The sequence below is a fragment of the Achroia grisella genome, unplaced genomic scaffold (assembly GCF_030625045.1).
Source record: "Achroia grisella isolate CSIRO2021 unplaced genomic scaffold, CSIRO_AGI_Agris_v1 utg821, whole genome shotgun sequence".
Lineage (NCBI taxonomy): Eukaryota > Metazoa > Arthropoda > Insecta > Lepidoptera > Pyralidae > Achroia > Achroia grisella.
The window spans coordinates 2,795,575-3,083,932 of NW_026713035.1; the positions used below are offsets into that span (position 1 = coordinate 2,795,575).

At 30.9% G+C, this 288,358-nt stretch overlaps 3 protein-coding genes across 3 annotated transcripts; 2 read left to right on the plus strand and 1 right to left on the minus strand.

Moving 5' to 3' along the window:
- Positions 1 to 77,551: 77,551 nt before the first annotated feature.
- Positions 77,552 to 204,484, plus strand: LOC131852023 (C3 and PZP-like alpha-2-macroglobulin domain-containing protein 8). The gene is made up of 25 exons (XM_059202593.1): positions 77,552 to 77,624; positions 97,056 to 97,234; positions 115,060 to 115,245; positions 121,131 to 121,256; positions 128,323 to 128,546; positions 133,687 to 133,842; positions 159,114 to 159,242; positions 160,130 to 160,284; positions 166,937 to 167,054; positions 171,305 to 171,444; positions 175,162 to 175,353; positions 184,003 to 184,231; positions 188,664 to 188,814; positions 194,878 to 195,036; positions 195,596 to 195,793; positions 196,242 to 196,467; positions 196,736 to 197,024; positions 197,275 to 197,673; positions 197,882 to 197,991; positions 198,222 to 198,367; positions 198,679 to 198,871; positions 199,583 to 199,739; positions 200,774 to 200,925; positions 201,173 to 201,332; positions 201,607 to 204,484. The coding sequence occupies exons 1-25, from the start codon at positions 77,560 to 77,562 to the stop codon at positions 203,110 to 203,112; spliced, it is 5,745 nt and encodes a 1,914-aa protein (XP_059058576.1). The 5' UTR covers positions 77,552 to 77,559; the 3' UTR covers positions 203,113 to 204,484.
- A 5,763-nt stretch (positions 204,485 to 210,247) lies between these two features.
- LOC131852042 (neuropeptide F-like) lies at positions 210,248 to 252,897 on the minus strand. The gene is made up of 5 exons (XM_059202622.1): positions 252,813 to 252,897; positions 236,798 to 236,957; positions 219,539 to 219,658; positions 214,940 to 214,988; positions 210,248 to 210,716 (listed from the first exon to the last, which is right to left on the minus strand). Exons 2-5 carry the CDS (start codon positions 236,947 to 236,949, stop codon positions 210,672 to 210,674), a joined length of 366 nt encoding a protein of 121 aa, XP_059058605.1. The 5' UTR covers positions 236,950 to 236,957; positions 252,813 to 252,897; the 3' UTR covers positions 210,248 to 210,671.
- Positions 252,898 to 262,332: 9,435 nt separating this feature from the next.
- Positions 262,333 to 272,536, plus strand: LOC131852039 (uncharacterized). The gene is made up of 14 exons (XM_059202617.1): positions 262,333 to 262,557; positions 262,889 to 262,949; positions 263,708 to 263,849; positions 264,362 to 264,602; positions 264,982 to 265,146; positions 266,615 to 266,760; positions 267,338 to 267,552; positions 268,114 to 268,193; positions 268,661 to 268,884; positions 269,386 to 269,605; positions 270,327 to 270,450; positions 270,885 to 271,029; positions 271,625 to 271,758; positions 272,367 to 272,536. Exons 1-14 carry the CDS (start codon positions 262,432 to 262,434, stop codon positions 272,477 to 272,479), a joined length of 2,136 nt encoding a protein of 711 aa, XP_059058600.1. The 5' UTR covers positions 262,333 to 262,431; the 3' UTR covers positions 272,480 to 272,536.
- Positions 272,537 to 288,358: the final 15,822 nt, after the last annotated feature.

Consider the following 288,358-nt stretch of genomic DNA (forward strand, 5'->3'; position numbering starts at 1 on the left):
CACAAACGTCTCATGTACCTATATTAAAAATAAGGACGAGACACCTGAACTATCTATGTATAAAAGTACATAGTAAAAATGTATCTATAAAAGTAAGGAAAACATTTCTGTTGATACAGCTTAATCTTTCTAGACTCGAGTGTAAGCAGGTAGATGCCTAAAATCTTTGGACCAGGCAACTTGAAATTTGGCGCAGACTTTTTCAAGTCACGTAGTTAGCATCTAAGGAAGGATTTATTGAAATTCCCATGGGAGGCGTACAAGGAACATTGTGGAATCTATGCAATTGTATACGCAAGTAGGTACATAGTAATGTGTCTTCACAATCACTTCGACCGCTTTTCTGTGAAATTTCTATTGATATTATTACGAAAGTGTGAATTTTATCTTTGTGTTTATGGGCGGTATTCTTCGGAAGCATTGATTCTATTTGAAAACTTGATGTAAAGTAGTGATATTCAAGGATAAGAGGCATGACATTCTAGTCCTTTGGAATGACAACGCATGAGTAATATCATGATGTCAACATGATGTCCGTAGTACTGTTCATTTAAATAGGCAACGGTTACCACTTACTGTCCAGGATGGCCATCAACTTATTTGTAATTCTAATTATTTAAAAGAATGCCACGACGAGACGCTAGTATATACAGCAGTATCTTACAATCCTCGTTTGTGAACATTTTATTTCACGACGATTTAATTTTCTATACCTCTATGTAGTCAGTCAGTCACAACTCTTGCATATTGTAACAGGCATGTGCCAGCTACATTGAGAACACGGGCGTGTTCCAGCGAAAATGATAGCAGGCAAAAAAGTTCCACGTCATCCAATCATAACAAAGTGACGCATGATACGTCACGTATATACGAAACGTGTATTTTCAATATTTTCCATGGGAATTTAGGTCGGCATTGTGCGATAAGCCCGGATGACGCCGTAAATAAAGTATTTTTTTTGCCAATCGCGAGAAAAAAAAAGTGAGCTTTTTATTTAGTTTCGTGATGTATTGAGGAGTGTTGCTTTTATTTATCCGTATCCGATTTTTTGGGAGCTTGACTTATAATACATTTATTTTTACTACACCTACTTTGAACGTGAGTTATTGCTCCTTCGATAACGGATCGCACAGGATCTCATTATTACCCTTAGAAGGAAAGAAAACAAGATAATTTATTTTTTCAAGTTTTATTTCTTGTATCTTTTTTGTTATTATATGTAAATATGTAAATATATATTAAATTCTTTAGTGTATTACTACAATAAAGTATTTAATATATATTTTTATGTTTTGTAGTGTTGTTATATTATATCTATAGGTAAGTGTATTACTCCAATACACGAAACTTATCTGGGGAAACAAAAGTCTCCAGAACTATAAACGAATTATAGCAAAGAATCGTAAGTTCAAATATAATAATTATAAATATAAAATGTAATGTAATACTAAGTAAATGAGTAAATTATAATAATAATAATATTTCATTTAAATTTATTTATTATAATTGATTCAGAAATTTCTTTGTATATAAATTAAAAAATAATAACGTCTACTTAACTTAACCTTAATATAAACAATTGAGATACTTCTCTTATTTAAGTAACTTGTTGAAAGTTCGACTACCTAATTTTGAGTTGGGTAACAATTTATTCTTCAGGGACAATGAAACATGGAAAGGAAGTTAAATCTATAATTCAATATAATTTTACAATAATGTCAACGAAATTGAACGGAGGTCCACAGGGAAACACATAGTACTGTAATATTTACTATTATTCGAATAAAATGTAGGTATCCGGTGACCCGACAAATTCAAAAGTAAAGGGTGTAGATTCTATAAATTGAATGTGGAGAAAATTTTCAATAGAGTATTTCATAATTTTAGTCTCTTGGACAATGTTAAACATGTTCCAATTTGAACATATACAGGAATCCACTTATTACTATCAATATGTTACGGAATTCAATTAAATTGATTTTACAAAAATGCCATGCCAAGTCTTCTATCTAAATATTTATATTATACAGAGTAAAAAATGATGAGTACATCTATGATTTTCTTATCAGTTATCTTGAGTTATATGGTGTTAAAACTATGTACTATCACTAAACCTTCTCATACATGTATGTACTATATGTTATGTTGTTTTTATTAAGAGTCTTAACGGTTTTCATCATAAATAATCCTTAGCTAGGAACTATGTACAAATGGAAATAGTATATTATAAGCATCAAGATAAATTAGACTGTATGCTTTGAAATTTAGAGTCTAAAGTAGACTCGCAAAAATATAAAATATTATGTGTTTAGTAATAAACATCAATACCCAAAATGAATAGATAAACAATTTGTTTTTTAGTAGTTAGAAAACACAAGAAGGAGGTATATAGGTAAAGTAACAACTAAAAGTAAACTACTGCATAACTGCAACAATAAATGCTTTTATGGATAACACAAATACGTTTTACCCTCCCATGATTACATCCTTGACATCCCTTAGAGCATTCCTGCCTGACATACATTCTAAATACTGCGGTCTTAGTTCCACATTTCCTCCTTGGTAATAAGGACCTTCTACTAAAGCTGCAATGTTCATTTTTCTGTACACGGATAAACGATAAAGTGGTTCAGTTTAAATCCGCTTTGCTGTTTGTATTCATTCACTGTCCCTTTCTTTTCTTTTAGGTCGACCTGAAAGAAAATTAATTAAGTGCCATTGTTCCTTTTGACTACCTTTTTGTACGCATCTGTAAAATGCTTTATCTTCTTTATAACATACTTAGTACGTTTATTCTTTTATACCTATTATACTTTTTTAATTTATGATATACTTATAATTTTTTATCGATGACAATAGAATAATTCACTTGTCTTCGCTAATAGGATACACTGGAAGGTCATCAATTGAAGATGTTCTGATAAATATGAGGCCAGAGTTGAAAGCACCAGGAAATAACTACGTTAGGTTCCAGAGCAGACTGCATAAAGGACGCTGTTTCATAGTAAATTGCTAGCAATAGGCTCACAATGCCGGTGACTAACTATTGTCTCCCTACCGATGTACTTACAGAAATAATTTAATATAACACTCAAAAGAACTAATATAAGTAATTATGATTTAATGTAAAAATGAATATCAATAATTCATTCAATATTAAAGAACAGTAGGTCGAATAATAAATAAATTAGTTTTAATTGGAAACTTTTATTGAATAATTCAAATGTGAAGACAATCAAGTATGAAGATTTTAAGCCTTGAGCTGTTCCGATCTGAGATCGATCATATTCCTCAATATTATTGAGGAATATGATCATGATTCGACGTAATGAATGCCCAGAATGCACTACAGTTGGTTGGTCGATCCGCAGTTGATAGATTCAGTAATTAATAAACTGTCGAACTGCCACAATCCTGAAGCTAAGTTTATTATGTTCTAGTTTATATTAGGTAATAACTATGGCATCGCAACATATCACTATTATAAAGCCTAATAGAGTTTATTAGCAGTACTATAAATGTTAACATGTTAGGAAATTATGAATCTCATATGATTGATTGCTTAAATGGATCTATTTAGCATCACAGTTTTGCTTCAAGACTTCTAATCACTAATATTTTAATAGTAGCAGTTGTGCAATAAAATTGAACATCATGATCATCATCATCGTCTACTTCCTAATTCCATTTATTTGGGGTAATATGTTTTTCACTTCTATTCATCCCCGTTGGCAGTCATCTCGTCATTTACTCCCTTTCTTACGATATCATCTTTCACACAGTTTGTCTATCCCTTTTTTGGCCTTCCTCTGCCCTTATAACCATTCATATGTATGTAATACATTATACATTGCTCATGAAATGGTATTTTATTTTTGTTCTAATAACACTTAGGTAATAATGGTAATCTTATATGACACACTTCCTTTTCTGCTACAACCGTACTCTTATTAACTGCAACTCTATGATCATTAGTAAAAATAAATAACATTAAGTTACAATTACACTTGCATTTTATTATACAGTCAGTAGTATTTAAGTATTAAGTAGTTTTTGGTGAGTAATTAGACTGTTTGTTACTTTATAACAAAAAAAAATTAAGTTACTATGTTAATTTTCACTAATAAAATTAAATCTTGTAAAAAAAATACTTTGAATTGTATACATTGATCTTTCAAAGTAAAAGGGACGAGGTCGCTTCTCCATCTTTATCTGCCGAGAAAACCTCATTCGTCTTGGTCTAAAAGAATCATTTTGTACATTTATAACTTGAGAGTAGTAGAGAGAGAGCGGTGTCCTTTTGTTTTCATTAATGTATCTTAGGACGAAGGTTGTATTATAAAACGTATGTATATGAAAATTCACATGGTTTAGTGGTTTAGCACACCGTCTTACTACCTACGCCCACGGGTTCGATTTCTCATACAATGCAAACGTATGTATTCATGAGTACGATTTTTGGTATTGATCTGGGTGTTTTTGCGTATTTTATGTTATTAAAAAATGTATTAAGTATTTAGTAAATGTAGTAAATATATCAGTTATGTCGTACCTGTAGTAAAAACTGTAACTGAATTGCTCTGGAATCTTACTATTGTATAATCAAATGATAACCAATTTTATCACTAGAATATACTAAGTGTTGTAGTGATATAATTGGTTGTCTATTAATATTTCTAAATAATTGTATGAAATAATAGATTTATACAATTTTCTATTTTGGATTCAGTAAATATATAAAGAAGAATGGATTATTACTTCACACAAATGAATGGAATATAAAAAGATAGACGTAGGCCCTAAATTATTTGAGACAAGGGACGAAATATGACTATAGTATTTATTATTGGCCATAATTAGTTGCAGTTTGACTATTATTGTTAATCGCCGATGCAAACTAATAATAAAACATATTGAGTACACTTAGAATTATTAGAATGTGATAATTTAATTTAAATATAATTTATAGACGAATATAATCTTACAATAAGAAAGTTACTAGTCCCAGTTAGTCTCCTCAGAACAGAATATTTCTGATATTAAATATAATATTAAAGTCTGAAAAACTCCCTCGGCTTTGAAATAACTTTCAGGAATCCATTTGAGTTAACTTTTTATATATCAAATAAAGTTTTCCGGTAGGTATTGAATTGGATTAAAAAGAAACGAAGTATTCAATAAAGTAATGCTTCTTTTCGAATAAAAATATTGAGTTAAATGTTTCGTTCGTAAATCGAGTACACAGTCTCGAATCAGTAGATTACACTAATCTGATATATTATGTAAATCAATGGCAATTATATAAAGTATAATAAGTACAACAATATAATTTGTATATTAGTTTGTGAAATATTTTATAGAATTCCTTTGTTTTTCCATTGTACCAATATATCAACCGGACCTAGCATACATTGTTCCTCATGAAATGCAGCTCTACTTACCGCTTACAATTACACTTTTAAACCATCTAGATACACATTAAAATATACAAAAAGAATCATCCAGTTAGGATGAATCAATCAGTACTGTCAGGATGATTTTTGTGGCAATTCACGTATATAATATATATTTGATATATACAATAGAATAAAGCAAAAAAGGTACAATTTTGGGTCTACTTATTTCATTTAAAGACAGAATTAAAATCAACCTTCTTACTGACCTTTACTAAAAAAAAATTTTTTTTCACTATCATTTGTTCAATATTAGGTACTTTCAGATTTAGAGATATGTATGGCCAATTTAAATCCTAACAATATTGTTAGTATACTAAACTTTTGCATTTTGACATGAATCTTCCCGCCTCGGGAGTACGTTTCCTGTTTTCAAAACATTTAAACTATTTGACATTTGACACGTTTGGAATTTTGATATATTATTGCATTGCTCTATTATTTATGAAAGAGAGACTTTTTAAATGGATTAGAATGTTGGCATATGGCAAAAGTTGAATCAGAGCAAATTGAAACGTGGTGAATTCCCCATCTTTAAAAGATGGTGAATGAACAATTTATCACTATGGTTTTTAAGAAGAAGTTCATCGATCTGATAGGACTCATTACTAATAATCCATTCTTATTAACAAGATATTATTTGAAACTCATATATTTAATTTAACCACTAGAATCAATCAAATTTGTATAATCGGGTAACTTACAGTGAATACATATATTTTTTTGGTAAATGTAAGTATACTGGTTATCCATCTCTTCATTAATATTCTGTCAATTTGTATATGTAACTGTAGGAAAGTAAAGTTGGTAATATATAACTTTATTATTTCAATAAACATAGACAATATACGACTTAAATGTTAAATTACTTAATATAAATGTAAAAATTTTTGCAAATTACAAAAAACATCGATTATGAAATTCTTCCTTGTTTAATCATTGAATACGTGACAGTATCTCAGATATACTAGAAATAAAATTGTGTCATTCTCGCTCCCTTAACTTTGAGCATTTGTAACAGCCACGAGCTAGAGATCTCGAACTTCAAAGATTGAGAAGTTTGGCTTGTTTTCTATTTGTAGAAACTATTCTAGAACACTTTACTACGGGTTGATGTTAACATTAGTTTACTAGAATGTTTTAGGTAATGCTACTACTATTTATTCCTTTTAATATTTCGTTTTATCTATCTTATCATCAATAAAATAATTCAAATCGTGAAAGAATTTAACAATATTTTGGTTTCGGAGATTACCTACAAACGTCTCGCAAAATTGGCACGCTCTCTTAAAAATATCAATAAAAATGGAGATTTGCACTGATATGTATAAACATTGTTTTTATATGTCTTCGGTATAAATTATGGTTGTTTTTATTTAGACGGTAAAATGTTCGCCTACAGGGTAAGGCGTCACCTTTACCTTACCAAACATCCATATCCCAAACCAATGTTTACCATCCCTTTTCAAAGGCGTTGAAGTTATCATACTGCAATCGTTATGGTATCCTGTCTCAACCAGCGGGTTACCGGTCTACCTCTTCATTCTACCATCATTTGTATTTTTTTTCATTAATCCTAGTATATACAATAACCTTGCTCCATGTCATTCTGGCACATTTAATATTTAAAATTCGAACTTACTCAAAGAGTAAGTTTGAGATTAGAGGTATTTTATTAAAATCCGATTTAACAACAAAGAGAGATCATAATTCAGACGTCCGTACAACTTAGATTGAATAAATTTGTAAGATAAACATAAGCATCGTAGAAGATCTAGAGGTGGCTTAGAACTGAGGATTAGCGTATTATTAATAGTATAATCGACAACTTTATTGTATTATATTGTAGTTTATATAATATAGCTATACCGTCCTCAGACATACACGACTTTGCTTTAAGATGTTTATATTAACTAATTATTGTTATGGCTTACCCAGACTTAAAGTCTAATCACTCCTCTCCATCCTAAAGTTTTCTGGAATAAATCGCTATTTAACGATAAGACCGTCCATTGCTACTATTGAATCATATTTTTTTATATTTGGTTTAAAATCATTAATACGTCAGTCATCAGAAATATTTGCAGCGGCGCGGATGTATTTTGGGCTTTAGGCTTTGAAGCCATAATACTAAAAAAAATGCATCACTAATGTGTAGAATTCGGGGGAGCACAAAACAGCCTCCTAAACATTATAGCAAATATGTCGGATTGTCCGCTTTAGAGACACTGGATATCATTGCACTGCTGCGGACCAAGTGCTTCTAGACGTAGCCAAAGATATATGTATTAAAATAAGATAGCATATTATAAGTTGTTTACTAATAATAAGAATGGATGTCTGTACTAGTAACCGCATATGCCTATTTACTGTGCAATACACAATTGCCGACACATGAAATTTCACCTCATTACATTTCTATTAGCAATAAAATAAGTTTTCGAGTAGTATTATTTAGCAAAAACCCCTCATCAATCAATATATCAACTAATATTATTATCACGTAACTGTGGGCTTAAATCCCCACAATGTCCGAAATAAATAAATATATATATTAGTTTATATAAAAAAAGTCATAAAATACCGAAATGTCAACTAATAAAAAAGTTGATATCTATTTAAACTAGAGCAACCGAACACTGGTGGTAATTACTGGTTTGATTTCAACATCTATACAGTTTAATATCATCCAGGACATTATTTTTTATGTAGCCATTAAATCCATTCATAAAAGATTTATTCCACTTCGTCCCATTCAACATTGGTACTACGTTATCACTCTTTTGAAGTGTTCGTTATCTAATGTCATCAGAAGTCCCTGAATCCTTCACAATGCCTGTTTCGTATACAATAGCAGTAGCCAACAAACAATTACTATGACCATAATCTCCGTTTTGTCTGATATTATTCTCATCTTGTACCCAATATAAACAAGCATAAACAATTGAATTTGGGTAGATCTGAGGTTTGTTCTCATCTTTTGTTATCTGTTTGTAAGAACAACTATTTGTTTGTTATTAGGGCTTATTTAGACTCGAGCTTCATATTCAAAACATTATTTTACCAGGGTAGATTTTGTACGTAGTTGCTTACTTCTGCTGCAAAAAGCAGCTTGCTTTATAAGCTGTGTTACAGTTTAAAAGTTTTAACGTAGCAGTAGAATTATGTACTGCTATGCTACTATGGTAATATGGAAATGGATGCAAATGAATGATAAGTATTAAAGCAAAGGACGGACACCATAAGAAGTCTGTGATATTCATGTGTGTACGTGAGGGACGACAATTTCCATCAATTGTGCCATTACCTTATTTCCCATTCAAATTCCAGGACTATTCTAACCTAGTAATTGATTAAAACATGATTTTAAAATTTAAAAATGGACATAATAAAGTTATGATTGTTATGTATTTTACACAATTTTTGCTGGTTTATTTTTTTTACTTATACGCACGGCACTATAATAATTCTATAGCTACAAAAACCCTATAGTATTTCACTTAAAAATACATACATTGGATTGAAGCTAAAATATCCTCCAGGCATTTTGTAGTTAATGTAGCAACAGTACTGCACTGACAGATCAATTTACACAACGGCAGTACCGAGTTAGCACAAATCTATCTAGATTACAGCATTAGCCATAGACTCACAACAATGACGGCACAGATTAAAAATAAAAAAAAGTATAATGCCCATTCAATTCTCATTGTCTCTTTGTTTTATTATTCCTTTTTCACGGTTTCCGTTTCAACAGTGAAATGGCTCGACGGGGAATCTTGATTAGCCACTGATTCCCTTTGTAGAATTTCTTTCTGATAACTTTTTAAGCGCATTCTTTATTTAAATTGCGTTTATTTTTTTATGAGTAATTGCCATTACACTACGACAGGATTTGTTCTGAAGATGTTTTACTCAGGGAATTCAAAATTTGTTAAATAAATATTTTTTTTGTTTAAGTTACAATGAATACTATAAAAGTATGGCCTTATTGCCATAGCAACTTGAGGGCTCACAAGTAACTAAAAAATTACATAAAAAAGGGGTATCAAAATAATATAAAAATAACGGTGGACAAGCTGCCAGCACCACTCAAAGCACATCCCTTGGTATGGCTGAGACACCTACGCAGACGATTTTTGACAGTCTACATCTCTTGGTTACTAACAGGTTTCCTGTAGCTAGCGGGATTTATCCTTGGTTATGTACTTTTTACAAATTAAAAAGTGCATAATATTTTTAACTTGCCATTCCACTGAAAGTAAAGAAAAGCAATTGGAAATTTATTTTTGGTGTACTGACGCTAATGCCAACACAAAACAAAATGAATGTAATATATTTTGATCGTTGATTCTGACAACTTTATGAATTGGCGTATGACAGTATTTAGCATTACAGCATCGAAATCTTGTTTGTACAACACCAAGCCTTTACAAACTTCCTTTGCACATGTTATACACGGCATGCGCACCCACCTGTCGCGTACTAATTGGATTCTTTACATGAAAATGTCCCTTTAGATCCCTCACTGAACCAATACAAAAGGACCTCCCCACCCTCCCTCGATTTCAACAAAGGCCGGTCATAAAAATGTAATTCAATGGTTTTCGAGTCTCAACTTATTCTGGACGTATTCACTAACTTGACCCTTCCGCTTACCTTGATTAACGTTTCCTAGCTTTTGTGAAACGGACCTTTTAATAAGAATTAACCCGATTTCGTGTACTGAACGTAATATTGTCATACGAGCGAGTGTAATGACATAATTTGTTGGGTGTGGTCCCAATTTATTCTGAATTATATAACATTTTGTTCTCCATTATGTAAATTCGTTTTAACATAATCCAAATTTAAGGCAGCACACTCTTTAGTTGAGTCAAATTTATTGTTGTCATTTGATTATTACCATAAATAGATGGTGTCATGGTGGGCGGCGGTTATTAGTAACGGGACCTCGAGATCCCATTGAAATGTACCATATCCTCCTTGTATTTGTATGTATTTTACCGCTGAGGGGAATACGATAAGGATATAGTATCATTATAGATAAATCCTAGAATTCGCTACGATGGCATAACCAAGAAAAAAATTATCTACTCGTACTATATATAGTCAGAGCTAGTAAACATAGTTAAGATTATTAGTTTTTGTATTTTATTACTCATCATAGTAATCATAGATTTACTTACATAAAAAGAATAGATATCTACAGAAGTCGATCGTAGGCACAAATGACTGGATTATAAATGTTCAGACCAATACTCTATTCCGGTTTGGTTTTTGCTATCATTAAGGATATTGTACAGTCGACAAAAAAATATTGATTAATAAAAAAAATATCATAAAATGATACATGTTAGATTCTAGACGTTCATTCGGATGTTACGAATTATACAAATATTAGTGAAAATTAGTATTGTATTATAAAAAAAAATTGTTTGCTTTTATTGGAATAAAATTATCTTATTACTTAAGAACAAAAGAATGAATGGAATACAATTTATTATACATTTTGCTAATAATGTCATTTTGCAACATAAAACAAAAAATGTATAATACAAAATTACGGCAGTGCAACTATTCTTGATTGAAACGTGCAGAGATGAGTACATGTTTGAACGCCTATTTAGAAAAAAGAGTAATCCTACATACAGGATAATTACGATAATTTAAAGTCTCATAATATTATTAATAAGAAAAAAAAAGTGAATTCATATCTAAAAATAAAAATATATACTGCTAAATATTTTTGCTGTCCGTACCTACAACATTTTCTTACTGGAGTGTGGTAAATAACCGGAGAATTGAGAACATTAACACAAAATTGGGCAAGATATAAACCTTCAATAGTACACTTTGACTTACGTACATTGTACGTAATACGAAACTTTAAATTAGTTTTAGAGAATATCAGAACTTCTATTTTATGATTCTGGCTGGTTTAAAATTCAATATACCTAGTTTGAATTTGGAATTCTAAATTCAAATCTATCAATGTATATTTTGTTTCTATGCTTACCGAATAGAAACAAAATATCGCTGTAGAATCTATTATTTATAATTAACTGTGTTCTATTTATAAAATAATTTAATTTGAAAAAGTGTTAGCTAGTACAACTTCAAATATATATTTTGTGTAATAGTAATACTTATAGTAAATTCACCAGGAATTAAAAATGATTTACTTCAGTAGAGACTTTGTGGAAGTAGTTTTATTTTACCAGCATATTATATTACCCGCATTTATATCACTAATCGCCATTAGTAACAAGCGCGTGAGGGTCATTTCATATATGCACTAAACATATACACTATGCTATATTTGTTGTTATATCAATATTTATCCAGATTTTTTTTATTATTAATAATAATATTGCACTTTGTCTTACCTTATCTGATGGTAAATGATGGCAAGACCTGGAATGTAGCGCGCTTACCCAGAAGAAATCTATTTACCAGAGACTTAAAGAATCAATCGGGAACACAAAAGCTGGAAGTGTGTTCCACTCTTTGGCAGTTCTCTCTCCAATGTATATTTTTTTTGTGCGAGAAATGGAAAACGTTGAATAATTAGGTATTTATAAAGTATATCTATATAAAAAGGCTTTTTACAAATTTCCACATGATAATGGGGTAACAGATGTTTGAATATAAACAGCATTCAAAGCATAATGTTTACTAAATTGATATGACTGCTAACATTGGACTAGGTCGTTTGAGATATTTTTATAGTCTTGAATTTAGTATTTACTTATATGAACACTACCACAAAAATCTTAGTATATTACGGATTTTCCTAGGATGCTACTAGATTATTTAAGTAATAAGTAAAAATATGATTGTTTTCTTGGTATTTAGTGTGTGTAAAACATTGTTTATATATATAATATGCAATCTTCCTAATTGAGCAGTGGGCACATTGAGAAACTGTAAAGCTCGCTTACTACGATGTAAATAAATAAATAAACAATTTCTAGTAATTTAATTCCATACTTATACGCAATGATTAATGGAAGAACACATTTTTTTTTAACGCTTTATTTCAGATATTTATTAAAAGTATTGTACAAAAATTGATTGGATTTAAAGCAAAAAGAGTCCAGAGTACAGCTTCTACATGTAAATACAAATGAGTTTGTCAGATCCTGTAAAACGATGACTTTATAGCAATCAGAGAATTGATTACGTGCAGTAATCCCTTTTAATCCTAACAGACATGAACTCTTAATGAACAATCCGGGGATATATTTTTTAATCGAAATTCTACTGCAATGGAAATATTGTAATAATAATATAAACATTGGTTTGGTATTGAATGAGTTTTACCACTTATTAAAAGGATTTAAAAAAAGTATTGTTATATAATAACAATAATAAAAATAAAAATCTCAGGAAAATTCTCACAGCCCATCTAGACCCAAGTTAAGCTAGCTAAAGCTTGTGTTATGGGTACTAGACAACTGATACAAACAATCATAGTCATGAATACAAATGTATGCACCGTGCGAGGTATCAAACCTGCATCCATCGAAAGGCAAGTGTTGCGTTAAACCGTTAGACCACATATTGTACAAAGTTAAACAAACAGATTTTCCGGCTAGTTATAATATTATTATATGTAATGTAAATATTATTTGTTAAGTAGATTTAATTGTGTGGTTGTTTTATTGTAGCATACTCGAATATGCCACTTGCATTTGTATTACGCGACATTACAAACAGTTCCGGAGCGATTTAAAATTATCAGGACTGAAATGGATTCTGTTTTTGAATGCTCGTAGCGCGACAAAGCGAATATAATTGCTTGAAACAGAGATTAACTTTTTGTTCAATTGAAAATGTTCAGCACGAATAGAAGTAATAAAACACGAAAGCTTAGATATTCAAATGGACTTACAGTCCAATTAATTAAACATTAACGGTTACGAATATCATTATAATATTATATCACTTTCTCATTCTATATAACTGTTCGTTTTTTTTAAAGTAATGCTTAGTAAGTTTTCATATCAGACGGTGAAAACAAAATATGATTTTAAGTGGAAAATAGAAGTCGTAACCATAGATGTGATGAATTCTTGTATATTAAATCCAATTTAGTAAAAAAATACAGCGAAATTCCTAAGTTACTTTAAGTACTTATTAAAAATTATATTTGAGTATACATATTAGACGGTGAATATCAAAATATTTTAAGTGCGAAAATAGAACTCGCAACCAGTAGTAGGAGAGGTGATGTATTGTTCTATATTGAATCGATTTTAATAAGAAAAACATAAAACGAATAGACATGTAACTTATTACATCAATTATCTTATCATCATAATACTTACGACATTATATCCAATATACATACATATGTTACACACGAAACTGATTTAAACCTTTGAAGCTATAAAAAATAACAAAATTCGTTAGCTAAATGTTCCTAATCTAGATTCTAGGTTTAAAAACCGCGATCTCACTAAAGTACCTAAAATAAAGTCAGTCATAAAACTTTGTCGTCAGAGAAATGTAATTCTTAATTTAGAAATCGTTTGAAAATGTTTAATTGTGAATCCGAAGGAGGAATCTGTTTGTTGTATAAATTCTATTGTCTTGTCTAGATTTTGAGGGATTTCAGTCGTTTAATTGTTTGAGTTCTCCGTTTTAGATAGACCGATACAAAATTCTGAAAGTTTTTACGGTATTATTTGAGAACATCATCTGGTCTAAAAATATATTTAATTTGACAAACGTTAGTATTTAACTAACTTATTTTGTGTAATTTAAATATTAAATTATATTGGAGTTGTAATTTTAATTGTGAATAATAACAGCTAAATAGAGTTTTTTGAGCATAAAATTTAAAATACTGATTAGTAATGAATACATTTAGTACTAACTAGTGTTGTTATTCACATTGATGCACGATTAATGCTATAATTAAGAATGTGTGAGTGTGTTTATGCGAAAACATTTTATTTTGCATTTTAGTACATTATTTACTGAAGGGTTGAAATTCGGTGTAAAAGTTTATATACCAAGTTCATTATTTTATAAGATAAAATCATACATATCCCATTTAATGTTCCGCTTTATATTTACCATAGCCCTGCAATTATGTTTCAACGACGATGAAAGTTGAATAAAATTTGTTTTAAAATTTCATTATTATTATCTATATATTTAGGAGTATGTATGTATATAGACATATAAATATTCATTAATAAAGAACAATACTCGATATTTTAATAAATAAATTTAATATATTAATGTACCTTCTATTAAATCTGTGAAAGGGTGTAACTAAAAAATGGGTGATAAGAGTGAAGTCTTTGAAATTCGCACACGCCAGTATGGGTGACGAAATGTGGGGTCGTTTGTCAGCGCTCTACGTATTCTCAGCTTACTTTGTATCCCGTCCTTTGTAAAGAGTCAATGGCGACCTCTATAAATCTTATATTCGATCCTGACCGAGGTCAGCAACGCCACAAATCTTGGGCACAAGTAACGACCGACAGCGAATCTTAAACTCTTGTAGGCGTGCAGATAGATGGCAAGTATATATTTAAGAAGCCACTCTCGCGCGGTTTTGGCGCGGGTGCAATTTTAGCTGCAATGTAAATTTTTTGTTTAAATTTTAATATAGCCAATGTTAATAAATGAAACGCTAATGATTTTCTATAGATGACGTAATTTTAAGCCCATTATTTAGTTTTAAAGTTTACATTTATTACGAACTCCTAGTCTCGAATTCTGTAACACTACAAAATATATTAAATACATTAATAATAACTTACCCTTGAACAATTCACACAGCGCCTCCGAATCACAATGGGTATTAGACAATTTGTAGAAATACTTAAATATATTTTTTTTTGTAATATAAATAATACACCCGTTTGTTTTATCTATCTACTTTAACGTTACTTTTTACGAGAGAAGACAGAGCAACTATGTAGCTAGGACTTTTCTTACATACTTAAATGTATTGTTTCTTCCACCATGTTATCTCGTTTCGTAAAAGCATGCCAGTGCAGTTGAATAAATGCCAAAGCCATAAAAATATGACAGTAATGCATTATTTATATTTTTTCTTTATCTGAAATTTATTTAAATATCAATCATACTTTATTAACAGTTCTTTTACTTCAATGAACATATTGGCAATTTGTGTCCATAGCATAATTTAACTCGATTCTAATTAAATCAATGGTAATTACCTACCTATATATTATAAAATACCCATTATTGTTACTATAACAAAATATTTTTTTTATACATAGATTATACTTATGTATATAATTTAATAAAATAATAGTAGGTATAATACTGTAAATGAAATAATAAATAATCCACCATCATTACAAATATAAATTGTTACGTTTCTCTAAGGATACACAAGCAAGAAACTTTAAACTGTGAAATCATAATTAACCATTCATTTACACACGACTTGCGAGTATAGAGAGAAGTTTTAAAAAGTTTCAACTAGTATAGGAGAGAAACAGGTCAAAGAAGCTACTCTATTGGTGGAGGTATACTCAACTAGGGAAACTTCTATGTAAGTTGACTCGTATTATGCAAGCCCCAGCTGTTTCTGCAGTCACATTTCTAGTTTTAAATATTTGTTTTAAGTTTTTGTACTTTAGCAGAAACAAAAGTTGTGGACTTGACTAGTAAGTACCTACTTTACGTGAGAGTAGCCATATTGAATTTCTTATGAGGACTTTCAAACTAAAGTGAACGACATTATTTCTTGAAGATATTCATTAGAGGTAGTATTAGCGCTATTGTACATACTTACTTAAGTTTATGAAGTGAAGTATTACAGTAATTAATTTGAAACGTAAAATACCAGTCAGGTATTTTTATTTACTTATAAGAATTAAAAACTAATTACTTGATATTTTTACTCTGTTATATACATTAGTTCTATTATAATATTTTTAAGCTATGATGAAAGGCTAGAAATGAAACCAGTTCGGTGTGTCTCGTCTGATCTTGATGGCTGATTCACAAGAAATTAATAACGATAGTTTTCAAAGAAGTTTGACTTAACTGGGTACATTGCTGGCAATGAAGCTGAGCTCAATTCTGTTCTCAATTAGTAACAATCTCTGTTTTTCCTCCTTAAAATATTACATAGAGTTCTCTAATAACGATTTACTTTTCTTTATACATCAAGGTCTCAAAAATACCTATTGATTTTTTATAAAAAATCGCTACATTAATATCCTTAGACGGTTCCCCAAAGTTTTGTATCGCCCTCTTAGTTATGCTAATGTAAATGACCGGGTTTCATCGAACTGAATTGATCGCGGCCTCGAAATGTCACCATGAATGTAAATAAAGAAAAAGGATATATTTCCGCCCTATCAGCACATATACATATGTATTATTAAACATAACGTTACGCAAAAAATATGTTATGGAATGTTCTGGAAAGATCTTGCTCAATATGAGAGTGATTGGTAATCTTTTATAAGGTTATTTATTTAGAGGACCATTTATAAAAGATTACTAAAATATTCTTGAATATGTAACCCAATCTTTATTTATATTTCGAAACATTGCCTGTTTTACTATTTGATATCTTTTCAGAACTAAATGGGTGTACGGTGTAATTAAATTTGTTATGAAAACAGATTGTATCAAGAGAATGGTTGTATCTATTGTATAAAAAGGAGACTTATTCGAAGGTAACTGGTACTTATAAATAAATATAGCTAATATTATTAACGTAATCTTTAAACATTCAACTTGATGCTACAGGATTCAAATTCGCTCTAACATAAAGAAAATCTATAAATACATTGTTACAGAACTCGCTAAGAATTTATAACAATTTAGGTATTTCTAGGAATCACTCTTCATAATTATACATGAATAGTTTAACGTAAGTTTTCAAAGTATTTGCCTAACTATTACTTCAACGATTTTCCTTAAGCCGTTTGGGTGCGAGCAGAGTTAAGGGTTGTCAAGTCAATGGGAGTTAAATTTCTACCGCAAACCACTAGTAAACAAGACTTTCGAGTATCAAACTCGAGTTTAGAATACCCTAGCCAAAGGTTGAGGTTCCAATTTCCGCATGATACAGATAAGTTTTATAGCATACTATTGAGGTATATTGTAACGTGGGTCTTAGAAGACACGCTGACTCACTAAAAGAGTGTAGTAGCATATTTGTATTTCCTTTATACAGTAATTACAATACAATAGTCACTTATTATGTTGACACAAAAAATAATTATGTATAAAGTATGTTATCACAGTAAGGTAAGATACGCCAACCCCAAATAAGTGGGATAAGGAAGAAGCAGATGAGAAGGTATATTGTGATGTTTAGCAAATATTACATGGATAAGTATTCTAAAGAAGAAGGGGATTGTTAGTAATGTGTACTAATAAACCCATTGCTAGCAATTGTACCATGTTATGTTGACGTCCACGCGGTTCCCCCTGGAAACCATCGTGATAAATCCTTAGTGAATTTATCGCGATGAGCTAACTGACCAGATCACATGCACATCTTATTATTCTCCACTGGTGTCCTACAGTGTAAACCGTTAGCGCAGCAGGTGCACCAATCCATTCACATTCATTAAAAAATCCACGGATGGGTTTATTTTAAATACAGAGGTATATTTTGTACAATATTATCTGCAATAGTTTTAGTAACATATGGTAGTAAAATTACAGGGTGTGAATTCATGAGATAGTACTCCAGAATTGGAGAAGCAAGGTCATAATGTCTTGTCCAAGGTGCTATTATATTGTATATTAGCAACAGGATCCATTTATGAGTACTAGAGCCATTATATTGTCTATTCTATTTCATTTACATGAAAAAAAAATAGCTCAAGACAAATCACACAGTGCCATCTAGTCTCGTCAGTAAGTCAGTAGTAAGTCAGTAATTCATTCTATGGTAATTGCGTAAGATTTTATAATAAACTGCCAGAATCTGCACTAAATCTGACAGAGAGGCAATTCAAATCTTATATTAAACAATTTTTATGTAAGAAAGCCTATTACAGGATAGACGAATTCATAGAAGACAACATATCAAGTAAATAATTAGTTTATTAGCATACAACGTTATAATTTGTTTATCTCATTGCTTTCTTGATTCAATTATTTTAGAAATATGAAAGCGTAGCGGGTTTTGTATTAATTGCCGCATGCATTCTTATGTGAAATGTGAATACTATAAACATCAGATGGCAATTGTGAGTAGCTATGACGTGGTCTGGTGTTTTGAGTAGTCATGCTCACTAAAATGTCCAGACTTGTGGCGGCGTGGTGGGCCGGGTCATTGGGCTCCCTAAAATATGGTCGAGCGCAGTGATGGCTGGCTCATCCGTCATACTCGTGAACGGGTGCTGCTTGTAGGGACTGGTCTGCTCTAATCACTATGACTGATTTCCTCTTATTAATTGTTTAACCAGTTGGTTATGTATTCAATATTTTTTTCTTTTTGAGTATTTAATTGAATTAGTGCTAATCGGTGGTTTGTATTCACACACTTAAACTTAAATTGTAAGTAAGAATAAATTATTTAAAAGAGCAACACACAAGTTTCTTGCTTGTTCTTCTTGTGATGAGACAGCATTCCGAATGAGCGGTAGATTAAAAAAAAAAAAAAAATGTTATGACTATTCAAAAGTGCTTCAATGTAAGTTTATTTGAATAAATGATTTTCTATTCTTCTATTCTATTCTATTCTCAAAGTAAGCAGAGCTTATACTATGTTTGTAAATGATGTAATGATTGAGGTATTATTCAGAACGAGGCTAAAGTTCTAATAAAAATCAATCAAGATAAAATAGTTATTCTAATCCCTAATAACAATCATGCTGATAACTTCTATTATCGGAATTATTCATAATTTTTATTAGAATTTGGTGAACAATATAGAGTGACAAGTTAGTTCCCTAAAGAGATGCTAGAAGTTGTTAAATATGAACAACTAATAAAAATCTATCAAGATAAAATAGTTATTGTAGACCTTAATAATAATCTGGAAGTTATAATAATTTTATTAGAATTTGATGAACATTATAGAGTGACAAGTCAGTCCCCCAAAGAGATATTAGAAGTTTTGTCACCTGCAAACTTACTGTACCTCAGAGACAAACTTTTAGTTTGAATTATCTTTGGCTTTCGTGAGAAATAGCTTGGTAAAGAGTTAAGTCGACACCTGGGCATGTCAACTTAACTCTAATCCAGGATGCGTCTGTTACGTAGTAAATCTACGTTAAGATTTTAGAACAAGATTAATAGAAATATAATGCTCAATATAGTAAAATATCAAGTAATAAATGATAATTGGCAGATCAAAAAAAATATTTTTACATTCTTACAATTAATTAAATGTTTATATTAATTTCCTAGACCATAAAAGATAGAACATAAAAGAGGTGAATGTATTACCAAACAGTGTTATCAATATCAATAAAAGGTTTTTTATTTTAAATATTAAAATATAAGTATAGAACTACACAACCGTACATTTTAATGTTATAAAAACCCGGATGTCTCGTTTTACTACTAGTCGTCGAATTGTTTTTATTTTACTAGAATTGAACAAACTGACGGCGTACGTGGTGAACGTCGCCTTTATATTATAGACTTGTATAGAATCCTGTGATTTCAGTGGCATACATCACCCATCAACCGAAAGTTTACAAAGCAAGCTGCATGTCAGACTTTTTTAAAAACACAGTTTACAAAGCAAGGTATTGTCGCGGTTGAAACAAGTAAAAATAGAGATTAAATGACCGTGTAGGCGTGCACGCTTACACAATTGAGTAGGGCGAAATAGGTCGCCCTAACAACGAGATGGGCCTGCCCTACACCATCTACAAGGCGGGCCAAGGCCACCAGAGTCGCGGTAGATAGTGATGCTGACGCAACCTAGTGATTCTCATAGAAACATTATGTGTTTTTTTAGTAGGTAAAAATCCCATACATCGCCTAGTAACCCTCCGGTGAGAAGACGGTTTTTTGAAGATTTTTCCACACGATATAAAGACTTAAAACGAAGATGACTCATGTAGACAACTTCGCATAAGGTCAATCTCAGAAAAAGTCGACCTCGATCTCCTAAATTATTGAATAATATCGATTAGACTATAATTATAGAGTTAATAGAAATTCCTAGTGAGATAATTAGATGCCTCTATAGTCCATACGTTATACGACCATGAACAAGTGTGCCGAATGCATAAAATTGACTCCCCTTACAAGTTGACCAGTATCATTACGAAGCCGGAAACTCTGGCTTCTTATGATGCACTTGCTAAAACAATCGTGATTAATTTAAAAAAGATAAATAACACATAAGACTATAAATGCGTAAATACATAAAATATAATATTTATATATAAAATAGCATATATATATATATATATGTATATATAAACATAAACTATTTATTATATAAATAATGTAAATATGTATGTGTGTCATCTATATAAATATATATGATAAACACCTAGTGAAACACAACTAGCCCTACGAAAACTTCTGCTGTATCAAATCGCAGCTGAAGTCAATACATGTTAATAAAAAAAAAAATAATAATAATGTCAGTGAAACAAATAAAATAAATAAAAAAAAAAAAAGTCCATACGTTATAGCACCGTGCAGCTGATAAGCATACAAATCACCTGATCATAGGTACTATATAAAATCTCATTGTCTACAAGCAAAGGAATCGATAAAGGAGAAATGTCAATTATATATATGAAATTATATTTAATATAAAACAAATGAGTTGAATGGGCCACCTTATAGTGAGTAATAACCGTCGCATATATATATATAAATAGTGACACTCGTTGGCGTTCCAGAGGACTAAGACGTTATTCCTCTATTTCGTGTATTTACACTGCAGTATCTCCATCCTTCAACAGCTCACAAAGCAATCTACTTGAAGGCTATACAGTAAATAGGAAAGGAACCCACGTAGATAACTTTTAACAGTCTTCCTAAGTACAAAATATTAATATTATCTAATATAGTAAAAGATAATTAATATGATACCCACGCCATGCATTTTAGAAACCATAATTTCTATGAGTATAAGCTTGGTGAATGATACTGAAACAAAAAGCGACAAGGGTCATTCATGTCCTTGGGGAAAACTAAAACTGTCTCATAAATCTTATTATGATACTCAATCCTGAAGTACATTATAAACCAGAGTATAAAGAACCTGAACCTGATATTATTAATCTTATTATTAATATTATAAACGCGAAAGTTTGTGAGTATGGATGGATGTTTGTTACTCTTTCACGCAGAAAGTACTGATCGGATTTTGTTGAAAATTTACAGTGATATAGCTTATACATCATATACCGAAATTTATGGCCTATGTGTTATCATAGGCCATAAATTTCGAATGAAACCACGGGCACAACTAGTATGAAATAAATTCCCAATTTGATATCTATAGAAAATGATGCACGCCAAATTAGAGTTTCAACATTTACAAGGTTATAATATTACCATTGTTATATTGCGAACCCTTCCTGACATATATTTATCTCTACATATAATAAAATCGTAAGATCATGGCGAGGTGAAAACTGACTGTTGTCTGTCTATCTGATTGTGTGTTAAAGTTTAACGTAGTAACGGCTAGAGGAATAATGATAAACTTTTAACAGAATATGTTATTAGTTATGGATCATCATATAGTCCAAAGAAAGGCGAAAAAATACAACCCAAAAGAAGGAACTAATTAATTCTGTGAAATTTTTCAATAATTCACCTACAATTTTATTAATTAACTAGCTGTCCCGGAAAACGTTGTTTTGCCTTAAAATAAAAAAAAAAATTTGATGTGGACTACCCCTAACATTTAGGGGGATGAAAAATAGATATGGGCATCGGCCAATATTTTCAGACCTACTCAATACGCTCACAAATTTCATGAGAATCGGTCAAGCCGTTTCGGAGGAGTATGGGAACGAAAACTGTGACACGAGAATTTTATATATAAGATTCATCAAATAATAGATGATGATTTATATATTTGAAACACGTAAGCCACGGGAACCACCTATATGCATATTACAATTTATTAAAATATAATAAAAATATTACAAATATTTTTTTATTATCAATTATTTTAATTTAAAAAGGCATATTATATACGATACTAGCTGATAAGCACAACTTCACCTGCGTCATTTTTTCCCCATTTTTCATTGCAGCTCGACTCCTATTGGCCGTAGCGCATAACGTTCCTAGATAAATGGGATATGTAATACTGAAAGAATTTTCAAAATCAGTTAAATGGATCCAGAGAGTATCCCCTAAGACCTCACAAACGTTACCTCTTTATAATATGTATAGATAATATAATACCAAAGTATACGTGATTTTACATATATGGTAACATGTTTCAATATTATTTATAACACATATGTTATATAAATACTTTAAACATATAATAGTTATATGTAACTCAATAAAATGTCTGAACAAAATATTTTTACTCTAAAAACCCATTTGCAGAAGATGTGAAACAAAATACACTACTCCATTGTAATAATGCTGAAAATTGCAAGATTATAAACAAGCATACATAATAGAAGCTTGAAACCCTCAGAAAATCTTGCCAAAAGTAATTTTATAAGGAATTCACGTAAAAATACGTTTGAGAGGGATCGGGGTAAACAAAGTACTAGAAATCAGGGTTGCCAAAATTAAAACACTTAGCTTCGTACGAAGAAATAAAGGGACCTTACAAAATCTTGCTTTTGGATCTCTAGCCGGGAAATCATAGTATTTTTATCACGTTACATAGTATAAAACAAAGTCGCCGCCTCTGTTTGTTCGTTTATATCTTTTAAATAACGCAACGGATTTATTGCAGTTTTCAGCAATAGTCTACCTATTGCTGAAAACTGTGTGAGTCAGAAGGTTTATATATATAATTCATGCATGTTATATTATATAACAAACTAAAAAATTCAAACAATTGTAATGCATTAAAAGCCGGGAAAGCGAAGCCGGGACGGGTCGCTAGTTAGTAATATACTTGTATTTATATGGATTATAACAAAAATGTATGATTGTCTGAATTACTGGCAGACAATGACGGAAATCGAAAAAACTGCCGGCATCTATCGATATCGATATTCGCTGTTACTCCAGTCAGCTTGTGACCATGGCAAGTGTAATCTAGTTGGAACTACTAGAGGTAAATACCTTTATTTACCATAAAGTCAAGTTTTAGTATAAACTTGTAATATGACCAAAATGTCCTAGTAAAAAATCGTATCGTATAAATATTTTTGTATGAGGTTCCATGTAGAGTGACATCCCTGCTAGAAATTCGTTTATACAATAAGAAAGCGGGATGAGCTTCTTTATTGAAAGTATTCGAAGGTTGATAGCTTCAGGCTAAAGAATATTAATATTATTACCTAATGTACCTACAGAATTGTCATCTTAAAGGATTTTTGTTTAGTGTTTCCGTTTATATATTTAGATGCTAGGTAGTGAATATGAAAACTTCTATAAGTAGAATGTCACCAGAGGGAATCTTTTCAGATTATATACCGACTTATTTCTATTTCAAAACAAATCAAATAATTTATTAATAGAATACAGTTATAGGTATACACATACAGTATTAAATATAATGTACAGTGTATTCAGCCTACATACAGGCGTGCGTTTAATATATTATTATGTTTATGTCATTCTAATTAGTCAATAATTAAATTAATATATTTCATAGCAATTACCGACACATATAATTATTATAGGTAATGCATTTAACTACTAAATTGAATAATTTCTATAACACTATAAAAACAATATGCCAATAGCCATTTCGTTAAATTTACTTTAAAAGCTCTCTCGTTCAACAATTTTATATCGTCAGGCAAATGATTATAAAGAGAGACAGACATGTTTAATACACATCTCCTGTAAATATTTTTATTGGAGTTTTTTATATGACAACTTGTTTGCACGTCAATTGTTTTCTAGTTATTTTATTAATAATAATTCTACGTCATTTTTATTTAGTAGGTAGTGGATAGATGGCAAATAAAATATTTTATGGGCAGACGTATTCATCTACTTTCACACGTTTTCGTTTGGTAGTACGTATGTCTACTATTTAAACTCGTTCGATACTCATCTCGTAAACTTTAGTCACATTATTTTTACGTACAGTTAATATACTTTCTGATCGCGTTTTTTGTTTTTTTTATTAATGATGATTTTGATGAAACAATGACCGCGGTAAAGTTAAAAAAAATGTCTAATTCATACTAATATGAAAATGTGCCATTTTGTCTGTGTATTTATTAATACAGTATGATCAAATGGCCGATTACATAAAGAAAAATTGTATTAAAAGGGCCCTCTTTTATCTCAACAGCAATCAGGGAGGGCGTAAAATAGGGGACAAAGGTTTGTGCAAACGAAGTCAAAGGGAAAAGCTAGTGTAAGATAGTTTTGAGATTATCTTACAGCTACTAGTAAGCTACTAGTAGGGTAGAAAATTTTGTTAAATAGAAAATTGTAAAATACCTTTTTTATGTAAACACATACATCATTCATATAGCTAACACCCAGATCATATACCCATGACTATAATAAAATGTATCGGGCGAGAATCAAACCCGTGACCGTAGGAAGAAAAGCGGGGCACTGTACTGCTATACCGCCGACATCGTGTTTCTGTTTTGTAAATCGTATACATACTCGTACACTTAACTAGATATATTAAAATGTCTTATTCTTCGTTCCCCGGTCGAGTTCACTAAGGACTCCTTTCCTAATACTGAATCGTCTCAAGATATTACATAGGTATATTGTCCATACACAATGTTTTATCCAGGACAAAACCATAGCGAAATTTTATATTTTTTAAACTTAATGTCTTGCTTTTTTTTAATTTTGCTGCATAATGTTAGGATTATTAGGATTCGTTTATTTACATACAAGTTCACACATTTATTTGTGTCAATTACAAAAATTTATATTGATATGAAAATATTGGAATGTGAATTTCAATAACAAAAAAAAAATGCTTTTGGGTATCTACCAGATAATACCTACCTATGTTTCTTTAAACAATAATTAACTTTAGTAAGGCGTCACATTTATACTTTAATTTGATTAGTATTTGTTCAGCTCGAAACAGAAGTGTGGATTACAAAATTCTAATTGTACAAGGAATTTTGATCGATAAAAATTTAAATATGTGGTTTAAAGAAAATGTCGTAGTCGTTAAATAATGATTATTTTTTATTTATTTGCTACTTAATTAAATTAATTAACTTTATTTACCTTATTCTTTTATATTAATTATTTACTAAAATGTAATTTGTATTAATAGGAGACCAGAAACTAAGTCGGATTTGTATCCTAATTGAAATATGTATAATATACATATACATAATGTTGATAATTGTATATAATATATAATTATCAACGTTAATTATTTTAATTTTCGTTTTTATTATTCACAAGAAATTTCGAAATTTGTCCATTAACATTTTATTATTTTTGAAACAGGACAAATCCGCGAAATACCAAACAAATAGTGACCCTACTCACAGAAGGCGCACAAGATTACCTGTCTGCTTATATTTTCTTTGTTTTTTTGCTCAGCTGCTCCTTCACATGGTTGGATATATTTTCAATAGTAGAAATGTTGGAAGAGAACGCAAACAAAATGTGAATGTCTCGTGTTAATTGGTTTTGTCATTAGTGTATCGTTATCCTTTAAGTCAGATTAATTTACTTTCTAACCCCGAAACAAAAATAGAGTCTTGTTAACTATGTGTCTGTTTGTGACATCGTAGCTCGTAAATCCAAGGACCGATTGTGATGCTTCTTTTTATTTGAAAGCTAACTTGATCGAGGTGATTATTAGTTACAATTTATAAGCTATTATACATTTTACCAGCGACGTCATTTGTCTATTTTGTTATCACTTACTTCATCTCCTTACAGATTACTTTTTGAAGATAAAAGATAGCTTATATTTATCTTCATGAGAGAATCTACATTAATAACAATTAATTAATTAATTTTCTTAAAGTATGCTTAGCCCTTTAGTTGTAAACTTATTATAAGATTGGTCATCCGCTTGTTTGCCAATCAAGTTACAAAAAAATAGGAAGGTTTAGTCACTATTACACTTAAAACATGTTTTACCAGATTTGTATGAAATTTCATCATCTCAGCCCGGAAGACGTCCACTGCTAGACAAAAGGCCTCCACCAAAGATCTCCACAACGATCAGTCCTGCGCTACTCACATCATCACCTTCCAGCTTGACCAGATCGTCGGTCCACCTTGCTTGAGGCCTTCCCACGCTGCGTGGTCCGTAGTCGCCATTCGAGGACTTTATTGCCCCAACGGCCATCTGCCCTACGAGCTATGTGGCCTGCCCATTGCCACTTCAGTTTCGCAATTCTTCGGGCTGTGTCGGTCACTCTGGTTCTTCTGCGGATCTCGTCATTTCTGATTCGATCACGCAGAGAAACTCCGAGCATAGCCCTTTCCATTGCCCTCTGAGTAACTCAGAGTTTGTTCATGAGGCCCTTACTTAGCGACATTAACATGACTGAAATTTAGTACACTTTAAGTGGTACCTATACATTTAGAAAACATATACGCACATACTAGGAGTAGATATAATCAAATTACACTGAAAATATTCACTTCTAAACCACCAAATTTGCAAATGCATTTGGCACAGAATATGTCTATATAATGTGAGCTTACAGCAAACGTTCCATCTGAAATATGTAGGTACTGTACATTAGCAAAATTGTATGGAACATTAAGTTGAGTGCACGAATACTGGGTAGCGACGGTTTCAAATTTGTTTTATTTTTGTAATAAAATATTTTTAATGCATTTTGAAGATTAGCTGCTATTATATATATAAAAACACTACATGAATTCATATTATACATCTACAATTAATAATTAAAAATTGTAATAATAAATATAATAAAATTAATATTCCTAATGTTCCTAATATGTAATATGATGTTTTGATGCAAATTTATAATTTAAAAATATACACGACAAAAATGATGATGCCTACAAAATTTTAATTAAAAGTTGACATTATTATTTTTGTAATATAATACCTTTATATTGTATTGAAAAGGACAAAAAAGTTACGTTTGATGTTAAATTATATTTTGTTTACAAGAAAAGTTGTAAGATTGTTAAAAGTTTCAAAGACAAAAGATGCCTATCTGAAACTTCAAACATGTACATTATTAATATAATTAGGTTAGTTTCCTAAAGATCTATGTCTACCGTCTGTTTAAAGTTACAATATGATTTATATTAGAAAACATATGTAATATCAAAACTCACATTGGATTATTTTTATTCCCTGCTGTTCAAAACGAAAATATAAAAGTAACATTTGATTACGTAAAAGCAATTAAATCATTCGAAATTTAAACTCACAAGTCATATTTTATTTCTTTTACTCACACGCATTAGTAATTAATAATAGAAAGTATTGCTTTTAATCACATGTATTTAGTATAGAATTTGCATGGTTATTCTATGGTATACTAAAAAATAAACTAGAGATAAAAATTACAAATTAAATATTAAATAAATAAATCTTTATTAATACGTTAAATAAAAAATATTTCATATTTTAGAATTATGTATAAAAACTATAACCGACAATATATGTTTTTTTCTCACAAGCAATCGTAAAGTGCTAAGGCGCATCATGTGAAGTAGAAAACTCTAAAGTAGGAGTATTATTAAATATATCCTATTATAATATATTTTTATTGACATCAACAAATTAGTAGATAGGTAAGGTACCAACTTTTTATAAGGGTATTTCAAACAAAACCCCACCTTGATATGGTTTTAAATTAGATGATTTGTATTCCGTTGGCGGACGCGAGCATTCCGCGAGGCGACTGTCAAGCCACTTTTATTATTTACTCGACAACGGTTTCATCTGAATTAATAATTTCCAACAAAATGACGGGTTGATTGACAATATTTTAGGTTATAACTAATGTAACTTTGTCACTTTATATCAGTATAGACATATGTTTATCGGTCTCAGACTTATTCATGAGTAATGAAATTTGACGTAAAGATATGTCATGGAAACAGAAAAGGCTTAGCTTTTATCTAAAATAGAACAGACGAAGTCACGGGTATAAATAACTAGCCGTGACCGCAGTTTAAATTTATAGCCCATATGTTATTCTGATGTGGAAGCTATATTACTGTGGATATTCATTAAAATCCGTTTAGTAGTTTTTGCGTGAAAGGGTAATATATATCCATCCATACTCACAAACTTTCGCGTTTGTAATATTAGTAAGATATATCGTAATGTCAATATATTCATGATGGACTACCTAGTTGGTCTAACTGTTTAACGCCTTACTGTCCAATGGTATTTAAAAAGTATATTGTTTACATGTATTTTAAGTTGGTAACAAATGGTATTATTCTTTCAGAAAATGTTCTAAATATAAATAAAATTGGGGTGTCTGTTTGTAATATTGAAATAACCGTATTTTACTACATGGATATGAATATAAATACAAATGTACCGTATTATCGGTGTATGTACATCGAAATAACATTTTTTAAAATTTTTGTCTGTCTGTCTGGATGTTTGTTGCTAATAGGCTGGCTGAAATGGCTAGACTGATTTTGACGGGACATTATTGGCATATAGCTGATGTAATAAGAAGTACCTTAGGCTACTTTTTTTTAGGAAATTAAAGTTAAATTCCGCGCGGACGAAGTCACGGGAACAGCTAGTTCATTTATATGAACGACAATTTAACGTCTACTTAAAGGTTATACAAAATCCCTATAAGCCGTGTATAAGGACTAAACTAATATTTGGTTAGTGCACGCGAAACCTAAATTAAACTTTCATAATTAACCTTCCGAACGTAGTAACAATGGCCAACTGAAAATAATAACGCATTCTAAACAACCCTATATAACGCTGAAGTTAGCTTGTTTAACAAATTTATAGGTCGTTGTGACCAAAATTTGGCTGCATCTGTGCCGCCTGGCTTTCTTCCCAAAACAGTGCCTACGTTAACTAGCACACTAGTTTGTGACTGTTTATTAGTTTCAGAATATTAATTATGTTTATTTAGTATTTAGTTAACAGATTTTGTATGTAACAAGGTATTGTAGATTTTGTAATAACACATTTTAAGATCAACAAGCAACTAAATAACTACCACAATAATAATAACGTAAAAACCGCTATTTATTTATTTATTTTATTTATACTCTTTATTACACTAGATATAGAAAATAATTAAAATAATAACTTTACATAAACTGATACAAAAGGCGGTCTTATCACTATGCAATCTCTTCCAGACTACCTTTGGATAGAGAAAGTAACATAAAGAAAAAGAGTAGGTGGTGCACGTAATAAACATATATATATATATATATATATATGTACATAATATACTTTAATAACTTTTTACTGGCCATGGTAGTTGTAGTGTTCACTTGTTTGTTATGTATGGTATTCTTATATCTCCTATTATATTAGTTATTATCGCCATAATATCGGCTCGTTAGCTACAGCTCCACGTTCTTACTACTATTATTTTCATTGTTCTCGTCTGTAGTAGCAGGAAGGGAAGGTAATGAAGCAAGGAAAGGAAATGAAGAGATCAGCCGTGGTTATTTACATATTTACTCATGGTAGATATGTACAAAAGAAGTATATTTACAAAAGCAATGAAGAATGGAAAATAAATTCGGTCTGCAACAGACTTGTAGATTTTTCAAGTCAGCATAGTGACCGTGAGTGTGAGTGTTGGCACACTAAATAACTAAATTCGCTACAAATTGATATTTTAGAATTATTGCCATTTTACTGATAAATGAAAATAAATGTATAATATAGCGCTATTTGGTAATAATTTAAGAATAGCTCATACGCACAATGTTTATTGAAAATAATTATAAATACGCTACTAAAAGAAGCAATTGAATATTTTATTTTGTAAATTACAAGTATTATATAATACCCATACAAAAGATACATGAAGCGAACATATTTAGGACTAGTTTGTACTGTGAGAGAATTGAAACTCAACGGATGGTGGTGTTAAGTCGCAACACCTCCAAAGTTGTCAAATCATAATTGGAAGTACAGTAATTATTTCCAATTATTGATAACTTTAAAGTTTGAGAAGTATTTATATTAAAAAAATATTACTGCATATTAAAATCCTACAACAAAGGCTACACACGTGTTTCAAAAAAGATAATATGTGATATCATATAACTCAGAAATTCCAATACGAGTGTATTGCGGACGTCGCGTCAACAACCTTATGAAATTACCCACTTAATACAAATAATAATTACAAGTGGATATTCGGATTGCGTATTGAACTGTTTATGCGATAATTTCACATTGAATTGTGGTACATTTGGAAATTTATTGGCAGACAGATAACCCTTATCCGGCGTTTGCGATATCGGGTTTCTGTAATGTTGCTATAAATACATGCCAAATGTTCATTGACAACTGAAGCGTAACTATAGGATCCCTCAGGATTGTATTATGTTACGCTCCATATACATAATTGTATTTGTATTGTGGTAACATGAAACAATGTGTCTAAGTAATACTTAATAGCAATGGGTTTATCAATATGGTATCTGATACCTATATATCTGGTATATAATAGAATTATACGAAAATAGAAGCATTTGTATTTATTATTCTTGATTAGTTTGAAGTAACTGCGCTCGAAATAGAACTTGTTTTCATGAACAACAACGCAGATTAAATTTAAACTGAAGATTTTTCTACAAGTAACATATAATCAAAAGGCAAGTCATCGACACAAGTCTATAAGTTGATTACTGATCAGAAACAATATTTTAATATATCATTATATAATTATAACAATTTGAACAGTCATCCAAAGTAAAATAAATCTTTTATTGATAATTTTAGGATCGGCACAATTAGAAGAAATGAAAAGATATTTGTCCCCCCTGTTAACGCTACATTTATCAAAGATCCTGCATAGATACTTCCGAACAATAATTTTATTGGCAATTGAGGCGTGGTAAGTAAATCTGTTGGAAGAAATCCCTTCGTAGGTAGACTGACCTAAATTTCCTATAGGTACCAAAAATATGTGAATTTGGTACAAGAAAATCGATTAAGCAAGTACTGATCATTTATATAAGTGTGTAATATTATATTATTTGTGATATAAATATCATAAATAAACAAACTATGTATGTACATTAAATATCTTTATCTTAATTCTATTTCTATTTTAAACTTTTTTTACAGTTATATACACAATATATAATGGGATTATTTACCATGATATCAGGAGCTTTTTAGTAATATTAAAATGGTAAATATCTGTTAACATATTAGTTATGTAGATTTATATATAAATGTTATGTATATTTATTTATATTATATATAAATCTGGTAACAATGTAAAAATTATTAAATAGTGTATGGAATTTTTGCCTGAAAGTAAATTTAAGAGTGGTTTGATCATGAAATAGAATTTGTTTGTGTGTAGAATCCTTACTAATATTATAAATGTAAAAGTAGAGACACACTGTTACACTTTCACGCAAAAACTACTGAACCGATGAAATTTTATACACATGTTCTTGGAGGTATTAGAATGAACATAGGATACTTTTTATTAAAAAAAAATGCGAGCGAAGCCGCGGGTAAAAGTTAGTAATAAATAAAAGTAAGTTGCTTATATCTATACTCATTCGTTCTCATTCGTTCCTCATTCGTTGCGTTTAGTTTTAATCAATCTATTAAAGAAACACACATAACTGACCGACTTGAAGTTTTCAGTACAATACAATAATGAACTGATCTCATGATGAAGCCAGAGTTTCCTTTTCGATTTTATATTAAAATAATACAACCTCACGGACTTTCAATTAGTTAAACATGTCTTCATTAAAAATCCAATTATTAGTATGTTGCCAGATGATAATATTGGCCTGATGATGATGTTCCATGGTCTTCATAATGCTTCCAACACTCGTTAATCTTTATTTTTAAAGTGTTTAATTATAAAACAATTCCAATTTCCTTTAGTCATACCATAACTTGAGAATAAATTAATTTTATATTTTCCTTTTATTTTTAGAAGGTTATTATAAAATGTAATTTACTACAACAAAAAAACTATACTCAGTTTTGAAGGAAATATATTTAGGTATATTCAGAATAAAGGACGTCATTAAAATTTAATTTTAACTTTTTTCCCCTACTTTCTTATGCATTTGTTTGTTCAGTTTTGCTAATTACCACCTATTACTTATTGTAATACCTGAAAATATACAGTGTATGTTAGTACTTACTAGTTACTCCTGTCAATGCTATTGGTAAATATTTTTATTTACCATATATCTTCTTTCTTACGTTCAATCTTCAAATACATGAACAAATAAATTAATGGAAGTTTCGTTTCAAGGCAATTTCAAGCTTAACCCTTTACATTAAGGATAGTAAATGCAAAAGGATTGGATCGTAACTATTATGTTTGTTAACATAAGAGCCACCGATATAAAAGATTTACTGGGGTCGATTCTAGACCCTTTTAACAAGATCTCATGAAATACATCCAACAACTATCGTTGCAATAAAAATCTATTTGTTATTATCTATTTTATTGTTGTTGTTTACAAAAACCTTCAACACATGCCTAGTAAGGCAGTAATATTTTGAAAATATTATATATTAATTAAAGTACACATATAAATTCAAAATCTTATTTTGAAAGTTTCAAATATTACTATGGGGAACTTTTGGCTTGATCATAAAGTAAAAATTTGAAGTATATTTTTCATATCTTTAGTATTAAACATTAGTGCATATAATTAGGTTATTATGAGACAATATGAACGCATTTTAAATATTGTTTTAGCATAATTTACATCAGCCTTGTCCTACAGTACACTCTTAACTCTATGGCTAAAGGCTAAAATATAAAGATATTTTAATATTGACGACAATCTCCCCTATTCTGAATTATGGATAAGAATATACGAATAGCGACTTAGAACCTCGCTCAGTTTCATTGTCGGCAGTCAAACCTTTATGAGCCTTTCGGAAATGAATTTCTTTCCTGAAGATTAATTTGATATTATTATTTCGTATAACAAGCCAATCTTTGAGAGTCTACGATATTCTTTTCCTTTTGTGGATGATTTTTAAAGCTGCTTTATTGTCTTTATTTTTGTATTCAATACTAAGACGATGAATGGCTTCAGGCTTTAGAGCCTCATTATTTTTGGTGTTTACCTTATTCTTGTAGTAAACTGCGTGATTAATAACTTCATTTTAATTGTTTAAAAATGGAGAGAATTATTATAAACTATATAAAACTTATCACAATCAATTATAGGCAATGTGGTAAACATTGCCTATAATTTCACGTCAAATCTTTTTTTTTTTCTGAGTAATCTAATTATATCATATAAGTAGACAGTGTTGAAACATGTAAAATATACTTAGGCTCCATTAAGATAACTAATCTCCAAAATGCCTGTTCCATCTGGGATTAAAGAAGATCATACAGTTATTTGAAGTATACAATTTTCCTGTCGCTATATATAGTTAATAATAGAAATGTCAGTAACATCGATATTTACGCTACGTTAAATAATATATAAGAAGGACAGACAAGACAATTGACATGAATAACAAACAAAACTAATGGAAATAAATTGTATTGAAAGAAAGTGACATGACCTGTTATTGTCATTCAGTAGTCTTTTATTAAGCAAGATTTAGAAATATGGGTAGATAGTCCTTAATTTTAATTACTATTAAAAAAGAAAGAAAGACTAGACATAAACTATTTATAAATCTAAATACATCTAAGTGTATTTGGATTTATAAACACTTTCTTCCCTTCCAAAGTCTTGCTGAAATCAATAAACAATACGATCTTCTCCAAATCTTAAAGACATAGAAATTGCACATATAAGTTTTGTTATATTTGTACACGCTAGGTGGTAAATATTTTATTTCCTCCTCAAGACCTGTTGAAATCAATATACAGATTTAAAAAATGAATTACTCCAATTGTTTAACTTAAAAGTTTGAGAAAACTGAAACTAGATAAAAAGTCATATCATATCAAAATACACACTAGATAGCTTGTATTTAGTTTTATGAATTCTTGTCGATAAAACGATTAATTTCTAATAATTTTAATTTCCCTTAATATAAGTTTATGTAGATAATAATTAAATAAAATTATTTACAAATCTAACTATGCATTTACGTTCTAGTGTAATCAATAACAAGACTATTTGAATAAGTTTACTTCCAAGTGTAACAAAAATTTTAGGAGAAGGAAACTGAACTAAATCTGTTTACGAGTACGCCAACCTAATCTAAACTGCTACTGAAATCAATAAAAAGACTATCAAAAAAGGAATATCTCACATGCCATCTATTTAAAACAAGTCCCGACAAAATATTCTAGTCACGTGTACAACAAAGCGTCAACTTCAGAAGCGTCCCCTCAATTCGAACTGCTAATGAAGTTACGGCTATAGTGTTCACTTATTTGTTATTTATGTCTTCTTGTATGTAAGTTGTTATCGACGTAATATCGGCTCGTTAGCCATAGCTCCACGTCTTTACTCCGCGGCGCTTGCGCAGGGAATCCCTTCCCTCTTGCGCACGGCGGTCCGTGTACGCTCGGCTCGAGACGATAGATAATAAACTGCTAGTGTTTCCACATACACTACATCTCTCTCCTTTTTAAGTTTATTTTCTTTTCAAGCATGAATCAATCCACTCTATTAGGTATTTGTTCCTTGGAGGCATGTGTGCTACGCTACAACGATGGTGGACTCATTTTGACACTATACTGCCACACATAAGCCGAATGCCTCTAGTGCGATTGGCCTTTCCAGTGTAACCAGCACCGTGATTTTCCTCCTCTTTTGAATATAAATTACATTTATATATTAACTCCAATTTACTCTGTGTTTCACATACTTCACCTTTCTTCTTTTATATTTGTTTTCATATAATCGTTATTCCACTTTGTTATTGTGTAATATTATGTAAGATTAGTATAAAGCACTTCTGAAAAAATGTTGTATATTTATGACCAGAATATCTCTATCATAGTAGTCACTACTTTATATTTTGTAGGTTTAAGGTAAATACTTATATTTTTTTCCATTCTATCTGTCTCATGCAACGTGTTATTTACATGTAGTATTTTTCTTTATCATGTACATTTGAAAACTGATTATCTAAAACACAATCTGGAATTTCTTCAAAACTCCCCACTATTTATTATTATCATTCCATAAAATATTGATGGGTCCTGTGGTGGTATATCAGAATATTATTATTACATCAAGAGTTGCATCAACAATTGCAAACGACTTTCCACTATATTCTGTCTACACATCTGATATCAGTCCATGTAGTATTAATTGGGTACGATTGATATTCCATAAAGGGTTTTTCACAATATAATCATATAAAAAATAACTATAACCATTCTTCATCGTACCAAAATTATCTCTCTTATCACCTGCTTTAATTTAGTGCTAAAATATTAGGAAAGGTTATCAGACCAGTCTTTGATCGACATATACCACATATATCACCACAGCGACTCTACGTACTCCAGCAATCGTCAATTATATTAGTTATAGAAATTATATTTTCGACCAAAATTAATTTGTGTCCTATGACTTTTGATTTATTATATTTTACTGAATCCGCTTCATTTCACTCCGATAATTAATATGCATTAAAACTGGCAATTTTTTATTACTTATATTCAACCGCAATTTAATGCAACATTCTATCAATTTACCTTTAATGAATAGGACACCATTCATCAATACACAATACAATGCTTGATGACCCCGCCAAAGACAATTTAACACAAACTGGACGTTAATACGCAATTTAATGCTTAACGACCCAGCCAACGTAATTTAATGCAACCTGTCCGCCAATACGCAATTTAATGCTTGACGGCCCAGTCCAACGCAATTTAATGCAATCTGTCCATCAGTTCGCAATTTAATGCCTGATGGCCCAGCCAACGCAATTTAATGCAATCTGTCCATCAGTTCGCAATTTAATGCCTGATGGACCCAAAACGCAATTTATGCAACCTGTCCGTCAATACGCAATTTAATGCTTGACGGCCCAGTCTACCTTACCTCTTAGCTCCTAAATTTTTTAGAATATCAATGCCATTGTCACCGTCATTATAACTCCATTGAACTTCTATAATTCATCCTCTTTAAGTATTGGTTATTAGTATTATGCTCATTGTTTTTCTTCCTTTGCTAATTTCTTTAAGGTCATCTGAGCCAATAGTCACTTTATAAGCAAATCATGTACTCCTGCAAAACACCAAATTTTATAATTATAGCACAATTAAACGCCACTCTTATCCATTTAATTTTCACAATATATACATTTATGACTACTAATATTAAACATATTTCAGATTTATTTACTCCACAAGAATGTCCAGTAAATAATTCTAATCTAAAGTATAGGAATACTAATAGTATCCTCAGAACTATTTTATTTTTCCAATAATGTATCGTTAGTAATTGTTACTATCATGCATCATGGTTTACATTATTATCTAGTAATAATAATAATAATTGTGCAGCCATAATATAACGCACCTCATTCACAATAATATACCTCGTATATAACGACTTCCTTGATTTAACTAATTCTTTGTAATCCCTTGGATTTTCCATAAGAATCGATGTAAAATATACCTTTACATTGCGCCATTATTATTATTTTTTTTTAATTTGGAAAAACACCTCATTCTAAGGAATTTTCTTAACCCAAAACCTTTATATAATGTTCCCACCAATGGTATGACTCTAACTCTACTTATCTCTTATCTCATAAAATGTGATTCATGTCAGGACATGTTTCGACGTACTTTTGTTCGTAGAACAATAATTGTTGTTCGATGGAAAGTAATGTAAAGTTTTGTAAACACTGCTGCTCGTCACTATTGTTAAAGATTCAAGTTGAAATGGCTTAGACAGGTTTTTTTTTTTTGTTTTTCTTTTGTTTCGATTTGTTTTATCGAGGTTACACTGTAGTACGTATGTAAAAGTTAAAACACGCTAATTTGTCTTTGGCTACCCTGCAATGCGGCCAAAGTATTTAGAGAGCGACCAACACCAGTACTATTACGATAAACAAATACATGTATATATTTTACAAATACTACAATGAAGCAGGTATCATTTCCTATTAGCTATCTCAAAACTCAAAACCACATTAATACACTTATTTCGCGTATATACAACTAACTGGATTAACTGTCAATTAAAAATGACTCCTCATCGCTCCAACATCCCCGTCACATTCATATAAAACAGCTGTCAGCGCTGTCTGCATGTGATCACAAAACAAATTCTAACTCCATTCCACAGCTACTAAATGCGGTACATTAATGCAATTATGGCTATTATTCCTATTATTTATTCAAGCTTCTTTAAATAAAGAATATTCATATTCTATTCCATGTTCCCGAAACTTCAAAGAATATAAAAACATTTTTTTTTTTTACACACTAATAACCCCGTCACGCATCCCCATAATGCATTAGGCGAGTAGGTACAATAATTCAGAACTTAATAGTAGTTCTTTTCATGTAACCATTATTGTGCAATTTCTAATTTACTGGTATTTTTAAATTAGAGAGAATCTTAAATATGATTCCATAAAGACATACTCACCACCACTGTACTATACTATAGCTTATTATTAAAAGTTAATCACTGTCATTGATGTAAAAATAATAGAATAATTCTATATACATAATTTATGAACAATAATTTTCTCGTTCTAGTGTTACTGACTATAGAAACCACACACCGCATACAGAAACAGCACCCCTGTACCTTACATCCGGCCATAACTAGCGACACACTTCCTCGCAATATAATAGTCGGCATCTCAACCTCTTGACTACGTTGTTTTTTGGTTTTCTTCAACAAATTCATTAGACACTAAATTCACCAAACCAAAAGATTGCCTTCTAGGTCGCAAGTGTAGATGCGCGCTTCATTTTAACACAAAGCACAAATTGTTAAATATATGCCAGACAAGTAGATAGGCACCTTGCACTACACAACATGTATAGCCTTCCTATGCAGAACAATTGCAATTCCCACCGGCATCCATTGGAATGCTCACTAATAATTATTATTTATAAATTATATAATCCAAAAGCCAAATCCAATCCAAATAAAAACATTTTAACCACACTACTTCGCGGCTCTGCTCGAATACCAGAATAACATAGTCTGCAGGTATTCCGAACAACTCATCCGCATCGAAATGTATGGGACACTGTTACCCAGATACTTCAACACTTGCAATCAATTAAGGCAAATATAAATATTGTCCACCAAGCACTGCTCAAACCGTGTGTGTCACCCCACCTACATTTTACTATTGTTGTTTTGTATATAATACCCAATATCAGTATTATAATGCAGGTACAATTGTCAGCTCCCCATCATTTGTAATAATATCATATCACTCGACAACATCGTAATATTATTGTACAAAATGTAATATTAGGTTATCATGTTCTAGAAATAGGAACTTTTAGACCACTTCCATTTGCAGCAATACCCTAAAAGAGAATAGTGACATTTGAACACTAGTCACCACATCTGTATAAATACAATAAGGCGATCCCTATTGCCAAAAGTAATTAAAGTGCATCGACACCTAGAAAAGATAAAGCAAAACAAACGTGTCGTCCGCACAGTGCTCTATTTTACTTCATACCCACAGGTCTATTGCATCACATAATATGATGTCCCACTAAACATCTCACCGTCACCGTCCCCTCATGAAACGAACATGCAGCGCAACTACAATCATTACCGATTTTTTATTTCAACACGGAAATACGGAAGGGGAAATGGGATTGTTAAAATAATCCCACTACTAACAATGTATCACGCCAGAGGGACCTCCACGCGGCTACCCCAGAAACAATCGCGACAAATTAACACGAACCCACCACGACGGGCCAACCGATCCTATCCCCCCCGCTCATTCAACCATACTCCATCAGTGCCACGTCAGCGCAGGCAGTACAACATTATGAAATGAAATTCTTGTCTCGAATAGAAATATAGATATTTTCCATTCAACGCTGGTCCAGTTCCGGAGACAATTAAATTTCCACCGTAAAAGACAAATTATATTTAACATTGTACCAATTTTCTTTTCTTTAATATAAATAAAATCCTGTTAAAAATAGAGATAATTCATTGCATTACGTAGTTATATATCATTTTCTATTTAGTTTATCTTTTTTTTATTATATAACCTTATCTAGCTGTCTAGCGTATATTGAATGCGTCTATATAATTTAGGTCTTAGGCATACATAGTGTTGGATTACAATCCAGTTCTGTACCGAACTACACGCTCCTAATTATATTATTATATTGACTGTAATCTGTTTTGTATGCTAATAAATAAATAAATTATCACACATTAAAAATAATAAATCACGGATATGTAAACATATTACTACAATGATTATTAATACGACTATTCCTACCAGCTAGAGACACTATAGGTATAGCAAGTACAATTTATAATTAGGTACCTACTTACTTGGCGCAAATCGATCGTAAACCGATGTTACCCAGCTATTGTTTTTTCTGTATAGGTCTACATAATTCGCTCCCCGTGCGGCCCCACCATAATCCTTCTAAATTTGTAATTACTCCGTACCCGTAGGTATTTGTATATCTTATTAATTGATTTTGTACTTATCTTTATTTATATCCATTTTGCCTCGTCGCCACATATAGTGTTCACTTATTTGTTATTTATGTCTTCTTGTATGTAAGTTGTTATCGACGTAATATCGGCTCGTTAGCCATAGCTCCACGTCTTTACTCCGCGGCGCTTGCGCAGGGAATCCCTTCCCTCTTGCGCACGGCGGTCCGTGTACGCTCGGCTCGAGACGATAGATAATAAACTGCTAGTGTTTCCACATAACTACAACGGCCACTGTTGAAACGCACGCGTTCAAAATAATAAGCCAAAATTGCAAGGATTTCAAGATTACTTTATTTAAAAATAGTACATTCAGTGACAACAAATATATGTATGAGAGTGTCATGGCCTAGAGATTATAAGACCTAGACCTAAAAGTCCTGAGTTCGAATACAAAATATTGTATATCAATTATATTTCTGAATGACTGGTGGTAGACACACCATTAACGAATCAAACTAATTCAAAAACCGGCGGTGAACTTGCCTGTGATTTTAGATTTAAATATAACGAAATGTGGGTATATTCTGTGTTGTATTCACCACGTCGTAGTTGACAATGTCTCTCACAGGGATAACAACCATGAAGGTATTCTATTTATTTACATGTCGAAGTAGTTTAGTAGTGACATATTAGTGTTAGTGAAAAAAATTACATATTTATTTTATATGTAACTGCTGCTGGAAACACGTTCTTTCAGTTTCTGTACTTGATTAACTTCAATTATTTTAAACAAAAATAAGGGATTGTTATTATGAAATAACTTTTGTAAAAATTTTGTATCCTCTTCAATGATGAAAAGTTGTTTACGTAAGAATTTATTTCGTTTGGACTATAATAGTGCTTTGTAACTGATTGCAATAGTCAATCATCATTCACTGTCATTAATCACCACATTGATTCAGAAACGCTCTTAAATTTATAAATAGTGTCATGCTGTACGAAAAATATTTTTTCCTTTGCCGCCATTGCTCACAAAGTAATCTGGTATTTTTCTTTTTCCCCTTAATGAAATCCTTGGATTCAGGAATTTTTAGACGAATTCTTTTGGTCCCTTGGCACTGTTTTTAATTAAAGAATTAACAATTGCATCATTTGTAAAAGTATCTAAATTGTTTTCAAGTTTTAATGAAATATCTAAAAATGTTATTACTCTCGGTGTGATCTAACGAAACTTTGCACATTTTGTGTAGGTTTTAGTAGCGGTTTTACATTATAAAGTTGTTGTTGTATAAAGTGTAGAGAACATGTATGTCGTGTTATGAAATAAGGAAGCTAACATTCTTGTACTTTTTAGCTCAGTTTTAACATCTAACTTTGGCTATAAACTTTTTTACGGGAGCAAACCGTATTTTCTCCTTTGAAACATTTTTATCGTACTTCTCTTGTTGAACGAGAATCGTAAACTAGAAATGGGTTTTAAGACCAACACCTTTCTTTGGCTAAAATAGATGGCACTTTGAAATGACTAGGTATAGCTGCTTCAATAAAGAAAATGGCTTTTAGGGTACCGTAACGAGTAAAAAATAAATCGAATGTTTACAGTGATCATAAATTGATAAATTTGTTGTGACAAAACATTCTTGTCCTTAAGTCGAAATATTAGACACTTATAAAAATATAACTGTGATGAATATTCAGTTATATAATGTGTACAGTAGTAAACAATCGTTAAAAATATTAAAAAAAAATAGGTACATTATTAAATTAATATGCTACATTAGACAACTCAATAGAAAAAGAACAGTATAATCTTCCATGTTCTTCTTCTCAAATTCTGTTTTAAATTGTAGATAGATTAGGTAAACAATTACAATTATTTTTATCACAAATAAACATAATAACAATAAATAAGTAATATAAAATAACGTTCTGACTTACAATCACGTTAAATTAAATTAAATTAAATATAGCTTAAAATAAAGTGTAAAAATATATTTCCAAGAGCCATACACTTCATTACAAGGACGTTGGCAGGTCAAATTGAAACCTTTCATAGCGTACTTTACCCACTCCTGGACTAAACGATCGTGGAAATTGTTAGAAAAATTTATCTATCACAATGGAGTCTATTTTCAGACATAGAAATAAAACCGATTCGAAGCTTAATCTTGTCGATACGGATTTGTTCATTGACTGAAAAATTTAAATTCAGCGTTATATTGCTTCGGCTTCGAGAGAATCAAAAAAGAATATCCGCATTTCATTGTGCTATCGGGCAAAGTTAATTCTTACCTTTCGAAATATGTATTTTCTCGAATCTCAACCTTAATCATCAGATATAAAGCTTTCAGTATATAATAATGTACGAAAATAGGTGTTAGATGTATCTAAATTTATCATAAGACCTCAAGGACTGTATTGTGTAAGAAAATTTGTGGGACTTATGATTTCGCTTGTTTCACTAAGCTTCGAAGCTTTACTTATAAATAGGTAGCTATTTAATAGGTACACAGCTGGTATATACAACTTATAATAATCTACTTTCACGACTGTTATCTCAATTGTAGTCAGGCATAGTCGTTGATGTAACACTTACTCGTAATGTAACACTTGATATCCCATATTACGCCCTATATGCAAATAAAACAGTGTTTAATAGCATAAGATGATCATGAGTATACCATACAAACCTTGGAATCATAATATAAAATATTGGATTTTTTTTATTATGTGAATAACGTTTACCTCTATCTATGAGGTAGATCGTATAGAAAAATATGCAATATTGGATGGTATTCAAGTATCCATCCACATTATATATTGTAGCGTCATTATATATATGTAAACAGGAACACAACTTATGTGGTAGAAAATAAAACCCATGTAATAAAAATATAACTTACCAGGTGATCGTACATAGATATAATTGAGTAAAACTATTATTGAGGGATTTTATCAACGTATTAGAAATAAATACAACGATTTCTAGAATTTCCGTCTATTTGTCCGATTAACTGTGCGTTTGTTCGCAATATCAGTAATGGCTCAATAAATTTGTGTACGATTTCTACTAATGTATTGTATAATATATATATATCCATTGGTTAGTAAACAAAATTATAAACTATTACGAATACCACATGTAACAAACACACACGAATGTATAGCTAATAATTTGAATGCAACTAAAGAAAAATATATTTTTTGTCATGTAAAATAAAGGTTTGCGCATATTACGATGACGTGATAACCCTCGGCGTATTATACACTACGTATTATAGAATCTTAATGGCATATACGTTATGTATCTATCCACGTAGATACCTGATTGATATGTAGTGTAAAAAGTCTCTCAGCTATCCGAGTATTCAGAGATGAATCTAAAAAATACAAATATCTCAAAAAATCTCTCCGTCCTTAAAACAGAAGTATCTTTTAATTTCAGCCGTAATTAGTAAACGTGTTTTAATTATACAAAATTGTAATTTAGTACTCAATTTTTACCGCTGTTTAATTAGCACCTAATTACGCCAATTTTATTATCTTCCTTTAAAATTTTCCAATAAATTTTAACATTAATAGGTGAGGGGCGTATAATAAAAGCTGGGGGGAGGTCGGCGGTGGCGCCTTTAATCAGACTGCTCCCCCCGGGGAGAATACGGATGCATAATTCATAATACACAGTTAGAATCACCAATCACCATTCACTTACGCTCGTGATAATGTCGTGGATGGTATGAATAAAATGATTTTCCTGAATATAACGCGATTGTTTTTCCGCTTCGGTCGGGTTGGAATGGAATTTCTCTCTCCAATATGTTGTACTTATAGGCGTAGCGATCGAAGTCACCTGAATTCGAAAGAAAACTACCGGTATACATAAATGTAAACTAATAGATTTATTTAACTATTGCTAAACATAAAATAGGTAAGTTCCAATAAACAAAATGGAAAGTAGAGAAATAAATGAACAAATAAATAACTCTAGACTATTAATACAGCGCCATCTAGTCCTACGTTAAGCAGAGCTTGTATTATGCGACATACTGACAGAAGTATTTAGATTTTTTATAAATACGTAAATAAATATGTATATCTATATACATAGAAAACACTGAGATCCACACAAATAATCATATAAAATCTTGCACCGTGCGAGGAATTGAATTCGCTACCATCGGAAGAAAATGTGCTAAACCGCTAGACTCCGAGGCCATCAAAGATCAACGATAACGGCGACATTACGCTTGCATTAGAGATAACGGATGCATTGAAATCTTTACAAAAACATGGCTGTGATGGTATACGACTGTATTTTGTTACAGCAGATAATAATAATATTTAAAAAAGTATTTTAAGTAAAATAGACGTTATGTAGCAAACTCCTCAAAATATTTCTATAATATTTTAAAATTTTATCATTATGATTTATTGAGACATTCCGTTTTATTGCATTATATACTACACCACTGTCGTATTAGTCTTATTTTTAATTGTGCGAGGTTAAAAAAATATTAAGTGAGTGAGTTTTAAAATATAGATTTTCCACGTAAAACCGCTCACTCATCAGTCATCACCATCAGTCTTATTATATAGCTTCGCTACACCTTCAATATTTGAAATAATAAATAAGGTGCTGGAAAAAAATATATTTTACTGATAATAACATTTTTACCAGTACCTTCTTAATGGATCATAATAGAAAACCTATATTGTACACATTTCATATTGATGAGAATGTACAGAGTAAGGAAACCTGAAACCGATAAGCCACTTTATGATTCATAAGATCCCTATGCATGAGTGAGGTAACATGAATTTCGTAGCAATGAAATTGAAGTATAAATAGATAAGGATGATTCTGTAGACTTACTTGCGTGTATCTATAAATCAAAGGTAAAAGCGGAAGATTGTGCTGATGATCTATATGTTTCAACTCTAAATAATGTTTAATCAAATAAACTTATAGTCCAGTACAATCTATCTACCACTTTCTGTCTTCTTTCCTCTACCCAAAGGTTGTCTGGAAGAGATTACTTAAGCGATAAGACCGCCTTTTGTACCTTATTACTTACTATTTGTTTATTCTTTGTTTAATTGTTTGTCTTTCTGGTGCAATAAAGTGTTAATAAATAATAAATACAATTTTAAATTAAACCATGCTGTGACCAGTTTTGGCGTACTATGTAAAAATAACTCCGCAAATACGTGAATTATATTCAGAAAGAAACTTTGATTTAAGTTGACGGGAAAGGGATGAAATAAACGGCTTTTTTCAAAATAACTCGATAACGGAAAGAAATATAAGAAAATGTTTAAATAAAAGTTGTAGAGAAAAAAATTCTGCACAATTCAGGTCTTCTGCTGTTATTTGTTACACATTCACGCAGAAAACTACTGAACGAATATTGATGAAACACATAGTATTTTCCTTTATAAAATCCTCAATACCTCGCCCTCAACAGGTACGTCAGATACCGGAGGCAAATACAATTGACATACATTCAGCAATTTAGTCGTAAAATAAGATGGTCGGTCAGTCCATTCTGATCCAATAATAATTTTACGACTAAATTGCTGAATGTATGTTAATGAAATTTGACATGCAGGTTGTATCATGAAGACGAACATAAGCTATGTTTAACATCAAAAAATGTTATGAAATAGATGAAATAGGAGACGTATGTTAGTTCAGGCGAATTTGTTAATAACAATTAATATATAGTTGTTACCGGCAATTACGTTTGCTTTGTTTTGAGATGAGTTAGATACGTCTTCGCGATACGATCTATCTTCACGCTAAACATTAAGATCCGTTCCGCCGTTGAGCAGTGAAAATATAACAGACAGATCGATATTTGTTAAATAATAATATACTTAAGTAATAGTAATTTTTATATTTACGTTATCTGGCAATTAAATCTGACATTGTTGTTTTTGATTGAAGCTATAGTCTCTGGTTTAAAATGTACATAATATAGGACTGGTAAAAATCAACACCAAATCAAATAGTTTATTGTAAACTATTTGATAAATAGCATAAATATTATAAATTTATTTCAGTACGCAATATTATGTATGTATTATAATTACTGATACAAATAATGTATAGTTTAATTTGTATGCAGATACTTGCATTTTAATGATAGCGCCGGTGGGTAATATTTAGTAATTGTATACATAAATGTTGTTAAACGTAGTCCGTAACAAATTTGCTGATGTAAAGCTGGGTTTAATGTTATCTGCGGCTTTCACAGCAATTACATGTACGTTACGGCATGTGAGTTTCAAATAAGTAGGTACATGTTAATTTCAACCGTATACATTTAGTTTAAGGTTTATTATACGTTTTTATTTAAAGTGTACTTATAATATTTGAAATAGTAATACATTTTAAATATTGAACAATGTCGTTATTTTAATAGATCGTTAATTAAATATATCAAAGAATAAACTGTAGTGTTATTTTTCAAAATTTAACATAACTTACAACAATATTCTTTTTACCTTTTTGAAAGGTCATAACATAAACAAAATCTACTAAAAGATTTAATCTAAAGTCAATATTGACTTCGTTCCAATCCATTTTTGTGTTGTTCTTTTGAAATGTAATCAAACCTAAATAAATTAAATCCAATACAATTGTTTAGTTCTTTCATTGACCCCGAAATATGGAATTATTATTTTGAGATAATTAAAGAGAATCTAATATTAATGGACCAGAATTTGTTTCCAGAGTAAACCCGCAGGTCCGGTATTTAATGTCAGTTTACTTTATAAAAATTAACTAGTGTTGTATTCTTGTTTCAGGTAAACAATCCACTTCCAGAAGAACTTTATTATTGATAGTAAGTACAGTTTCAGCTTAACATGTCCGTGTCACAAGGATACTATATCGTCAAATCTAATTATAATATATTGTTTATTTATGAAAACAGTAGACAGACATACCTCTTCATTTATATTATGACTATGAATATAATAATGATGTGTACATGTACGATTATTCATAAGATTGAATAGTTAATTATATATATACATTCATATATATACAGCTATACATTCATATTCTTTTGAAAACTAAAAATGCGATTTTTCTCCTCATGAACAGATCTTTGCGACAAAAACTATTCTATATATTACTCTAACTTATTCAGACGCGAAATTGGTGTAGATAGTGTATCTAGTATGAATACAATATCGAATATTCGAGAATATTCGAGATCAGTGAATTTCAATGACCTTTTGATAATAGTAAGAACTTCGGAAAATTACACAGTTATTAGAAATGCTTCGGATTAAATTTTTATTGCAATTGCTAAAACTAAATATATTTGGTATATATTTTTTTACATACAGTTATAATGGCATTTCTCTAATGACTTTCATGATTGAGACGTCAGTGTGAACGAATTGTCAGACGGAAGTATAAAATTTCATATACATATATGATAGTATAAGTAAATACTTATTAGAATTTTACTTTAAATTAAAATACCTGCCTATCACATTTACTTTAGTTCACTTGAATGAATGATCTTCTATACGATGGAAATTTGATTTTCTCCTACACCGAACATCTAAAACAATCCCTAAATGGAAGTTTCTAGAAAAGCATTTAATTCAATGAAAAATATATCTAAAAAATATACGGTCGTGTTAGACTTAGACGTTAAAAGGGAACCTCCTAAGAAAATAATATGGAATATAAATTCTTAAAAGCGTACGGCGTTTGGCAATTTTCTTAAGCGCTTTATCACGTTCAGATAACAAATCCGAGGTGGCACGGTTTGCATCGCGTTTTACATTTTAAATAAAGTACCTATCGGCTGATCACACCTCTGAGAATGGTTCGCAAGATACTATTTGTATAGCAATTGAAATATTTCCCCCGGAAGCGTTTTATTGGTCTGTCTATTATTGTATTTTAAAACGTTTTAAACTGTCATCGACTAAGTTCTTTATCTGTTATTTTGTGAATAAATTGTTATATTTTATTCAGAAACGATGAAGATTGAGATAAGTATCTTCAAGTGAATTTATTTTTACTTCATTCTCATTATATTTTAAAACCTGATCTAATCTTAATTATATCTTTATTAATTGTCTTTCCGATGGTCGCGCGATCGATTCCTCGCACGATTCAAACATTTGTATTCATGAGTATGATTGATTGTATCGGTTTGGGTGTCTTATATATATGTTATGCATTTGATATATGACCTACAAGCCTACTTAGTTTGGTACTTTATCTTAAGATATTAAGATTCAGATTCAATTTTTCAATTTTTATACTGTCTTTTTTGTCATGTCCCACATGATTTGTTACTTCGAAGCATTTAAAATTTCATTCGTCTATATCCTGTTATATCACTGCCATATCTCACCCTGTTATCTAAACGCAGCTTACAAAACCAGCTGCTTAGGGTTTAAAATGGGTGACAGAGATTCCCACGCAGATCACTTTACACAAAGTCTAAATATATTAAATTTCAATGTATATTACAAACGCATGTAGCTTATGTTACGTCAAATATTATAATAAATTCCCATTTTTTATTTTAATTGGGAAACGGAAGAGGGATCTGTTGGGTTCAAAGTATATTGTTTCATTAAAAGCCTCGTCGACCCTCGTAAAATGTTTCTTTAATAGTCCGTTAGGTGGTTCGATTTCCTTTATGGAAGTATTTGGTGCATGAATTGTACGACTTCTTTGATTTGTATTCTTATATACCTTTTGGGGCGCTACGATATTTTACATTACCGGTACGTTGACGTGATTATTATGCCTCCATATGTCAATATATGATAATTAAATAAATAATTATTTATATGTTTATGATACGTTAATATTTCCGTGTGGCTTAAGTACCAAACTTATATAGATATGAGCGCCCAAGCAAAGGTAGGGCGAATCACTAGTTGTAATAATAGTGCTCTGTGTACAGAAAATATTTTCTACTACTCTTTTCATTCCCAAGCATTCTATTAACAAAAGAAGAAATCCTATGGAACAAGTACAGTAATTAAAAAAAGTAGATCTGTCATAAATAATTGCACTCATGCCAATGTAAGCCCAGCTATCACTAATCGTCAGGTGGGCCGACAACTTGTGTCGAATTTTCTATGTATTTTATTATATATACATAAAAAGACCATAGACATTGCATTTATAATTTAAAATAATATATAAATATTAGATTAATGTGAGAAAGGGCGTGTTTATTTTTGAAAAGGCCACTCTTCAGCTAGCTTAAAGCTATGACTTAGTTTAGCGGGCATATAAAGACATATATCTAAGTATTCATAATAGTTGTCTAGTACCCGTAAGTCAATATCTGATTAGCTCAGGACTAGATGGCGCTCTATTTGTTCAGTGTTATTTTTATTATCATTATTTGAATTAAAAAAATACGGAAACGTTCATTTTATATTCGTGGATCATGTTATATTATGCTGTATAGTACGATGACATGTATCCGAAATAAAAGCAGCCGGAAGCCAAACCTTTTAAGGACAAACCACTGTATCCATTTCCAATATTTTACGAACACAGTGGTTGGGTATTGTTTTAGAATTTCGTATAATACGAGAAACTAGTGACATCTCGCAAGGGACGCCGATAAATATGTATGGATTGGGACGAAACGCCACCTGGGACGACGTAATTGCTTCCCAATCCCGAATTATACACATTTATGTTTTTCCTCCTTATTCGTTGTTGTCTAAAATATATTTACATACCTATTTAGTTATTGAATGTTTGAAGTATTACAGTATGGCGTACCGTGAATGTGTTTTGATGTTTTTAATGGATAATAATGATATGGGGCCTCCGCCTTTGCTGATAGATAGCTGGACACCAGTGGAGAATGATAGAATGACGATGATATCAAGTTAGCCCATCGTGGCGAATTCACAGGGAATTAACCTCGTTTGGGTACAATAAAGCATCTATACGACGTCATCTATTACTTGATTAATAAATTAATTATTGAAATTACAAGTGGATAATTGAATGAATTTCATTACAATACCTCTAGCATTTTTTTAATGAAATATTAACGTGTTTTCACTAATTTATTTTAAAGTAAAGATAACAAATAATTACAGCCTAGTCCATAAGTACCAATAACCAAAGAATTCTTGAGGCTTAAACTCAAAAAACAATTGTTCCAAATTTCAAATTCAAAATTATTATGTGAAGTGAGAATAATTCAACTTCAACCGGAGTACCACAGGTTTACGATCAAATCTCACTCAGCATTTCCGAACGAGCCGGCGAAGGGCCAATAAATATGACAGCGCGGGAAATTGGACCGAATTTCTGCTTATTCGACATCCGCGTGCCGTCCGAAAGCTTATGGAGCGTTGTTATTACCGACCTAACGTAATAATATAGTGAGAAATATTCCATGTCGGTTTATTAAAATGCTTTGTTGTTTCATTGCATATCACAAATTCACAATATATTGGACATTGTCATAAATAGAACCAAGCATTAAATATAATTAGTGAACATTTATATATATATTATACCTATATGTATATATCGTTTTGTTTCTTTATGAGCAATGCAACTATTTCTTAATAAAAAAAACCCCATACTTTGGGTTTTTCAAGAACCCTTCTTATATTAAGGTTATTAAGAAATCCATATTTCTGGCGTCTATAGGCTATAGTAGCCTTTTATCATCAAATGAGCCGTATGCTTGATTGCCGTTATCGTAATATAGAAAAAAAAATACAACATTGCATATATACACATAAAATATAAAGCGAATATAACAATTCTTAGTTCACTTCTACATGATTTTTTAGGCATGTTTGCATTACGAAAATTAAGATTAAGAAGAATATAGGCTACTTTCATCCAGCTCAATATTGGAAGCTATAAATAACTAATCAAATCCAAATATGACGTTCAATAAATGCCAGTACCGTTTTCGATATATAGCAATCGCGAAATAAACCACAATATGGTTATCGAATAAAAAAGTATTAACTTCAATTTCCTTCCTTGTCACATTTATTGCCTCTTCCATGAGAACCGGAAACGCCAAATAAATTCTGATCGTAAATTGGTTTACTAATAAAACTCGCTATGAAAATATACATATGCTTTTATCTAAGTATTGTCTATAAAAATATAACTGATCGCTATATGTACATGTATTATAAACTATTATTGGGGGATCTTATCTAAAGGGGAAAGTAATGGAACCAAAAATGTTGATCGTTAGAATTCTTGTATGATTGTCTGTACGCTAATCTCAAAAATGAATTCACAGAATTAGATTATTTATATATAGTAGTACATTTATTATTTATTTGTTATTTTTTTTTATTGTGTAATTAAGGTAGAATACGAGAGAATGTCACTGACTGAAAAAATGCATTTAGATAAGACGAGATCTTAAAAATAGCTTTGCGAAGATAGCGCCCGGTTGAAGCAAGCTTTTGTGGATCGGGCAAGCAATTTAAAGAGGGCTTTAATTCAGCAGCTGATAACACAAAAAAGGAAAACAACTTTCGTTTAAAAAATGGACTATATATGGTAAAGTTCTGCTGTTCTGTTAACGGTAAATTGTAGAAGTAAATAGAGAATAATATTCCATTTTTATATATCTAATTTAGAAACTTTAATTTAGTTTTAATATAAAACTAATGGGGTCAAAAGCTCCCTCGTGGTAGTTCCTTATTATTATTAAACGCTAATATTTTAATATCTACCACATAAAAGTATTATATTATTCCATTATAATAAGACAAACTATCACTAGTATAATATGAAATAAATTGAATTATTTTTAGAAAAACATGAAGTTGCGATTTATACTTGAATACCTTGTGTAGTTTTTAACATTTTTTATTATATAATAATAAGTTTTAATGGAAATTAATAATCTCGTTTCCGCTGTCGTCAATAATTTGTGCTGCTCTGCATTGCAAAGGAGAACATTTAGCCTGCAGCTATTGGCAATTATAGCAGCCTATCATACTTCAAAGAGATGAGAAAATGTCGTCATAGCTCTCTTTTCACAGGTAAGCCTCAGATTACTTGTAGACGAAGCTGTTGTAGCTCTAAACATTGTAAGATTGTGGGGTTTATAGGATCATATTTTAGGATATCTATCATATATAGATCTATTATCTCAATAGTTTGATAATAAAATCTTCATTGTATTCAATTCAACGATTTTAATAATAATCTTCACAATTCACACAGCGCTATCTAGACGCAAGTTAAAGAAGCTAAAGTTTGGGTTATGGGTTCTAGATAACAGATACAAACACATAGATATATTTTTTCATACTCGTGAATATAAATGTCTGTGCCGTACGGGGAATCGAACCCGCGACCATCGGAAGAATGGCGGTGTGCTAAACCTCTAGACCACCGAGGCCGTCATAAAATTAGGAAAAGTATTTGGAATTTAATAAACTAAATTAGTACTTAAATGATTTTTAAAATCCTGTTACCTTTAGAGACATGAGCTGGTATATAAGTTCATCTCTACATTTTATTTTACATCTTAATATTTTAAAATGTTAGTAATAATATTAAAAATAATTATTTCTATTTGTATATTTAATATCTTCAATTTATACTATTCTACTGTAGTCCGTATTCACACGAAAATATAAATATTCATGTGTTATATATTTATATTTAAAAGTGCAACAGCCAAGATTCTTGGCCGAGTTAACATGAAATAAAAAAATACTATTTAACAGGGCTTAAATTGAAGTATAAAAATCTCATGTGTGTGTATTTTTATCGAACTCCTTCAAAACGGTTTGACCACTTATAATAAAGAGAATAAGGTCGTAGACTTTTTTATTACCCTATGTAATAAGGGTGACTCTATCCAATTTCCGTATAACACATTATTCTTGAATACGTTACTTATTATATAATATTTATTAGACAAAGTATAATCAGTTTAATATAAAGGTTGCTTGATTATCTGTCAATCATAAACAAAACAGAAGTAAACTCCAAAACTACATTATAACGAAAGTGCTCGTAAATTATTAGTAAAATAAATCACGAGATTAAATTTGCGAGTGTTCGGGTGAGTATAGAGTAATATATAGATGTACCCTGTTTGTATAGGATAATAAGATTTATCCAAAAGGCGTTGTGTATAAATATACACAACGCCTTTTGGATAAATCTTATAAATAGTGCGCCTAAGTCAAATATAGGTCGCAGACGGGCACCTCTACGGTTTGAATAGATATGTACTCTAATCTAAATAACCGATAAAACAATATCAAATAATCTGGAGAAATAGCAATCTAGATAAAAAGATACAATTACACAACTCGAAGAAAACGCGACTCATCTGATGGTAAGTAATGCAACGTTATATTGATGGGTTCTCTACCTATTTGGCGATAAATAAAGAATATTTTTAATAATTTATGTAAGAAATGTTATGGCTTCTATATCCCATTGATTCAGTCGAATAATACTTTCCTAGTATCTGTGATAAGCAGAAACAGTTGCGAACTCAACAATAAATCAGCCAGTATTGAGGGAATCGGACCTCTACTTATAGCAACTGTTACGAATACTTTTTAATATTTATGCGAGAAAAAATATTATCTTGGATAACTACAAAATTAATGAAGTAAACGATATAGAGATAAAAAGTATTTTTTTTATAATGAAATATTCTACATAAAACTACATTAAAAAAAAAAAATTTTACGGAATTATTATAACATTTCCGTAAAATTCCTCAGAAAAAAATACATGTAACTTCGATATAATAACAAGGAAAATATGCTCCAGTAATCATTAAAAAGTTTTAAATCATGAAAAATTTAACGTTATTTTGCCATAATAATATGAAGAAACATGTTTTAATGGCCAATTAAGAGATATTATTCCATTTCTTATCAACTTATTTGTATAAAACGCTGATATAATGAATGTTTTTGTTTTTAATGTTTCGTGTCGACAAAGAACAATTCAATCTAAAGAATTAATTAATTACATTAAAATGAATTTCCAACCTCGACAGGATTCGAATCCGCGTTTCTTAACTATTTTATCTGAATTAGATATAACTAGTATATATTTAATTATTACTAAAAGAAATAAGATTAGTTCTTATGCTTTTTTCTCTATTTTGAAGTTTTTTACTTTGTTCCTTTTCGTCTATATTTAACGTGGCTTTTGCAGTATCCTGGAGTTGAAAAACAGCAGTGACGCATTATTTTTTTTGCATTAATTATTAGATAAACTAATTTAGTTACAAATTTGTATGTATTGTTGGCGTATAATTATAGCAACTCGTAGTCATCAATATATACTCGTCTAACCTACAAGTTGATTAGATGATTGATTCCAACTCTACAAAACTTCCTGAGATGCTTACGTTGGCCTTCGTATCTAGTGGAATGTTTGCGTTACTCCCAAGCGTATCGGCCATCACTGGCACAACAAACAAACAATCGACCCTAACGAACCCCAATTAGCGTTCGATCCCTGTGGTTTTGGGAGAAAACGAAGCTGAAATCGGCTCAAAATCTTACGAGTATTTTAATTAGAGACACAATTCATAACTCCAATATTTCTAACAGATTATTATTATTGCAGGAAAAATTGTTGCAGACTATTCGTAAGTAGATAACCACACATATTATGATTTCTAAATACTGTTTATTTTATGAACTTTATATATATAACTCTGATATAAGGATAAAAGAATTTGGGAACTACAAATTATTTTTCTCAAATAGTAATCTGTGTGGATACCTCAGACCCATTTCAGTTGCGAAACAGTTAGTTTTAAAAATGTTTCGGTTAAAGAGAGGCAGTAAAATGACAATGAATGACGTACAAACATTTGTATTTATGAGTATGATTGTTTGTATTGGTCTGGGTTTTTCCCATGTGCAGTATGTATTTACAAATATATGTATTCATATTAGTAGTACGTAGTACCCATAACACAAACCGCTTATCGTGGAAATAGATGGCGGGAATAATATTTATTATTAATAATAAAGGAGAAACAAAAGTAATATTTTCATTAAATGTCTAACATAACCAACTTTACACATATGTATCTACCATTAACTAAACTCCCTATCAAACTAAAATTATATCAAAACAATTTGTCACTAAAACAGGGTCTAATGGAGGATGTTGTAGGGATATCCTGTTTGTAATATGTTTGGAAATGGTAATTAGTGAATTAATATCGGAAGACGTGATCCTAATAGGTGGTAGGTATTTAGCATAAATCGACACAAATATTGTAAATTATCTTTGCACATACAAATTCTACACAATTTCTTTCATAATCATTCAGTCTAATTTTTTAATATGCCCTGTATCATTTTCATCATAAAATTTAATAGGATCAATATATCGTAAATATTTGATTCTTCAGAAAGTTGAGCTTAATGATGTTGATCATATAGTTACCTGTACATTATAGTCTGAGTTTCTCTTTTTGTGTATATATTTGTAAGTATATGTTTTTCTAATCGCCTTTTACCACATCAATCTATATTAATATTATAAAGAGAAAAGATTTTTACATTTATAATGGAGAAACTAACAAAACTCTTGACTTCTTTATAACTCCTTTCACTGATCAATAGCTACATTACTGGCCAGTAAACATAGTCTATACCACTTGGTATACTGCAAATAAATTTATAACAATTATTATTGTACTTATAGGTAACAATATGTAAATTAATTATATAAAAATTATACAATTTGTATATACTTGAATCGCTTCAAATCAAAATATACTTTAATGATGCCTTCTTGTATTAATTAAATTTTCTTTATTAGTATTGTAAGGAGCATTCTCGTAATAGTATTTATTTCAAATTAATAATAAAGCTAGTAATAAAAATGATCAAACATACAATTAATTTTGATGCTTCGAAATAGATGATCATATCGTCCATATAATATTATCATGTAGGTTGAAATTTCATGACATTATCGCCTTAATTTGTTATTCAGATTTAATAGACACAATATCTTATATTCACAACAACATACACATAAATTTTACAACCATATTATCCTTGGAATTTGTCGAAAGGCGGCTTGTACCCAAAACAAACCTATCGATATATTATCCGTTTGACATTCAACAGAGATAGGCTAAATTTATGAGATGATAAGAGAAGCTATTTCACTAATGGATTGCCGGCATTTAGAGTCCTCACGCCATTGGGGGAAGTTAATATAATTTTCTTTTTAAAGGAAAACACGTTTATTTTTCCAGTGCACGGGTCCGGCGAAAGTAATGACTTGTAGCTAGCTAATGGTGTAATTTGAAATTCTTTTAAATTTAAAAATAAATTCCATAAAAAAACTAACGAAAATGTGTCTGTCTATACTTCCCTATCACGACGACGGATCATATAAATTTACTTGGGAGCGAGTATATATACTTTATTTATTTATTTAATACTTTATTACTTAAATCGTAATATTTAAAACTTTATTGCACAATTATAGGTGCATATGGCGCACTTAATACCTCGAGGCATTTTCTCTCAGGCTCTCTATAAATTGAGTATGGAATGGAGAGGCATCTTTTGTCTCCTAAAATAATCTAGAGAATATGAAATAGAGAATGAAAGATTGTGTATAATAACATAAAAAATAGACAGATTTATTTAATTATATTTGATGTGTAGATATCTGATAGAATTAAATTAAATTTATTAATATTCTGTAACGATACCAATAAGTGTGTCATAAAAATAATACACGACATGACAGCGCATCTGTAGAAACATAGCAATAAATTTAAATGTCACAGTATCTAAAGCTCATTTGAAACAAATGTCGAATTAAAAGAAACAAGGGATTTCCATTTTACATTTCAGCTTAAAATATTTTATATATTACTTTCTGTGCCAAGGAAAAAACACGTAATATTAACGCTTCAAAAAGCAAAATGTTTTCTAAAAACTGCTACGCAGTGCGGGGTTAATCAACAGTGCATAATTCGAATAAAATCGTTGGATGCGGCATCTGTGCACAGCCGCGTAGGTACAGAGCTAATCATGTTAGAGACGCACTCGCTTCGAAACACGCCTATTTCGTAGGGTTGTACGGTAATATAAAACTAAATATCGATATTCAGCTTTTAACATGTTTCTAGATTCAAAAATAATGTACGCTATGTGATTTTCAAGTTCATAGCGTTGCCTTGTTTATTAGCTATATTATTTAATAACTTATGTTATATTGGTGTTATATGGCCTGCCCGAGCTCAGCATAGAGGGTTTGGAAGCTTGGTCAGCAGAGGAAGACAAATTGGGCTATAAAAATATAATGCATACTGTCATTGGATTTTGTCATTTTTTTATTAAACATTAAAATATTAATACTAAAGATAGGTAAATTGCCATGAAACGCATAACAAGTAGGTTTTATGTTTTATTTTAATGGCGATATGTCAACTTAATACGTGATTATGAACGGTAACTAATCATTTAATAAAATAAATGTTAGTACAATAACCTGGACGTGTCAACATTTTGTTAACGTAATCGTAATTGTATACCTATGTACAATACACACAAAATCATGACTAATATATGTATCAGTTTCTGTTCTCCAACCTGTAGTAATATAAACCTTTTTTATTAAAGGAAAAATATCGATAAAAAGTCAAACAACTATTAATAAAAACGAACATCTCTATGTTACAGGTGAGAGGTCGTAAACATGCTCTGATAAGTAATATTAGCTTCCTCCCCATCGTTTTCAATAACATAGGAAAGTCAAGTGCGGTGAATATATAGGTTATTCGTTTATATTATGAATTTAATTTTAAGTTTAGTTTTTTAAGTCGTCGTAAACGTCATGGCCTGGTGAAGTCATAGCCTACTCTGAACCACAGCCAAGAGGTAGTGAGTTCAAATCTATGGACATTAAAAACATTTATGATTGCTTGTGTCAATTTATATTTCTCTCTAACAGATATCGATATCAAACCAAAATATATTCCATAAGTATCTGGCGAAATGTGGACATATCAAATGTTGTGATCACAACAACATAGACATTTTATAATACCTCTGACCACCTCGTCCGATATAATGGTCGTGATGAGATTATAAGTGAACGAACTGTAATAATAAACCTAAATATAAAATAAAGTTGAATAAGTATTTTATTTCAAATATCTGGCCTACGGCTATAAACTAATGAACTTGTAAAATACATTATTTCTTATAAATTCGTATTCGTTTATAGTTTTTAAAAAAATATATAAAAATCCAGACCATTCCGGCATCGCATGAGTATTTCAATTAATTAACACAAAACCTCAAACAAATTAAACCTTGATCAAATCTCTTTGTTTATGTATGTAAATCAGCGGCAGAGGACTTTTCACTATAATTTATATTGATAGTATTCATTTTTTTAAATGCATTATATTGAAATGAAGCTAGATCGTAGATTATCTGAATTACGAATATCATTAAAAATCTTACTCGTTTTTATTCTGAATACTTTTAGTTTTTAGCGGCCTAGATTTTAAGTCAGGCTGTCGAGGGTGGGTGGGTGAGTAGCTGTTACTGTGGTAACAAGCTGCCAAGTACCTGACAAGTGTTAGAGCTAGTATTTGTCTTAAAAATATGACCTTAATGATATCTTTGGATGTATAAAATAAGAATTTTATACATATTTTCATATAATATAATATTTATATTAAAATATGTATGTTTTTGTTTTGTATAAAGAATTTTATTTTATAACACATTTTTGATAAAATTGGATACAAAAATAGTCTATGTGTAATTTTGGTGAAAATATTCCAAAGATGATGATATAGACAGTAACTTTTTTTATTTATTATACTATGATGGTAGAAAAAAGCATACGGCCCATCTGATGGTAAATGGTTACCGTAGCCTATGGACGCCAGACACACAGGGGTGTCAAGTGCGCGTTGTCGACCCTTAAGAAACACTGCAAATATTATGATATAATCGATTGATAGGAATCAAATTAGAAAATAATTAACTATATTAATATTATAAAATGAATAATATTGACCTTACTTAATCATACTAATATTATTAATAACTATTAAAATATAGTATTAATATTACATACAAATCCTACCAAATACAAACTGATTTCGGTCGAGACGAACGTATTGATTTAAATTACATCTCAATCATTTCTATATTAATAAAATATGTATGACGAACACTACCCTCAGTTTCTGTATATTGCAGGCCTCGATTCTCGCTAGCCTTTATAGCACTCCGGATTACGTCCGCCTACTGCCTAGACCGATACACCAGCGCAGCTCTCTCCACTGTTTATTAATTCATATATAAATGCATCATGAAATATTAATATGATTTAAATATTTTTCGATAAAAGTACTTGAACATTGATAAGAGCGAAATTGTTGCCAGGAATAAATTTAATTGAACGACAATTCTTAACACAAGTGATGAAATTACAATTAAAGTGGTATTGAAAATGATGGTGGTTTGAAAATATTACTTTTCTGTATACCGTCACGTTTAGTTTGCTTTGTATAGGTTATCAATAAACTCTTTATTTCACCATCGTCCATATTTCATTACATTACATAATAATTGTATTTACCTGAACCCCTCGAGAAAGCTTAAGCTTCCTAGCAGTAGAACTCAGTTTATGGGTAACTTTTTTTCGTTTCGTGCGCCTTAGTTAATAATCTCTCTTTGCAGATTTAAAAAAGTACCTCTATTGGTTCTTTTAAGAAAATGTTAAAAAATCGTACCACCTCTCTACTGCTATGTGATTACATAGGTATATATTTGTATATATTTGAATATATATTTATAGTTTGCATTAGTATAAATATATACTAATAAATATTTTTATATATATTTTTTTGTTTAGTTTTAATTATTCATGACATTTTTATTAAATTAATATTTGAATATTTTGATCCACTCAACAATTTCTATACTGTAATGGGTTGACTGGTAGAGATCTCTTTTAGAGATAAGTCCTCCAATGTTAACATTATTTCTAATTATCATACCTATTTAAATGTAATAAAAAATATATTAGAAATGTATTATATTACATTAAAAATAAACGAGGAGAATTAAAATGTACACTCTACAAGTACAAAGTCAGTCAACATGCAGTAATGGTTCCATGTGAAGGCACACTCAAGTTTCCAAGTCCAGTTACATTACACGACGCTGTCTGAAATGACAAATGATGTTTGTTCTACAAATTGGCTTCGAGTTTGATACTTTGCCTCTCGTGTGGAATTTACTTTGCCGAAACGATAGTATCTAGTGAGTACGTTGTTGGATTGTTTGAATGAATTTGTTACATTAATGTTGGTACATACAATGTTTCTTTCATCCATTGCTTCAAGAACTACTTATTATAAGTAACTTATATACAAATCTTGTTTGTGTCAATATCAGATCACAGAATTGTAAAGTAGTTATATTATGATATTTTTTTTAATTATTCCATTGTTTTATGTGCATTTTATAAATTACAACTATTCCATAAAATTATTTATTGTATTTCATAGATGACATAATATTTAGTAGTGATCTGCTCCGATTATGCATGGGTGGAATATATACATAACAACGTTCCTCTTGAATAATTATACATTGCTGAAAAATGTATCCAATATATTATTTAAAAGATCTAAGCACATAGGCAGCGGTAGCGATTGTTTTATAGTATTCAGCTTAGGACTAGATGTCGCTGTGTGAATTGACCAGGATTATTATATGACAAATATTTTTTCGGAAGTATATTTTACACAAAGTTTTCTGCGTGGGTGTCTGAGTCGGAGCTACTGCCGACACAAATTCAATCCATAATGCAGCTTGGTAGAAAGATTGCTCCAAAACTGCGATTCGATTTGAGGGGTCAGTAGCAGTCAAATTATATACGAGTAAAGGGTACGGAGGATAATTAGTTCTGAGACTATCCAGTACGTATATCTCAAAAGATATCCACTTAGACGACTTTCTATAAAGTTTGCCAATAATACATATAATTGATACCATTACCTTAATGAATCTAAAACAATCTAAGTGTTGGAGACCGCCCGCCGCAAACTATTTTGATGATATTTTTATTATTTTTAAAATTTATATTTTTGTTGAAGCTGTTCTTTTTATATGTCATGTTTTTTTGATACGTTTCAGTTATTGCTACATTATCTTTTTCATAGTTCGCAGCTGTATATTAATATATTTTATTACCATTATCTACGTATTTTCATCATTTAGACACCACATGTTGACACCACATGACATGTTTACTGATCTGTTATACTAAGTAAACACATTTACTTTGTATTCCACAACTATGTGCGTATTAAGTAAAGATTTACTAAAAATTCTCAAGGGTACGTAATCTAAATGGAGACGCGTTGGGAATAGGTAGGTAATTATAGAAGTTTACCTTCAAACTCTATTAAAGTTATTACTGGCATTTAACGTACTGTAATAATAATGACCCAGGACCATTCACACAGCGCCATCTACATCCAACCCAAGCAGAACTTGAGTTGTGGACATTAGACAATTGATAGAAATACTGAAATACATTTTTATTTATGAATACATAGGTACATATTATACACAGATTACATCCAGACCAATATATCTGGTATATATTGGTCTGGATTTTTTGACCAGACAATCATAATCATGAATACAAATGTTTACATCGTCCGAGGAATCAAACCCACGACTATTGGATGTAAAGTAGTCTGCTAAACCGCTCGACCATCGAAGCCGCTATCTGATATTATTTGCATAGAGTATTCTTATACTATCCTTTTTCCTTAGGAATTACTATGAAACTTTATATACATACAATTGAATTAAATATTGAATTGAACCTAGTCAATTACATGTTTCTAGAACTAAATATTGTTGCTCGAACAGAATCGAATATATTCTATATATTAGAAAGTTGATTAGTGATCAGTGTTAAACTTAAATGGTACCTATAAAACATTAACCAGTACCTAAAGAGATTTTAAATAAAGCACTCCTGTATATCAAACTAAATCAAGTTTTAGTTTTTGGTGAAATTTCGTACTAAACGTCCAATGGTTTGACGTCTCGCCAGATACCCGTTGAAATTTACGACCTGATAAAACATCACCAGGCAACTTTGAGCCTCCACAACAAATCGTGCCATCCAATATAACAAGGTAATACCACTCCGGTACTCAGCTGTGGGAGGTCAAGATAGAATGGCAGCCGTATAAAACTTGTCTGCCAAATGGATTACTCCGATTAAGTATGAGCGACCTTTAACCCGTATAGGTTGACTCATGATTAGTTACAAGCCGGGATTTTGCGTTGAAAGCTTTCGGATTTTGTGCATACTTTTCAACGTACCGTTTTGCAGGCACACACATACAATAGCTTTCATCTGTATGTTTGTTACCAAATTCCATAGAACCGGCTCTACCGACTTTTATGAAATTTTGTGTGCAAATAGGTCTGAAATCGGTATATATCTATTTTCATATATCTCAATGATACAGAGATCAGGAGACCCACCCTTAATTTTTTTTGACAATTTTTTTTATATTTTTCGGCATAAAAAAATACATGCAACCCTAAATTTTCACCCTTTTACCTTCAACCCCTTTTTTTAATAGAAATTTTTATTTGTAAGGTGAAACAATGTTTGCAGGGTCAGCTAGTCTATTATACAAATTTCTCGAGTCGCGTTGTTTGTTACTAAACTCCTCCGAAACGCTTTTTATGAAATTTTGTTTGCATATAGTGTAGGTCTGAGAATCGGTCAACATCTACTTCTCATACTCCTCAATGTTAAAGATGAAATATTCCTCAACGTTAACTACTTTTTTTTAATAAAAAAAAATATTTCTGGTTTATTACACATTAAACATAATTGAGTTAAGAATATGGTACTCGTGAACGGGTGGTGCTTCTGAGGACTAGTCTGTTTAGGTTACTAACACTGATTAGACTATTTGCTTTTGCAATAGCATATTCTGGTGGTCACTCTATTCTCCGAAATGCAATGAAAAAAATGAAATTAATCTTAGTATTATTGTATACATGTAAAACACTTATTTGAAAAGAATATGAGCTGAGTTTCTTGTCAGTTTTTCTCATCTCGAAATCATTCCGAACTGACGGTAGATTTGACATAGATTATTAGAGTCTGTAATAGACCTACATAAATAAAGATATTTTAAATTTGAATTTGGTATGTAAATAGATATATAAAACTTAACATTAAAGAATATCTCCTAAAAATAGGTCACCTACTATAAAGAAGTAAGTATGATTATGCAAGCCGCATCATTAATTTGAGTTAAAATAAAATAGGAGCCACGAGACATTGCCCACATCAAACTGGGGAGCATAAATTTTTCAGTAGACCCATTTGGAGCACGACCTCTGTTTTTTGCATATCTGAATGTGCCCAATTACTGAAAGGGCTTGTTGTACGTATGGTGTATAATTATAGCGAAGAGCGACTTATTAATTATTGTAATTAGATATTTTTTATTGAAATTCTGATTGTTTAAAGAAATTTTTTTTTTACTTATATAGGATATTATATATATTATATAATATCCCATATAAGTAATTATTCACTAACTTATATTCTTATATGTATGGAAAATAATTTAGAATAAGTATAGATATACCGTTACTGTACTGCGATTGAAAAACTTCAAACCTTTTGTTATGAGGTTTTTCAATCGCAGTAAAAAAATATATAGCTATATATATATTGTATGTATTTTTAGTATGAAATAGTCAAGTCAAATGCTAGTAATAGAATAATAATGATACTTTTAATGAACAACTTTCACCAAAAACCAAGGTAGTAGACAATAACAAGAGGTACAGAAAATAAACTTTTTGTAGTACTTACTAAATTGATCACGTGATTATATATTGCTTATATGCTATGTTTCGTAGGGGTAGTTGTTCAGTGTCATGATAGGTAAACTGCAACTGACTATTATTAAAACATTTTTTTTATTCCTATGTTGTTATTCCGGAGTATTTAATGTGATGCCTTTATTATCTAACTTTAGTCGAAATATTGATTACAAAAGAAAGCTGCTTGGCAGCTAAAATGGGTGAGGCTGAGGTACCCACGCATTCGACTGCCTCGGTATAAAAAATAATATAACTATAACGTCTCTTTGCCACCTTACAAAAACAATCTCATTGAATACTAACACTAATAGCAATCTTATAAAGGTGAAGGAATAAATAAAATTTTATTCATTCCATTTCGCCTAAAGCAATTAAGCATTTAACATAATTATACAAATATTAAACCGCTGCCATCTCATCAATTACATCCTTCTACTGCGGTTAAAGCGCACATAAACCCAAGAGCTTTATGTGATACTCAGCAATATTATTGTTATGAGTGATGTTGTTAACTTTCCTGGATTTAATGTATGTAAAACGTGTTACATATATTCGAGTTTTGGTTATGTAATTGCTTTTACAGTAACCAATTACCTTGTAATCAGCAACGCGGAGTCATTATACGAGAGTGGAAAGTTATAACTCCTTTCTGAATTCGTGATGTGATTAAAAATTTGGTAATTATTAAAATTTTTAGACAATATATGTATATAAGAATATCCAAATGAGATGTGGCTGTAGAGAAAACAGTATTCAAAATTACTTAACTTTAATTAACCTTCTATTCTTTTGTACACTGTAATCTAGGATATGATTGTTTATGTATGATATTCATATCCGTCCAGACGTATTATCTATATAAAAAATGTATATGTGTATCAATTGACGATACAATCATCGTAGTTCCTAAATCAATACTTTTAATTTGAAGAAGAGTTTAATTAATGATAAAATGGTTCTTACAATATATATTGTTGTAGCACTGTTGAATTGCGAATTAGTACCATTCAGCCGTATAATTTATACCATTATATTATTTACGAAAATGTGTGTATATGAATCAATAAAATTTTTAGTTCAAGGAAAGATTATGCCAATTATAAGACAGCACTATTGGAACATGAATTCGTATTAAGAGAGATACAATGAATAAAATATAAAACGATAAGAAATTTTGTAAAAGTCCACACTTCGAACATCCCAATAATATCAATCTCACTCACCTTTGCTCCAAAATTATACTTTTATAGCCACGTACACTAGAACATAAATTTAATAATTACAACTTGCATTTATTCTTCACTTGTTACTGTTCCAATTTTAAATTAAATTCTTTTTTCGTATTTTAAGCGGCAATACGTTTTTTACTTAGCAGCCAGTATTATCGAACGCCCTTTGCTGTATACTGTAAGCGAGCCGGTGATACAACCTGCTTGTTGGACAATACATAAAGATTTTATTACTTGTCATAAAAAGGAAAGATTATTAATTATTTATTAAAAAACATGGTATGGAAAGCTACATCATCAGAGAATAAAATAGACTGTTATGTACTCCGTGGTTTATAACTAGTAATGTAATTGTAAAAATCTAAAACAAGTATAAGTTCTTTTATAATCGTTACCAAGTGCATTGAAAAATAAAGATTTTCATCAGTGAACATGGAGCTCGACGATTCGAAAGCAAACCACTTTGTTCCATGAAAAGGCCGCTCTTGTCTAATTAATAAAAGTGTCCCAAAAACTTGACACATAAATTACGAGGCCCTACGAATCTACGATGTCCTGTCCTTATGAAGTAACGTTTATCTTTTCTTTAACATTAATTTTTACACGACACCAACGTGAATTTAATTAATAAATCTCTGTTAATTAATTTAAGGGACGAAAGCAAAACGGTATTGTGTGACTTTTACAAGACGAAGTTTTAAAAGAACGAATCTAGAGGAAACGTTACAAATGCTTATTCAATGTCGCAATATTATTACTAATTAAAATTTAACGTTCTTAATTATATTATTATGACTAATGTATAGATTACTAAATTGAGAGCAGTATAGTGTAATAGTGTATATACATGTATAGTCCTTTTTAGAATTCTTATTAGATTTGTTGTACCTTAATTCATTCAAACTTGAAAATTAACGCAATAGTTCTTCGAAGTAGAAAAGGAGCTCACGTTTTAATTTCATTCATTCATCAGATTAATCTCAAATTTTAAGGATGATTATAAAATAACGATCTGGCCTATCTATTGGTGTTTACTGAATACCAATGTAGAGGAGACTGTTCTCTACATTGGTACTTCCCATAAAAGCGAATTCAGCAGAGAGTTACCACGATGCCGACGTACTGCGTCGACTCTAAATAATCTGATAAATTCAAAGCAATGGTATTATATTATACATAGATTTATTTTTTTTAATGTACAACAAAGAACAGGTTTTTTTTTCAAATAGTATAATTGGTTTGTAATAAGGGACAAAATTCATATTAATATTTTTTGAACCATTTCACATTGCATCATCTAGCTAAGCAGAGCTTATGTTATGGGTACTAGACAACTGATATAAATACATAGATACTTTTTATTGTAAAGACATGTCCATAATGTACATAGAAAACACCCAGACCGATACAAACAATCATACTCTTGAATACAAATGTTTGTACCGTGCAAAGAATCGAACCCGCGACCATCGGTAGTAAAGCGGTATGCTAAACTGCTACACCATCGAGGTCGTTATTGCAATTACAGAATCTGTTATAGCAATTATAAAAATATAATTATATTTTCATAACTTCACTAACATTATGGCCTCAATGCCTTACATCATTAGGCCGGTCCCCAGAAGGACCACTTCTGTAATTTGTGCCCTAAAAGGGTTCCACAATTTATGTTTTTACCTGTCTTGCACAGCTGAGCACCAACCCTAATTCAAATCCATATGAATCAAGGGGTTATATCCACAGTATTAAGGAGACAGCGATTACAACTTTATGTGTTCCATAGATTTGATGTGATGTGATAAGTTTTATCTTAAATTGAAATAAAAATATATATATATTTTTAAATGGATAAGTAAAATAATTATTATACCATATTTATTAGGTAGTTCTAATGTCCCCAACTACATATGTTTTTTTAGATAAAATATAGCCAATATTATTCTTTCGTTCGTTATTCAATTTAATTTAATACCAAATTTTATTTTCCGCAACACAATATTAGTATGGACATTTAACTTTAAATAATAACATAATAATCTCGTATTTTAGATAGTTTATTTATATTTTTCCTACTATTCCTTTGTTGAATATTTATTATCAAGAACTAGGAATTGTAATCGTTTACGTAACTAAGTTTTATTAAATTTTAATTACCTATTATACTATAGTTCTTTATATATATTTTATAGTTCGTGACCAACTAAGTATTATATTAAGTATACATCCGAAAACAAAAACGCTTTCTCTCCTACAATAACATAATCGACAAAGGCGCTGCCCAAACTGTTTGCCACCTTTGAGCGCTAGGGTTTATATAAGTATGCTTTAGTGGAGGGTCAGGCCTTTGTGCCTTCGAGTAGGCTTTCGTTTAAACTGTAGAGCCGTTTGAAGGTATAATTCAAGTTTCCTCTCTCCGATTGGCAACGAAACTTGGATAAGAGATCGTAATGAACTTTTTTTTATTGTTTGTTATTCTTTCCGCCGGAATAATTGGTCGTCTTCGATTTGAAATGGTTTTATCTTCTTTTTTATTGTTGTTCTATCGTTTCTATTATAAATAAACAGTGAAGCAGACAATTTTCAAATATATTGTAGTATATTTCTGTCTGAATCGTTATATTTATTATACTTACTCAAATAATTAAATATAGTAATTTAATATGTATAGAAAATAAAGTTAAGTTAAAAAAAATTTGATTGCAATATTCTTCGTCGGATAAAATTAGAAAAAATACATAAGTATTCTACTGTTATTACTACAAAAGAATGATAGACATATGGACAGAGTCTCTCTAAGAGTAATAATTATTATTATTATTCTTTACTATATACATATTTCATATGACTATTTCTGAAGTCTCTCACTTCTAAGGTAGGTATAAAGCAGTATATACTGTTTCAGGAATTTGTGTTCTCTTCCATATTATGGAGTATTAATATTCTATTTGTATCTTTTTGATAACTTTAAACAGATAAAACGTTATCTCAACAATTTCTTGTGTGAATGACCATGAATATATGTGAACTGGCTTTCAGTACTACAGTCTATCTATAACCAACCTCTAAGGTAAGACGCTGCTATATTTCTCACCTCCGTTCTCAGGCGTACAACTCATCAGGATATCACCATCTGTATCATTTTAAATTTATCCTCAAACGAATCCACAAATAAATTGTTCATGTAAAAGTAAAATTAAACAAAGGAAAAAGCAATACTGTTAATCATTTCCAGACAATGGCAAATATTTCCGTCTAAATAAATAATTTGTTCATTAATTGGAATTGTTTGTTATTGGAGTTACATAGTTTTAAAGATTAAACAATGGAACTAATGTCTATAGAAGAAGACTATGTCTGTACTATTGTTGTATTTGGTATCCCAAAAGATAGATATTTTGTTATTTGTGTTTAATTTCAAACAATATACGTTTTTTGTACATTACGCATGTACATATTTTATAGTCTATTTATTACTTATTCAGGAGTTATATATTCTACTAATTTTGTTATTTACATATATCTCACGCTTTATTTTCTTTTATGACTTTCGTTTTCATCGTTTGATTGTTACCAGCTGCTGAATTTCATCATCGCACATCATCATCATCTGGATGAATAGTGGTGCTCCACCTTGCACCACATTGTAGAATCATCTTACAGCAGTGGTATTTCTGAACCGATACTATTTTGATAAATTCAAGAAAAGAACTTATTTCTTTTTGAATGGCCGGCAACTTACCTGCAATTTCATAATGTTGCTAGTACTCATAGGTATTTCATGTTATAAAAAAATATTTCATTCCATTCATCTAGTTCTGAATTTGTTAACTGTTCCTTCAGACAGTGCGTGAACTATCTTATATAACTAAAATGGTAAAAAAAAACTGAGGTTCCTGATGGAATCCGTTGCTTATAATATGTAATATTATGTTAGCTGTGCCTATAATGAACAGTCCATGGTCGTACGTTATCATACTATGCTTGTGGTACCCCTTATGCGTTACCATTTCGTAGGATTAAGACGTCATGACCTCCTTAACCTATAATTTTCCACTTTTTTATGTACCAATAATAACCCTACGCCATCTAGTCCCAAGCTAAATAGATCATGTGTTTATTAATGTTGTGTATATTAATACTTAGATATATTTTATTACTCTAATCGAAACATCTTCAAAGCAATCTGAAATAAATGCATTTAAAGTAAGTGACACAGAATACGGAATATATTTAACAAAATATTAATCGTACTTATAGTTAAACACTTATGAAACATTTATAGTATTTCAATTTGGTTATTAACGAAGATAATGAGAAATAATTTAAATGTATTTGGTAATGTTGTGTTGTTTGTGATTAATTGTGAATTAATTAATCTTCGTTTTAATGAACTCCTGAAAGATAATCCATTGTTTCAATTATTAATTCAATTCTCGTTAAAACATAATATTAACGATTCCATTAATAATGAGCAACGTGATTTCGGATTACTGTGTATTATGCAATCATGGAGATATATCTTTGGGCATTATATGTTATATAATATTGCTGTATATACTTTTGGTGAATAGTAGAATTCATTATGTCATCATGATATATGTTTTAGTGTTCAGTATTTGTCGATAGATATTTAGAAATGGCGCCTCTATATCATTAACATAGACTGTCCGGATAAATGTAGATAATAGACATATGACAAATAATATTTACATTATTAAAGATACCTCAAAAACACCAAATCAGATCTTAAGAAAAAAATATATGGGATCACACGAAAAATACCAGATTACAAATAAAATAAGGAGTTCTAAATGAATTCACGTAGAATAAAGTTCTAAAAAAATTCAAGCGAATTGAGAACCTTTTCGGCGTCGGTTGAAAACCAGTATAACTACTATACAGACATCATAACATCTCTAGTAACTAGTAGTACTCTCAGATATTAATATTAATTTTTCTCTCTATCGAGGTTTCGATGATTTGAAAAGGTACTGAAAAGCAAAAAAAAGTTATACACACAGAATATATTTTATCATAAAAAAGAGGTGAGTAAGTCATAATATAAGATTATTATATCGCTGTCCCTTTCAGATGCCAACATAATTGCAACATCATTCCTATAAAGATCATACGTAGCTCGTATCTTTTATGTATCACAATAAATTTCTTCGCCTGACAGCATATTTAATACACACGTCACGTACTGCGATCTCGCAAAGAAATTATACAGGGTCAGCAAATTATAAGAGTGCTTTTACACTTACGAGTTACCCTCAAACGCTGCTTCGTTGCGGGAATAACGTAGTTGCCATCAAAGTGAAGGTGACCCTTCCCACACACATATATACATATATAAATGTTGGTTATGTGTGTATATACATATATACACACACACATATAACCAAAAACAATATTAGACATGACAACGACCGATGCACGGTAGGCGTAGTGATAAAAAATATAACGTGCACATGAGGCTAAAGGTCCTATTTGAATAAATGATTCTGAATTTGAATAAGTGTGATAGCATATGGAAATGGAGGTTATTTTTTTTATACTACATAAGTGGCAAACAAGTATACGAACTGTATGCTTGTTTGCCATCTATGTAAAACGTAAAACGCAATCTGGTGGTTACCGTAATCTATGAACGCCTGAAACTCCAAGGTGGTCGTGCGCGTTGCCAACTCTTGAGAATTCTTAAAAAATCCCATGCTGTAGTCGCACGAGAAGACCTCTGCAAGTACTTCATTCACCAATCTAAGTGTTCATGTGTATAATCTAACACGAGAGGAAGCTTCCCTGAAACCGCACTCTCCTTGACCACTTAGGTTCCAGCGTGTGGGGTTAAATTCCCTATCGATGGCGAGCGGTGCGGTATTTTTACAATAAAATACCAGAGTCTGTTATAAATCTGCCAGAAAAAAGATTTAAATGTCAAATAAAACAGCTTACTATAAAATTGAAGAATTCGTTAACGATAATAATGTTTTTATAGAAAAACTTTAAATCTATAGCACTGACAATATTATCTGATTACATTAATAATGAGTGCGTAGCGACTTCTATGTTGATTATCGCATGCCTCTTACTAGTTATACTGTAATTATTTAAATAAAAAAAAACATCTATTAAAAAGAGCAACACACAAGTTTCTTGCTCTGCATTCCGAATGAGTGGTAGAATCAAAATATGACTATTCAAAAGTGCTTGTAATGAGTTTATTTGAATAAAGATTATTTCTATTTCTATTTCTATTTTACTTAGTTTATTATTGATAGATAAGCAGATAGTTTATGTATGGTAATAGGTAGTCGGAATCTCTATAGGTTTCGTTGTGGTACTGTAAGAAAAAATGTTACAAAATACACTTTGATACTCATGGTAATCATAATGTCTTGCTAATGCTTTTATAGCCGTAGTTTTGAATGCTATGCGACGTTGCCTTGAACTAACGCAATTGTTTTTAAACACTGAAACGAAGTTCTTAGTTTCCCGATATTAATATTTTTTATTATTAAAAAATAAGTAACCTTTTTAATTTATTTTGTAGCTAGTAAGCATTTATGATGATAAATTTACAATTCATGTAGTTTTCAAATTCTACTCCGCATATAATACAAAATAAATCTAATAAAAGTCGACATTTACATTATAATTTAGATAATATTTACATATATACTTAATAGCGATAAAGTAGCCGCATATGGTGGTGTATTAGCTATTGTTCTCTAAGAGTGTAATAATATATTAAAGTGCCATTTTAGTTCACAATGGGCAACAGAATTATTTTGCTTGAGTTCTCTCACAGGCCGGTTTATAGTTATATTTCTCTATTCATTCGGAATTAAAGAGAGTTTGTATAAAAATTTAATAGAAACTATGAAATATTTAGGTGTAAATGTAAACTTATTTATTAATAAGAAACGCCCCCCACCTACAACTAAATGGCGAATGATAGAAAACAAGGAGTATGCAAGTAGATTCAAGAATGAAGTTGTAGGCAAAATGATTAGTATGAAAGATATGAAAGGAAAAACAGTGAATGAATGTTGGGATGAAATAGCACATTATATTAGAATGGTAGGAAAAGAGGTCTTTGGAGAAAGTAAGGGAAAGGGCATAATAGATAAGGATACATGGTGGTGGACTGAAGAAATGCAAAAGATATTAAAAGAAAAGAAGAATGCTTTTAAAGATTGGCAAAAGGTACCTATAGAGAATGATCGTCTGAAACAAGAGAAAAAGATAATTTATAATAAGTTTAAAAAGGAAGCAAAAAAAGTAGTAGCAATATCCAGAACAAGGGCATTAGATAGAATATACAAGTCACTTGATGACCACAGTGGTCAAAAAGAACTATACAGGATCACAAAAATGAGAGAAGAAAGAGCGAAAGATATGAAGCATGTGAAATGTATAAAAGATGATACAGGCCAAATTTTGTTAAAAGACGACGACATAAAAACACGTTGGAAGGTATATTTTGAAAAACTTATGAATGAAGAGAATCTGTGGGATGAGCCTACAAAAGATGTCTCGGTAAACATCGGTGTAGTAAATGAGATTGGTACGGATGAAGTAAGGAAAGCAGTGAAAAGTATGAAGAATGGGAAAGCTGTTGGGCCAGATGGCATACCAGCAGAAGTCTGGAAATTATTAGGAGAAGATGGATGCAAGTGGTTAGCTTTATTCTTTAATAAATTATTGCAGGAAGTGGCGATCCCTAAGGAATGGTGCAATAGTTCACTAGTGCCCATTTTTAAGAATAAGGGTGATGTACAGGATTGTAATAATTATCGAGGAATAAAGCTCATGTCTCACAGTATGAAAGTATGGGAGAAAGTGATAGAGAAGCGATTGCGTGATGAGACTAGTATCACCCAAAACCAGTTTGGATTTATGCCAGGCCGAAGTACCACAGATGCCATATTTGCACTGCGCCAGCTGTGTGAAAAATACAGACGTGCTCACAAGAACTTGCACATGGTGTTTGTGGACCTGGAAAAGGCGTACGATAAAGTACCCAGACCGGTTTTGTGGTGGGCCCTGAAAAATAGACGAGTGCCAGTGAAGTATGTGGAGTTGATTCGTGCTATGTACAGTCAACCTCGTACATACGTTCGGTCGGCCGCGGGAAATACCAGCGAGTTCAGTGTGCCTGTAGGCTTGCATCAGGGGTCGGCTTTAAGCCCGTACCTCTTTTTGTAGATAATGGATGCCTTGACGTCGGAGATACAAGAAGAGGCACCCTGGTGCATGCTATTTGCAGATGTCATTGTGCTCGTTGGTGAGGAGGGAGCTGAGATACAGAGTAGATTGGCGATATGGCAGCAAAAGCTGGAAAGTGGTGGCTTAAAGATAAGTAATTCCAAAACGGAATACATGTTTTGCGACTTTGGCGGTCTTTCTGGCTCTGCAGCCATATCACTAAATGGGGCTCCATTGCCGGTCTGCTCCGATTTCCGGTATTTAGGTTCACTCCTCCAAAGCAATGGCGAATTAGACCGAACCATAAAACACAGGATTAACTCAGGTTGGATGAAGTGGCGGCAGGTTACGGCGACGACGTGCGACTCACGAGTTCCCCTTAAACTTAAGGGCAAAATTTACAAGACCATGATCCGGCCTGCTATTTTGTATGGATCAGAGTGCTGGCCCATAAAGGCGACGGATGAGAGACGACTGCATGCAACTGAAATGCGAATGTTGAGATGGATGTGTGGTGTGACGAGGATAGACAAGATAAAGAATGAATACATCAGAGGAAGTATGAAAGTGGCACCGATGTCAGAGAAGTTAAAGAGTAATCGTCTATCGTGGTATGAGCATGTAATGCATAGGAATGAAGATCATATCCTAAGGACGGTGTTACATATGAATGTGGATGGTTATAAGGGTAGAGGAAGACCGAAAAAGAGATGGATGGACTGTGTGAAAGATGATATGGTGAGAAAGGGAGTAAATAACGGAATGACTGCGAACAGAGATGAATGGAAGAGAAAAACATATTACGCCGACCCCAAATAAATGGGATAAGGAAGAAGCAGATGATGATGTAAACTTATTTATTGGCTTGAAATTATGTTGTATCAAACGATTTTTTTCTTACGTGTCCAATTACTATTATTAAAATATATGTGAGCATCGTGGTCTAGTGGTTTACGCCCCGACTTACACCCAAGAGGTTGTGAGTTCAAATCTGGTCAACAGCAAGAAACTTATTTGTCATTTTATTTTCTTGATTGACTCTCCGCTGAAAGAAAAAATGAAAACTATTCTGAGAGACGGTAGTAGGTTTGTCCTCTGTTATGTTGGATTATTTGAATCACGAATACCTAACGAAATGTGTAACATGTGTAATAATACACATAGAAATCAGGTGTAAATTATGCCAATAATTAGTCTAAATGAAAAGAATACCTATATTTATATTGTTTTAAGTGTGTAATGTTTTAAAAGTTTTTCTATTATTTATAAAAAATATGTACATACGTATTCTATATCAGACTTCTAATGCTATTAGACGTCGTAGATAGGTATAAATAAACTTTGCCTGATCTACAGTTAGATGGAGATGTGTACGTCACTAGTAAGTAATTATTTATACATAATAATCTAGTTACGAGCATCAGTACTAGTAGTAAAAAAACGAAAATTTGTCCTTTTTATGACTAAATGGATGATCTTCTTCTCTAAGGATCTTGATGAAATTTAACATAAAGATAGACTAGACACACACTGGTCACAAGGACAAGTACACACACATAAGTTTTCTCTGTCTAAAACTAGTAGACAAAATCGAGAGTAGCAGGTAATATTCTATGAGTTTACAAATTACATGTAGATATAATCTTTCGCCTATATATATATGTATCCATAGTATAGCAGCTGTAGGTTACTGCCTAACTAATTCGCAGCGATTCAAATACTCCCGTGTGTAAGACCTCTATAAACTTTAACCTATATTAGGTCAACGCATTCCACGGAGTTGTAAAACAGTTTTATGTATCATAAATACGGTTTTACCAAGTTTAAGTGCTCCCAAGACATAGCAGATGTAATCGAAAACGCAGCATCCATGTGAGATGAGCTCATTTCACAGTTTATTTACTTAGTAATAATGTTTTATCTGTCCGAGTAGCAAAGTGTCGGAATCGGCCCGGTAATAGTCGAGTAAATTGAATTTTTTACAACGATGGGAATATCAAACAGGCGGATGGCCTATCTGATTGAAAACACAGCCATTGTCTATAGAGACATGGATATATTAAAAGTATTTTTCAGTTATTCTCAATCATAATAATATGTAAAGAATATTACAAGTAGCAGAATGTGATATGTGATTTTTTATTATGCGGATAGTTTTCCTTTTTTAATGACACAAATAATAAAAAGTTAATGGGGCCACCTGATGATGATAACCTTCGCCTATATACAGGAATATCACCATCACGACAGATATTACTGTATAGTAGGAAAAAAATATTAATACAAAAAACTTAAAACATCACGTTCTAAATATAGTGCTCCTAAGTCGCAGCCCCTAAGCGTCTATTTGCAGTATAAATAAATGAATTTGATTTGATTACACTTCGTTACTCTGTCATTAACATACTAAGATATATAATTAAAAACACATCTTACTCATACTTCTCAGTAGAACTCTTAGTAATAATGAAATTTGGAATGTATGTTACATATTTTTATCACCAGGAGACGACTCAAATGACACCTTATTTAAAGGGTCAATATACATAGGCACCATAATCAGTTTTCTATCCTTACGTAATCTTAACTTCTTCACTCCTCAGAATATTCCTGTATAAACTTATAACTTATAGGTATACACTATGTAGATCTCTCAGAATATGTTCTCAAACTTGGTTGCAAACTTGGACACACGGCAAAGTTACGAAATTAACGTATTAGTTTCAACAGTGCCAAGTTTATGTACACATCTGTGCAGAGAAGTCTTTACCAATATTATAAATCTATATCTATCTGAGTAATAAGTTTTATTCAAATTGCTTATTATTATATTTTATTATATAAAATATTCCCGTTATACCAAATCAAATGAAATCAAAATATCTTTATTCATATAGGTCTATTACAGACTTTTATGATACGTCAAAAACAATCGTCAGTTCGGAGAGTATATGAGCTAGTAAGAACTAATAAGAAACTCAACTCTTATTATTTTCAAACGTGCTTCTGCATGTTTATAAAAATATAGATTCATTTTTAAATTCAAAATTAGACCATCGACGACATCTATTTCCAAGGGTATTAGTTGATAAGTTGAAACTATTCTCATAAAAATGTAAATGTAGTAAATAATAAATCTAACACGTCTTGCTGTTGCTACCATTCTGTTCTATTCTTACTAATTAGGTAGGAGGGTGCGTAATGGTCACTACGTTAGACAACAAAAAAATTGTTATCTAATGACAGATTTAATTAGTTATCTAAGAGATGAGTGTGTATTCATATTCTCTAGTTTCCAGTAGTCGAAAAGATAAATTATTTGGATATTACCTTCATAAACTTTAATCTTTATTATCTTTTTATCGAGATTTAAACAAGACGAAACTGTTTACGTTTTAATTTTTTAAGTAAAAATTGTTATAGAAATTACTATATATTTTTCATGGAACATATTGTTAAACATTAGCATATAGACAGACAAAAGTTGAGCACTTACCAAGAAGGGCAATAATTAATTTTCTGAAGTTTTTCAATACCGCCAGCCTACAATTTTATTAATTAATTCATTAATCAGGTGATAGGTTGCGTCGTGTAGATGCTATTTCTCGATATCGTTTGATAACCATCTTTAAAGGGCGATCTACAAATGTACACGCGTACAAAGTGTTTCTACCCATTAGCTACTAACATTACTGAACTACTTTACGTATTCCAACAAAGTATTTACTTAATTCAATAAAAATCAAGCCTTATTTTCAACTTTATACTAGTTGGCGCAAGTTTAAAACTGATGCCAACTTGTATCCACTAGAGCCAAGTCGAGGATTAAACGGAAAAATGTTCTTACAGATACAAACTTGTGGACCGCAATATCCGGCGAGTAAGGAAATGCGCTGACCTGACTGCGCAAGATGGCCGCTGTAGTAGTGCTTCTAGCGCTTCAAATCGCGGCCGCAACTGCTGGAAAATGTACCACGTGAGTATATTATGTTTCTATATTTGTAAATTCAATGAACTTGAATTACAAACAACCTGATGAACTACCAGATATACAAGAAAGTCTCATTTAAGAAAATTATTACCCTGACAGTAATAATATGTTTAAATAAGACTTTCTTTTGACTTCCTTGATTTATCCATACTCCATACTAATATTATAAATGCGATAGTAACTGTCTGTCTGTATCGCTGTCACGTCAAAACTACTGAACCGACTTAAATGAAATTTGGTACATAGATAGTCTAGACCCTGAGAAAGGACATAGGCTACTTTTTAATGCGAATAAAGAGTTGTAAGGGGTTGAAATTCGGGATGAAATATTGTAACGTCATATTTAAGGCTAGAAGCTTTTATTTTAGGCTGATGATTAAATATGAATGAATATGATATTCAAAGTTTTTAAAATTTTTATACTTAAGGGGGTAAAATAAAATAGGGGATGAAAGTTTTTAGGTAAATTCATCATTTTTGAAGTCAGATCTATGAAACATTTTCAATTTGTTTTTTTTGGGTTAGTTTATAAAATACCCCACTATTATTATAACTGTGAAAGTCACTTTATTTGTCTCTCTGTCTGTCAGTTTCACTTACACACCAAAACTACGGAACCGATTTAATTTTTGATAATAAATTAATATTTGAAAATAATTTTTTGACAAATTTGGTACAGTTAGTGTAGACCCTTAGAAAGGACATAGGCTACTTTTGAATGCTATAAAAGGGTTAAAAGGGAAATTTTTTTAACAAATAAAAAAATAATTTTTTTTAACTAATTGTATTGGAAACTGTATAGAGGCCATGAAAATATTATGTCTGACTCCAATAAATATTAATTCAAGCATCTACGTATTATTATAATGATTATAGGTCTACACGAAACAACTTGCTTCAATTGCCTTATCAAAGATAACTCATAAACTATTGATCACACCTTGTTAAAATTTGTGACCTTAAGAAAAGCACCAACTTTCATAAAAAAACAAATGTAAATTTCTAAATTGTGGAAACTAATTCGTTCCTCAAAATTGAGCAACCTATCCAACAAGAAGAAAATCGCACGTGAATGTTCAAATGAAAAGTGAAAAAGAAAAACCTACTAAAACCGACACTTGACCTTCTCAAAGCCGCATTTAAAAATAAAAAGTATTTTCCACTGCGTACAGAAAAGTGCTTTCCGTTTTGATACTGGGGCGCCCGGGGCAAAAGTGAAAACGTGTCAAGCGTCGCGCGACGCCTGTATGAAATACTGCACGTGCTAACAAGTGCGGTTTGTTCACCATCCATTAGTATCGAATATTTATTTAAAAAATTCTGTATAAATACATGCATACTAGCTTTACCCAAGTTTCGCCAGCATGAAATTTATAGCCTATGTGTTATTCTGATATAAGCTATATTACTGTAAAGTATTATCAAAATCAGTTTAGTTATTTTTGCGTGAAAGAGTAACAAACACCTGTCCATCCATCTACCTATCCATACTCATAAATATTCGCGTATATCTATATATATCAATAAAATTGGAGTGTCTGTTTGTAATATTGAAATAACCATTTTTACTACATGCATATGAACCAAAATAACATTTTTTACAATTTTTGTGTCTGTCTGTTTATTCCGGCTAATCCCTGAAATGGCTGGACCGATTTTGACGGGACTTTTATTGGCAGGTAGCTGATGTAATAAGAAGTAACTTAGGCTACCTTTATTTTAGAAAAATAAAATAAAATTCTACGCAGACGTGGTCGCGTGTACAGCTTGTAATATTAATAAGATTAATAATATACAAGACAGTAGTAGTAGTAGAAGTAATTCAAACGATATTAATAAAACTTAAATTAATTTTTGTACTATAATTATTTCGACTTCCCGTGGTCTTCTTCGAAGTCTTCTTTATAATGATTGCATATAAAATGGAAGTGAAGGATGAAATCAAGTCGCTTAGTCAACCATGATGATATTCAAGGTGAAATTATTTACCTGACATCAATCTGTCTTCCCATTTGAACTACGCAATATTTGTCAATCAATTGTAGTAGGTTTATTTTTATGAAATAAAATAACTTTTTGTACCTACATTGTTAATTCCCAAGCATTATATTATTTTAATCATCTATAAACGAAGACCCGACTTCGTCAAAACTCAGTTAAAGCGAGAGAGTTCTGTTTTAAAATTTTACTTCACTGAACTTCAGCGATAATCATTTTTCAGGAGGTTAGGGGACGTTGTAAAACGACTTGCCAACAACAGGGCCTTCCGAAGGTTAATTTCGTTCTAGAGAGTCGTTCGGTTAACGGCGTTATAACTAAACTTATTAAATAAAATAATCGCAGTTCTTTTGAGTTAATTCTTTATTAATTAGTTCACGTTTTCGAGGCTTATTCATATTTTGCTTCAATCATTATGAACGCTGCAATTTTAATTTTAGAACATTATATATTTTTTACGTAATTAGAATAAACCAATTCATTACATTAAAAATATATATAAGACAAGCAGTGACCGCGACTTCGTCCGCCTCGATTGAACCAATAAAGAAATTAAATAATATCTAACCCAAAAGAGCCAAATATAACAGAATCATTGTTGCGGCTTCAAAAATAACATTTCAAATTTCTATACAAACATTCAAACCCTATTTTATTTTTAAAGATAAAATTTTTAAAACTTTAAATGTCATATTTATATTTAACCAACCGTTTAAAACAATGCGTTTCTAGCTTCTAGTTTTCAAAATGATGATACTTCCATACAACCTTTTATATACCCTTTGAACTTTGTAAAACCATAAAGGCATTCAAAAGTAGCCTATGTCCTTTCTCAGAGTTTAGACTATCTGTGTACCAATTATCGTTTAAATCAGTTCAGTAGTTTTGGCCTGAAAGTGCGACAGACAGACAGACAGAATTACTTTTGCATTTATAATATTAATAAGGATTACTTTTTGTATCTTAAACCTGGTACAAATACATTATTAATTAAAATATGGGAATTTTACACTCTTCAAACAAAAATATTACATAATAATTGTAGTCATGTCAACCAATTGCTCTTCATTTGTACAAGTTTTAAATATAAGAGGACTTAATGAAACAGTAAAAATGCCCGGATACACAAAATTCATCCCAACTCATCACGATCTCAAATAATTCGAAATTCAAATAAGAACCTAATTGCCATAATATTAAAAGTTACGCCAGTTTACGGGTTTACTCCGCAAAGTAATCCTTACATGACAGCGGTAAAACCTTTACAAGAATTCCTTATCTTTTTCATCTTTTATTTTCTTTCCCTTTTTATATAATCATACTTGTTACAGTCAGCATTTCTCATTGATTGATGGACGTTTGCTAATGATACTGCTAATAGAAGCTCGAGAGCATCATTTATGCTGTTTTATCGTGATAATACGATCTTTTTGAAAGTAAAGATCAGTGTCCGATGAAAATGTTTCTTCTCTTCTAGAAGATATGGAAATTTCCTGAATTCATGACTGATTCATGACATGTAATCCTTGATGGAGAAAGGAGAGGTATCTTTTTTTTTCTCTTTCTCTCACGCTCTCTTTTACGTAAACCATAACTCCGTCTGCTTTTTTTATACTATGATATAGCCTATATCATAGTATAAAAAAAACAGACGGAGTTCATATATACATGTATATACGTATATACATGTTCTCGTGACACAGTCTATCTTTACGTAAAATTTAACCAAGATTCGTTTAATCGTTTTATGGAAAGACACAAGAAACAGTCAAACAAATGGATAGACACATTTTGATTTCGAATGTAATATTTATTAGAACTGCAATGGATAACAGTGTTGACTACCTCATTTCGGATAATAGCATGCGCTTCTTTTTAATTTTAAAATTGAATAGAATACTGAATAAAATTAATTATCTCTTCTAATAATGAATCAAAGACAGACTTCTCTCAGACAATATGAATTTACTTTTCATTACTCAGTTCATTATGTCAAATTCGTCGATGATAACGGATTTGTAATTATTGTTTACGAAATCACTTTGCAAAGACATTATTTAATTTCAATCAAAATCAATTTCGGATAGGTCTTCAATCACACTTACTCGAACGTTACTTGACTTTATACAGGTTGATGCTAATAAATGAATAGCCATGAATTATTTTTATTTCAAAACCTATTACGGAATTTGTGAGTGTGAATGGATGGATATATGTTTGTTACTCTTTCATGCAAAAACTACTAAATGGATTTTAATGAAACTTTACAATAATATAGATTATACATCAGAATAACATATAGGCTATAAATTTCTCGCGGGTGAAACCGCGGACACAGCTAGTAACAGAAACAATAAGTATATATATTAACTCATAATTACATTTACGTATATAATAGTCAATTTAATTTCGCTTTATAAGCAGTGTTACGGTTAAAGGGTGTTTTATGGCATTGTAATCTCAAATGTGATATCCGTTACCCTGTTGAAGAATATTAGCGAAGATTATCATATATCATAAGATTGGCTATCAATTTGTTCGCCAATTTTATTTAAAGCACAATACACCCACTGAGGATCTTTCCTCAGTGGGTGTAATTTACTATAAATAAAATTGGCGATGTATGGGTTCGATATGTGATGATATTAATGGAAATTTTCTACTCGTTAAAAAAGGCTTCACGTGTAGGTACTTATAAGTATATTCTATAAAAATTGGTTGTTATTTTATATTGTTTACCTTTTTTTCTTTAATAGGAACAAACTCAAATAAGTTAAAATATAATTGGATACGCATAAAAGGGATAATACTTTCTTTGAACGTTAATAAAGTAGGTAGCTTATATAAATCCGGTAGGCGCTTCGTGAAATATATTACATGATTTTTTTCTGAGACGTTATTTGAGTGAATAGTGAGAGTACTTTAGTATTTTCACCTTTAAAGATTAGGAATATTTAATAGAAAAAAAACATATTTGCTTTTTTTTTCTTGTACATATTTTTCAGTCTAAATAAAAACTAAATTTAAGTATTTTTGAATAGTCATAGTTATCCTTTTAATCTACAGCTCATTCGGAAAACTGTCTCATCAAAAGAAGAATGAGAAAGAATCCTGCGTGTTGCTCTTTTAAATAATCGTTGTAACTTTACATTTTTAAGTCGAAACGTGTGAATAGAAATAATGTGTGGTATGTCTGTGCGTATGAATCTAAAGTAATTGCACAGTAATGAGAGGGGTTGAAACTATCATGTCGAAGCATTAGACCCTATTACCAAATGATTAGCTTTGTTGACACTTTCGGGGGTCAGCTGAATTAAACCTTTATGTTCATTACTATTGTCTTCGTTATACCATCATTAATCAAAGTTTGTCGGTTAATTAAGATCTTGATGGGTGTCGCAGTTATCAATTTAGTTATATAGACAACTATTGGTTCGGGCTGGTTACGCCCGGGTACGCTGTACTTTTTTTTTCATAGCATCTGCTGATCTTCATATTTAATATCTCTATATATTTAAACAGATATAGCCATATACATATATATCTATATCTGCTTGCTAATAGGCATAAGCCTCCTCCAACTGTCTCCAGTGATCTCTGAATAGCATAGATTTATTATATTTAATTGTTTGAATAAAATTATTAAAAAGTCTTTATACTTTACTTCTATTTGAAATAATGGTGTTATTATATTTTTTACTTAATTATTAAAATTTAATTTATGTTTATTTTTTGTAAAAACATAAAACACTAATAACATCTCTTTCTTTCTTTTAAACCATTTTCTGTATTGAAAGAGAGACAAAACACTTAAACACTTCAATAGTTGAAGTCGCATTATTTTGACCAAAAGCTGTTTGTAAAAAAAATTAACATAAATTACGTGAGTATCATTTACTAATCATCTTTAAGTATACTCGTATGTAACATAAAGCTTCATCAACAGAATCATCCTGTACAAATTTTGTTTGTCATCCGTTATACGCGACGCCTCGACACCGAAAATCAATTAATCATTTTCCCTCTCTTGCTAATAAAATTTACTACTCGACGTCACTCCGGTAGAGGCTTAGAAACTCGATTTATTTTACAAAGTCATCTATTTAATTGAAGCAACTTCACGACGGAAGGGTGAGTTAAGGGCGTTTTTAGCGAAGTTTTTGATTATAACCCCTTTAAAAGTTGTGGAGTAGTTGTTACAAGATTAATGTTTGTTGGCTAATATTGGGATTGGCTGCCATAAATCTATATTAATTGGAATTATTCACAGTTACTAATCTGGTGAGCACACTGTGGCTTAGTAGTTTACCTAATTTACCCGAAGAGGTCGTAAGTTCCATCAGGACAACACCAAAATTACTACTCAAAATTACTATTCAATTGATGAATAAAGCATTCCTTTATCTAAAAACATAATTCTGCGTTTCAATTTATATTTCGACATATAACGAGCGTAATTTGAGCATATCAAATGTTGTGTTGACCATAATATCGACAGTTCCCAATGCTTCTGGGATAACAGGTCTTACGATATGTTTTTTTTGTTTTTGATAATTCGAATAGACATATCATAACTATGTTAGATATAATCGATTGTAATAAAACCTTGAAATTGATAGTGCATTGTAGTGTTTTAATAATATATAATTATTTATAAGAAAAATATGTAGTACGTATTTACTTAATATTATAATTAAACTCTTATTTTATTCCTATAGTTATCGTTCTCATAATTAGCATCTCTGGTCATATACCACATATATATATCCATTGTCAATATATTCTATTCAGATTTCGGAAAGTCACAATCTATTGGGCAAGTGAAAAAATATCGATTGTAGAGATTCTTATTAATATTATAATCGCGAAAGTTTGTCATTACGGATGGATGTTTATTACTCTTTCACGCAAAAACTACTGAACGGATTTTGATGAATCTTTACAGTAATATAGCTTATAGACTAGAATAACATATAGGGTAAAACCGCGGGCACGCTAGTAATTATATATTTCTTTTAATCTTATTATTTTACAAACAAAATAGTAGATTTTCGAATTCGCAATGTCAAATCTCTACATAGTCGTATGCAATAAGATTTCAGAGGAATGGAGTAATTATTAAATACAATTTTAGACTTTTGTAATATTTATCAGTAAAATCTTGTGAAAAAGTTGAAATTATTATTTTTGGGTAAATTGGTAAGATGTTTACAAATAATTTCTTTGATTATTTTTTCAGAGATGTTAATACTTTCCAGACTACTTGACTTTTAAATACTTTCAAAGCTTGGAAAAAATATTTATAGATCGTATCGTACCTTTATTCCCTCTGCGAGCTTTGGAGCTTTTAAGCTGCGAACTTACCCAAGTTTTACTATTAAATTGTATACTTGATTAATTATGAATTAGTTGTACTATTAATATTATTAATTTGTATTTAATTTTGATGTCTAAAGGTAATTGGAATGTTTTCTCGAGTAATTTAACTGTAAAAATAGGCGGTACCAAAAAAAGTCGTGCCATCGTGACTAAATTATTAGATTTTTCCACGGAATGTTGAGTATATAATAAATTATTAAAACCTTCCTCGCTGAAGATTACTCTCATTATTTATCATCATAACGAGGCCTTGTTTTTGTCATGCCACCTTCATATTACAAAGCGTTCATTTTACCCATACATATTACGAGTCATTCCAGTCATGATAGCGTATACGTATCTACTACGAAATTATTTCAGTATTTTACGCGGTTTCGCCCATTATCTTCTGTACCCGTGGGGTTTTTGATGAATTCTTTCTTTCTGCTCATCTACGTTGGTACGTACGTTACCGAACTTCGTATGGTATTTATAGAATGGTACTTATGTATATACTGAAAACTAGGAACAAAATAATTCAAACTTTTTTTACCGCGTTTTACATGTAAAGAACTTCAGTATTCGGTAATTAATTTGTATAAAATGTAGACTTACACCAACATTAAGTACATTAATATTTACAATTAAAAAAAATGCATTTAAATATTAGTTTTAAAATAAATTTAAAGTTTTTAATGATACCCACATTTTTTTAATAATCTAGTATAAGTCACACAACGCCATCTAGACCCAAGCTAGCTAAAGCTTTTGTTATGGATTCTAGACAACTGACACAACTAGATATAATTTTTATATCTATTTGTGTCAGTTAATAAAAATAAAATATATATACATTGTTTGTATTAAATATATACATATTATACAGAAGATAATATTTATAGAAAACACCCAGACCGACACAAACAATCATACTCATGAATAAAAATGTTGGACCGTGGGAGGAATCGAACCCGCAACTATTGGCAGTAAGGCGGTGTGCTAAACCGCTAGACCACCGAGGCCGTCAATAATATTCATACTCATTTAATTTCATGACTAGACTCTTTAAACCTACTAAAAATAGGTTTTCAAAATGTTGACAACGTATCTGTTATGGTCTGCTGTAATTTTAATGTATCTCATAATTTGGGTCAGCCAACTGACATTGAGGTCTGCTTCTGAAATTTTACTTTCAAATTAATGTTTTAACATAATTTAACTATTATGAAGGAGAATAATTAAATGAGTCCACGGAATAAAATTATGTCGCCATATCTAAATTTCTTTGAAAAAATTATGCCGGGGAGTACTCGTGCATAATTTTTTCAATTAAATTAGCCATGTTACTGGTAAATTAAATTAAGTTTAGGTCACAAGATACCATATACATATGAACTTAATATATTTTGTGTAATATCATATTGTTATTTTTAGATATATATATATAAGTTTTGTAAAGGTCCAAAATGTTTGCTATATTTTGACTACATTGCATTCTATACATATAATATACCAATGTTCCTACCCAATCTGCCTGTATATTTGCGATAATCTCTGAAACTACGGCTGAATGAATTTTCATGCCGTTTTCATCTGTCAACAGAGTGATGTCTGAGGTAGAGTTAGGGGTATAATTCGGTAAGGGTTTCTGTAAATTGGCTGAAATACCTATATAGTATTATTGGCTGAAGTACACTAGTAAATTATAATAATTTATGATTATGTCTGTTGTGTAGAGTCAATTATATAATGACATTATTATTGTATGATAATAAATAACTAAAATAAATAACTGATAACATTGTATTACGATGTTGTTCGGCAAATTATTATCTAGTATAGGAAATTTTTCCATATTTTCCAAGCCATTAGCTAAAAAATAGTTTAGTCGAGTTGAGTTATAGTTTAACATAAGACAAATATAATGTAATATACCCATAAAATAAAAATAAATTTTAAATAGACAAAATTAAAAAAAAAAAAAATAATTAAGAACATAAGGAATACTAATACTAGTTGTAAAGTTAAGGTCTATCTAAATTTAAATAAAGAACGGAACAAATATAAAATTTTTGTTCAGGTATTAGGGTAGATCTTCACGACTAAAATTCGAAAAATCTTCGCTACATCACACATTCTGTACAAGGTGAGTGCAGACTTGCCGCCGGCTCATTACGTTCTAATGAATTATTCATATGCCGACGCCTTAACCTTTATCCCCACTCTACCCTCACTGAAGCCCACTGACCTGGAGGCATTACATCCAAACGCCTATTGGCGAGTCTTTTACACATTCTATTAGCATGTCCGTGTACTTTAAACAAATAAGATTTTGTATAGAGTTTTACCCGACTGACGAGAAAAGGAGAGTAATGCCTAATTTTTCTTTATTTAAAAAAAAAATTAGAAAAATAGTTTATTCAAAATAAACATAAACATTTGTTTTCTCTATAAAATATTAATGTATAAAACAAATGAAAGGTATGAAACAAAAGGCATACCTTTGTAATCTACATATGGTATTTATATGTAAAATAAAAACTTTGTAACCCTTTTAATGAAAATTGCGTGGACGGAGGAGTATGCTATTTCGCACACTTATAGAGAAGGAATATAGAATGATAATATTTTTTTAAATTATGCATATAAATCATAAAGATATATATTACATAGACTACCATGTATTTAACACACACACGCGTAGTATTATATATATGTATATATAGGTAACACGCAGATCAATAACTCATGCTAGAATAGTCATGAATAATTACTACATTACAAAGTAGAGAGGTAATATGAAGATTCCCCATTGCACAGAGTATGTAAGTGAAGACTTGCTGGAGGCTCATTACGTTTTAATGAATTATTCATATACTGGCGCCTTATCCTTTATCCGTATTTGCCTCTCGTTAAAGCAAAGTGACCTGAAGGCTTTAGGTTTAGTTAAAGTTTCATTGTTTCCTTTTATAACTGTTCAACATCATTATCAACTTGCTAATTCACTGATTGACGGGAAGGGACTGTTATTATCAGAGACTTATTTTTTGCTAACTGCTACTACCTGACCTCTCATTTTATCTTTTTATTATATTAGGTAGCGCAGACAGGAAGATTCGATTTTTTTTTAAAAGGAAGTAAATGGAATGATTTCTCCGCCTGCGCTGACGGTTTACGCTGGCGGGGCACCAGTGGAGGATGATAAGATGAGCATTAGATCAGATCAGTTAGCCCAACGTGACAAATTCACCGGGAATGTATCAGGATGATTTCCAGGGGGAACCGCGTGGAGGTCGATCCGATATGATACATTAGCATGGCTAGCAATGGGATCATTAGTCCACATTACTAACAATCCCCTTCCCCCCAGGAAGATTCGATTATCATGTATTAAAAAAATGTTCACAGACAGATGACAAAGTTATGTGGACCTCCACGCGGTCCCTCTTGAAAACTACCGTGGGTAAACTAATGGATTCTATTTCCATCGATAAATATCTCATGTTTGACATATGCTAATATTAATTTCAACGCTTGTATTGATTTAGTTAGTTCAAATAACAGTAAACACAAGGCAATAGATTGAACGGGTTAATTAATATTCCAGTAGGTACATGTTTAGATTTAAAAATATAAACCCTCTACCGGACAAAGTTAAAATACAAGCGCATTAGGATGATCCCAAAAAATATAAAAAAATCAGTAAGCACCGACCGGATTCAACCCTCCAGTGTACATGTACACAAATAACCCGTTAAAGTGCATTAAATTTAGCTGACAGAGAAAAATCGGATCGGATCTCACGTATAACCCATTACCATTTCTATTTATTTGTTGGCTGGTCGGTTCGACCCGTCAGGCACGAGCCGTCAACAATGAAGTCACGCGCGGCGACCACTTTAATGCTACTCTGACGGCCTGAAAAAATAAACGTGCAATGTGTGTACAACTTTGCTTTGCAGTTACGTACGCTGTGAATTTTGCAGTGAACTACGTAAAATTGGTTTGACACAGGGTTAGTACAGAGTCAATATTCGTTAATACAGTTTACAATTTGGTGTTCTGTCTAACATCCGCCTTTTCTTTAGATCACTCAAAAATAATAATCTTGATGATGGTAACTTTATACTTTGTAAGTTGTATCTTCACATTTTTGTGCTAAGTATTATATTATAGCAAGATTTGTTAGTATTTTAATAGTATTAACATTAATTTCCCTCAATGATATTTATTTATTATCCATAAAAATAAATTGTCTACATTTTTTATTCCACTGTATGTTACAATAAAAGAAGAATGTCTTTTTATAACATAAATTACTATATGCAGATAAGTATATCGCATTACAGCTATTTCTTATATTTATTTATATTATTAACCATGTCTTAACACGAAAGGTCAAATAAATAAATTTGATTGCATTCCAATTACGTGGAAAAAAATCATTTGGATGTTTTACATAAATATGACATAACATGCCGCATACTTAGTTTAAGTAAGTATTTATATCAGTTGTCTAGTATCTAATAGAAGCACTGCTTAGCTTGGGACTAGATGACATTGTTTGAATTCTTGAGGAATATTATTATACAACATAATGTTGAAACAAGATAACTTTAATGTCCTGCTATTTCTTAAAAAACTCTACTCCAAATCTCCATGGTTTTTAATAGCGCTATTTTCTGGGAACCTAAACCCACAATTAAAATATCCAACGTAACTAACCTCGGAAATGCAGAGCATTCAAAAAGGGCTCAAAATGGCTCGAGTAAATATTAGGGTGAATGTGCGGTTGGTATTTGCTAATGTCTGGCCTGGCATAGTCTGTGTACTTATCATTATTTAAGCTTCAAAAGGCCAATTTTTTCTCGACTAAAAACGCTCCAATTTTCTAGTACGTAGATATTACTATGTTGACATTAAACATGAAAGAAATATATTTGAATATGAATCCATAAAAAATAATTAGTATCTCTAAAAATTCATTTATATTTTTTATGATTACGTAATCTTACACTAGAATATAAAAAATACACGTTTTGGAATCTTATAAGGATAATACACAAAATTATTAAACCCAATTTCACTTTAATTAATTTATATAATTGATATATATATATATATATATATATAAACACATATTTAGTTAACATATATACAGGTGTTTTATGGATGATAATGGAATGGTGCACCCGCCTGCATTAACAGTTTACTTTGGTGGGGCACCAGCAGAGGATGATAAGATGAGCATAAAGTCAAGTCAGTTATCGTGGTATATTCGCCATGAATTTATCACGATGGTTTCTAGGAGGAACCACGTGGAGGTCAACTTAATATGATACATTGCTAGATATGAGGTTATTAGTCCACATTACTAACAATCCCCACCCTCCCATATACATAAGTGTAATGTAATTAAGTTTACATAATTATGAGATTGATTATAATAAACCTGTGTTTATGAAAACTAAATGTTTTTTTTCTACTACACATAGAAGTCATATAAATGACTCACATGGCAGAAACGTATATTATAGAAAAAAATTATATTAAATATCCGAAAATACAGCCTAATAGTATACATATAAAGAATATAGTCGAAATTCAACATTTATCTTTTGAAGTTGGTTATAAAATACCGATTTAACCTCAATGGTATACTCAAGATCTCCACGTCCCCTTTGTAAACGATTGTATCGATTAAGTACATTGAAGCTGTTGGCAACTGTCCATTGAGATATTTTCTTATTCGTGTTCATTTAAACGGCACGTAATATAGAGTATTATATATATCTCTCTCTTCTTGAGTCTTAAGCAGTAATGTAGTACTAAAATGTTCAGACAAGTTCCTAAAATATAGTCGAGCGTAGTGATCACTATTTCACCCGTCATTCTAGTAACCGTGTGCTGCTTGTTGGGACTGGTCTGCCCTGGTCGCTATTGCTGATTTAATTTTATTTACTTTCTTAACCATAAAAAATTATATGCGATCGTAATGCGCATATATTTAACACATAGCCATGTTTTGATATCATGCCTTTTACATATAAATAAAATTGGAGTCTCTGTTTGTATTATTGAAATAACCGTTTTTTACTACATGCATATGAATATAAATACGGTACATGCACCAAAATAACATTTTATACAATTTTTGTCTGTCTGTCTGTTTGTTCCGGCTAATCTCTGGAATGGCTGGACCGATTTTGACGGAACTTTTTGTGGCAGGTAGCTGATGTAATAAGAAATAACTTAACCTACTTTTATTTTAGAAAAAAAAAATTATTTTAGAAAAATAATGTTAAATTCCACGCTAACGATGTCGCGGGAACAGCTAGTTTGATTAATATAATCTTATGTCATCCTTCTACAGGAAAGTTTCGGTTGATTTTTATCTCATGACATTACAAATTAGTCAAATGATTACCCCAAAATTAGATATTGAAGTTAACACTGCAAATGAAACACAACTTACAGACGGTTTGGTATCTGAAATAGGTGATACTGAGGTGCCCACGCAGACGTTGCTTTCACAAAGTATACCTCGGTATATTGCAATCGTTGGCAAACATTTAATTCAATTTCTTATTCCTATACGGTACATAACATAGATTAGTATTAGGTACGTGTCTCTATAAATAACCATTATAATTTAGTTACACGTATTACTTACTAGTAGTTCAGTGTGATATAATGAAAATTTATTGTCAACTAACTTCAATATAAAGGTGGTAACTTCGATTCTAGTAATGCGTAGGTATGTTTAACTATATCTACCTCAATTCTAAAGCAAATTATATTGTATAAACAGACTTGAATAAAGGAGTAGGTATTCAATTAGTCTGTATTTTTTACGTGTATTAGATACCTCATAACATTTTATTTTTTTTTTACTTGAAAGGTGATACTGTGCAAGGAGGGTCATACAAATTTTATCAATATATTGATTCTGATAAATAATATAATAAGATTTAAGCAGGTTTTTTTGTGTCTAAAGGCGGTATTCTTTGTTGTATGTTACATAATATTATAGATTTTAAAGAGATTTGTACAACGAAATCCAAAATTACATACTCAACATAGTTTATCTTATGATTCTAAGATTATATGAAATGCTATAAACATTTTTATTGCATACCTCATAGATTTACTTTACATTTAAATTATGTAATAAAATTGGTGTTATATTGCAATATTTGTAAATATTTATACAATTAATTTGTTAGATATTGTGACAAAAACTTAGAAATCTATTTTTAATTACAATATCATATATATGTACATTAATTCATAAGAGAATATACCTATATGACTATAGGTATATACGAATTTAGAATATAATGAAATAAAATCATTGTAGTATGTAAGCACCTTTAAGAGACTTATTCACACAAATAGTTTAATTTAGACTCGAACCAAATTTATACACTAAGGGGTGTAAAACAAATCATTATCGGTTTAATTAGCTTGACGTTCAATAACAAGACGACAACACCTCGAAAGCTAATTAACCGAAGTAAATTAACTGTACAAAGGACGCTACGCTTCGACGTGAATTGAAGCAATTGCTACTAAATGGATATTCTGATGAGTTACTACAAGTTCATTTTGTTATCTAACGCTAAACAATTAGGTAGTCTGAATTGTTCAATATAAGATTCGAGGAATTAGATAGCAGTATGATAGGGTTTTATGTTGTGCGGGGAAAATAGTAGTATATTATAATAGGATTAGAATAGGAATAGTGTTGGATTACGAATCTTTATAAAATAATATATAAAATAGAGAGTGGACTGTATTTATTGAAAAGAAAATAATTATTGGAAAAGGAAGTAGAAATACGATTTCGACCTGGAAGAACGTCTTCCACACTCCGAACACCCCAAAGTAAGCAATGTAACACTCACCTTTGCTCAGGAACGTCCCGATGTGAAGTACTGTGTAATGGCCACGCATTCTAGAGTATATATTTTCATAAAAACAATTATATTATGTTAAATAAATCATTAATTATCTTGTTTTATATAGTTAAAAATACGGAGCGTCCTCTTTATTCCAGTTCTTATTTTCAATTGTTATTTTTATTCTTTTTTCAAAATTTTAGTGGCCACATGTATTTATTTGTGGCCAGTATTACCAAGCGCCCTTTGATTCATTAAGCAAGCCGATAATACAACCTGCTTAGACTAAGGAGGTTCGGAATACGGAACAAATAGAAATTGAGAAATTGACGACAATACTTACCAAGACCACATGGAAGTCGATCCAATATAGTTGCATCAGCTACTACGATGTTGTATTCATTTCTTCTCCCGTCCTCATTCTATAACAGTGCACTAATCTCTTACCGGTTGTATGCTGTTTATAACATTGGTCATAAAAAAGCTGTAATTATTTTTGTAGTGCATCTTTTCTTTATATAGGTTTAAAATTCCATCAGTCAATTATACAATAAACTATTGTAATATACAAAAAAGCTAATAACTACAAAATAATAATAGCCGTGCCATCTAGTCTCAAACTAAGCAGAGCTTATATTACGAGTAATAAACAACCGATGAAGCCCTTAAATACTTTTTAGTACGTACAACGAGACGAATAAATCATACTAAAGAATACAAATGTTTGTTTAGAGCTAGAGTCAAACCCGAGAGTGATAAAACGAAGTGAGTGTGAGAGTAATTTTTTTTCGATTTACTCTAATGATGCTGGCCTTTACAGCTTCACCGTAGGACAGGGGGCGAGTGCAGAAAGCACTCTAAACCCGTGGAAGGACTTATGGAGTGACTGGACATCTGACGGATACGACTTTAGTCTGAGGACTTAGGGGTTCGAACCTCGACTCGGGCCGTCGTAATTTCGATCCCCATTTAATTTAGACGAGGGATGATTGGAGCGGTGTGAGAACAGTGTGTGCTAAATCGCTAGATCACCGAGGTCATGAAATGTCCTGTCAGTATATGATTTTCTATTATTCAGCTTCATTGCGCCAATTAATGAGATTTGACCTGCGAGCCATGTAATTGCATATTATACTGTCATGGTCGTTAATTAATGTATTATGTTCAGTTAATGATTACATATCATGTTGTACGAAAGCAGATCTAAACGAAGCGAAAGATTGCTCTATAGAATTTACAAATGTTTTGTTTGTTTGCTTAATAAAATAATTATTTTTTGCGTCGAAAATTTATTATTATATTACTCACTGATAACGTTGCTCTGTATAGTATATATTTTCAACTTTTATTTAATACGGTTCAGTATAGTGCGAGTTTATCCATTAAAAAATAACAAAGAGGAAAATCCTTCGTATTTATTATATTTGTATAAAGATACAATAAGTTCAAAGGTGCACTTATGTTAAATAATCTGAATATGGAATAATATATTACTATAGATGTTTTCTAGTTAAATACTTTGTAAGAAGTTTAATGAATATATTCATAAATATGATACATGACAAGATAATTAAATTTATAGTTTCTTGATATATTATTAATTAAAAAAAAAGGGTAAGTCACAATGTCACCTATATTGCTAACGTTCAATTAAAACTATTATTTTCGTCCTGCAATTTTTTAACTTTTTTTTGCTGTGATACCGTGTATGTAAAATATTACGGGATAATATTTTTGTCATTATTACATGTGATTAATTAATTAAAATCTTAATACATTTTTTGGTTACGCTAGATAAACTGATATAATTAGAAGAATGTTGGGTACCAAAGTAAATAGTTATATAAAGCAGAAAAGACGCTTCGACGTTCTGTTGATAAAATTTTTATTTACTAACCGAATGGCTCCATAATGTCTTATGTTTGATAAGGGTTGAACAGTCGATATGTCGGACACATCCATTTCAGGATTTTCCTTTGAGACAATCTTTTTATTTATTTGCAGAAACGACTATCGAAAGTACGCTCATAATTTTGTACTTATTTACAAAATGAAAGTTTATTATATTAGTGTTACCTAATCCATTTATATAATTTTATTTAATACCGCTACAATTAGTATGTATAAGACCACAAATATTCGATGCGGAAACCTGACTGCCGCTACTGGAAGAGACCTCTTGCCTTCGACCTTCTCTATTGTTGATCAAATTATGACTCTTATTAAGTATTCTTTTCTATTTCGCCTCTAAACGAGGTATCATCTGGTATTAAATAGATCTCGGATATAGCTTGGAAATCTGGTATTAACTGTTCGGCGACAATACTGCGATTTTAGTTGATCGACACTCTTGCCATGAAGTAGTACATAGCTTTATAAAATATGGCTTCTTCTCTAAAGAAACTTAATATAATATGAAGGACAGAAAATATTATCTTTATAATAAAATAGTATGTATTCAATACTTCAGTAACTTCGCGTCTTTCTTGTAACTAACTCGTATCGGGTATTACAGATCCCTAGTCTTTTTAATAGTAATTTACAAATGGCTTTAGGCACTGGAGAAAATGTTATTGTAATACAATAGTAACTGAGTCTAGATTGTAAAACAAAGAACTTATGTTTCAACTGTTTTGTCTTACTTCATTTTATTTACAAACCAATCAGCAAAATTGAACAGTAATACTTCTTATAATTGTGACAATGTTCTATCTAGGTACGTTTTTACTATTCTGACTGATAGTCATTAAAGAAATTAACTTCGGCATAATAATAACCAATTCAATAAAAAACTATATTAGCGTTCTGGAAACCGATGCGATACTGAAACCTTCAAGAAAAGAGCTTATACCTTCTTAAGAGGCCGGCAATGCACTTTCAACACCCTACTGCTGCGGAGACTCACTGGCGGTAATCACTTACCATCAAATGAGCCGCAGTCTCATTTGTCCCCTGTGCTATAAAAAACCTGTTAAAATGAACAACCATACATTGGAAACAGTTCACTCAATTGAAATCTTTGACGTTTTCAAACTGAAAACACGAACGTTCTTGTTAAACAAATTCTGTATTCGGTACACATACAAGGAAAATATAATAATTTAAACGTGTCCACACGATTTGTCGCACTGCAGCTGGCGTGCTTCAAGAGAATCCTTCAAAGTTCGACGTATTCGTCGATACACTTTTGTATTGAAAGATTTGGCATTTTCTATTAAATTTAACATAGTTGAGAAAATACAAACATGAAATGTGTCTCCGTTTAGGAAAGAATACAAGTAACCTTTTCATAGTATAAAATTCAAGAGGAAGGTTTATATGTATAATACAAGTATACCCCTGGAAAAAAGGGGCGGGAAGGTAGCTCTATATATATAAAATACAGCTATTTTTTCTACACGTTCTTCCTGTAAGAATCATACATTCATTAAGATATATCATAACTTTATAACTTTTGTATATATTAACATAATATCATACAGGAATAATATATCAAACAGTGAAAGAATTTCTTAAATCGGTGCAATGATTCCGGAGTTTTCTCATAACAAATGCCTCTCTCTGTCTTTATAATAATAGTATAGATAGTCTATATATATATATATAAATGACGATATTTTACTAGGTTTTATTCGAGACGTGAGTATCGAGGGAGTTTTAGTAGTAAGAACGAATGAAAACGTGTGAAGGTAGATAAATATTTGTTTTTACCTATCTACCTGCTCTTCAGTTGTAATAATGGCGAAATACCAGGACCCCAAAAATACAAATAAGGAGGTCAAAAATGTTAATTGAAAAAATAATAAATACCAGACGGGGAAAGTCGCGGGCGTCAGTTAGTAATAATAATAAATCAGTAAAATTTACATAACTCAAACCAGCTCCAAACTGAGAGCTTGTATTATGACCAGTAAACAACTGATAGAAATATGATGATATTGTTTTTCTAAATAAATTAATAAAGGACATATAAGACATTCAGATCAATACAAATAATAATACATACTCATGAATACAAATGTACGTTTCGTAGGAGAACCGAGCAACCGACCATTAGAAGTAAGATGATATATTAAACGGCTGGACCACCGTAGTAAGATCCTGTTATTAATTTCCAATCTTTGATAATTCTTAACGACCTATTATAATTTTGTTACAGTGGTTTCTCGGTCGTAGCACCGGAAGTAGCAGTACCTGGAAAGACTACAGCTGTACTTGTTACACTGCATGGACGAGCTGGTGATGAACTGGATCCCTTGAATGTTACCGTCAGACTGGAGACACAAGATGCTGACAACGATGTAAAGCTACTGACTACTGCGAGCCAGATGATTACAGGTAAAAAATTAAATCATTATTTTCGAAATAAGGGCCCACTTGATTTTTCCAGGGCGTTTGTAACTTTTGAGTTTATTATGTATTAACATAATATATTGTTACTCTGGTATAATATGCCCTTTAAACAGTAAAAGAATTTCACAAATCGTTGCAGGATTACCATTATTATTAATTTAATGGAATTTATTATATTATCAATTAATAATATATATTTGAAAACCTACCTTATATCCATCGACTAGTTTTTAACTTACTTTATGATCTAGTAATCAGCAACTATTCTTATGCTGATCCCTTAATATTAAGTTAAGCAACGCCTTACAAAATTGATAACTTTTAGGTCCAGAAAAAGTAAATTTTACGAGTACTGATTGAGAAAAAAATGGAAAAAATATTAGAAATGTAAATAGTAGATTATCTAGAGCTACTTATAGTTATATAACTATTTATAATAATAAATTAAAGTACACTTTAATAATTATTATTTTATTCCCACATCAGTACAAATAACTTCTTTTTCTCGTTCATAATAAAGTATGAAGAAAATAAATCAAAGTATATATAACCAAATATTACTGTGGTCAGAAATACATATTATATTGCACTGTCATGTCCTAGATTCGAATTTATTACTAGTTCTATAAAAATCTCATTCCTTCCACAGATACTGTTATTGAAAACTCAAGTTATTGGCAGATGTAAACTTCAGTCTAGATTGTGTATTGAAAAATATTTTTCCACATTTTATTATTGCGCTATATTTTATAATACGCAGTGTATGTCATTTAGTTTGAAATAAACCCTGCTACGTACCTATTGTAAATTGTTTCAATTTAGTAAGAAAAAAAATACAGAATTTGACTTGAAGTCGACGTTCATAGGCGGCTAAAATGTTTTACATGAATAAATAATATTTGATATGATTTGAACACATTATGTTTCTTTTTAATAAATAGAATTCGTTAACTATCATGTCTTTGTTACTCTTCAGAATTTTGAGTAGGTTTAACTACAAATTAGATTAAGACGAATATACTGTATATTGAAAAGTTTAAAATTAAATTGATAACTTCAAACAAATCCAGAAATTCTTATACGAACAAAAATAATACCAGATTCACGCGCGAAAACCCACGGTGAATGGCTAGTTTTATTAAAAAATTACCAACATTTATTTGAAAGCGACTCCAGTCTCCAACTGAGAGTACTGCGACAGGGAAGATTCAGAATAAATATCAATTTACGATGTCTCCGGGAGTCATAAAGACATTTTGTGACGTCTAGAAAACTTCAACCATTTCGCCGCTTCAATTTCTAGTGCACTACAGTTCATTCCTACAACTTGAATGTATTTTCTATTTCCATTAAAACTTTTTTAATGTTTCATTTTTGATCTCCATTCTTGTAGTCCAGTCTAACGTACCTACTTTATGGCTATAGCACAGATAAAATAATATTCTAGTGTATCTGTCGTCCAATATAACAAATTCATATGAAATTGATAGATGTGGTAACAGTTCAGAAGAAATTAATTTGATAATAAGTTTTAGAAAACAAAACATAATCTTAAACTGTACTTAAGAATATATTGATCTCCAAAAAATATACGAATTTGAATATAATTTTATCATTGTGACTCCATCGCGAGAATAAATTAACAGTTCAACAAGCTTTTATTAAAATGCTGTAAAAATAAGAAAATTATAACTAAATAAATATATCTCAAGATAGACAGAGTTTTTATTATAGGATATACTTAGACACAAAACACTCAGTATATTTCTGTGTATGAGACAAACAAATATACTTTATACAAATGTATACGTACTGGGCGGGTAATCGAACTTTATCGGATGTATGGCAGTTTGCTAAACCAATAGACCACCGAGGCCGTTAACATACGTAGCCCATGTTATTAGTTATTCGCCAAAATTGGTTAGTAGTAGTGAGTTACATTATTACTTTTTTCCTATACATAATTTTAATTTGTAGATAATTAACTACTACTTAGGAGAATTGAAAATTGAAAGGAAATGTTTTTGTGTTATGATATATGAAATAAAATAAACAAAAGAATTCCTGCAGTATTTGTTATAGTGGACAAAAATTCACAAGTCGTGACACAGAAAAGAACGGCTCACACATTTATCTGTGTCGAGATAGTGTCGGAACTGCGACGTCGCACACCCTGCAGCTTGGCATGGTGTGGCAGCTATTCATTATTTTTTTTGTAATCTTTTCTTATATATATTTAATGGATGATAATGGAATGGTGCACCCGCCTGCGCTAAGGTATACACTGGAGGGGCTCCAATGGAGAATGACAAGATGAACATCCTCTCATACTCACAAGAAATTTTCATCATGGTTTCCAGGGGTAAAATATGAAGGTCAAGCTGATATGGAACGTTGCTAGCAATGGAGTTAACAGTCCACATTACTAACAATCCTCTTTTCCATGCTATATGTATTTTAAACATATATTTTAGACTAGCGGACATGACTGACGTCGTCCTGTGTTAGAAACCTGTCAAACGCACATTCAGTGAGTCGATAAGTTTCTGAAATTTTGCATTTACTGACAAAATTTTAAAAATTCTCTATCCTATGAATCTTCCATAAATTATGAGAAAATAATAAAAAAACAATGAAGGAATCGATTAAGTTATAACTTAACCAAGCGAAATAGCTATTACTTTTTGTATGTATAAAATAAGGGCTAATAAGAACACTTGCTATGACTGTATTCGCACCTGACAGTAGACTTTCATAAGTACTCTTGTCAGTACAGTATTTCTTGTGGGTTCTAGTAAGCTCAAACTACACCTACATTCCGAACTGAACATTGTCTGTAACTGACTTTGATATATTTTCATTTCATTAAACACTAGATATTCTTATTATACAAAATGGAAGAAATTTCCAAATATATTTCATATCTGCTTTAAACAACTCGATATACTTACCTTTGGATATATTGTATTGAAGACTGCCTCGGTGATCTAGCGGTTTTGCACACGGCCTTACTTCAGATGGTCGCTGGTTCGATTCCTCGTACAACACAAACATTTGCATCCCTGAGTATGATTTATTTTACGAAAAAAAATATCTGTAAATGTATTTATATCAGTTATCTAGTATCCATAATACAAGCTTTAACTAGCTTAACTTGGGACTAGATGCCGCTGTGTGAATTGTCCTAAGATTATTATTATTATATTATTTTGATTTTATATATACATAGTCGCTATAACATTTTGAGCTGATATCCATAAAATTATTGTTCCATCAAATTTAAATGGCACTCGAGTATTTAAGATGATGTTAGGTAAAAGCAATCATTGCTAAAACTTCGGAAACCAGAGTGTTAATACTGTTAATATCTCAAAGCGATTGGCAATTCCCCCGAAGATATCGGAGCGGAGTCTAATGAATCACGATTGTCGACTCGATAGTACCGTCTGATTGATACGTGGGTATCAATAAAGTAGAATGTTCTATAATAAGTACTAACCACGCCTATCTTAGTTCATACGATATATTGATATCAAAGAATGTGTTGTTCTTTTAATTGCCGATTTTCAAGAGGTGCGTATTTACTTCTTGATAATAAATATTACAAAATATGAGAACCGTGTAATATGAAAAGGAAAAAAAAATTACGCAGTTGATTTGGGATGTGTAATATTTTATTAATTGATATTATATTGGATGTTAGTATTCTTATAAGAATAAAGTAGGTCGCTAGAAATTATAGTTATTTTGAATATATTTCTATTGCCATTGTTAATTGTGGCAAAGCACATGCTCTTATCTCTAAATCATCATATTTATACTGTGTTTTTGAGCGAATTAAAAAAAAAATATTATTATCATAGGCGGTCTCAGTTCTATGGTTATTTAAGACATCGGTCTTCCATCTTATGTATATATAAAAAAATATTATTCAATTTTTATTAATATTTAAGATTATTATTGATTACTATAGTTATTTGTATTTTCTATTATTATATTTACAAAAATATAATTCAGTATCAGTTATTTATATCAGTACGCAAAATATTGGTATCTCTATTTATTTTGAGAGTAGCTGTCGATGTGTGAATTCTATATCGGTGATTATTATCTCTGACACAGCATTCTAAAAACCCAAATTCTTCCCAGAAGAGGCAGAAAAATTGAAGAACTCCATGGTGTTGTAATGGAACATTATTAAAAAGGACAAAAATCCTAAATTGGCTGTTTGGTATTCGTTCACCAGTGACGAGCGACATGAAATTTCCATAAGTACAAAGCAACAATACACGACATAATATTTTGTTCAAGGGGAGTCTTTTGCATAGAAATCTGAGGAGATTGGCTTTGTTCGGACTTACAAACAAGCAGAGTTAGTATTCAAAGGCACTCAGTTTCGTATACAGGAAGCCATTCGATTGGACGTATAAAAGTTCTTTGTTTTTATAAAGAAAGCCGTTCGCACTGTTTCTAATACCATTCGGCATTTCCCATCGCAAGATTTTCGTTCGGAAACAAAATATTGTTCAGCTATACATATTTTGTTGGGTTGTTTGTCGATCGTTTATATGTTAATGTGACCTCAGAGAGTCCCTTGGCATTTGAAGTCAATCAAAGTGGCCTAGAGGGCGTGATTGCGAAGTAAACACACTCCTAGACATTATTACTTTTAACTTACTGAAATTAATAAATAAGTATTAATCTGATTTATCAGATTTAGATTCAGTTTCTCTCTTTTATATATCGTATATATGTATAATGTTGCGGGGTAATAATACGAGGTTGAGATGATGTATATTACAGATGATAATAGACTAACAAAATGTACACAAAAATATTCATCTTATATTTTGTACGACAATAGGAAAAAGTAAGGTGGGGTGACACAGTTTAGATACGGTAGTGCTTAGTAGACAATATTGAATTTGTCTTACTAGCCATAATTAAAAGCAATTATTACATTGATATATTTAAGTAACTGTGTCCCACATATAACATTTAGGTCTCACTCTTTTTTTTTTAAGATGAAAGATAGCTTTGGATGATTTAGTCAAAAAAACATATACACTTACATTTATAATATTAAATATGAATGTAGATAGAAGGTACAATTGTGTTATTTTTGTATCTTTTAATTTAAACAGTCTAAAGAATATCAAATATGTTTCTTTACTTTCTTACTTACAGTATGCATAATGTTTACAACAGTAAAGAAAATGTACTCGCAATAAATTTGAGTGCAAAAGAGACAATCTATTTGCTAATCAAAGCAGCATCCAGCTAACAAGACTGCTTTCCTTTTACTGCCAATCTAATTTTTCCGTTTCATCTGATGAGACGGCGCAGCTGACACCTACAGCACGGTTCGTTAGCCAGGACACGAGGCAAATCGGATTCCTTTGCGGAAGAATTAGCAATCACTTTGTACCATTAACACCTCACGTTGAATTTGTAGATACTGAAACGGTAATAAAAATTACGATTCGTTAAATCATTTTTATTTGATCTAATTGAACTTATTGACTTTTGATAAAGGTCAAGATTATATTTTACATTATTTGAAATGGTAATTGTTTTTATTTGGTTATTACGTGCACACATAATTGTAAGAATATTTTATTATAACAAAGTGAGTATAATTCTGTTATGATTGAAATTATTTTCGCGTCAGAAATATAATCTTGATGTTTAAACACACTGTTGTCAGTTCATATTAATAATTATAAGTAAATAATTCTCAGTATTTCAGTACTTTAGTTATTCGCTTTTATTGTTATTGTATTGTATAGGTAATATTATATAGGTAATTCTGTTGTGTTTTTTTATACCGTTCCTCCTCATAACATGATAACATGTTCAACAAACCTAATCTTGTGGCACGATACACGTGCATCGTTCGTTGTCATTACCTAATAAAATAACGCTTTTAGCGTGTGTTATAAAATGTATTAGTGTATGTCTTTAAATGAAAATAACTCCCGGATCCCTAGTATGTATTGGTGAGAGAGAAAGATCATCGGATAAACCAAAGGTACTTTCTCTAAGAACCTATGCAAAACAAATTCAGTTGAGTATCTAATAATAGAGCAGATTTAATGTATAAACAATTTAAATGTAAGAAACACAGTTAATGTTTCTGAAACAACTATTAGTGCTATTTAAAATAAACGTTTCAAATAACATAAGCGTTTTCATTTAGTTCAAGTAGTTTACAAGCAATTTCACATTCACATGTTAGTGGTGAGAATATTTAAATTCTCACTCAAAAATAACGAATAAAAAGCAATTGCTATTTTTATGCGCTTTTTGCTATTAATATTCACTTATATAAGAGTTTTGAATACATAAACTAGCACAATATTTCTTACTTTAATTAATTACTCGTACATATTCTGGAATTAAATTTTCAATTAATTGCATAGTAATGGTATACTATAACCATTTGTAATTAAAATTCACTCAATTTGAGATAATGTAGTATCCTATTGGAAATATTATGGTTGTTTATTTTTAAATTACGCAGTTTTAAATGTGTTGTTTTCTGAATAAACTTACCGTTAATAAACCGTGATTACTTTGTATTTCGAATTGCAAATGAATAAAGATTTACTTTAAACATTTCGTGTTATGATTTTATTGATTTGGATGAGAAAGATAAATTACAATATATGGCCTTCTATACCTAAGTATATATTTATAATTTAAGCATTTATTCAGTCGATGTTTCTTTTAAATAAATTATAGATAAATATGTGGTGCTTTAAAATTACAAACATTAAAATAAGAAATTTAATATTTATGTAACTGTTAAATGATATAAAGATGAATTGATGTACTAGGTATAAGGTATAAGGAATATATCCCCAGTGCTATACCTACTTGGATGGTACAATATATAAACATTCCTGTAGAAATAGCCTGTATATATAGATTTGAAGCAATTTTAACTCACAGAGCTTACCAATTTTCTGAAGTAGATGGATTTTCCTCGCATGCAGCATTGTACGTAGAAACTTGGCAACGTTTACCTTGCGAGTAATATTTTTCCTTCGATGAAATGGCGTCATTCCAATGTTAATATTATAACAGCACTTTGGTGTTAAATTGTTACATTTAACTCCAAAACTAGATCGTACATATTGGTGGAAATTGTTCAAACTTCTCAGAAACGGATCTGAAATAAATATTTTATACTTAAAAGCTGCTATAATTAAGTATTAATTTAAGTATAGAATCTACTTTAAAAGATTTCAATTCTAACATTTAAGATTAAAGATATAACAATAATAAAAAGGAACTTTGTAGGTTCTCGATTAGTCACTTTTTTGTTGGTCATATAAATTCTCTCCGCATAAATTTAGCAGTTTTAATTTTTTGTTACGTTATATTTTGAATTATTATTACTTAATATATTTCCTAATTCTGAATATGTTTTATTACCATATAAAAATAATCATCAAAATCTTGATTATAGTCAAGATTTATTAAGTCAAGATTAAACATATAGTGAATAGATAATAAAAATAGAATAGAATGAATAGACTTTAATCTTAACATTGTGGCTGTATCAGCCACAATATTAAGATTAAAGTCTATTTTCGAAATGATCCTGAAAGCGAACTGCAAATACGAAATAAAGATACTTTTATAAAATAACAGAACAATTTTTATTCAGATGGGAACGGACATGGTCGTTATCGACAAGGTTTTTGTTTCGTTTGTTATTTTTCCAGCAAAAAGTTTAAACCAGGTTCCCTCTGGTTAGCCGGCAGCCAGTGCTCATTCCACAATTATTTTTGTTCCCAAGAGCGATTCAAAGTGCATTCTTCAAATGTATAATTTGTCATGGACTGAAGTATAAATATTAAGGTAGTTTCTCCAGTATTTCTATTAGTCATAGCATTATTTGTAATTTATGACTTGTAATTTCAAAACGGTAATAATAATAAAATTAGAAAAATTTTCAAGAGGCATGCTCCCAGTGGACTAATATATATTGAATAATAATAAATAAGTATAAAGACATCACATATGTTTATAAACTAAGTAGTGCTTGTGTTGTGGGTTCTAAATGACTAATTACTATTTAAATTATATTTTGTCAATTTAAAATATACATACATTGATGATGCATAGGATTAAAATCTTAGGCTAACATCACGGCACTGCAATTATTTACTCATTTTAATAATTATAAGATAATCCATATAATAATATTTGTACATAAAAGGTTACAAAACATATATTTTTCCTATAACAAAACTATTTATTATTTATCAACAGACCTATTTCTTTATAAGGGTTGTTCGCTTATTTGCATTTTAAGGAGTTTAAAAAATAGTATTATTTAATAAAACGTTTTGTGAATTCAAGATTCGTACTATAGACATTGCAAGTACACACAAAACAGCAATGCGGACACAACACGTCCGCTTGCTGTTCAATTTAGGAAACCAAATTGAATATAGTAGGTGCCAGAACACATACGTATGATTGAGTATATTTAGTTAAAAACATACTGTTTATTTTCAAGAGAGCACGTTTGTAGTGTCTCAGATTGTTTTCCATAGTGCAATAATATTAACAATTAGTTTTTATGTAACTGCAATAGTTAACGCGCTAATAACCCGGAGTGGAGTGAGACCGGCTAACGGAGGTCGTCTATAGACCGACTAATGGAGATCGACTATAGGCCGGCTAACGGAGGTCGACTATAGGCCGACTAATGGAGGTCCACTATAGGCCGATTAACAGAGGTCGACTATAGGCCGGCTAACAAAGGTCGACTAAAGGCCGGCTAACAAAGGTCGACAATAGACCGGCTAACGAAGGTCGACTATAGATCGACTAACAAAGGTTGACTATAGGCCGACTAACGAAGGTCGACTATAGGCCGACTAACGAAGGTCGACTATAGGCCGACTAACGGAGGTCGTATAGCCCGGTGATATACAAAAACAGAGATACGGACACTACGTGTTCACCTTCACTCACGCGTTGCCATTCCGTAGGACTGAAATCCTACATTGTAGCCTGTAATTGAAGATATCTTCAACCGAAACACACCTTATAAGGCAAGTTGGTAGTTCTAAATGAATGACATTTAGGGTAATAATATATAAGATAACCCTAAATTTAAAAATATAAATATTATAGTTGGAATCTAAATAGAATCATCATATATGGACAGTATATAAAACATAAATGCGAATACTTCACGTCCCCGGAGTTTTATCTGTTAAGCAAACATAACAGAAAGGATAATGTTATTAGAATACAACTAAACAAGTGTACTATTTGTATAAGTGAACTTTGTACATTTAAGATATCATATTTCATAATAATAATTATATGCAGTATGCCAGACTTATAAAAAATCACTATCTATACAAAATTTTGCAAATCATTTAAGATTCGTCGTATATAGATTTAAACTTTTTGCTTGTCTGTCAGTTTGTTCTTGCTAATCTCTAAACCAGCTGGATCGATCTTGACATAACTATCACTCGAAGAGAGCTAATATTATAAGGTGTAACTTACTTTTTACTTTAATAAAAAAAAAGAAAGTTATATTCTACGCGAACAAAGTTGGAGGGAACCGCTAGTAGTACACAAAAAGCAGCAATGCGGACACGACATGTCCCCGCAGTTTTATCTGTTAAACAAACCGAGCTGAATCAAGTCTCGTACATCAGGCACGTTGATAAATTGCACGATTAATCTAGCGCGAAGTAATTTTATTCAAAAGAACTTGACGCGAATACGGCGCTCAGTGTAAAGTGAAATACGGAAATACGCTGATTTATTTCCGTATAATATTGCAATTTGAAAGATGATTACAGTATTGACAGCTAAAATGTGAATGTTAGGAATTATATGCAGAGAAAATCGGCTCCAAATGCAGATAGTTTTCTATAATAAATAACTAATGAAATTGTAGCGAATATCAAATATTATGTAGCTATACATAAAAGTCCAGTCAAATGAAAACGTATTTGAATTCTAGTAATAACATTATCATATCGAAATCTAATTGCAGTAAGTAATTTCCAATATTAATAACAAAATTTGTAGGCTTACGCTAAAAAAATTAATGAATGGATATCAATTTACATAGGAGTAGATGAGAGTACTGCATTTTTGAATTATTTCGTTTTCAAATTAGTTTCAGTGGAACTTAATATAGTATAGATATTGCAGTAACCTAGAAACCTATATATAAATAGAGCAGGATACTAATTCGGAATTACAAATTCCTTTTAACAAAACAAAAGGTCTTAAAACTTTTAGACTTTTAGACTACTCTTACTTTTAGACTAATCTATTTAACAGTTATAGCATAGGAGGTTACCTAAATTTAATTCCTTTAGTGAAAGTTTTAATTGAATTCACGTTAGAGAGTGAATACCTTTCTAATTACTTAAACAGGGAAACAGATTTCCATGTACCAAACGAGCATAGCAGCGAACATGTGGGGAAGACAAATTGCTTTTGTGTTTATTAAATTGCACAAAGATTTATTCATTGCGGGTATTCTAAAGATCGCAAAGGAATTGAATCATGTTGGAATTTAATATTCTCCTCTTGAATCTGTTGAATACTGAAATCGTTTTTCACGTTTTAGAACAACATTGCATATTTTTTAATTCATCGCTAGCACAGCTATCGTAGTTAGTTATGTTACAAATGAAATACAGGATTTGGCATATTTGTAAATGTTACATGTTTTGTTAGAATTATTGTATTTATTAAAACGCCTTTCAAGACTCAAAGAAAGTATGTATAGTAAAAATAATTTTAATTCACTAGTTTATTTAAACCATATCGAACAAAGGAATAATATGATTTGTTTTCTCTTTTTCAAACGAATTATCATAGAAGGTATTCTGTAAAGGGATTTTATTATTCTTTTTCATTTTCCAACGCGTCTCTCAATTTCCATATACAACAACCAATAAATGCCAATCAAGAAAAATGCCGACTTCAAATTCCAAATAATTTCATTGTTCACACTAATCCCATTCCACAATATTCAGGCAAATGGTTGGGCACCTTTGCAGTAGTCACTCCAGAAGCAATTGTTATTGGATTAGCAACTTTAACACATTGAACTTACGAGATATGTGCTTTCGTATTGGCTGTAAATTGTCGTGTAGTAACCGTGTTTGTCACGGGTACTGTAGGGTAGGATTGCGAAGCAAGGGACGCTATCAAAGGTAATCAAATTATACTTGTTCTGTAGAGACACCGGTATTACTCTGGCTTCTTTTGTTATAACTTTTGATAGAATATTTGGCCAACAATTTGATTAGATATGTTGTGTAATATGTAATATGAAATATAGGTATATAATAATAGTAATATACATATATATAGTATTTATATTATTATTTATCTGTTATACTTAATGAGTGTATTTGGAATTCTAGAAAAGAAGATTCAAAACTTTCATTTGTTTACTTAAAACGAATCATATTTTTTTAGTTGGATAAATATTATATGATGCACCCTCTTGCGGTAACGGTTTGCGCTGACGGAGCACCAGTAGAGGACGGAATGTTGAACATGAAATCAAGTTAGTTAACGTACTCGCAAAATGGTGAATCAATTAGGAATTAACCAAAATGGTATCCATGGGCGACAGTGTGAAGGTTAACCTTATTTGAGTACATTATTGTGCATAAACAATGGTGACAATAATTTTCATTACAAATAATTCCTTTCCCAGGCGAGTTATATTGAAAAAAAAAGAGTTTTGACTGCAGTAAATAAATTTTAATAATTTAATACATAGTTGACTATGATGTATGCCTCTCTCAAAGACGTTAAGACTCTCTTTATTAATATTCTGTTTACTTAAAATATTTTTTTAACTCCAATAACAATTATCATCAGCCCTCCATTTACTTCGTTATAAATTTAACTAACGAGCTGTTACTCTCCATTAGCATAAAATTAAAGTCAGTGAAGTAGATTAATCCATAACATAAATTAATGGGAAATGATATAGTCATGGTTGTGTTAGATTATAGTATTACTTATCTATAGATATTACAAGTCTTTTTTAGGACAAAAGACTATATATGCAATATCAGTGGAAGGGCAGATATATTGCCAAGTTTTTAGGATATTGGTTTTGTTTTTTTTTCTCAATGATGGTAACTACCTCCTATATGAACAGCACTGCCACGTTATCTTGTGATCATGTGCCATTCGAAAGGACTTAGATGGCATATCGCTTACCCTGTAGTCCTATACTTAATTTCGCTGGCTATTCGACCACTGACGGCCTCAGTGGTCTAGCGGTATTCGTTTTTAGCACACCACTTTACTTCTAATGGTTCAATTACTCGCACGATGCAATTTTTTGTATTCATCAGTATGATTGTTTGTTTCGGTCTGGGTGTAGTCTATCTATATAATATATGTATTTACAAAATGAAGTATTTATATCAATTGTCTAGTACCCATAACATAAGCTCTGCTTACCGCGGGACTAGATGGCGCTGTGTTAATTGTTCAGGGTTATTTATTTTTATCATTATTTATAATCGCAACCTACAATTCGCATAGTTTATAAAGAAAATTACTTGGCGGCTGATATAGGTGAGACTGCAGTACTTATGCAGACGTCAGATTGGTTCAGAAATACTTCTGCTAGGAGTTGCGCAATGTAACTGTGTATGGTAGGAAGAAGTTTCTAGATAAACACAAACTACTTTCCATCGATAGGGAATTTAACCCCACACGTTGGAACCTAAGTGGTCTCGGAGAGTGCGAATGAACTACCTGTCGAGGTTTTCTCTAGAGACTACAGGATGGGGTTTTCAGAAAGGGTATATTAAGTTTTCTTAAGGGTCGCACTTGACAATCTTGGTATTTCAGGCGTTCATAATCTATGGTAACAATATAACATCAGATAGGCCGTATACTTGATTACCACCATCTTAATATAAAAAAATAAAACACTGAAATTTCATTCAGATGCTTACTATAAATTTTATTGTGACGGTAGTTGGACGAATAAATCACAGCAAATTCTGTTCTAAAGACACAGTTTAATATAAAAGGAATTCTCAATACAGAAGAATGTCCTTTAATATCGATATTTTAAATATACAAACTGAAGAGAAGTTTAAAACTATTCAAGTAATAAGCTCTTATGGTTGAAACTCATAAATTGCCGTTCTCCATCGCTATCAGTTCATGCACTAGTGATTTCAACACAGATGCTGCGAATAAAATTACTCGCGTGCATCGTACCAGTTATATCTGCCTTTATTTATTTAAGTTCAAGTCTTTGTCTTAATAGGAACTTTATCTATTTATGAATTCAGTTTAATTTTAAATAGTATTAAGCATTCCCGACTAACTTTGTGGCTTTTAACAAACTTATTGTTATGAACGCATAGTTTTTGGTAAAGATAAGTTTGAAATACTATTTTCAACATTCATGTATGATATGATTCATGTATACACAATCTATATAATGTTGTCACATAATAATATAAAATACCACATTACTGCAGCAACACCCTAAAATCAAATTTACAATATTCCAAAACATATATATGTAGTCTAAGATGAATATCGTTAAAAAATTCTAACTATGAAATTAGTTCGAATTTTATACTAAATTATCACAATTACGAAATCCTACCTTTGACATGACAACATGCTTGCATGACTACTGTTTTAGTCGCGACAGTAGTAATTTCTAGAAAAATCTAGTCGATTCTTGCTGAGGATATTATATAGTCGGAAGTCTGTTTGATAAATTTGGTACGAAATCAGTGTAACCTTTACCGAAGAGCCGTTACAAATTGATACACAATTTTTTAAGCCTTAAATCTGAGTACTACGACACACTAGTTCAAGACGCTCTTAAGTGTTATTACAGGAATTAAAGATGTTTTCATTGACTGCAAACTTTACAATTTCACCGAACTAATGTGGGAGAGCACTTCAAAACAGCTGAAGGCCAACTTCAGTAAAACGAATAAGATTACAGTTGAGAACACCGCTGGAGGTTTGAATCTCAGCTTTGACCGTCGTAATTTTGTTTTACATTAGAATGGTATTGGGCAATGATTTACCTATTTGGTGACCTAGAGCTAAAGCTTTCCTTAAGTCTGTTTCACCCCTAGTGCCTATACTTATATATATAGAGAGAGAGAGAGAGAGAGTATGTTAGAGACACTGCCGTATTGGTCCATTGTTTCCAATACCCTTTGATTGACAGCTAATTAATTAGATTGTCGTCGAATTAAACGTATGTGGCGTAGTGGTTTACTATCACCTTTCAGCCCAAATAATATGAGTTCGATTCTGGTAGACACTAAAAGTACTTTGTATGACAATTCATATTACTATCAAATTTTACTCCGAGAGACGGTGCTTATCTCACACTGAGAAATATGCTGAGTGAAATGTGCGCATGTCAAGTATTGCGTTTATATACACACTTATACTGAGTGGTATGTACTCATATGTTATTATTTTAAAAAGACACAGATCTAATATTTTCATATGTTATAAATAAATATGTAAATGTCGATTATCTACAATGCTCTCCAATATAACTAGCAACCCAACTTGGCGAACTGCATACTGTACATAGTACTTCTGTATGTAACGGAGGTTGTACAACTACATATGTGCTTATATTATACATATACAATTTTCATAAATAATAATAATAACAATAACCCTGGACAATTCATACAATGCCATCCAGTCACAACTGATATAACTGCATAGATACGGATACTATACATCGAAAAATACTTACAAAATATACATAGAAAATACCCATACTGATACAAACAATCATACTTATAAATACAAATGTTTGCACCATGCCAGGAATCGCAGCTGCGACATACGGAAGTAAACCAGTGAGCTAAACCACCAGACCATTGAGGTCGTCAAATTCTCAAAAATATAGTGTAAATCGTATTAAAATCTGTTGCACGATTTAGAACACGAAAATAGATAAAAATACAGACGAAAACAGTGATTAAAATTTATACCATTTATAAGTGTAATCTAATCTTAATACTAAGAATGAAATAACAAAGTGAAAAAGTATCGAAACGGTCCTTAAGTAGCAGATGTCAACGAGGAAAGTCTCTTAAGGGAGTTGGAAGTCATCAATCTTGCTCTCTTAGTCTTCGGAAAGTGGACCTCTTGGTGCGAAGTGAAATCTCAATGGTAGTAATTTCTGTTAGACTGTTGAATAATTGTTTATATTTTCATAAATTATCACTTCACACAACGTTGTCTATGTGGGTAACTCTGTCTCGCTTATTTCAGCTGCCAAGCAACTTGCTTGCTTAGCTGTATCTTGGTTTAACGGACGTGGCATAGTAGGTATTGGGAATGATAATGCAAACTATGGGCGATAGATGAGTGGAGTTGTATGTAGGAGAAGATTGAACTGAAAAAAATATAAATACTTATAATGTACATACACAGTTAAAGTAAAAACTGACAATAATATATAATGTCAATTTTGTAAAAAAAAAAGATGTTCAAAATTAATATAAAAATCGATATCATAAAAACGTGAAAAGATTTTGCAATAGATACCACGCGTGTAACATGATGATATGCTATACGTAGCGTTTCATATATTTAGGTGACCGATATCACTTACCAGCAATTGGGCTGTAGGCTTATTTGCCATTAGAGTTATATAAAGGAACTAGCTTTTGCCCGCGGCTTCGCTCGCGTAAATTTTTCCTCTTTAGGAGTCGGAATTTATCAAAATCCTTTCTTAGGGGATGCCTACGTCATAGTAGTTTTATGCATGCAAAGTCTCAGCCCGATCGGTTTAAAATTGACAAAGTTTCATACAAACTTTCATCCCCTATTTTATCCCTTTGGGGGTAGAATTAATCAAAATCCTTTCTTAGAGGATGCCTACGTCATAACATCTACCTGCATGCCAAATTTCAGCCCGATCCGTCCAGTGGTTTGGGCTGTGCGTTAATAGATCACTACGTCAGTCACCTTTGAGTTATATATATTTAGAAGATAGACGTTTGACTTTTAAAGTTACAGATTTGTTCACTAGACAGGTATTTTAACAGCTGAAAAGTTCTTTTTTTCTCTTATTGATATTAATGTATTTGGCTATTCTATTCCACAAAGAACCCGACGTAACTTTACTTATTCTGCGAAAAGTAATTCGAATACCGTGCATGTAAAGTTGCAGAAAGAAGCTTTATGAGTTTTAACGAAAACGGTTTGTTTAAGATTGTGTTTTTACAGAATTCGGATAAGTAAAAAAGCAGAAACTTCCATCTAAAAATATTTAATAAAAAATCTATTTATAAAGAATAATTACATAGATATATAATTGCGGTAAAGAAAATGTGAATAGAGAGATTATATTTATAACAGAATAGTTTATTGTAATATATTGAAATACTGGAGCATTTATGAGTTTAATAAAGTTTCTTGTAGGTAAGCCAAGTTATATAATACAGCGTATAACTACAAATTTCACGCTTTATTCCCAGTATGTTGTTAAACATCTGTAAAAAATATCATACCAGTACAAGAAAAAATACTAATAATGAAAGTAATTGGCCAGTGTAACTGACTCGTCTATTTCCATAGAAGGATGATGTACGCAATAATAGGTCCTATAATTGCCTACATCATCCTTCTATGGAAATAAACGAGTCAGTTACACAGTGTCATCATATAATATCCAATTAATCTATAATTAGATAGCCTCGAATATATCTAATAGTATTAGACTTACATTTCTAATCACTCCCGTATTATTAATGTCAATTGATTCTCACGAATTATATGAGTTAATTAAATTATATGAAATAATGTATGTTGATTACATTATTATTTGAAGAGGAAAGCTACATACGGTATAATGAAATTTAATTACCTTCCACACTCTGTATTCGTAGCTTTTGAGACTAATAAATCAACCTACGTAGCATGTTAATAATATCTCAACAAAATTTGTGGTTAGTATAAATTTACAGAAAGTTGTTCCGAGGCCTGCTTATAGCGAAAAGTTTTGCAATTAACTTTAAGAACTCATTGAATTAATAAGGGGCTAATTTAAATAACGGTTGTACGAAAATAATCATAAACAGTCCCGTTAATCTGCAGACGAGACAACAAAGACTACCAAATAAACTGTTAGGTCTAAATAGGTTTTTTTACTTTTAATTCCTTTCATGAGGGAGAACATGGCGATAGTTATAGTCGACAAATTAAAAGCTAAATCAGGATGTACCTAGAATTACTTCCACATTTTCTCTTTGGATGTGCTCCAAGAGTTTTCATTATCGATATCGATGGCTCTCGTGGCTTCGTTAAGGTTTTTAATGAAGTATACAAAGTTTCTTTTAATTAATTCCCGATCTATTTAGTCACATTTAAAAAATAACTTTTTAAAAACTGTGTTCCAGTATATAGCGTGATGTGTGTGAGTTTAATTAGAGTATGGAAGCATATTAAGTTAATCCTTGAAAATGTTATTATACATTTTTTTTTAATTCTTTATTGTACATAAAGATGTGTACAAAAGGCGAAGCTGCAGGCGAGGCAGGTCGTGTCGAAAAACTGTAACCATAATATATACTATTTTGTAATGTCCGTGATACTTTTATACATATAGTAGACGGTTATCACCACTCTTACTTTGCTGTTCTGTCTACATGCAAAAATATAGTCCAGAACATAAAAACTATTACTATCTTAAAAAAAATATTTCATAGTTTTCTATTTCTACTTTAAAATTTAATATTAACAATATTTTTATTTCTTTCCAGACTATGGAATCATTCTTCTCAAGATACCATCATCGCCAGCCACTCACTGCACACTACATACAACAGTGGGCTGTCTTGGGAATGATGACTGCACAGCTAAAAGCCACAGTGTCATCAGGTTGCTTGGTCCCGTCAGGGATGTAATTGTCCGGCCTGCACGACATCATTACAGGCCGGGAGAGACAAGTGAGTATTTTTTTGGACTACTCTAATGCCGTAATTGCCGTTGGCCGTAGCTGGCCTTTACAGCGTACTTTATAGAGGACTTATATATATTATAACTAATATGTTATTTGAACTTATTTTACTTGTTCTTTCATATCATATACACTCAGTTGCAGTTATTATTGTTCTTGTAATATAAATGTACCAATTAAGTATCTAGGCAAATCTACAAAATGTGTTCTGTATCAATATATTATTTTGACTTTGACTTTGACTTCGTATTTAAAATATAAAAATTTGTTACCTTAAATGTATTTTCGTAATAACCTTCTAAATGTCTGCAATATATTATATTAATATATGAGTTTTTAACATCAATATTACCATCCAGCAACAGACATTCAAACCAACAGAAAATATGTTAAACCAAAATAAATAAAATATTTGCTGTTTTGAAAATTGTGAGTACAGGAAAGGAGATAAAATATTTTCACACTCTGTGTTTGTTCTGTTGACATAACATTTTACTGTATACCAAATAAGGGGAAACAAAATATATTTCTACGTTTTCAGTAGAATTAAATTAGCCTTCTGTTGTTTTATTTTGACGAGATAATTTGCTGAAAGACCGCAGACAAATTTCTTTCTGACATTTAAATGTTATATACATTTGAACATCAGGAAGAAATATTTATAATATAAAAATACATACATTATTATGTGTATAAAAGAATTTAATTATATAATTAAAACTGACAACATTATTTTTATATTTAAATTATTTTAAGGTTATTTTCTCTTTTTCTGGCCATTTAAACCTATTAAAATTCTAATGTGAACGTTTGTATTAATAAAAAAAATTGTATTAATAAAATTGCTGATGCTACTTTTAAGGTAAACTATTTAAAAATAAGGTGAGTTGTGCATATAGACATGTGGATAGACTATGCAGTGATTAAATAATCATCTTATTAATAGTTGACCTTACAAGGAGCGTAGATTCTGCGGTCAATCCATTTTATTCTAATGAAATTTAGTATTACATATGTTAAAGGAGCTTAGAATCCGCGATCCAGCCACTTTATTTAAGTGAAATTTAGTACATAAATAAATTGTGTCGTAAATTAATATGAAGGAGACCTTATGCTATGCAATATTATCTTACCTGTGCTTTATACCAAGCAAGCACTGCGGGATATTTTGAAACGAATCACGCCATATATCTTTATACAAGTCAGCCATACCTTTATTATACAAGTTTTACAATGTTTTAAGAAATAAGGATAGGTTAAAAAATTTGTAACTAACGTTGAATATATTTTGTGATAATCATGACTTGCATAAATAATGAGTTCTGTATTCAAATAGTGTTTTGAATCTTTAGTGTTGCATCGCAATGATTATAATCTTACTATCTTACTAATATTATGGCTATAAGCTTGTTTGTTACTCTATCACGCAAACACTACTGAATGGATTTTAATAAAATTTTACAGTAATATAGCTTATACATCAAAATATCACACTGGCTATATTTTTAAAAAAATATTATGTAAGTTGTGAGAAATATAATTATAAATGTCAAGTAAGCGTAAGTTCAAACGAAGTTGCGCGGGTCAGCTAGTATTTAATATTGTGTCCATTTTTGTAGCCACCATATAACCACACTTTGTAAATTTTAAAAAATAAATTTACAAAGTGTATTAAAACATTTAATATATTATGTATATAATATTATTTATATATATTTATTATTTAGATAAAAATTGATAAATTTTATTTTTTTTAGCTTTTAATTGTTTATATTGACTCATAGTTAACGTTGTGTGAAAATTTTATTCTAATTCCCCCAGTCCATTTTACATGTAGCCTTAATACACAAACACAAGGGGAAAAGTTATTATTAGTATTGTAGACTAATGATCCCATTGCTAGCATTATATCATGTAGGTTGAAACCACACGCTTCCACCTGGAAACCATAATGATAAATTGCTGGTTGTTTTGCCACGATGGTTTAATTGACCTGATATCATACTCATCTTAGCATTCTCCATTTGGGCCCCGCCAGCGTAGACCGTTAGCGCAGCCGAGAGTACCATTGTATTATCATCCATTAAAAAAACACTCAACCACACCTTAACACAAATAATATTTTATTATATTTGTGTTAAGGTGTAGTATAGTATTATAAACGCGAAAGTTTATGAGGATGACGCAAAAATTACTGAAAGTATTTTGATAAATCTTTACAGTAATATTGCTTATACATCAGTGTAATGGATCGGTGGACTGTATGGGTGTCTAAATGATGAAAACACGTTGCAATAATATAATATATTAATATGTACAGTTACGAACTATACGAAAGACAATAAGAGAAAAATAAAATAAATTGAAATATATCAAATAAAATGACATATAAGAAAGAACTCTTCAAAAATATAAATTTAAAAATAATAAAAATATCAAAAGAGTTCGGCGGTCGGTTGCCAACAATCAGAATAACATATGGGCTATATATTTCACGCGGGTGCAACTGCGGGCACTGCTAGTATGTATATATTTTCAAGTTCATTTATGCGTATAAAAATACAGATACTATAAAGCCTGAAATTTGAAACATAAACCTTAGTAAAGTTGTCCAACCGCTGAAACTTTCCCTTTATCGTTCAAGTTCTCTATCCCGGGTGTTACTTGCAGTAATTAATTACAAAGCATCGTCCCATACATTTTGCTAACTACTGGTTTCGTGAACGTTTAGTTATAAATTAACTAGAAATTGCTGTTCAATTTCAATTTGTGCAGCTTGCTATACCTACTATGTGTAATATGGTACTATTATATCATATACACATACATGATATAATAGACACTGACCATAATAACCATAGTAGTCGTAAATGCAAGAAAAATTGGTTTTTAGCCGACGCTAAAATGCTAACTTCTAAGTCCTACCTTAAGATTCGAGGTGACTTCTGCTCTCGCTTCTATATAGTTTGGCCAAGCTATAAAAGTCAGCTGCGTATAGTAGTATAATAGTTTAAAAAAACATAAAAGGTATACCTACCGAGGTGAATAGTACAGTATATATATACTCATAATGCTAAAACACTTATTAGATTTGATCACGTGACCACGCAGTTTGTATGAAGTTTAAAACATTATTTTTAACTAACTGTGCCCGCAATTTCACGCGCTTAAATTCTACTAAATTGGCTGTATTATTGTAATTTTTTTATTAAAATCCATACAGTAGTTTTTTGCGTGAAAGAGTAATAAAAATCCATCCACACAAAATTTACATTATTAGTAAAATTTTCTTCTTTATGTACATTTTGGGGAATTACATTCAGTTACATGAATACTATTACGTGCTATTACTGACAATATATACGACTATACGACTGTATTATTTACGATAAATCCTATCCTTTTTTAATTTGATAATGATGGCATGGTACACCTATATTGACGGTTTACGCAGTCAGGTACCAGTGGAATATAATAATGAGAATGAAATCAGTGAATTCACTGAATACTTTATTAGTAATTCTATTGTGGAAACAGGTTTTGTTTTTGATCAGTTTATGTTAGAGATTTATTTTATACTATAGGTAATTTATTTAAGCAAGTTACATTATTGAGTATGTTAGTTGAACTTACCCAAATAATATTTATTTATTATAATAGATGAACTAAATAGAAGAAAAAGAAAGTACAAGTCATAAAAATACCCTGTGGACGTAATTTCCGCCCGTTCGTCTATAAACTTCTAAAAGAAATTAAAAAGTAATTTGTAAATAGCAAAAAAATATTAAGAAAAAGAGCCGTGTACAAGAATAAAAGAAAAAACGGACATTAGCATTTATGTGGGTATTAAAAGTTTTGATTGTCTAATTACTTTGTTGTATTAGGATGGAATAAAGATGGCTCTTCTACTTTTTCAATATTAATATACTATTTATAATAACTTAGTATGAAAATCTGCGCGTTATGGCAATTAAAGTGTCATTACGCCTTTTTAATCCTAGAATAAAGTAATATGCAAGTATGGAGGAAGCCATATATATATTATCAGAATTACACAACAAAAAGCAACCGTAGGTTATTAGAGTAATGTTAAAAGGCAAATTCATCACAAAATGTTTTAAACTTTAGATAGTTCGTTAGTTTATTTTTTAGCCTTTTCTCTCCCGACTGTAGACAGAGAAAGGCAGTAGGTTGGCTAGGCTTATAAGTAAGTATTATTACATGATTTATACACATAATGCGTGAACCAAAAATTTTTGCTAAAAAGAACACTCATTATAGCAAAAATTTTTGGTTTTACTAAAAGGAGCTAAATAGAAGATCTGCGAACTAGTTCTCGTAATTCGTGTTTGGGAACGTACTTCGAAACTAATTAGTTTGCGAACTACAAAGGCCTACTAAGGACTTAATTTACATATTTTGATGCGTACCATGATAATTTCAGGGTGAATTTTAATTCATTTGTTATGATAAATCATAATTTTTATTCACATTTTATTAACAAGTAGCGTCTCCAACAAAGTCTTTACCGCTACAGTCATAAAAACAGAACATACGAAAACTTTATTCGCTCTCGTATCGAAGTCTCCGTTTTATGTTTCTGTCTCTGTCATTAATTTTTACTTTGTTGCTTTACGGTTCTGTTTTATGTTTGTGACGTTCAACTCCGATTAGATGTTTATGATGCGATTCTTAAATTAATGTTAAGCGGAATTGTTACATTTATTGTTTCTTCAGATGAGAATTGTTACAACAAAGATAACAATGTTGTTTCTGTAACAACAACTGTAGATCAGTTGACATATTTTGATATATTTTATTAAAAGTTGTATTACAAACTTAGTAGGAACCTTGATGTTTGTTTCTTTGTCAATAACTAACCCGCTTTCTGTTTCTTGCTGTTTTGCCTTGTCGTTTAGTTAAAATACATGTCCGCCGTCATTGTTATATAATTTATTTTGATGCCAAATTTCATTAGATCTGTTCAGCCGTTTAGTAGTGCAAAGGCAACAAACGAATACACAGACTTCCGTATTCATACTATTATTACAGTATGGACATAGATAAAATAATTAGTACGGATATTCAATAACAATAAATGAGGTTCCTATCAAGATTTCCTAAAAAGACTAATTACTTATATAAGTCGGTACATAAACAGGGAAGAATTCTACTGACGTGGTTGATATTTCTAGTATATATCTGGTGGTTATTACTATCATTGTTCTCTAAAATATAAATATCGCTTTTAAATAAAATTTTATAAGTATGAGTACCTACCTAAATTTGGACCCAAAGATTATGAGTTCAAATCTGGACTGGCATCAAAAATTTTGTTTCAATTCGAATTTCTGGTTAAGTTTCCGGTGATAGAAAAGCCAATATCGATATACTTGAAGAAAATATACTTGTACAGCAGTACACTCGCATTCTGTTACGTTACATTTAAATATGCTATCACGACATATCAAGTGCTGAATTAACCATGCGTCAACAATTAACAATGTCTCTGACTACCCCATCTGGGAAAACAGTGGTAACAGTAAATTATTATTAAAATAAGTTTTAGAATCTAAAATAGGATCCTAATTTTCTGAATGAATGGAGGATTTACCATCCATTTTCCATAAACATTTTTCCAGAAACTTTTTACCACGCCCAACTATATTGTGCAATCACTATACGCTATCGAAACCTTCAAGAAAAGAACTTATTCCTCTTAAATTGGCAATACTTTTCTAATTCCTCTGAAGTACCCATGGGGTACTCATGGGCGGCAGTAATCACTTATCTTTAGGTGAGCTGCAAGCTCGTTTGTCCCCTATGCTGAATAAAATGAAGTTTTTGATATTTAATGATATTTATTTGTTTCAGTAACATTCTGGATTCTGGCTCTAGATCACGACTTACGTTTAGTTCGAGATGAACTAGCGTATGTGGCGCTCAGTGATCCAGCCGGTACCAAAGTCGCTATATGGGAACAGCTGTCTATGAACGAAGGTATTTCACATTTTTATAATAATAATATACATTTATTTAGCAAAAAAGTGTTAACATTAAGCATATGGCGCTGTTATGCAGCGGATGTCTTATATCATGCTATCTATGCCTTAGAGTAAATAATAGCATTAGTACATAAAACAAAATTGTAGAAAAAAAAATGGAATTATGGAGCGACTTATTTTTATCAACTATATATACACACTAATAATCATATGATATGAATTTACTATCAACTGCTATTATATTAGATATTTCTCGTGTAATTACAATGCCATGAGAAATACTTAAAGCAGTTGATAGTAAATAGTAAAGTAGTTAGCTTACAAATGTTTGACAAAGAGAAGTACAGAGTAATAAAAATATAAAAAAGATACGAATTCCCTTTGTAGTATATGTATTGTATACATAGTAGTAGTACATTATCACTTCAAACTTTACAAAGCAACAACAACTACGGTGCATTCATATCATCTTACAATAACGAGAGAACAATTCTCGACTGTAGAACTTCATGATTTATTATAATTGCATATAGTTAGTATTCATAATTTGGCTATAATGGGAATTTATACTTAATCTCTGCTGAACAATCAGTTTTATGCCTTTAATATATATAAAGGTAGATAGATAGACTATCCTTTATTTGCATTATAACATACCGTGATAGAAGATAGGTACAATTAATGAGTAAAATACCTAAAAAATATATGTATAAATACAATATGGCGGAAATATATGTTGTCCTTCAAAATGATGCCCTAATTTCACTCAGAATATATTTCATTCAAATTTTTAAGATAATCAATGGCTCTACTCCAACACATTATTTTACGGATATACTTACTAAACTATCAAGATATATAGGAATATTGTGGTTTCCAAGTACAAAATTCCGCATCCTCCACCAATACATACTCTTACATCTCTCGAGAGATCACGTTTTGTAAACAATAGAATAAGGTTCGCGTAATCTTATTCACTCTAAGAGCGTTTCCTTGTAACTTTGTCGACGGATTCAGCCTTCTGTTGTATCTGACAGATTCAGTTTCCGATGATGTTTAAAGTTTTTAAGATAAGTCTATATTAAATTTATTATTATGACCACGGTTGTACGAATGTCTATCTTTTATATCAAAATGCTGTTAAAGTAACGAACAAGAACTAGAATACCTTAAAGTATAAAACATTATTTTCAAAGAAAGTGTTATTGTAATAAAGGAAAAAGGAATTAAGCTGTTATTTTAATGCAAAATAACAAAGACTGCAGTATCTGCTTTAATATACAATATATATTTTTGTATGTTTATTGCCTTTTGTCTCAAAATTGCAGTCGTATTTTATTCTTTTAATAAAACTCTGTATAATATCGCAATTTCTGATCAAAAGTAGGTGAGATGTATCGTATCCAAGCAATTCTCACCAAACTGTATCACTAGTATGGCTTTATTAGTATCACCTTTATTAGTTTTTAGTTTCAAGTTGTCACTACAAATACATTTCGATATATAAGTACAAAATTTCGGAATAAAACCGTAATAAGTTCCAAAAAGCAACACACACAATATTCTCTAGTGTTGCAAGTACTCAATGAGGGCAATAGTTACTATCACGATTAGCTAAACTTTATGTATAATAGTCAATGAGAAACTATTAACATTCTAATTTAATAGCAAAAACAGGAAACGTACATACGTACTGTTTTAAATTAATACTCTATTAAAATATAAAAAGATAAACTACACGAAGTAGATGTATTGAAACTCGCTGAGTCACTGAAATAACTTGGATAATGAAGTCTTTAAAATTTCAGAAGATGATATTATAGAAAGTTTTACAATTACAACTACAGTCGGTATTAAAGACATCAAAATTTGCCAAGGCACCGAGGAGCGTGAAGCAGTTGCTATCAAAGCGTGAACTCAATTAAAGTCTACGTTCATTAACTTTGGCTCTCCACAAATGAGCTAGTGAAGTTCATGTTACCATTCGTGTTACCTTCATAGTTTTGAATTATTGCTAAAGAGATAATTGTTCCATTATTTGACTCTGTTATTATTTTTTAATACTGTGTACTGTATAATTTTAACATACTACCTACATAGATATGATTGTTGCAATAGTTGTCTATGCTATTGCTTTTTTATTTGTTAAATTTTAAAACATAACGTAAAGTAATATATGGAATCAAATGGTTGACATCTATGTGATGTGACGAAGGTTGATTGTAGAGACATTTACATGTAAATAAGCTTATATATAAAATATATCAATAATAATTCAGTTTTATTTGAAATATTCAAATAGAAATAGAAACAGAAATAATCTGTATTCAAATAAACTGAATATAAGCACTTTTACATAGTCATATTTTTTTTCATTTTACCCAGATTAAGAATTATATTTAAGATCTTTTTAATGAAACTTTGATTAGACCCAATGAAAAAGTGGCCAGTTTAGACCTTTAGAAATTATAGCCGTGTCAATAATATTGATATGTTTGATGACTAATTAAGTAATTGAAGATTAGCATATAGAAAATACATAACACATAATATTGTAAACGATAGATTCGGGATTGTATATTTACGTCATGATATAATATGTTATATCATGACGTAAATATACAATCGTACATAGTATGTCTCAGACTAACACAATGCCATAGAATTTAAGTGTGACATTAATAGTCACACTTATATTCTATAACATTGTACTGTACGAGAAGAAGATTGAAGATAGAAGTTGCAATATCTGAGATGTACTATTAGAGATATATCTTCGTATTATTTGTATTTATGAAAATAGAAATCATTGTGTCCAGGTTGGTCGTCTACAATTTATCTCATATATAATATATATATTGTTACCACTGTTATCCTGGATGGGGTAGTCTTATTAGGCATATTGATTGTGGAACAAAAAGTATATCCATCTCATTTAAAATTTGGTAGAGGAAAGAAAACTGAAAGTGGTAAATGGCGCAAGAATGGACTGGACAACATATATGTATGCATTATATATTTAAACTATACATATCCGCGTAGTAATAAATAAAAATTTATCATTTTCAAGATCTAAAAATATTCGTGCACTCATATTACTAGGAATTTAACGACCATATAACTTGACAGCTGTGAATTTGCTCCTAACCTACTTTTAGTTTTACTAGTTATTATCCGAAGGTGGCGAGAAAAGTTCAGACTGCAATGGTAGCGAGAACAATCTCTCTAATTGCAAAGTAACTTTTATTATTGTGGTGTAGGAAAGTCGGTAGAGATATTATTACCAGTGGTAAAGTCGCATTTCTTGTATCGGTAACAAAGAACAGTATTCAGTTTTCTTGTACGGAATAAATATTATTACTACTGTACTAAAGCTAGGGTTGTTTCTTGAACGTACATAGTTGTTTTGTTCCTGTGAGGAGTACTGTTTTAGATCTTCTTATTCTTCTTGTGTTACAAATACAAGTAATTTTATTTTTACTTAATGAAATTGTTATTATTTAGTATTTAATTAATAATATTTTTAAAACTATAAGTATCATCAACTCATCAAATCATTTATTTTTATAAAACCTGTCAGCTTCTTGTTAATTTTAATTTAATTTATGGTTTTTTAGTCAGTTACAATAAAATATATATATATTACATGGCATCATTGTTGTTTACGGATAGATCTTCACTTTAATTTTGACAAGTATATCTACAATAGTCAATTCGGTGTATTAATATGAAAGTTTGTCCGTTTATTTCTTCTAAACCATTAAACATTTTTGTCATAATTATTTCAAGAAATTCAAAACGATATATATATATATAAAACATGCATATATTGGCAGTTATACTACATCACATATACCTTATACCCAAGAAAATAAAATTACTGATCAAAACTATATCATTATAAGTTCAACGAAACGAGTTCATTGGTTAACTGACTATTATTATTACTTATTTATGTAACAGAATTAAGAATGATTCGAAAATGATTTACATGTCTATTGCTTCATATCATTTTTGATATATATCCATATAAAACACCACTATGCTTAATGCATTCTATGAAATCCTTATCATGGCATCTCCCATGTCGACCCATGTCAAATTCTGATAGATTGGATTCTACTTAGATACCTGATTAAATTTTCTCAGTAATACATAACACAAGCTCTGCTCAGCTTGGGACTAGATGGCGCTCTGTAAATTTAATAAGAATGATATAATTATTATTTGATAAGTTTTCATAACTTTTTAGTTTAGCACCAGACTGTCTAACAATAATATATTATGCATGTAGTTTTATAACTGCCTTATAACCGTTACAATAACGTATTCATATAGTCTTGAGGTAAAATTTATAAAACGTAAATATAATTAAATATGTATATTTTATGAAATTACATACGATATTTTAGAATAAAAGAAACTGAGCTCAATATTTATTAGTCTCAATAATATTAAATATTATATTTTATATACAATATATTCAATGAAATACTCTGAAATAAATTCTGTATTCAACACTTCAGTAACCTCGCCTTCGCCTCTCTTTGCTTGTAACTAACTCGTATCGGGTATCGCAGATCCATTATCTTTTAAATAGTAATTTACAAATGGCTTTAGGTACTGGAGAAAATGTTATTGTAATACAATAGTGTCTGAGTCTGAATTACTAAACAAAGAGTTTATATTTAACTTGTTTTGTCTTTTTTCTTTTTATCTTCAGACAATCAGCAAATTTCATTGATTATGCTTCTTATAATTTTAATAATGTTCTATTCGGCATACTATTACTATTGTTTTGTGTTCTCTGCATAATCTGTATAATCCTATGTCACTCCCTTTTAAGCGTAGTTTAAAAAAAGTAATAATTTATTGTTACTATTTGAGCTAATACATACAGAATCCCAAGTCAAGGAAATAGTCTGCTTTGTAAAAGACACTATTTTGGTTCAAGTCTTTATCTGTGCGTTTAAAAATTCATAATACTAACGAGATATTGATTTCTATCATTACCACCATAGCAAGAATCTCTAAGCCGACAACAATTTATCAAACACGAATAAAGGGTAGGTGTATACCTAACTATGACATGGAAATTCTTTTAACAAGAAAAAGGATCAAGTTAGCTTTACCTGACACATTCAGTTTCAAACCCCCTAATGCGATAACACAAAGGCCCTCCCTTTACAATGGAGATTTTTTTCCAATATGACACGTAACAAATCGTTACTTAAAATTCTGTAACGATAGGAGAATATTTTTTTCCTGGACAATTAACTCATTTAGTTCTATGGTAAGCAGAGCTTGTGTTATGGGTACTAAATAACGGATATAAATACTTAGCTATTTTTTTGTAAATACATACATATTATACATAGAAAACACCCAGACGGATACAAACAATCATAGTCATGAATACAAATGTTTGCGCCGTGCGAGGAATCGAACCCGCAACCATTAGAAGTAAAGCCGTAAACCGCTAGACCACCGATGCCATCTTACCAACCGAGGATTATATTTATACTTATTAACTTATTGATCCTGGCCATTGTTATTCGTATATAGTTTAAATTATCCGTCCTGAATATCAAGGCATAGCCAAAAACTCTAACCTGAAAGGATATCGGATTATTTTAGTATTCGTCAAGAACATGTTTTTTGAACGTTCAGAATGAATAGAAAATAGCGAACAGTAGCTACTGTTTTATATTAAACTGTCATTAAAAGTTCTAATGATTGCGAGCTTAATTCAGATAGAGATGTGTTGACTAATGTAGATTATAAGAGCAAAGAAATGCTAAACAAATCAAGAATGGACTGTGCGATAGATGATATGGTAAGAAAGGAAGTGAATAACGATACAACTGACTTAACGACAGATAACGAAAAAAAGATGATGATGTAGTAGTAGAAAGAGATGTAACTTTAATGGGTGAAGTAAAAACTCGTCGTATACTCAAAACATTGCGAGTTGGTAAAAACAAATAAAATTAATAATGTGAACACATCACATGAGAAATAACATCGCAACCCGTCACCGAAAGGTCCCTTGGAGTTTCAGTTTGATTAATTATATTCGCGGACCCTCTTAAAGTCACATGTCATATCGGATAGCAAAAACTTGATAGTGGAACCACGTTCTAACTTACGTTACAATGTTTGTTAGTTTTAGGAGCGACCGTTGAATTATGTTTTGCTTAAAATGTGGATGACACGCCTTCTCAATGCCAACATTTCGAAATGTTTTTAGAGTAATTTCTATTTTGTTGATATCCTTTTGTTTAGTTATGTATTGTTCGAAATTCTCGTATTCCTAAATTAGTACTAATAAGAAGCATGTCTCTTATTAGTACTAATTTTGGAAATTTTCTTTTCATATAGTAATTATTAGTTGTAGTACCAACCATTGTTTCGTACAGAATATGAAATTTTCTTGTAGTTCGATAAACTGCTGTTTTGGCTCCTGTAGCTCTAAGGAAGAATAGAAAGAATAGTAAGCACTTTTGTTTCTTTTAATTGCTAATTCGGAAAGCTGTCTCATCAAAAGAAGATTTCTGAATCATTATTTATGATTATGTATAGTTGACATGTAGAGACATCATATCTTAGATGTTCTTCCCTATAAGAAACCGGCTATTCTTCACCAGATAAGTTGTTAGATTGTTACTTAGCTGAGTTATGGTCTAGTTCTAGTGGTTTAGCATACCGCTTTACCTCCATTTGTCACCGATTCGATTCATTATATGGTAAAATCATTTGTAGTTATGAGTATGCTTACTTTATTTGTCAAAAAATGATTCGTATTAAGACCCGGTTAATAATTTAAACAATGAGTATGCTTGTTTGTATCAATATATGTTTTCTATGTATTTATTTATACATATGATATAAACAAATTTAGAATTTCTCGCTTATGTTTAGGGTTGGCAATGCGCTACGTTATCATTTATCATCCGATGGGCCCTATGCCTGTTTGGCACCATCTTAGTATTAAAAAAATATAATGTGTACAATTGTAAACAACCGTGACAAAAGTTTATGAGTATAATTTTTGTCTGCAGGGGTCCGAAAACTAAGTGCTATTTTGGCAACGGGAGCACGTTCAGGTACCTGGAAGATTGAAGCGCGTTGTGGAGGCGGTTCAGCTCGAGTGGAACTTGTAGTGGGTGCTAAAGCTGGTAACTTGGCATCAGCGGCACCTGCAGCTGAACAGCATTACGTGGAGCTCAGATTTGCTGATAGCATGCGTCGGCGGTATAAGCCCGGGCTACCCTTTGTTGGACGGGTAAGTTAACAATGCCAAATATATATCTTAAACAGCATGACAGATACGAATTGAATTTGGGAAGCCCATGGTGTCGACTAATGATAATTATACTGATCGTCATTGACGACGTTACTTCTATAGGGACTGAATGAAAGTAAGACAGTCTGCTTTACTTTCGGAATCATAATTCTGGTTACATTTCCGCGTACTGCCAATATTGTCTTTTAGATTATCAATACATTGCTTCCTAAATCTAATACCGACGCTACGTAACGTAAGTTTTTGTTCAAAATCATCAATTAGTAGTTGTAACTAGAATGCTTGATGAAGTGCCATAGTACAAAAAGTAAATTAAGTCCAAATTAGGTTACAGAACTGAGAGCCCTGCTCTTAAAAAAATGATTCAATTAATTAATCTTCAATTGTCAAACTGTAACACACAAGTATGATACAAGTTACTATAGATTACTCATCAGGTAAGTCTAATGATCTGATCTAATAAACAGATCAATGATTTATCTTCCTTTCTATATCTGATTGATACCAACGTTGTTTAAAAGAAATTGCATTAGAATGGATGCCAAAGTTAGAGGATTGTTTCGTTAAACTTATGTTTTTCTACCGAGAACTTCACAAGCAGCGATCCAGCCAACTGAACGAAATAAAAACAGATAGGTACAACCAAATGCTAAAATCACTGAAATTTTAAACTGTCTCTCAACTACGGACGTTTTATTTTATTCGTGTTCTTTAAAAGTTGAATACAGCAAATAGTCGGGATTCGAGAATGTTCGCTAACTTTTTTAACAGTCTGATCTTTTTTGGCGACCTACATTATAAATGCATCTATTTTTATTTTTCCCAGTGGCCCGGTAGTAGGAATTCAGTCATAATTAATTTAACTTTCAATAAGACTACAGACAAATAATATTGAAGATAAACAATATTAATCTATTCTCAATCTGACCGCAGACTTTAACAATAAACAAAAGATGTGTGTGTGTGTCAAATATATGGTAGTATTTATAATGTTTACTTCATGTATTTTTTATATGTAATTAAAAAAAATATTTGAATTCTGCACTCTTCTATATAAACTAAGTGTGAAATTTCATACTCCTTCCTCCGCGCAATTTTCGTAAAAAGGGGACAAAAATTTTGCTTCGCGTACATTTGATAAATAAATAGTCTACAAATATATGCCATCGATTTGAGGACATCGCCTTTTTAGCAGTGTTGGTTGTAAATTGAAGTCGTTTTTTCCTCCCACATTAAATCACTTATTTCGAATTCAAAGGTTGTTTGTCGACCTACATATAAATTGGTTTATTTTTATGCAAATATTTTATTTAGATGAGTACGAAAATGGGTAGGTAGGTCTTTTGCCGGATAACCAGGGAAGACCTAATGCTTGTAGATATACTAAATACACTATATATCTCTTCTATATTAATCTACGTAAATTGACCTTTGTAGTATTAAAAAATATTTTAATTCAAGATCTGTAAAAAAACTCGTTTTTATTTTATTTTTTATTTATTTATATTTGCACATGCGTATACATAAATTTACATAAGATAAATTAACAATACACATGGACTCTGTTTAAAGAGTATGGCAATTTCGTAGATGACTCATTCCAATAATAAAATTTAAAATTTAGATCTGTTGTAGTGTCCAGTTAGCTCCTATAGTACGTCTGTTAAAAATTCTTTTACTGTATAGTAAGCTTTGTCGGTCAGTAGTTGTTTAAGCCTTTTTTTAAATAAATTAATTTTATCTTCTTGTTTTATGGTTTCCGGGATTTTATTATATATTACAATGGATCGGTAATACGGACTCGCCCTAAACATTTCTATTTTAGGTTCTGGTAGGGCCAGTTGGCTTTTTAATCTATTATTACATTTAAAATTAAAATATGATAAATGCTCATGAACAAATACAGCTATCTCCAATATATAAATAGACGGTAAAGTTAATATTTTTAATTTTTTAAAGTGTGGTTTGCAACTGTCAAATCGCTTTATGTTTGCTATCACGCGCATGCACTTTTTTTGTGTTATGAATAGGTCCGCGGCGTTTGTGCTTTCTCCCCAAAGGATTATTCCATAACGAAGCCATGCATGTGCATAAGCATAATAAGCTGCCACTGCGCATTGCGTATTCGTATTCCTTTTTAGCATCGATAACGCATATATAAATTGTGATAGTTTTGTTTTTGTATTAGATATGTGTTTTTTCCAGTTTACGTATGTATCTATAGTCAGGCCAAGTAAGTTGAAATCTGGTATCTCTTTTATATTATGCTTAAGTTGGATGTCTGTTAAATTTAGTGGTGTTTTCTGGTAAGGTCGAAATTGGATAATTTTTGTTTTAGTCATATTAATTTGAAGGTTGTGATCTAGAAGCCGTTTTTGGTCAACCTTTAAAACTATGTCTTTAAAGATTCTAGCTACCTGTCTCGGCTTCGGACGGATATGTATTATAGATATAAACCTTCCTCTTGATCACTCTATCTATTGCTAAAGACTGCATTAAAATCCGATGTGTACTATTAAAAATCTAAGAGAACAGACAGCGGAAGCAATATTTTTGAACCGATATTTTTATACTATTAGCCAACATACAAAAGAATGTAGTCAATTTTATGATATATATATGGTATATATAGTATCATTATGCAACGACTTATAACAACTAATAACTCAGAATTCTTTTGCAATTGAGAGAAATTGCTCACATTTATTGACTGATTTCCTTTGTTTAAAATACTATTCTGTATAAATTTATACAATGCATATTGAAAATCAATTACTACGTACGAAAGAGACGGCAATACTCAATACAACTGAAGATAGAATGAAATAAAAAACTGCTATCTTAAGTGTATTCCGACATCATCCCTTCCCATTCTTGGCAATGGCACAACATAATAAATTACGAAGGCATTCTAACGAAGATCTTTTATATCGATGTGATCTCTGCTTTATGTCTGTGGTATAGTCTTTCTATTTTGAATTAGTATTGTTCGTACCACAGATACTAAGCTTGTAACATTAAAGAGCATGATTTATGGTTGTTATTTGTTTCGCTAATTCGGAACTTGGATGTTGCTTATCATTTGGTGAGATTATTGCGGTACAAAGACGTGAATATAAAATGGTTGTAATTTAATATTTTGCATATATTACTAGAAAGTATCTTTCAATCGTGACTATTTTAAAATACTCTTTCATAATGGTAATTTTACAACAAATCAGTTACGTGAGCAATAACTTTCTACGTGGATTAGCACATTGTTTTACTTTCAATGGTCGCGGGTTCGATTCCTCGCACTGTACATTCATATTAATGAGTATGACTGTTTTTATTGGTCTGGTTTCCTTCATGCATATTATGTACGTATTAAAAAAAATCTAAGGATTTATCAGTTGGATAGTGTCCATAAGGTCTGCTTAGCTTGGGACAATTCATACCCTGGATAATTCATACAACGCCCTCTAGCGTTGTATGAATTATCCAGGGTATTACGTATTATTAATAAGTATTCTATCAGCTGCCAAGCTCCTTGTATCTTAAGCTGTGTTTCTGTTGAAAGGTGAGATAAGACAATCAAATTACACAATAAAAGACATGATATGTTATGACGGGCATAACATAATAGGCGTCACCTTTTTTGCCATTCCAGTTATCTATACATATAAATAAAATTAGAGTGTCTGTGTGTAATATTGAAATAACCGTTTCTTACTACATGCATATGAATATAAATACGGTGCATACACCAAAATATTTTTTTTTACAATTTTTGTCTGTCTGTCTGTCTGTTTATTTTGGCTAATCTCTGAAATGGCTGCACGAATTTTTATGGGACTTTTGTTAGCAGATAGCTGATTAGTAAAGTGAATTAATTTAGGCTATTTTTATTTTTGAAAAATAAAATTATGTTGCAAAATTCCACGTAGACGAAGTCGCGCGTACAGCTAGTAATAAATAAGAAATAAAAGAACAATTAATAAATTCGTGAATATATCGCTTAATATATATATATATAGACTGTATTTTATATGTGTATATAGAATACAGTCTATATATAATGAAACAGCAAATTTATACATTTATACGTTATGGTTTCACGCCTTAACCAATTTTGAGAAGGAAGATTGCTTTTCACCTGGATGAAATTAGCAAAAACTGGTATAAAGGAAAGGAAATAATCTTTAGCATACCTTTTATTAAACTGATTCACCAACGAGGTGTTCAAATAAACATAGCTTTGTTTCTTTTGTAGTTTTTAATATATCATTCACTTGGTATTAAAAAAAAATATTATTACTCGAAAATGAGAATTATAATTAGAAGGTTTTATATTATATGTAATATATATAAATTTTTGATGTTGTCTTCAAAGAGGTAGGTAAGTTGATTTGATAAACACAACAAGCGACTTGTAATCTGATTCATATCTAACAGTAATTTGCTTTAAAAGCGAAGTTTAAATACCAAATCCGGAGTCGTGAAGTTAGGCTTATCCGCACCCGTGATAAGCGTGGCTTTTAAGGAAATACATCTGCCTATCTTTATGGGGACAATTTGGGTTCTTAGTGGTTGCAAAGGTTAAGGGCGTTTCGTTTTATTTACGTTCAGCATTTTATTTTTGTTGCCAGTTTCCAGGATCACTTGATTTGCTTTAAACAAAATTTGCTTTATGCTTAACTTACGATTGTATGCATCAAATGTCTTAAGATAAAAATTTTGGAGTTATTAAATTAAGTAATAATAAGTCACTGGTGGGTTTTAAAAATTTTAATGTCCAAGATCATTGTACTTATGTTATGTATATATATAAATACCAAAAGTGAGCTTTTTCCGACTCAGTAGTCGGAAGACGGTCCAAGGGCAGTCCCTTGGACTGCTTCTTGCCTTAATGCATTAAACCAATTGTTCATATATTTTAAATAGTGCAATATACTCGTATATAAATAATAATAATAGTTTTGAATTACACTTTACTAATGTCTACCAATACTTGCTGTTGTCCACATAATATTTCTCTTCAATACTAATATTGGTGACTAATTCCATTTTACATCAGGTGGGCTTTCATTTTTTTGATATTCAAGTTACAGTAAAGACCTATATTTTTTCTTTTTACCAGGTGGAAGCAATGAGCACCGAGAAACGAGTTCGTGTTCGAGTTAAGTTGTACGACGACAAAACTGACATCTATAGTCAAGACATCGATATGTCAACTGGAGAAGGAGGTTTTATTGTACCAACTGTGATGGCAGACGCACCTTACGTTAACTTGCAGGTACGTACATTAGCATAGATTAATAATAAAGATTATAATTATGATAATATCCCTGGACAATTCACACAGCGTCATCCAGGACCAAGTTAAGCTTGTGTTATGGGTACTAGACAACTGATACAAATACTTATGCATATCGGTATAGAGTAATAATAAAGAGAAAGACTTGAAATAATAATAGAAATTTCCCTGGACAATTTACAGAGCTGCCTTGTCCCAAGCTAAGTAGATCTTGTGTTCTGGGTACTATACAACTGATATAAATACTTCGACTTTTTTGTAAATACATACATAATATACATAAAAACCAGACCAGACTAGTAGTAGTACCTACAAATAATCATAATCAAAAGTTTGTACTGTACGAGGAATCGAACCTGTGACCGTCCGATTTTTATCAAATCCGCATTGTAATTTGCATTACAATCGTATGTCAAACATATATATTATATTATTTTATACTAGCGATCCGCCCCTGTTTTATACGGTTACAATTAATGTAGGAATCACTTTTGTTCTAATACCCACCCAGAGTTATATTTTGTAACTAACTATAATTAATGTCGTATTAGTTTTAATTCTATTTAATGTAGTTATCTATAATCAGTGGATTTTCGTTTTTAAACTTTGTATAAAGACTAAACAAATCTTTCCGCTTCATTTAATAATATTAATTTTAGATATACAACACAACAAAACAACTAAAAAAAGTGTATTCTTAGGAAAACTATTTTCCATTTAATTTTAATTTACTTTAAATTACTTCGTACATGATCTAACAATTACTCAAAGCCTACATGTATCCCAAACTCTCTCTAACTGAGATACTATGCCCGTCAATAATTCTTATCACAATCTTAATCACCCGTTATACGGTTCAAAATCCTTTATCATACATCGCATCCGACAGACCCGGGTAGGAATTGGTCGTTCGCGCCTCAAACCTAATTTAGTTTAATCGCGTCATTAATTGGGCCTCTAGAAACTTGCGAAACTCCAATACCTTCGAGATAGAATTCGTTGTTCAGACATAGAATACAAATGGGCAGATTTTGGGTTCGTTCGTCTGTACGCACCATTCCGTTAACTCTTGCGTGGACTTTCGACTGATAAGCTATTTATTTCTAGAGATATATAATATATAGGATTTTAAATGCTATATTTATGTAATAGCTGTGCCCACAATTTCACCCGCGTTAAATTTCAATATAAATATAACCTATGTGTTATTCTGATGCATAAGCTATATTACTGTAGTTTCATCAAAATCTGTTCAGTAGGTTTTGCGTGATAGAATAACAAATATCCATACTTACAAACTTTCTTATTACATAATAAATAACAATAATTGTGACTGTATATTTTTAGTACATTGTACATCATGTTGAAATTACAGGATAAAAGACATAACATTTTAGATCTCTGGGATAGCAACGCATGAGTGGTATAAGGGGTGTTACATGATATCAGTACTGATCATGTATATACATATAACTGGGTTGCGTCTTATTATTAGGTATTAGCTGAGCCGTCAATTTATTTGTTACTAGCTGTACCCTCGACTTCGTCCGCGTGGAATTTAACTTTGTTTATATAAAATAAAAGATTTTTTCTAAAATAAAAGTAGTAGCCTGAGTAACTTAGCTTTACTTTATTACATCAGCTGCCTGCCAATAAAAGTCCCGTCAAAATCGGTCCAGCCATTTCAGAGATTTTCCGGAACAGACAGACAGACAAAAATAGTAAAAAAATTATTTTGATATATGTACCGTATTTATATTCATATGCATGTAGTAAAAAACGGTTATTTCAATATTACAAACAGACACTCCAATTTTATTTATATGTATAGATTCTAAATACTAAAAAAAATGTACGATGGCCAAACACGAGTATCCCTATTAGTGAAGGTGAAATCTAAGCAACTAGAGCTATATAGCAAATTAACCGTGACGGTTTCTAGAAGGATTCGTGGGTAGACAGGGGTACACTGGAAACAATATGGCATACAAATATGAGTTGTTATTTTAAAGATACGATTCAATGTTAGTCCTAGTTATTCTATTCATCTTGCGCTGGTAGCAGATGTTTTCAGTTCTGAAACTCATCTCGCATCACTGTAGGGAAGCAATTATAGTGGATAGTGGTTACGGCGTTTCATCATGCAAATACGTCAAGCCAGTTTGAGGGAATTGGCACTTGCTTTAAGTGCTTTTAGACCCTGATAACTATCTTATTAATTATGTAAGCAAACGTGACGCGGTCAGTGAACACACGGGCGATGTGTTACGCCGTAATACTATATCGATAGTGAAACTTTAAATGCGAACGCAAAGTTTGATATGTGTACATTATCGGAATTGAATTCTGTTTTAACAATTAAAGTTTGATACTATAATAATAATAAATGATGATAATATAAGAGAACACCATCAGATATGATGTGAAAATGTAGACAAATAGTAATACAGATATCAAAGTCATAAAATACTGTAAATCTAAGTGTTATGTACTCGATCATGTTATTATATACACGTATATATATGCTCATCCCCAAATATGATGTCAAGATGTATACAGATAGATAAAGTCTAATCTATGATTTAATAATAGTCACGTACAAATACCATTAAATGCTAGAAATCTAAGTAACAATGTGTTATGTCCTTAATCAGGCAACTAATACTTCATATGCTCATCTCAAATATGATGTGAAGATGTATACAGATAGATAAAATCAAATCTGTGATTGCAATAATAGTCACGTACAAATACTATTAAATGCTAGAAATCTAAGTAACAATGTGTCGTATCCTTAATTAGGAAACTAATAGTTCATGTGCTCATCTCAAATATGATGTGAAGATGTATACAGATAGATAAAATCAAATCTATGATTGTAATAACAGTCACGTACAAATACCATTAAATGCTATAAATCTAAGTAACAGTGTCCTTAATCAAACAGCTAATAGTTAATATGCTCATCCCCAAATATAATGTTAAGATGTAAACAGATAGATAAAATCAAATCTGTGATTGAAATAATAATCATGTACAAATGCCATTAAATGCTAGAAATCTAAGTAACCGTGTGTCGAGTCCGTAATTAAGCAACTAATAGTTTCTGTGCTCATCCCAAATTAGTTTGGATATTGCCGGCCTAAAATTTGCCAAATTTTACTTGGGATTCAATTAGCGATGAATTTTGGTGTTCTCGTGTGATTAATATAATTCGATTAATTGCAAACTTTTACAATTCCTCTACAGCATAGACTGCGGTCTTGTATCTACATACCCCTAAATTTCTACCTCAACATTAAGTTATAACCTAACCATCTTTACGACTGAAGGGTATTATACAGTATCTTACTAGTCTTACTAGTATTATAAACGCGAGAGTTTATATGGATAGATGGATGCTTGTTCACTCAAAAACTACTGAACAGATTTTGATGAAACTTTACAGTAATATTAGATTACAGATTACAGAGATACAGTGCTTATCAGATTAATATATAGGCTATAATTTAAGATTTTATCTAAATTAACCGGAATATAATGATAAATGTTAAGAAAATTTGATGCAATGAAAGTTGCCCGGCTAGTCATTATTACATAGTATAAAATAAAGTCACTGTCGCTGTCTATCCGTCCCTATATATGCTTAAATCTTTAAAACTACGCAACGGATTTTGAAGCAGGTTTTTTTTAATAGATAGAGTGATTCAAGAGGAAGGTTTAGAAATATAATAAAATGAATGAATTATTATTATTATCATATTATTGGACTTTTTTATATATATTTGTAGTCGTCTCGTGTTAAAACTTTACCAAATTATATCAAGGGTAAGCATTAAATCAACTTCGGGGCAATCATTACCCTTATTTCGTTCCAGCGCTCCTTTTATACATTTCTACAATGATTCCCATTATTCATATCTCAACATTTCTTTTGCGCGTGTTTTCGTTAAAAAAAATCTTTTTGTTCTCATTTTATCGGCAGCCATTTTTTTCAGTGAGATTTTCCGCTTGAGGCTTAATTCGGCCAGATAAATTATGCCAAGATAGAGACAAATAATCCACCACTCCATTAAATCTGTAAAAAGCGAACGCTTTTAAGAAATTAGCTAACTAATCTTAGCTCTAAAGGAGATTATCAAACAAAAAATGTACGTGACCTTTTATATTTTTTTATAATTGAAATTTTTAATTTACATTCGATAATGTAAACATTTTTAATATTAATATTAATAAAAGCATCACTAAAAATTGTAATAACTTTATATTGCTATCATTATACATTTGTCTTTTGTTTTCGTAGAGGTTAATTGTACAGTTCCAAATCGAACAATGTGTTTGTTATAATAATATTATTCTACAATACTTACTTCGTATAATTACATATTATAATCTATACTAACTGTATATATACCGTTAACTAGAACTTAATAATTAACCTCTACGAAAACAAACGACGAATTCTTGAAACAATCTACCGGAACTGTCTAACTAAGAGCCAACCTAATAGATCAGAAACTTTTGTAAGCAAGAAACTAATTAGGTAAATGAGAACAGTGTATATATTAACGACCTAAAAATGACATAAAATAAAACGATTTATAATTTATTTATTTATGTATTTATAGTATTACGGTCTTGGCAGTATAGCACACCTCTTTGCTTTACTTTGTCGCGGGTTCAACTCCTCGCATGGTACAAACATTTGTATTCATAAATATGATTGTTTGTTTCCTAGATCCTTTTTTTCTGTAATGTGTATGTATTTAAAAAAGAATATCTATATCAGTTATCTAGTAAATTATTATGAATCGTTGAGTAAATTATCAAGGAATATTATTATTATTACTTGAAAAATGTTATAAGTATTAAAGTTAACCTTGTGTATGTAAAATATTATGAAGAACTTCGGGTACATTGTGATATTTATTTTTAGTTTTCTATAATAACAATTATAATAAATATAAGTTTCTAATATAATAAGTCCAAGAAATCGAAATAATAAAATTATTATTTTTACATATATACATATATTTCATTTTCATCATTTTTTATATAAATTTGTCAGTATGAAAGTAATAATAATTGTGCTGTTGTCCTTCATGTTGCAACTATGATGTGTAACATATTTTTTTCTCATTCACACTTAATCAATAAATTCCATTAGTTAGGTTATATTTCGAATTAACACCTACATATATTATTCTACGGTCGAAGTCCTCAATTAGCGCTACGTTAAATTTCACTTTAATTAAGTTGGTCTACGTGGTTCGTCTGGAATACTAAATCGAGTACTCGCAAAAACTGCTTAGCAAAGCTGAAATTTAGCTAGGAACCAAATTCATTTGCCGGGTTTGCAGAGTGCGGTCAGATCTCAAGATCATTAACTGAAGTTGAAGGCTCACTTTGAGCGCAGCGAGCCTGTTTGCGGTTGCTGATCAGAGATGATAGAGTTGGTAATGGAATGGAGTTGCAGAATAATAAATGTAGACATTCTAGATGAGTTTTATTAGACGAATAATTTATTTAAATATTGCGCTGTGTTGTAATAGGAGTTCACAAAAGTCTAAACACCTAAAAAAAGAGCACACGCTGAATTTCTTATTTATACTTACCGCTTAGATCGTTATTTTGATTGTGGAGATAAAAACATCACATTAATGTTATAAATGCGAAAGTGTAAATGTCTCTTAATAACCTTTTCATGAATAAACGGGAGGTCTTATTTTTCACTTCAATATATATTGTATTACGAATAATTTCTCTTATCTCGTATGCTATGTAAGGGAATTAAATAGAAGAAAATATTTTGTACCGACGGAATTGCGGTAGCGACTAGTAAAAATGAAATGAAAGAGTAGAATTCATTATTGAATCGATCACTGAACCAATAAATAAATAAATATAAACTAAAATATCTGATTCCAGTAATTCTTAATTATAACTTATTTATAGAAATTAATAATGTTTCAAAATTCACTGTGGTCGACTATTTTTATAGAGGAATTGGTGAAAATGACTCAACAGTACCCCAAAAACTCATGAAAGGATCTAGTTTGTATTCCAAAATTTATCCGTAATAAATAAACTAAGTCTGTAATCCTCTGGCGGAGAGGCAAGCTCACCAGATCCATCTATAGGAAGATTAATTAAATTGGCTCTAGGCGTAGCTACGTATCTTCCATACTGCACTGCTGCTATGTTCTATTAGCGGATTTTCGTTGAATGAATTAAGAGATCTGTTTCGTCTGATCGATCATTAGCAATCATTCACATTCTTATTTTGATCTTTAATACTGTGCTATTGGGGGACTAGACTACAAACAATTTTCACACAAAACACAACAAGGTCACAAACACTCTTCAATATACACACACTTATTGTTTGAATCTCAACAAGGTGCATGTATTCGTTGTAAATAATTATAAAAACATCAAATAGTAAATTAAATGGTAATTATATATATTTATTAAAATATCGATATAATTAGCGGTGTAACAAAACTATTGAAGAACATATAACAAATGACAATCGTAATCATGAGAACACAGCGTTCTATATTTGAATATTATGAAATAAATAATTGAAGAGGTTTTAATACCTATTTTTGTTGGAGTCACACCCACATTAACGTGCTTCACTACACATATATCCACATATATATGTGAATGTGTGTATCTCTTAGTCTCTCTAGTCTTTTATAGGTTGAGATAAGGCAATGAAATTATATACGAGTATAGAAGCGTGACTTAGTCCTCCGATATAGCGATGCCTGACGACGTGATATACATAATGTTATTAATATATATAGGCCATGGTTACCACTTACCCTTGTTTACCATTCAACTTGAATTATATTTCTACAATTTTACTTAATTATTGCTGGTTTAAATTATCTTTGGGTATTTAAATAGGTTTCTATGCTTGTTGTAATAATATCGAGTTACATGGAAATGTTTTGGTGTATTTCAATTATGTAATGTTATAAGTACGAGATTAAACAAACATAAATAATTCTATTTTGAATAATTTATTACTATATACATAGATGTGTATATTATTAATTTGTTTATTATAATTATAGATAAATAGAATGGTGTACTATTTTTTTAGGTAACACTCGGGGTTATATACCTACTTCTACAAGCTCTACTTAGTTTGATAGCAGAATGTACTGTGGAAGTTTTATTTATTTATGTATTTACAATGGTAGACGAGCTGTCGACCCATCAGATGGTTAATGTTAACCATCGCCTTTATATGTGCTCTGTATCATGTGGTGCCTTTTATATCACTGGTGCATTGTCATTTCGAAGAACTAAAAAGTCATGATTCCGTAACTTAAGTTTAGTAGTTCACTTGCTTTATATGAGCCACCAACCGAAATATATTCTTCAAAGTAAGCTGCTTAGCGACTCAAATTAGTAAGACTACGTAGATGACTTTATATAAAATCTACATCAATAAAACTACTAATAAAACCATTAAAAATTTTACCGAAAAATGTATAGAAAGGTGTATGATGGAAACGAAAGCATCAGCTTAACTAAACGGTAATTTATCATATATAACAATAAACAACTGGTTATATTACAACAAATTCGAACAAATTTATCGTTCTGCTTTGCTTTATAGGTTAGTTATTTCTCTAATCACGTACGAGCCTGTGCAATTTGAAACTGCAATTACAATAGGGGATTTAAAATGTTAAGCACAGCTAAAACGGAATTATTTAAACCTGGCCTCATATTATTAGGTTCAGTCAGTCGACTATTTTATGACACTGTTCCGAATGGCGTTATTATAAAGAGGGTGGGACCTGGGGCTAAATACGCCAATCAAACGGTAATCACATTGGACTATTATACGTCTAAACCTAATAATGTGAAACCAGGTTAACAACAATACGCGTATTGTATTCTCTAAAATTCTACGGGGAAAATCTCTATATTATAAACACCATAATTTTAAATATGCAACGGAATATTAACTTATAAAATAAGTACAATTAAGCAACTAAAACAATGATTTTAGTACTTAACATGAGTAAAATAACAATTGTGATTATAAATAATTAAAAAAAAAACAATGATTTGAATTTTTATATGCATAATTATATGAAGTATATGCATAATTGCAATTTATGTATAAAATGGCAAAAAATTAAATAGCTTACCTATAATTCCTTTTATAAAGTTTTATATTATTTTAATGACCTTTTTTTAGAAGCCATTTTTTATTTTAATATGAGATTAATATACACGTATAATTGTATCAGTTTTTTTAAATAATAATATATTTTTATTTTAATATGAGATTAATATACACGTATAATTGTATCAGTTTTTTTAAATAATAATATATTTCTCTAGTCCCTGTCACAGTATAGATTATATTGATACATCTTCAAAGGTAACTGTTATTGATTAAACACTTCCTAAAAACATGCTTGGCGCGTACATAAGCGGTTTAAGTCATTACAAACAGCTCTCAAAACTTTCTGGGTCCACGCTAAACTTGTGTAAACTTCTACTTCCGCAGGGTAGTAACATCGATTGCCACTAATGTGTTCCCAAATGTTTATGACATCTGAAATTATGATTTTTATATTACGAACTGTATTTTATTTTATCCACAGCTACTACAACGTAAATCTGACTGGCCTGTTTTCTAATATATATAGAGCAAAGTTTTGATTATTTGTGAAACCTCTAGATCTATTTAAATAATTATTTTTCCAATATAATTCTGCATTATCCCTGATGAACATAAGCGATACAAGATAATCATAATAATGTAATCCGTATGAAAACATGAATACTGTAATCTAACATGTAAAAAAATATATATCGGTACTCTACGGAAATAATTGAGAATAGAGCAAAGTGATATACAACAGTTTTATATAGGACATCAATATCAAATGGTGTGTTAAAATGACTAATAACTAATGTTCGGCGAAACTGTCTGCGAACCTAGGAGGCCTGCTGCAGATACAACTATGAATGGGATGTAGCTTCAACGGCTTGCACTGCGGAGCATAATCCCAGACTATGACCCACGTACTCTTCTAACGTCTCCTGTCCATTACGTAAAGGATTAATCCTGCGTAAAGGAAGATCTTAAAAATGCGACCGAATGCGCTAAAGTCGTCTCAATATTCTGTGGTAAATATATTTAATTAGGCGGGAAGGGGATTGTTTGTAATGTGGATTAATGATCCCAATGCTAGCAATGTATGGTACATTGAGGTCAGATTGACCTCCACGCGATCTTTCCTGGAAGTCATCGTGTTAAATTCCTGGTGAATTTGACGATGGACTAACTGACCTGACCTCATAATCTTATCATCCTCTGGTACCAGCAAATACCGTTAGCGCAGATGGGTGCTCCATTCCATTATGATCCCTTAAAATAAAATAAATATATTTAATTGCCATTGAACCGAAGAAGAAGAAGAAGGTGAAGTGTGCCTATTGTTACTGGAGCGGGAACACAACTATTATTTTAATAAAAACCAAATACTAATAAAAATGTGTATTCTTCCCAAAAGGGCTCACAGCGAGAAGTAGCAAAACAATATCTTAGTCAAAAGTGACGTATAAAAAATAGATATAACAAAATATAAAGTTTATAAAAAGAATGGCAGACAAGCTGCCAGTAACACCTATAAAGGCCAACTGTATAATATAATTAACCATCAGACTGACTGTGGGCTTGATTGCCAATACAGTTAAAAAAAACATTACAAGTTTTTAATAAAACAGCATATATACTATTATTAATAAAGATAACATGTTACAGTATTTATGTATATAATAATATTATTATGGGCAACTCAATTTGAGGAAATCCAATAAGCCTTCGTAGCACTAGCGCTTATAATAATGCAAGTACGGAAAACAGCCTGTAGGAAGCTGATCATTTGTGCGGAACTAGGCTGCATAACCTGATATCCTGTTTGTCGTTGAAAGAGATATTTATGTACACAGATCCTTTTGTAGTTGTAGCGGAAAATATGTTAGGCATTTCAACTATATTTGTAGGCTATCTAAATATTTATTTGAAATGGTACAGTATTAAAATTTTCGTACCCTTTGTTATCACTTGCGGTTTTTTTCAAGTAGTGGGACACAAGATGGCGACATTTGAACAGGAATTCGGGCAAAAAAGATATTATAGGAGTAACCGGCGAGCGGAACAGACGAGTCGTGTGCGTGTGTCTAATTTTAGAAGTTGGGATGACACTCATTATTTTACATATTTGATTTCAATGTGCTTTCTAATATACTTATATATATTGACTAGCTGAACCCGCGACTTTGTCCGCATAAAATAGTGAACTTGACTAAATAATGAAAAAAATATTTAATGATCTAACCCAATAAAAGCCTAATGAAAAAGTTTCATCATTTCATCTTCAAAAATGATACTTCCATACATAACTAACATACATAACTCTTTCAACCCCTTATAACTTCTTTTCTTAATATATATTTAATAACTAGGCTAAAAATTAAACTTCAAGGTTCTAGCTTTAAAAACGACAATATTTGCATGTAAACATTTGACTCTCTTTTAAATTCCTTACAACCCATTTTTCTTTGTTTATATTTAATCAACAGCCTAAAAATCAGTTTCAGGCTTTGAAAATGGCGATATATCTATACAACCTTGCACCTTTCAATCCCCTTACAACCCTTTTCCACATTAAAAAATACCCTATATCCATTCTCAGGGTCTTCTAGATTATATGTTCTAAATTTCATTTAAATCGGTTCAGTAGTTTTGGCATGTAAGCGAGATCGAGAGTTATAATATTAGTGAGGTGTTTAATAAATAAACCCAAAAAAGCCAATGAAAACAGTTTCATCATTCTAGCTTAAAAAGTCATGAATTTACATAAAAATTTTGATTATGACTATGAATCATCATCTCATCATCTTATATTTTAGGTTGGTCAATCATCACCAACCTAAAATATAAGTTTCAAGCTTCTAGCTTTAAAAATGACGATTCTTACGTACAACCGTGTTTTTTTAACGTCAGGAAAAAATCTTCATAGAGGCCCACTGGCTTAGGGGCCAAATGGGGACTGCCGGATTCATACCGGCCAAAAACCTGACGACTATTCCTCCTCGAACATGTCACCGTAGCCATGGGATCACATATGCACTTTCCAAGACCACCGACACCGTTATCATCGAAGGGACCTTTCATCTAGACATGCAGGGAATAGCCTTTGCACGCCACCGTAATGCCTCCCTGGTGAGCTTCGGATCGCCCTAACAATCCACCACTCTAGGATCAAATATGGATTCGATGCGCACGCTGATCAGACTCAGGTATCTATCGAATCCTCCCCTCCCGCTGGTGACCTGCGCTGCGGCCGCGACCCTGGCCTTGGCAAGCGACACAATTTTGTGCTACCGACTCCATGGTTCGACTTGCGGTTAGCCGGTCTCAGCTCAGCTGATTTCTCCGGCCTGGTGACCCGGACTTTTTCTACTGGCAAGATCACTAACCTTGCAGCTAGTGAGTTCGCTTTGTAGCCGGTATCGGCGCCTGGTACTTCTAGGATGCGACATCCAGTCACACCCAGCCGGAACCGTAGGTGGGACAACCTCGTATGCATGGCATGTACCCTTTCAACCCCTTATAACCATTCTATCGCATCCAAAAGTATCCTATGTGCTTTCTCAAGATCTAGACTAATTGTGTACCAAATTTCACTTAAATCTGTTCAGTAGTTTTGGCGTGTAAGTGAGACTGACAGACAGACAGAATTACTTTTACAGTTATAATATTAGTAAGGTATTTAATAAACTAACTAAATTCAATAAAAAAATTTCATAGATCTGGCTCCATAAATGGCGAATTTACCTAAAATCTTTCGTCCCCTATTTTACTTTACCCCCTTAAGGGTAATTTTATACAAATTTTGAATGTCATATTCATTTATATTTAATCAACAGCTTCAAAAATAGGTTCCAAGCTCCTGGCTTCCAAAAAAACGAATTTACATAAAAGCTTTCATCCCCTATATTATTTAACCTCTTAAGGCTAACATTTTTATAAACTTTGATGGCCTATTTATTTATATTTAATCAACAGCCTCAAAAATAAGTTTCAAGCTTCTAGCATCAAAAGAGACGGAATGACATACAATCAGACATCCCCAATTATATTTTACCCCTTAAGGGTAAGATTTTATACAAACTTAGTATGTTATATTTAATTAACAGCCTCAAAAATATGTTTCAAGTTTCTAGCTTCAACAATGACGATGAGAATTTACATAAAAAAAATATCCCTTAATTTATTTAACCCCCTTAAGGGTAAAATTTTTAAAAACTTTGTTTCATATTTATGTATATTTAATTAGCAGCCTCAAAAATAAGTTTCAAGCTTCTAGCTTCAAAAATGACGATTCTTCAATACAATCTTTCATCCTCAATTTCAACCCCTTACCACCCTTTTTTCGCATTATAAAGTAGCCTATGTCCTTGCTCAGGGTCTAGACTATCTGTGTACCAAATTTCATGTAAATCGGTTCAGTAGTTTTGGCGTGAAAGCGAGACAGACAGACAGACAGACAGACAGAGTTACTTTCGCATTTATAATATTAGTAAGGAAGTAAGGATAGTCATTCAATTCAAAAATATGGTCTTTACGTTTTTTATGAAACTGGAGTGGTAAACTATATCCATCTGACGGTTTTTAATTATGAATATAATCCATATTAATATCATAAATACGACAGTGTATTTTCTGTCTATCTTTCTGTCATTTTCATGTAAAAACGTATTATAGTAGATTCATAGAATATGTATATTGCGATATAGTTACATTGATTAATTACATCGCCGATCCGATCGGACTACTCAAGAAGTAAAGCAAGTGGATGGTACGAGGAAAACACCTGCACTGAATCAACACAGAAATTCATCATACCATGTTCTTAGTCTGTTTATTTATAATTACATAAAATTAATTCTATATGTAATGTCAATCGGAATACACATTATCTAATCATGTATACCATTACTAATTTTTTTTTTTGCATCTTCAGCCAACGACTTCATAATAAACACATAATATTGTGCAACGAAGAAGGACATCTATGCTCGTAACGTGTTATTAAAAAACATTTAAAAAATACGAATTCGGGGGTAATCGTTAGTATAATACAATTTATTAAAAAAAAATACCAACATACAAAACAAGAACGAGACCCTACTTTTTATCAGTAGGTACAAGAAATTTAGTGGATTGTAATTATTTATGAAATTCCCTGGTATCTCTTCTTACCTGTAATATAATATTGAAGATTATTGTCGTTGAACGTTGTACAATATGTCCAGTGTATGATATAGGCCTTCCCAAGAGGACGATAATAATCTTCCCACTTGACAGGTAGGTTGGAGATGATATTGTTGGTCCCATGACAATTACTCTCTAAATATATCGCTACATATTTAGGATAGATTTTAGAGCTTTCTTAATATATTAAAACAATAATGTTACTAGGTATTTTTTAGCGAGTAACTCTGTGTGCCAGAGACAGTGGAGCCAAAGTTGTGTCGCTTAAAATCGCTATTAAAAATAGGAGTTTATGTTATAAAGGTGTATAAGGTTTTAGGTATTTTGTAATGTCCAATCATATAAAAAAATTTACAATATTAAAGTTATATAGAAAACAAATGTTTGTCGATTCTCAGACCTACCCGATATGCATACAAAATTTTCCAAAAATAGGTAAAGCCGTTTGGGAGGAGTGTGGTAATAAACACCACGACACGAGAATTTTACATATTAGAGAATTCTATATACACAAAGAGCACCACGGACATGTTATTATATCATATAGTAGTGTCATTCCGTAGAAGTAAAAAAATATGTTTCCTTACCCTATACTTTCACTGCTTCAACCGAAACATTCACACACAAACACAATACTCACAAAGCTAGCTGCTTGGAAATTGGTGGCCGTATTTACGCAGACGACTGTTCCAAGTATTTCTCTGGTACTACTAAAACCTAGCTTGAAATGGTGAATTTGTTGTATCTACTTGACAATAGGTGGATCCCCTCTCCAGAGTTCAATTTATCTCTATATCAAAATACATTCCGCGGTTTTACTGTACTAACTACTACACTTCAGAGTGTAACAAACAAACAGATACGGTATAGTTAAATTCGCTTTTGTGCTATTAGTAGTTCAGATTGATTCAAGCGTGTTCTCGTAATTTCTACAAAGTTATGTAGCATATTCTGTCACTGTAATTAGACAACATATTTATGTATTTGAGCTATTATTTAACAAGCGAATATTATTAGTAATAACTATATGTATTGTGTTTATAAGTATACTTTTAACTTTTATACTACTAAAGTTAGAACTTTTTCACGTAAGATTTGCACCTACAATTACTCTATTAATACCGCGGTCTATTTTATTATTATCTATACATATAAATAAAATTGGAGTGTCTGTTTGTAATATTGAAATAACCGTTTTTTACTACATGGATATGAATATAAATAAGGTCTGTTCCGGATAATCTCTGGTCAGACCGATCTTGACGGGATTTTTTTTGGCAGATAGCTGATGTAATAAGGAGTAACTTAGGCTACTTTTAAAAAAACTTTTAAATTAGTTTAGAAAAATATTTTTTATAAATTCCACGCGGTCGAAGTTGCGCTAACAGCTAGTATACTATAAAATGCTTTGTATTTTCTTTGTAAGTCTATCTCAGTAAATGATATGTACTTTCTAAATTAGTATTAAGTTCGGAGACTAAGCCAGCAATATATGTACCTCCTAAATTTTGGAGGTCATTTTGTACCGATTAGGTATACGTCACTAAAGTCAGGAGGATATTGTGGGAGAAAGTCACTTGTTTTTATGACCAGTGCAAAAAAATCGTACCTATAATTAACAATCTTTAGATTTGCTCAAACTTAAGTCCCTTACAAACCAAACTTCTTTGAAAAACAAATGTTTTTGAGTTTAAACACATCAAAGTGGGATTTTAACAATACTGTAGAAAACTTTTCGTCTGTCAAACATTTTATGGTACCAGAGAATGAATATTGAGTAGACTAAAAAAAAACTTTGAGAACTTATCTATCGATCATGATTTTACTATGGAGGAAAATATAACTTTCAAACCCGATCAATCTTTAAATTTAGATCGATTGATATGTTTTTTTTTATTTATTTATAATAATAACTCGGATATAAATATCCAGGCCTTCTGTTACCTTTATACCTTTATTTACTTATACACTACACTTTGAGATTGATATGTTTGATCTGTATGGGTTGTAATTGTGATAAAATATTTTGTATTAATTTAAATTTATAAGTGCAATAAGTTTTGTAAAGAAAAAGTAATACTTAATTCGTTCAATAAGAATCAATGCAACCGTTTGATTTGATTTTTGTTGATATAATAATATTGGAAGTCTGTGGGTTTAATTTCCGCATTAATATTCTAATTATGACAACTTAAACTTAATCATAACTCAAAACAGATATTGTTGTATAAAGAAAAATCTTCAATTAAACATTATATGAGTTCAACTAATTTTATATATTTTTCTTAACTAATATACATAAAAAAATTTAATACCAAAACTTCTCATTTTGTTATCAAAAATAAACAACAAACTTTACAATGTAGTAGAACCTTTACATTAGAGTTTATAATGTTCGGTATGTAATTTGTGGGTAGGTAAATAAAGCTACTCAAATCTTCTGTAAGTACAATAAACACCTGTAAATCTCTAGAGAATATCTTGTGTTAATTAACAACTGCCACTAACTCAAGCATCCAACATCTCTGCAAAACTAAATCTAGGATGATTACAGAATAATGTTGCGAATAAATTGAATAAAACTCTTTTGTGTTTAATTTTTGTTAGATATAGTTGTCTCTTCGCTTCAACTTGTGTATATGGTTAGTATAACACAGGAGGTCCTCATGAATGGAAGTACATGATGGATTCTTCGATTACTACATAATTATGTGATATCCGTACTCTTTTTTTCAGATTCGCGTGCAAAAACTTACAAACAAATAATGTAAATATAGAATAGGAAATTCTGTATTCAAGTAAATTTAAACTTAAGCACTTTTAAATAATCATAGTAATTTTTTTACCTACCGCTCATCCGGAAAGCTATTTCATCACGTCATCATCAGAAGAACGAGAAAGAAACTTGCGTGTTACTCTTTTAAATAATTGTTGTAATATTACACTTTTAAGTTATAATGTATGAATGCAATATATCAACATTAACGATGTAAAATTCATAACCAATATTTTGAAAGGAAATTTCGATTCTGTATTAATTGGGAAAGCATTACACAAATCAATAACGTAGATGTATATGTTTCATAGGCTTAATTAAATTGTACTATATTGTGTTACACATTTACTCGTATATTTGCCAAATTCGAGTGAAGCCAAGAATAATAATAATAAGGTATATTTTTGTAACGATATAGGTATCAATTTCTCTCACTAATTGGCAATTATATATCAAGCGTTTGATTAGACTGAAGAAATGTGATAACAATGTCAACAATAATATAAATACAAACAAGTCTACAGAGAATTATGTACCATTTATTTTACGATTATATTATCTTCTATATGTATTACTAGCTACCCGCCCGGCTTCGCACTGGTGTACATATATTATTCAAATAAACCTTCCTCCTAAATGACTCTATCTATTGCTAAAAAATGCATTAAAACAAATTCCTTTTGATCTTCTTTTTATTTAGAGACTTCATTTTATACTATGTAATTATGTATGTATTTACAAATAAAAATGTAACTATATTTTTATTACATTCTAAAACCGGACAATCAATGTTAGTTAATGGAATACCAATTCTGTTATCCTTATTAGAAAGTAAGAGGTAATCCTTCTTAAAAATATACAATAACATATACTTTTCATTTACTTCAAATAGTAAATGAAAAGATATTACATAATTATTGCTAAAAATAACTTCACAAGAACATTCAATAACATATTTAAAAAAATAATAATACTAGACTTATAACATCTGCGTTAAAATTATAAATCGTATTACATAAATATTTAGGTTAATAAAATGTAATTCTTTGTAATATTAAAGCATGTAGATATAGAGGTATAAGTTTATTTTAGTTATTGAACTAAAATATCTCGCTGTTAGTTTTGATCGCGCTGGAATAACTTTGTAACATGATCGTTGAAGACATGCAGGCGTTTCCGCTTCGCGTGTCAGTATCAATAATGAAAGTTTTGAACTGCTGCACTGGCGGGAACGTGTGTAGAATTTGCATGTGTTAACTATGCAGGTTAAATAAGTATATAGTACATATTTTAAATTATATAATTATATTTGAATATATAATTAATAACAAGTCGTACAGCACCATCTATTCCTAAACTAAGAAGAGCTTGTATTATAGGAACCAGACAACTAAATACTGAAATACATTTTTGTTTTGTAAATACATGAAATGTATTTATTAAGATTGAATATTGAATTCAATATTAGTGTTTTTTCAACAATTTCAAACAGTGTCATCTAGTCCCAAGCTAAGCAGACCTTGTGTTATAGACTAGAAACTAATTTAAATAAATACTTTTTTTTGGTAATACATACATAATATATGTACATTGGAAACACCCAGACCAATACAAACATTCGTTGTCATGAATACAAATGATTGTACTCTGCAAGGAATTAAACCCGCGACCATCGGAATTAAGACCATATTCTAAACGCTGAAGCTGTCAATAAAAATAAAAATGAATATATAACGTCCCTGATTATGTGGTGGACAGAGGCAAAGTTCAAAGTTGACATCGTGATGATTGCAATACTTGACGTGCCCTTATTTAGCTGTAGTATATCTGAATTCATCATAGTATGCTACGAGCCCGCCATCTCTCAGAATAATTTTGCTTCACTGCAGACATAGCATATATTGTACCATACAGTGTCCAAATCTGTGAATACTTAACACGAAGACCCTAATATTTCATGTCTTATCTTGAAGTCAATAAATTTTTAATATCCATTACCATTTTCTAACCCTTATTACAGCGGTCAAATACCTATAAACAAGTTTACCAGGACTAACTGATCGTGTGTCATATTCAGCAGTATTATTGTAATAATATACACATACATAAATAATATATTAACGACTTATGTATAGGTATAAAAAGTTTCTATCTACTGCATTAGGTATACATAGATTAAGTTAACGGAACTATTCTTGTACTTTCAAATTTAAATAAGAAATAAATAGTTTAGTTAATCCAGTTTCTATACTTTATGATAATCAAATGTTTTAATATTTTGTATCAGTAATATTACTGATACCTTTTAATGACAAATAGTTCGTCACGTAATGCTGTCTTCGTGTGAAATTTCTTTACGATCCATTTGTGCGATAAGTTATGAAAATGTAATAAAGGAACGTTTAGACTTTCTGTTAGCAAAAAATTATTTTGATTAATTGAATTATGTATTATTTTTACATAGTACAATCAATAGACGTCTTAAAATAAAGCTGTATAATATATTTAAGAATTTTCCCATCAATCTCATTACACCCAACGACACTCCGGTCTCGTCTAACTTCGCTTGTGTTTTTCTCTCAAACTTTATCCTTTCTCGAAAAGAGATTTACTTACGGATAAATAACTTTGGGAATGCAATTAATAAAATCTGAAAACTCTTCGCCTTTCCCCAATAATTAGGATTCGGTAGTGTTGTTATGGTGTTTTCTTTTGTTATTCCCTCGAAAGTAGTTTGTTGTAGGACGGAATATTTTTATGTTGTTTGTAACATGTTTCAAAAGACTGTAGGATCAGTCGGTTATCTACATATCCTATTCTTTTGGCATGAATTGAATGTATATTTTTTATTATATTTTTATTGACGGCCTCGGTGGTCTAGCGGTTTAGCACACTGCCTTACTTTCGATGCTCGCGGGTTCGATTCCTCGTACTGCATAAACACTTGATTCAAGAATATGATTGTTTGTATCGGTCTGGGTGTTTTATTATGTATACTACGTATGTATTTATGAAAAAATATATCTATGTATTTGTACCAGTTATCTAGTACCCATAACACAAGCTTTAGCTAGCATAACTTGGGTCTAGATGGCGCTATGTCAATTGTCCTGAGATTATTATTATTTAAATAACAAATTGTTGTACTTATATATGCCCCTTTCCTACAGGAGCTTGAATATCAATATCCAGGTCAAAAACCTATTAAATAATTAACAATAAGCCTATAGTTGCAATAGGTATGCAATTATAATTGGTTTATTAATACTAATCAGATTTCGAGAATTCTAATTTCAATACGTTAAAGACCCAAGTTTTTTATAAGAGTATAGTTTTAGATAATTTGCTATAACTATAATTAAATAATTATCCTAAGGTCCATGATATGTATAAAGTTACCACAATCTAATCACTGGGGTCAGTCTTGTTCAACAATTTTAATGCATAAAAACAAAGCTAAGCTACAAATACCCATAACTGATTCTGTATTTTCCTGATTCTCGTAGATATGGTACCATACTCCGCTGTAGCATTTAGATTAACATTTCCGCCCAACACTACACCACCGTTACGGGGACAATATAAAAGAACAATAGAAAACAAATGAGCTGTAAATTGACCACCATTCTCTGGGTAATGGCTTGAAAAAGGGTCCATAGTTACTACAAGAGGATCCATATGTCTGTCATATCTATATTTCATGAACCTTATGTTACGGTTATAAAGATTATAGTAGAATGCATTATTGATATGTTTTATAATTTTTATTGCATTCATTTTTAGTGTTATATTTAAACACAATACAAGTACTATGCAGTTTTAATTTTTCTTCAAAATATGAAATATTTTTTTATATGTAAAATAAACTATTTAACAAGAATGTACCATAATTTTTATTAGATTTCTCCAATCTGTAATACTCATAATTGACAAACAATACGTATGATTACTTAGCAATCCTAATTAACTCCTCTACTAATAAGGAATCTAAATCTATTGAGAGCAGTACCACAAAAATTATAGTCTATACATCTATACATATAAATAAAATTGGATAGAATATTAGATTGGATGTAATATTGACATAATCGGTTTTTACTACATTAATATAAATAAATACGGTACATACACCAAAATAACATTTTTTTAAATTTTTGTCTGTCTGTCTTTTTGTTCGGGCTAATCTCTGAAATGGCTGGACCTATTTTGACGGGACTTTTTTTGGCAGGTAGCTGATGTAATAAGGAGTAACTTAGGTTATTTTAATTTTAGTAAAATTCTTATATTTTAGAAATATAAATTTAACTTCCACGCGGACGAAGCCACGGGTACAGCTAGTGTAAAATATAAAAAATAACGTAATATTCATGTTACTCTAAACCTGTAATCAACTCTCATTAAATCCAACCATTATGACTACGTTTATCCAACAAAATAATTTCATCCACATTGATTTCAGATTAGAATTTTCCAAAACAACATAGAATTTCACTAATAAGAGTGTCTAGACGAGATCATTAGCACTTTTGGTAGATAAACTTAATTAACTGCAAACGAATTTAAATCTTATTAATTACGGCATAAAGTATAAAATCGTAAAAGTTGCTCACTACCCGTAATCCCCCAGTTTTCTGGCATGGAATGACCATCGCGCGTTTCCAGACCTTTCCTTACCAAACAGATTTCTTTTGAAGTACATTTCCAGTAAATTTGGCACGGCCCCTGCCATAGTCAGCACAGTTCACAAGATTACGGCGGTATTGCAGTGAATGCAAAAATACAGATAACAAAATGGAACAAAGGGATAGAAGCAACGGACACAGAAATTCCATTTGCATAGTCAATATCGTTATTGAATGGTAAATATTATTATGCTAATAAAAACAGAAAGGTAACAAGTTTGTAAAATAAGCTTGTAAAAATTTGCGTTTTGTTGTTTTACATGTTTGTCGGCATTATAATAAAAAGGGGCATGAATATAGTAAAAATCTCTACGAGAGTCGAACTGATTAACATATCTTTGACTTTCTTGGTTTAATGATGATATTCAATTTTATAAGAAATAAAATTCAACTTGGTAAATTGAGACCTGTATGAGTTGGTAAATTCTCATACACTTTCGAATTTAAGAGAGATTTTATAAATTCTTTTGATGTTTTAATGTTGTAACTGGGACTTCGTTGTATCCGCTATAGTAGAATATTTTATAAGGTTTTTTATATTTAGTTTATAAGGTTTACGTTTTTCGTTATTATTATTATTATTTCTATAATTAAGAAGCCTACTCTAAAATCTCTAATAATACGGCTCTCAGTCTATTAGGTGATTGTTACTTCACCCTGTTTGAAAATAAAAAAAGAATACGAAAAATCCTAGCAAAACAACCATTTGTTTTGACTGTATATATATTATACTATATATATATGATACTTGATATGATTTCTGTCTCCCCATAAATTAAATAGAGAGATATTTTCTTAAGAAATTGTCTGTATAGTCCGCTTCTAGCTCATGCCTCTAGCAATGAACGAGGGTCCAAGACACGAAGACCTTTTCCATCTAATAATTATGGCCAGTCTTTCGGAAATTATTGGAACAGAATTCGTTTTCGATAAAAGCAACTGGAATATTGAATCCTTGAAGTGCGCCAGACCTCTTTTATGGTCCCTGGTGTTTATAATTTGATCTGAATCCAATAAAATCCGGTTATATGCATAGAATGTATTTTTATACTGCAGATTTTATAAATTCTGACCCTTTGCCCTTATTGGAACCGAAATGGGTGTTTGTTCCCTTTGCTAATAAATCATTGCGGACTCAATGTTTGCATTTCAATCTCACTTGTGAAAATTATATTGTCAGAATGAAGAGAAAATTTATATAATGATTTTTAATATACCTGTATAATGATGTAACTCCAAATCTTTATATAATTATCTGTATATTTGAATAAAAACAATTCTGATGTAAATTTTTTTTTATTTGTAATTTGGTTTTTAATTTTAAAGGTGCTCATTTTCAATATTTTATGTGTACACGTGTTGTATTAATCCTACATCTTTCTGTTTTCAATTACATCAGAAAGGAAAAGAAAGAGAAACATAAACAGTTTCATTAATACCTGAGTATATTTACAATTGAATCAAGTATTTTTACATTATTATTTCAATGGAAAATTTTAATGGGTTTGAAAGTTCATAATCTGCAAAAGACTTACGTATTAAGCGTATAACTTATATTGTTTTTAAATAATCTTGATATTTATATAATCCAAGATCTTTTAATTTTTACATTACATACATAACTTAATATAACATCCGACAAGATAGATATAGTCCTACAAATGGAATACAGGATACAACCAAAAAGGAAAACACATTCGCCACTTGAGCTTCTAAATAAAATCATCAACTTGTTACACAGGGTTAAAAAGCAAATCGGATACTGAATTGCAGGAAAACCTTATATCCCCTTCCTCTACATATACTAGAGAATTCAATAAACATAAAAATAAAATGTAATAAAACTTCGTATCAGTCAGAAGCACGCGTGGGGTTCGGCATTTACGATATAGACATCTATGGTAAAAGGTTCAACGTGAGTGCGTAATGCTAAAATGAAACGTATTTTGTATTTATTGAATGTTTCCATTTGTATTTCTATTTGCACCAAAAAATAATTTTAAAAATAAATATATATAGAAAACACCAACGTCAATACAAACACTTATACTCATGAGTGCAAAACAAGTGTTTGCATCATGCGAAGAATGGAACCTGCGACCATCGGACGTAAGGCAGTATGCTAAACCGCGATACCAACGAGATCGTCCTTATTATGACCTATTTAAATAAAAATAGTATTGGTCTTTTTTATTAAAATGGAAGTTCAATTATTAGATACCATACGATGGGTAATTGGATGGGTAAATGGACGTAACGAATGTCATGATAGAATTGCCACAGGTCGGTCCATGTACTAAATAGAGGAGTTTTGAGGTTGCCATTTGGCAAGCTTTAGCCCAGCAATGGGATACAGATTACGGTTAAAATATACTAAAATAGTCGTAATATAATTCTCAGATAGATAAAAAATATAACTTAATTGACATAATGTTTTTTGTGTGTCAATCAGACTGGATTTTTTTAGGATCCACTAGTCGAGATAGAAATAATTTATGGACAGTGGGTTATGACGCTATATATCAAAGTAATTTCTTCTAGAGTATCCTGTTCATTGTAACTAACCTTCTATCCTTTATATACTAACTACTTGTAACTCATCATTTCGTTTGAGTGCCTTTTGAACTCTATCTTCTTTGATATAAGATCCTTATTTAATAAGAACTTTTCAATAGGTATATTTGTTACCTCATATTAACTACAGAAGTGTATCACATATTTTTCAATTCAAAACGGAATTTCAGTAGATAAAGATCTATCTTATAAGATATAAGAAACAGGACATATATAGTTCGCATAAATAGTAAAAAAAATCATTTTGGCAGTATATTCCTGGCATAATACTTGAACTCCGCAATTCCGCTCGGATGCGCCTGTTACGTGTCCGTATTTTACGTATATCATCCCCCATTTTTGCGGAACTGGAATATTTGAATATCTATGATTTACAGTAGCTGAATATTGTACAAACACGGCGAAATAAATTGTGAAATACGTTGCAACAGTATTGAATACTGTACTCTACATGCATACTATGATTTACTATTAAGTTTCTTCCGCATAAATTTTAAGAGGAAATATTTGCTTGTTAAATAGGGTCAGAATGTAATGGATCGATTTGAAAACTTGTTTTGCCATTAGAATCCTACAGTATCAGTTAACAAAAAATATAATAAAAAAAAATTGAATTAATAATATATAAATTTTCTAAATAATGTACATTAAGAAGAAAGTTTTTGGAATATCCAACTCAAAAATATATTAAATAAATAAAATGCACATATACATATCATCCTGTATGTGTTTAGTTATTTATAAATTTTGAAACATTGCGTATATTTTTGTTTTTCACCGGAACTGACTAGAATTCACTTCAAAAATTGTATGTTTCTAAATATTTTATACTAATCATATACTATAGATAATATTCCACTACTATCTATCTTCACATCTAATTCTGTTAAGATCCATTTAACTATTTAGACAGACTGACAGACACACTTTAAAACATTTATAATGTTAGAAGTATGGATTATTACTGCCATTATGTCCCGAAAGTAACGTTCACTCAAAAGCTTTTACGGCACAAGTAAACAAGTAAAAATCCTTTCAGACACATTTCTAATGCGCTGAGTTTGGCGATCCTCCAAACTGCCTCAAAAGAATGCTCTAAAATGCAATTAAACTAAACATAGCGTTAGCTTTATTGTGGTTATGTATTAAAAAATACCTATGTATATACTAACATGCAGTTTAGCACACTGTTTTACTTTGATACACCGAAGGTTGCGGGTTCGATTCCGCGTACGGTGCGAACATTTTGTTCTCATGAATACGATTGTTTATATCCGTCTGGGTGATTTTTATATATATATATTATATAAGTATTTACAAAAAATATATTTATAAATACACTATGTCAGTTCTCTAGTACCTATAGCATAAGTCTGCTTAGTGAGATATTATATGTTATTTCTAAACCACGCAGAGGTTGGTTCTTTGGACGGATAAAAGACTCTTCTTCATCTCTCATGGAAATATTCCATTACTATACATCTCTAGACCTACTTATAAATTAAAAGCAAAATAAGTACATTAATTACTTGTTCCTTAGTACGCGTAATAATTATATTTATGGAACTAAATGGTGCTTGGCACACAAACAAGCAACAAACAATCATTTACCAACAGATGATCCATATGATCATCTGTTGGTAAATGATTACCGTAGCCTCTATAGGCACGTATAATATTTAAGTATTTCCTAAATTTCATAGTTTTTATTTTCTCTTAATAGTTTCTTATGACATTTGTCAGACAGTCTTAACCTTTACTGGCATATTATAAAAATCATATAATATTGTTTTTTTTATTGTTATATAGAAGCATAGTTTTCAATTGAAGACTGCTATTGAAGAAGATATAATATTTTATTTTACTGTTAGTTTACAAATTTCTTCTATTTCAGGCGGAGCTAGTCGCTGTGGAAGGGAAAGAGATAGAGACGCATTATGTCCTCGCCAAAGAGAGAATTCGCCGTTGGAACTCAACATCGAAGTGCTATCTCTTGGTTGAGAACTTGCCGACTCCATTGCAGGTAATTATACTATGTCAAAATTCTCATTACCTTGCCGTATCATAATTTCTACTAGCACGGGAGTTAGTTTTCTTACTTTGTTACTTTTAAAAGATAGTGTAAACGATTATTTGTTAAATAAAACACAATTTACTTATATAAATCTTTAAATAACTATGTTTCAATATCATATAAGCACATATACTCTTAGCAACAGAGATATAAGTAAGTAATGGTATCTATAAATCCTAATTTCTCTAATGATCAAGTCTAAATAATTTTACTAATATTTTAATTATGAAAATTTCTTAGTATGGCTGGTTGGATATTTGTTATTTTTCACGTAAAAACTAGCGACCTGATTCAGACACTTTATAGTAAAATTGCTTATGTATATAATAAATACGGAATTATAAATAAGCTGTATAATTTCATGCGGATGAAACCGCGGGCACAGCTAATATGAAATAAATGAAATTGTTAACTTATTACTAACTCTAAAATATAAATAGTGAGTTAAGCCAAGTTTAAAAATGTACATATGACAATAGTTTAGTATTATGTAAAACAAACCATCTGTAGCCACTTTCAATCCTTAATAACTATTTAATATAAGAGCACGATATATATGGTAATTGATGTATTAAAAGCCATTAGATAAACTAGAACTCCAGATTTCGTAAATGCAGCAGTTACTGAACGGTAGGTTAGCATTTCTTACTGATTTATTGTCTCATAAAAAACCTAACCCACTTCTAGATGACTTCGGATTTTAACTATTTTAATTACTTTGATACTTGATACGAATTCGTGATTAAAATTTTTAATCACGAATTCGTATCAAGTATATAACAACTCGCTTCAATAATGATCTAGGAATTTAATATTTACTATTATTTTTACAACAGGCCGGCGGAATAGCAAGTGCAAGTGTATGGTCATCTTGCGGGTGCCGACAGCGCCTTCTAGCGGCTGTTACAAGTGGAGGACGAGCTGTACATTGGGCGGCTGTACCTGCTCCTATCCCTGCCAACAATACTGACTTATGCCGATTCAATTATACGTAAGTATAATAATAATTCGAAAAAGTAAACTTTGTACAAAGTCGACTGTGTGGGTACCATTTTTCTCACTTACTGTAGCAGTCAAGCAGCTTTATTTGTAAGCCGTGATTAGGGGTGAGATATAGCAATAAAATAACAGAGTATATTAGTTCACCGGTATGATAAAGAATGTACCATAAGCGCCACATATAAACTTAATGTTTCGCTTATGTAGATGTTCCACTTCCCATCACACCAGTCTTGAATCAGTCCGGATTGTTTTGCATTTTAGATTTTTATGAAAAAGAAGTGTATTAGTATATAAAAAGTAATTTACGACAAATGAATGAGTGAATACTAGTAATAACTTTTTATTCCGCGCACAGATAATAAACAAAACAAATAAAATGTGTATTATAACAACAGTGCATTGGCGAAATTAACAGAGAATATTTGAAAGTTCTAGTAATATGAAATGAATAAAACTGGAACTCATTACTGGAATCATTCCGCTAAATAAACTACAGTGTTTTACGTCTGATAAATCCAACATAAAAAAATATAGATTAATATGTTATATTGAAATTCATGCAAAATAGATGTTGACAATTGACTAACTCCTAAGTATTATTAGCAATGTAGATTATATATATAACCCCATTGCTAGCAACATACTATGTCAGGTTGACCTCCACGCGGTTCCCTTGGAAACCATTATGTTAAATTACTGGTTAATTTGCCACTATGGGCTAACTGACCAGACCTCATACTCATTTTATCATCCTCCACTGGTGTTTGCCATTGGTGCAGGTGCGTCCTCCATTAAGTTATCATTCAATATAAAAAACCCCCATCTGTAAGTATACTTTTATATATATTACGGTTATATTATTTACACTTTTTGTTTTGTTCAATCATCGCTTAGGGATTTTAATTACCTACATACTGGATTCAGGCTAATTATCGACTGTCGGCAAAGTTCATGATTGTATACGAGAAAGTTTGGTATTTAGGGAACTTTGGCAGGGGCTATCCTTTTTTTATGTCGGACAAAAGTTTCGTGACTCTCTTCTGCCCCTATATAAGTTATCCATTGATCGTTTTCATCAGTTTTTGTACGCGACAAATATAGTCTGTTTTGGACTAATGGTTTTTATACCAAAGTTTGCAATATTTGTTAATCAAAACCCATTGAAAATGTATAATATATATGTCTGTATACAAATCTATCTGAAAATATATGAATTATTAATTGAATGAACTTAATTCGATTTGATATGTTGTATAAGCTACAATTACTCATTTTATTATCGTTTGTGTACTTATATTTAATATTTAACTAAAAGATGTTAATATATATATATAATATTATATATATATAATATTTTTTATTTTTTTTTGTAATGGGAAAGGCAAACAAGCTTAATGTTAAATAAAGTGGTAACTGTCGCCTATATACATGAACAGCACTGCGGACATCACGTTGTCATGTGACGCCCGAGATACCGCTCATGGCTTGTCTTGTAGACGTCTAATTTTACTGTCTTATTACATCCTTCTACTGAAACACATCCACAAGCTGCTTGGCGGCTGAAGTTAGTGAGACAGAGGTACTTACGCAGACGACTTGACGCACTTACCTCTACCTTAGATAAGGACTTGTTAAGCTGTATGGATATTTACAAAACATCTTAAATCTTAAGTACTTTATTTTCACCGAGTACCATCCTTTAACTATCCACAATTCGTCACTGTTACCCAGATAATCGAGATTGCGCTTCTTCTGTTTTTTTTTTAATTTCCTCTAAAAGCTGTTTTAATGTCCGCTTAAGATTTGCCGCCAAGCCGAACGTTTACCAACAGCGTCACTGTGTTGGAACTTTTATTCGTAATTCTTTACACACAGCCTCTGTGTTTGAAACAAAGTTCTGTGTTTTGAAATTGGAAAAAGAACCATAAAAATGTCTGCCGACACTGTAAAGTTTATTCCTTGTGATTTATATGCATTTTGCGAAACGTCCGAAGTGGGTTCTTAAATTTTGACCCATTTCGTTGAAGTTGTCGGGAGCTGTTGTTGAATAAAGTTTTTATCGTCACTCCGCTTTACTTTGTGGAATTAATACTTGACTCAGCTGCTGGCGTTTATTTATCTTTTCTTTGTTTATAACTGCCGTATTGAGTAAAAAATCATTATTGCAATATGTTTATTTTATTATTTGTAGCACATTAAATACCGCATTATGTTTACAGCCTAACTTCGTGTAACGAAGATTATAGTAATGCTTATGCATATCAATATTTTTATATATTATTTTATCATTGATAGTGATTTTTATTTTCTCGGATACTTTACAAAGTCAATGTCAATCTCAGCTATTTCTATATGTGTTATATATATATTGCAGTTATCAAAAACAAAGTACTCTATGATGATTGTGGTATATCTAATACGTACTGAAATACAAGTATATGCCTTTTCTAATAAAACGTATTACCACATTCTATTCAAAAATATGGTAATACAATTTAATAAACTATACCATTTCTGTTATTTCGATTAGTGGTTTAACAGTTCTTCACTTATAGAAACTACATTATTTTTAAATGGGAATAATCCATTTCAGTTCTATGCACTATAATAAAAATATGAAACATACGAATAAATGAATACAAAATATCGTTCAATGTATCTATGTCGGCGAGGGAACAAGATTATGGTGGTTTTGATGAATGATCCTCGCGGGTCATACAGGGTTTTCACCAATTCTGTTCGTTCGTATTTTTTGTTTACCTATACCTATAGGGACCATGTTCAGTAAATTATATCAACCCTAAAAATCTGTAACACTTCATAACCATTTATATACGTAGAATTTGAAATGATGAAATTTCGGCCACAATTGAGTTAACCCTAATTCAATATTTAGATTTGTTCTTACTTACTAATCGCATTTACTATATTTGTATTAGATGAAATCTGAAGTGTGTCTGGTTGTCTATTTAATTATCATATTTTCACGAATCTTAATGAAAAATGAACCGGGGGTAAAGTATGGGACGAAAATTTATGCAAACGAAGTCCCGTGTAACAGATAGTATTCATATATATTCCAATTGTAAATATGCATGTATCTAACTGCCCAATTTTTGCTACTTTTAAAGGAATTGATTTAAAGGAATATTCGTGTTATTTGGATTTTAATTAAATTACTTATACTATTGCTTACACACATAGTTAGACATTAGCTATGTATGTATAAGCTATTTCAATAAAATCCGTTCAACCGTTTAGTCGCGAAAATGTATCAAACAGTTATACAGATAGACTTTATTTTCGTATTTAAAATATTAGTAAGCAGTATATTCTAATTGCAAATAGGTATACATACGAGTACATATGTCTAACTATTTATGAGCCCCCCGCTTAAGGGGATTGTTAGTAATATGGTCATCTCTGATGTGAATCGCTGATGATCTTACTGCTAGCAATGTACCATGTCAGGTTGACCTCCACGCGGTTCTCTCTGGAAACTGTCGCTAAAATTCTTGGTGAATTTGTCATGATGGGCTAACTGACCTGACCATATACAACACCATCATACTCATCTTATCATCCTCCATTGGTGCCCCGCCAGCGTAAACCGTTAGCGCAGGCGGGTGCACCATTCCATTATCATCCATAAATAAAAACTATTTATAAGCACTGTTTTAAATTTGACACGTTCATTATTTGTACTTACCTATAAATCCCGCGATTTACTAATTATACGTATATATTAGCAATCAATATCGACTCCTCATTGTAGGTACACAAACTGTGACATCACAACAATCAGTGTCAAGTTATTTGCTCCCAAGTGCATATACTTGCTGTGGGGAGATACGTCATTTGAATACACAGCATGACGTCCGTGTACCATTTAATGAGTTCCAGTCTCATGTAGTGTGACCATAAATTCACAACTTAGACGGACAAAAATCTATTTTCACGCGTATTAGTTAAAATGTAAAATACAACTTTTATTTCTACACATTAAGTTAAATAGAAAAGGTTAAAAGAAAAAAATTCTCATATCCATATAAGGATAACGGACGACCAAACATCAAAATGCAATTTTCCTTTATGAGAAGAACTATCATCCAAAATTAATATCGGAACTGTCCTAATATGGTATTTGACACTCATGACAGAAGTTCACAATTGTCTTAAATGTAACAACATTATATTGGTTTTGATATGTTCATGCAATGTAGAAGAAATAGAAATAAATCCATCAAAAATAAATATCGGAAATATCCTAAAAAGGTATTTGTAAGAGTTGGTCACCGTTTGTCTGTACAGCACTCGTGACAAAGGCCGGAAAGTTCACAATTGGATTAAATGTAACAACATGATATTCGAGTATCGAACAAGCCTTTGATATTTTCATGCGCCATTCACCACTGGATAGGAATTTGACAGATTTTCGATATCGTATTTTTATTACACACTCCGCATGACACGGAACTATTGTGTGCAATATTCTTTTTTATATTTGCAGTACAGTGCATACTAAAATATTGGTGAAAAAGTACGGTGTTCAAAAATGGTATGGATTCGTAGAAAAAGTAATAAATGGCTTATAGTGTTGTATGTTGTATTTATTTGTTTAACTTTATTTCTTTGCTAAAAATAACGCCTGTTTAATATATAAACAGCAATATGAACTTAGAATAATATTAACCATATATTACACTAGCTCTTATTAGCGTATTTATCTACTTTATTTTGAGATAAAAAATAGCCTATATCCGACCTCTTAATACATAATATATCTTTGCGTGAAATTTCATTTGGGATCCCAACGGCGTTAAGCCACTTAAGAAAAGGTAACACAAAGACAGAAACTTTTGCATTTATAATACTAGCTCTTACTCTATACTTTGTCTGCTTTCTGTTGAGATAAAATAGCCTATGTCCATTTTGTCCTACAATCTATTTTCACGTCTTTTCTTAAGATAAACGGATCTTTATGCTGTTATTTAACAGACAAACTGATATTTTCGCATTTATAATATTGATGCATTACAAATCTTTGAATTATTGAGCTATTTCTATACTACAACACGCATGTATTAGACAGATAAAACTTCTTTTTGAATCACTCTATTTATTGCTTAAGTTCTCTTGAAAAATGTATATATATACTGGTAGATATAATTTGCAAACATAATAATAAAGATATACAAAAAAATAAACCAGAACAAGAATTGACAATGTCATATATATTTTTCTATATTTTTTAGACAAAATACATAAATATATAAAGGTGCGTCGGCACATTCTCATTAAAATCTGTCACGATATATAAGATATAAAAGAACAAACGCCGATATTTTTTTACACTATATAAATGATATGTAAAATTATATATTGCGTAGTATATTATATAAAAACGAGAACGTAACCACAGTGTCTTACTAATGCAATAAATGACTCCCAACGTAACTGTTTGGACGAGAAAAATTCCTGGCAACCCACACGACTCCTCGGTGAGCCATAGCGAACAATATATGGCTTGTGAACTTTTAACTTGACCATATCACCAAAATATTTAAACTTAATCTCTAGTTACAATAAATTTATACGGAATGCAAATTTATTGCATGTATTATTTATATTATTAACCGGGTTTTAACACGAATAATTTTATGGATAATAGGTAGTGTGTATAGTTTTTTTTTTATGGATGATAATGGAATGGTGCACCCGCCTGCGCTAACGGTATACGCTAGCGGGGCATCAGTTAAGGATGATAAGATGAGTATGAGGTCGTCATGAGCTGACTGGAGCCATAGCGACTAGGTGGCCGTCGAGACCTATATTTGCCATAAAATTATTCGTGTTAGGACCCGGTTAATAATATAAATAATGTACATCAAACATGAAAGTTTAAAAATATGGTTCTACCATGTACATAATTGTTTTATAACAAACCCAGTAGGGTTTTCTAATTGGTTTAAACTAATATCCATCGGATGTTTCTCGTTAATTCCTTTCTATAGTTGAAAGATTTTATAAACATTTAATACATTTTTGACAAAAGAAAATATAATCAGTTTTCATTATAAAATTAGTTTAAATAGATTAATTGTTACATGTACAGTAGAATGCAGGATGAAATATTAACAAAGTGGAATGATGCGGATCTGGGGGAGGTAGATGTAACTAATTACTCTATCGTGTTCACATCGTATATGACATGTTGTTCTCCTTAACTGACAAGTATCTATATCATTACCTCTTTCATTTAAGTAAGTCTCTTTATAAGTCGAAGATGACTTATAGGATGAATGAAATAAAATTGAGTTAGAATTGTATATAAATACTAGCTGTTTTCAAGGTTTCACCCGCATGATATGGCTATAGCTTATGTATTGTTTTGATGTTTATAACTATACTAAGTTTCATCAAAATTCATTTAGTAGTTTTTTCATAAAAGAGTAACAAACATTCAGCTATACTCACAAACTTTCGCGTTTATACTATGAATAAGATAAACAATAATAAAAGCCAAGGGCGCTTGGTGTTCTCTGACCGATTAATAATTTTAAATTGTCATTTTCATTTACCAATTCTATAGAAATAAGTAACAATAAATGTATGCCTTACATTATATATATTACTTGCAGATTCCCAGTGACAGCAGACATGGCGCCAGTCAGTTCTCTTCTCGTTTACTATGTGACGGAGGCAGGCGAACCGGTGAGCGACGTCGCTAGCTTCCACGTCCGATTACTGCATAAAGAAGTAAGTTTTAGTACTTTTGTTAGATAGCATAATTTCAAGTAGTAATGTATTAAGTGGATATAATAATAATAATCTCAGGACAATTCACACAGCGCCATCTAGTCCCTAGTTAAGCTAGCTGAAGCTTGTGTTATGGATACTAGATAACTGATACATATACATAGATTTTTTTTCGTAAATACATACATATTATACATAGAAAACACCCAGACCGATACAAACAATCATACTCATGAATACAAATGTTTGTGCCGTGCGAGGAATCGAACCCGCGGCCATCGGATGTGAAGCGGTGTGCTAGACCGCTATACCACCGAGGTTGTCTATATAAAGTATTAAGTACATAGGTGGAAATAAAAACTATACTACTACGTTAAGTTAAAAAAATAGTACTGTACTGTTCCTTAGTAATAATATGTAAGAATAATAAATATGTTATAAAGGTCAATAAAAGGAAATAAATTATATTTAGTCATTAATTGTCCTACTATTATCTCAATATTTTTTTCAAAAAGACCAATTTTAAACAATTCAAAAGCAGTAACAACTGTTTTTAAGTGGGTGAATTCCGTACTTTTCTGTTGTAACGATAAAAAAATTATATATTACATCAAATTTGTTATTAATTTGTATAATAACGTTTCTTGTTTAATTCAGTGAAATACAAAATGTTACTGTCAATATTAACGTAATCTTGTTTGCAATTCTAATGAAATAAAAAAAAACAATATACGGATAACTAATTTGATATTGACAGATTTATTATCCAGATATTAGTCTATAGTCAAATAGTCTTTTAAAGATATTATATTATATGGTAAAAGAGATGATAAGAAGATCATATAATAAGATCTTTAAAATAATATGTTTTATTGCAGATTAATATCTTATATTAATATGTAGTATGTATTATTATTGCCGTTATAATATACAATAATTTAATAAATTATAGAGTTACTTTTAGATGTATGAGACTCCTAATAACGTAAAAATTCAATTAATTATGATTAAATTAAATTTAGACAATAGGAACGAGTACTATACAATACACTAGTAAAATAAAATTAACTACCGCTTAGCTATATATATATATATATATATATATAATTTAAATATGGTTAAAAATTCTGCAGAATATTTACAAACCTCAGTCATATTTTATATTATTTGATTTCATATTCTCGATGGAGAACATACGTCATATATAACTGTACAGCTTCATACTTGTAATTATATGTTGATCAAATAAACGCAGCATGTGGATATAATATTCATTTAACATCTTAAAATGAAATTGCTATGGCACGAAGTTAATTGTCGTACTCATGTTTGATGTGAGTACCAATAGTATTAATATTCTCGAGTAATAATAGTAGTAATTACAGAGTCAAATTGTTAGAGTTGATATTATTAAGTAATCATTATTAATACCCAGTATTCTTGTATATGTATCGGACAATAAAACTTATTTGACATAGAAACGTGCAGGGTAGTAAAAATTCATGTACCGGACTTTCATTTAATGTTACATACAGACACCTAAACAAGTAAAAAATGTTAAGAAACTATATTATAAAAAAATATTGGTTTTTGTGCCAGTTCTTCTCAATTAAATCTATTGACTGAACTGGACGATAGGGAAAAAATAGCAACACAAAAATCTTGATTTGGGCAAGTAACTACTAATATTGTACATGAATTTTGTGATAATGTTTAAATTATGAATGTGTAAGAATCCAACAGCTTAACGAAATTTACGAATTTTTAGTACTACGTGAAAATATAATTAATTACAAAATTATATTGTAATATTATAACGATGTAATATTATGACGGCCTTGGTGATCTAGTTTAGCACACCGCATTACGTCTGATGGTCGCAGATCCGATTCCTCGCACGGTGCAAACATTTGTAGGTATTCATGAGTATGACTGTTTTTATCGCTCTAGGTGTTTTCTATGTACATTGTTTATAGAATAGTAATTGAAAATCATTTATTATAAAAAAAGCACTTTTGAATAGTCATTACATTTTTTTTAATCTACCGCTATTATGTAATTACAATATAAAAATCAAACTATTTTTTATGTACCCATAATACAAGTTCTGTTTACCATGGGATTGGATGACGTTGTGTGAATATTATTATTAATATTTTTTACTAACTATAATTATTATTTTTTACAAATAAAAATAGAATTTATTAAGAACCTCTCTACTAATAATGAGATACTCATATAATGCCATAACATGCCGCTTTGTTATTTATTATTATAATGTACAATTTTATAGTAAACCATATAACTCGATAGATTACAATGTCCCATGAAAGTTGCATCTAAACCCCTTATTTTACAGTCTGATGAATCAGCTGGCGTGAAATTGAAATAGCGTTTACAAAGCTTAATTACTATGCCGCCGAGTTATAACTTACACGTTAAAGTTAAATATTGTATAGAATTTGCTTAGTCCTCTTCTTATGAGAGGTATGCTAATAATATAGCTAACATGTTACACTGCATGTACTAAATACACATGTTACACGTGTTGGTCTCGTACGTATATTACGTAATGAACTTATGATGAATTTAGAATTATAAATACGCTTGTAACTAATTTTTCTATGCCAATTTAACGTAAAATAAATTTAAAATACTCACGTATTTTTATATGTAAAACTCGTATGTTCATAAATGATTTAAAGAAATGCTTCTTAAAAATTTATTAAGTGAAGTAATAAATTTAATTTAAAAACAATACAGGTTAAATTTATTGTTATAATTGATTAATGATTAATTTATGAACCATTTATTTCAATCTAGTATGATATTCAATCTATATGAGATTTACATAAATGCTTCTTAGATATATCCAAGAATAGTATTGACTTTTTCATCGTAACAACCGTTAAAAGGATAAACACGTATCAGGTATCTAATAAAAGAAATTAAAATAGTTTTTTTCCGTATAATAAATTATTTTGAGGTATTTTTGTAATGCCAATGTGAACCTGTAAGTATTTACTAAGAGTTAAAGTTATTTTATTTAATATATTTATTAGTATTTTCATTGATATTTATAGCCATTTAAAGATATTCTTCGATTAATCTGATTAAATATATTGAGTTATACATTTATCTATTGCGAGTAGCTTTATAAATAGCAAACTTCAGAGTTTAACTGAATATGCTTTATCAGATTTTACAGCGGTCATGTCTTTATTTGTTCATAGTGTTTTCGAATTTAAACAAATTTAAATGGTTTTTCGTACATGAATGATATCTCGCGACATAATCTCATTGGCAATAACGTTGGGTTTAATTAACGTGCCCTTTAATGAAAGGAAATTCGTTGACGGTTAAAGGGTGCTTTTAAGACCGCCTATAATTCCGGCAATTCCATCCGAAATCGTTTGAATAGGCTTGTTTTATACCAATTCAGATGTAGGCTTTAGAGACAGAAGCTAATTTTGTGAATTTAATTTGCATGTGGAGATGAGACATAATTAGGCAATTTTACTTTAAAACTCTTTCAAAACTTCGCTGTTGAACTTTATTTTGTATGCAAATATTATATTGTTTTTAATAAGAATAACACACATACACTTACTGTCTGGTCTGGTATCCCAGATGGAGTAGTCAGATGCATTGTCAACTGTCGATGTTGTGGTGACTCCAATAGTTGATAATACCCATATTTCGCTCGGTATATTTTGAATCCTTAACCCCTTAATCCTCCAACCTTACCCCCGTCTCTTAGTTTGAGATTGGTGTTTTGTATTAGCCAGATTAGAACTTACAACCTCATAACAATAATAACAACATATTCAGAATATAGACAATTGATATCTTACTTATTAAATTTTATATTTATTAATTTATTAAATTTATTAAAGTATATGACCCATTCCTTTTTAACTTTGGTCAAAAGTCATAAATGTAGTAGACTAAAATTGATAATAGCTCACACCATATCATAACAATACGGTAATATTGAGTAGATTCATACACAAATAAAAAAAATCAAAATAAAACACACATTACAAAGCAATCGAATTCGCAGTAGTAATTAGTGAACACTGTTCGAACACTCGCTGAAACAACATTTAGGTTCTAAAGTGTGAGGATGAATTTTCTTTAGATGTTTGTGACACGATAACAAAAACTAGTATTTGTAGGCATCTTGTCAAAACAGAATCTATCTTAATAAGTGGACAATAAATTAATAAAAGACTTGTAATTCTAACCAGGTAGCAGTTGCCATAGAAGAGCGACGGTGGTGGTACCCGCGTGCGACCCTGCAGATGAGGGTCCTTGCCCCTCAGGACTCCACCATGTGTCTAATTGGAGCTCGTGCACCACCTGATACAAGATTCGATCCTCATCAATCGTAAGTAGATTTTACCTTTAACTCCCGGAACGAGCTCGGTCGTCTGGCGGCACATAACACATTGCTACAGTTAATGGTAGCGAGTTCGACCTCCGCCTAATTTAAAAGTTTGTATTAATGTGTATAGTTTTTCTGAATGTATTTATTTACAAAAATATATGTTTAAGTTGGTATATATACGTGTAAGTGTAATAGGTCATCAACAAAGTACCATTAGTACAAGCACTTAATCATTTTGTCGCTGTGTTAGTTGTCAGGTTTATTTGTTTGTTCCTGAACAGTTTATCTACAAGAATTATTTTTTATTATATAGAAAAAAATATTGTTTATTATATAGATCCAACATGACAAAGTATTATATAAATTACTATATATTTAAAGAATTATGTAAATCCATATCACGAAACTTACAAATAAAATGTGCTCCATTTTTGGGGCAGTCAGAAATCTAACCATTTAATATACGCAGAAAACAAATATTTGTGGTTTGTAATATCTAAGTATTGAATGTTGTATGTAATGTAATATCTAATTATTACAATAAGATCTTGTTTACCTCAAGTACAACGAATCTTTCCGTTCGTTTCCAAAATATTAGTAAAATAAATACTGTCACGCCAACTAAGTCACTGGTGTTTGCTAGCCATAAATAAATATTCTAATTTAAAGCAAAAGAATTTTACATCGAGGAACGTGGATAATTGTAAATATTTGTACTTCCGATCAACTGATGGTCTTTTCGTTCATATTTTCTTGCTTTTTTTGCAACGCTACACGCTGATATCGTTTGCTGTTACTTTTTAATTTCGATTTTTATTTTATTTCGAGATAAATATTTCGCAGCCGCGGTGGTTTAGTGAAATAGCACACCGCCTTACTTCCCCTGGTTGAGGGTCCGATTCATCACACGATGTATTCATGTGTATAATTGTTTATATTTTTCTGAGTGTACATCATGTATGTATTCCAAAAAAAAATGTATCCATAACTCAAGCTCTGGTTAGCTCAGTTTCATAGTCTAGTGTGAATTGTACTGGTTTTTTATTAAACTTAAACTGGTAGTGAGACAATACTACGAAAGTCACCTGCTGAGTACCTCACTATTACCTATTTCAGACGCCAATCAGCTTACTTTATAAGCTGTGTATCGATTATAGGGTAAATTTAGATAGTGATATTACAGAATAAGAGGTGTGACATCTTATAGTGATGAGTATCACGTTGTCACATGATAACATGATGCCCGATGATCAGTACTGTTCATGTATATAGGCGACAGTTACTTATCATAAGGTGGGTCGGTAGCTTCTTTGGGAAAACGTAAAAATATATTAGTTAAGAAATCAGTGCAGAACTGGCAGAGAAATAGCTTTTTTAATTTCCTATGTTTACAGTTTCGTTCTAAGAAAATAACGCTTTAGAAAATAATATTAATACCTTATACTAAAGAATTTCTTAAAGTGCTTTCTCGGTAGATTTATTCAGTGGACATAAATATAACTTGTTAGACAAACTTAGCCTTATGGTAAGATTTAATTCCCAATAATAATTTACTTGTCTGTTTATTATAATATCTACTATGTAGGTTTAGAATAAGTAAAGACATCTTGTATTTATTCTAATATTACGAATGTGTGCCTGTCTGTTTGTTAGCTTTTCATGACTAAAGCTGAATTTAATTTCAAAATAAAGCAGATTAAATTGCGGGGTCCAGCTAGTTTCACATAAAAAATACAGTTTAATTGGATATATATTTTGTCTGCTCTGTGTAGTCTGTTAATAGAAAAATATCTGTGATGTTATCTATAGGCGTAGTAATAAATTGTGTATATGAGACGTACATACAATTACATATAGCACTCAAATTGCATGACAATACCAACTGTTACTCGAAGCGAAATATCATTACAGTCAACCGAACTCGATTAATATTTATTGTAAACATAGGGGCAGTATTCATGTTATATTTTAATTACACGTATAATTAGAATATTATTGTTTTAATACTTTTTTATGTGAGTCAAATGATAAAAACTTTGTAGCCCATCTGATGATGGTATCCTTCATGCGTTACCATTCTTCATGGTCATACTTTTATTCTTCGTAGTTACAACATCGTAAATTGTTTATACCAATTAATACTCATGTATGATTAGATGATATCTTTTTCAGTCCTTACAATTGATAGATTTACTCATATTTTTACATAAAAAAGCTCGCTTTGCCTCATTGCATTGGCTTTATAAAATTATTTGTCGTCCGTGCAGTCTGTTATAGTAGTACTCATTTATGCAACGCACTTACAATTCCCCTGCTGTTACGAGTGCTCATGGGGGCCGGTAATCACTTACCATCAGATGAGCCGCAAAAACGTTTGTCCCCTATGCTATAAAAAAATAAAAGAACCGCGCTCTTGTCGGTAAAACTCTTGCCACTTCCCACAAAATGTTGATGAATTTAATTTAAGATTAGATTAATTTTGTATGCATGTAACACTTTATAATTTATACGTATACTAGAATATTAGAAGGAAGTTAAATAAAAAATGTATAGCAAAGTAATATATTTTTTAGCGGTTATTGTATTGTACACTGTTGTTGTATGGAAGTTGAAATTAAATAGTTTCCACAATACTCGTATTTGTCACAAAAAATCACAATAACTTTATCATTCCGAGTAAGTTCGCTCAAGTGGCAACACACGTACGGACATGTATTTTCATGTGAGACAGCAAAGCTGTATATATAGCATTATAAATATACAACCATGTCACACAATGAAGACACGATTCATCTTTCTGTTGATCTGGTGGGAGGTAATTCAGCGGAAATATTTGCTGAGTTCCCGCCTGTCTGAATGCGACTCCTTTGAGTTTCCTGAATCAGTGATATGTTTTACAAGCGAATGATTCGATTGAAGCTTTACAGATAGATGTTGTAACTCTGATTCCTGTTTGAAATCATTGATCTATTTTGAATATGAATAATATTAGCTCATTCATAAAGAAAATACTCTATGGATTTTACATTATTTTGTTCAATTCCGCGACCAAACTGAGCCTCACTGAACAGTCATCACTAGGCTTCCAAGCTATGTCCGAGCTGTCTAATAATGACTCAATAGAGGCAAAACACGTGTCGCAATATGGGCGTAGAGTCAATAACAGTCAGAATTTGATCACCAATAGGAGGTCGTAACGCTTCCAGTAACAGATCAGATGATCAGATTTCCATGATGATTGAACATTTGTTTCTCATACATGGTAATAGTAGCGGAATTTAACAAAATAACTTGATTCTGTAAAATAATACTGAATTAGACAAAACATTTAAAGAAAAATACTTACAATATTATGCTCATTATCTAATGTATAGAAAGTTAAGCAATACGCTGAAGACAATCGGCTTGATATGTACTAACTGCTTCCTGCAACTTCGTCTGCTTTATTTGAGTTATTAACGAATTTTGACGTGGAGATAGATAGTAGATATCTATCTCCACGTCAAAATTCGTTAATGTCTTTTCAGCCTTTATTAATTTAAAAGTTAGAAACATATACCGATAGACAAAAAGACAAAGAACTGATACACTTTCGCATTTATAATATTAGTATGAAGACATACTTGCTTCTTCTGCTGTATTTAGGTATATGTACATGTGTTGCCATGAGTACTGAGATATCATGAGTATTATCCTTTTCAATTTATTTGCATGTAGAACTACGGAACACGAAGAGCAGCCAGGACCAGAGTTCGTGTCTGCTGGTGTGTCTCTCTTCGTCGGTGGTGGTGCCTGCGGTGGTGGGGTACTGTACAGGCAGAGAACAGCTCCAGCACCACATTCGCCAGCTCACTTAGTACCACCAGCGTCCCACGACAGGCTTTGGATGTGGAAATGCTTCAATTATACGTGAGTCTACATTCTTTAGTTTCTATGTGTAAAATTTATTTACAAACAAAATGTCAGTTACTTAACAACATAGCCGCGACTCGCTCACACTCTTGCTGTTTTTACAAGGATAGTATATAGAATTAATAATTAACTCTCTCACACACTATATTTACAGGGATGATATAATATATAACACCCTCCGATCGAACCCCCGTCCAATTTCCCCGGGATCGAAATTACGACGGCCGGAGTCGAGGTTCGAACTCCTAGCGGTGCCCTTAGACTAAATTCGTATTCGTTAGGCGGGAGTAGGTCGCTCCATAAGTCCTTCCGCGAGCTTGGAATCCCAACTGCATTCGTCCCCTATCTTCCGATGAAGCTGTAAAGGCCGGCTGCGACAAAATAGCATTTGCATTATAAAATGTTTAAGCATCTGATCATCATATAATGGTATATGAGACTATTACAACTTATTCGGACTTTTTTTCTTTATTTATTCAAAAGCTTAAAATCACAATAATGTACGTGTTAGATTTGTCGTAGCTTCTACATTTTTTTACATTTATATTACATCTAAAGTATTCCAAGGACAAATATTAGCTATCTTGCTTTTGATTATAAGATTTTAAGAGTTTAGATATTAAGACAATATTTTTTATTAGAGGTTCCGGCAACATACATGTACTTTGAAAAATGGCTAAATGAAGTTACATAGTTTCAATTTACTTATTTTTGCAATATTATCTGTTTCATTCTTGACGCATTCCATCAACATATGTGGAACATCATCAACATAACTACAAGTATGACAATTAGGGAAATGTACTATTTTCATTAATATCCAAATTTGTTAACTCATTCAGACTTGGTGCTTTAATAGTAGGATCATACATTGCTGATAATAATAATAATATAACTCTGTACTGTTCACACAAAATATAAAAAAAAAACTTAATATAAATGCGCTAAACAAAAGATGGCTTTATCCTTTAAAGCAATCTCCTACAGACAACCTGCTGATTCTTGTTAAATAAAAAATATATGTCTTCAATTGTTTTGAATGTATACCAATATATCGTAATACCCATTTCAGTAGCGCCTTTAACTACTTTATTCAAACATTTCTACTATAAAATCCGCTCACGTAGCCATATAAATCATTCTTACAACATATTAGATCTATGGTAACATCTGTCACTTAGTACTAGTCAGCATTCTGATCATTTCAATCTATTTTCGAACCTTATAGCTATATAATTATATATAGCTATAAGGTTCGAAAATAGATATAAATACGTACCTGATTTTATTGTCTATATTTTACTATACTTCAAAGTAATTGCAATGGGACTAAAATAAATTTTCTAATCCAAAAAAAAAAACCTATCACTAAACCCTGGAGTGCATTGCAGTGGCATCAACTAACGCATTTTTTTTAGAACTGGGAACTCCAAAAGACTTGTGAAGATACTGTAAGATACAGCAAACTGAACTACTACAGAATTAAGAAACTAATAGAAGCGAGTCTAAAACCTCGACTCACCTCTAAAGAGGTGTGCTATTTCTCGGTTCGTGCGAGCCCATTCGTACTGCAAAACTCATCTGGTCTAATGCCTAATGCCACAATTTAACCAAAACACAGCGTATGATTTAAGCTGCTTGGTAACTGAAATAAGTGACATAAACCCACGCATACTTGTAACTAAGGCTAACGTTTGATAATGTTACTTGGTCATTCACAAAAATAGACACCAAAGACAATTTCTTAATAAAACCACGCTGTAATAAGTCACAAAGTTCACTCCCATAAATCCCAAATCCGCTGATTCATCTGTCGGCTCACGTAAGTTATGCTTACTGAATGACAAATAGCCCTCACTAGGATAGTGGTTGCGGCCAGTTTGATATACAGTACTGAATTATGAGCTTGAACGCGAGTTATTGCTTTAACATTAGAGCATTGAGTTTTCTATCTGTCTATAAAATGTTAAGTATTTAGACTGTTATTTATGTCATGTTACAATACTTTTTTACAAATCTTTTAATAAAATTACAATCTTTTACACAATTTTCCTGTATTAGCGTCAGCTAAGACAATTTCTTTCGAATACCTGTATTTATTTGTTCGTTATAATTAAGACTTATTTAGTCTTTACTGTTGTATTTTAAGTATATATCGTATCATTACGTTCAAATGCCAACCGAAATATAATAATTATTCTATTTTTAGTATGACACTAAAAAAGATAATAAAGTAAGTACTAAGAAAAAGGAAGTAAATAAAATGTTATTATAATTTATTTACCTCATCTAAAAATCAATATGTAAATTATTTATTTTAATATTATATTTTAAGTATAACATTAAAAAAGATAAATATTATTTTATTTTTATGAGAACGAAGAAAAAAGGACGAAAGTAAATTTAACGTTGAATTTAATTAGCAACAAAGGCCGTCTAACTGTTTCAGATTTTATTTATAGCTTTAAAGCTTCCTTCAAATCAGGAAATATTATCACCCCTAAAATTGGTCCATCTAATTTTTCTAATTCGATACACTTGCGAAATTGCGTCTCGAAAAGTGCCATCATTTTTATGTACCATAAATCGTAACGGTTGCGCTCGTAAAATCTATCCGTATGTTTTATACTTCCACATCAACGGTCCAGATTTTGTTATTGGCCTTAAATATTCCGAAGATAGGCTTCCATTCAATCAATTGAATTGGTTAATTGAACAAATGATATAAATTGAAACATAGCATGGAATGTATTAGTTACTTTTTAAACATTTTGCAGGATTTTTTACAACTTAAATTAAAACAATTATATAAATATAATTTAATCATCAGTCGAAACATGAAACCTGGATGTTCGTTATAGATTCTAATGACACCTGGACGTATTATGAACGTCCAGGTGTCATTAGAATGACTTGCAGCAATTCTTGAATAACATGTTACAACAAATATACTCTACATATCAAGTTAAGAAAACAAGTCTTCTATTTGTAGAATTATTTCTTCAATCTTCCTTGCATTATTTACTAGATCTACGAGTATATCTCTAAGATATTATGGATATAAAATAAATATTTAGAACAACGTCAATAGCTCTAATAATTAAAACAAGCAGAATAAACTCTATTGTATTGCAATATATTTTGTAAGTTTATAACCACGAATGATAATAATAAAGGAAAATTTTCTCATTATACTTACGTGAATTATGTTATGATAATTTTAACATGGTTTTTTGCCATTTAAGTAAATAATCACTATGTAACGTTGTGAATATCTACTTGCTCAGTTAATAACGAGTATGCACTGTCCTACAAGCCTCAAACTAAATTGTGTGAGAACTATCTAAAAAAATATTTCTTCTTCTTTAATACTAATCTACTTTAATACTGTTATAATCATCATTATTACATAGTATAAAATAAAATCGCTGTCGCTGTCTGTCCGTCTCGGACAGATATATGTATGCTTATATCTTTATAACTACATACGTAACGGATTTTGACGTATCTATTTTTTTAATAGATAGAGTGATTCTTGAGGAAGGTTTTTATATATAATACATGAACACCCGTGCGAAGCCGGGGCGAGTAGCTAGTTAAAGTACATTTTAAAATTGTAGGAAGTGATGCCAAATTCCTTTTAATTTGTTTTTCTATAGGGAGTGTACAAGCTGGTATTTCCAGTTCAGAATATTCATTCATCTTCATTCCCTAGTCTTACGTGTCATAGTTGTGAGAATGTAATATTTCATTAAGTACAACAGAGATTAATGCAGTTCACGTTACACTCCTAAGGTGATGTGCATGCATGAAATATGCATACAAGTTATTTGTAAATGCATAAGCAACGTATAGCACTAACGCGTATAATTCAAGGGAGACGGCGTAATAAACTGTCACTATAATAACATCCTCTGCTAGCTGTAGCTGTAGCAAAATAATCACGAGTAGATCACGATATAGCGCAGTCTAGATTTAATATAATTTAATTCATTAATCTTATATATATTCTACACATTTTGACAATTCGAGAAAAATGTCGCAATAGAGCACCCAAATTTGTCCATTCATTTTTTTGATCATCTCTCTCTTTGAGAGGCAGACTTTCGGTCTGTGAGAGATGTTAGACTAGCTAAAAATTCTTTTTGGATAACGAATTGATGTTTTGTACGTCCTAACTAGAAAAATTAATATATAAGTAAAGGGCCTGTCAAAAACAAAATAACTCAAATATTTCACAATGATCTTCCCAATTAGAGAATCACTGAGAGACTAACCTACTGTTATAGGTGCAGACACATACATAATTTACCTCTGTATAATCACACGATGACTTCACAAATAAGCTAGTTCTCTCTCGTCCTATATAGCGAAATATTAATATGTATAGTAGTTATATACTGTAGCAGTACTTGGGTACTCTTTATATATCTTGTCATATTCTACTCGTAGATAATGTGAGGAAATGTTAATATATTTTGATGCTACCAAATTATAAAACTCTCATATATTTAAGCAAAAATAAACACAACATTCAAGAAGAGAGACTATCTAGGAAAAAGGCAAAATTGTTGAATAGAAAAGAAATATACGATCTAGTGCAGCAAATATCTATATGGTTTGAAAATATTTACATTTTGTATTATAAATTTACGTTGTTATAATCGTATTAAATTATTAAAAGAGATTACAGTTGTTAGTGCAAAATAAGATACATATTTTTAGAGATATTATTATAAATGTGCGAAAATTCCACTAACTACGAACATATTGGTGTTGATGTTGGCAGATTAATACCAACAACGGCTGCTTCGCATTTAAAGCGAAAAATTACGAGTGTAAATATTTAACCAAGGACAATATTCCGCCATTTCTCCCGTCGGCCGTAATCGTACATCAAATATTAACAACTTAATAATTTGAACGCCCGTAAAAATAACGTTCATTTAAATTGTGCCGTAAAACCGGCAATGTCTCAATAAAACACCTCCGTACGGACATCGTAGACTTTCCATGAATTACGAGTATTGCCGCTACGTTGGAAATGAAATTGCGTTTGAAAACCAAGTGTATATACATATGTAGTAGAAGAATACATACATGCTTCCACTTTTCTTTTTCATACACTCCAATCCTTTGTCCCAGTTGGTATGTTCTACTTTAGACTAGTTAAATCTTGGGTAGAAGGGTATATTAAGGTTTCTTAAAGGTCGGCAACGCGCACGCGACATCTCTAGTGTTTCAGGCTATGTTATGCTATATTATAGGTCTATAAGCCAGGATAACCATTTACCATTAGATGGGCCGTATGCTTGTATGCCACTTTAGTGATATAAAAATCTATTAGTATATAGTCGACAATATTCTGCTCCTTGATGGCGTAATGTAGAAGGGACATGTACATTTTCGCGGTCAGTTTAGCAGCATGAAGTCTTGTAAGCTGTTTCTTTTTAAAGGTTGAGATATAGTAGTGAAAGCCTTGATACCTCCGTAGTCTTAGCAATGGCATTATATATAAATTGACTCACGAGTATTATACAACAACGTGATATTTGTTTTGGTGTTCATGTACATTCGCGACTTATATGTACTTTTCATCAAGTACATCATCAGTTTGTTTTCTATATCAGTTCTTACACAACAATATCTTTTTATAGCCTTCTAATATTCTATCCCAATTGATTTTTTTTTTTTATAGAATCGTTAATATTATAAATCAAACTATTAGGATTATCTGTGACAGTCCCTAATTTCGTACTAATCTAAACAATTTTAAACTTTAAATCTTTAAAGGTAAGGTACATTATTGTGTTGCTTGTAAATGCTTAAATTTCGTTATTCATCAAATTACTTCCACTTACATTGTTTTTCGATAAAATCGTTTTATTATGCAACTTAATTACCATGCCGTAACATGTTTGATGGCCGCCATCGAAAATATGGTAGGCTCAAAATAATTATCTGTTCACGTTGAAATACCGAGTTAATTTGTTCCATCAAAGTAATATTGTTTATTTACACAGTTAGTTTGTAAATTTGTGTTAATAATCTTATTAGTATTATTACTATGAAAAAGGTACTTTACTTAATGAATATTTTTTTAGAAATAAACTTTATTTTCAGCACTTTAGGGTGCTCGTTCTTCCATTCCATTCAGAATACTAATTCAGTTACCAAATTACCAGTAGACAGGAGTAGATTCTAAAAGTGAAGATTAGAAATGCTCTTATAAATAGTAAATTAAGTCAATTGAAGTACTCAAAGAAAATCAATATCTGCAGCTAATATTTTCAGTCATAATCAAATTCCACCGTTTTAGATACAAATAAAATTCAACTACGTTATAAAACGTTCTAGAACAATTTATTTTAAGTATAAAAAGAATATTTTATAATTATATATTCTAAAAATATACTTCGTATGTAAGTTTAATCCCTTTTGTATATATACAATACATTAAAAGTTTTCATAAAGACCAAAATATAATAACAGATAGATTCATCAGTACAGAAATAAATAAGTAATAAGGCTACAAACAAACTAATATTCTCCATACCCTTAATATTATAATGTATGTAATATGTTTACATAAATGGTTAAACATAATATATTTCGGGCTCCGATTATGATAATGCAAATAAATGGAATATTGTAATGAACAATGAATGTGAAGGGCTAGCTTAGGGTTAGCACTGTTAGCTCTAACTACTTTGTTGAATGGTAACCTGACCCAAATCCTATATATAAAAATCATTATATTAATTCTTGATGCAAGAACATTGTACTCCTTTTTACTACACTGTACTTCGTCTTACCTAAGTGCCGTTTGACGAAAGTTAGTAATTCGTTTTATGGAAATTGCGTAAGGTTTTACAACATACTGCCAGAGTCAAAAAATCAAATGTGTTATAAAATATTTTCTCTGTAAAAAAGCTTATTATAAAATTGAAGAATTTATAAATGATAATAATGTTTTCGTAGAAAATATCTAACTTAAAATTCATAGCGCTGACAATGTTATCTGATTGAACAGAGATTAAGTGCGTAGCGGTTTCTATGTTGATTGTCGCATGCCTAATCCTTGTTGTTAATTAAATATAATTAAATCAATATTTATTTAAAAGAGCAACACACAAGTTTCTTGCTTATTCTTCTTGTGATGAATCTGCATTCCGAATACACGATAGAATAAAAAAAACTTGACTATTCAAAAGTGCTTATATTAAGTTTATTTGAATAAAGATTATTTCTATGTCTGTTTCTACTGGTGTTGCACTGATGAGAGAGGTATGAAATTTCGCACACTTGTAGTTCATATAAAGAAGGAGTGCAGAATGCTATTGTATTTAATTATACATAAAAATACATAATTACACACAATAATATGTATTTGACGTCCACACGCATATATACTCTCTTGTTTATTATTAAAATATATTTAGTATTGCTGACCACTGCGATGCGACCACTAGTAATAATAACTATGTCGATGTCGCAAAACGAGAAAGTAGTAATAAAGTTTTTGTTTCGAATTGACATTACAACTTCACAAAAACATCATTACTTCATATTTTATTAAAGTGAACGCACATCTTCCTTACATATAAAAGCAATGAAATACTTGTAGTCTATTATAGGATTCCTACTACAAAACGTGACTCTTGACTGCCTTGGTATATCACAGCCCACAGGCTAATGCGACCAAATAACCAACCGACCATCACATAAACTATCAGATGGAGCAAATGCTTGTTCGCCACCATCTTGGTTGTTCCATTGAACCTTTTTTCATCGTTGTTTACAATTATACACATCGATCGAGTCGATCCGTGAACCGTACTTTTGGAAACTATAATATCGGGATATTTCGACGCTGTTTCCAAAAGTCCAAAAACTCTTAAGATTGTGTCCACGCAATAAAATTACGTATAATAGGTATTGTTCAGTATTCATTCTATCTCTATTCAGAGACATTATGTCTCCCCTCATCCAAGCAAGATAGCAATGCTTTCAATCGAAATTTTGTCGTAAATATTTTCGTTCTGCTCTACTCGGCTTATTCTATACTCACAAATAGAAAGATATAGATTTTTTTCGTTATTCTGAAAATTCATTATAATTCCAATGCCTGTACATTATTACACATTTTTGGACTGTTGTAGATTGTTCATATAAATAAGCTTACGATAGGTACTTTTTTTTTAAGTTATATATTTTCATTTATGTGTAAGTTTATAATAAACGTGTTCAAAGAAAATCTGAGTGGTGTGAAATTTTGATATCAGTTGCTTTATTGTATGGGCAAAATTTCATCAAGTTTAAGAAGAACACGTCAAGTCAAGTGTAACATTTTTTGTACGGAGATGCGTCAGGGACTTGTAGTCTTAAATAATATTATTATAGTAAATATGTCGTTTATATAATGTTTACAATTGTTATATTGACTTCATCGACGTCGAGGTTAAAAATTTATGTGACTTGCCCATCTGGAATAGTCATGATATTATATTTCGTTTTATATTTATCTACTTTTTTAAAGCACTTTATTTTACAAATTGTGAGGGATGTTTCAACACAGACAAATTCTTGAATGCTATTGAATTTATTTTCCGTCCATTACAACCCAATCTAATTTTATTTTCACAGAAATCAACTGTCCACTGACGGTATAACCATCTCGGCACCTTCCGAAGCTGGTCGCTGGTCTTTATGGGCTCTGTCATTATCGAACAAAGGTCTTCGATTCTCAGCACCTCGTACAATCAACGTCTTCCGGCCAATCCAACTTGACTTCTCACTTCCTCCAGCTCTGAAAGTGGGAGAAACAGTTGAAGTTGATGTGAAGATAACGAATAATATTAACAATTGCATGGATGTAAGTATAAATTACTTTTTTATTAAAAACTTATTATTTACATTGTAATTACAGCCTCAGTGGTCTAGCGGTTTAGCACACCGCTTTACTTCTGATGGTCGCGGGTTCAATTCCTCGCATGGCACAAACATTTCTATTCAAGAGTATGATTGTTTGTATCTGTCTGGGTGTTTTCTATGTATATATGTTATCTATGTGTTTATAAAAAAAATCTTATTAAAGTATTTATATCAGTGTACCGTTAACACAAGCTCTGCTTACCGTTGGACTAACTGACCTTTTGTGAATATTATTAATTACAAACAAACAAACAAATAAAAATAGCATTTATTAAGAACCTTTCTACTAGTAATGAGAAATACTCATAACGATTTATTCAAGAAACCCTTGAGAATTGCTTCTGTTTCTCGGAATATTCTATAAATAACAAGTCCAATCAACTATATAGAAGTCTAATTTTATCTGGAGTCAGCAGATTCTATTTATTGACCTTTATTGCTATGGTGTGTTTTGTTCCCATCGTTGCGTTTTACATAATGGAGATGAATTTCTCTGATTGAATATTGACACTCACTGAGTTTGATGGACAGGTTTAAAGAACAGGATGCATGGGAAAAAATAAAAATGATTGATAAATAAGGTTGAGGACACTGAGAAACAAATAAGCTTTATATTTTAAGATGTAGAAGTTAGAATTTAACTTAAATCTATGAAACCATTTATGGTTTTTGAATGTTATTGTAAAATAGTTCTTATTCGCTACGAAAAATAAACTAAATCCAACTTATTTAGGGTCATACTACTTTTTTTAATTTGTATATATATATCTATATATATATGATTTCCTAAATAAAAGTACATAACATGACTTTTTAAAAATACATCAAGCCCTTAATCCTCTGTGAGATATAAGTATTTTCCTCCACCTTGCAGCTTATTCTCTGACAGTTTTCATTAGTCTTTGCCTTCTACGCTTGGTCATTTATTGATAGACACAAATCACCATCTTACATAAAATTCTAATCGAATATTGTAGGGTCTTTTGCGCCATGATTTGTATATTTATGGTATAAAATTATAATTATAAACTATTATTATAAATAGGAAAGTTTTGATTTTGTACTTTTAATGGTTTGTCCATTAAAAGCAGAAAAGTAAGTATTTATAAAATCTTCTCTAAATTTATCTCTATATATAAAATATAAATAATTTTAGAGGAGTAAAATTATTTATATTTTAATAAAACTCAGGATAAAATGATACATTCATTATTACCAGTAATAATGAATGTATCATTAACTATCATCTAGAGTCTAATCTTATCCTTTTTGACTGAAAAGATATTAAATACAAACGTAATTTAATTGAAGTATTGCAACCTGTTTGAGAGGCAAGGCTGCAATCTTATTTAACTTACCGAATGTCTCAAAGTTTATACATGTATACTGCAATTTCCCACAGCCGTACGTGCCAAAAACAATGCGTACTGATGTGAGTTTGAGACGGTTAAACCAGGATAGATTACATAATCGACCCATTTGCTGGGATTTGCGCGCGATCGCCGCCATTATCCTGGAATCCCTAATCGGGATTCGAGGAGCGGCGTCGATTGCAAACAAATAGCTATCACACGTGTGGTTACTATACCAATTTGTTTAGAAAAGTTTCTATTGCGTCTAATGGGGTTTTATAACTTCGTTAATCTGATCCATTTAATGGGAGTTTGTGAACTGGTATGTAAAATGAAACTGAGTGCTAAGTTTAAAACTTGTGATGCCTACATTTTGAACTGTTTCAGAATTAGTCTGCAACTGTTGTAATAGAAATAATAGTTGTTTAAATTAGGTAGAAAGTCATCTTCATGGGTATCTCTGTGACATATATTTCGGCAGCTTTGGAAACTGTATTTCAATTCTCATATAATAACGTGTTTATCGTAGTACTGCTTCTATATTTAGGCGACGGTTAGATGACCATCAGATGAGTCATATTATTTTATATACCAGTTTGACAAACAAATAATATTGAAGAACTATAATTCAACCTGAGGTCCCCAGGTTGAATAATAGCATAATGAAATAAGTTCCAATAACTAGAAGGTATTGGAACTTATTTCATTATGCTATTATTGTTTGACAGTAGTAAATATATTTTAATTTGATTAAATACTCGATATTGTCAAGGGTAACTGGTCTAAAATTCGGTTGCGAAACTAGAAAAGAACAAAAACAAATAAAAATTTACTACACATCAGAAAATATAAAATACATTGAATTGAAACAAAGTAAAGAATTCGTATTAATATAGTAACATACGAAAACTAAAGTCGAAGAAAATGAAAATTCACGATAGTGTTCCTAAACGATTTTCAGGTCTGAAAATAAAAATTCATATTTTGGAACGATTCTAAATTATTTTCATATTGGACGTTGTTACTTGGTTTATTTTTTAGAATATATGTAAATAGGTACATACTATTAGTACTCTTAATTATGTAATTCTAATGATAATAAGACTCATTTGAAACAGATTTCAATTCGCAGTATGGGTATTATGCATGAATCATTCCGTAGTCAAGAGTTGTACTGTTCTGTCTGTAACTATCAAATGTTTTAAATATATATAATCACAAAACTGGCAGATTCTATTTATTTCGAATTTATAAACATTTTCTATGGACTTACTTCTGAAACCTTAATATACTCTTCACCAAGAACCTCACTCTGTAGTTTGTAGAGATAACCTCGGTAAATCAGTCTTCAAACTGAGTGTACGTACGAGGAAACTTTTCTGAACCCTTACTTCCTATGACTACTAAGGTCCCAGAGTTGAAGATGAATTCCCTATCGACCGCGAGTGGTGCGAAGAAGGTGTGGAAAGAAGGTTGCTGTAGGCATCATGTTAATCAAAGCACAAGTCTATGCATGAGACTAGTTTTGAGGCTAAACGAATTAAGTGTTGTATATCAGGATACCACATTTTTCTGCTTATCTCGTGAATTTGACATGACGAAAAAAACTGAAATAAATATCATTCTATCGACAAGAATATTCTACAAAGTCACAATAACAAATAATTAATTAACAATTACATAAAATACGTTCCCATTATCAGAAAGTAATATCTGAGAGGTTATATTAAGTGTAACAAAGATTCGGACACCGTCCGTAGCATAAAGGAAACGAATTAATACGTTCTCTTCAAATCAAGCAATAATAAGTATTCGGAAATATCTGCCTCATAGCCCGGGGTGCGAGATCCGGGCGGTTATAATTGCACCCCCACCACCTACCCCCTTTATTGGCCTAAATATCTGCCAAATCAACATTAGAGAATCACTTTTTATATTATATTATATTATATTATATATATATATATATATATATATGAACGTTTTTATGTGTATGTTTTTTTTAAGATACTGCTATTAAAGAAATGCCTGCACTAATTTTTTTTTATTATTTTATTACTAATGACATTTATTGTGATAACTTTAAAATCTATACTTAATATCAACATTCAAACATTCAATGTATATTGGTCATGGATAAATATATAAAATATATAATCGCATCTTTTTATTTACTTAGCTTGATTTTAAGTAATAATAATATCGGTTTTATAAACAAATTCTTATAGCTAATCCCATTACTGTCACAACCCCTCAAGGATGTCTCGTTTATTTACATTGACGTTCACGAATATTCTCCCAGTGGGAGGTATCTTGCCGAAAGCCTAATACAGTAATATAATCCTGATAAAGTATTATACATATATAACTATACTTTTTAACAATTTCGGGTACATACTTCGATAAATATAAGATGTTTTGTCTTTCTTATGGCACGTTAGAACGGACTGTATTAACCATACCAATATTATAAATGCAAAAAATGTCTTTCTAATTATTATAATTTCACGGCTAAACAGATCTTAAATAAATATATAAATAAATATCATAACTACGTATATTACTGTTTGTATCAATCTTTTTTAAAAAAACTCGATTCATACAAACACAAATAAGATTATGACGGCCGAAAAATCGGTTGTGTAGCGGTTTACCACACTGCTTTACTTCCAATGGTCGCGTGTTTCGTAGATTTATACGGTACTAACATTCATATTATATGAATATGATTGTATGTATCGGTCTGGATTTATCAAGTTTTTCTATCAGTTGTTTAGTACCCGTAACATTAGCCCTGCTTAACGTAGTACTAGGTGGCATTGAGTGAATTATCCAGGATATTATTATTATTATTATTTTAGTATGCTTCCGTTGATGGGGTGATAGATCTTTGCGGGTGAAAATCACCAAACATTGTTATTATTTTTAAGAACGCGAAATTGTGTCGGTTTAACAGTATATTTGTTATATTTACCTATATTACTATTTTAAAATTAATATTGTGTTTCTATTTTTCCGAAGGTAACCGCTCTACTGGCCCTTAGCGCAGGCGCAGCATTTGCCAGCACCGGTGCTCTTTATGTTACTGAGAGATTGCGGTTGGGCCCGAGAGGTGGCACTCAACTCGTGGTCAGAGTGGCTGTGAATACACCCGGAAGGAAAAACATAACTGGTATGTAATGTAAATATAATATAAACTCTATTCTCCACATTTAACCTCTCATCTAGGCCGTTGTGCGTAACTTATAAGTATTTAATCAAAAAAATAATAATAACAGTCAACAATGCATTTCCGGTACAATTTTAAAATACAAGTATGTCGAAATACCATAGATAAATATGATTTTATATTTTTTTAATTATAATATTTAAGTGGAAATAAATAATGACACTGAAGAATTTAAATAACTCTTATTTTTCTTTTTTATATTACGCTTATGAACTACAAGCTTAATATTATTTTCATTCGAGTTATAGTATTCTTTTTTTTTTTAATATTATAATATTCTATATAAATTAATGAAGATTTTTAATTAAATTGTAGTCGGAACACTATGCGTGCATTATTCATTATTATTTTTTAAAAAATTTCAGTTTGTTATTATTATTACAAAAAAATATTGTTTTCTTTTATGAAATGCAATGTTTATAAATAATCTGAATTAACGCAAATATTCTCATATATTGTCCACAATGGTTTACATTAAGTTTAAGTATAAATGGACTATAACTTTCAGTAAGTTCTTTAATTAAAGTAAAGACAAGCGTCGTGTCAAATATGTGAAATGTATTTTTTTGTATGTTTATTTCTTTAATCATCATAAAATATGGCATTTACAAAACATTATTATTTTGATGACATTTCGTCAACTTTTTACACCTTTCAAGCACATAAGAAGAACGAGCAAGAAACTTGCGTGTTGCTCCTTTAAATAATCGTTGTAACTTTATTTTAGTAGTAGTAAATTTAGTGTTATATGCACTAAAAGTATTAACATATAGGATTTATATTTCAAAACCTTTCCGAGACTGAACTCAAAGAAATTTAGCGAGAACCGGAATTAACGGAAATATACGTAAATCTTTCCCTAACTCATTAAAATAACGTGCAGCATAGACAATAATTCCAAGTACGTTAATTAAAGCGAAGACAAATGACGAGCCAAAAATGTTAAATCCCGATTCGAGATAATGATAAAATGTTTTAATGATGGCAATTTGTAATGATTCCTGTATTAATATTACTGAAATTGAACGTCTTAAACTTCCTTAACGACACAGATTAAGAAAATTGGAATGTGCTTGATATTAATGTCTCGGTTTATATACCTGTTTATTAATGACAATTTATTGTAGGCACATAACTACATTACAGTAAAAAATGTATGAACTCCCTTCACTCCGTTCAATCATTAATTAGATATAGATTTAACAGCCTCAGTAGTGTATCGGTTCAGCACACTGTTTTACTTCAGATGGTCGCGGGTTCCTGGTACTGTACACACATTTGTATTCGTCAGTATGATGTATTTACAAAAATGTGTCTGAGTGTATCTGTTACTTGTCTAGTACCTATAATACAAACTCTGCTTGTCTTGGGCCTAGATGTCGCTGTGTAAATTGTCCAAAGATATTATTATTATTTAGCAATTTGTATATTCGGTGGCAATTTATAGTAAAACTCCGTTCTTTCAATATTGGAGTCATTATAAGCTATAGCACTGTCATATAGTATTTCTGTTGCGAATTTCATCACAGTAAGTTTACCGTGTCAACAACCTACCGTCGACAGCTCTTCAACAGAAGAGGTTTCGGCAATTTCAACCAATCTTAAAGTTACTCGTAACTTGTATATTTACAATAGTTACAGTATGTAGTTATATGTGTGTTTTGGAAATCAATATGATTTTGTAATTTAAATTAATATTATACAGTGGAAACTTTTTAATTTTTTTCAAAAAATTAAAAAGTTATAATAAAAAGTATAAAAAAACATGACTTTGAAATATATTTCACCCATAATTAAGTATATTATCAGATGGTGACATGGGATGGTTATTTATTTTAAAAAAATAGAAATCTGGAAGTGAAATTTTATGAGTTTGTGAGCTTACAAAGATTATAAAATTTGCAAATATTAAAAAAAAAACGTTCATCTTATCCTTCAGTCGTATTGAGGAAGTAGTAGTTTGCAAAAAATGTAGGTATATTTCCAAAACTATTAGCAATATTTAAGTATTACTCGTAGCTTAATTTCCGTGAATTTTATTATCATCATGAACATCTGTATTGCCAACCTTCAGGTATTTAGTCCCGTACGATAAAATAAAGGATCTCATATATTGGCTCAATTTAGCTCTCTAACCTACTGCAATCGTAAGTTGATCGATTTCCAAAATTCCGTACTGTTACACCCAGCAAGAAACAGATTTGATTGAAGTCAACACTTCTATTATTGCTGACTTCAGTAATTCTGGGCCATAGGGCGCATCCTAGGCCTCAGTCATATCACTTGTAAATAATTAAATTTTCTTTTCTATATTTTTTTTTACACACTATTTATTTTCGTCGTATAACAGTATGAATGAATCCTATTACCGGTTGGTATCCCTGATCAACAACATGACAATCGCCTGGAATACTTCAAAATTATTTACGCACTCTAAAACGAGTACCCAGAGTACTGGCGAACAGTTATTACAAAAGTAAACATCGAAATTCCGCTAAGTAAACGGAACTCCACATCTCTCAGAAGATGTTCCTTGTTTGCGATATTCAAATATGATTAGTTCGTCACTGTCGGAACTGTTTCAATTAACATTTAAATTGAACTCAATTTTGGTTCAACGGGACTTAGGACCTATTGGAAGTTGGAAATTGATTGAATTGGGAACGCAAAAGACCCTTGTTTGTTTAAAAAAAAGAGAAACCAATCATCGTTTTTCGATAAATTGAATTGCCATACGACTTATATTCGTTGTTTTTTTTTTCATGAAATTGAAATGGCATATATGCTGATGGTAAGTAGTAAAGTGGTCGTCTATATATGTGAACATGACATCCACGTGAATCCGCGATACCACTGAAGCGTCGACATTCCGGAGAAATACGAAGTAATGTCTCTTATGCAGAATTTCACTGCGAAATTACCTCACTTTTCCACCAACCAAAACACATCTTCCAAAATTATAAGGCGGCTGAAATAGCCTTGCCACCCTTAGTGTGTCAGTCTATTTCAGGTATCAAGCAAAGCAAAGTTTACAGTCTTGATATAATTCCAAAATATATATTTTGTACATAAAAGGTTTTAAACTTTTAAAATCCTCATAAATACTAAATAACAATCAGGTAACTCGTGTTATACATACACAGTCAATAAGTAAGCGAATTCAGTCTAATACGCGACACACCTACTATAAGATTCAACAAAAAATATAGGTAGATTACTTTGTATATATAAAAACAAAAAAAAATATTGCACATGTCACTTAAAATAGTATTAATATTGCAAACGCGAAATTTTGTGGGTATGGATGGATGTTTTTTTTCTTTCACGCAAAAACACTGAACGGATTTTAATCAAACTTTACAGTAATATAGCTTATACATCAGAATAACACAAATACTATATATTTCACGCGGGTGAAACCACAAGCACAGTTAGTATTACATAAATCTCTAAAAAAAAAACAAAATCACCTAGGTATATTTAGTAACAGTTGCACCCTCCAATGAAAAACAATGTTTTTTGTTTCTCCTACATCTGAAATATTGTCGCAAAGAATATAACAATACATGTACTGATATAACGAGATGAACTATTAAAATATATAACGAAGCTTCAATTGCTTTCCAAGTGTTTCTACGTTCGTTCGTATACGTGGTATATTCTATTACAGTAGCAATACAAGCGTGGTATTCTAGAGAGGCCATTTGTGATCCTTGCGGGCCGTGTAATGAGACTGAAGCGGCAATAATCCGCCCCTGCTTATGAATAGCTTCATTTGTTGTAAATTAGACGGGCCTGATGGTGGAAGCATGGAAGAGTTTATGCCATGTTGGCAGAAAATTTTCCATGCATCCATGCTTTGGCAGCAAGAATTAAATACATTTTTTTATTTCTATTTTAAATCGTTATATTATAACAGCTATACTAATATTACATATCCGGAAGTGTACCTGTAGATATTATGTATGATATTTAGTGCTTGTTAGACAAATGATAGGTACAATATTTAAATAGTTTATTATTATAATCAATGCTTATATACTACTAACTTACAAAGTGATTCATTTACAATATGTCTGTATGATGATGATTTAATGACATTTGATATGAAGATGATGATTTATCTTTATATTAAATTTAATTAAAATCAATTCAACCATTTCACATGAACTAATAAAAGCTAATGTTTATCTCAAAACACATGTGTAGAGTAGAATAGAGCATAATCTATGTCACTTTTCAATCAAAACAGAGTTTACAAAGCATGCTGCTTCCCGGAAATAGGGGATCCAAGCAGACGATTTTATACAAAGTCTGCCTTAGTAAGAGATCTGTACAGAACGTATATATTGCCGCTACGTCTCTTATACTTGTACCATAGTACCACGTACTGTCGTAATCATAAAGAATAGAGATAAAAACGCTGCGTCAGAAACGGGGTTGAAAGAAACTACGAGAATAAAGTAATTTTATGTTAGCCTGCATGGTCTATGAGAGGAATATATGTACTCCACACTCAATGACATAAAACTAGGTACTACCTACTAGGTAACTGTCTTCATAAAAATATTATACGATATATTCACTTTATTGGACCGTACCTACAGATGGAATAATAGAATTAACCTAGTTTACCAGTTCTGTACAACTCGACCGTACAAGTCAGTCGCCATAATGTTTTATGTTGCCACTTAATTCTAAATTATGTTCGTATTTTGTTGTATGTTGTTTGAACAAAGAATCAGAAAATTATATAATTCTATAATGATTTGGTTTTGAAGAAACTTTCTATTTTTTTCAGCCAAATCTGCAAAATATTATTCAAACTTCTACTAATTTCCATTCTACTTTACTCTTATTTTAGTTATATTAAATTGGGAATAGCTTATTTTAGAATTGTAGAAATACATTACATTTTCTTTTATTTTACTTAGACGCTCATCTTTCACATTTGTTTTTAAATTATTCCGTTACAAATACACTTTCGTGGACAGAAATAAAAAATTATTCAATTATATACATATTCAAGCCCCAAGGGAATTTCTAAATAGAAATATATTTAATACTAATAATTAAAGGTATATATTTCTCTATTTAAATTATTATACTTTAGTACTTAGATAAATAAATATTGCCGCGTATACTTACGAGTAAAAATATTAGGCTTCTGTAGTAAGTGTTAAAATTCACGATAAATGTGTCATCTCCAGAAAATCGTATTTCTGCAACAATACTGGCATTAGTTCAATAACATCAACTTATTTAGATGTCTATATATCTGTATTTTCCTTTTTATCTGAATCTGACAGTCTACGTCTTCATACTTCGATGGGTTCTTGCTAAGTGCTCGCGTATGTACTTACAAGTTAAATATTAGCTAAACCGCTTCTTTGCCAGCATACTGGTATGTTTGCCAAAATTAAAAAGGACTTTATTATGTTTACCTTCATGGTATAAAATAAATCCAATATCTTATGTAAACGCTATTTTAATTTAGTTGCTGATTAGTTCTGTATGGTATTGATATTAATCCGCTTTAGTGAGTAAGAAGAATCACCCTCAATAATTCAGTAATCGATTTGATATAATTAGTCATTTATTACCAAGAAGAATTAATATAATAGAAATCGTAGAAAATTTGTACAAGATTATATTATTCTACTTTAAAAAAAAAATGTAAATTGAAATTAAAGTATCAGTAGGTCTATAATTGACTAATTTCTACATTATCTACCTCTTTTATATATGAAATATCGAAATTACGTTATTTAATTTCATCTAGCTTGTACATTAGTCTCGTCAGGAGATTTTTTTTACATTGTAATATATTTTAATGTTTTCTTTTTTATTTATAACTAGCTATTTCATGATATATAGGATACTAAAAATAATTCAAACCTGCACCTTACCTTTAGAGAAATTAGAGAAAGATTAACAAACAACTATTTTCACGAATTTTCGTTGATTTTTTCAATGTTTTCATTCGTCATTCTTTTCATTCTCCAGTGGAAGTCACCGGTTACAGTGCTGACAACTGCTCGGTTTCATACACTTCATTCAACAATGAGACACTTGTCGGCTCCGTGATCAGGTCTGCTAGCGTTCTCGTGCTGCCTGAGGGTTTACACAGGAGTGATACACAGAGCGCGTATTTCTGTGCAAATGGTAAGTCAGCTGCTTTACATAGGCTTAATGTCCTCGAGATATACGTATATTGATCTGTTACTCTTATGATTTTCTCTTTAAATGTCAACCTCATAGAATGTGTACCAACGTATTCGATCAATATAACCAAGTAGTACATATATGTAGAAGTTTAAAAATACCTTTTTTATGAAATTAGTATAGTAAGCCTCGTCTCTATATACTCATATAGAGACGAGGCTTACTATACTAATTTAATAAAAAAGGTATTCTAAGATACATACAATACAATACAATACAATAGTAATGAAGACATTAATTTACCATGTGACAACTGTGCTACATTGCCGTTCCAGAGGAATAAAATGTCATACAATATACACTCTACCAATGTGCACCCTACAACCAAAATATAGATTACAAAGCTGCTTGGCAGTTGAAATAGATGAGAGCGAGGTTCCCACGGTGTGTGTACGGCGTGTACGTTATAGTATCTCGCCCCGCATTGAGACTAACATATTAGTGCAAAAATTAACATAAGTTTTAAAAATAATATATCTTCAACTTTTAAAAATTTCAGAACATTTAGCTGTATCGTCTCGTGGTTCCTGGGAATGGGAATGGGTGGCTGCGCCAAGGAACAGGGCTGGTCTGGTGTTGGAGCTGCGATCACGGGGAGCAGCCCACGTCGCCTTGTCTGCTGTCAAAGAGCCTTCTGATGATATGTATAGAGTCGTTTTTGAGAGAAGCAGGGTGTGGATCGCTAAAGGAAGACATGGTAAGTGGCATTATCTCTATTTGTAGAAAATATGATGAATACAGAAAGAATAATTTGGTAGACAATCCATGAATTTAAAAAAAATATAATAATAGATATAAACTTCCTAGAAAAAATTTATCGTTATACTAAGGAGTTGGTGTTTTTATGATACTAATTGGTTAATGGAAATCTTATTTTCTAAGTAACAACTTACTTTTGAAAATTACCTTTCCATATTTGTTGTAGATAATAAAGAAGGAATAACTTCATTTTCATGTATAACTTATATTAAAAGTATAAATAAAGACCAAATAAAAATGTAATTCCTGACAAATAGTATATTTTAAAGTGTTTAGTTCTGTATAATGATATAATTAGATTGCTTGTTCATATTAATAAAAAAATAAAAAAAGTATAAATATGTCCTGATTTATATATTAACCTAAATATAAACGATTCATTTCAGGGTACGATGTGCATTTAGCGAGTGCAGAACAAACGGAAAACGATGAAGAGTGTTCGGGTGCAGACTCTTGGTGCGCTTGGTGGGTTTGGTGGGAAGGAGGCAGATTGTCCGTGGGACGAGGTGCCGCTCCATCTGAAAGAAGACTCCTTGTCTGGCCATTATCATCTGACATGAGGATCAAATATGTAGGCTTCAGTGCTTTATGGGGAGATAAAGCTGACTTTAGGTAAGTTTGTAAAAATCAGCTTTTCACTGTCACACAGTTTATCTTACTAAAATTGGTTCATATGAAAAATTTAACAAAGAAGTATAAAGATAGCCCAAATTTCACGATACTTCAGAAAAATAATGTACGTGATGATTATAATACTGGGTATTCGTGTATAAATCTGAAACAAAATGGTAACGGAATTAAACAAAATAATATAAATCCATTAAGTAAACACCAAATTTCTTACAAAACTCTCTAATTCTTTAAAAAAAATTGTTTACAGAATATGGAACTTCAACGAAGAAGCAGGCTTCTCCCAAGTTCTTGAGTTAGGTCTTCCACGAGGTGTGGTCCCCGGCTCGGCAAGTGGAACTCTATTAATTTCAGGAGGTCTCCATCTACCTCTATATAGTTTTCAGACAGATTCAACTGATCAGTGGTCAGAAGTGTGGAGGGATTCCCAATTGTCGGCAGCATCGGCCAGCTTGGCTCCTTTATTGGCATTAGAGCACATTCCGCATTTGGTAGATGATACTGAAAGAGAGAAAATTTTGAAGAAATTACCGGAACAGGTAAACATATTTTATTATTTATAGTTTTTTGTACAGTCACAGTATTTAGGAATAAGAAACAATAGAAATAATGTACAATAAGTTTAACTTTGCAAGAGTTTTCACCCTGCTAGTTACAACTACTATATAATTTATGCTCTGCACAAGTTTAATATAGTTTTACGAGTAATATATTTCTGAAATCAACGAATCATTCTTTAATTATTTTTTCTATATGTATTGAAATTGTATATGTGTATATTATTTTCAGGTTCAAGTACTCCTTTCATTCCGTAAAAGCGACAATTCATTCAGCGATCATCCAGCAATGAGCAGTCATTTATCTACAGTTAAAATTTTAGAAATCTTGACAAAAATACAATCATACTACCCAATTGATCCCGATTTGCTGCAAAATATCAAAAAGTGGATCCAAGGTCGGCAAAATAACGATGGATCGTTTTCTCCGTTGGCTGCTGATAAAGAAGTAGATTACTATCCTGTAGAAATAAAGAAAATTAATGGAACTGATAAAGATATAGACGTTAACGAGTATTATTATTACGACAAAGATGGAAACATGACTCAAGAAGAAATTGAATGGGAGAGAACAGTGGAAGTTACTGCTGAAACATTGGTTGCCTTGTTGGAAGTTGGAGTAGAGAGTCAGGTAATTTACTCCAAGTGATATAAAAATAAAATAAAATAATAGACCATCTTGAATGTTAGTTCCTTACAAACGCTTAAAAATCTGAATAGGTTAGAACATAATTTTGCCGTATGAATTAATAATATATTATATTTTTATATATAAAAATCTGTATTTGGTTCATTATGTCAAAATATCTTTCTATATCACAAAATTATATCTATTTCAGATGGATGCAGATATTGCAAAAAAAGCCCAAAGTTATTTAGAGAAGAATCTGTATAACTTGACTTCACCTGCTGCTTTAGCCGCTACTGTATTGGCTCTTGTACTAGCAAGGTATGTTTAATCAATAATATAGTAATAATAATACTGGACAATTTACACTTTTTTTTTGTTGTAACTACATACATAATATACAAAGAAATCACCCACCCAAAACAAACACAAAAGTTTTCATCCAGCGACGAATTAATTTTACACACTACATTCTAACTACTAATATCTACTTTATTAGTTGTATATTTAGTATCTATTATTTTAAAAGCCTTATTATTTATATATTTTAGGAGCCCGGTAGTACCGGAAGCATTGGTGATCCTGAGAAATGCGTCAACTACGGAAGAAGGGGAGTTTGGATGGCCTGCTCCTAGAAAAGATGCTGCCGATTGGCTTCTTGAAGAAACATCAAGGAACATCAAAATGACATCTTATGGTAAACAAATTGTCTTAATAATGATTATAACTTTCGCCTTCAATTACATTTAGGATATGATGTCCATATAATTTAAAAATTTAATTTTAAAAAGAGTATTTTTTTTATAGTATCCACGCTGACTTATAATATTTCGGTCGTGCCTTCAAATTATCTACGAAATCCGTGAATTAGTGTAACTTTTTACTGACAATGAGCATTTTTGAGGTTTATCACGAATTAGCAAGAATAAATCATATGGTCATATGCCATATGGTCTAGCAGCTGGTTACTACCAAATAAGTAACATAACTTATTTTGTACAATTACAGAAGCAGTAACAATGGAGCAGTATGTTGCTGGTGTTCGTGTACTATTAGCTGCATGTGCTCGAGGCGCACTCGCTGAAGGAGAAGCGGCTGCAAGATTTTTATACTATCGAGCATCGACATTACAAAGGCATCCCAGTCTTGCTTATAGTGCTACTAAAGCAGCAGCACAGTACGCCGCATTAGCACATGACAGGTATATATTTTGGTATAAAACACTTAAAATTAGTACATAAATGTTATTAGTGATTAAAATATCTTTTAATTCCGAATAACGAATCAATAGTATTTAATTATCACTCTTCCATAAGCGTTTTTGACTAATATGTAATGGATTGTGTTCGGAATAACTGATTAATATATTATTATGTAGCCACCGTAATATTCTATCAACTTTTATCAATAGGGAATTCATATCCATACTTTTGAACATAAATGGTTAGAAACAATACGGCTTTGAAGAAGTTTCTTCTGGCAAATGCTCATAATTTCAATTTTTTTTATAAATTTTTGATATAAGTGTATTCAAAGAATCAATAAACTGACTCTGGGAATAGTAGTCATTAGGGTTAGCTGAATCGTGTAGTCAATATTATCAACTCGTATCGTAACTGTTCCAGCTGACGGTATTCTGTCACAAGTTCAAGGTCTTTTATTTGCGAGCTTAAAACATGCTAATACAAGACGCAGAATTTTAATAAATACATTTCTATGCTATTCCTTGTTATCGTGTGATATCAATTCTAATAATTAATGTTCACATATTTATATATATAACATTGTACATAAATACAAATATAAGAAGTTAAATTGGCAGCATATGCATGCATATTTTATATAGCCACCACTACTTAATAAGAATAGACCTAATTGTAACTCCTGAAATATATGAATTTCATGTTTACAGACACCGAGCATTAACAGTCTCTCTGGCGACTGCAGGCATGGAATTAACAGATACATTAGAGCTCCGAGCTCGTACTTCACCCAGACTACTTCAGTTACCAGGATTGCCTACTAAAGTGTTTGTATACGCTACAGGAGCTGGCTGTGCTACAGTGCAGGTAATATAAGTATTTTTTTATGTAATTGGATTGGCAAACTGATGTAGCAAGCAAACAGGCAGATGCAGCAAGCAAAGAGGAAACAAGCCGTTTAAGTATATAGGCAACGGTCATGACTTGCACAGTACACCACAGACATCGCATTAGGTAGCTAAAATCAATTGTTCTGACAGACATCATATTATCCTGTAATTTATAAATTTTACATGATTATTATTGTTATAAAACAATAATAGAAAATAGTGCTAATGGATTATTTATGAAATTGATTTTTTTACAATTATAAATATTTGAACATATCATCAAATCTTAATACAAGCCAACTCTAAGTTGATAAAGTTTGGTTCATCATTGATTATTATTGTTATAAAACAATAATAGAAAATAGTGCTAATGGATTATTTATGAAATTGATTTTTTTTACAATTAAAAACCAAAAATATTTGAACATATCATCAAATCTTAATACAAAATCTAAATTGATAAATTGTTCTGATTTTATTGTTATAAAACAATAATAGAAAATAATGCTAATGGATTATTTATGAAATATTCAATATTTGAACATATCATCAGATCTTAATACAAGCCAACTCTAAATTGATAAATTTTACATGATTGATTATTATTGTTATAAAATAATATTAGAAAATAATGCTAATGGATTATTTATGAAATTGATTTTTTTACAATTAAAAACCAAAAATATTTGAACATATCATCAGATCTTAATACAAGCCAACTCTAAATTGATAAAGTTAGGTTCATCATTGATTATTATTGTTATAAAACAATAATAGAAAAGAATGCTAATGGATTATTTATGAAATTGATTTTTTTACAATTATAAATATTTGAACATATCATCAAATCTTAATACAAGCCAACTCTAAGTTGATAAAGTTTGGTTCATCATCATTCGTTTCATACTTTTCGCATGTTATGCTTTAATAATATAAAAGAGATCCATTTAAACGTTCTTTGTCTACTCTTATAAGCTATTGTGTTTGAATTTTATATTTTCTTCATTCCAGGGAACGATATCCTACTCAACTTATACACCGAAACCGGAGAATGCTTTATTGAATATCCAAGCAGCTATCATTGAAGAAATCAGGCCTGAAAGGAGTAGTATAGAAGATCTACAAGGAAATTTACCAACATTGATTATCAAGACCTGCTTCAAGTAATTTATTTTATCTAATTGTCTTTAATATTTTTTTGATAGAGGAAATATCAATACAACAAATATTAGCAAATACTATAATTTAAAACAAATTCTAAATCCTGAAGTATAAACTCATACCTACATAAACTAGATGAATATTATATTGAATTAAATGGTTATAAACTATATCAAATTGTGTTATATATTCTGTCTTATCTATAAAGCTCTATCTTGGTAGGTACTATACTATTATATTTCATTTCAGATGGAAGGGAAAAGAGCGTTCAGGTATTCTACGATTGGAATCTTCGCTGTTCTCCGGATACGAATTGCATTCCGTAAATCCAGTAGTACTTGATGGGGCCACTTTTGCTGATTTACATTATGGTTCAAGGGGTGAATCTGTCTGGTTCGTTTTTGCCAATGTAAGTATTTTTTTATAGCTTCCAAATTCCTTTAAGGTATTTAACCATTGACATAATATTCCGAACCTGAATTTTATATAAGATTAAATGATCAAGTAATTTATTGCTGTACTGAGTTTAAATCTATATTTACGATTAAACCAAAATCCATTACAAAAAGCTTATTGATAATATGATTTAAACATGCTCTTATTAAGTTTTTACAGTTAGTATTTTAATTCAAGTATTGCAAAATTGTAAAATTTATTAATACAGTAAAAATATGAAATTACAGATTAGTTCAACGTGCCCTGTATGTGTCACATATGAAGCAAGATCGAAGTTCATCATTACTAGTTTAAGACCAGCATTTACCAAAATTTATCCAGCAACTCGGCCTGACTTAGCTGTTGAAACTTTCTTCCATGCAAGGCCTGGAAGCCCTCTACTTAGAGGTATTACTGATGACGATTTCATTACATGGTTTGATAAAACTGAACTTGCAAGTCTCAAAACTACTACAAATATTGATAATATTTGTGAGTGTGGACGTATTTGTAGCAGAGATTATGAGTTTAGAAAACATATTGAAACAAAACATGGTAAAGTACCAAATGTTACAAATATTGGAACTACTGAAACTCCTCAAAGTTCAAATGTAAGAGAAATGGAATTAACTAGTACTCCAATAAGTGTAACTACAAGTACGACGCAAAAGTCAACAATTGCAGAAATTACTGTTACCACCACCAATCCGACTTTTACCATGTCTATTTCTCACATTAAAAAAGAATTTACAAGCACAACTTATAATAATGTAACAAAGAACACAACGTTCGAGAAACACAGTTACGATCCAATTATTATTCCTACTGTAACTGTTATAAATCAAACCAATACTTCGAAAGTCGATAATAATATTGTGCCATTGTTACCCAAAGTTAATGGAGAATTGGTAGTACAAAAACAATATACACCTAAATTAGCATCGAAAAAAGAAGACATTAAGAAAAAACCTCTTCCAAGACGCAAAGGTACACTCAAAGCTGTTTATGGTGATAAACAAGAGAAATTCTTTGTAAAAGCTAATGCAGTTACCAATGTTTCAATGAGTCATAAAGTCAATAGAACTAAACTGAAAATAAATAAATTGTTAGTTCATAATGAATATGTTCAAAATAATACTGATTTATTTAATGATAGCAATCAAATAAATCCTTTACCAAAAATTGACAAAAACCAATCATCAGAAGCGCTACATAAAAATGATTCTAATGTAACTATATCTCACAGTTCTCATTTTGAAGTAACTGGTATATCTCATTCGATTACAGCTATAACAAATAACAACATTAAAACGATCCATAGAATAAAAAAACCAGAACTAACGAATCAAATAAACAAACCGATAGTGCAAGCGCATTACAATGTAACGAACGATGCTAAAAATGACACTGTACATTCTGAGATAAAATTAAATAAAACTAAAATGAAACATGTGAGCCCAGACAAATACATCACAAAACCATTGAAGTCCATAAATAAGGAAATACACAAATTGCCACCAACACCTATATCTGAAACTTCAAAAGTTTTAACTGATCCCCCTAAATTAGATATTGCACCCGAAAATAGAGGTGGTTTCGAATTATTGGACAAAAATAATATATGGGAGCTTCTTAAAGAAGGCCCAGATACGGAAGTCTCAAAAATAGAAGATAAGTTACAAGTGCATAACAGATTAAATACATTATCACAAAACGTGTCAAATATAGCGCAAAATGATAATCGTTCATTATAAACTTTATTGTTATGTATTATATAAGACACAAAGACTTCAGTAAATATTTTTGTAACACATTCACAACACGAAACCTGTACTGAATTACAAATTGTTAATATTCAAAATCGTAACACGACAATTCCTAAGCACACTAATTGTTGGTTGTTAGAACAATGTACTGCACTTGTTTGTGTAATTTATTAGTTACGATTGGGTGTTTGTAAATAATAAATTAAGCTCTAAATATAGATCTAATTTTAAGATATGCGCTGTGACTACCATTGTGTGTTTTATACCCAATTGCTCAAAATCAGTAAACTTTTTCTCATTTGATGTTTCACTGAAGTTTTAATACATAATTACTTAAGTAGCATCTCGCTTGAGTAGATTTAAAGAGATTATAATGTTATTATGTATAGGCTGCAACAAAATGCCTTTATGTGGCATTGTCTTAATGCAAGGAATAGTGGCTTGATTTGAATTGCTTGAAAGAGAGTAGTAAAAGCGGAATTAAATTTAGAAGTGCTAGAAGAGCTGCTAAGTTTAGTACGATAGCTACCTTTTATTTGTGTTTACTTCATTTTACTAGTCCTAGTATTGTTCTGTGGTGGGTTAGTAGCTCTTATTAAACTAAGATTGTTGTTTTTTATAATACAATTATTAGTTGTGTAAATAATTTTACACGAGATGCCAAATCGTAAATTGTATACCCTTAATAATAGTTTTCTCCTACGTTCTCCTAGATAATAATGATTTACCCTATAGTATAAATAGTAAAACCTAGTGTTCTTTAGAGTTATAACTTAATGCTAATGCCCCAGAATTTCCATCCGTCTAATCTATCGTCTTCTGTATCTATTATAATGTAAATTGTAGTCTCTTACTGTAGCTGTCTAGATGTCTTATCAGTTTGCTTTACATTGTAGATAAGAGGTTTGTTTGTTTTATAATTAATATATTGGTTGCTAGGTTTGCTATCATTTTCATTGTTCACAATTTTCAGCTGTCCTATATAATTTCAATCATTTTTAATATTAGTGTTTTTTTATTACACTCCTAAACTATTACCAATTTAAGATTTAGTACATAATTTTAGTGAAACTTAATTTATTTTAGATATTTTGGTAACTATGTATTCTTCATAAGGGCAATATATTTCTTGTTATATATTTCAACTTATTAGTTATTTCTAACGATTACATTATTACTATTCATTATTAGCGGTCATTGAAATGAGGGTTTCTAATTAAATATATTTAGATTTAATATTATAAATTTTGATTGAAACGAGTATAGTTCATTTATTAAGTTATTAAATAATTAAAATTATTTTATTGGATTACCTAATAAAATTCATGCATTATTATTTGTGAGCTTCTGAAACAGTTATACGAAAAACTTTGGATAATGCTAAAAATTGCTGTTGTTTTATATCTAACTAATATATATTTTTAATATTCCTTTTCTCGATTTTGTTATTCTGTAGTAAATCGTTTATTTTTTATTTAATAATTAACTAGAAAATAAATACGTACATAGTAAGTGCATTTAAAAATATTCGTAGTTATTATTATTTAGTTTTGGATTGTATTCTTAATTTTGTAACTCATGATTTTGTGCAAAATGATTTTATCATTTATCATGAGGAATAAAAATAATAAAAACATTTCATGTTTATTTTGTATTGTGTATATTTTTTGTATTTATAGAGATATAAAACATTTTACATGTATTATATTTCTACCCAACAATATTTTACTTATATTGTGAAAGTTTAATTTTCTCTACATTATTAATATATTGAAATGGATTTTAATATATTTGTAATGTATTAGGTTATCAGGTGTAACATATACTATTTTAATGTAGTTTTTATGTCATAAAATATTTAATGTAATCGTTTACATAAAGAATATTTCTTATTAATATCGTTCCAAATTCAAACTTTTATTTTGATAGTATAATGTACACCGGACATTATATTTTGTAAATCGTCTTAAATATTAAATTATATAAGTTGTAATACAATAATATTTCCATATATCTTTGATTTCATATTTTAGTAGCTACTTCGGTTTTTACATTTTTTAGTAATATATCTTTGTATACATTTCCTAAATATATTTGAATATGTTTTTAAATATGTATAAATGTACGGTTGTAAGGAACTAGGTGCTTGTGCAAAAGATCTCGTCAATTTAAATTGTATAAAGCATCGGACAGTATAGTATTAATTATAAATGCAATTAATGTTTGTGCTTACGAATAAGTTAGTCACTTATTAAAGTATAAAACTCGATGTACTGACACAGATTTAATTAATAGGAGAGATAAAATGATAACACCTGGAATTGTTATTTTATTCTTATATCCACTATTGAGAACCTACCAAATCCATTTTAATGAACACTTAAAACAAATGTATTAAATATTCGACCATTATTTTATCTAACTAACATTATAAACGCGAAATTTAATGAGTATAGATGGATGGATGTTTGTTACTCTTTCACACAAAAACTACTAAACGGATTTAGATGAAACTACAATAATATAGCTTATACAAATACAAATTTTACGCGGGTAACCACGAGCACAACTAGTATACAATATCTACAGGAAAGCACAGAGTAAACAACATTACCTTTTACAGCAGATACAAATAAAACGTTCATGTGTCTACAAATTGTATCACCGATCACATTTATATGAACAACACAAAAAAATAAATTTATGCAAATACCTGTAGCATTGGGTATAAATAATAATATATTAATAACCATTAGGCTATAAAAAAGGGCTTGTACAGTTTTATAAAATGCGTTGTTACAAATGAAACTTGCTTGTTGTACATGTGAAAACCTCTTCAAAACCGTCTGAACAATAGAAATAATCATTATTCCTATTAACTTAGTAAATATAAGCACTTATAAATCAATCATATTTTTTTTTTTCTAACACTCGTTCGGAACGCAAACTTATTTTCGAAGAATGTACAAGTAACTTGCGTGATGGTCTATTTAATAAATGCAGTTTCTAATAAATAGAAGTAGGCGACAATGACTATACGGATTCATTGAAACGTAAGACGTAAACATTTTTTGGTGTGTTTCGTTTATTTATTTTCAATATAGAAGTTAAATAAGTTCAATGAAAACAACAACAGTAAGTAGGTAGTTGAGTTGTATTTATTAAACTTCATGAATAAATTTTCAATCCTTAAGACTGACACTGAACAACAAACTTGTTTAGAAATATTATTTTAAATCTGTATTGAATAAACTAGAAAATACTGTTTTAAAAATCTATACAGAAACCTACATCAACAGTGAGTATACCTAATATAAGAAAAAAGAAAAAATAATTCTATCATTTTTTGTAATAATTTCATCATTCGTTATATCTAACAGCCACATTAGTAATAATACAGTGTCGTGGCTATCAACATCCACTACCTTAAGACAGTAGTGTTAGCGTTTCAGTAGTAGTATAGATGTGATATATCTAGTACTTTATATATCTGAATAAAGTCTCATACAACAAGTATATTTTTTTAATTTTTTTAATTTAAATTTATTTATTCAGATAACAGAGATCCAATTTGTTAGTAACAATTGTACTTAGCCTATGTTAGTATATCTAAAATTACATATTATCGTTTAAGGGCCCCCGTAACACTTTGGGTTCAAAAACAAGTATTGGGCTGTCAAATTTATTGCACAGCATGTTTAGAATGCTGTTACTGCTGCTCCGCTGTCTGTGCGATATAGAGACGATCCGTTTGCATCTGATGGCATACAGGTCGTCTGTAGATGCTGCTGCAAACATTGTGGATGCACTACAGAAGCGCGGCAAACGCAACAACATTCAGAAAACATTATTGTATTATTGAACTCGCAGAGCGCTGTATGCCTGCTGCGTATAGTTAACCCACAAGCTGCTCGTGTAGAAAGATTGACAGTAAGCTTTAAATAATGTTATTTTTACTTCAGTCGAACAGCGAGCGAACCTGCGAGATAACATATTACCCCTTACAGCAGTGCAGTATAAATAACATCTAAAATAAATAAACATTTCCGAAACTAAACAGCTTTCCATATCTATTCACTACTAAAGCTTAGCTAGTAGAGAATAATAATAATATTAAGTCCGTCTATCGTAACAATATTCAATTATTTAAAAAAATATAGTTGCAGTTACTCATCACTGTGTGTATAACTTTCAGGCAGATCCTAAGAAAATATGAAAATAAACTTCTTTTAAAAAAATGGTAGTTTCTTTTAAAGATGGCGTCCTACCAGATGCTAAGTGGTACATACATGAGCACCCAACGAATATCACGTCATCATGTAACTTCTGTGCCTAAATGTACTTAGAATACTTCTGTCAACACACAGTGCTATATGAGTCTTCCATTTGTTTACGTCTTCTACATAACTTAGATTTAACTTCAGTATAAAATCAGTCCACATTATAACTCCGCGTTGACTATTTGCGTTAATGATAAGCCCGAGTAACAATAAATGAAATAAAATTATTACTTGGGAATGTGAATTAAAATTTCAGACTCACTATCAAGATACTTCTGGGAACAAATAAGTAGCGATATCTCATCATATCATACATATTTTGTTACTAGCTGTACTCGCGACTTCGTCCGCGTGGAATTTAACTTTATTTTTCTAAAATCAAATAGTTTTTTATAAAATAAAGGTAGCCTAAGTTACTCCTTATTACATCAACTACCTGTCAATAAAAGTCTCATGAAAATCGGTCCAGCCATTTCAGAGATTAGCCGGAATAAACAGACAGACAGACAAAAATTGTAAATAATGTGTGTATGTACTGTATTTATACTCATATGCATGTAGTGAAAAACGGTTATTTCAATATTACAATCATACACTCCAATTTAATTTATATGTATAGATTGAGCTGTTTGGGTTATAACCCATTTGTTATAGATCTACAGTACTGCGACCTACGGAGATCTATTGAGCTCGCTCTTTTTTCAGAATTCACTACAATTTCACCTACCACCACTACCATCTGGGATAGGAATTGAAAGATAATCTATAAAATGATGGGATATCCTCATGATATCCCATCATTTTATACTTTCCAAAGGAGATACTTTGTTTATCAATGAGTGATCTCATATATAAGGCTACAATGGTGAGGAGATACTCATCACGGTTCACTTCCTTTCTGATACATTAACATTTCGGAGAACTTAGGAACTATGACAATAGTTACAACATACCTTAAGCAAAAAGTTGAAATCGTGTCGTGGCAATGTTGAGGGAATGATGGAAGAATATTGTCACAAATCTGCCACTGTAGTAGTATAGCTCGACCGTCAAAAGCATAGCTCTTGAATTATGAATGATGTTATCATGTCTATGTGACCTATAATTACACTGACATATCTCAAACTGCAAACCATAATTCATCTATGATACCTCAAGGCAATTTTCGACTAAAATAGGTGATATTTTGATGTAATTTAATTTGTAATGGCAAACAAGCTAACAGTCTTCCTACCCGTAAGCTATAAGAATCGCCTATATATAGGACATCACGTTATTACAATACCGCTAATGTATTTTCTTTCCAGAGTACTAAGATCGTGGCTCTTATCCTGTAATTTCACTACATAATCTGACCTGAAGTTAACAGTTTGATGTCACTAAAGTACTCACGCAATTGACTTTTTATAATACTCCTCTACTACCTGTGGTAATTGATCTTTGTCACGTGTATGTTTAGGTAGTTGTAACATAATCAATAAATACTTCTTTCATTTTTGCTCGTACTATATTTAGTTTGTCCCTTCATTTTTTCAAAAGAAGCTTGTCAAACAATATATTCGTTGAACTGGAATCGTGTTTGCTGATTTCATTATATTGTATGCCAGTTAAATTTGTTTCTTTGTGCCAAATTGTACTAAGAAGTATTAAATTGTTCAGCCGTACATTATTTGAACTTACTGTGTATTTATGTGAATGACGTGCTTCAATCAGTGTTCTCTCCTTTTTATTATACGTTTAATACTTCTACCTACAGGAACTACGAAAATAAACTTTCTTTATGAAAATCGTAGAATATACGTAGTAAAAATCTACACAAATTTATCTCGAACAATTTTTGTTACTAGTACAGAAAGCTAATAATGATTAAATACACCATATATATTTGTAGTGTGCGGAATAATTTATTAATTAATGGATTAAGTTTCATCATAATTATTTCCCCATATATATATGTATATATCTAAATACACATTTTTTATACGATACATACACAATATGGTTTAGGAATTTTTGATGAATTTTATAGTAACCTTCTTTCTTAGGTAGATACAGGGTTAATCATTTTTTTAAGTTTTATAAATAAATAGTTATCAATTTGCTTGTAAATTTAAAGTACACACACATGAGAGATAAGATATACCTAATATCAAAAACTACTTTAGCCTTATTATTAAAACGTCGAGAGTTGACGAAGTCCTGACTACCCTATCTAGGATTGCAGGCGTGATATGTATACATGTATGTATACACAGGCAATATTATAATCATATAAAAAATAACATGACTATTTCGAGTATAAGAAGACTTAACTTTTAATATTGATATTAAGAGATCAAATTCATAGAGCATTTAAAATATTTATAGCTTTAATTATAGGCTAAGGAAGAATACTTATTGGTATAATTTCATTAGGTACCTTGCCTAATGAAATTTTCGTATCTAGGTACGATTATTAAATGAGATGCTCTAAAATATTTTAAAACATCTCTTAGATGGGGTAATATTTATAGAATATAATTTGTAGGAATATATTTTATGATCGTTCAAAAAGTTTCATATGAGGGGTATAAAAATATGGGCAAATTAATAAAACGAACAATTAATTATTACGTTTTCTCAATTGCTTGTATTCATAACATTACAATGATGTCACAGATATATCTACAATCAGTTTATTTACCATGAAATACTATTCGAAATAACACGGAAAATATAATGAAAATATTGTGATCCATTAAGAAAATTCGAAATAAATTTTTTTTAATATTTAAATAAAAAAAAACTAAATCTTATAGTGATAGAATTTTGTAATTAAATAAAATAACAGTTGGTAGTAATACGTAATTATTTAAGAAAGAGTTACAGATGATATTCTGAACGACTACAATTTCTGATACTATTATGATATAACTTACGATCTATAAGAATAAAAACGAGCACGTAATAATTTATTAATGACTCATAAAATTACACCAAATTAGTTCTAAGTCCAAAAATATATTGCTTATTGCAATATACACTGAAATTTTAAATAATGTTACAAAACCTTAATTTGACGGGTGAAAAGATAGAAAAGGAGTTTATACTCTATCGAGTTTTAGGTTTTGTATAAATTGATAGATATATAATAGACTGTGGGATATTTAACTGAGAGAAACGGCATCTATTTATTAAATAGCTTATCGGCACGACAATGTATACAATGGTACTGTTCACGAACATTTATTTGTGATTTTTATGATAGATCCCGTACTGTTGCACCCCTCATCTCCTTCTGGCATAAGTCAGCCAGGCTGGTAAGTCCGGCTTCTGAAACAGAATATTTAGTTTATTATTTGTCTAGTTTAATATTACTAATATTATAAACGCGAATGTTTGTGAGTATGAATGGATGTTTCTTACTCTTTCACGCAAAAACTACTGAACGGATTTGATGAAACTTCACAGTAATAAATATTCTTGATATATAGCTCATATATCAAGAATAACATATAGGCTATAATTAAAAAATATATTATACGAATACAACAATAAATGCCAAGTAAGTGTGAAATATATGTGAAAATGACAATTTAGTCCTCCAGAATGGCAACGCATGAGTGGTACCAAGGGATTAACATGACACGTGATGTCCATAGTGCTGTCACTTTTACCACTTACCATCTTGGTAGCTTGTTTGCATTTCATGTAGGTATAAAAATATGACTTTATAAATTAATACTAAAGTTATTTTACAATATACATAATAACTAAATGTGAATAACTGTGTGGTAAATTTCAATTGTACATTCGTTTGAAAAAAGCAGAAATTTGAACTGAATTTGAATTATAAATGACGTGATAGAATCACAAGAAGTGACTATACTAATAAAAAGTGTTTTGTTTTTCGTTCAAACTTAGAAGGTACTAATAATAGATATACTATTATAGAGAATTGATACTAAAATAGTATAAATTCTCTCTGTTCGTTGTACAGTTGTTTAATTTAATAGTAACTCTGTTTAATTTAAAACGAAATAGCATTGTGTATCCAGGGTTATTTCGTCATTAATTATATATCTATATTCAGTGCCATTTTATAGGTACCTAAGGGATATAAAGGATCCTCGGTGGTCTGGTGGTCTAGTGGTCTAGCACACCGTTTTATTTACGGTGGTCAAGGGTGAGATTCCTCGAACAATGCAAACATTTGTATTCCTGAGTATCATTAATTGTATCGATCTGGGTATTTTCTATATATGCTATAAACCTATTTACAAAAAATGTATCTAGTATCAGTTTTCTAGTAAATACTAATGAGGTATGAATATACCTCAACACAATATGAATAACGGACGTGCGATATGAAATAACGATAGCAATAGTAGTTAATGCACTGGATTTTCACTTAACGTACATAGACACCTACATAAATACACAATGGAAATAAAATGGTTTTTAAAAACAGAAATTCAGTTGAGTTTCTTGCCAGTCCTTCTCAATTAAATCTGTATATTGAACTGGACGGTACGGACAAAAATATTAATACAAAAATTTTACATTCGGCTGATATGACATTAGGCTGCTAAAATGTCGTACATGAAAAAAATATTCCTAATTTGATTTGATTTGATTTAACATGCTCTGCTTATCTTATGACTACATAGTGCTGTCTGAATTGTCCTGGGTTTTATATAAGATATTAGTATTTCATATGTAACACAATCTCGGTAACAAATTAATACAAATTTAATTACATAATTCTTCAAATATAAAGTTTATTGTCGGCGCCATATGATGACTATTAAATTAAAAGTGCCACGTCTTCTGTATTCAATAAATTTCATAATTAGAGTACAATTTTGAATACAAATTATTTTATGATCTACGTGAGTGGAATGCTGAGTAAAATAAATTTCTTAATATTATTAATAACTAAATTATATATAATATTCTTTATTAACATCTTTTTCGATACTTCTATATAGATATGTGAGTATTTATGAGAAATATTTTAAGGAGTAATTGTGTTATTATTTTATACATGACGACCTTTTCAACATTCTATTTAGGTGGATTTCTTATTACGCTTTATCATATTAAATATAAATACTTAGGTTATATTGAGGTTTCTGTTCGAGAGGTTCTTTTTCGCGGGTCGTTCTAAACGGAAAATAGAGGTGCTCTATGAGAACTATAGGAAACCCCCCTGGTCTTCAAAATGAAACCGATGAAATTCAAACACATTCGCATGATAAAAGGACTGAGAAATGGGGACTATTGCTGGCAGACCTTGTTAAATCGATCTCCACGTTGTCCCTGTGGATAAGTCCTGATGGGTTCGCCACAAAGGACCTACTGACCTAACTTTGGTATCATCCTGTCATCCTGTACTCATCCATACATCTATGGCCATCTAAAATATACATACAAGAATCTATGAAACCTGACAATTTCGTTTTTGTTTGTCCGAGCTAATCTCGAAAACAAATAAATGATACGATGAACTAATACTGTTAACGCCTTCTATTTACCTTCGTAAGTGAGGAGTTATTATTAGTGAATCTTAGGTTTCAGGTTCGTTTATCTATCGGATTAATAATAAGAGATTGTAAAATTTTCCAACAATAACTTATACAGGTATCATCTGTCTATTTTAAAAAAGATAAGACTATGAGATGGGCAACGAATAATATACTAACGACTAAGAACTATAAAAGTAAAAAAATATATATATATTTTAATAGACCCACAGAAATAAACTTTTTTTTATTAAAATATATGCTTTGAAATATCATCAAAATCTATACGAATTCATAAACAAGACGGAATTAAAAAAAAAATAGTGAAATTAAGGTCCTTTTCAATTTTGAAGTTGGTTAAGTTAGGTTAATATAGATCCTGAAAATTTAAACGCCTCCACAAAATCGCCTTTGAAGCGGTTTATTAAATTATTTTCTAACATCCATTACTTAGTGTAAGTATTTAAATTTATTTGAAACCTACGAATAATAAATAGAAATAATATTTATAAAGTCTGGGTCGTGTTTAATTATCACTTCTAATATTACAAAATACGTTTATAAATTATAGTTTCACAATTCACACATCGCCATCTAGTCCTAAGCTAAGCAGAGCTTGTGTTGTTAGTACTGTACAACAGATACAAGTACATAGATTTTTTTGTAAATAGATAGATAATATACTTAGAAAATATCCAGACCGATACAAACAATCATAGTCATAAATACAAATGTACGCATCGTACAAGGATTCGTACCCACTCCACTACCATCGGAACTAAAACGGTGTGCGATACTGCTAGACCATCGAGGCTGTCAAATAATATTACATAATAAATAATCTATTAATGTAATGTGGATGATGTTGTGAGCAGAAGGTAGTCTTAACTAAATTTTATGCAGTTATATAAATATATTATATGTAGAGCCATCCGATATTTATCGCAGATCTATAAAGCACAATATGAAGAGGTGTATATTACGCCAATAACCTTTCAAGTATCGCCGCCAGTATCCAGGGATTTACACCAGATTTTATTGGTTTATCAAAGGACCCTGAGGGATGAATAATTTACTCGTCACATAAATCGTTATACATTTATTCAGCTCGGTGAATAGGCACTTGGATGAAAGATGAAAATCGAAGCGTAGTCTATGGTTGATTATAGTCAGTTTTATTTCACTATTGTAGTTTATTAAAATCAATAGTATATTATTATATGACGAGAAAAGAGTTTTATAATATGTTACCTACTAACTAGCCCCGATTTATAGCTGTTTGTTCACAACGATTTTTGTATACATTAACAAAACGCATAGCTTATTTCATTAGAGAATAATATATCTTTCAACTAGAAGAGAAGGGCTGAAGATCATGCCCAGTGGCATGCCTTGGGAGAGGCCTATGTCCAGCAGTGGACTGCAGTGGTCTGATGATGATGATGATGATATCTTTCAAATGGCTTATATATATATATATATATATATATACCACACATTTGGTATTTTATTTATATACCACGCTTTGCCTCTCCGGATGACAGACACAAGGCACAGAATTAAGATACACTTACACAGAGTAAATGTCCTGCCTACTATTCTGTATCTTACTGCTCTATCTCGCCCATCAATCGCAACACAGTTTAAAAAACGTGCTACTTGCTGGCTGCAATAGGTGAGTCTGAGGAATCTCACCTATTTCATGTATGTATTTATCTCTACATAAGCACACAACATTTAGGAAATCTACCTTATTTATCTACTACAAAATGTAGGTTGTCTTTAAGTAATTAATCTTTGTTTCTACCCATGCAAAATGGGGAGGATCGCTAGTATTTTCTATACGTATTATCTACGTCTCGAAAGTTTAACAAATTAATAATACAATAAAATTGGATTCAAATAAGGTAATTAGTACGTACGTTTTCGCTTAATGAATTTCGAAAGAGCTCATTTGCTTGAAAACTTTGGCTCGAAACTTAAATTAAAGTAAGAAGATTGAAGGTGATAAAATTGAAAGTAGTTACTCACCTCGACGTCCTTAGCCCAGTTTGTGAATGCATCCGAACGTTTTCCAAACCTGCGAACAAAATATAACAATAAATAAATCATTATTTATTTTAATAAATAAATAATATGAAATTATAACCCAGGGCAAAAAACGCCATTTAGTCTCAAACTCAGCAGAGTTTGTTCCATGGATACAAAACAACTGACAGGAGTATGTAGGAATTTATTTACAATACTGTTCTCTATGTACATAGAAAACACCCAGCCCTATTTGAATATTAATACTCATGAATACATTTTTTTACCTCGACCGCGATTGAGCCACCAACGGGAGTAAGACAGTGTGAGTATGATCCAAATACTGTTATATAAAAAAACTATGAATAAATCCATCTCAAGAGTTTACACAGCAAATTTAAAAAGTTAATGTCGTAAAAAAAATATATAATCAATATTGCACCGCTCTAAAAAATTTACTATCTTTCTTGAGTTTCTATGCATCATCAATATCAAGCACAACGTTGTTACCATTACCATAAGTTACCATTTCTATTCACACTTAGGATTATGTAAAAGGCAACAACATATAACAAAGATTATGTAAAAGGGAAACCAAACACCAGACCAAGGAAAGAAAGCCGAAATAAAACACTACCCAGTCTCTACGGCAGCGTTGTAAAAAACTTAATAAACCTCTTGTATGGCCAATCAGTCAGTAACCAGTCACACAAAACACAGACAAAAATTATCTCTGTCCAGTATTACAGGCCAGAAAGAAAGTGCGAAATAAAAAGGTGAAAATGTACAAAAATAGAAGTAACAATGATGCTGTGTTGTAATATGTATCCGATCTTTTTATGAAGAAATGTACCAAAGGCAGTACTTCAAAATAATTTATGTTTAAATTATTAATTATGTTATAAAATCCTAAATACACATTAGACTAAATACGTTAATCTTGCCGGGAATGCGATTAGTTGATTACGTATAAAAATAAAAATATTAACGCTATCAAAATCAAAAAGGTTTTTAAACGACAAGACTTAAGCTTCATGATCTCCGTAATACTTAATTAGAAATTAGTTACACAGTTACATTTAAAAGAAAACAATAATAAGATTGTGAACTGAATATAACATTAAATCTGCAGTTAACACCTTCTACTTCATAACTAGGCCTTCAAGCATATCTTATGTATGTAATATTTTATTTATTTGTTGTTTTTAATAATTAATTCCAAATACAAAATGCGAATTTCGGATTCAATATAAAAAAGAATAGATTGGTTTCACAACATTCTCTATCCCTGTTAGGTTAATGAGTTCATTAAAGCGCATTAAAGCGCAGCTTCGATAAATATAAAAAAGACAATCCTATTATGAACATATTAAAATATAGAATAAGGTCGTTAATATCCAGACAATATTTTATTCAAATTAAAATTGGAACATTAATATTTTTATTAGCAATGTTTGTATATTGCCAGTTCTTATTAATAAAGATAAACTTATTAATCATAAGTACTTCATGTTAAGGAACTGTAATCGTGTCAGTCTAATAATATTAGTAAAATATTTTCTTAAACGCCAATTTTTAAATTACCAAGTAATCAATGTGAGCTAAAGTACTTGAATATAAAGTTCGTAATATTATTTTAAAACGCTTCCTACACAAGTTTAAAAACATTTCATTTTTAATAAGATAACAGATCATCGACCGACCGAAAAATCGAAAACAAACTTAATAGACGGGAACTGGTACCACCGATCCCAATGCATTTATAATGTCATTGTACACCTTATGCTTTGTCATTCATACTAAATAAAAACTATTTACGTCATCGCCCCTTTTTGACTATCACTTTTTTCACTACATATCTTCAAACTCAAGTACAGAGAACAAGCGTAAATACTTTACTTTTGGTGTCCAACTGCATACTTTACATCAGGTTAGCTCATGGTAACAACTCATTAATATTATCGGGGTCAGGGGAAGAGGATTGTGAGTAGAATTATACTAACCAACAAACAACAAGTCAACATTTGTCAACCTCCATCCTCCCTGGAAACCAACTTGGTTTATACCTTAAGAATTGCCCAAGATACGATAATTGAACTGACTTCATTCTCATACTGTCATCCTCCACTAGTGTCACACAAATGTATGCAGTTTATACAGGCGAAGGTACATTCCTTATTCGTCCATAAAAGAAATACTATTGCATCTCCACAATTGACTTGGGTCTACTCAACAACATTATTGTTTTCCTTAAGTGCCATCTTGTCAGGATCCGATAGTTCCACTCGATAATATCAAATTATGCTTTATGACAATATGCCTATATTAATGTTTATTTATTGAAAACTAATAAGAATTCCATAAACGTGATAAGTAAATTTATTTATATTTATAAATAGCAAAATATATATTTATTCACTGGAAAATTATATACGAAAAATAAGATTTATTAAAAATGAAGAGCTAACTCGACATGAACGAAGTTTATTACGTCTTATTTAATTATTAATATTATTTAATTTATTTTTATATTAGTATTTGTACAAGCAACCAACGTACATTATTTGGTAGCATCGGTAAATTTACGTAAGGCATTTCATACGTTATTTCACGAAAACTAATGACATATACATACATATACTAAAGACATACATATATATACTTTTATGCCACTGTTATTAATAATTCACGTTTTAATAGATTAAGAAATCAATTTGATAACTATAAATGTGCCTTGCCAATAATTTTACTACAACTATTCAATGTTTCATATATCTTACCATTATTTGACAATGTTTTAAATGTCATTTATTAGCAACTGAGTTACATAATATGACTGTATTATTATGTAACTTATGTAATTTCGATATTCAATAAAATTATTACTTCATAATTATTATAATTTTGTATCCATTTCGAATGGCAAAGAACCTGACAGCCCCACAATCCTGTAATTAAAATATTCTTTTAAGTGAATACTATATATTATATAGAACGAATATCAAATAACAGTATTATAATGTGCGAACAACCTTTATTTATACATTTTTCTTATTCTTCCTCCATATTTTTATTTCATACAGCCAAGTATACATAAAATATAAATTATACTAGAACTATGTTTTCATTGTGATCTGTTAATTTATTATGAGCTTGCCTCGTGGCGAATTTAATAACATGAAAGAAAATACGTTTTGAGACGACCATCGTCTACATACATGACCAGCACTAAAGAAATCATGGTATCATGAGACATTCGTAGTTTCCTTTATTCGTTGCTAATGTAGAGGATTAAAATGTCATGGTTTTGAATCCTCGAACCTTCTGGACCCTACAATTCACCACTATATCTCATTTCAATCTTTAACGGAAACACAACTTTTAAATCAAGCTGTTTGGCGCCTAAAGTAGCGGAGATAGAGGTTTTTTTATCTATTATTTCATAAAACTCAGACTTTATTCATTTATTAAACACCAATAATAACAGATTAGGTTAGACATATATATTCTAAACAAATAATATATGTAATAAACATTGTAATTTCAATGTTTACGTAATTAGAATCTATAGAACTCGCAAATACTCGCAACACCACAAGACATAGACAATAGTAACAAGACACATACTTTCCGCCGTATGTTATATTTGATTCATTCTTTATACCACACCTACGAAAACAAGAGAACATCACAGGTCATGTCATAATCATTTTACTTATTTAAAAGATTTATAATTATTTCATCATTTTAGTTCACTTTGTGCAAACTAGATGGCACCACAGGTAAATTTAAATGGCGCTATTAATATTTTTTGGTTATAATGACCTGTCTGTAGTATTTTCCAGTAAATAACCCTATCATCCCTATCGAATGGTAATTTCCATTGTAACTTTTGAACGTCACGGTACCTAGTCCTTTAGAGAGTCGGACAGTATTTTTATGTTATTATTGCAATAGTTTTGCTATGATACTTTTTGCATTATTGTACGTATATTTATCGTACGTTTTGCATTTATTGAAGTTGATATTTGTTTTTTTTGGAATAATAATGACAAATTACAAATTTTATATATTGGATTACAAGAACAAATAGGGATCACATTTAAATATGAAATAACATAACGAATGTAAACCTACATTTGTGGCAAAACTAACTATACTATTTTTTTAAAGAAATATTGATTTCTATTTCTATTTAGGATCGAATGTTAACTCATCGAATTTATTTTTAAATGTGCAGTTGATAAGTCCAACTAAAATGAATCGTCGTTTCGAATGCGAGTAGTTTAAAAATAAATAGATTCCATTGTTTTGCCTCCTACACTACGTTAAATATAGATTTCCATGTAGGTACTCTTCTTTACGTTGTTTTAATTTATTTTGGCTTCGTAATTACACGTAGAAGTTTCTTTCCTCATTCAGAGGGAGAAATGATACACTAACAAAGCAGGTGTGGTATAAAGGTGTTATCTTCACAGGGTAATTTGGAATTATATAGGATGTGAGGACAAAACCGACCGTATAGAGACCATCTAAGTGAAGCATGCAGACATCGAATAGGGATATGCAATATCGATGATAGACGGGCAACATCGATCGTACCTTGGTCGGGTGTGGTAGGAGTAAATGCGGTCTAGATTCTGCAGCTGGATCAGACGCATCGCGCGATCTAACAAGTCTGGGTCGACGCGGTCTCCATCCGCAACATCGCGGCGGTCAATCCTGCCAATATATCGATATCGATAACAAAGTACTGTTCACAACACTGCGCTCTGGTTTCGACCAAGATACGATATTTTAATGAAGGAAGTATGTAGTCTCAGTTTTAGTTAAAAGGGCATATTTGCAATGACTTTTTTGTGAAAATGATGGCAAAGGAAACGTATCGAAAGTTTTCAATGTATTTGTCACGTGTTATATTATATTGGATGTTATTAGTGTTGAATTATGGCGCAAATGAGGTCCCAGATTCAATTCAATCACTTGAAATAAACGTTTTCATATTATCCCAGGCCCTATTTCATATTAAGATGTCCCGAGACATATTCAAAATGTTTCAACGGCTGTAAATTCACCATAGGATGACGATCTCTGTAATTCTCTAGTAGATACGTAAATTTACGTGTTAAATACTGTATATAGGTGTACATAGTCGTTAGTACAATAATAGGATGACAACTTGTTAGATTCCAGCATAGATGCATTAGATGCCGTGCCTATAGGAGGTTGTAAATTAGGTAGGACTCTCGTATTACCACTCATGCGTTGCCTTTCGAGAGAACTAATGACATGCCTCTTATTGCCTGTAACTATTACTGCTTGTAATGTAACCTTTATGTGTGTACTGAAGATATAAATAAAATTCTTATCTGTCTGTCTGTATAATTTCACTGATGCGATTTGTATTTTTATCTACATTATGTGGGTGGTAATAATTCAAACAATAAAGACGAATGAGTTAATAAAAAACTAATAAGTAAAGTTATTTTAGTACCGCCTTATTTCTTAATGTCAAACCCATTTTCTATTATATAATTGCTTTTTTTTCTCCTTATTAATTATTTATTTTTGTATCTATATCTACTAAATAAAAAAAAAGCTACTTAAAACAATGTGAAACCATCCAGAATAATAACTTCTGTGATTGAATAATTCAAAGATGGGCATCTTCCATTAAACATGTCCCAGATCAACCTACACAATTTGCTAATGTTCTAATTCATCATTTTATTGTTTATTAATTTAATCAGCTCACAAATTATTGAATTACTATCAAACTTCCAAACGTCGTTTGTTCTTCGGTTACTTGAAACTTTTATTAACTTATACATTAATTAGATTAATTTATATAACAATTACATTAATAATTTTAGATTTTATCCACAAAAATGGATTTGAAACGTTTAAAACTATTACTACTCGATATCACAAAACTTTATAATTGTTGGTATACCTAAGTCGTTTGCTTTAGTAACTCCAACATAGGGGTACTCCTAAAATAGACTTCCAACAACATATTTCTAGTGATTGCGGACAAAGTAAACGATGTTTTTTTTATACTATGATGGCGCAAATAAGCGTATGGCCTATCTAATGGTAAACTGTTACCGTAGCCTACGGGCGCCTAAAACATTAGGAGTGTCAAGTGCACGTGGCCGACTCTTAATATACCCTTGTTGAAAAAAAGTTCGTTTTGTAAAATAACAGAATGGTCTAAGACTAAGACATAATATGTTCATGTTATCATGATATCACGTTATCTTATGATAAACAGCTAACAAACTATTTTGATATTCTTATTATGTAAACTGAAGTCAAACCAAAGTTTACTCCGAGAGGCGGCGGGAGGTTCACTCACGTTGGATTCAAAGTATACCGAGTATAGTGGGCATTTTAATAGTTGCATTAAACCACTTCATCTGTGACAGTGACAATGCCTCTGACTACCCCGTCTGGGATAATAGGCATGACGGCATATTATTATAAAATTAATACGTGAAGCAAAAACTTTGTATCTCTTTTTTTTTAATTGGACTAAGTAGTATAAAATTTCGGACACTAATAGTTTATGTAGAGAAGGAGTACAGAATGCTAATATTTATATTAAGTATTCATAAAAATTACAAGAAATAAAACAAAAAAAACATTACGCACACTACCATGTATGTATTTGACTCATACACGTAAAAGTATAATCTTTGACAATAGAACCTTAATAACGTTCAAATTTATAGTTCAAATTAATTACCATTCAACGAATTCTAGTTATTATTATCAGCAATGGTTACAGGCTTATTAAATCAAAGGTAACAATATCTAGCAGCAAAAACAACGAAAACAATAACAAGAAGGATAATAATGTTATTTTTGTTTGTTCTCTACATATAACAATATCTATTGGTCGAACGTCATAGAAACTTTTGAGGATTGATATCATTATGAAAATATAGGGACACGTGAAAGTTTTTGTCCTTACTATTTATAGTAAACAGGAAGCTAACAAACCATCTAAATTTATTTTCCAAGAAGTCTTTATATAAAAATATAACAGGATTGCGAAATTCAAATTGATAACAAAGGACTTTATTCCGATAACCGTAACGCTAATAATAAACTGAGAACTGAAATTAATTAGAGAGATGGCAGTAAACTTTCTCTCAGTGAGTTTTTTTTAACTAGCTGGTCTTTATAGCTTTACTGAACGATACAAACGGCTCAGATGGCAGTCCAAACCCACGAAAGGATTTATGGAGCGTCTGAAGGCCAAGTCCTGTCTGACGGATACAATTTTAGTTTGAGGGCACCGCTAGGAGTTAGAACTCGGCTCAGGCTGTCGAAATTTGGATTTCCGTTTGAATTGAAGAGGGGATCGATCGGCGGACCATTCTGGACGTTGACTATTAACAATAGTCAAATACATTGACTAACCCATGTAAGAAAACTGTAATAAAGATTTATTGTCATAGAATCAGCTAAATTAGGTGAAGGTTATCTTATATGTTAACATTATAAGTTATTTATATATTACTATTGTGTTGTCATATTGTTGTATATTAAATTGCACAACACTTCTTGTTATAAAATTTCTTATTCTAACTTCTTGTCGGAAATATACATTCGGAATTAGTGGTAAAATAAAAAATAAAATGACTGACTCACCTACTAACTGAAACATAATTTACAAGTCTTGTGGTTAGGTGTGATTAGCTGAAATTAGTCAGACAGAGGTACTGAATCTTAAGTTTGTAAATCTGGTAAAAATATCAAAATATCCAAACCACTGATAATAATGTTACTTTGTAATCCCCACTTCAATCTTTGTAATACGTCATCTTTGTACTTACATTACTATAGCAAAAATGTGAATAATATTATTAAATTGCATATTGTGAGTATTGCATCGTAATCTAAATATAAACCTTTACACTAGATAAAGTTTAACAAGCGATAATAACGTTAACACTTCAACGTGTCGGCTAATTAGCTGAACACTCGAACAACTCATTAACTAGTGCACGGAACCGTTAATATCAACATATCAGTATTGGTTTTGGACGGATGTATAGTTTTGACACTTATCCATATGTTATCTTAATGTAAATAGATATTCCCAGTTTTACTCTGTTACAGCACAGTGATTATCATACGCAATAATGAGGCATACATGTAAATCAATGAATTTCCTGGACATATAATAAATATGATTTATCTGAACAAATATTGAGATTCTAAATTTAAAATTATATTAAAGATCTCAATTAATGTGTCTATTTATATTTATTATTTGAATTTGGAATTAAAAACGAATTACGTCGTCAATAATATGAATTATATTGCCTACGAGTTCAAAAACTGTACGTCATATATTGAGTCATAGTGAAAAAACAGGAAATTTAACACTGTAACGTTTCAAATTCAATTGTAAAATTCACTAATATTAAGATCACACATTTATAAATACTAATGGTCATACAGTGATCGAAATATAACTATAATAAAAAATACAAAAAGATGGATAGATGCATGGAATTTACTCTTTCGAAAAAAATAAATGTATTTTAATATATACCGTTTACAATAATACTAGCGTTTAATGTTAACACATTTTTTATAAATTTAATGTATTTTTATACATAATTAACAAAAAAAATATTATATATGCGGCGTTTCTATATAAACTATAAATGTTTTTTTTTATAGAATTTAATTTTTTTATAATAATTAAAAAATTTTTTTGCACCCCGTCTCTATATAATATTATAAATGGCGAAATTTTAAATTTCCAACTTCGACATTTTTGACATTGACAGTTTTTGAATATAATATTATATTGAAGTAGTTTTAATAATTCAAAGCAATATTTCAAATGAATAATATCTAGAAACTTTTTAGCATTGTGTGACTCCATTAAATTAATTATGCCAGTCAAGAACCCAGTAACTTTTCTATGGAATATAAAACTTACCTAAAAATATATTTATTCATTCATTTCATGAATGAAGGAACGCTTATGACAGAGATTTTAATACTGTATTGTATTATATATATATAATACCCATAGATACCTAAGAAATTCTATCTATTCCCGACTACGTAGAGTGTAGAGCATTTACAATGAGCAAAAAAAACAGATAGAATTAAATTGAATACATTTTTGTAAACACATACTTACAATACATAAAAAAACACTCAGCGCAAAACAAACGAACGTAGTCATGAATACAAATGTAAGGATTTAATATAATAAAAAGTAATTACAGAAAAAGAATAATTCCATTTTTACAAAAGTCAATTGAATTTCCCTAACAGTAAATAGAAGGGCTCTCAATTTGATTATATATTTTTATGTGTATAATACTATACATAATAAAATAAAATGACTGCTATCCTGGATCTATCTGTGCACCAATAATTAATCTATTTAGTTGTATTGTTAAAGCGTTATTGAATAACACTTTTTTTTCTTTCTTTCTTTCAAAAACTGCATAAACTCTACATTTACATATTATTCTAATAATTATGTACGACGTGTTAAGAGAACATTTATATAATCTCCGACATAATAATCGCAACATTTGACCATATTTTGCTGGGTTTATATTAATTCTACGTAGTAAGGAGACAAACAGCCGTCTTTCTGTTTTTTTGAGTTATCAGTGTTTCCTTTATCAGCCAGAAATATAAATTAACAGAAAGTTTTTTGTAAAATCCAGATTTGAATTCTCGACCTTTTAAACGTAAGTCGGAGTAGTAAACTACTAGGCCATGATGTTGACTATGCTACACGATATCTTCAAAGGAACACACAGGAAGACCCTATTAGATGGGGTTCTTTGTTGAATTTAAAGCGATGTTGGAGGAATACTAATTTTAGCGGAAGTGAAGAAATCTTTTCTTTTTAAATGAAATTTGTAATTGAAGCGTCTGCATTTTAAATTATTTATCTATATTTCATATATTATATAAAATAGTTACTTCTTATATGCTATTCTGAATCGAAACGACATAATGTATTTGTAAAATAAAATCTGAAATTTTGGCATTCATATTTTAAATTAATTAACAACACAGCATAAACAAAATACTGGCTTTCTAATTACTAATTCTATTCGAAACGAAGTTTAATATTATAAATACATTTTAAAATAACGGACGGCGTGGCCGTTTCAAATTAATTACCTACATAGCAAAAATAAGCTTTATAAAATCCGCTTCAAATTGTTAATCCTACGCTTGTCGTCTTTCGAGAAAGCTTTTGTGTTATTTAATGCACTCAAAGCAAGTTTTAAAAGCATTGAATTTTCTAATACACGACTGAAATACTTGCGATGCAAGCAAAGGGCGACGGATATTTTTCAGTCGTGCTATGAATATCTAATTAAAAAGAGACCTTATATTTTGCAGCTACTTGTTTACAGTAAATATTATTAAAGCTTAATATAATACGTATGGAAAAATATTTCTTTTAACAAAAAAGAAACAAGCAATGTTTTATGGATGATAGATTCATTTAATTTATACTCTGTATTGCACCAAATATACAAAATAATTAAAACAGTAAATATATATTATCTGATACAAAAGACGGTATTATAGCTAAGCAATTTCTTCGAGACTACCTTTGCCATAGAGACTACATTTACCATAAGCTGACGGCCCATTTGATGGTAATTGGTAAAAGTCAACTATATATATGAACAGCACTACGGACATCATGTTATCATATTACAACGTGTAGCCATTCCATAAGACTATGATATCATGTTCTTTATCCTGTAATTTTACTGCCTAATCTGATCTTTAAACCAAAATACAGCTAACACAGCAAGCTACTCGTAAGATTGGTGGTTCAAATGGATAAGACTGATGTAATATTAATAATAATAATAATCTCAGGAGAATTCACACAGCGCCATCTAAACCCAAGTTAAACTAGCTAAAACTTGTGTTGTGAGTACTAGATAACTGATATAAATGATGCATTTCTTTTCGTAAATAAATACATATTATACATAGAAAACACCCAGGCCGATACAAACAATCATACTCATGAACACAAATGTTTGTGCCGTGCGAAGTATCGAACCCGCGACCATCGGAAATAAGGCAGTGTATTTAACCACCGGATCACCGAGGCCGTAATCCGTAGGCTGTGATATAGCTATATAGATGACTTATTGCAAAGTTGAGGTAGACTTTGACTTGAAATGCAACTGGCTTTTTAACTGGAATACTAATGTAGTCGATTTTAAGTAGCAACCGTCGCCTATAATATCCCTTGACAACTCATACAACGGCATCTAGACTCTAGCTTGTTATAGCTTAATACCTATAACACAAGCTCTCTAATGAGAACTGATATAAATGCTTAAGTATGTATTTTTTGTGTTTATATACTATGCGAGGAACTGAACATACGACCATTAAAAGTAAAGCGGTGTGCTAAACCGCTAGACCACCGAGCCTATTAAAAAATCAATTATGTGATGTTATCACATGATGTTCATAAATAAAAAAAATATAAAAGACAAAGGAATACATTCATACATACATAACTAGATGACGTTTATCTCAGCCGAATACATTTGATATGAGATTAAAGTTTCACCACGAAACCTTTGAGGAATGAAATATTTGTTGAAACTATCATTACTTGTCCAACAATACGTTTGAAAGGGTCTACTTACGGAAGTGTCTGCATTCCCATGTTGAAACGGAAATAACACAGTAATTTCATATGGTTATATATCGATCTGCAGAAAGTAAATAACAATTTTGTTTTTTAAGTATTCAAAGTGTTATATTTGTTTTAAAATAAATAATTGAATAAAAGTGGAGGATATATTATATATTATATATAGTGTCTATAATATATATATCCTACGGTATGTATGCTAATGAAAAGCGGTTTCAAAAAAATTAAATTACAAACAGCCTGATTATTTCTGGTCTGTGTTGTAATCCACTCTAGGGTTTTTCTTGGTAGTTTTTATCTTTAATTGACAGGAGTGAAAATATTTTATTAGTAAAACCACAGATAATATACTGTTACTTAGTTTGTACTAAACACTAAATGCTAACAGTGTAATAGAAATTACTAGAACTAAATTCAAATGCGAAGGTCGCCAGTCCTATTTCGTACCGCTGCAACTGTCATTTATCGAGTCAAAGAACATTCTAGCTAAAACGTAGTCTACAATGCAATTCACAATTTTGCCACAAAGGACCATCCAAAAGGCCGAGCGACGTTAGAACGACGTAGGATGATTGTACACGCTGTAATTTCCTCCGAAGCCTTATCTGTCATTGTTACGTAAGTACAGGCGAGGCAGATACCACTCTACTCAACTGTACAATTATATAACTATCACAAAAACAAATAATATTCAGCTATACAATTATATAAATTTATAGACTGTTATATAAATAAATGATAATAATAACGAATGAAAAACGTTTAAAAAGAATTTATAATTGGACTAGTAAATTTAAAAAATATTTATGTAAATATGAGACGGTTTATCTATTCATAATTGAAGTCACGTGACTGGTTTATTTTGTTACTTAAGCAAAGGTTTATTAAAATCATATGAACTTTGCTATTTGGCGGTTTCTATTCACATACGCATTATTATTGCTAAATAGCAATCTAGTATCACTGCTTTCCAAAGGTTGACTGAGGAGAGAATGCTACAACACTAAATACAAAACTTTAAAAAAAAGTAAATTTTTAAGGTTTAACAAAACCTTAAAAATTTAAAGTTAATCAACATTTTTTTGAAAGAGCAATACCCAAGCTTAAACCTGTAACCTGTTGCGAAAAATTGCAATCTAGGCTAAGAAGAATGTATACGTGTGACAAAAATACAAATACAGATAATTTCCTACAGTTTCCATGTGGTGCATGACTGTAAAATACACATTTTATGCTTGACCAAGTGATAGAAATAACAAAATGCAATCAAGGCATTAAGAAGAATTTATAAGTGTGACAAAAGTACAAATGTAGACAATTTCCTACAGTTTCCTTCCGGTGCATGATAGTAAAATACACATTTTATGCCTGACCAAGTGATAGAAATAACAATTTATACATCCTATTTACTGTAAATGAAAAACAATAACGTTTGTAGAGCGACTTTACGAGTTTCCTTATATTAAACTAAAGGAAACTTCGCTCGTACAAAGTTAATCCAGCGACGTTATCAGCCGAGTCTGAATTCTCCTAATATAGTGAAATAGACGGACATGTCTCACATATTGTGTATAGAATACGGTCAAGTACTTTAATATGTGTGTCAGATGAGGTAAATATTTCCTTTATTACATTGAGGGGTCGGACAAATGTGTCTACACTTTAAATACTTCTATATTTACGTTCAATAAATAACAGACATATATGTATATGTATATGTATAATTTGTCTATTATATCTGTGGAGTGAGAGGTAACAAGGGTATTGTGAGGAAAAATACGGAGACAATTAAAACGTAACCAATACGTCAGCGATATATGATAGATTATTACAAAAAAGAATATGTCAAAAAATATGGATATAAAACATAAAATTATTATATAAATTCCATCAAGGAGTTCGCTTCAGTTTGAATATTTTACTTTGAGGACATTTATTTTTACTTTCACTTTTAAATTACAATTTAAATATGTTATAAATAACATTCCGTAAGTGCGAGCAAAAAAATACAATATTAAAACAAACAAAGAAACGATTATATTATTTATGTATTAGGTTGCCTTGTATTATTGTTGTTCATTTTATTAGAGTCATTAAAGTCTATTTTTAAATTACTAATAATTATGTAATCAGGTTATTAAATTCTCAGATTTATTGCTGGAATGAAGAACGGAGTGAGAGCTAGCCACCCCTCCTTTAAAACATAAATTAAAGACATTACAATTTAACTGACTTTTTAAATAATAAAATTGTCGAAATTTATTTTTGCCTGTTAGTCTTATTTTATATGTACTTATATTGTTAATTTTATATTATTACGACATTGTTGTTATTTGTTTTGTTATATCAATATATATACTTAATATGTTGACTTTTAAATTCAATCATTTTTAAGCATTTAAGTACTTTATGCTATCTCAGTCCTCAGGAATGGTAACTCATGATAGGTACCATTCCTAGTAGCAAGAGCATCAGAAATTAATTTAAGAAAAGAAAGAATTAGGTGAAATCTATGATTCTTTTTCTAATTAATAGGAAAACGGACAATGAAACGTTGCTTCTATATTATACATTTATAGCACCACGAATATTACATCGTCATGTATCATAGGAGATACCGGCGTTGCTATTCCGTAGGACTAAAATGTTACGCCTCTTACTCTATAATTTCACTGCCTTTAACCAACATACCTTTACAAAGCAAATTTCTTATAGGCTGAAATACGTTAGACTGGGTACCCACAAAGATATGTACAATGCCTACTTCACTCAAGATATAGTTTTAATTGCATCAGTGGCTACACTTGTAATATTTCTATCAATACTCGAGTCCCTTCTATTAGTACCTCTCCAAATAACATAGATTTAAGTTCAGTGTAAAGTTAGTCCACGTTACGAATCCGCGTCAAATGTAGGCGTTACTCAAAAGCCATATAGTACAGTGTCTAATAAACTTATTAATGCATAATAATTAGTACAATTATTCCACCTGTATACTCACTACCTAGATACTACAATAAACAAATAAATTATGTAGCGACACCTCATCACATCATATATAACGCAACAGTGATGAGGTGATAACCATCGCGCTAGACATCAAACATGATCTTTAACATAACTTGACACTTCCTTTTCAACTTACTTTAAATACTGTATCTATGTTTACTGTAAAGACATTATTTTACTTTACAGTTTTCATTTTTCATTCGGAGGATGAGCGTAACTGGGTGACATTTCCCCATAGCCAAGTTTCCAAAATAAGATTAAAACTTGGAGGATTTAAGAGTACTCGTAAATATGCTACAGCAATACAATTTTCTTTTCACTGGAACGTATATAAAAAGTATTACATTTTTTATTTATTTATTATGCAGATGCCAGTATGCAACTGGCATACTTTAGAAAAAGTAATTAGCAATATTTTCTTATTCTAAAATGTAACACATTAAATAAAAGGATGATGTGCAGAAGCACAATACTTGGATTTAAATTTTTCACAACAAATACGTTTTTTTTAATCTTATTGTTTTAGGGTGTTATTTCCATTTTTGGTATGTAAGTCATAAGATAAATAAAAACAAAATACATATTTAGACAAAAGGAAACTAAACAATACGAAAAAAGTAATGTAAGTAAATTAAAGAAATATGTTGTTTTATTCTTCAGAAATATTGTTTTATTTTTATTATTAGAAAACTTATAATTTAAAATTCGTCTAAAATCGATATCATTGTTACACCACTATAGCTGGTAACATTATTTGAAAATTTACATCTGTCAAATAATTATATATAACTAATTTGATAGGTGTAAATTTTCTCGTAGACTACTACGAGATTAAAATAGACATACATACAGATAATATACTTTTCATACAGTGAAAGAATTATTCAAACTGATGCAATTGTTCCTGAGTTTTCCTTTCTAATACAAACACCCACTCTCTCTCTAGTTATTATGTTAATATATGTAGACAATATTGTAGAACATATACCTAATATACGTCGATCAACACCAATTTCATTTCATAATTTCCGCTACAATATTGCCTAAAACGAAATCAATAATTGTCAACGTGTCACTCCGTCAATCGTAGGTACTTATGATGACCCTCTCAAAATTCTTTATAAATCAGTAGTTTATTTTTTCTTAATTAAATATGAGCAGCTGTAAAATAATATTTATAATTAAGTACTAACTAATCTTTGTTTGCCTTATGGTTGACTGGGAGAAAATGCCTTATAGTGTTAAGTCCGTCATATGTACCTTTATCTTTGTATTTGTGCATTAAGTTTGAATAAATATAATAAATGAAAATAATTATTTCAGTCATAATTTAAGAGCCGCGCTCTTATCGGTGGAGCTCTTGCCGTTTCCCATGATCTTCCATCAATCTCTTTAGTTGTTGATACGACACGACTCTTTATCAGTATCACGTATCACGATTGTATAACTTTAATAATATATATAACTTTAATAATTAAATTGTATAACAGTATCACGATTTTAATTGTCCTTTAAAGACAGATAAAAAAAATAAAAAATCCATTGGTGTCTTTATTAATAGTCAAGTAGTGTCTAAAGAAATAATGATCCCATGCTATAAAACAAAAGAGTACCTATGACGTTAAAACACAACCGCTTATATTTCTAGCGTTGTTTTCAGTATTTATAAATTTGAATGACGATGATGAATGGCGATCATATATACACTACTATTACGTAATATAACAAAACCCGTAAACCAAAATCTGTAAGATTTTAAATTATAATTAGAGATAACATAATATTACATAGTTATGACTAAAGAAATTAAGTTCTACATAATACTTATGCTATTTAGTAGATGGCGCTGAAACTTAATTTTCTTCTTTATATAAATTCTCTTTTTGAGACTCTTTCTAACAAAATAGTACAATGACTTTAAGCAAAGGAGTTCTAAACGATATTTTTGAAATTGGAATTTCTTGGACGTTACATAGACATTCTCATTCCGGTTATTGTGCTTTTGCTTTTTTGACGCACATCAAAATACAGATTTTGTAAATGCCTAAACAATAAATTCATATTTTAGCACATTAAACACAAAATTTGTTTTATTAGAATATTATTCTTGTTTAATTATAATGTTACAATATTGATTAATTTCAGGACAAGACTTAAAGTCGAAAAAGAAAAATCTTTTTTAAATTATTGTCTCTTATAAACTCAAGTGTTTATCAAAGATTAATGAATACCCGGCAGACTTTTTTATACTGTGATTAAGTATTTTTTAAATAAATAGGGACTGACGATTTATTGTGATGGTATGCATATATGGTATGGCATGATATCTGTTTATGGGAAAATTATACCGAAATGACTACAGAATACTACAGCACTACTCATTTTTTACAACCTTTGTATCTAGTGTCGGATATTTCAGTGAATATTCTGTGATTTAGCTTCTGGGATGTGAGAATAATGTCCCGACAATGATACCAGCAGTGTAACTAGATGGCGCTGGGACAAATATACATGGCGCTAACGTTTCGTTTTGCTTCAACATATGACTTCATCGTACAGTATTGACTTTTTACCAACCAATTATAGCGAAAATTGATGCAGCATTTAAAAATATTTTTGCAATGTAAATTGGCCTTTTTTTTTTAACAATTTACATTTTATAATATACAAATCCTCTGCACATATTTAACAATTTTCTATAAATTGTTGGATTAATATCACGCATATAGTCCATACATTCTATCGGCCACAATATTATTTAATTACTATGTCTAATAAAGTATTGTCAAACTGAGTATCCTTACTATCCAGTTATTATGTGATAGTAAGAAGTTCTTGTTTAATAGCTTGCTTAAAGAATTGCTTCATAACACTAATAATAGATATAAAGATAAACTTGCTGTTTCTAAGAATTGTTTACAAGAAGTCAATGAGTCTCTTGTGTGAATTGATATAAAAAAATACATAAAGATACTAAAGGATAATTATAATTACCTTTAAATAAATTTAAGACACTTATTAAGCCATATTTATTGTGCAAAAGCCTACTTACTAAACGATTACTTCAGTGGCAGTACATGGTAGTAATTGCACAGGATTTTCATTTAACGTTAGACAGACGCCTATATAATTAAACAATGTAACTAAAATAGTTTTAAAAAAAGAAATTCAGTTGAGTTTTAAATTTCTTGACTGAGCTGATTAAGATGATGATGATGATGACATTTATGAATTTAATGCATAAACACATAAAATAGTTTCTTTAATTTCGTCTAAGTTTTTAAGACAGTTAAAGCGCAGAGAAAGTCTAAAGGAGTAGGTACAATATTTTTACTTTACGTATTAAAATTACACCAATAACAAATTCGCCGGTTTAATATCTAAGATCGTTCAAAGCGCAGAGAACCTTGCAGATCAGCTTATCGATCATAACCCTAACAGATGCAGTGTCGAACAAAGTGCCTCCATCAGCAACCTCTGATATGGAACGGAGATAATGCCCAGTGCCTTAGCCCGCAGATGATTTATCTACCCCTAATGCATCTTCCTTTGTAACAATAACATTTCAACCATTATACATAAAACGTCTAATAGCAAAAATTTGAATTTGTAGTTCAGTTAAGGGTGCCCTTATTTCAGCAATTTGACATATTTTAGATATGTGTCATCTTTTTTACCCGAGTTTTATTTATTTAATATAAAGTGAGAAAAGACTCTTAAATAGTTCAAATAAATTCGTAAAAATTTTCAAAATATCGAAGTTCGTATAAATATTATTTTTTCAAAATTTCCCATCAACCTATTACGATACATAAGTTTGTTATTGTTTAATAAAAACCACTGCTTGCACCTACATTTTTATATTACCTACATCAAATTCATTTTAAACAAGTACCTAAATTAAAAATAAAATATATCTTAAATATACGTATCAGAATAAAATTGTATAGATTACGTAAACTTTAAAACTTAATATAATTATGTAACTTTACTAAAATTAAATATAATTATATTATTTATTAGTAATTTTTTTTGTAACTTTGGTAATATATTTTTCCGATAAATTATTTATTGGGTTAATTTTCAGTCCCTTTTCAAAAATATAAAACTATCTTAGCGAATGATCTTAAAACTTTCAAAAATGGCTGACGTAGATCGTACTTTTTACCTACATATACATAAGTACAAAATACTTAGAGCAGTGCAAGCAGCAATGCCTCATTTACAAAATTTGTTATCAACCTTCGTGACATTAAATATTAACTACCTACGTTGGTGATCACAATACTTAAATTCCTCAACATTTCGCTTTTGAGTACAACTTTGAATTTGGTTCATTGTCGGTGATTGATCACATCACCAGACACCGGATTGTATAAATTGATAATATAAGTTTATTCCTATGAGGCAGATATGAATTCACGACCTCTGTAGTCTACAACTTCGTGTAAACCACTAAGCTACGTAGCTCTGAAAAACTTTGTTATTATATTTGCAAAGTCACTTCTTGTGGACACAAATTAATTCCCAACAAAATAATCGCGATATGTGTACCTACTTTATTTTCTTTCAATTGAAATATTGAATACAAACGAAAGTTGGATTTTTTATAATTTGCTGTCGTACCTCAAGCCTATGAATACATTTGGTATTGTGAAAACTCGTTACAATATTGAAAATAGACTGGAATCGCCCCAATGTTGAAGGGATCTGTCAAAAGAATACATTTTTCAGATACCCCTTTTCCGATTGATAACTAGTAGCCCCGGTTTTGCCCGGGTGTTCATAACTTTGTGAGTTTTGTATATATTAACATATGTTACACTGGAATGGAACTCATAAATTTTAGTGATAGAATTTTTGAAATCGGTGAAGCGGTTCCTAATTTTACAATCCTTATAACAAAATCTGTTCTCTACTCTTTTAATGTTAGATATTATTAGTCATTATAAATACAAGTACGTGAACATTGTCATGTTGGTTGAACCTATTTATCATTGCTGAATGAAATTGACATAGTACACATTATGTAACTGTTGTATTAAAATGCAGTAATTGAGACATACTTTTAATATATTACGAAAATAGTGACAAAGTTTCGTGTTTTCTACAATGTCAATCCACAGCTAGATGATTAATAAATACAACGTACTTGTAAAAAGTATCAACTATAGGTACCATAGTAACAATAAATAAATAGAAGAGCAATCGATCCCTACTGTACGCGTTTTATTCAGAATAACAATATCTTACTTAAGTTAAAAATAACTTAATTAAAAATAAGGTCATTAGTTCAATTTATGAATTTTTGAAATATTATATACACTAAATGTTACTAGAAGATCATTACCATATGGTAATAATCTTCAGAATAACAATAAGTCATTTTTTTATATATATAATTTTGTATTATAGGCTAAATTTACAATATTATATATATATATATTGTGAAAGCCTGTTTTAAATTTATTAATAATGTATATAGTCATCCTTAGTTTTCCTTTAATAAATATACAAATTTATTTTCATGACCTCATAAATACATAGTGTTTATTTTTTTAAATATTTAAAGTACAGCAACGGCAGCTATGAGAAATAATGATATGATTGTTGTTAAACACTTTACGAAACATAAGATATTACACTTAATATTGTACTTCAAATTATGAATTTTTAATTGTAGCAATTTCTGTTTGTTTCTCTCATAATATCTTTCTAACTACATACAATCTGTAATTTGTATAATTTTACAAGTTTTGTTTATTCTGAGCGTAGGTAGAGTACAAAGATATTACCCGAAATTTTTTTATACAAATATCAACGTAACAAATTATTATTTGAATAATAGAGTAAAAACCAAAATTTCATTTGTTTTTTAGTTCATTTAATCTTTTTGCTATATAAGTTATTTTTGTATTATTTTAATCAAAAGCTTACTACCTATGTATATTTTTTAAGTAACAGGACATTGTTAATTTATAGTTGGTTTGAAACATATGTATATACCTACATATATATGAAAACACTACTATGCTCCACGATGTTTCTTCTGGAAACCGTCGCGTCATTTCCTGGTTAATTCGGTACGGTACGAGCTAACTGACCTGACTTCGTGCTCATTCTATTATACTCGACTGATGCCCCACCAGCGTATACTGCAGGCAGGTGCACCATTCCATGATTACCCATTAAATAATGCTCGTAAATAGACTGTCAATTTTGGGAGAGACAGTGGATTATTAGTAATGTGGACTAATGAACCTATTGTCAGCAATGTACCATGTCAGGTTGATCTCCACGCGGTTCCCCCTGGAAATCATGGTGATAAATTCCTGGTTTAGCTGACCTCATTCTCATCCTATCATCCTCCATTGGTGCTCGGCCAGCGTATATGTTAGCGCAGTAGGGGGTATCATCCATTAAAAAACCTTATTTCTCACTTATAGCAACGTCAAACAGAATGTCGTCCTCGTGAATTTGTCACGGTACGCTAACTGACCTGACCTCATTCTCATCCTATCGTCCTCCACTGGTGCCCCGCCAGCGTAAACCGTTAGTGCAGACATGTGTACCATTCCATTATCAATAAAAAAATAGTCTATCAACTAATATAGACTAGTGTTCTTAATTCAATTCTTTCCTTTCGCGCCGACGCGTTGCTCCTAAAAATGTATCTATATATTACTTATTGTTTATCCATACCAAAATTATAGCTGCAAAAGCATCTCTATCGGTCTATTTGTTACCATTTTAAGACTAGGCATAAACAGGTCTTAAAGAAATTTGACTTTGAGTTTCATGATTGTGAGATTCTTTATTTCAATAAACTTTGAGGTTTATTTCTTTTGTAAAAGTTAGCTTATTTCCGTCATAGTAGAATAAATTTTTAATTAAAATTGTATGTAATGTTAGACATAAGTTGTTAATGTAGACGTTAGTTAAGGTTCTTGTCAGTTCTTCTCAATTGAATCTGTATACTGTACTGGATTTTAAATTTGATTAGTCTATATTCCGTAGTTATATCGTGAAAGGCAACAAACAGACAGATAAAAATATTCGCATTCATAATATTAATACAAATAAAAAGATCCATCACATAGAATAACCAAATTGATAAACGAGTTGAGAAACTTGTTAAGTTTGGTCTAAACTCTTACCTTGGTCTGGCAGCTTGAGTATACAGACGATCCAGCTCCTGCAGCATGCGGAGAGCGTCTGCCATGTCATGAGGACCTTCCTCCCTAGCTTCCACCAGGCAGATTACAGCCAGGACGACGGCAACGGCAACAGCGATCCTCTTGCTCATCATTTTGGAGTCTAATAGTAATGAAAATAATATTAATTGTAACATAGCTGATAAATGTAAATAGAAATATAATTTTTATACAAAGGAACTTATTGTAAACATTTTCGTATTATCATATTTTTTTTTGTTTTACATCTCTTTCGGAATTTATATTCAGTCAGAATGCATGAGTAAAAGGCGTGGCTGAAATTCTCTTTAAAAAAACTTTCTTCGGCCCAGCTAAACGGCCCAGGTAAACGGTAAACGTTACCTAGCATTACGACACCATTACCCCTGTATCATTGGGTATCATTCATACGTTGCTATTTCAGAAGACTAAGATGTCTGTAATTTCATTGCCATATCTTACCCTTAAATGTAATATACAGATATAATAATTCGCCGACCTCGGTGGTCTAGCGGTCTAGCACACCGCTTTTCGTCCGATGGTCGCGGGTTCGATTCCTCGCACGTGCAAATATTTGTATTCATGAGTATGATTGTTTGTGTCGGTCTGGGTGTTTTCTATGTATTATATGTATGTATCTACGAAAAAAAATCTATGTATTTGTATCAGTTATCTATGGGTACTAGACCCATAACACAAGCTTTAACTAGCTTAACTTAGGTCTAGTGGCGCTGTGTGAATTGTCAAAAAAAAAAAAAATTGTACCCTACGGGGTATTACATGTCCTTATTATTTTTTTTTATTAATAATATCTATAATGTACCATGTGAGAAGCAATTATTAATTAAACCGGTACATATTTACCAAAGAAAACTGAATGGCGACTGAATAGGTTACGCAGACGAGTTTTACAATTTAAACCTCCAAGTTTATCACCAACGGTAATCATTACCACACGTGAACAGTCGGCTTATATGCCATTTCAAGTCCTTTTAAAATACACATATTAACATATGTTTTATTAATGTCTCTAAAGTTTTAACCTGAACGTTTGCAATGAAAATAATTTAATTATTTTTCTCCACTTAACATTGACCTATCCAAACCGCTCCCTTTGACAGGGGTGAAGCCCTAAATGAACTAATTAGACGAGAGGACATTTCATTATCTTCCTATGAGCGCTTTTGAAGCGAAATTAATGCCATTTTTATTTAAATGCCCAGCGGTTGAAGTCTTAGAAATTTGAAATATTCCGAAAATAATAGGTAATGTCCAGGAATGCGCTGTCTTTGTCTTTAAGAGAGGTCATGAACTTATATTTTTGATTGTAGTCATTGTCTTAATACTTTTTTAGCAAATTCAAAGAAATAAAAAAATCTATTTATAAAAATAAAAGTAAAAAAATATAATATAACTAAAACAGCAATCAAGTTAATGACCCACCTGAAATACAGTAACTGAACTCCAAAATGAGAATGAAATCCGATTCGCAAGTCTACAAAATACACAAGAAATATAGTCAAACTTAAAACCCTCCTCTTTAGAGTTGGTTAAAAGCAATATGCTATAATATTTATGTGCATCTGAATACGTTTAATGGAGATGTTATGAATAAATAAACGGTTATTATCACATATCGTAATACCAGGAAAGCGTATTGTCTCCATATCCCGGTCCCGGGGGACCCCGAGGCCCCTTTCATTTGAGTTTACCTCCGGAGTATATAGGTACTCTAACATAATGTCTATGAAGGCTATAATTATACCATTACTAGTGGTTAGTGCTTTATCTTATTACCTACATGGTTACGTCTCTCTTAGATCGAGACCTCAAACTACTCTAGCGGGAATCGAAATTACGACAACCTGACCCGAGGTTAGCCTAGCGGAATCCTCAAACATAGTTGTATCCGTCACACCAACTTTAGCCTTCAGCCGCTCCATAAGTCCTACATATTCCTCCATAAGTTTCTTCGTCCGGTGTAGCTGTAAAGCCTAGCTACAGTTAACATTATTAGAGTAGATCGAAATCAAAAAATAACTACTAATACACTAACGCAAAGCCAGTAAAATAATTCTTTGAATTATCATGAACAGAGTTTAAATTTTCATTCTGCGAATTCCGCCAATTAATAGTACCAGAAAATAAGTGGTCCGATTTATCAGAATTAATCTTCATTAAAAGAGGTCTTCAAGCATTTATAATGGTAGATAACCATCTGTATAAATTGCTTAAAAAATGACTTATTTTATAAAAGGACAAAATCAGTAGATACTACAAAACAAAATCGCCCACATCTGTTCTATTATTTGTTATAATTGCAAAAACTTCTAACTTGTTTTCTATAAAGTTTTTATCTATTAACTGAGTAATTCTAGACGAAGGTTGTGTAATCTAATGTTCTACTACCAGTACGACGCAACGGCGGGTCGGCAGTTCTACATTAAAAAACGCCATTACAAATAAATATAATTTATTCAATAAAGCTAATTCAAGAAGTTTCAGTATTGTTTTAGTTTTACAATTCATATCTTACAAAGCAACACGCCACAATCAAAATTAATATTAGCATCGAATTTACTACTCTTTATTTCCTATTAGGCTATGAAGAAGCCTGAATTATTTATAGAGAAAATATTCAAATCCTGAAAAGAAGACGATATCAAAACCTAAAGTTTAAAGATATTCAATACTTTATCGATGGTTACCTAGGCACGATTTGTTTTTGTAGATCGAAGGTTGATTGAACTTGTTTTTATAAATAACTGTTGAATATTTAAAACTAAAACTTAACACTACTTCGCCAAATTTTATACAAAGTCAACTGCGTAGGTGTCTGACTATAGCACCAAGAAATTTATTTTGTAAAATGTATTCCGGTATAAAGAATTAGATATGCCAAGGATATTACTGAATCTAGAGGCATGACAAATTAGACTTCACGAATAGCTACGTCAAACAAACAATGCATCATGTCTGTAGTGCATATACATATATACAATTTACAATATGTATAGGTCTAGGGTTAAAAATAAGAACTTCGCTATGATCAAACAGATTCTACTGGCAACTTTTATGAAATTAAGTGTTATTTTGCGGAAGTCCATTGCACTACTTAAGGGGTATATATTATTTTAATTAATTCCGCAACAATTAACATTTGTGAGATCACAAATATTCAGTACGGAAATTTGACTATCGTCCTGATCTTCTGGAATGGTGATCAAATTCCGATCGTTATTGATTCTACACCGATATTGCGACACGTGTTTCGCCTCTGAACGGAGCATTAAACGGCATTGAATAGAGTTCGGATACAGCTTATACATCTAATGTTGCGTCAATACTATATTTTCAAAGCTTTCAGCAAAATAACACCTATTTTCATAAAAGTTTCCAGTAGTGTTGCGTTAATACTAGGCTTCCAAAGCCTAATATTAACACCTCACTGGGAAGGGGATTGTTAGTAATGTGGACTCCTGATCTGCTAGCAATGTACCATGTCAGGTTGACCTCCACGCGGTTACCCCTAGAAACCATCGTGATAAATTCCTGGTAAATTTGTCCCGATAGGCTAACTGATCTGATATATTTATCTTATCATCCTCCACTGGTGCCCCGCCAGCATAAACCGTTAGCGCAGGCGGGTGCACCATTCCATTATCATCCATAAAAAAAAACACAACACTAAGCGTTGTATAACATAAGTTATATCGAATATTTGTGGTCTGACACATGTTTACTCTAGCGGAATTAAATAAAATATTATAAAAAGTGATGATGAAATAGAAGATGGCAGCTTGTGCCGACGATGTCAGGAGTAAGTTAAAGGCCTACAATTTTTTTTTATACCACGTATATGGCAAACAAGCATAAGGTCCATCTGATGGTAAACGGTTACCGTAGCTAGTTAATAAAATTAATAAATTTGAGACTTATTAAAAGTTGTAAATCAATGGGCAAACAGATTTTCCGTACTGTTCCCCCATCGGCTTAATCGTCAACGTCCGCAGTTGTTTGAGTTGCAGCTACGATCAGTTTGAGTTGAGATTAAATCCGCATCTCTAGCCTATTGGCGTACGTACCTACTTTTGTTTCTATTTTTATTTCACTACTAGCTGTTACAAGCGACTTTGTCTATTGTTTTGAAATAAAAGAATATATCTATGTTTTCTACCCAGGACGATTTACGAAATGGTCTGACGAATAATCAAAATGGTTGCAGAATAATCAAATAATACTATATTCCGTGTAGGTGTTGAATCATTAAATAGTACCGACATACAGACAGACGTACTTCTTATTTATAGTATTTGTATTGATTGATATGTTTCATAAAAAATTCGTTGACATTTTCCATAAAACTTTGAATAAAATTACATTCAAAGCTAACGTTTGGCCTAATAAATAAATTAGAAACGTGCGATGAAACGAAATCAAATAAATCTCCGTCACACAACCTTCGGGTTTTGTTTACAATACAAATGTTGATTTTTGTTAAGTGCCAAATTTAAACACTCCAATGAAATTAACAATCCCGGACGATTCTACGCGAATTTGCAGGATTAGGAACTAGAGAATGAAAGGGAAATAGCTTTTGTTTATTTGTAATTTACAAAATGACATTTCTGTATGACCTAAAAAGTACGGTAAATATTATTATTGAGAACAATTCATACAACGCCGTCGCCATCTGGTCCCAAGCTAAGCAAAGCTATTTGCTTAGCTTGGGACCAGATTATTTAACAACACATGTTATTTTATACCCATAACACAAGTTATGGGTATAAAATAACTGATATAAATAGACAAAATTTTTTTTTTTACATTTATGTATGTATACACCCAGTCGAATACAAACAATGATTAGTACAAATGTTTATACTGTGTTAGGAATCGAACCAGCGACAATCGGAAGTAAGGCGGTGTTTAAACCGCTGTCTGGGTGTTTCTTTATAATTATTATGGATTATTGGAGTATCTGTTTGTAATATTCAAATAACCGATTTTTTACTACTAGCATATGAATATAAATAAGGTACATACACAAATGTACCAAACCACTAATCTATGAAATGGCTGGACTGATTTTCACAGGACTTTTTTGGCAAGTAGCTGATGTAATAAGGAGTAACTTAGGCTACTTTTATTTTAGAAAAATTCTAAAAATATCTTCAAAAAATATTTTTATTCATGTAGGTCTATTCCCGACTCTTATGATATATCAAATCTACATCTACATTATTAGATATTGTATCTCAGGACCGTTATAGCTTATGTATTATTACAAAAAAGAAGACGAAAGCGGGGAACTGTTAATGAATAAATATACTCAAAACGAAACAGCCACGAAAAATAAAAATGTAAGGTTGCAGAATAAAATTTAAGACGTAAATTGAGAAATCAAATAAAGTCAAGTTCAGAAATACAAGGAAACCTCCTTCCGTGACGTTTTTGGGTTTGACCTGTCTAATTACTGTCAATCTGTGAGTCTAAATTTAGATTTATTTTGTATTTCTTGTTAGAAATAATCATAGTAACTGAAATAATCTTATAGTTAAACACAAACTCAGTTTTAACAAAGAAAATAGAGATAATAGTCATATTTTGACTTCTAACTTCTCTGGGGTTCAACTATATAACATAATATATATAGGCTGTCTCCATCTCAAACAATTAATCTCTCAAATGGTGAATTTTTTAATGTAACTGCAATATCAAGCTAACTACCTACCTATTAGAAAGTAATATTAATAATAATAAGAATAATAACCCTGGACAATTCACACAACGCCATCAATCGTTAACAAGCTATCAACTTTTATAGTAAGCTTTTTTTGCAAAGGAACTGTTTTATTTGACATTTAAATTACGTTTTAAGTATATACATAATATGTATATATTGGAAACACCCATACCGATACAAACAATCATATGCGAACCCGCGACCATCGGAAAAAAGGCGATGTGCTAAACAACTGACCAATAGTGACCGTCATATCAATTCGACTGTTCATTATTATTTATGTATGTTAACGGATTTCTTCTTCGGATGACGTTTTACCATATAAATTAATATCGCTATTAAAAAATAGGGATAATAGAAGAAAAATTAGGGATGCATGTAATTTTTGCCGAATCCTATATATTTTTTATATTATCTAGCAATTGTAAAATATATTAATTTAATTAACAACAATTCTTTTTAATATACTATAAATAAACATAAATAATATAGAGACGGTATATTATTACCATACAATTATAGTCGGATATATGGGATTATTCAGTCATAAAATAAATCCGGTAGACGGATATAAGCTCGCAGTAAGATTTAATAAAAATATTAAAATTTAAATTGTGGATTTAAATTAATTTACTATTATACTCATAAAAGGTCTAAATTTACAAATATGTGAATGCAATTCCAATGGGATTTGTCCGTCAAGTCCATGATAATATGAGCATCGTCATCATTCAATTCCAACACAAATTACTAATAATCCTTTGGGAGTAGGTTTTATATAGAAATTTCTATTAATCAACCTACGGACAGAAAGTGGCTCTCAGCCCAAACCGTATCCGTGCTAATATTATAAATTCGGCAATGTTTTATGACTGTGTAGTCAAAAAAACATAACTTATGAGTTTAGTCCTGACGGCATAACTATTGAAATTTAGCGTGAAGCGTGTCTCCTATTTATGACATTTTTATTAAATTATTACTTGTACAATATGATCCAGTCAACACTTCCTATGGCACGCTCTGGTTCTGGTTGACTGGAAGAGATCTCTTTTAGAAATAAGTCCTCCTTTGTTAATATTATTTCTATAGTTACATGTAATGAACATAAAAAAAAAATAAGTGCAATAAAGAATATATAAAAAGTATTCTTTATTTTTTATTTTAATAATATATGTATAGATAATATACATAGAAAATACCCAGACCATTATTATAGATATTTATACAAATACATTATCATTACATAGTATAAAACAAAGTGGCTATCGCTGTCTGTCCGTCCCTATGTATGCTTAAATCATTAAAACTACGCAACTGATTTTAAAGCAGTTTTTTTTTAATAGATAGAGTGATTCAAGAGGAAGGTTTATATGTATAATACATGTACACCCGGGCGAAGCCGGAGCAAGTAGCTAGCATTATACATATTTATTAATTAATTAAGGCATGGAATTTATTAAAATACAAGTCTACAGTCATTTGCGTGCATTGAAATTGTAATAGTGCCTATGGTTTATCAATACAAAAGCATTGATAATGTGGCGTAAATAATAAGGCAACTGATTTTAGTAACCTAGGATTGGTTCACTGGACACATTGTGTGGATGTAGCCCACTGTTGATCATTATAAATTGTTTCGTTTATCATAGATAGATATATTGATTTATTATTATAATTGTTGGGTTACCGAATCCTATATAATTTTTTTGTTTCCCAGCAATTGTAAAATATATTAATTTAATTAAAAACAGTTCCTTTTTATATAAATAAACATAAATAATAGTGACAATACGATTTATTATTATAATTGTTAGGTTACATGCTAATTGTCGCTGGCAGCTTGTCCACCATTCTTTTTATAAATTTTGTATTATTTTTGATATCTTTTTTTTATATGTCACTTTTGACTAGACTACTTCGCTGTGAGCCCTTTTGGGAAATATACACATTTATTACAATTATTAAAGATTTTTATTTAATAGTTGTTGTGTTCCCGCTCCAGTTACACTAACATTTTATATTCACGATTCATGAGTTAGCTGCATATTTTTTTATACTGCTATTTTCACATCCGATGATAACCGGTTACCATAGCCTATGGACGCCTGATACACCAGGGGTGTCACGTGCACGTGGCTGACCCTTGGGAAATTTTAATATACCTTTCTTGAAAAACGCAATGGAATAGACTCAAAAGAAATCCTCAGCAGGTAGTTCATTCCACTATATAAGTGTAATATTTATGTAAACGAAACATTATTACATATACAGTGCACAGCTCTGTTGAAAAGAGCAAAAGAGACACGCGCCGAAGAATAAATGAGGCCGCAATGTTCCAATTTCAATACAGTAGCTGAATAATTTTAATTGGAATATTCTTAATTTCATATTAAATCTGTAAAACGCTGACTATGTTTTTGTGGTAACTGTGGTTTGCGTTACGACTATTTTCTTTTGATAAAATTCCAATAGCTTAACGTGGTCACTCTATTCTGCCTACTTTTGAATTTAATTTCTAAGCGTGTACAAGCACATTTGAAAAGAATAAGACCTCAGTTTCTTGTTAGTTCTTCTTAGCTCGAATGTTCTCCGAACTGACGGTAGTTTTTGTTATATCATAGGAGTTTGTAATAGACTTACATGAACAAAGATATTTTAATTTGGTTGATTTAATTTAATTTAAATTCTTACATTTTGTTCTAACATTGAACGGCGACACACCTATTATAATTATAATTTTAGTTAATAGTAAGTAATGTAGTATTTTGTTATTAAATTAAATATAAGATTAAAACCATTCAGATTTTTATGCCCATCGGATGCCACTACCGTTAGCAATTAGCAGATGGCATATCTTATAGCATAATAGTAACTGTCACCTATACGTACATAACACGATATCACGTCATCATCTGAGCCTGTAGTTCTAGTACTTCACATATATTGCTGTTTGGGAGTATTAAGGTGTCATGTCACCGTACACTGAAATTTCACTACCATACAGCAAAATTTTGTGTTTGTTTAATTTTGTACAAACTTAGCCACAGAATTAGTCTATATTTTAATAAAAAAAATATCAAAAACTGCGACGTAAATAGGTATAAGACGGAAATAGGTAAAGTTATCTTTTATAAATGTTTTTAAGTATATTTATCAATTGTTTAATACCCATAGTATAAGTTCGACTTAAGATAAAGGGGCACTCTTTGAAATGTCCAGGTTATTTATATGTTAAGAAGAAAAAATAACAATATTGAGCACCATTACATGACATCCTGTTTTAGGATTATTCCTCTATTTTTTCTCTTTGAGGTCTTATAATTCTACCTAAAGTTATTTTTGACAATCCCTTGTGCAAGTCTACACGAGGAAACTCAGATTTAAACTCACAACCTCTTGGATCTAAAATGGAAACAGGCAGTTAATCACTATAATACGACACTTTCAGTAATGTATATACAGAAATATATAAATATATTTTTATTAATTTACTGAACATCAGTAAACAAAGTTCCCTGAGCCTATCCCTTAAGCGACTAGACATAAAAAAAGTACAGATAATTTTTATCTGTTGTTTTATGAAAATCATACAAAATAGTCGTTTTATCTTTGCGATGCTTTTATGAGGGAATCTAAACATAAGAGTATTTTCATATTATTACTATAGCTTTCAGTAATTTACGCGATAATATGCATTTCGTTATCGGCAAACACAGATTATGATAACAATTCCTAATATTGACAAGTTTGTCTATAACCTGTAATATTGGTTATTGAATAATAACTTTTATTTCAATAAAAATAGAGTGGATTTTTACAAAATTATAACATTATTTCATTTCATATGACTGCTTTTTTTTCAGATATAAAATAGCATGTGTCCATCCTTGTGATGCAATCTATATTCACATCAAATTTCATTAAAATTCATTCAGTACTATTTATTAATAAATTGTAAATTGTATTTTAAATAATACATATAAATATTCGTTTAACAATATAAGTAATGCGTATTGAACACGGAAATTAAAAAATAACAAAACAATTACATTCAGTATTTTAACAGGTAAACCTACACACTTTGACGGTCTCAATGTTAGGAGGTTTAACACACCACCTTACTGCGGTCGCGGGTTCGATTTCTCGCACGGTACAAACCTATGTATTCATGTGTTTGATTGTTTGTATCGGTCTGGGTATTTTCTATGTATAATAATTATGTATTTGCAAAAAAACTATTTAATATCTATATATGTAAATCAGTCGTCTAGTACTCATAATACAAGCTCTGCTTAGCTCGGAACTTAATCGAGATGTGTGAGGTGGTCTGATATATTATTATAATATATTCTTTATTGCACTTTTAAATGCAGTTGTAAACTTAAATATATACAGAGTGAGCAAAGATGGACTTATCTCTAGAAAAGATCTCTACCAGTCAACCCAACAGTGACATAACTATTAGTGAGTGAGTAACACATGTGCAATTAACAATATTATGTTGAAATGTCCAAAATTTGAGAAACATTTAAAATATTATTATTATTAAACTTTTAAATTATAAAATATTATTATTATTACATTTCAATTCATAATACTCTATTCTCTTCTTCAATCTCTAATTCAAATTCGCCGCACCACCGAAATGTCAATATCAATTTAACTTTATGTTATTCGACGCATTATAACAAATAGAAAACAATGAATATAAATAGAGGAATAAAGAAACCATATTAAAAGACATCTTTATGGCGGATCTGTTCGTGTTCGCTAAGTAACGTGACCTTTATTGTAAATGTAACAAGGTTCACATTATACCTATTCAAAGTTATTCCAAACACGTACCTAATAACACATTATACGACACGAATTCTTGTAACGTACCTAATTAATTTATTTTTGTGGGAAGTACATTACTTTCTAATAGTATTTCATTAGAAAATAAGTGAAAAAATTACAATTAGAAAAAAAACAAATGACAGTCATTGTATTATATTTATACTAAATATTTAATACGTTTATTTAGTTACGTCCCAAGAAAATATGTGTCTATTGGGAAATAATATTTTTTTTTTTTTAATCTATAATAATTATTATATAGTTTCAGGTCATTTTAGTCCTATTTACATACATATGTATATTATATTATAATTGATGTAAAAATATTATATTATTAAATACGAAAGATATTCACAAAGAATTAAACTAGTACAGATATCGCAAGTAACTTCTCCAGTTCTATATATTGCAATCAAATATATTTAACTCTATCATTAGAGGTTGTAGTCATCTTCATTATTTTAAGAATCGATTGTGTACTAATACATTTTCAGTATTTTCAGTTTAATATGCCCGAAATATAGTAGTTTAGTAGTTAATAATATTCTGATTATCATACTTTTCATTACTTACATACTTGTCTAAACTAACGGTATGGCTGACGGGAAACGGGTTTCTAGAAGGACTATGGAGTCATGTAGTCAGACCATAGATATTAGTAACTCTATCGTGGAAATTGTCCATGATGGTTTAAAGGAATCGTGCAGAATTTGAACTGATAAGATATATTCCTGGGTATCACTTATCCCTATTATTAAAAACCACCATATTCCTTCATGCTATTCTTTATTTGATGTCCTCACATTTCAAATCAAATCTATCTCTAATCTATCAAATCTTCCGGGTAATGGAAATAATAATCGAGAGGTAGGTTGAGCTTTATACTGTTGCTGTTTAAAACTATAGAGAAACATTTCAATAAGGATTAATTCGCCATTTCACAATCTACATAACCTGATCTATTTTCGATTCCTTTTCATTCACCCGTTGATTATGAATATATTTATCTGTTATAAATAAATCATCTGCTATAGCCTTGAATTGGGCATGACAAGTATTTACTTTTGCAAGTAATTGATATGGGTCTCTTAAAAGGTATATACATATATAGTTCTAACCTTTTTTAAAAGTAACATCTCGTATTTCTTTCGATTTGACGTTCGATGTTGCTTGCATGAAAAAAAGATATTTGCTATGTAAATTTTCATTAACTCTGAATGACTTTCAATACTATAAATTTATCTACACATAAGTATCCTTTTTATATTGATTTCGTAATTATTTATTTAATACAATTTAGATTTAATGACTATTTTATTCGGAATGTTTCTTGTCTATATTTTACGAAAATTTGTTAATTATTAATTATTATTGTGAATATTAAATACTAAATGGATGTTATTATATTTTAGGCTTTTTTAAATTAATTGTACTATTGTACAAAAATAAACTATTCATAACTAAGAAATATGTGTGCACATAAAATAATAAAATGCCTTATAAAGTTCGCAATTTAACGTAATTTGACTTAGTTAAGTTTCCCAGAAATAGTTACAACTTATTAAGTGCTTACTAAAGTCATAGTTAATAATAGATGTAGATAGATATCAATTTCATAAGTCGACCGTGTCTAAGTTTTAACCTAAACATACATCTTCGAATACATACCTGCGAAATTATCTGTTAACTAAATTGCTGGCTAACTATTCTTGGTTATTTCAGTCGCTGACTTCAACAAATGTCAGCACAACCATTTTGAAATTTTGAAGCCTAATTCATAAGGAGATGTCATAAAAATAATGTATGTTCGTGTAACCTAGTCGGTGATTACAGTGACTAATTACAAGTGTAATCTGAGAACTCATTAGAAATTACAATCTGTTGTAATTTCATGATTACAATATGGTTGTTGCGATGTTGCATACGAAGTGCTGAGTGGGTGTTAGTTTAATTACGTAGTCATGTAACTGATATATACACTTAGGTATTGCATTACTCATGCTATAATAATTATATTAGTCTTCAGGTGGAAATCGTATAAGGTTATATTCTCGGCGTCAATAGTCTAGCACTCTTGGTTTAAGACCAATAAACATTATACGAATTTGTATAATAAAAATATGTATAAATTTAATTTAACGATAAAGTAAGATGATGTTGGTGGTAAGAGGTCGGTGGTCTAGTTGTTTAGCACACTGTTGTACTTGCGGTAGTCGCGAGTTTGATTCCTCGCACGATACATACATTTTTACATCTACATAATAAATATAATTATTTGTATCGGAATAAGTATCGACAAAGTAAGACGAAGGCCGCGGTGGTCTAACGGTTTAGCACCCTGTGATACTTCCGGTAGTTGCGGGTTTGATTCCTCGCGCGATACAAATATTTGTATATGAGTGTGATTGTTTGTATCGGACTTACTGTTTTCTGTGTAATTATGTATTTATTTACAGAAATATGTATCCATGTATTGTAATATTTTGTACAGTTCTTGCTCATTTTTTATTTCTTTTTTCTTTACTAAATACTGTGGTGTCATAAATATTTTTACCAACTTTGACCTACCTTGGTAGTAGGACGTAAGCATGCTCAGAAATATATTTTTTGTATATTATAATAACTTTTCTTGATTAAATAAGATTTAATTTATATAAAAGGAAACAGTTTTAAATCTGGAAGTATTATTTTTCTGGTGGTTATTAGTAAAAAAATAGTAAATTGGTTTTGTATCAGTTGGTACATAAAACAGCCAGCCCAGCTATGAAAATTAAACCTTTTTAGAAAAACAAATAGTGATTTCTTTTTTGACAATAACAATTCAAATTTCGAACCATTATCATTTGTAGTATTGCGCTGCAATTAACGGGAGGAATTGGCAGTAAAGAAGTCTATTTTTACAGATATATTTCGAAATTCGAATAACTTTAACTGTTGCTGGCGTACTGGCCACATAGTTTTATACTTCATATGCTTATTGTATTTTAAATTTTTAAGAATTTTATTATTTTTTGTAAATAGAACAGTTTAGTCTATTAAAAATTTCAGACAACAACACTTAACCTTATTTGTGTTATTTATCGATCGCATGTTACAATTTGTTTTTCATCGTTATTTTTATACGACTTTACGCAGTAGGAAATTTTCAATTCGGTTGTACCTACATAGTCTTTCAAGAGTATTTAGCGATATATTCAAGTGATATATATATATTTTCATATTCGATGTTCTATAAATGAATTTGTTGAAATGAAATTATCATTTACTTGCCTAAATAAACATGATTGATTGAAATATATTTGATGAGAATTTTATTTCTAATACCAGGTTTTTTTATGTAACAGAAATAGGAAAACAATGTAACAATCCCAACTAATGGTAAGTAGCGACCGTACGAGGAATCGAACCCGTGACAATCGGAAGTAAAGAGGTGTGCTGAACCGCTAAGCCACTGAGGTCGTCGGTTTGATTTATAGTGAAATCTCAAATTTACAAATGTTATTATATTTTGTACATTAAGTGTATTAAATTATTATAACTAGCTACTGGCCCCGACTTAGCCCGGGTGTATATGTATAATTTATATAAATAAAATATAAACCATTCTCTTGAATGACTCTATCTATTAAAAAAAACCGCTTCAAAATCCGTTGCGTAGTTTTAAAGATTTAAGCATGGGTACATAGGGACGGACAGACAGCGATAGCGACTTTGTTTTGTACTATGTAATGATGATTAAATTTTTTCATAATATTATTTTAAACCCTGACAGAAAAAAGGGTGTTATAAATTAGAACACTTCTACTTTATAACATCGTATTTTTCCGTCGGTGTCTTTGCTTCTGTGTCTGTGTACCATCGTAGCTCATAAACGATTTAGATGCGGTTATTATAGCTAACGTGATTTAGATGATTATTTAGCTACAATTTATTGATATAATGCAATTTTTTATTTTCATTTTACAATCATTGTAATACAAGGTTTAATATAATTACATATTACTTATAACTATATTTATTATAACAGAAATTAGTTAAAAAGGTATTTATCTATAGTCCTAGTCGTGACTTGTGTTATTACAAAGCCGAAAGGTATTAAGTTCTTATCTGGCCGAGAAACATTGTATATTAATTTATATTTTTGACTGATTTTCCGGTATAAAAACACAATTAACAGAAGAAACTGAGCCTAGAGACGGTGCCGACGGCGGGCTGGAATATTTGGTGAAATGAAGGCATGTCGAGTGAAGCGTTTAAATGTTTAGCTCTTTATCCTCTGATTACTCCAACTGGGATATCAGTCGTGAAGTTTATATTGAGGTTAAATTTATTTTCTATATTTAATACTAGCTGTACCCGCGACTTCGTCCGCGTGGAATTTGACTTTAAATAAAAGTAGCCTAAGTTACTCCTTATATTACATCAGCTACCTGCCAATAAAAGTCCTGTCAAAATCGGTCAAGCCAGCCATTTCAGAGATTAACCGAAACAAACAGACAGACAAAAATTGTAAAAAATGTTATTTTGGTGTATGTACCGTATTTATATTCATATGCATGTAGTAAAACACTGTTATTTCAATATTACAAACAGACACTTCAATTTTATTTATATGAATAGATGTATAGATAAGAAATAAAAAAATATATGTATCGTAACTCTTCCACCTATCTCTTTCTTTTAGAAAGCTAAGTATATAGTAGAGTATATTTTATTTGGTAGTAGAGTATATTTGCCAGCAAAGAGTATGTTTTATTTAGAAAGATGAAATATAATTGCACCCGTACTAAGCCGTAGTCCATTACTGGTACCTATAATCTATATTAGACTTACTATTGTCATTTATTGTAATATATCCTATACATAAATGAAATAACATTCCAACATTAAATTAAAAATAATATTTATTTATGTGGATTATTTAAAACATTAACATTACTGATTGGTATTTGACAGTAGAATACTATTATATTCTCCTTTTATATTGGTTCTCTTCCCGATTTCAGTATGATTTTTTTCATGTTAAAATTGCAAATTTTTAATAAAGTAACCGATCAAGTAAAATAACATTTTCCTCCTTTAATCTGTTCGACATTTTATAATATGCGTATGTGAATGTTCAAAAATTACATTATGAAGTCCTATAATTTTGGAGATTAATAATAGGTTATTATTTAATTACAAATCAAGTATAAGAAAAATATATAATTTCTTTACTAGTAACGATTATATTTCATTTTAGAAAGTGACTTAATATCAGGCGTTTAAAAAAAAAAATATATTTTCGAAAATGGGTTCAAAAGCTTTTTTATAAAAAATAAAAAAACTTATGCTGGCCAGCCCAGTATTATGTCTAAACTGTTGAAAAAATACATCCGAACAAAATCAACTTACCTTGTAGATGTATTTTCGACGCAGCAAAGATTCGAAAGTTAAAACTTTTCAAACTTAGAAGGCTAGATAGCGCGAAAATGCAACAAGTTCGAGTGAACTAAGAGATTGTTGCTGGCAGCATTTATAGTCAGCGTTTGGGCGGGCTGTGTAGGCGGAGCTACGCACGCGTAGCGCGTGAAAACTGCTATAGTGATATTCTTTTTTTAAATAGTAATGTTCGTTACATGAATTATAATACAAATTCCATTTTCAAATTACTGTTTTTTCCTTATATACAACTGACTCTATTAGACAAAAGAAACAACATATAAATCCCATCTTAATTTAAATTATTATATTCCTTACCGTAGATATGTCACATATATTCAGAATAATAAATTATTATTCTTATAAATGTAGTAAGAAGTAGAAGAAGTGTTTGTTTCTGTATTTTTAGTTCTCACCTTGACACACTACAAAATTATCATGCAATTTGATATACACAAAAAAATATAATAAGCTTCATTTTATTCTTATAAATCAATACAATAACTACATTAATTATATTATTACAATCTCGGAATATTTCAAGCTTGTATAATGAATGTAGTTATTATTTAAAAATTCTACATTTCGTTATGACTCCAATCCGTGTCAGCTCAGATTTCAACGCTGCGTTCGTTTTAATTAATCAACAGAAACAGTAATGAAATAAATATATACGAGTAAAATAAAACAAGAAAGAAATAAACAAATTACAATTTTTGAATATTTCAATATCTTTTATTATGAATAATTATCTTATACAATTAGATAAATAAAATGCTTTATTAGAGACATCACTTTTTTATATTAACTAAAAGCTCTTACAAACTCAATTTAATTTATTGCAGTATTTCATCAAATTAATTGAAATTAATAGAGATAAGGTCAAATGAGATTTAAAAACGTTTTATATGGTGAAATAATAATATAATAATATTTCAGGACAATTCACACAGCGCCATCTAGTCCCAAGCTAAGCAGAACTTGTGTTATGTTGAAATAATCATGAGAAGGAGGTGAAATTATATATACTATTATGTTTTTTTATTACTGCAATTTTTAAATTTGCATACTGCTAGCATTCAACCGTCTAGTCCAATTATCGGTCATACAATATATTGGTAATCAATTAGTGAATTTCTACTCGTATATTGGAATAATACCCACGCTTCAATCTTTCCGTACTAATATAATGAATATGAAAGTGCCTCTGTTAGTTTATCTGTACGTTACATTTTCGCAAGTAAACGAGCATAATATATATAAATGTTGTGCAGTTAAAGTCACACGCAAAGATTGAGTACGTAACGGTTTCTATGTTAATTGGCTCGTGCATTCTATGATATTCCTAAATTGCTCATATTAAGTTTATTTGTATAAAGTTGATTATAATTTCTATTTCTCAAATGTACTTCAGATTAGTAAACCGCCACCGTTTCTCGGTCTACCATCTCAAAGATATAAGAATAAGAATAATAATCTCAGGACAATTCACACAGCGCCATCTAGACCCAAGTTAAGCTAGCTAAAGCTTGTGTTATTGGTACTAAATAACTGATACAAATGTATAGATTTTTTTTCGTAAATACATACATAATGTACATAGAAAACACCCAGACCGATACAAACAATCATACTCATGAATACAAATGTTTGTGCCGTGCGAGGTATCGAACCCGCGACTATCGGACGTAAAGTGATTTGCTAGACCGTTAGACCACCGAGGTCGTCAAAAGAATAAAATCCAACAGGCATTTTAAGATACAGACTAGGTATTATTATACAAATACTAACACAATAAAGCAACCTAGAATGTTTCCAGTCAGTATCCTCAGCCGTGAAATACTTAAGGAATTCCATAACAATATAATTTAATTATTGTAAATAGATTTCAGGCTATCGATTTCGAGCTTTGAATAACTAAGCCTATTTGACAGAGATATTTCAAGAACTATAATAATTCCACTTGAAACCGTTGCGGGATTAATAAATCTATTTTGTTGTTTATTTACAGCGATTTCAAATATGCCAATATTTGAATACTTCTTACGATTATAATAGTTATACTGTCAGAAAAATATTTAGAACTGGCTGAGCCAGCGGTTTCACCCGCGTGGATATTATAGCCTATATATATTTGCATGTATAAGCTATATTACTGTAAAGTTTCGTCAAATCCGTTCAGTAATTTTTGCGTAAAAGAGTAACAAACATCCATCCATACTCACAAACTTTCGCGTTTATAATATAAATTAGAATATGTTTTTACTATATTTGGTGTATGCATTGTTATTTAGTCAAGACAACGTGTAACCCCAAATTAAGCAGATCTTGTACTAGGCGTGATGTAACGTAATCTAGGTATGAGAAAGACATGTATATAACTACCTTTCAGCAATGGTATTAGAATTTAGAACTTATACGATATGAAACCTTCAAGAAAAGAGCTTATTGTTTCTTTAAATGCACTTGCTATTCCCCTAGTGTTGACATTGATGGTGGTAATCATCTACCATCTGGTGAGCCGCAAGCTCGTTTGTCCCCAATCCTATAAAAAACTTACGTTAAATAAATATATACATATACCAAAAACGGTAAATTAATGTAATCATATATATGTTCTAGCACACTCTTTAAAACATTTTTTTAAATTACATTATTCATGGACTGAACCCGCTACCGTCAGAAAGGCAATGTAAGTCGCTAGATCAGTGACGTGACCAATAAAATGAAAGTGAATGGAATGGCTAAAGTATATAAATGTATCAGTACTGAGCCGTAGGTATTATTTCAATAACATATTTTGGGTGGCCATTCACAATATCACAAAGTTATTTTTAAACTTTCGTGTTTTATTACACTTTTTTTGTATTGTTAACCGGGTAATAATTTTGTAGTAAATAAAGTTATTTAGTACCAACCTAGTACAAAAGTCGATAGGAAAGGGGGCGACACGAGCGTCTCATGGAAGGGGATTGTTAGTAATGGGGCCTAATTCACCATTGCTATTAATGTATCATGACATGTCGACCTCCACGCAGTTCCCCTCGGAAACCAAGTGATTTCATAACGATGGGATAAGTGACTTGACCTTGTCATTCGCATCTTATCATCCACTAACTATGCTTACGACTCGTCCACGTAGTGCCCTAGACCAAACAAATAAAAAATATTTATTGATCTAACCTTCATGAAAATATTCATCTTGTAACTTCAAAAACAACGAATTACCTTAATATAAACATGACCTTCAAAGATTACCCTTAAGAATATACTTAATATTTAAAAAATAGGTGGATGAAAAAATTTTCATCCCCTATTTTTTAAATAAGTTTCAAGCTTCTAGCTTTACATAACATTTCCACACAACTTTTCATATCCCTTTTCATTCAACGCTTTTTCCTTTCTTAGGGTCTGTACTATCTCTGTACCAAATTTCATTTAAATCGATTCATTAATTTTAGCGTGTAAGCGAGACAGTCAGACATAGTTACTTTCTCATAATAATATTAGAAAGGATAAAAAATATATTGTTATTTAGTAGGATGTACAGTAAGTATTGTTAATTTAATTAATGAATCACTATCAATAAACCATGTAGATATAAATTAAGATTCATTCGTTTAATCAGGGAATCGTGTTACACGTGCAGCTTATTGAAATATTTGAGTATGTCATCCGGTGCCTTACGTCATTCTGTAAATGAATGACAGTGTGATTTGGATGTGTCATTAGGTGATTTGCATAAAAACATACTATTACGACTGTTGACCCAGATGGGATAGTCAGAGGCATTGTCAACTGTCGATGTTGTGGTGAACGCAACACTTTTTCAAGCCCACATCGAAATATGAGTATTTTTTAAATCAAGGTGGTAGGGGCGATCCTATCGCCATCTCTGTGAGATAGAGCACTAGGAGACAACATTTTGTGAGTTAGTTGTCCCCTACACTGGAGTTGGTGAAGCATAGTTCATATTAGCAGTCCATACATAATAAGTTGCCTATAGATTTAAAAAGTTTGCGTAACAAATTAATTGGATTTTTTATTAAAAAAGTATTATTTATACAATTATTGAATTATAAAATAAGGGTAAGATGACATGCAAATTATTATTATCAAATTGTCATTTTCGTTACTTAACATATATTTATTTTAGATATATAGCTAATTAATTAAATATTGATATGATACGTAATAAAATTCAACACAACGTAAATTATTATGAATAAATTAAATTAAATCTTTTATATTAATTTATAAGCGATTCAGAAATATATTTAGCGCAATATGAAATATTTCATGTATCCCTCGCATGGTAACATTTGTATTCATGAGTATGATTGTTTATATCGGTCTGGGTGTTTTTAAAGTATATTATGATGTATTTAAAAAAAATATCTGAATATTTATCTCAATTGTCTAGTATCCTCCTTACAAGCTCTGCTTACCTTGGGACTAGGTAATGTTGTGTGAATTGGCCAGGGATATTATTATAGACTATTAACTATTTTTTCAATTAAATCACTTAGTGTAACTAATAATAAACGAGACCCGAACAATCCAATCATATCAAATATACACTACCTACTCTAAATTATACTGAAAAATCACATGACAGAATTCGATATACCAGCGAATAACTTGAGTAAGTACGTCAACTCCTCTTTCCAAATGAACAACTCTACAAGTTTACGGTTTAACTGTAACTTTAACTTCTTAGTTTAAATTTATAACGGTAAATTGAATCTAAGTACCTATTAATTGCTTTGTGTAACTCCGTTGGGTATCCACTTTCCACCACTTGTCCGTCATGCCTGTGTATGCTGTGAAGCAGCAACGCCTGCATTGTTTCAATTTGTAGTAGGTAGATATAATGCGAGCATCACATATACTCGTAGCTGTAGACAGGGATGGTTTATTTATTAGGCGGGGACAGCTTTTGTACACCATTCATTCATTCATAATTTAAGAGCTACGTTCTTATCGCTGGAGCTCTTGCTACTTTTCGCGATCTCTAGCTGTTGTCAGTGGAGCTCTTTTTGCGATCTTCCATCATGCTCTTTAAATGTTGAGACGACACAACTCCCATTTTGTCTCTAATTTGCTTGATGTAGCTGTACCTTGGTCTTTCCTTCTATTTTTCCCTTAATAATATTTTTTATAAAATCGTCGTGCCGTATGAAGTGTTTAACATTTTTCATCGTCTACTTTCTATTAATATAATATATAAACATCTGGTTTTTTGTGCCTTTTTTCTATAATGTGTTTCTTTTTTCATTTTTTTTGACGTGTCGAAAAATTCAAAGGATCCCACCACAGAGGATTGACGAGAGGGTATCTTATTCAGAAAAAATCACAAGGTGTATCTACGAACGCCATTGCCGGAGACGCGAAGTCGCGTTAGCATTCTACCGCGACATCGCTGCATCGGCGACATTGGCCCGCGGTGTATATAGTGCACGACGCGAATCATGTGGGTACACTCGAATGCCTCCTGTGCCATTTGTTTGGGGCACTGCTTGCAAAAGGTTTGGCAACCGCCTGGGTGACCCCCGTTAATCATATAAAAAAAAACATTTCATCATATAGCACATGTCAGTCGCTTACGAATATTAAATTAATATTTTAGTATCATATATATTAATATTTTTTATCTACTGTCCAGTTCAGTCTACAGATTAAATTGAGAGGAACTGATAACAATTGAACTTCTTTTTTTTATAAGCCAAGTAAATAAAATTGCATTGTTGAATGTGTATGAATAACTATTGCCATGCATCGTTATCATTAAAATGGTTTAGTGAATATTTAAAAAATATTCTATATTCTATATGTAGGTATATGATATATTTTATTAATATATAAACGAGAATTTCATTGCATAGGCGCCCCGACATCATTAATCCGGCCCTGGCTGTAGATCCTTTTGGCACCTATTATATACCTATTAAACTATTTCATTTTCATTATGTGCCTACTTTATTCCAGTTTCGATGGGAAAATCGTATTGTAGATTCCTATAACGAATGATATGATTCGTCGACTTGACCAATGTGAGTTGAGCCTTATATTTGTAATGTCATGTTGGTAGCGAAAACTGAAAGATGTTTTCCAAACGTAGATACTTATAAAATGGGGTTAAAATTTATATTAAAACTGTTATTGATTCGTAAACATCATTATGGATACGCTTCATTCGCATCGCTAGCTGTCCCGGCAAACGTTGTTTTGCCTTAAAATAAAAAAAAATTAGAGGTGGACTACCCCTAACATTTAGGGGGATGAAAAATAGATGTTGGCCGATTCTCAGACCTACTCAATACGCTCACAAAATTTCATGAGAATCGGTCAAGCCGTTTCGGAGGAGTATGGGAACGGAAACTGTGACACGAGAATTTTATATATAAGATAATATGACGTTACATTTTCCAAAAAGTGTACTTAGTAAATTCTGTTAGTAACTAATTTAAATTACGTAGTTTCTATTATACTATATTCATTAGGTACTTCTCTTCCTACATTCAATATATGTTTATAGAGACCAAAATTTACATACATACTCTCTTAATAGTGTTTTAGTCATTCTATTACAGACAATGAACATTTATTATGTAAATATAAATGGAAGATACAAGGGATTTACAAAATGAACGTTGAAAGGTTAACAATAAAATCTGACGAGTATTAACCAATCAAACTAAAAGGTTCACTTCGTTCATCAGTCAGTTACGCTAAAATAAACGTTTAGTATTTTCACCTAAATTTGGTACAAATAATATGCAACCCTATTAAATCAGGATAGAGTTAAAAATGATTTAGTATTTTTTTACAGTACAACATTAGTACTTGGGGAAGTGGCAATAGGATGTATGAGATTAATTCTCATGTAATCTCACTGATACAATCGAACATCATGACAGCTTCGGTGGTCTAGTGGTTTAGCACACCGCTTTACTTCCGATGGTCGCGGATTCGAATCCTTTCTCGGCGCAAACATTTGTATTTATGTGTATGATTATTTGTATCTGTCTGGATGTTCTCTATGTATATTATATATGTAAAACAAAAGAAGAAACTTTATAAGAACTTTAGAAGCGACAAAAAATATGCTTTTAACCCACCTAATGACAAGTAACTGTCTCTTATATAAAATTTTACTCTTACATAATCTGTAATTTTCAATACCATAAGATAGTGAAATGAAAATGTAACTAAAAACTTCCCTTCACCTCTCCTTTCCCTTCACCCAAAATACACCTTACAAAGCAAGCTACTTGGGATATAAAATAGATTAAACTGAGGTACTGAGGATGTTTGTTACGCTTTCACGCAAAAGCTACTGAACCGATCATCATGAAATTTTGTACGCATGTTCTTGGAGGTATTAGAATGAACATAGGTTACTTTTTATTTAAAGATACAAATATTTATTATAAAAAAAAATTATCGATATTTTGCTACATCAGCGCCATATACCAGCCAGTAATATCATTATTTAATGGATTCAATGGGAGAGAAGCCGCGGGTAAAAGCTAGTATTATTATAAGAATAAAAGTTTGTTAGTATGGATGTTTGTTACTCTTTCACGCAAAAACTACAAAACGGATTTTGAAGAAACTTTACAGCAGTATAGCTTACGCATCAGAATAAAATATAGGCTATATTTTAATTTAACGAGGGTGAAACCGCGGGCTCTGCTAGTACGTAAATATATTAAGCAAAATGCATTATGCCCACGCCTGTTTTTATTTTTTTCCAATATTCAGTCATGGAGTGCTCTTTTAATTTTGATAGTTACGCTACACATCGATTGTTACGCGTTGATACTCTTTTTGAAAGCAACCCACTCAATCGGATCTCCGATTAATTAATCAGAAAGGTATATCCAACCAATAAAGATTAAGGTACTCCGCACATCTAGCGATAAAATGTTCAAAATATGTAGGTACACATTTTTTTAACATTTTATTAGTAGTTGCCGGAAGTTATAACCATGTTTGTGTATGTACTATGTCGACTCTGGTCGACTCTGGCAAATTTCATCAATTTAATAAAATTGTGAGATATGGTATAAACATTTTCATACAGTTTGTTGTCACAATAATTGTTGAAGATGTGGCGATAATGTAATTAAACATTAGGTATATTATATTGACGGTGATATGTAAGTCAGTGTCAATGTAAGCATCTTCAGATTTTATTTCATGTTAGTGTTTTAGTTTTTTACTCTTACACGCGAAACTACTGAACGGCTTTGGATGTAACAAAATAATAGTTTATACATCATAATAACACATGCCTATAATTTAAGAAGATTCATGTGAAAAATGTAAATCGGCGAAATATAATGTCAATTAAGGGCGATGCAGACGAAGTTGCGCGAGTCAGCTAGTGCAGTTATGGCAAACAGACTTGTTAGCTACTCAATTTTTTAATGTAATTACAAAAAAAAACTAGTTGTAATAGTAATTAGAATAGTTTGTCCATTTATTAGCCAAAATGTCGTTCATTTCTAAACTTTAGTTATTTCTAGAGTGACTGGAGTAATGTAGTTGATAAATTTTACTTCTCCGTTCTGTGTATCCTGAGTGTATAATGAGTGTGCGACCTAATTCCTAATGTTTATTCTGTTCATAATCGTTTACTCGTAATTACGTACATGTTCATTTTATGGATGTGCTATTTATCCTATTTCAAAATAAAGAGATTTCAAATTAGATTGTTTTGTTTAATTTTATTAATATTGATTGTTTTCTTTTTATGTGTATATTAGACAATTTTTAACTTCTTAATCATTTCTTTAAATGTATTAATTTATTATCTTTGAATAGGTTAGTACCTATAGCTGATATTTATATATAAGTAAAAAAAGAGTGGATCTCATAGATTGGGTATTATTTCATTGTAATAATAATAATATATAATAGGTACCATAATTATTGCCCACAATAGAATTTCATTTAGCGCAAATAAGTGTAATAATAACTTATGTACTTACTACATATATTTAATCAAATCAGGACACGTAACTCTTAAAAGGATATTATAAAAATGTTGTTACCTATTATTTTATAATTAATAGCTAACGTAATAAAAATAAAGAACAAATTAAAAAATGATTTAATGTAAAAATGTCATTATTATTAAGATTAAAAATATAACAGTAAGTTTAGCTTATTTCACAATAATTAAATATTTTATTCCTATGAATATTAAACGATATCATTAATAAAAGCATAAAAAAGAAATTCTATTATAATGATTTTTACAATCTACTTTAATCTTCAATTGTTTTTACCAAGCATTATAATACAATATGGCCCTCTGTCGCAAAAAATAGACACTAATTTTAATACAAACCAGTACCACAGAGTATTTTGGTGCGACAGAATCTGTGGCCAGAATCAAATAGACAGTAGAGTAGACAAATTCAGCTACTGACTAAGCAGTATGGGCAATGCTCTTCGCCTGTCCAAATTGGACGAATTTTAAAACAGCAATAGACAAATTCAGTTTACGTTTGTTTTTAAAATTTAAATTATAAAAATCTATCATTTTTTTAAATCGTTGTTCTAATATTTTGTTTTTAAAATGGATAATCTATTACAGCCAGTATTAGAAAGTTATCCCAAACTATCAATAGAAAAACAAATTTGTCCAAGTTATGTGGAGATGTATACAAAAAACAAAACAGAAATTGTAATGGTTTTTGTTAAGGTATGTTAAATGAAATTTCAAATTATTCCCTTTCTTTTGAAATTATTTACGATATATACAGTGTAATAACTTAGAAAACATAATTTTAAATTATCGCTTATAATATATTAGCAATATATAAGCGGTAATTTAAAATCTATTGTAATTAAAATTACTTATTTGTAAAAACAAAATGAGTAATAATACCATCCCTAGAATAATAAGTTATTGCAATTTAATGTACTTAATTACTTAACTGTCAATTACTACATTTTTAAAGATTTATTGGCAATATAGTCATATGCTGGATTAACCGAAGTAATATATAATTGTTTCTAAATATTTTTTTCAGAATAAGCTATCTGCTAATGCAATAGATAACAAAGTTGAAAGAGACAACAACATCGAAACAGGTAATAATAACTGATATAGTTGAACATTGTCAGTGTTGATTGCTCTCTATAAACTATTTTTGAAATAAGAATAAGCTCTTGGACCAAAGAAGTGGTAAAAGTTTTGAGTAAAAGTAAATTATAAAGTGCCAAAAAATTCTTACTGTCTATTTTACACATTCAAATATTAAATTCTAATACTTTTGAGTTGTCTGCATGGGTATTTCAGTCACAGCTATTTCAACAAGCAAGGAGATTGTTTCATAGGCTGTGTTTCAGTTTTAGAGTGTATAATGCAGCAAATTACAGAATAACATGCATGAAATCATAGCCGTGTCACATGCCAATGTATTAGTGGTATCATGGATGTCACATGATAATGTGTTGTTCATAGTTCTGTTTATAATTAAATATATGGTGGTTACCACTCACTATGTGCCAACAGCTTATTTACCATTCCAATTCCAGAATATCTTATTTTTAATAACATGTTAAATCCAATATTAGTTTGTGTTACGAAGTGGAGGATATAGCTTCCACTTTTTAAATAAAGATATTATACTAATTGAATTTTGTTTTACAAATTGTAATGTTAGTTTTCAAAATAACAAAAATAACAACAACAATTTTTACATCCAATCTTAGGTTCCTATGATGATGATTTAATCTCCATTTCCTTATCCGATATTAATTGTGGTTGGTGTAATATATTTTTCTCTACATCTTATTATTTACTCTGAGTGCTGAATCATATAATATTGTACTTAATGTTTATCTAGAGGAATTGGAATTAACTGGATCTCCACTCAAATTGGATTTGAGTTTGCACACGTTATTGGATGATACACTGTTAACTGATGAACCACAGCTGTGGAGTAAGGAGGAAGCCAGCCATCTACCAGTTGCCATCAGCAAAGCTAGGTTTGTTATAGTCTATACTAGTTGATCCATACAACTTCATTTACTCTGTTTTGCAACATTTTTCATTGATTCTTTATTTTTGGTAGCAGAGAGATATTATAAACCCTATAGATTAACTCAGTAATGGGCTATGTAACAGAAAAATGATTTTCTAATCTATAAAAGAGTTTTTCATTTTGAACCCTACTGGATGGTGACACAGTTTATTAGCATATATTTTGTAAAGTGCTAGTCATGATAGCTAAGGAAATTAATTCATGAAAAAACTATCTATATTAGTACTATAATTGCCCAAACTATATGTCTATCTTTTTGTTACCTTTTCGTGATTCAATATCTAAAAAAACTTAATTAAATTTGGCATGAAGATAGTTTGTAACATGAAGTTAAATATTTCCTTTAAACATCGAATGTGCACCACTTACATTCAGGTGGACCATTAGCATGTCCTTCCAATTACATAAATAAAGTAATGTAACCAAATAATCCAAAGTTTCTTTTAACATTTTCAGAGATATTGCAAATCTATATAACAGAAGTCTAAACACAGCATCAGCAGAGGAAGCTGTACCTATGTGGATATTAACCAACCCACTTGATGAGAACAAACCTCTTCTGCTGACTATACAATCTGATGATCATCACTTTGCTAGAGGCATTGTTACGTATGAAGGATCCATGACCTTAGAGGAAGTGGATCTTAATAATTTAGTGCAGCAGTATGCAGCACAGGAAAATATTATCTCAGATATGGTAAACATCTAGAAATGTATAAGAAATCTTAACTAACTGGTCTGTTCAGGTTATAACTACTGATTCTGTTATTTCCTTTCGACAAAAATGTTAATTGCATATGCCAGTGATCACTACATCCCTATCCCTAATGGAATTTAAAAATTATATTCTGTGTATTTATAACCATGTACATGATTGTTGTTACACTTAATCATACTCATGAATACAAATTTTTATACCGTCATGCGACAATCGGAATTAAAGTGGTCATTAAGGCAGTCTATTGTGTTTCTAATTATATATTTTTCAATTATATAGAATGTATACATCAAGAAGCTTGTGTGCTAGTTGTTTTATACTATTTAATTATATTAAAAAAAGAAATTATTTGTTTCAGATTAATGTTACTGTTGACTGTAAATACTTACTGTCTGGCATTTCATATGGATCTCTCACTACAGATGAGTTATTGAATGCACCCAGTGGCGGTTTAACTGAGCTACACTGTGAATGGCAAGGAAAAACTTTGTCAACCCCATTTTTAAGCTGTAAAGTTAATTTCGTAAGTTTCTCTATATTTGAATTTGTTATATTTTTAATGTAATCCCTTAATTCACGAAAAATAAAACATAACAATAACATTACACTGTAACAAATGGAAATTAATTTAAAAAATAATTATATTAATCCCTGACACAGCATGTAGGCCCATGTTATGGGTACCTACAAGACAAATGATAAAAGTATATTTTTTTGTAGACACATATATAATTTATATAGAAAACTAATACAAACAGTCATATACAAATTATTTGCGTTGTGCAAGGAATCCAATCCATGACCATCAGAAGTGAGGTTGTGTAATAAACCGTAATCTTGCTCTATGGACATAAATGTCCTGTAAGTCTAAATAGAATAAAATAGAATAGAAAATCATATATTCAAATAAACTTACATTGAAGCACTTTTGAATAGTCATTACATTTTTTTTTTAATCTACCGCTCGTTCGGAAAGCTGTCTCATCACAAGAAGGACGAGCAAGAAACTTGTTTGTTTGTTTGTAATTCTTTATTGTACAAAATATTAATAGATACATATGTCTTATAAAAATAAATAGATGGTACAATGGCGGACTTATCCCAAAAGAGGATTTCTTCCAGTCAACCTTTGAGTGACTGAAAGGAATTGTGGAGTGGTGGATATAAGTACAATAAGAAAATACGCGTCGAAAAGCAATATATATAAAAATATAGTACAAGAAATAATAGTGAATCTAATAATAATTTTAATAGAAGCATAAATAATAACAACAAAATATAAATACATAAATACACATAAACATATATACATATATACACATACATAACAAAAAAAAAAAAACAAGAGAAAATATTATAAATAATTGGAGTATTAAAAGAGCGCAGACTCGGAATGACCCCAGAGCTTGCAAAGGCGTCTTTTAAGAGTGCTAGTCGAAGGCGATAATTTAATCTCTGTAGGTAGTGTATTCCACAGTCGGACAGCTTGAACAGTAAAAGATTTAGTGTACCGGTGACTAGTATGAGAAGGAATTGTGAGTAGTAACTCTTGACAAGAGCGTATATGTTCACCGGTTCGGAACCGGAATCTCTCTTGCAGGTAAGAGGGCGAACAGGGGTTAAAAAGGACTTGCGTGTTGCTCTTTTAAATAATTTTATTATTACTTTACATTTTTAAGTTTAAGTGTGTGAATACAAACCACCAATTAGCACTAATTCAATTAAATACTCAAAAAGAAAAAATATTGAATACATAACCAACTGGTTAAACAATTAATAAGAGGAAATCAGTCATAGTGATTAGAGCAGACCAGTCCCTACAAGCAGCACCCGTTCACGAGTATGACGGATGAGCCAGCCATCACTGCGCTCGACCATATTTTAGGTAGCCCAATGACCCGGCCAATGAAATTTTACTATTGAATTGTAATCTTTATTAATATAATAATATGGTAAACATATGTATATCTAAATTTAGTCTTTCTCTACAGGAGCAAGAAGTAATAGTAGGACATTTAGCTAGTCCATGTAATGCTATATGGAAGTCTGTATGTTCATTGCACAATATAAATCAACTATTGGTTGATATGACAGCAGCTGGATATTCTTCAGTCAACTTAGAGACTGCTATTATACGGTAGGTAACACATTTGTACTGATACCAGGGAGCTGCCCCAGCTTCACAATTGTTAAAGTTAATTTACATAGAATCTTAATGAATTATACCTAAAGCTTCCTCAAATATTGAAATCAAATCAAAATGCATTTATTCATGTAGGACATTTAAGCTGCTTATGAACGTAAATTTTTTGTATTCATATTATTTTCCCTTCCATCCAGATCAGTATACAGATTCAATAAAGCAGAACTGGCAAATTTCCTTTTTTTAAAGGGTAAAACTACCGTTTAAAATGTACATTATATAGGTATGTCTAATATTAAGTGAAAAATCCCGTGCACGAACTACTTTTGCCATGCACGTTCATCATTCGAGTGATCGTTTATTATATAATTATAAGGCTTTGGTCAATAAATACTATTTAACAAGTTATAAGTAAACCGCATGAATATCCATTCGGTAATTATCGAGAACATACAGACCGACGCGGATAATAAACCCCCTTGTGCGCGGATAATAAACCTCATTTCACCTTTAACATTGCGAGTATTTCCTTAAATAGGTACTATAAAGGATGTTAATAACTTACTTCCAGAAACTACACTGTTGGGATGAAAAAGGCTAACAACAAAAAACGGTTAAGCGAGCTCCTCAACGAAACTGAGACATATGCTTATACGGCAGAATGCCCTACTGGTGGGTGCACTTGTGTGACTGAGGACACTACCAGTTTACGACAGTGTCTCTCCGCTATGAATGCTGAGGGATCCAGTAACGACTTCACATATAAATTGTGGGATATTTTACGAGGTAAGATGTTTTATAGGTTTCAACACCATATTTCTGGGGTCAGGGATAGTTAGTGTATAGTAGTTAATGTGGATTATTGTGGATTAATAACTCCATTACTAGTAATGTACCATGTCAGGTTGACCTCCCTGTAGTTCCTCCTGGAAACCATCGTGAAAAGTTCATTGTCAATTTACCAGAATGGGCTAACTGACCAGACCTCATGTTCGGGTTATCATACTCCACTGCCCCGCCAGCATAAACCGAGCGTGTTTTTTCTTATGATGCATAAGAAAAAACACTGTATTTCTAAACTTGCAAAAATATATACATGATTGATTATATATTTTATCATGTAATTAAGTACTTGTAGTAATTTAATGCAATTTTGTTATTTATGAACTCTTTTAATGTGGTGTCTTCTATATCTCTTACACTATAATAAAATTAAGGGACCGTTCAAATATTACGGTAAGCAGATTTATTATAATTATTTACCCCTATCCCCTTTGTCACCCCCTTCCCCCATGCTTATTGATTTTTTATTTGCTCTCCCTTTATTATTATTATTTATATTTCCAGATTGCGAGACTGCTGAAGAGCTAGTGACACTACTTATACAAGCTCTTAAATTCATTTCTTCTGGCAAAATCAGACCATTTGTAAGTATTTAAAAGATTTATGGAGAAGTAAAATGGTAAACAAACTGATGGTTCACCTTATTATAACAAATGGCATCATGTTATAATAATCACTGAGCTGTGTTGTCACGTGTGTCATTCCTAAGGCCAATTGCTGTCGATTGTTCCGATAGCTAAGAATATCTATGTATTAATGTCAGTTATGCATTAGATTGTGCGTGAATAATGATTATTATTATAAATTGTTTATTATATGTTGTTACCATTACACAGCCAAAACGGCTGAACAAATCTTAATAAAGTTTACGTGAAAATAGACGTATCATGAGAACAGAGGTAAGTTTATTTTCTTTCAAAAAGAGAAGACGTAGTTGCGCGTAACAACTTCTTAGTCATACTTTACAAGAGCGACTTTTTTATTTTTTATTGTCGGGCTGATCACATACCAAAACAGTTCAAATACTATTTTTTACCTACTTTTCTTACAGATTGATGCAAATAATAAAACCTACCTATCAAAATTGGTACTGAAATTATCTCGTGGACATTCCCAAACCGCTAAAGTATTGAAGAATCTTCGGTCAAGTTCACCCCAAGCATTGTCATTAGCAGCTCAGGTTGGAACTGAGAAAACTATGTGGGAATACACTAGAGTTATGTCCCTTCTAGAACATTCCTTTTATATTGCTGGTATTTGGACTACTGAAGTGAGGTATCAAATAAACTTTACACTGTTTAAAATTTGCTAATTATTTGACTCTTCGGTGGTCTAGTGGTTTAACATACTGTCTTACTTCCTATGGTCGTGGGTTCGATTCCTCGCACGGTACAAATATTTGTACTTATGAGTAGGATTGTTTGTACTAGTTTGGGTGATTTCTATGTATAATACGTATTTATTAACAAAAAAATATCTATGTGTTTATATCAGTTGTCTGATTCCATAACACAACAACAAGCTCTGCTTAGCTTGGAATTATATTGCAAACCCCTCAATAAACAACTTGCTATTCTATCTACACAAAAAAAATACAAATAGGTATAAGCAAATAAATATTGCAACTAGACGATGATAATGCCGCTGTCTGTTTATTGGCCATAAAAACAGTGATAAGCAACAGATAGAAGACAACGCGAAATACCATTTTATATTCACGATGAAACTATTAACTTTATGGTACCTACAATGTATACTTTCTGCATATCTTTCCAGATCCCACGAGTCTATAGAACAGATAAACCAAACAATTCAAGACATGACAATGGGCGGGGATTTCACACTTAATCCATTCGATAATATATCATCAGCTGAACACTCGATTAGACTCGATTGTGAATCATTTTACGTTGACGATAATAATGATCTCACTGTTGATGATTTCGCATCATTGAAGAAACACGGCCTTGTTGCTGAAAAGAAAGATGTGAATGAGGTACATACATACTAAAATCCTTTGTTTTGTACATTTTACAAGAAAAGATAAGGGTGGTTATATAATGAGTCTATGCAGTGAATGAGACGCCAATACAAGCCTGCTCCCGCTCGCACCTAACGCTCGCGTTCCGCCAGCAACGACACCGTCCTCGCAGGCGAAGATGACGACCTCAACCACATACCACGCATCCGACTGTCCGAGCGATCCATACCGGCGCCCCTGTTTGCCCCTTCAATCGATCTTCCGTCCGATTAAAAGTGGTATCGATATTAAGACGGCCTGCCCAAAGACTAAAGTTGTATCTGACAGGCAGGAGTTGGCCTTCGTCGCTCCATGAGTCCTTCCGCGGGTTTGTAGTTTGTAGTGGAGGGGGGGGGGGGGGGGGCGTCGCGGAACACTGACCCGACCTATCGTCCGGTGAAGCTGTAAAGGCTTGCCGTAACCAACAGTATTAGATTAGTCAGAAAAAAAATGTGCGAACAGTTTGCATGCGGCTGTAGAAGGTCGTGCGATGCTACAGTTCCATATTCTTTACTATATATATGTTGGAAATGTACAGTATTTGTGTTATTCTCATGTGCTATATTATTGTAAAGTTTTATTAAAATCCAATCAGTAGATTTTGCGTGAAAGACAAACATCTAGCCATCCATCTATTGCTCCATACTTACAAACTTTCGCGTTTATAATATTAGTAATATTTGCATTTACATTGCAGGTACCTCTAATAGCTGATGAGATCGACATAAGCCCGTGGAAACATCTATTGATGAAATTCGCCCAAGTTCATGTCTGTTTGGAGCACCTATATCGCGCTGAAACTTGTTTGAGAGCAGATTTTGGTGAGTTCGTTTGATAATTATAATAATAAACAATTTACACAGCACCATATATAGTGTAAAACTGCGCATAGTTAAAACTATTAATACTTAAAAACTGATAAAAATACGTTTGTATTTAAAACATAGTGTATATTGAAATCAATAAATTTTACATATTAGATTAATTTCTCTTGAGGGTATAAAAGGGAAGTCTTCGAACTTTCAGTTCAAATATCTACCAGATCAAAAAGATCAAAAATAAAAATATAAAGCAAATGCATTACAATTTCCAGAAACTCTGCCATACATAACCACATTGTATAATCTCACCTCCTAGCTATTACGATAATCCTATACGATATAGGGTAAAAAGTATACCTAAATAATTTACTATTATGTTTTTAATTGTTTTAATTTGTGAATTTACTCCATTTACACTATATAATATGTTTCAGCAAACCTTAAACCGATAGCTAGTCGTCTGTTAGAACACTATGTTTCTGAACGGTCACCCATCAAAACAGTCGGTCAATTATTAAGTGATCCAGTTCAGAAGATAACTATGCCAATAGCAAACAATATAGTGCAGGACCATTTGAAGTGAGTATGAGTATAATAATTATCTCAGGATAATTCACACAGTGCCATCTAGTCCTAAGCTAAGCAGAGCTTGAGTTATACGTAGTAGCTGATATAACATAGATTTTTTTGTAAATACATACATAATATACATAGTAAATACCAGACCGATACAGACAATCATACTTATGAATACAAATGTTTGTACCGTGCGAGGAATCGAATCGAACATCAGAGGTAAACTCTCTGCTATACCGCTAGACCACCGAAGTCATTATATAGATATATAACCTATATATACTTAATCATAAATCGACAGATATTATAAAAAATTGTAATAATTCGGATCCATAAACAATAGAAAAACTACTCAATTAAATAATAAATGTAAAGGTCGATACCAATGTATACAACATTCTTAAACTTATCATAATAACTTAAATTACTTTTAATGAATAATAAAATATTCCTATAATTTACAAAACAAACTGCTGACGTAAAATCTGTCTATGATAAACTAAACATAATATATGAGAAGACAAATCCATCTATATTTTTTCTACAACTATATGTGTAATGTGAACATTTCAAATCACACACCAATTCTTACTTATAGGAAACCAGCATATTGGTATCGTGCTGTGATAGATCGAAAGGAAAATTCAGAGGAAAGATTAAGCCGCGAGTGTAAACACACCTATTTATTCACCCAACAACCAGTCTTTCCTCCTTCAGTTTGGCAGAATTTGGGTAAATATATCTATTTTTTGTATATACATTGCAACTTATTGTAAAAACAGGTGGCATTGGCATGCTGTAGAATATTAGCAATCTCTGGAGTTATATGTTTTCGCTCAGCGGTCTTTCTGACTTTCTTTATACCTATACCAGGTATAAAGAAAGTGCTACTAGCGACGTACACAAATTCTCGGAATGGTGAGGTCGCTTTGTATACCCTTTGAAAATAGTATCTATATTACATTACATTACAATGGCTCTAGTAATCACGCTAATAGATTATATATATTTATTATATCAATAATATAGCTTATCCTCAATAATTAATCTATCAAATGAACTTTTAAACGAACATCAGATGTATTTTTTTTTGTGTATGATAATGGAATGGTGCACCCGCCTGCGTTAATGGTTTACGCTGGCAGGGCACCAGTGGAGTATGATAGGATGAGCATGAGGTCAGGTCAGTTAGCCCATCGTGACAAATTCACCAAGAACTTATCACGTTATATTATATTTTTTTTGTATAGCAATGTAAATTTAATTTCTTAAGGGAGCACGTAGACCTGGTGGTTTCTCTCCTAATTTCATGTGTATATAAATAATAATTTTTGTTTCAGAACCACCTACAGATGAGGTTACTGAAATAACAACAATTGGAGAAGAATTGAAATATCATACCACTAAATTCACATTCTTAAGCAATAGAGTAATTAGTAAATTGACTCTTTAGAATTGTACCTCGCGTCTTGACTCCTGAAAATCAGTGCCTTATTTTTTATTATAATATTTATACACTTATATTATATTATACTTTGTACACTTATATATATATTATAAACTAGCTGTTACCCGCGACTTAGTCCGCGTGGAAATTGCTTTTTTAAATTAAAATAAACAATTTTTCTTAAATAAATGTAACCCTAATTTACTCCTTATAGCTATCTGCGAGTGAAACCCGTCAAAATCGGTGCAGCCTAATTAGAAATTAGCAAGAACATTCAGAAAAAGATAAACTTTTTAAATTAAATCTTTGATTAACTATACCATCATATACTTCTAAAGATAAGCTATTAATTTGAAAGTACAAACAAACTTCAATTTTATTTACTTGTACAGGTATATAAAATTGAAATTTATGAATAAATGAAACAGCATCGACATTATGAGCACTTTCTTTCCTTTAGGTGAAAAATCAGCCTGTTTACTAGTCTATGTACACTATGACATGCCTTCATACGCTGTAATATCACTACAGTTTAATAATAATAATATCTAATTATTATTATTAATAATTCACACAGTCCCATCTGGTCCCAAACTATATGATGTATGATGTATGACTATACTATAGTCATAAAATACTACTACGATACTAATACGAAACGTAAATATAATATTTATAAAACCAACTATGTTGAATATAAATATGTATGGAATAATTGGATTAAAAATTGCATTTTTTAGCCCAATATTTGACAACAGTTGTAATTATGGTACGATCTGTAGTAGCTGAGCAAAAACAGATTGAACTCTATGTAAGTATGAAGGAAGTAATAGATGCAATACAATGCACCAGGGCAGCCGTCATTTCTTTTAACTTAAACAGGTAGTGAAACCGCAAGTTATCACTAGTATGTATATAAAAAATGAGTAAGATTTTTTTGTAGCTAAATGATTAAGTATGTATAATGTATGTATAGTGCTTGCAAACTAAAACGTTTTTTTTCTTTTATTTTCACTATTTCGTTAAGTTTTTTTTCACCGTTCATCGAACTCTTCAATGAATTTTCTCAACAGCTGGTTGAAATAGGAATAAAGTTTTTTATGGGTCTTAAATTAGTTTTATTACTCTCCACGAAGAAAACTCTTTGGATTAAAAAACGAATTACGTTGAATTAAGTTTAACGTACCGTCACGTAGCGTGCTCAATAATTGTAAAGCGTAGTGTACACAAGTAGAGTCTAAGCACACTAGTAGTACCTATAACATTCTAGCTCTGCTTATCGTGGGACTGGATGGCGGTGTGTTAATAAATCCAGGGATAACCCTGAACAATTAACACACCTGTGTCTGTAATTAAATAATTATTTCATTACAGGCACATGAGGTAAAAAAAGTTCATGAACAAATCAAAGAAATGACTATATTTACCTCAAAAAGGTGAATAAAGAACCAACTCAGCATAAAACTACAGATAAATCTGCAGCTCTGATATTTGTTGGCTCCTGTCATTATAGTAGTATAACTTGAAATGTTACAGTGAAAATGGTCGTGGTAAATTCCTACTGAATTCGCTGGGCTAACTGCACTGACCTCATACTCGTCCTATCATCCTCCATTGGTGCCTCGCTAACGTATATCGTTAGCGCAAGCGAGTGTACTTCATTGTAACTCATTAAAAAAGCCGTCGGCTTGTTAACTATATTAATTATTAAAAAAAGGTATTTAAGGAAGGTAACAGTGTAAACTATGCTTTACGTTTGAGCTCAGTTTCTACGTGACTGTACGTAACAGACATTTCAAAGCAGTGTCATACAAAGAAAGTAACATTTTATTATTGAATATCGTATTAAAGAGATCACTAAAATAATAATGGTAATAATAACCCTGGACAATTCACGCAACGTCTTCTAGTCCTAAATTACGCTTGTGTTGTAGGTTGTATGCTCCTTTGGAAAGTATACATTATCCTGAGAAGGTAAAAACCATCCCAAGAATAATCTTCAATTGTTGTCCCTCACAGGAAAAATAATTCAACTAATTAGAATAATCATATTTTTAAATTAAAGTGTTTGAATAAAATTATACGTATAAAAAACTAGCAACAAATAGAGGCGCGTAAATTTTTAAATTTAAAAACCCAGGATGCTTCAAGACTATTTAGGATATCCCAGAACAATCCAAGAACTAGGACATGTCCCCGGAATACAGGACGGTTGATAACTCTACTCGTTACTAACAAAGAAATGAAATTGAGGAGAGGGGCCCCAATTTCAGGGAAGTAAATCAGGGCATTTTTTTGGAAAGCAGAGCTTGTGTTATGGTTACTAGACAACTGATATAATTACATAGTTATTTTTTAAATACATACAGAATATATATATAGACCGATACTAACAATCATAATCTTGAATACAAATGTTAACTTGCTAAGAAACGTACACGCGACCATCGGTAGTAAGGCGGTGTGATAAGCCGCTACACAAGGGCCTACGCATTGTCAAATGTCGATAATTTTTGCTTGCGATTGAGCGATATTCCAAACTTTTATTAAGTCATAATTAGTTATTCCTGTGTTGGTATATTTATAAACTCGTGTACCGTAACGTCAAACAAAAGTTGATAAATAATGAACGTCTGGCTCATAAAATTAATTTGATATTTACGTGTAACATCCTCTGACCTGATAATCCAATTTTACAGTTATGATGAATGGATCGATCATTGAGTTGAAGATTTACGTTCTTTTCGCAATGTACACTCCTACTAAGATATTCATATACAGGGAACTTTAAAGTACAGTTGAGGAAATTTGTTAGAACTTAAAAGATGATAATTGAATGGTATACCCGCCTGCGCTAAAGGTATACGCTGCCGGGGTACCCGTGGAGGGTATAAGAATGAGTATGAGTCAGATAAATCAGCCCATCGTGGCGAATTCATCAGAATTCACTGATGAACCGCGTGGAGGACTACCTGAACCTATTTTACCCAACGCGTCCCGTTGTTCAATTAGCTGATTAACCATTTTTGTTCATGAAGCGAACGGAATTAAAAACACTAAATGTTATGAGCAGCGTAGTATAATTGGTAAGCAGCACATTGAATTCAATTATTTTGTTTCAGAGAATAACTTGCTCAAATATGCAACATAATTTCTAAATACTTTTCTATATATTTCTTTTTTATATTCTATACAGATATAGGTAACTAGGTGATTTTAGGACCTACAATGTATGAAAACTGTTTTTATTATTTAATGTACAAAGATGACACGTGTACGTTTTATTATCTATAGTAAGTATATGTGATTATATAAATCCCACAACAAATTAACGTTCGTCGTTGTATTCCTACTAACAAGTCCTATTGGTAGCAGCTATTTATTAAGCAAACATTATTTTCATTTTATACAACTTATAAATACAACAGAAATAGATATTGTTTTTTATCATGCTAGTTAAACAGCTCTGTATAGGGTTTTGTATGGAGCTTTTTTTCTTTTGTGCCCATCGCTTTTAATTTATTAGGTACTTTACACGCTTATTCCACATTTTGGTAATGAAAAGGAGTGTATACAAGGTATAAATATATAGTGTAACATATAATTCTATCACTATACAAAGAGGATTGGTATAATGCTTCGTACATATATACGTAAATGGAAATCTCACTGAATTTTTGGCAGTTGATGGAGTAAATGAATAGAGAGATAATGAGATCAGCTCTAATATTTCCTTGATTGGCGACTTTAAACTGCCGAGCAGAATCTGTAGAAGATTATTAATCGATTATATTAATTAATAATCAAATCACTCCACAGTGGCAAAATCACCAGCAATTTACCATAACCGTTCCTGCAAAATCAAACTGCCGTGGTACACTAAATTAAGACAATTTCTCCCCATTACAATTTTTTCAGCGATAATCAACTATTACAATATATCCTCAGCGCTGAATTCAAGAAGCTCGACGTCAAACATGGAACTATCACTACACAAAGAGAATGAACTTTGTAATTGTATAGAGACAATACATACTATAGATGATAATTAGACTGACAAATTGTATATAAAAATATTGATTTTATATACTAAATAAGAATAGGAAAATGTATGGAATGAATGTGTAAGGTGAGGTGGCACAGTTTAGACATGGCAGTGCTTAGTAGACAATAGATATTGAGCTGGTCTTACTAGATATAATTAATTGCAAGTAGGTATTATAACTGTGTCCCATAGTATTTATCTCTGACAAAAACCTATTCAAAACAAATAAATAAATAAATGACTAATAATCTTCATTAATCTCAGTTGAGTGTACTCATGTCTATTACAAAACTGAGATGGGTCGTACTTACACGCAAAGTAACGCTGTTTACTTCATAGGCCACGTGTGTTAATTAGTTGCTTATTACTCAATCATATTATGGGTTAGTCGTGGCTTGTTTACCTGTTCCAGACGATACTGGGTCATCGGATATCTTTAGGTCGATGCTATCAATATTAGTAAATTGACTGGTTAAAATCATTTGGTGTAACTTATGAATGAGATTTTAATGAGTTAACTGAATAAATATTTGATTAAACATAAACTATATGATAGCAACTATTTTGTTTTTCATTCAAAATACCGTTAACAAATTCCACTTTTATACCATATTTTAGTGCAGATCCATTCGCAAGAGTAATCGCATTTCTATGACTTGCGTTTCGTATGCCACTTACTGTTGACTTTTTATATTGATAAATTGAGTTTAGTGAATTCACTCACATTGATAAATTAGGTAATATATGAATAAAAACCTTCATTGAGATCATAATGGCCCAGTTGCTGTAACCCCTTTTTTATACTACGATGGTGGCAAGCATATTTTTTTTCAGACTACTCTAATGCTGTTGGCAGCAGCTGGCCTTTACAGCTTTACCTGACGATAGGGGACAAGTGCAGATCGCACTCCAAACTCGCGGAACTTAGAACAACATTTATTCCAAGAAACAAGAAATACACGCAAATTTCTATCAAATGTGACTATTCAGAAGTGCTTATATTAAGTTAGTTTGAATAAGGATTATTTATATTTCTATAGAAAGAAATGCATACCTATCAACTAGGTGGTCGTTCACCTCATTATAGTAATATGTTCCCCAGCTAAACTCATTAGTATGTACTTCTAAGGATTTGTAAGGTTTCGTTTACGTGGGTATACACTAAGTGTATTTATTAAACAGTCCACACACAGTCCTAAAATAAGAGCAATAGCCAGAACTTTATTCTTCTTCTATTTCTTAAATCGCCTTCTAACACTAATTATTATCATATCTTTTTTTTAAAAGGATGATAATGGAGTGGTGCACACGCCTGTGCTAATGATTTACGCCGACGGGGCACCATCGAAGGTTGATAAGATGAGTTTATTATTAAGTACATTTGTGTGCCCGAGAAAGTAGAGCCAAAATTGTATCGCGAATGAGATACAACTCACAGAGGTTAATATGTTAGGTACTTTATAGGTATTATGTCAGTTTTCTTCAGTAAATATTGTTCATTTAATGTATTTCATAGATACGATCAGTATGGCCACCATGACACATTCATCAGGAGCTTATCATGACTGTTTCCAGTACGAACCGCGTGGAGGTCAATCTGGTATGGTACATTGCTAGCATATACATATTACTCCATATCAACAATCCCTTTGTAAAATATTGTTGAGGAAGCGTTGTCCTCTCGTGTGTAGCGAAATAGTGTCATATTAAACGGCAATATCGGAACAATGGTAGTAGCATATAGATGAACTCAGTTCGGGGGGCATACTATCAAAATATAGGTACTAATATCGCAACGTACTGAGTTCTAAAACACTACTGGGCGCTTAACACCACTACTCCTAGATAGCCTTTGATCTTAGAGTCGTGTGTAGATCGTTTTAGGTAAAGACATAACCAATTTAGTGGATTAGCGGATTCCGTTGTTTCGTCCATTTTGTTTACCTTGGGTTTCCGGTAAGGGCATCTTATAACTAATTAAGTACCTGTACAAATAAACGTGGATGACCACAAACAGAAAACCGTTGCAAAGCCCTTTTCCTGTTCATTCCATCTTTTTTATTCATTGAACGTAAGAAAGAGATGACATGTAATACTCGGGTTATACATAAACTATTTTAACGCAATTGAATACGAAATAGTACTATACCCCTTCGTGTTCCATTTAAGAAGGGTTAGTTATATGGGGGTTTTACCCTTTTAGAACCATTTATTCCCAGGCAACTACGACGGATGTAATCTCAAATGATGTTCAATAAAGATCTCTGTGATGTATTTCTATACTATTTAGGAAAGTATATTTTATTTTAAAGCGGTATATAGAATATACCGCGGTGCTGTCCACGTGGAAGCCTATGAGAGCACCTCGGCGAAGCCAGATCGGGCTTCTAGTATTAATATGATTATAGGGGCGAAGGATTGTTCTAAAGTGAACTTATGACCCCATTGCTATCTGTGTACTAGTCGGGTTAGCCGTTAGCACAGACGGTTGCACAATTCCATTATCATCCATTAAAAATAACATAGATGAGTAGGAAATTGTCAATTCTATCTCCATGCGATTCCCCTTGAAAACTATTGTGATTAATTTCTGGTTACTTCGCTACAATGTATTAACAGATCATACTTCTTTTTTTTTTTATAACACAGGGGACAAACGAGCATGCGGCTCACCTGATGGTAAGTGATTACCGCCGCCCATGAGCACCCGCAACACCAGGGGAATTGCAAGTACGTTGTCGTTCTTATCGTATCATCCTCAAACAGTGCTCTGTCAACTTATATTTACCATTAACACCTATCATCCATTTGGTCCACCATTCTACCAGTAATAAAAATAATAATATTAATAATCCTGGATTTACACAGTACCATCTAGTCTCAAGTTAAGTAGACTTTGTGTTATGTATACTAAAAAACTGATACACTTTTTTTTATATTAACATAGAAAACACCAGGTCGATACAAGCAATCATACTCAGGAATATAAATATTTGTATCGTACTAAGAAACGAACCCGCGACCATCGGAAGTATGGCGGTGTGCTAAACCGCTAGATCACCGAGGCCTTCAAATATAAATACGTTATTTGTAAGAATTAACGCTAATGTCACTCAGTTCCCTCTGCCTACCGCGTAAGGGTCTAGCGTGAAGATGTAAATGAATATTAACATGTTACAACTTTATGAGATGCAAACTCAGATAGTATTACCAGTGGATAACAGACAAGAATATATCTCTTTTTTAATTAGGCCAGTAGAATACATTTCCAGACTCGGTGTGCCCTCATTTCCGTAGATTGTACCAATATTATGCTACTGCATTTTAAAGAAAAGTCCCTTCGTTGCCAACAATTGTCATAATGTTATGACAATTAAATGGCTACAATTGTCTGTTACATTTTTTAAATACTGTTTTTTTACGTAACTAGAATGCCAAACAAGCTAACGGCCCGCCTGGTTGTAAGTGGTAACCGTCATCTATATTATTATTATTTATTTATATCAGGCAACTAGGCCCATATTATATGTAAATACCTTATATTATGCATATGATATAATATTTTAAAACTAATATATTGATATTGTCAGTGTGGTCACGGCACTGACGACGGCACGGCATCCCCGATCACCACACCCTTCGGCCAGTAGTCCTCCTTCATGAAGGTATATACATGAGGAGGTAGGCAATAATGGTAGTTAGTAAGCAACAATGTTACAATTTTAAACATGACATAATAACGTAAACTAGAGATCGCCCAATAGTCGACATTCGGCAATATTTAAAGTATAAGTTTGAATAGTATTAAGGTTCTATTGTCAAAGACTATAACTTCTACGCGTGTGTGTGTCAAATACATGATACTGTAAGCATATCATGTTTTTTTTTATTTATTTAATGTATTTTTATGCTTAATAAAAAAAATAATTGCAATTTGCACTCCCTCTCTATATAAACTATAATTGAGCAAAATTTCATACTCCTCCATCCGTGTAATTTTCGTAAAACAAACTACAAAGTTTTTGATTCTTATACATTTAATAATTCTGCTTTCTTAATTGTGGTGTAATATAATGCATATTTCACAAACTGACACATGCAAGAATTATTTTAAAAAATTAAGAATTTTAACAGTATCTTGTTTGTATATTTTTGCGACTGTTTATAATTTGCTGAAATATTTAACTCAGATAGAGACTGACAAAGAAGTAGGTACGCCACCGTGAAAGTACTAGAAACATGCAGTCCCAAATAGTGCCCAAGTTGAGACTAATTACAACAACAGAGTACAACAATCAGTGAAATTATTTAATAATTTACCAATTGAACTAAAAACTATTTAGCGTTTTACTTCAATTAAAACTAATTTGAAGACATTTCTATTGGATAAGTTGACTATTAGAACGATGACCATAAAGACTTCAGTTGACCTACACCACTATACCATAACAAAATTTACTTTTTAAGTTTCTCTTATGTTTTAGATCCTGTATCCCACACAATTTAGATTGTTTCTCATGAATAAAATTAAGAATAGTTTTATTTTAATATATTTACAGTCAGTTTGTAATATTAGATTCATGCTCCCATCTGCCCTAACGATATACGCTGGCATTAGTGGAAAATGGTTTTAAGTCAGTCAGTCAGCTGTTGAGTCATGAAAAAGTAACAAAAAGACAGTCAGATAGGCACAATTTCAAATTTATAATATTATTATTGTAATTGATTTTACGTTTGATTAAAAAAAACGGGAAAACGCGACCCAGACTTTACAGGGATCAGTTAGTGGTGCACGTAATTAACACGGAAAGTTATAAATGTATATGATATTATAAAATTTATAAGTTTGCAATTGTCGAGCGCAGATGCGCCTTTATAATGATCTAGTTAAAAAATGAAAAAATGATTTAATCACACCAAACAATTTATCATGAATATAATCCTAGCTTAAGTTTTTAACCAATTTTTTATCAAATAAGGATATCAGTATTGTACATTGTAAGTACATTCTACAAAAGCCGTTAAATTATAATTACCATAAATCACTCAAAGGACCAAAGTTTTGTAAGTATTTAAAAGCACTTCTCAGAAATGGTTCCCAAACTTTTATACTTATATCAATAAAGTGATACCAAATTATTTGCTTTTTCTATTACAGGTACCCCCTATATTTAACGTATACATTTCGATAATGTTAGTTTTTATTTTCACATAATGGTTTAATACAGGCCTTAGGCCTATTATTGCTGTTGATTGACACAAGTCTTTCGCATGTCCCTAGGGGTGTGTAGGTTTTGTGGTAAACTCCTTTATCCCCTTTATATTAAGAAGCTTAAACTGTCATATAAACTCTTCGTCTAGATGCATATGAAGTCATATTGCGGGCACTACTTGTTTATAATATTTGTATGCATTATATGTAACTTGTACATTATAAAAGTAAAATTTTGCACAATTCATACAGCGCCATCTAGTCTCAAACTAAGTAAAGCTTGTGTTATGGCTTTATCTAGACTACTGTTAGATATACTTAGATATTATTGGTAATTAAATGAATAATATACATGAAAAACACAATGACCAATACAAACAATTATAGTAAGAATACAAATAATTGTACCGTGCGAGGAATCAAACCCGCAATCATAGAAAATAAAGCGCTATGCTAAACCGAGGCCGCCATATTTACATAGTATAAAATATAGTTGCTTGTCTGTTAGCTTAGAACTTTTAAACTACACAACGGATTTTAATGCAGTTTTAGCAGTATGTAGAGTGATTTAAGAGGAAGGTTTATACGTATAATACATGTACACCGGTGTGAAGCCGGGGCGGGTAGCTAGTTATATATAATCTCATTGTTCACATTTACCACAAATTGGATTCTACTCTGCCTCCGAGCCTCATTACAAACCACTTTTAGAATCATTGTCCATTATTCTACGGTAAGGCAGTATATTTTTTACCATTTCCACGTTCGCGAGGTTTTATTAAAGGAAATTATTTTCTGCCGAGTCCTGAAGCGAGGGCGACTGTGCTTGAAAAACTTGGAACATTCGAGAATATTCTACTATTTTAATTTAGATCTTTGAGTATCGTTACAATGTTGCTGCCGAGCCCATTACCTGCTTCCTGGCGATAATCACGTATTGTTCTATGTTAATGTATATTTGTAGTTATTATAAAACGCAGTATACTTGTCCTAGTAGTGAACTACCACGACTTGCATCCAAACTAACATGATTTCAAATCAGGCCAACAGAGAAAAATCTTTGCGAGTGTATTTATAATTCTGACTAGTTCTCCGTTGACAAAACAAATATTACTAGAGACTGCAGAAGGCTCGCCACCTATCACGTTAGATTCCAATATATCCAGCTAAATACCTACCTACCTAATTTTTCAAATTAAAATTCTAATTTTAGGTATAGGTACAGGTAACACAATTTTTACTAAGTTCTATATATTGTTGAAATCTCGTTTTAAGCATAAAAATTACTACATCAGGAGAATCCACTCTTTCACAGTAAGTTTTCTATAGCACTAGGCTCCACTCTTCTTTAATTTATGAGAGAATTTAGAAATATTTTCAAACTTATTAAGTTTGAAAATATTTCTAAATTCTCATGTTATATTTTCTTTATTTATATAATTCTATTTTAAGTCTCTTCTTCTTGTATCCCCTCACATCAATCTGTTTTCGTGATAAAATATATTTTTATGTTATACCTATATGTCAATAAGTACAGTTCATTAGTTTATCCGTCAGTCATACTATCGCAATTATAATATTATTACATATAGATCCTACCTATCTATTAAAGGAGATAACTATACAATGTCATCTGTCATAGTAGATAGGACAAATTGTGTCTATTTGATGTTATATATCAATACAATACTGACCCAATTAGTGTAAGTCTACATTCAAAGCTATTTCCGATACGCCATCTGCTGCGGTACAATGTATTCGAATGAATGATTAAGGGGTTGATTTTAGCAACAATGGTAATTTTGGTAAGTATTTTTTTTATACACCAATGGTGGAAAAAAGCATACGGCCAATCTGATGGTAAATGTTTACCGTAGCCTATGGACACCTGAGATACCAGGAGTGACACATGCCCGTCCGCGACCCTTAAGAAACCTTAATATACCCTTCTTGAAAAACCCCATGCTGTAGTCTCGTAAGAAAACCTTGGCAGGTAGTTCATTCCATAATTTAAATGTACATGGGAGGAAGCTCCTCTGAAACCACACTGTCCGAGATTACTTAGATTCTAGCATGTGGGGATGAATGCCCTGCCCGGTATGATGACGAAAAGTTAGCCGTTAGCTAAGCAGACTTAGGACTAGATAGCGCAATGGGATTTGTATTGAGATACAATATTATCAGAATGTGTAATTGATTTTAGAATTATTGTACACACTATACTATATACGACTTTCACATAATTATGACAAATTACGCGAACTCATTCATTAATGAGCTCCAAGTTTAATACAATATGTATTTTTAAGTATAGGAGCCAACAGAATTGATATTCTAAGCATACAGTTACCTCGCTGATGCGATGTAACTGTATGTATAGCTTAACGTCAGTCAGCAAAGTTGGTTGCCTATTCACCTTTGCAGCACATATATCTACTTCCATTTTTTCTATATCCGAATTATGTTGTATTTGTAATTGATCAATAAAGGATCTATCTGTCTATCTATATAGGTACAAAGCCACGGGCTCAGGTGGTGGTTAAAAATTTAGGTAGTTGGTAGACTGAAGACTGTCAAGTGCTGTTCCTTCGAGCAAAACAGGGCAATATGGAATTAACACGTATTTTATTACCAAGTGTTTACCCCTTTTTACAATCGGTTAAACATACTATAGAATGTATTTTTTTTCTTATGATTGTTTATATTGTTCTGGATGTTTTCTAAATATAATATGTATGAATTTAACGAATTGAAATTAATTTTGTGATTAACGTAGTACCTAGGGCCAAGTAGGGGTCGAGGACTCCTGTGAAATATGTGGCTCCGGGGTCTCGCTTTTGTCGTAACACAATACATACAGTGCAAGTTTAAAAATTTATAATTACAATAACCCAGAACAACTTACACAGCGCCATCTAGTCCTAAGCTAAGCAGAGCTTATGTTATGGGTACTAGACAACTGATAGAATACATAGACAATTATTTTTGTAAATGCATAATATAAATAGCATACACCTAGACCGATACCAATAATCAGAATTAAGAATACAAATATTTGTAAAAGTGGAGCGGTGTGTTAAACCGTTAGACCTACCGAGGCCGTCAAATATGTTTATTACTATTCTGTTTGAATTCAAATGTAATGGTAATCGTCATAAATAAACATGAAATTATGTAATTTTTACATAGTATAAAAGGAAGTCGGTCAAGCGAACAGACAGCAGACTGTTCGCTTGGATTTTAGCAGTAGATGGAGTAATTCAAGAAGAAAAAGTCAAAGTGCAAAGTCGGGGCGGGTAGCTAGTATAAGATAAATCAATTCGAGTATTACGTACTATGACCATTTTAGGTATAAGTAGCATAATCTGACCGAATGACTTGTGACTCAGGAGTCCTAATTTCATAATAATGCGATGAGTAACTGGGAACTCTGGATAATTTCATTGATGCCAAACTATATATCCCGTGCATTGTTGAACTATTTCAATTAGATTTCTTGAGATCCTGGAGGATTATGCTACATTTCTGTTATTAAAAATGTATGTTTAAATATAGATAAAGAAATGGTGCACCCTTCTGCGCTAACTGTTTACGCTGACGAGGCACCAGTTGTGAATGATAAGATGAACATGAGGTCAGGTCAGTTAGCCTATCGTGACAAATTATCCAGGAATTTATCATAATGGTTTCCAGAGGAACCGCATGGAGTTCAACATGAGATGGTACATTTAGGGTCAACATTTTACATTACTAACAATCCTCTTCCTTTCAAATTTATATATTAAGCATTATTTCAAATAACGAACTCTACAGATTAAACATCAATGACAAACTCAATACCAGAGCTAACGTGGTTGGGTTTATTTAAATTGTCATATTAAATTTGTATGAGGACGCGAGAACAGCGAAAGAAATATTGTTTTAGTTTACTGTAAATCCATAGATGAAACTAAACAATAAATCTAAAAATTTAATCTTATAAATGCGAAATTATATCTGTCGGTTCGTTATCTATTCACAACTGAACGTATCTTCATGAAATTTGACCTCAAGATTGATACATAGATAAAAAATAAATAGTAAATGATGGAATCGCGGATAGAAATGTTTTCAAATAAATGCTGGCATAAAAGAAAGTGCATTTAAAATATTCTATGCATTATAAAAGATTTGTACCAAAGATTTCAAAGTTAGAACGACATCAGCGGAAGCGTACACACGCTGAATATGAATAATAAATTTTAATGTCTGTACTTCACATTTATGGCTCTAAAGGTTTACTTTACTTTAGACTTTATGTCTTAAATTATTCGTTACATTTTAGAATAATCTGTATGGTAACTTTTAAGTATTGTGATGATTTTAGGGTGTTCTAAAATTACGAAAAAAATAACTACTTATTTTCCATTCACGAAATTATACCTGTTTGTTGTGAAGTAAGAATGCAAAGAAATTTTCTTTACTGTACAAATGATGATAATATTTTTATTATTATTATATTTTATTGTATATTATATGCATTTAATTACGACACAAAGGACGTTCTTTTAGGGATATTTATGTATTATTAATATTACCTATCCTGTAATTTGGACCATTTAGTGAATTTGTACTATATATATAGAAACACCCATACAGCTATAGAAACAATCATACTCATAACGCCCTTCCGATCGATCCCCGGTCAATTCAAACGGGGATCGAAATTATAACGGCCTAGGCCGAGGTTTGAACCCCTAGCGGTGCCCTCAGACTAAAGTTGTATCTGTCAGGCGGGAGTTGGCTTTCAGCCGCTCCGTAAGTCCTTCCGCGGATTTGGAGAGCAATCTGCACTCGCCCCTTATTGTCTTGTTAAGCTGTAAGCTAGCTAGCTGTGGCCAACAGCATCAGAGTAGTCCGTAAAAAACTCATAAATACAAATCATTGTACCGTGCATGGTATCAAACTGCGATCATCGGAAGTAAAGCGGTGTGCTAAACCACTATACTACCGAGTCCGTCATTTGTCTTGTATGTCGTGGCATATTAAGTACATAACCTATGAACCGGGCGCCCGTTTAATTGACTGCAATTGGATAATAACTAACTCAATGACACTGCAGGAAGGAACAGTCACCAATCAAAATTAAGATCAGCTGTTTGTCTTGGACTATTCACCCACACGTTGCTAGTGTTCAAATAGTACTATAGTCTTGTCTGTATATATACGAAGATCATCTCTCAACCTTTTTAAGAAGAATCGAATAGATTTTTTTTTTATTAAAATAAACTTAAATTTAAACACTTTTTTATAGTAAAAATTGACGACCTCGGTGGTCTAGCGGTTTAGCACGTCGCCTTACTTCCGACGGTCGCGGGTCCGATTCCTTGCGCGGCGCAAATATGTATTCATGTGTTAGATTGTTTGTATTGGTCATTGTTATTTTAAATAAAATATATTGGTGTGTTCAAAACAGTTCTATAGTATTCATAATACAAGCACTGCTTAGCTTGGGACTAGAGGGCGCTGTGTAGATGATCCTGCGTCATTATTATTATAATAAATGGTATCTTTGTAACAGAGGGGGAATGGAATTCTTAGTAGTAAAGTCCCATTGCTATCAAGTCTAGTTGAACTTCATGCGATTTCCACTAGAGACCATCGAGATAGATTCCTGATAAATTCGTCACGTTGAATTGAACCTGCCTTCATGCTGATATTATTATCCTCCACTAATGCCACGCCAGCGTATTCCGTTAGCGCAGGCAGGTATACCGTTCCGTTATCATCCATTAAAATCCTTGTAACATATAGAATCATTGCGGTAATACTAAGCGTATATGTTGCATCCCCACCAATGGCTTCTCTGCTTACCGCACCTTACATTACCGTTCACTGTATACCATTGTAGTCGATTGCATAACCAGCTTAACCTAATCGGACGAGCCATGTTCGCGTATTGTCGACGTAAGTTCTAACTAGAAGAGTTACTGTTTTAATATTAAATGCGGATGAATCGACTTTCTTCACGTTGTTTGGTGAAACTTTCTTTGTGGTTAACATAGTTTAGCGGTAGTGTTTCTGTGTGTAAACTAAATTTCACACGTCGTTATTTGTAAGGCCATTACTATGATTTCTCTACACATTTATTTTGTATTAAAAAAAGTATTAAAGTTAACAAAATTTATGTAGTAGACTATAATGATTACAGATATACGGTCGATGTTTAAGAGATAATTTCTTTATACACCTGATGTATATATAAAATATGATTTCTCTACATGTATACGAGTATATTTAAGTGTCGTGGAAAATAATAATAATATATTGGTTTATACTAAATATATTTGTGAAATTATACGTATTTTTAATAGATTCAATAATTCTAAAATACTCAGTTAAATCTATATTGCAAATCTGACAGTACGATCAAAAAGAAAATGTTATATAAATTATGTTTTTTATAGTTATTAATTATTTAATCTTATAAACTTATCTTCTTTATGGAATGGGCAAAATGTACTAAGATTAAAAACTTAAGTACTGAGTCTGAGTAGCTTCTAAAAATAGGTTTTATATATACTTCTGGCCTCCTGTATAGTATACAAATTATCTGATCATAATAAGAGAATATTTTACTATTTCTATC

Excerpts from the sequence above, each read along its gene's own strand:
- LOC131852023 (XM_059202593.1), top strand. The coding sequence starts at position 77,560 with ATGGCCGCTGTAGTAGTGCTTCTAGCGCTTCAAATCGCGGCCGCAACT. Across the intron at positions 160,285-166,936 it reads TTATGCCGATTCAATTATAC|ATTCCCAGTGACAGCAGACA; the intron begins GTAAGTATAATA and ends TATTACTTGCAG. Across the intron at positions 188,815-194,877 it reads CGGAAGGAAAAACATAACTG|TGGAAGTCACCGGTTACAGT; the intron begins GTATGTAATGTA and ends TTCATTCTCCAG.
- LOC131852042 (XM_059202622.1), bottom strand. The coding sequence starts at position 236,949 with ATGATGAGCAAGAGGATCGCTGTTGCCGTTGCCGTCGTCCTGGCTGTA. Across the intron at positions 219,659-236,797 it reads ACTCAAGCTGCCAGACCAAG|GATTGACCGCCGCGATGTTG; the intron begins GTAAGAGTTTAG and ends ATATATTGGCAG. Across the intron at positions 214,989-219,538 it reads TCCTACCACACCCGACCAAG|GTTTGGAAAACGTTCGGATG; the intron begins GTACGATCGATG and ends TTTTGTTCGCAG.
- LOC131852039 (XM_059202617.1), top strand. The coding sequence starts at position 262,432 with ATGGATAATCTATTACAGCCAGTATTAGAAAGTTATCCCAAACTATCA. Across the intron at positions 264,603-264,981 it reads AAAATATTATCTCAGATATG|ATTAATGTTACTGTTGACTG; the intron begins GTAAACATCTAG and ends TATTTGTTTCAG. Across the intron at positions 268,194-268,660 it reads CTGGCAAAATCAGACCATTT|ATTGATGCAAATAATAAAAC; the intron begins GTAAGTATTTAA and ends CTTTTCTTACAG.